The 243793-nt window shown below is 36.9% G+C and overlaps 10 protein-coding genes and 1 long non-coding RNA gene across 15 annotated transcripts in view; 5 read left to right on the top strand and 6 right to left on the bottom strand.

Annotated features, from left to right (window-relative positions):
* Window positions 1-1049: 1049 nt before the first annotated feature.
* On the bottom strand, window positions 1050-8349 carry wdr20b (WD repeat domain 20b). The gene is made up of 4 exons (XM_055186271.2): window positions 8029-8349; window positions 5388-5570; window positions 3910-5232; window positions 1050-1933 (listed from the first exon to the last, which is right to left on the bottom strand). Exons 1-4 carry the CDS (start codon window positions 8284-8286, stop codon window positions 1880-1882), a joined length of 1818 nt encoding a protein of 605 aa, XP_055042246.1. The 5' UTR covers window positions 8287-8349; the 3' UTR covers window positions 1050-1879.
* A 2547-nt stretch (window positions 8350-10896) lies between these two features.
* On the top strand, window positions 10897-16837 carry hsp90aa1.1 (heat shock protein 90, alpha (cytosolic), class A member 1, tandem duplicate 1). Its single transcript, XM_055186132.2, has 11 exons — window positions 10897-11136; window positions 12231-12383; window positions 12469-12835; window positions 12925-13058; window positions 13153-13452; window positions 13535-13700; window positions 13810-14000; window positions 14088-14235; window positions 14323-14591; window positions 14691-15024; window positions 16480-16837. Exons 2-11 carry the CDS (start codon window positions 12231-12233, stop codon window positions 16587-16589), a joined length of 2172 nt encoding a protein of 723 aa, XP_055042107.1. The 5' UTR covers window positions 10897-11136; the 3' UTR covers window positions 16590-16837.
* A 176-nt stretch (window positions 16838-17013) lies between these two features.
* hsp90aa1.2 (heat shock protein 90, alpha (cytosolic), class A member 1, tandem duplicate 2) lies at window positions 17014-24502 on the top strand. Its single transcript, XM_073856475.1, has 11 exons — window positions 17014-17195; window positions 18224-18374; window positions 20042-20407; window positions 20517-20650; window positions 20907-21227; window positions 21446-21611; window positions 22770-22960; window positions 23081-23228; window positions 23311-23579; window positions 23669-24002; window positions 24097-24502. Exons 2-11 carry the CDS (start codon window positions 18224-18226, stop codon window positions 24204-24206), a joined length of 2190 nt encoding a protein of 729 aa, XP_073712576.1. The 5' UTR covers window positions 17014-17195; the 3' UTR covers window positions 24207-24502.
* A 2490-nt stretch (window positions 24503-26992) lies between these two features.
* ppp2r5cb (protein phosphatase 2, regulatory subunit B', gamma b) lies at window positions 26993-61321 on the top strand. Its single transcript, XM_073856474.1, has 16 exons — window positions 26993-27295; window positions 27889-27948; window positions 31722-31887; window positions 43502-43698; window positions 47925-48035; window positions 48292-48384; window positions 48533-48663; window positions 51177-51236; window positions 51990-52098; window positions 54572-54625; window positions 55054-55224; window positions 55308-55435; window positions 56275-56376; window positions 57242-57314; window positions 59082-59198; window positions 59459-61321. Exons 1-16 carry the CDS (start codon window positions 27260-27262, stop codon window positions 59588-59590), a joined length of 1740 nt encoding a protein of 579 aa, XP_073712575.1. The 5' UTR covers window positions 26993-27259; the 3' UTR covers window positions 59591-61321.
* Window positions 61322-62875: 1554 nt separating this feature from the next.
* Window positions 62876-169194, top strand: LOC129428921 (uncharacterized). Of its 3 annotated transcripts, none has more exons than XR_008639067.2 (5): window positions 62876-63156; window positions 98816-98883; window positions 112382-112441; window positions 130641-130861; window positions 168728-169194. It is a non-coding gene; the product is annotated as an uncharacterized lncRNA (long non-coding RNA). The 3 variants fall into 3 exon arrangements; XR_008639068.2 differs by lacking the exon at window positions 168728-169194 and having other exon boundaries at window positions 62884-63018; window positions 63091-63156; window positions 130641-131112; XR_008639066.2 differs by lacking the exon at window positions 168728-169194 and having other exon boundaries at window positions 130641-131112.
* dio3b (iodothyronine deiodinase 3b) lies at window positions 102808-105368 on the bottom strand. Its single transcript, XM_055185291.2, has one exon. It carries the CDS (start codon window positions 105282-105284, stop codon window positions 104472-104474), a length of 813 nt encoding a protein of 270 aa, XP_055041266.1. The 5' UTR covers window positions 105285-105368; the 3' UTR covers window positions 102808-104471.
* A 5021-nt stretch (window positions 169195-174215) lies between the features above and the next one.
* slc25a47a (solute carrier family 25 member 47a) lies at window positions 174216-181844 on the bottom strand. Its single transcript, XM_055185290.2, has 6 exons — window positions 181388-181844; window positions 180618-180661; window positions 179877-179948; window positions 178421-178597; window positions 175184-175448; window positions 174216-174928 (listed from the first exon to the last, which is right to left on the bottom strand). Exons 1-6 carry the CDS (start codon window positions 181422-181424, stop codon window positions 174633-174635), a joined length of 891 nt encoding a protein of 296 aa, XP_055041265.2. The 5' UTR covers window positions 181425-181844; the 3' UTR covers window positions 174216-174632.
* A 449-nt stretch (window positions 181845-182293) lies between these two features.
* slc25a29 (solute carrier family 25 member 29) lies at window positions 182294-194361 on the top strand. The gene is made up of 4 exons (XM_055185289.2): window positions 182294-182842; window positions 184911-184954; window positions 191599-191682; window positions 192039-194361. Exons 1-4 carry the CDS (start codon window positions 182815-182817, stop codon window positions 192804-192806), a joined length of 924 nt encoding a protein of 307 aa, XP_055041264.1. The 5' UTR covers window positions 182294-182814; the 3' UTR covers window positions 192807-194361.
* Window positions 194362-194679: 318 nt separating this feature from the next.
* Window positions 194680-201112, bottom strand: myh6 (myosin, heavy chain 6, cardiac muscle, alpha). The gene has a single exon (XM_055187119.2). It carries the CDS (start codon window positions 200678-200680, stop codon window positions 194876-194878), a length of 5805 nt encoding a protein of 1934 aa, XP_055043094.2. The 5' UTR covers window positions 200681-201112; the 3' UTR covers window positions 194680-194875.
* Window positions 201113-203712: 2600 nt separating this feature from the next.
* pak6b (p21 protein (Cdc42/Rac)-activated kinase 6b) lies at window positions 203713-223176 on the bottom strand. The gene is made up of 8 exons (XM_055186570.2): window positions 222649-223176; window positions 217694-218266; window positions 217084-217569; window positions 213696-213829; window positions 208752-208878; window positions 206557-206682; window positions 205903-206037; window positions 203713-204775 (listed from the first exon to the last, which is right to left on the bottom strand). The coding sequence occupies exons 1-8, from the start codon at window positions 222925-222927 to the stop codon at window positions 204608-204610; spliced, it is 2028 nt and encodes a 675-aa protein (XP_055042545.1). The 5' UTR covers window positions 222928-223176; the 3' UTR covers window positions 203713-204607.
* A 14544-nt stretch (window positions 223177-237720) lies between these two features.
* Window positions 237721-243793, bottom strand: part of bub1ba (BUB1 mitotic checkpoint serine/threonine kinase Ba) — a 13437-nt gene continuing 7364 nt past the window's right edge. For 2 of the 3 annotated variants that reach the window (XM_073856471.1, XM_073856472.1), the window contains exons 11-17: window positions 243259-243396; window positions 243088-243176; window positions 242833-242991; window positions 242615-242751; window positions 238457-238592; window positions 238118-238233; window positions 237721-237997 (exon numbers count right to left, since the gene is read on the bottom strand). In XM_073856471.1, the coding sequence (XP_073712572.1) occupies window positions 237883-237997; window positions 238118-238233; window positions 238457-238592; window positions 242615-242751; window positions 242833-242991; window positions 243088-243176; window positions 243259-243396 (890 nt within the window). In that variant the 3' untranslated portion in view covers window positions 237721-237882. The remainder of the gene's footprint in view (window positions 237998-238117; window positions 238234-238456; window positions 238593-242614; window positions 242752-242832; window positions 242992-243087; window positions 243177-243258; window positions 243397-243793) is intronic. The other variant, XM_073856473.1, reaches the window with a different exon arrangement.

Here is a 243793-nt window from a genome sequence, read left to right as displayed (position 1 = left end):
CTCTTGAAATGCATGATTATTTCAGGAGCCTTGTGTGTGCTGTAATGCCTTGCCATTTTTACTACTTCTGCTATACTGTTCATACTTATAGCAGTGTATTTGCATAAACAACATGAGCGAGAAACAAAATGAACATTGATTTTGTTTCGGTTCTGGCCTCTCATCGTTTTTATTACTGAATTAGTTTATAACGCAGAATGTGCCCTTCAAAGAGAGAAGAATTTGGATATGTTGAATATGCCCCCCTGCCCCACTCATCATCACCGACCCCACCCCGACATCACCCCACCCTCTTACCACTCAGACACACTTTTTTTACACACACACCAATTTTCAACATTAAAGGTTTATCTTTTCAGCAGCTATGCGGTCCGCAGAAAACAGCAAAAATTGTGACATTTTGATGAATGCATGAAATGGTAAAAAGTAGCGCCACCTGGTGGACAAGTATAAGAATTAAAACTTCAAGGCCAGTAGTTCAAAATGATATATTGACATAAAGGTATGTATTAGTTTATGTTAAGATAAATGGGGGGGGGGGGTCAAAAATGGTAGTTATAATGGTTTTCAATGGGGCATTTTTGTCCTTAGGAACACATCAGTCGGTTTTTGCGTAGCTTAGCCATTTTAAGCTAATTTAAAAAACTGAAACCAATATTCTAAAATGTATCAAAAATGATTAACCTTTGGCAAGTTTGGGCAATATTCAATCATCACAGTCAAGATGGTATAAAAATCAAAATGGCACAAAATGTCCCTAGGAACTCTTAAGGGTTAAGTGCACACATTGAATAAAGATAGGGATGTACTAATTCATCTAAGTTGAGGTAAGAACATAGTAAAATATTTAAAAAACTGTTTTTTTCCTCTTCATGATGCATTTTTTGACTAATGCGTCTTATACTCCAGAGCGACTTATAGTCCGAAAAATACGGTAGTTACTTTTTTGGGGAGTAACTTAATATTGTAATGCATTACTTTTAAGTAACTTTCCCCAACACTGCTGATATATATATATATATTTAAAATTGAATGAAGAGACAAATCTGCATATTTAAGATCGTTTTAATTTTTTATATACATACATATATATATATAAATTCCTCTGTATTAGAAATACAAGTGTGTCTATCTTGTATAATCATTATTTCAACCATCATAAATCCTTAATTTACATTATTTACACATTATACAATAACCCGTTTCTTCGGAAACAATATTAAAATAAATGTTCAGAAAGATATTTAGTTCTTACACTTTTATAGCATTTCCAGGAAGTCTTTTAAAACTCAAACGATAAAGCCATTTTCTTCTAATTATTTAGTGCAAACAATATTCTCCTTTTCACTCTTTAACAAAAGCACAATTGCAACATCCACGGCTGATGGAGGAGGCGAAACACATCAGTATCTTACAATGTGTTTTTGTTGCAATGATGAGAGAGAAAGACGGACGCAACATAATCAGTGCAAAACCAGAGCCGTGACACATCATCTGTTCTGAGATCAGTCATCAAATGAAAAAACATGGAGGTTGTGTGTAATAATCATAAGGTGGGGCAATGAACCAAACAACAGCAGTAAAACACAGCAAGGGAAGAATCATTGAAAAAACTGAATATCGGTTCAAGTCGACAATCATTATGGGCAAAACCGGTCAGGAAATCAAAAATCATTTTTTAAGCAAACTATAATTTCTTCAGTCTTCGGACTTTGTGGTTGACAGGTTTCCTGATGTCACCTTTGACCCCCGATGAGTCCTTCTAAGCATACATGACAACATTCACGTGCCACAGCCGTTGTGATGCGTCTAGATCTGCGTTAGGTCCTGCTCGGCTCACGTCCGCCTCGGAGTCCAGTTAGCAGCCCGATCACAGTAACTACACCACCGTCCCGCTGGGAGAGTTTGTTGGGTTTTGAGACGTCAAAAGGCCCTGAAATGAGATTAAAATGAGAGGTTGATTAAAAATAAAGTGACTATTGAATGACACCATATGTAGTTTTCACCGCTATATGGCTCTAAACAAAGACAACAGCCACAGCTGTTGTAGTCATCACCTTCAATATCGATAGGAATTGATCTGACAGGACTTACAAATCACATATATGTATGATGTAATGAAATAAGTTTTAAAAAAATTTGGTATCGGCAAATTTGCCTGTTAAAAATTAGTTGTAAAAAATCAAATCGTGCACAAATGTAAATGTAAGTAATTAGGGCTGCAACAGCTAATCGAAAATTTTATTCTAAAAATATATAACCATACAAATATATCAAATGAAAGAACAGACCCTCTGCTTTCAAACAAACAATAGACAAAATGGGAAATATGGTATTTTTCTTTCATAATTGCATTTTTGTGAACGTATTTAGTTAGAGATCAGATTCAGAACGATTATCAAAACATACATGGAGTGTAAAATAAATAAAAAAATTGGCTTCAGTTTTTTTTTATAAATCGGGTAAGTGCACCATCTATTGGATAATCGCGGTATTACACATAACCATAAAAACTTATCAGGAACTTTTTTTAATGCAAATGTTTTCTCTTAATTGACGAGTTAACTCAAATCAATGGCGGAGAGAGAGTTAATTTCATCATCGATTAGTTGGTCTGTGATGTCACATGCTCCCGCACCACTGTCTAACAGCGTGGACACGTGTCCACTTCACACAGTGCAAGCTGTTCACTTATAATTAAAGTCAGACGCTGTTTCTTTATTTCGATTAGTTGATTAATCGTTAAAATAATCGCCTGAGTAACCGATTATAAAAAACAATTGTAATGCAGGGTTTACACCAGACACCGTAGAGGCGGCAAGCGCAAGTGATTTACATGTTAAGTCAATGCAAAGACGCGATTAGGCATAAGGGCTGTAACGATTAATCGTGTGTCCCATTAAAAATACCTGTCTGAAATCGATTCTGAATCGCAAGGCTGCAATTCTGTGTTTCATTCACAGCCTGTGCGTATACTACGGCATTTGGTCAGTAGGAACTCCTTATCAATGTAAAATCATTATGAGTCGGATTCGTTTATAACGTGAATTTAAAAAAGCAACATTCGTTAAAAAAATCATTCAAAATATTCTTTATTATCATGAAAATACCTGAAACAATTTGAAGAACAGCGATATAAATATGCAGACATTTCCTGGTATAGCATTTGTAATGCTGCTACTTCTGTGGCACAAAGGGAGTTTCTGCAGGAGAGCGCCCCCTGGCTTTGGGAAGTGCCGGGATTTCACCATAATTCATTCAAATTCATTGATTGAGAAAACGCGCATTTGCACGATTAATTGTTAGAGCCTTATCAGGCATCCTGTGGCGCGTTCCGTGCAAATTGAGCGTTGCCGCGGGAAACGCGCGAGTTGAAAAATCTTCAGCGGATTTCTGCGCTGCGTTAACCAATCAGGACCTTGCTGTAGTAGTAACGTGATTAAAGGAAGCAAGCAAAGTCTCAGCGGACTCGCAGAAGCCTCTCCCATGATGTTTCATGCGCGAATGAAGCGAGTAAACTCAAATGTTCAAATGTCTCTCGCGCGGCTGGTGTGAATGCACCATTAGTTGAAGGCCTACAAATAATATTGAGATATATACTGTGTATTAGTGTTGGGCGATATGCCGCATTGTGAGATCACAGATACACAATAGTATCGAGGGGCGGGGCAATAATTTACTCATTTATTTACTGGTTTTAAACCCCTGTGCAACCTCTAGTGCAAGGAAATGACAGAACGCGTGCATTACAAGTCCAGGTGTATGAGGAAAAGCACGCAATGTACATGTTAATATGAAACTATGATGATAATAAAAGCTATCGCAACTATCCTCATATGTCTGACGATCGTCGATACACAATACTATCGTCTATCGGCACAACCCTACTGTGTATAAAAAATTACTCACCACTTTGCCAGGCCGTGCCCAAGTGCAGATAAAACCCTCTTGGCAGGCTGTGACCAGACAGTCATCCAAGAAGATCAACACAGTAAGACGCTCGTGAGCAATTTTCTTACACACCAGTGGTTCCAGTAAAGGTATCTCCTCTATGCGCGGACACAGCACCGTGCCCAGCGTTCTGGCGGCGTCGGCTTTGGCTGCGCGCGTGCCGATCAGCTGGCTGAGCTTGTCGGTGCTCTTGTTGCTGATGTAGCTCATGCTGTGATTGCGCTTATGGTCTTTGTCGGCATTACGTTCCTTGCGCACTTCGTGGAGTGCCAATGTTGCGAATTTGCTGACACCAGTGGCTATCAAAGCGCTGTCCATGATGCTGGTGGGCTTGTGGCTATTGGGACTACTGCCTCCTGTTGGCGAGGAATGGGGCAAACTGTTCGAACGGGGCAAAGGGGGCGATAAGGAGTTTGAGGGGGCACTGCTGCCGCTACTGCTTACGCTGTTGTTACCGTTAGTACCGAGAGTCACCGTATCTGCGCCGGGGCCCGACGCGTTCATGGCGTTTGTGAGAGTTCTCGTTCTAGATAAAGGAAACAGAATATCTTCGGTGAGGTCCCATAAGCACAGCTGGGTGTCCTGACCCACCGAGCCGAACCGATACGTGACGTTGACCGGTCGTCCCTCCGTCGAGTTTCTCTTGGACAGCCTGGACAGGGAGCTGTTCGTCCGCTCTCGACTTCCGTTGGACTGAACTTGCTCTTGGAAGTCTTCGTCGCTCCCGCTGAATTCGGTGGGCGCTTCGCAATCCTGCACGCTGGTAATGCAGTGATCGAACGCAACGACGCTCACCCACGATTTGTGCCCGCGGCCACGGGCGATGACCCTGCAGTCTGAAAATGACCACACCGTCACCAGGTCATCTTCTCCGCCGGTCACGATATAACGCCCGTCTGGACTCCAGCACACGCAAAGCAGTCCACCGAAGTAGCTCTTCATGGTGCCGTGGAGCTCTGCCGTATCGAAACAAAACACCCGCAGGAAACCGTCCTGGCAGGCGCAGGCCAGAAACTTCCCGTCGGGGGAAAAGGCGAACTCGTTGACCGCACCCTCGCCAACCGTCCAGCGGAGAAGAGGATTGCGAGCCGTTTTGCTCTTGCCAGTGTGCACGGCGTAGTTTTCTCCTTGCTTCAGGAGCTGGTAATGAGGTGGAGTTGTGCCGCACGTGTGCTCCACGTTGTACAGATACATCGATCCGCTACTGTGTGACACCAAAAACAGATTCTCTGAACCAGGAACCCACTTCAAACACGTCACTGGCGATTTGTCGACGAGTCTCTGTTGGAACAAACAAAAAATAAGACATTAATACATGAAAGGTCCATGTCACATTTCACCCTAAAATTTAATAATACAAGAAATGATATATATACACTAGAGAAAAATGTGATTGTTGTGTAATTGCCAGTTATGCAGAACTTATAAAGACTCACGTCTTCATTGAAAAGTTTGCTTGTTTCCTTTTTGATGGGGTCAATGAGCTGAACCTGTCCTGCAGAGAAGCCCACTAACAGAGAGACGCTGTCAGCCGTGGCCGTGAGAGGGTTCGAATCGTGACATGTGGGAAGTGTTCCCTTATAAATCCTCTTGTCTATGGGTTTGCTCAAGTCAGCAGCCTGTTCAAATCAGAGAATAGCCATCAATTAAACATTAAACTAAGGGTTCGTATGAATCTATAAGAACAGGTGACATAACTGCTTAACATTTTAACTTGAGTCATTTATTTTATTAGTCCTGCAAAATGAGAAATTTTAAAATGTCTTGTAGTATCTCCCCAATAGACGGTTTCAGCAGTAACAACATAAACAAGCGGCTTTCGTGGTCAACACATAACTTCCGATAAACTCCGCTAAGAATAAATAACAACAAAGTACTTTAAATGTAGTTTATTTATATAACAAGCAAAATAAACAATGCATAGATTACCTAGGAAACCAAAACATTTGTTATTTTCGATGAGGTATTTGTTCAAGAGTTCAGTTTAGCAACTAGTCAGACCATTAAACAAACAGAAACCGGAAATAAATTTCGGACCAGACGCGTATTGCGTCACCGCACATGCGTCCGAAGAAACGGTCTTTAATTGGTATCTGCAAATAAAAGCAACGGTGTCTGTGTGCGCACGCGTCTGCGAGTAAAATGAAAGTTTAAACTGTCAAAACTTTAAAACGCATGCAAATAATAAACTTTCGGCTTGAAGGTGCAATGTCCGTGATTGATTTGTGTCGTATTGACGGTTATAGCAGCAACAACATAAACAAACGGCTTTTGTGGACTAAACGCAACTTCTGGTAGACTTTAAAGGTACACTCCACTTTTTTGAAAATATACTCATTTTCCAGCTTCCCTAGAGTTAAACACTTGATTTTTACAGTTTTGGAATCCATTCAGCTGATCTCCGGGTATGGTGGTACCACTGTTAGCATAATCCATTGAATCTGATTAGACCATTAGCATCGCACTCAAAAGTAACCAAAGAGTTTTGATATTTTTCCTGTTTAAAACTTGACTCTTCTGTAGTTACATTGTGTACTAAGACCGACAGAAAATTAAAAGTTGAGATTTTCTAGACAGGTATGGCTATTAACTATACTCTCAAACTGGCGTAATAATCAAGGACTTTGATGCCTTAACGTGGCTGCAGGAGGCACAATGACATTATTACGCACTGCCCGAAAATAGTCCCCTTAGTAACTTTCAATAGCTGGGGACTATTTTCGGGCCCTGCGCAATATAATTGCGCCCCCTGCAGCCATGTTACAAAAAAATGCGCATGCATCAGATGATACCGTCTATATGCTGTTTGATGGGGTTGTGATGCATGGCGCTTTTAGGACTGAGCGCTTCCTCATAAAAAAATACACATATCTCTGTAAAGGCAGAAAATGAAATTAAAATTTGCAGGTCACACAGGAGCACAGGTTGTAAAAATGGTCTCAAATTGCGTCTGCATTCAGGAGCCCTATGATGAAAAAAATAAACAAATTTAGCGAGTACCTATCAAGTAATTTAATGTGATGTTTGACCGATACCGATCTGCGGCCGATCAATCGGAGCATCCCTACCTATCAGACACATTGACAAATTGTTTAAAAACAAACGATGATCAGGGCAATCTTAGCAATAAAAGTGCGGGAATAAAAACAAAACCATCTGTATCTATCGATAAATGCCATTATAAATAATCGAATATGGGTATCGGCACAGAAATTTTGTATCGGTGGATCCCCACTTGTAGTCTGTAAATTAATATATAGAGCTCATAACATCTGCATGCACATAGTTGTGCCGAAACTTTTGATACAGAATTGCATTTTTATGTCAGCTGTATTATAAACACAAAATTGACCAAACAACATAACACAAGTAAGCTACATGCGTAACCTAAGATAAAGCCAACAGCATCATAAAACATACACAGTATTACCTGCCTAAAACATGTCAAAAATCTGGCACTAATATATATAATAAAATGAACACTGCGTTTTTCTATAAAGTTATGCACATATTTTCAGAAAGTTACAACAACACAATGAAACACTTAAACCACCCCAAATCTCATGCATTAGCCAAGATCCGCCCCAAATCACTGAATGCTTATTAAATTGTTGATAGCATTTGCATGCATTAGTGCTGTAAATATTATTTACACAACATTAAACCAAAAAACAACAAGTAAACCCCTTATGAGTAAGCCAGGATTCGGCCAAAACCACTGAACAGCCATTACATTGTTGGCAACATTTGCATGCATTAGTGTTGTAAACATTACACAAAGTTACATCACAACGCAACAGGTAAACCTCCCTAAACCACATACATAAACCAAAATCCCCTAAATGTATTGAATACTCTTTATAACGTGCGTAGCATTTGCATGCATCAGTGTTGTAAACAATATTTACACAAAGTACACAAAGTGCACAGTTACCCCCCCTCCCTTAAAGGTGACTGGCGGAATCCAATGGCTTTCCTGGCAATTTACATGGATTACTACACATGCACGCGTCAGACGCATTCATATATAATCATGTAAAACTGATGATGTGTTTCCAGCAGCTGTCATGTCGTTACCTTTCGGACGCCTTTATAAATGTAAAAGTAAAGCTCACGGCCCACATTGAAGCAGATTCGCTCGCCGTTACCGGACTGGTCGTTCACGTTCACGAAAGAGACTTTCACAGGGTTCGAGCCTTGCGAATTGAACGGCACGCGGTTGGGCCGGCTGTACTCGGAGTTCGGCAAGAGTTTATAGACGCCCTCCCGTGTGGTGAATTGAGTTTTAATTTCGTTCGTCTCCTTCCCACCTCCCTCCGCCGCCATCTTTGACATTAGTATTCATTCCGCTTCGTGCACGAGCAGGCGCGTCCGCCTCCTTCTCCTTCCGCGCGGGACAGTCAACGACGCGCGCGCCAGCTGCTTCAGCTGTGGTAATCGAAGGGTTGGTGTAAAAAAATACTTGAACAAATTATTTCTCACAGAGAAAATACACACTTGATTTTTTTGTGGTTCAAGTTGTTAAACTGAACTAGGTTTTGAAGTAATTAAAAATAAATAACATAGGGGCATCCGCGTTGGAATCGCTCTCGCGATACTTTGATGTCATCAGTCTGCGCAGCGCCGCTTGAACGGCTTTTTTCTATGCGTAGTACAATGTGACGTTGTAATATTTTATTAGGTTGTCAAAATTTTGACAATCGTTTAAATAAGTATTTTTTTAAAATAAATTAATTTATCCTATTTAACACCACACATGTAAATTTCAAGGTGCTAAGCCATATTTTTCTGCTTTTTTAAGGATCCAAGTCCTAACTTGGACACTCTCACTGATTCCAGCAACTTTAAAGCCCTTAAAATTGTACAATTGTGTCATTTGTATGACATTTCTCAAATGCTTTAATTTTTAACTGTTTACTACTGGCATTGTGTTTGTATGTTGACAGAGTTACAATAAAAATATCGTGTTTAATAAACGCGAAAAAGACGATTATCAAAACATCCCTGCAAATTTCTAAATATTTTTAAGATAAAGTATTGCATTTCATTGTTCAACTTCCAAACATGCACTTCTTGAGACTGCTTAAATGCTTTTCAAAGTTACAGTGATTTTCCATCGGTGAGTTTATTAGCTCGTTTAATAGGATAATAGTGGGATAACATGCGCGTGAACCTCATATAAATGTCCATAGATAGAAAGTGCGTTTTGTGAATTGTCCATATCATGTACAAAGTCTAGCTCTCTCTTTCTGAGTCTCTCTCCACAAGCTGATCTTATGTAAGGGAATCTACTGGAAAACTGCAGTGCCATCCTCCGGTCGCCAAACAACTTCCATCTAGAAAATCTCGATTGTTCCGCGCGTGCTTGATCAGCAGTTCCCTATTTTATGTTGATTTAACATGACACAAAGTAAATAAATAATGTTTAATTTACAGAACACCATTTAAACCGGTATTTTGTGTTTTATACATGTGAGATACAGACAGGAAAATACATATTTTAGTATTTACTATAGTAAATTGTAGATTGTAGTAGATTTCCTATATAATATACTATAGTAATTATTAAGTTAAACTAGTATTTTCTATCGTTTATCATTTCCCTATCGTTATAAAATACTGAAGTGTAGTATTTACTGTAATATTACAGTTAACTATAATTTTTTAAATAAAGGTTTATTCTTATTAAAAAAATCATACTTGATTTGATATTTAATTATCTAAAGCAGGGTTTCACAAACTTTTTATTTCCAGAACCCACTACTGTAAAAAATTTGCTGTAGTTATGCAGCTGTTTGCCAGTAACTCACTGTAGATTTAAATGTATGTTATTTACTGGCAACAGTTTGTTCAAAGTTAAATGAACATTAAACATTAACAAGTCGTTGTCTTTACAGAATAAAACTATAAAATAAAAGCCCATGCAAAGCATTCTGGGAACCAGAAATCCTCATCAACACTTTCGTTTTTTTCCTTCAGATTTTGGTTCCCAGAATTCTTTGCATGAGGCTATTATTTTAGTTTTATTCTGTAAAGATATAGACTTGTTAATGTTTAATGTTCATTTAACTTAGAACAAACTGTTGCCAGTAAATAACATAAATGTAAATCTACAATAAGTTACTGGCAAATAGCTGCCAGTGATAATGTAATATCTATAATTTTAACGGTGAGGTATAATCTTTTTTAAGACTTTATATGGCGGGAAATATTTAATTATTAAATGAATAATTTGAATTGCAATTCCAAAAAACCTTTAGATGTCAAAACCATTGTCATTGCTTGCCAGTATTTGGACTAAAGCGGCTGCAAAACCCACAATTTGAAAGCCCCTGATAATGACATTGTAGATTGAAAGCATTGTATAAGTGTTGAGGTACATCTTGAGGTCTGTTAATGAATTCACTACTACAATTTTTCATGTGCACATATGCATTAATTAGGTTTGCATGTTGGTACATTGTATGAATAATTGAGTTTTGTGTTACTGTAGTGGGCATAGCAGGTGGTCAGAGGTTTGGGATCACACATACCGATAAAAATATGTGTACATTGCAATGCACTGTAAGTCGCTTTAGATAAAAGCATCTGGTACGTGTAAATGTATATTGAAGGTCACGCGCCGGTCTCTCCTGCAACACGTTTGAGAGACTTTGTTGAAACAGCAAGAGGAAATGAACTTTATTGTCAATTCTGGCACCTTGAATCAAAGGCCCTGTTGGATTTGCCTGACGGTGTCACTGCTGTGGCCAATGAACTGCTGAGATTTAGCTATCAGGAAGTCACAGCACCTCACTGACAGGCCCATGTGCCATGCGGAAAGTTCTAGACTTGATTGACAGACACCTCTTGTGACTCGCTGCCCCTAAAAGGACAAATGGGGTATATGGCCGTTGGTGACCTCCCCCCAACCCAGACACAAACTACACTGCCTAGTGGTCTTACTTTAGCCCAATCTCTGTAGTGGGCATTCCTTCTGGAACTTTCTCAAAGGGGTTTCGAGAAACTTTGCTCGCAAGTATATAAAGGTTAAAGAAGGCCCATAGCTCGGCAGATAAAGCAAAAGCAGCAGCGAGAAGCGAGCGAGAGCACAGCTCAACAAACTTCTACATTTCGATTGGAGGAGATCTCCATACAGCAGAATACTTTTTGTACGGACGTTTATTACAGAAGATTATAATCAAGGTAAGAAGAATGCCATAATATAATATTAGATATGCATTTGTGATGGACTTTTACAATTACAACTCTTTTTATGTGAAATGTGCTCTGTCAGAACATGAGGAGAGGTATTTCCAAATCTTTAGGTTAATAGTTATTAAGTTAATAGTCATGACGTTTTCCACATTACTTTAACTTTTATAAAATACTATTTAATATCTTGTATGCTCATGGGTTTTTAAAAATAAATAAGTCAATTAAATAGTTGGAGCTGTGAACACGTGTCTGCAGATATGCTTTTCATGACCGGAGGAGTCTGGCAGCAGCAGTCCAAACTTTGAAATTCAATCATCCCACAGCAACTTTATCCTCAAAATAAGGACTAGATCACATTACATTTGTAAAACCACAAAATCGACAAAATCCCTTAGATCATATGATTGTACCATTTGCCATCTGTATTTGAGAGGGGACATTTAACACTCCTCCCCCATTTGACATGTCCAGTGACAGGTGCTGAACATGTGCTTGTAATTTTACAATTGAAGGGTTAAATCAGCTGTTGCCTTCATTATCAGTAGTGTCAGAAATCTAGAATTGGAAATAAGTGGAGGTAAATGTTTTTTTTTTATATAATATCTATATATTTAAAAAGTGATATATTTTTTCATAAATGAAATCTTAAATAATACAAATTTAAAAGACCATTAAAGTAATAAAACATTAATAGAGTATTTCACTGTAGATCAGTTCATAATATATATGCGGATGTTCTCCTTTATAGCTCATTGTATTAGCAGCGCAAAAGATCATGGGTTCGAACCCAAGAAACACACATATTAACAATGCACTGTAAGTCGCTTTGGATAAAAGCAACTTCCAAATGCATTAATGTATTATAATTATTTAATATTTAATTTATATTATTTGTTTACTCTTAAAAAAATATTTCAGCTGGAATAAGAGCAGTTATTAACAAACTTAAAAAAAATAAAAAGGACTTTTATTTTGAAAAAGAATGTGTACACAATTCTAAAAACTGACTATAATCTATTCCACTACATTTTTTAAAGAATATAATATTTCTGAATAACTCTTTATTTCTTCGCTTTATGTAGATGCCTGAGAATGCCACGCAGCCCATGGTGGAGGAGGAGGTTGAGACCTTTGCCTTTCAGGCAGAGATCGCTCAGTTGATGTCTCTCATCATCAACACTTTCTACTCAAACAAAGAGATCTTCCTCAGGGAGCTCATCTCCAACTCATCAGACGTACGTTTTGAATCATCATTTCATTTGCATACACAATCACCAGAATCTAAGAACGATTACTTCAAGTTTCTTATTTTTTAAACAGGCTTTGGACAAGATCAGATATGAGAGCCTGACAGACCCAAGCAAACTCGATTCATGCAAAGACCTGAAGATTGAAGTGATCCCAGATCAGAAACTACGTACGCTCACGATCATCGATACCGGCATCGGTATGACCAAGGCTGACCTCATCAATAACCTGGGCACCATTGCCAAATCTGGCACAAAGGCGTTCATGGAGGCCCTGCAGGCTGGGGCTGACATCTCTATGATCGGTCAGTTTGGCGTGGGTTTCTATTCTGCTTACCTGGTGGCCGAGAAAGTCACAGTTATCACCAAACACAATGATGATGAGCAGTATCTCTGGGAGTCTGCAGCCGGCGGTTCCTTCACCGTGAGACCAGACCCCGGTAAGAGCTCCAGGAAGTTTCACATTCAGATCAAACAGTTCTTTGTAAACCTTAAATAATCACACTTGTACTTTTCTTTGGAAAAACAGGTGAATCCATTGGACGTGGTACAAAAGTCATTCTCCACCTTAAAGAGGACCAATCTGAATATATTGAGGAGAAACGCATCAAGGAAGTTGTTAAGAAGCACTCTCAGTTCATCGGTTACCCCATCACTCTCTTTGTAAGTGCCTCATACTTGAACAACCATTGGTTCGTCCAAACCCTAAATGCTTGCCACATCTCCACATTATTTAATTGGCTATAAAATATTGCAGATTGAGAAACAGAGAGAGAAGGAGGTTGACCTTGAAGAAGGAGAAAAGGAAGAGGAGGAGGCAGCTGGAGATGACAAAGACAAACCCAAGATTGAGGACTTGGGGGCTGATGAAGACGAAGACTCCAAAGACGAAAAGAACAAGAGGAAGAAAAAGGTGAAGGAAAAATACATTGATGCTCAGGAGCTGAACAAGACCAAACCCCTCTGGACCCGTAACCCCGATGACATAACCAACGAGGAGTACGGCGAGTTCTACAAGAGTTTAAGCAATGACTGGGAAGATCACCTGGCTGTCAAGGTGAGCAGTAGTAGAGTGAAATATTGTATTTACTTGTAGTGGACATTTGGGCAAGATGATAAAAATATTGTTTTCATGACAGCACTTCTCAGTTGAGGGCCAGCTTGAGTTCCGCGCACTACTGTTTGTACCGAGAAGAGCCTCCTTTGACCTTTTTGAGAACAAGAAGAAGAGGAACAATATTAAGCTGTATGTGCGCAGAGTCTTCATCATGGACAATTGTGATGAGCTCATTCCAGAATATCTCAGTAAGTGTCTCTGGAGTTCAATTATGTTGTACAGCTAATATGGAGTTCAAGGATCTTGCAAGAATTGAAAAATAAAATGAGATAACAAGAGTTTAATCTTTCTCTCCAGACTTCATTAAGGGTGTGGTGGACTCTGAAGATCTTCCTCTGAACATCTCCAGAGAGATGCTTCAGCAGAGCAAGATCCTGAAAGTGATCCGCAAGAACCTGGTCAAGAAGTGCCTTGAGCTCTTCACCGAACTCTCGGAGGACAAAGACAACTACAAGAAGTTTTATGAGCAGTTCTCCAAGAACATCAAAGTAAGTTTTCTTTGTACTTAAGAAGATCATAGACATGATGACTTTTTAAACTAAACTAAACTAAACTAAAATGTTTTTTTGTTCTAGCTTGGTATCCATGAGGACTCTCAGAACCGCAAAAAGCTCTCCGACATGCTTCGCTACTACACATCTGCTTCTGGAGATGAGATGGTGTCCCTCAAAGATTACGTGTCCCGCATGAAGGAAAATCAGAAGCACATCTACTACATCACTGGTGAGTTGCTTGGTTTAAGGAGCAAAACATTCTTTAGTTCTACGAAAAGCAAGCTGGTTAAACACGCAATTATCTTTCTCTCTTAAGGTGAGACCAAAGATCAAGTGGCCAACTCTGCATTTGTTGAGCGTCTGCGCAAAGCCGGTCTGGAGGTGATCTACATGATCGAGCCCATTGATGAGTACTGTGTGCAGCAGCTGAAAGAGTACGATGGCAAAAATCTGGTATCGGTGACCAAGGAGGGTCTGGAGCTGCCTGAGGACGAGGATGAGAAGAAGAAGCAGGAAGAATTGAAGACCAAATATGAGAACTTGTGCAAGATCATGAAAGACATTCTCGACAAAAAGATTGAAAAGGTCACAAGCTCTTAGGGTGCTGGGCTATTACTTCAAAGTGAATATTTAGTCTCCTCAAAACTATTAGCTAAACGATGGTGTTAACATGTATCCAAACAGGTCACAGTCTCGAACCGCCTGGTGTCCTCACCCTGCTGTATCGTCACAAGCACATACGGCTGGACGGCCAACATGGAGAGGATCATGAAGTCTCAGGCCCTGAGGGACAACTCCACCATGGGCTACATGACTGCAAAGAAACACTTAGAGATCAACCCCGTCCATCCCATCGTTGAGACCCTCAGAGACAAGGCAGAGGCAGACAAGAACGACAAGGCTGTTAAAGACCTGGTCATCCTGCTTTTCGAAACCGCCCTGCTTTCCTCTGGCTTCACCTTGGAAGACCCACAGACACATGCTAACCGCATCTACAGGATGATCAAACTTGGTCTTGGTAAGTCGGAAGAGTGAAATTACAAGTGTGTTTCAAACATTTTAACAGGGTACGTCACAATTAAAGTCACCATGAAATTGAAATTTGTAACCTTAATGTAAAGCTGCTTTGAAACAAATAAAACAAATCGCTATATAAAAGAAAATTTTATTATTTGGCCTAACATCCAACCATCCAATCAGTTCTCGATAAATGATGTCAAGTCCCGCCCTACATTTTTAACATTTCATAAGATGTTTCACTCAGATATACGTCACAATATGTAAATAAAGTCGCTATTTCCGCTTCAAAGTACTTTGAGAGCAACATTATGCAAATCTACAATTATCTTGTTGGACTATAAATGATAGACCTATAGACGGGTTGCACGGTGACGTCACTAACTGGTTGCGCGCGCAACCGAGAGGCAGAAAGAAGAGAAGTGCATTGTGTTGTATGCTAGTAGCGGTGTCTGTAAGTCAAAATGGCAAGGAGTTGTTGCGTTGAAAATAGTACCAACAGAGTCAGTGCTAGGTGCCTGATGTTAACATACCAGTAGATGCGACTAATACGTTACTAGCATTATAATTATAACATTATAATTCATACATGTATCACAGTAACACTGCAAAAATAAAGACAGAAAAACAGATACAACTAAAATCAAGTCTTATTTATATACAAACAATAAAGAACGCTTCAATAATTAAGGTTGTTGCAGTAGCAGATCAGCTCACCAATCGGGCTTTCTGCCTCTTGGTTGCGCGCGCACCCTGCAATGTTTGTAAACTTGCAACCCCTCTATATATACACTCATAGTTGATATTTGACCAATCTGAAAGGGTTTGCATTTAAAGGCGAGGTGCATGATCTCTGAAAGCCAATGCTAATATTTGAAATCACCTAAACAAACACGCCCTACCCCAATAGAATCTGGACCTTCTTTTGACAGACCCGCCCCACACATACGCAATCCAAGAGTGTCTTGGTAGTCGGCACGCCTTTCATTTTCCAGAGTGTTTTTCAAAAATCATTCACCCCGCCTTTAAAGTCACATTGAAATTGAAAACAAAAATGCACGGTTTCTCTTTACTTCCAGTCACGGTATGGCAGGTGGGTGGGATCCGGGAAAAGATTGCAGTAATTAGCAAATAGCAAAATGACCCATCATCAAACGAACCAATCAGGGGCCGTTTCAAACCGGTGTGCAACGTTTTTTTGCTATATTTTCCGGTTGAACATGTTTTCTGGAAACGGTGTGCACCGAGTAAATAAGACAATCGCTAGATTTGCTACTTCTGTTTTATGGCGACTTTAATGATTTTTCAGTAACCACAGCCATGGTAAACTTGTTTAATGTATCTAAATTGCTGTCATTAAACTGTGTTAGCATACATCACATGATATAGTTATATCAGTCAACCATTAGTCATAAATTAAAAAGGACTTAAATATACTTTATGTGATCTTTTACAGGTATCGATGATGATGACTCTACTGTAGAAGACATTACTCAACCTGCTGAAGAAGATATGCCGGTTTTGGAGGGCGATGACGACACTTCTAGAATGGAGGAAGTTGACTAATAAGTTTTAGTGTAAATATCACTAAATTGTTAATGTATTGATTATAATTTATTGTTTTTTTTTGTAAACACATTTTTGCAGTTAGACCAGAATTGTACCATAGTATAGCATTGTACTGTAGCAAAACCCCAACTTCTCTGTATTTCGTTTGTGTTTAAATGCAGAATTTTTTTCTTAGATTTTATAATGATTGTTTTTGTAAACTTAAATAAAAAGTTTTTAATAAATGAACATTGAGCAAATATCAACTCGAGTCGAGTTTTTCCTATGTTGTACCTCAAGCAGTCTAGAAATTTCATCTTCTTCAGGCTTAGCCCCGCCCTCCACAACGGGCGATTGGAGATCGATAAATGATTGACAGGAACGTCCCTCCTTATGGGGGCGATTGCGCTCAAAGTCCCGCCCTTTGCGCCGCTGAAAAGCATTGAGAAGATTCGAGGGGTTTCTGGAATGCGCGTTCTCGAACCCTCTGCGCATGAACGTATATAAACCGCCACCGGCGCAACGAAACCTCAGTGACAGACAGCGAAGTGACTGAGGAAAATCTCGCAGCTTACCGGGACGAGCGATTATTCGCATTCACTAACTTTAACAAAAGCATTCAAGGTAAGAGGATATCATTACACAAGCGTCCTTATTTATTTATTTTTAAACACATGTCATGTTTTTTTTAAGCATTTTATCGACGTTTCATCGTGTTTCGTTAATTAAATAAGATCTTGGAAAACAGTTATCGCAACAAATGACATGTCGTTCATTCGGACGTATGGATGCCATTTAAAGTTTAAAGTTTCAATTTATAATAGAGTTTTTGTTTCTATAAGAAAACTATAATGATAATCAAATAAGTACATGAGGTGAAAGTAACTAAATAACTTACATGTGATCAGTTTTCTTGCAAATAAGACTTTAGATCTGAACTGATCAGTTTGACCTCAGAGGATTTTCTTAAGATTATATGATGCTGTTATAGGGTTCCTCCTCAGTAAAGGTTATGAATGCGTTATGAATGGCTGACTATGATATAAGACGATTCATTTCAAACATTAAAGTAAATAAAAAACTTGCATGTATTGAGAATATTTATATTGATTTATCAAACATATGTTACTAATGAATTACCTTGTATTAGTTTTGCTGCATGCATATATAAGTATACTGCAATACTTATCGCAATATAGTGTTATATATATACACATTTAACGTTTATATATTGAGAAATTAAATGATGTAATCCATGTTATTGTGCATGGAGAGTTTGGTAAATTCTAGAAGCTCGTAATGTCCGCCTCAGACCAACAGATGGCGCACGCTAAAAGATGCGGGCGGAATAACTAAGATTGTATAATCTGTGTTCCCAAATCACAAACATAATTCAGTTTCATGTGTGATTGATGGTAATGTTTATCTAGAATACGTTTTACATACAAAACTATTTTGCTGTCGAGTTATGAGACATTGCCACGTGATTGATTCAGTTTGAACTGTGTTGTAAAAGCAAAGATGTTGCCAAGGATCAGAGCCAAAAATGAAAACAACTTCATGAGCACGTGATCTGTTAACACAGAGTTGTTATAGACCAAGTATTGCTGAGAGGTACCGTGCTCTCATTTTAAGCATATTTTGTTTCTCAGATGCCTGAAGCGCACGACCAACCAATGGAGGAGGAAGCTGAGACCTTTGCTTTCCAGGCAGAGATCGCCCAGCTGATGTCTCTCATCATCAACACTTTTTACTCAAACAAAGAAATCTTCCTCAGAGAGCTCATCTCCAACTCATCAGATGTACGTAACTGTGTAATAACAGGTTGAATAATAGGACAATCTGATTTTATATGACTTCTTTACCCTTACGAAAATTAACCATGGTTTTACTACAGTTAAAAAAACATGGTTACTGTAGTTAAACCATGGTTTTGACAACTATGGTTTTCAAAACCCATAGTTAAACCATGGTTAGTGTAGTAAAACCATAGTTTTGCTGATACTAATCAATACAACAAAAAAACAAACTTACTACACTATTAACACAATAAAACCAGGCATAATTTTTCTAAGGGAAATAATGGCAGATACAAGAAGAAATTGTTTATGTGCTTTGAATGATAGCTGTAATAATAATGTTTTTTGCATAAATATACAATGTACTGAAATTTGTTGTTTTCTTACAAATGAATTTTGACATCACAACTATTAGATGCATGTAAAAAAATGCCTCCAGTATTTTGCGATTTTATTTTTGTTAATTTTGCGATCGATATTGATTTTGCATCTTCAATTTCAAGAAATTTCTGCAGTAATTTGAGATTTTAGGATACTAATTCGCATACCAATGCTTGTCTAATATTAAATTAAGTTATTAAAATTAAATAATTAAGTAAACAGTCAGTGATATAATAAAAACAGCGAAACAAAATGAAAATATGACAAATAAATACAACTTCAAGATACAGATACACTGTTTGTTTTTTGATTAACATAGACAGCTGTCACACAGTGTTTTAAAAACTGAGTCGCCAGGATGATTTAAGGAAATTGTTATTAAAAAAATGGCTTTTTTGTTATTAGCTGCTTCAGCCGCATAAATGTTCTAAAAATGTTTAATATTAATAAGAACATATTAATTAATCCTTTGCAAACACAGAGAGAGGTGCGTCGCGTTTTTAATTGTTTTAATTTTTTTTGTAGTCTCTCTTTAAAAAGTTTGAAAATTATGCAGTAATGCACAATAGCCACAAGTCTAAAAACGATCGTTTCCCTAAACTTTGTGTTTACTTGCGTGTTGTTATTATTATGCATGTATTTGACCGTTCAAGTGCAAATTCTGAAAGGAGAACAGTTCGGTCCTTACGCGCTTGACAGGTGGCATGCGCACATGTTTGCTAACGCTGAAATGAAATGAAATGATAGTGGACAGATGTCATTCTTTTGTGTCCCAAGTTCCTAAAAATTTAAAATAAAGACTACAAAACAGTAAATTGTAATGCATTATGACATTGCACACGGTTATTGGCATTTATTTGAAACAGCAGGTTCGCCACACAGGTCCCACACAGACCTTTCATGTATGTATCCTCATGAAAATAAAACATTATAATAACTTACAATTTAAAAACTCTAGTAAGAGATAATGTAGTGATATGTGCTCAGGAGATTGTGATTGACTTAATTGATGGAAGCAGGGTTGCTGGTGGTGGGGTGCAGTGATTGTTCATGTGCATTAGTAAAATAAAGTCAGAAGTGTTCACCAAATCTACTCTGTATCATGACAAAATATTATATAATTTTAACTTTTTTTTACATTTTTGCAATTATTTTGCGATGAAATGACAAACTAATGCAACATTTTGTTAATTTTGCGCTGTGTTCACTGAATCGTGAAAAACTGGAGGGACTGATAAATTGTATTAAACGCTGACGCAAAAGTAAAATGCTTTTCTGTTTCTTCAGATGCTTTGGACAAAATCCGCTATGAAAGTCTTACAGACCCAAGCAAGCTCGACTCAGGAAAAGACCTCAAAATTGAAATCATTCCCAACAAACAAGACCGCACACTTACCATTATCGATACCGGCATCGGTATGACCAAAGCTGACCTCATCAATAACCTGGGCACCATTGCCAAATCTGGCACAAAGGCGTTCATGGAGGCCCTGCAGGCTGGGGCTGACATCTCTATGATCGGTCAGTTTGGCGTGGGTTTCTATTCTGCTTACCTGGTGGCCGAAAAAGTCACAGTTATCACCAAACACAATGATGATGAGCAGTACGCTTGGGAGTCATCTGCAGGCGGTTCCTTCACAGTTAAAGTAGACACCTGTAAGTGGCGAGCAAACTCATTTTTCTTTGGTTATTGGATCTGTGATGCACAAGGACTGTTGTCCTTGAAGTGTTATGTGGAAAGTTAAATAGTTTATTCTTCCTTTAGCTGAGCCAATTGGCCGTGGGACAAGAGTGATTCTTCATTTGAAAGAGGATCAGACAGAATACATTGAAGAGAGGCGAATCAAGGAGATTGTAAAGAAGCACTCACAATTCATTGGTTATCCCATCACACTCTTTGTAAGTAGTGTTTGGGTCATTCATTTTATTGTCTGCAATATCTGACACCAACTTGTGTTTCCATTAGTATTTAAACTATGAATAATCAATACATTAATTAATACAGGTTAGACTCGTCATGTTAACTTTCTGAAATCTGAGTTATATGTATTAACATGTATTAATACAGCTTGGGAACACAGTGCAGTTTATTGTTTAACACAAAAACATTTCTTCTCTTGGGGTTTCAATGCTGATCGGTTCATCTTTCTTTCAGGTGGAGAAGGAGCGTGACAAGGAAATAAGTGATGATGAGGCTGAAGAGGAGAAAGAAAAGGAAAAAGAGGGAGAGGAGGGAGAGAAAGACGAAGACAAGCCCGAAATCGAGGATGTGGGCTCGGACGACGAGGACCACGATGACAAGAGCTCTGACAAGAAGAAGAAAAAGAAGAAGATCAAGGAGAAGTACATCGACCAGGAAGAGCTCAACAAGACCAAACCTCTGTGGACCCGCAACCCCGATGACATCACCAACGAGGAGTACGGCGAGTTCTACAAGAGCCTGACCAATGACTGGGAAGATCACCTGGCTGTCAAGGTAAGCGTCTAATTGAACTTTAGAGATATGCGTGCTGAATAATTTACTTTTTCGTGTGCATGCAAATCTAGAAGATGATTTATAGGAAGTAGTGAAATGCGTACTGTAAATAGGAAGCAGTACGGTATTATTCTGTTCAGAAATGATCATGTACTGTTGCTGATGCTGCCCCTTTGTTTTTACATCCAACTGACTGCTTTGTTTTAATTTCCTCACAGCACTTTTCTGTAGAAGGTCAGCTGGAGTTTCGCGCTTTGCTCTTCGTTCCTCGCAGAGCTCCTTTCGATCTCTTTGAGAACAAGAAGAAGAAGAATAACATCAAGCTGTATGTTCGCAGAGTCTTTATCATGGACAACTGTGATGAGCTGATCCCAGAGTACCTTAGTAAGTAAAACCGTTAGTATAGTATAGTATATTAAAGTATATTTATATATATTTAGTATGAGAGTAAGGCTGTCAAAAGATAAATTACGATTAATCGGGTATTGTGTGTTGTGTGTATGTATGTATATATATATCAAAATTAGAGCTAAGCATAGATTAATCGAGATTAAAGGCGGGGTGCACAATGTTTGAAAAATGCTTTGGAAAAGGAGACGGGCCAACTACCGAAACACACTTATAGCCAATCAGCAGTAAGGAGCGTGTCTACTAACCGACATCCTTGCCGGGTTGCGTATGTGTGGGGCGGGTCTTTTAAAAGAAGGTCCAGATTCTATTGGGGTAGGGGCGTGTTTGTTTAGGTGATTTCAAATATCAACATTGGCTTTCAAACATTGTGCACTCCGCCTCTAATCACATACAAGTGCATTTTTGGAGAATATATGTGTGTGTGTAATTATTATGTATATTTAAACACACACGTGTGTTTCTAAACATTTTTATTTATATATACATTTTTGTTTTGTTTATATTGAATATAGAATAAACAAAAACATAAATAAATGTAAATAAATACTTATTTATTTATTTATGTTTTTGTGTATTCTATATAAACAAAAAAAAATTATATATAAATGTAAATGTTTCTTAATTGCATACATAAATGTATGTGTATTTATATACATCATATCTACACACAGCACACAGTCATATATTATGCAAAAAATCTGTTATATTTTGTATGCGATTAATCTATGCCTAGCGCTGATATACGTTAAATACACACATACATGTATACATTAAAGAACATTTTTATTTATTTATATATTTTGTATTTATATATGATATAAAATATATCAAAATCTAAATACATATGTTAATGTTTCTTAAATGCATATGTGTGTATTTATATATTACACACAGTGCACACACATATATTATGCAAAAACAAACTTTTATTTTGTATGCGATTAATCTTTTAACAGTCCTATATAAGAGGTCAATATTTATGTCAAATGTGGAATGAAAGTCAGCTGTAGCCATATTACTCCAAAATTTGGTGCTAGATGCATGAATAGCAGAGACGAGTGTTGTTTTGTAACGTCTAAAGTGGCCATCTAAAAATTTTTAATACGCTGTGATTTTACTCTTTCTCTCCAGACTTCATTAAGGGTGTGGTGGACTCTGAAGATCTTCCTCTGAACATCTCCAGAGAGATGCTTCAGCAGAGCAAGATCCTGAAAGTGATCCGCAAGAACCTGGTCAAGAAGTGCCTTGAGCTCTTCACCGAACTCGCTGAGGACAAAGACAACTACAAGAAATACTACGAACAGTTCTCCAAGAACATCAAGGTGGGTTATGAACTCTATTTCTTTGTACGAGTTGAGTTGTAATGTGGGCAGACGCGTAAATGATATAATTCTGTATATGAATATTTGGTCTGAATTTGACATTTTATTCTCTTTATGTAGCTTGGGATCCATGAAGACTCTCAGAACAGGAAGAAATTGTCAGAATTGCTACGTTATTACACATCTGCTTCTGGAGACGAGATGGTGTCCCTCAAGGATTACTTAACCCGCATGAAGGACACACAGAAGCACATCTACTATATAACAGGTGATGACCGCATGCTCCTAAAAAAACACTATTCACAATGTTCCCACGCCACAAAATAATTTCTTACTAACATCTAATATAGGTGAGACCAAAGATCAAGTGGCCAACTCTGCATTTGTGGAGCGTCTGCGCAAAGCCGGTCTAGAGGTGATCTACATGATCGAGCCCATTGATGAGTACTGTGTGCAGCAGCTGAAAGAGTTCGAAGGCAAGAATCTGGTGTCGGTGACCAAAGAGGGTCTGGAGCTGCCTGAGGATGAGGAGGAAAAGAAGAAGCAAGAAGAGAAGAAAGCCACGTTTGAAAACCTGTGCAAGATCATGAAGGACATCTTGGAGAAGAAAGTTGAGAAGGTAAAGAGCAGTTTAGGTAAAATCTGCAACAGCGTAGCAAGTACTCTAGCGGTTCTGACTGCTAACTGAGGTGTTCGCCCTTGACACAGGTCACCGTTTCAAACCGTCTGGTGTCTTCACCCTGTTGCATCGTCACGAGCACATACGGCTGGACGGCCAACATGGAGAGGATCATGAAGGCTCAAGCCCTGAGGGACAACTCCACCATGGGCTACATGGCTGCCAAGAAGCACCTTGAGATTAATCCAGATCACCCCATCATCGAGACACTAAGACAGAAAGCCGAGGCAGACAAGAATGACAAGTCTGTCAAAGATCTAGTGATCCTGCTGTTTGAGACTGCACTGCTTTCTTCTGGCTTCACGCTAGACGACCCACAGACGCACTCCAACCGAATCTACAGGATGATCAAACTTGGTTTAGGTAGGTGTATGTGAATTTTTAGATTTTCAGATTAGATACAAATATAATAAGTGTACGAATGTGTTTTAAACATTTTTTTTTTTTACTATTCTAGGCATCGATGAAGATGACGTGACCACAGAAGAGCCCAGTTCAGCCCCCATTGAAGACATGCCACCATTAGAAGGAGACGACGACACATCTCGAATGGAGGAGGTCGACTGAGATGGCAACATTAATGCTTGCTAGTTCATGTTTGTAGTTATGTACAAAGTATATGTTTAAATTACGGATTATTCCTGAATGTTCCTTATGTTCTGATTTTCAAATGCATTCCTTTTGTTGGTAAAGCTTTGAAGAGTACTACGCACCTCTGTTTTTGTATTCATTTTGAGTCGTTTTTGTATTTATAAACATTCCAATGTTTAGTGTTAAGGACTTGGTTTGTAAAGCATGACACTGATACTGTATTGTTGACATGGTGGGATTCTGATATAAATAAAAGTCAGCATATCATTTAATATCTGTGTCCGTTGACTCTCTAAACACTATTTCAGCAGTTAATAAATCTGATTCTCATTCTAAAGAAGAATGCATTATTCAGACATTTTTACATTTATTTACAAAAAATACATTTAGTAAAACTAATGTGAATTACAGTAGTTCATCCAGGTTTGAGGTGGGAAATCCTCAAATGCATTTATGCATCATTTTGCATGCATAAATGCATTGGTGAATATGCATTATTCTTTGTAGTTGCTTGGTTTATGATAATACTATCATGGAGTCTATTAAAACCTTTCATTTTAAAATATTATTGGGGAACAAACTTACGCGGGGCTAATTGTAACACAGCTACTTTACATTTCATTATATAATTGTCATACAAAAGGTTAAAATTTTTTAATGGTCTAAAGATTTCTATGCATTCATTTATGAATGATCATCAATTTCCTTAAACCTGGAAATAAACATTTGCAAATGCACTTTAAGTCGGATATATGACGATTTTGGGGCAGCTATTTTGTGTTATTTTTAATGCTTTATTAATAACAAATGCGAAAGACCAACAAAAATAAATAAATATAACAACAAGAATAAATCCAGAGAAAACGTAAACCAACACAAAAAATTGAAATATGCAAAATTTGGTACGTCTTTGACCATCAACATTTGTAAATATGAAATTTAACCAAAATAATAAATAGATTTAGCACAAAATAAACTATTTTATCTTAAGGTTTGTCGTATAAAAAAAAATTAGCATCCAAAATATAGAGATTGGGGCCTTTTATTATATCGCTTGAACAAGTTAACATTACTAGTATTGGTAATTTTTATTTTTTATACTATTTATTATTGTGTGTGGTGAGCTTGCTGTGGAATGGGAATTTTCCTTCGGGGATTAATAAAGTTAATCAAAATTAAATCATACAAACAATTACAAAAATTACATATAAACTATACAAGAATAGATAGAACCAACAATTAAAATAAATAAAACAATACATAATAGGGGCAAATCTTTTTATTAATTTATTGTAACTGTGAGATCTGGCCAAATATTTTTTGGGGGCAAATCTTTTTTTTATTGAATCAAACATATTCAACACTGTTTTTACATTAGCCAGGGGATGAAAGTGAAAAAAAAAGAATTAAATAAAAACATGGAAATGCTGACATACATTAATACAATTAGCAGCTTTCTTGTTTATCAGATTATAAATAGAATTTAGGTATTGCTTAAAGGTGCAGTGTGTAATTTTTAGAAGGATCTCTTGAAAGAAATGCAAAATAATATACAAAACTATATTATCAGTGATGTATAAAGACCTTTTATAATGAACCGTTATGTTTTTATAACCTTAGAATGAGACGTTTTTATCTACATACACCGAGGGTGCCCTTACACAGAGGTCGCCATTTTGTGCAGCCATGTTTCTACAGAAGCCCTTAACGGACAACCTTTTTTACTAAGTTGTCTCCGACGATGAAATGTTTGTTCGGTGGTGGCTATCGTAGCTTCTTTATGCGTTTTAAAAGCGAGGGTTGGGCAGTGGGCTGAGCCGTTGGTTGCAATTTGCAACTTCACCACTTGATGCCGCTAAAATTTACACACTGCACCTTTAACTTCTAATAGAAAAATAGGGAATAATGGTTTATAATCACCATATTTACATGTATGTATACTAAACTTTGCCAACAAAAGTAACATATTAATCAAATAATATTCCGTAAGGAGATATCATAAGAGAAAAAAATATATATTTTCAAAACAAAGTTTAAAGCTGGGCAAAATATGAAGTCTAACAAAAGAGCACAAATCTAACAAAAAATTATTTGAATAAGGACAACTCCAAAACAAATGAAAAAATGTTTCTGTATGTTGATTTAAATTTGTTGAAATATTTACTGGGGTAATATTTATAAATGAGTTTATAAGAGATTTCTTTTACTGTATTTGTTAATAAATATTTATGAGGCAATTTCCAAATTTTATGCCAGGAGGTTTTCGCGGCAAATCGATCTAATCCGACCTCAGGGAGACGCGTCATTTGACGTCACGTTCAAGATGCTTGCAGTGAGATTAGCGCCAAGCTAATTTATGTGAAAACATAAAAACAAATATCAAAGTTTTTTTACAGCACAAATATGATATAAAACGAAGTCTCTTTTGTGGGTTTTATTAATACATTACGTTTTTTGCGCTCTTGTCGTGACGCTTGATTAATAGGAACGACTTGAGATCGGAGGTAGGACATTTAAACTCGATATCCCACCTCTGGCTTCGTCTGGAACGCGGAATTAAAAATACCAAACCGAACCTAACCACTAACTAAACTGTATCATACAATAAGTGAACAGCAGATGGCAGCAAAATAATTAAAATAAATTTTAAACACTGGAAGGTAACACATTTCGGTTCATAAAACAGTACACACATTAGTCCATGCCAACAGTGAACAGCAAATATTTAATACCAGTTAAATACCCGTAATAATTTATTACATTGCATGAAAAGCAAAAGGCTCTATATTATTGTAACTTTAAAAATGAAACCGAAATTGACGTGGATACATAAACTTAGATCAATGCAATCTGAACTTTAAGCACAGCATCATCTCTTTATATTTAACACATTTGATAATGACGATATAAGCTTTAATGATAATGTTATGTTAGTTAATCCGATGATGATGATGAGAGGATTCACGCAGACTCTCGTACACTGACAGGAGCGGGTTTATCCGGGCGTGTGGAGGCTCAAGCTCACACATATGAATGCCATGCCGAATAAAACCAAAAAGGACAAGGTACGAAACTATTATTAATGTTTTCACGTGAAAGAATGGTATGGAAAGTGAACAGCACGTGCATTTATATTCGTATTAAAGCGAAACGAGTGTAGTCTCGAGACATTAGCACGCACGCTAACTCCAGCTTTACACATCATTCATTGTATTTTTAGCTGTTTATTACACTATCAGTTCATAAAGTGTAAAAATGTACACCTTTCGACGCAAACCTGAGCTCTTAAAATTATTTTAAAACACACACAGTTCACTTGTAAAGCACTTTAAAAGAACCGCGTGTGTGTTTCTGAGGAGTTTATGTTTGTAGCTGCAGTTTCAGTAGCGAAGCTAACTTTAGCCCGCTAGCATGATGCTTTATTGTTTTTGTATATGCACAGCATTTTAAAATACGTAGTTTGATGTCTCAGACACTTAAGTACATGGGTATTTATATCCATGTCATTTAAAAAATATGTCCAGGTTTGATGTTGTAGTCGTTTAGCCGCATTGCTAACGTTAGCTGTCTAGCGAGGTGCTGCATTAATATGATTAAAATGCTTTGAAAGGAAAAAAACAACATTTAAGTTGTTTCAAAATCTTTATTGTTTTTATAGGAGTCACCAAAGTCCGCAAAAGTGGGCAAAACAGGAGGACAGGAGAACTCAGATCATGAGGTGATTCAAACTGTTTACATCACATCTGTTTTTTTTGTGTTGTGTTGACTGTCAAATGTGTTTTTACAACACTGTTGTGTGCTTATCGTTGGCCATAATGTAGTTTTTACATGCAAGTGCACACAATAAAAATAAGACAATTTTTGCAAAGGGGATTCAGCATCTTAAGTCTTTAAACACATTAACACTTTTTTATTTTAAAAATGTTTTTAAATGTATTTTGTAATTTAACGAATTGTGTTAAAGGGGCCGTGGCACAATACTTTTTTTAATATGTCAAATAAATCCAGAGCACATATGTGAAGTTTTAGCTTAAAATACCATATAGATAATTTATTATAGCATGTTAAAATTGCAGGTGTGAGCAAAAATGTGCCGTTTTGGGTGTGTCCTTTATAATGCAAGTAAGCGGATGAAGTGCAAACACTGATCACAATAATGGTGTTTTTTGCAATTAAAATGTAATTATTTTCTCTCTCTTTTTCTCTGCACTAAATGGCAGTGCTGTGATTGGATACTGCAGATTAAGGGGTGGTATTATTCTAATAAGAGCTCCTTATGAGATCACAAGGAGAGACAAATTTCAACGACCTATTTTTTCATGTGCTTGTAGAGAATGGTTTACCAAAACTAAGTTATTGGGTTGATCTTTTTCACATTTTCTAGGTTAATAGAAGCACTGGGGACCCAATCATAGCACTAAAACATGGAAAAAGTTAGATTTTCATGCCATGGCACCTTTAAGATAGTTAAGTGTTTTTCATCATTGGGTTTAAGTGTTCACAGTGGTGTGTTGATGTATTTAAATTGAACTGGGATGTTTTATTTGAAGTCAGGGTTCTGTTTTTGAATACACTTTCAGTTTGGCCACAGATTAAATGTTATGGAGAGTAATGCATCATTTTGCATGCATAAATGCATTGGTGAATATGCATTATTCTTTGTAGTTGGTTGGTTTATGATAATACTAACATGGAGTCTATTGAAACCTTTCATTTTGAAGTATTTTTGGGGCACAAACTAACGCGGGGCTAATTGTAACACGGCTACTTTACATATTTACACAGGGCAGAGAGTAATCTGTGCTTTTGGTCTTTTTCTCTTACTGTCAAAAGATGATTTTCTGTAAATTTTTGACGTGTTTTGGTTAAGATATTGAACAAAGAAGTACATTTCTTCATCTTATGTTTTTTTTTGTTTTCAATTTCTGAGTTGGGTAAGTCACCAAATCCAACCTTAAATTACTTTAATCAGTGTCACGCTTCAAAATGGTGTTATATTTTAGGTAACATGTCAGCAACTCCTAGTAACTGATAGCTGGGATTGAAAACATTTTTTATACAGCGGGTTTGTTGTCACACAGTGTTACAATTAAGCCTCAGGTATACAATGATAATGAAAACAATGTAAATATTATTATTCAAAAATGTTATCTGTTAATACAATATTAGGGGAAATAACTCACTATTATGATTTTTTTGTCTTAATTGTGAAGCCCTTTACAAAAAATCTATTTATATGCATTAATGCATAATACAAGGATGGTTAGATGAAGGATCATGGATGGATGAATGTGTTGATATCTATCTATTATAGGCATATACACTCACCTAAAGGATTATTAGGAACACCATACTAATACTGTGTTTGACCCCCTTTCGCCTTTAGAACTGCCTAAATTCTACATGGCATTGATTCAACAAGGTGCTGAAAGCATTCTTTAGAAATGTTGGCCCATATTGATAGGATAGCATCTTGCAGTTGATGGAGATTTGTGGGATGCACATCCAGGCCACGAAGCTCTTGTTCCACCACATCCCAAAGATGCTCTATTGGGTTGAGATCTGGTGACTGTGGGGGCCATTTTAGTACAGTGAACTCATTGTCATGTTCAAGAAACCACTTTGAAATGATTTGAGTTTTGTGACATGGTGCATTATCCTGCTGGAAGTAGCCATCAGAGGATGAGTACATGGTGGTCATAAAGGGATGGACATGGTCAGAAACAATGCTCAGGTAGGCAGTGGCATTTATACGATGCCCAATTGGCACTAAGGGGCCTAAAGTGTGCCAAGAAAACATCCCCCACATCATTACACCACCACCACAAGCCTGCACAGTGATAACAAGGCATGATGGATCCATGTTCTCATTCTGTTTACGACAAATTCTGAATGTCTCAACAGAAATCGAGACTCATCAGACCAGGCAACATTTTTCCAGTCTTCAACTGTCCAATTTTCGTGAGCTCGGAGATGAGTGGTACCCGGTGGGGTCTTCTGCTGTTGTAGGCCATCCGCCTCAAGGTTGTGCGTGTTGTGGCTTCACAAATGCTTTGCTGCATACCTCGGTTGTAACGAGTGGTTATTTCAGTCAAAGTTGCTCTTCTGTCAGCTTGAATCAGTCGGTCCATTCTCCTCTGACCTCTACCATCAACAAGGCATTTTCGCCCACAGGACTGCCGCATACTGGATGTTTTTCCCTTTTCACACCATTCTTCGTAAACCCTAGAAATGGTTGTGCGTGAAAATCCCAGTAACTGAGCAGATTGTGAAATACTCAGACCGGCCGTCTGGCACCAACAACCATACCACGCTCAAAATTGCTTAAGTGACCTTTCTTTTTCATTCTGACATTCAGTTTGGAGTTCAGGAGAGTGTCTTGACCAGGACCACATCCATAAAGGCATTGAAGCAATTGCCATGTGATTGGTTGATTAGATAATTGCATTAATGAGAAATTGAACAGGAGTTCCTAATAATCCTTTAGGTGACTGTATATAAACAATATCCCCCTTTAGTATATAAACAGAATTTGATTGAGTTATTTGTGTAAACAAAATTTTCTAGCAGGTGTTACAACAAACCCTTAGTTTGTTACAATGAACCCCACCTATGGTATAAGACAAGTTGTATTGTTTGCACTTTTGTCACTTTTGGTGTAATTGTACGATAACAGTATGTCCCACAAACAAACTTTAAGTGTTCATTTGTTGCAGAGATGTGTGTGTTGATTGTGTAAAAAAATAATTAATCTAATGTAAATATTTTTTAAATAATAGAGCCAAAGCCGCTCTCCCCGCTGCTTGTTTTGATCTCTTAATACAGAAAATGATGCTGTTTACGCAGAACTGTGGGAAAGCACAACTCTACATTTTTGAAAACACTATAATAATACAAATAATAATAGTTAAAAAATAATAATTGCTCATGTGACTCTGTCTGTAAAATCTAAACTAAAGTTTTATAATTTAATGATAAGATTTACAGCATCTAAGTTTGATTTCAATCTTTGACATGACCATACTCAGTCAATATTAATGATATCAAGGTTGTATTTTTATGTGGGATGATTTTATGGAGAAAACATTAAATAACAAAAACATGACACTATAGCTGGGTTTTCACCGACTGGATCACATATGCTTGTCCACGAAGTCTTTTAAGGTCACGATAGCTTTGTGTCAGACTGTAACGTATTTGTTTTTTTGTATTCATTATCTCAAAATCAGTGTTGTGTTGGCTACTTTTGTTGCATGTTGTTTATTTTGTTTTGGTCCAGTTGATGTGTTTACTATGAGCTGTTGTTGTGAGGAACACAGATGTGGGATGTTCCTAAAATTATCACTTTCTGTTTCACAGAAAAAAGTAACCATGTGCACTTTTAAAACGGTGTTCAGTAAATGACAAAAAGAAGAGTCCTGTTTAAAAGCAGTATTTAATTATATAGCAGCAAACAAAATCACTCGCATGATAATTTTGTTTTCCCATTAGGGTTCAAATAAGAAGGGCAGTAACAGCGTCCCACCCACCACACAACTGTTGAAGGGCAAACAGTCTGGATCTCAAGCCATGGTTAAAAAAGACAAGAGACAAAGCTCGTCCAGATTCAGCCTGAGCAACAATCGAGAACTTCAGAAACTGCCTGCGTTCAAAGATGAGATTTAGCTGTTAAAAGACACTAAACACATTCCCAACACATTTAGGCATGGTTTCTTTGGCAAGGCTTTGCTAAAGCCAGGACTAGGCCTTAGATAAATTAACATGCCTTCGAAAAAGACATTACTGGTGCGTTTCTTGAGAAAAATCAATGGCACTGGCATATTTTAAGATCTGTACATGCAAGTTATTTTCAGTTGAGACAGCTCAAACATGTTTTAGTCTAGGACTAACCTTAAACCTCGTCTATGAAACCAGGGGTTCGTTTCTGTAATATAACGTAAAAAAATACAGGTAATTTATTAAAGCGTAACTAAACCCCTGTTCAGAGCCTGACTCCACCCACTGGCAATATTTGAAAAATGCGAGAAAAGTGGGCAGATCCCAACGGAGATAGAGGGGACGAACTAAGCTCGTACCAAGTGTGTGGTGAGGTGAGATCGTAACAAGGGCGTGGTGAGCTTGAACCTGCTTACGTCACGAGTTAATTTTTGGACCCAACATCCAATAAGAAAATTAAACTGCAGTAGCCACCGTTCACCCTGAAGAGGGCAGCACTGAGACGTTTTACACCATATATTGTAGTATGTGAAACGGTTTATATCCAAATGTCAAAAAACTAACTAAAATCAATGAACAGCACTAAAAAAGTTGGTTTAGGGTTTAGTTACTCTTTAATAAGGATTCGATTGAATAGTGTATTGTTTTATCTTTGGCTCATTACAGTTTTAATTGTGATTTCTTTTATGTTTGGCGCTGACAGACCTACAAGTTGAATCTAACATATCAAAGTGTTTCATCACTGCTTGATCTAATCTCAAAAAAAAAAAAGATTAGACTTTATTATAGAGATGTAGATTGTGAATAATATTAAAACTATATAATTATTTTAATCACACATTTTTATCTGTTCTATATTTACCTTAGTTTAACAATTCAAGTTTTTAATACTCTAATCAACATGGGTGTAGACAAATATAGATGCTTTTTTGCGAATGTATGTTTATTATTTGTGAAAAAGTAAAAAAATAATTTCAAAAAATCCAGTTACAGATTTTTTAAAGGTTCAAAAACAAAGTCACCGCATCTATACCTTGAACTCACTGGTAAAACTAATAGATTTGGCAAACACAAAGTCAAAAACAATATCAATATATATTTACAGTTTTTTCTTTCTTTAATAGTTGACAATAGCCTCTTTCACACAGTAATTCTGGTAAATTACCATGAATTTACCAGAATGAATTTACCAGTAAATACAAAAATGTGCTGTTCACACACGCAGTGGCGTTCCGTTATTTTACCAGTAAGACATCATTCACACATCAGTATCAAAATACCAGTAAATTCGTTGAGAAAGCGGAAGTACCTGTAGCACGCGGCGAGCTCAGTGTTGTATTTGTAAACAATCCACGTCGTTCATAACCACGGTCCGTATTTTGTTGTTTTCACGTCTGTGGTAAACAGTCGCGAAGTTGCTCATGACCAAACAATATTGAATGAGACGACGTCAAACCGAAAATGCGTTTTTAACAACACTACTGTTTGCACGTTAGGCTTCACAGAGGGCGTGCTAAGGACGTCGGCAATTCGGCGGTAAGCTGTTTTAAACAACTTTGGTGAAGAAATGTGGACATAAACTTCAGGTGTGCTCAACTTTCAAGCAGCATGTGTGTGGAAACGTCCGTAAACAGTCGGGGGTAAACGCGTCATCTGTATTAAAACACTATGATTGGCCCGAAGCTGTCAGCACGGTCTGACGTCGTCCGTTCTAAATGCCGGTAATCCTATAATTTTCGTTCACACATAGCGCTTACCGGTAAATTACTGGTAATCTTACAACCTGTCTTACTGGTAAATTGGGAGCACTGATTTACCGGAAAGGTTCTGTTCACACATGATCTGTTAACTGCAATTTACCAGTAAATTACCAGTAAAGACTGTATGTGTGAAAGGGACTATTGAGACACAGACAGTTTAAAGATCTACTGCAATGCAAGGATCTAATATAATGTTACACATCAGATTTTTTTCCCCAATCAAACATTCAGATTATATCTGCATGAATTCTTGCCAAAAATATATTTTTAAACTGTAATTTGGTCTTTGTAATATGCATATATCAGTGTCGCGTGTGGGCCTGTGTGCATGCTTCAGATGTGTCAGTCAGCGAGAAGAAGATCGTTTTCGAGTCTTGTCGCTCTTAATAACTTTTTAAACATCAATCAGGTCCCGAAATCTGTCTCTTTTAATAACCATTTTAACATCAAGAAAGTCCTGCACTGTTTTTTCTAATTCCTGTATGTTTTAAACCAAAATCTCAGATGTGCAAGTTGATGTGCATGCATCATTTGTATTAGTTAAGCATTTAGACGGCACACCTTAAAGAAGTACAAATAAAGATCATTTTAGATGCTCGATAACTATTTACTCTCTAACGCTGCGTCTCAATTTATCCAACAACGTGCTAAGCCAAGGGTCAAACAGAAATTCTGCATTGTGTAAATTGCACGTTAATAAAATTATTGTCGTTAAAATTAATTTACTTTAATGCGTTATTTACGCATCAATTTTGGCAGGATTGTGAATGCTCTCTCATGATGACTTAAGGACCTTTCTCTATTTCTTACTATATTTTACCTTTCAAACATATGTGATCCAGCTTTACTACATTTCCAAACTAGTAGAAAAGTGACAAAGTTTAGCCACTCTAGGTCAAATGGACACTTTTTACTACAAATATTCTTTGCTGTTTCTGCCGTGTGTAGGCTGTGTATTGCAGTTGTCGGCCGCATATGTCATTGAGGTTGTCTCAATAAAAAAAAAAAAACATACTGGGAATAATAAATGTATATTTTTAAGGCATTATCATTGTAGTTTCGGTTTTTACTTTGAAATAAACTCCTGCTTTTCTGAAATAAAACGTTTGGATACATTTGCAAGATTTATAGTGTGTGGGATCTTTTTGTTGTTTTGAATTTTGACCACGTTTGGTCTTACTTCCTACGCACCTATTGCTTACAGGTGTGCGAGGGTGATTGCTGACTAAAATGAAACTTAAATAACAAATCTTGATGACGTATGTGACCTCCAGAGGAGCCACAAGGGTATTAAATGGAATCGTTGCATAATGCAAAAATGGAAAATGTTTTACAGACACGCGCTTGATATTATATTTTTTTCAGTGCATCTTTATCATCTGAGACATGTAAATGGTTATGTGCATATCTTGTTTAAAAATGTTCTAATAAGGTAACGTTTTTTTTTTATCAAGTTTATTTGTCACTGAAATAATAATAAGGTCAAGGTGTGTGGTTTATTGCATGTGACACACTTTGGCAAATATCTTGGTTTTACACACGTACAGAATTGTCACACCAGAAGAATCCTTACAAGAATCAGTTTAAATGATTCAACTGAATCGTTGTGATTTGTAGCAGAATATAATACTGATAATAATTTCGTCTTCCTTTCCGTGAACATATTGTGAATATAAAGGGCATCGGATGGAGGTGTGTCGTTTCCTCTGCGCTCAGCTGCAGATCTGCTGTTAAATGTGCGGTTTCCTGTCAGCGTTTCACTGTGGTCTGTTCCTTATGCATTGAAGAAGATATTATGAAGTACTGTTGTGTCAAACTGTTATGTCATCATTTTTTCCCCTTATTTACCATCAGCCCTACATTTGATTTTAGTTTCAGCTGAGAACCACCACAGGTAAAAGCTAAGATGTGGTGTCGCATGTTTTTCACTAAGGATGTCTTTGATAAACCCTATATAGTTGCTAAACCGATCTAACTTTTGGACGTTTGAAAAATTACCCAGATAACTAGATCTTTACAGCTTCTGAAAAATAGTTCGGTAGTGCTCGCCTGTGCAGGCCTCATCATTGTAACTGTGCGTTTACGCCAAACGTGAATAAGGAAAATAAATCCTTGGACGCTTAAACATTTTGAAATTTTGACGCAAATATGCTCAATTTGCCGGCTTTACCTACCTTGTGTTGTAGTGACAATATGTATGGATATAGCTCAAATTAAGTAAAGAGCGTTTTTACAACTTACCAGATTATTCTTCCAAGCAAAATCATTTTTATTCCTGTTTCTATAAAACTAAGAAGATGTGTCATAGAGCTCCGGGTGTCCACGTACAGCGACAATGATTTTGTCCTTCATTGTTGTTTCCTATTTATGCCTCCGCTCGCTACGTTGTAATCACGTCACTATTAGGGCAAGTGAATTTTTGAATTTTTTAAAAAGTTTTTAAATTTGCCCGAATCATACGTTACGCACTTCAAAACGCTGGAAACGCTCAGTTAGCGCGAAACAATGTCGATCGTGTCTTTGCATTGACTTAACATGTAAATTATTCGCGTCTGGTGTGAACGCATCATTATAGCGTGAGATTTGTGTACAGGGATTTACTAGGATTCAGACAACCCAATGATTTTAACATTTACTGTTTCTTACTATTTTATATTCTTAAGAATATTCAAATATTCGTTTATTTGATGCCTGGTTGATTCATTGTCAATTGATTGATTCAATTCGTATTTCATAAATGTTTTGAGCATCAAATAATTCAGTGTTTCTACGTAGGGCTGTATGATGTTGAAGAAGAAGCGGTATGCGATAACTTGCTAAATAATACGAGAAACAGTGCAAAATACAATTATGCTTTATGTTTGTAAATCGATTTGAACCCAGTGTTGGGTAGGTTAAAAAAAAGTAATTAATTAGTTACTAATACAACTTTAATCATGTAATTAGATTACTGTACAATTTTCTCTCTACAAAAAGTATTTAATTACTTACCGTATTTTTCGGACAATAAGCCGCACTGGGAGTATAAGCCGCATCATTCAAAAATGCGTAATTAAGACGAAATAAAATCTATAAGTCACAGTGGACCATACGTCGCGTTTATTTAGAAAATTATTTCACAAAATCCAAGCCGAAGAACAGATATTTAATCTGGAAAGGCGAGTTATTCAACTAAACAATAGCACACAGAACAGCAGGCTGAATAACGTCTATACATTAAAGTAATATTATCAGTTATTTAAACGATAAACCATAGCATACAGAACTTACCTGGAAGGTTGAATAGTCTAAATTAACGAACAAGCCAACAAGCATGAAGTTCGCATCGTCATTCCACATCACTGAATCCATTGAATTACATAAATACAGAAGCAGCATATAGCGGACTCTTGCGACTGTAGACGGTAATGATGTCTCTTGCCTCATAAATGTCAAAATTAATTCGTAATGACTTATAAGGCGCACCTGACTGTAAGACATAAAGTGAAAAACGCGGCTTATAGTCAGAATACGATATTACTAATTACTTTCTAAATCCTTTTTAGTAAATTAATCATAAACAGCTCGAATAAATCATAAATTATTCTGCTCACAATTTTTAAGGTCAAATTTTCACTCTTAACTATCTATTACCTACTTTTGCCTCAAAATAGTACTAATTACTGCTAATTAATACTTAGTAAAGTAGTTTAAGTATTGCTAGGAATTGGGTAGGATAAGAGTTAATATGTGCTAATTAAGTTTTAATAAACAGCCAATATTTCAGTAATATTAAGGCTAATAACCAACCAGTTAATAGTGGGAATTGTAAACTACACCAGCGTGTTACCATTATTCTTATTAACTCACCAAGTATTTAAAGCATTTATAAAAAAACTTTCATTTTAACTTTAGACTTTAAATTTTGATGTTAATCCCTTAATTTACTTTCTTAAAGAAAAAGTAATTATATTACAGTAAATAATTACTAGTTACACTTGAACCTAAAAAATGTTTAAAGACAAAAAAATTAATATCAAACATAAATGTTTTACATTCTTTCTGATAAAACGTTGTCAAAAGTAATTTAGTTATTGCAAATTATTGTGCTATGCGCATATGCGCTTTTGATATATTGTGTGGCCTTATTTCTAAGTACTCCTTTTGTTTATGTTTAACATTGCATTTAAAAAACTATTAACTTCTCATTTCTCCTACAAAAGTAATTTACAATTGTGCACAAGTCATAACATTGTTGTTTAACTCCGTGTCAATCTATTATGCTTTATCGAATCTTCAGAGGACTTGCACTGTGACATGCATTCTGTTATCTGCTTGTGGTCTGAACTGCAACCCGAGCACCATTCAGGTCCCGCCCTCCTTCACCCCACCCCCCCAATCGAGGGCCTCCTCGGGCAGCCCCCTTCATTCAGCCAATGGCTAGTCCCCTTGGAGGGTGACATCACTAACTAGCTGGTTCCCTCCAGCAGTGAAGCTTCATTTTCTGCTGGTAGTGTTTGTGCTAAAATGGAGGCTAACAGCTCAACTTAGCCGGCAGCCGCCTCGCACCCGTTTGGACTGATAGATGTTGACATGCTCTAAAGAGGAGGCCGAGATGGTTATGGATGCTCCGGGCTCGAACGGGCCCTTTCAACCAGTGGCCCTAATGCACTTTAGAGATGAGATGTTTGTCTTATATTCGTGGAGGGAAAGAACGGTGCGCAAGGTTGCTATGCGATGATTTGTGTCTGCTGTTGCGTAGAGAGAAGAATGTTGGGGTTTATTGCTTTTAAGACCCTAAAAGCGTTTTATGTTTGCTTTTATATATTATGTTTCGATCTGCATTTGATTTTAGATTTGTGTTATTTGCTCCAACTCTTAAAACATTATCAGTCTACCTTTTAGATTTTTAGACATCAAAGACTTTTTTGCATTGATAAATAAGAACATAAGAGCAGGATTTAGTTTGAACGGGAAAGGGTGTCTTGACATGCTGTTTGGAAACTCAGCCTGTACGTTGCTCGGGGTAAATATGGAAAGCTGTGTTTACATTGCCCCGGTGCCGGTGGGGTGGAGGGGTTTCTGTTTAACTGCCTCCCATCCCCCTACACCAAAACCATTGATGTCAGGGAAGTGAGGTCACAGTTTCAGGAAGAGCACATGCATGCATGTGTTGCAGAGCTGGCTGAATATTGCATCCTGAGTCTGCTGTTGTGTTACGGTAGACGTGCAGGCTAGTTTCTGTTTATTACATCGTGTAATCTGGACTGTGCAAAACACACAAGTGATACTTACTTTTGCAGGCATTGTTATATTTAGGGATGTGGTGCATGCATGTTTTAGATTTACAGTTATGCATTTTGCAGGTTCTTATCCAAAGCATTGAAGTTTTAATCAGTTGTCTCTGGAAATCGAACCCATAACCGTTTGCACAGCTAAAATGGTCCACCAGTTGAGCTACAGGAACACTGTGTTCTTATTGTGCCGTGTTTAAATGATAAAATGAAAGTTGCATGTAGAAACTGTTAGGGTTGGGCGGGTTTATCAAGTTTTGGTAATCTTTCACTATTTTCGTCTATATCGGTATGGGCTAATATGACCCTCGCTTTTGCAACTGAAGTTTTGCCAGAAATCTACACGGAGGTCAGACGTAAGCTTTTTAACATGTTGTGCAGCTGATTATTTTCAAACAGAAATGAAGACCCATCTTTAAATTGTATTACCATCATTTTGGTAATTTTTGGTTTTAATTAAGGTGATTGTGACTTCTTACATGAGGCTTTGACCTGCATGTATCAGGGTTCCCACGGGTCCTTGAAATCCTTGAAAGTTTGTGAATCTGGGGAAAAAATTCAAGGGAAGTTTTTGAAAATATACATACATAGATACAGGTCATTGAAAGTGCTTGAATCTATTTTATGCAAGAAGTTTTCGAAAAAAAAAAAATCCATCTTATTCTGTGTGTAGTGTAGAATAATATCATAAAAATTCCAGACTTTTTAAGCACACGTGCTAAACTGTTTGCTTTAAATGCTTATATCTTCTGTATGTGAATGTTGATTCATACCAAAATGCTTTTTGCATAGTTGTGTTTGACACATGAAAATGTCTCTGGTTACGTATGAAACTGTTGTTCCCTGAGAAGGGAACGAGACGCTGCGTTTCGCATGCCATACTTCCTGCGTCCCTGTAACGTCGTCTTTGGCAATATTTCAGATAGTGATATACTTCCTGGCTCATCACCCTGTCTTTGTCGTTAAGCCTCACCATTGGTTGAATTTGATATACACATTCAGACACACTTACCCCTGGAGGCATCCCCAAAGTGTCACCGTAGTGACGCAGCGCGAGTTCCCTCGAAAGGGAACTGTAACAATGTACTTTAAAAGGTAACACGATGTAACCTTGCTCTCACTTGAAATGTGTCCCCACATTTAGTCCTTGAATTTGAGGGTATTGGACCTGGAAAGTCTTTGAAAGGCTTGATTTTGAAGTTAACTAAGGTGTGGGAACCCTGATGTAAACATTTATTCCACTTTGTAGAAAACGCAGAGATGTTTATGGTATATTGCTATTCATCCCAAAAATACTGAGAAATGAATTTTGGTCAGTATCACCCAGCCCTGTGCACAGTAAAGATCTTAATTAAAGCAGATGTTGAGGTTGGTTGTTGGTTGTTGACCTTCATTGAATGCAAACATGTGCGTTAGTCCCTTGTTGCTGAGGTTTCTAAAGCACGGTCACATGTCAGTGCCATCGCATTGGCGTTTTCACATATAAACCACAACGCCCCCACCCCTTTTCATAAAGGGAACTACATTTATTTTCTCACACTAAAGATGAAGTAACACAACTGAATTGCTAAATAAAAACAAACTTGTGTGCGATGAATAATAACGTCATTTTCTTTGAATAAAAATGACATAATGTACTTCAGTTAATACAGATTTAAAATATTTGATATTATATATTTGATGCCCTGTTTACACTTGGTATTATGATGTGTTTTGGTCGAACAGATCACAAGTAAATGAGAGAGACACAGTCACGTCTCTTTTGTCCACTTTCGAACGCTCTCGTCATTATTATTTTGAGGGGATTATTTATGACCGAGTTGTTAAAACACGAAATGACGTCTTTAAATTGGCATGCACTAATATTACGTCAGAGTCCGCTGCTTGTGTTGTAAGTAAACATGCTGCAGTGTTTTGTACATGTATATGTAAGTGCATTCTCTGATATTTCAGCGCAATTGTTGAAATAAGCTTGCGCAACTTTAACACACTCACACAACAAAATAAAAATGAAAGAGGTGGAGAGCAGCTGCTTTGTGTTCGTCCTAGAAGTCATGTCTGATGTAAAAACATTGTGCTTGGTACATCACACATTAGTTCAATAGGTGGAGAATAGGTGCTCCACATGCACGTCTAAACCACAAACGGCGCTTTTCTATTGCATAGTACCGCACGGGTCAGCTCCCTTTTGGCGGCTTTTCCACTGAGTCCAGTACGTAGTACCCAATACTTTTTTTAGTACCACCTCGATTTGAGGTTCCAAGCGAACTGAGCTGATACTAAAATGTGACGTGACAACACTGTAGATCACTATCAGCGTCAAGGCTAAATCCAACATTAGCTTTACCTTTGTGCGTGCGCTGTCAAACCTGTTGTCATCTGTGCATTGTTGTAAGTTCCCAAACTCCCTTTAGCGGTGAAAAACATGCACAGCCTAAAGTCCAGTTTATAGTTGTGCGTAAGGTCTACGGCATAGGTTATCCGTAGCTTAACCCTTTCGTGCACCTCGCCAAATTTTTAACAGCGCGTCAGTTCTAAGCGCTGTGATTGGTCCACAAGAACCCCTCCCATCAGGTAAAAAAACTGCGTTATTGAGAACACAGAGGCCCAAGTTGAGGAGTGATTTAGCTGAAACTGCAACAAAAGTCGCTGTTTATTTACTTCCATCACTGCTGGGTCTTCTTCAAACATACACAACAAGCTGCTGTTTCTACTTTATTTGTGGGTTAAACTTGCCAAGCTGCTTCTTCATTGACGGTCGCGCTGCTACTGTGGTTACACGCGTAGATACTTCCTACCAGAGGTATGCATGTGTGTTTGCATGTCGACGCGGAAGACAACACAGAAGTATATATGAAAATCGACGCGTATCCTCTGCCATCGCGGCTCTGCTGTAGGACGTACGCAAACTATAATGAGCCCTTAAGAATCGGGTACATCATATTGGTGTTTTCCAAATCTTGCCGTTTATGACGGGACGTGAACGTCCGCATGTATGCATGCATGGCATTTTTGCAAATTAAATGAGGCTCATCTGAACGCATCGACTGATGCCAAAAATGTTTGTACAGAAACTGTCATGTGAGACAGAGGCAGTGATACTGTAAACGCGATGTGCAAACATTTATTTGTGGTGAATGTATGTATAGGGCTGTCACAATGATTAAATAATCGTCTCATCGTGATTGTTTGTCCTCATCACAATGATTTTAGATCACCGCAATGATTTCACATCTCTTTAAAAAACACAAGGGGGAGCTGCAGCGCCTGTATAAATGAGACCGTATCAGATGGCGCTCCTTAACTGACAGTGTAACGCGATACATTGCAAAGCCATCCAAGACAGTGGAAAAAACTGCATTTAAAGAAATACTGCACAACTTTGACAAGCACTATGAACGGCCAGGTAAAACATACATTTCCAAAACAGCAATTCTAAATTTAGGGAAGTGAAGGTTTTTTGCTTTGACATTTATTTCTCATACATTTTTTTGTTTGTTTATGGAATATTTTAACACAAATGTATCTTTCAAAACTTAAAATTCTTCATAAGAAATAAACACAATAAAATGTCCTAAAACAGGCAATTAATCGTCATAATCGTCACAATTTATTAGGCAATTAAGCGTCAGACAAATTTCATAATCGTGACAGCCCTATTTATGTATGGGAAACACTGCATTCCAACGATGCTCCCTGTTGCCCGCTCCCACTTTTTGTATGATGTCACATAGGGATGTAACGATTCAACCGTGTGTCCCATTAAAAATGCCTGTCTGAAATCGATTCTGAATCGCAAGGCTGCGATTCTTTGTTTAATGCACAGCTTGTGCGTACACTACGGCATTTGGTCAGTAGGAAGTCCTTATCAATCTAAAATCATAACGAGTTGGAGTCGTTTATAACGTGCATTTAAAAAAGCAACACTCGTTAAACCAATTCATTTAAAATATTCTTTATTATCATGAAAATACCTGAAACAATTTGAAGAAGAGTGATATAAATATTCCTGTAGACATTTCCTGGAATAGCATTCGTAATGCTGCTTCTTCTGTGGCACAAAGGGAGTTCCTGCACGGGAGCGCCCCCTGGCGTTCGGATGTGCCTGGATTCATTAAGAAAACGCGCATTTGCACGGTTAATAGTTACACCTCTAATGTCACAGCAGACACGCCTATAATCCCTCCCACTCTGAAGCGTTACTAAACTCAATGGAAAGCTCACAGAGCCAAAGTAAAGTGCGCTTTCGACTACCTCTGTATGTTGGGTTGAAAGTGAACAAGCTCAAAATGTTTTAACCCTGTTTACACCTATATTTAGCATTGTTTTCGTGTGATCTGATCGACCAAAATGTTTTTTAGAATGTAAAAAGGTAAGAAATGGTTCTTCTTTGAGGAACTTTTTTAAGAGTGTAAGATTGCTGTTTTTTCTCTTTTTTTTACTCAGATATTGAAGATATTGATCTATCAGTCGTACTATACATTAGGATATTAACCCATAACACATTGTCTGGTTGTAGATGTTCCTCCCGCCGAGCAGGAGAAGTTATTCGTGCAGAAACTACGTCAGTGTTGCGTACTTTTTGACTTCGTGTCCGACCCCCTGAGCGACCTAAAATGGAAGGAGGTGAAGCGGGCGGCTCTCAGCGAGATGGTGGAGTACATCACTCATAACAGGAATGTCATCACAGAGCCCATCTATCCTGAGGTGGTTCACATGGTGAGTACCTAAATCTGTTTCTTTCTGACATTCGTTGTGATTTGAGTGCTGACCGGCCAATCAGAATTTAGTATCGGTATGACAACATCCGTCAAAAGCTGAATGCACAGATGCATAATAAGCGAGAATGAGGAAGTTGTGTTTTTATGTCTAGTTGCGTGGGAAAACATGGTGTAATCATACTATCTAAACTAATTTAATGCTAGGTGAACCCATGTGCCCAATATTCAGTGTTTGTTTTTTTTTAAATGCATATTTGGATTTGTACATACATTTTGTTTTAATGCCTAACCTAGTCGAGTACTGTTGACAGGAAAAACACGTCACGTCATGGTGCAGAGAATTGACCTGTTTGTTTACTTTTTACCTCAAAGACGGACAGAAGTTTTTTAAGGTCGCTCCTAAAGGCTTCCAGTAAGATGTGAGGTTTCGTCGTGTTCATCCCGTGAGCTGTCAGCTGTGGTTATTCCACACGCTGAATCACGTCTCTTTGATATTTATAAGTGTCCGTGCCTCATGTTAAGCAGAAAACCGCAGCCTATCGAAGTGCAAATGGACCCATTCTCCTGTTTGAAGTCCCTGCGAAATAAGCATGATAATATATTCTCCGTCGCATTTCCTGCGTCGCATCCCCTTAAGAACATACACGCACACACTTTCATGATCAAAACCAAGAACTTCAAAGTCCACCAATCTGGAGGTTTAGACGCTTTACTGATGATTCATTTGTTCAGTTAGCAGACAACTCGCCATTGTTGAGTACAGACAATTGCTTGATAAAAAACTTGCTCTTCATTTCTTGCTCGGATCTGTTGCTCAGAATAGATGGCAGTCGCATATTAAATGTATTTAAAAAAATAACCTAATGTCTTTTTTATTATTTGTCTGCATATATTGGCTATACTTTATAAAATAAGGGTCCATGAGTCATAATGAACGAAGACAAATGTATTTTAACTTCAGCATAAACTAATGCTAATGAGTTAAGGGATAAGGGCTAATCATGAAGTAATGAAGAGTCATCATTAAGTACAACATGACATTTATTTTAGTTGTTAGTTAATTTATTAATTAACATTGAATTCATGTGTTGAGTCATGTTGTAGTTAATGATGAATCTTCATTAGTTTATGATTAGTACATGCCTTTAAACTCAGCATTACTTCATATTTAAGTAAGAATTCATTTAGCTATTAGTAGCTATTTTTGCTAAATTAATTTAGCTATTTTTGCAGCCGATACCCATTACCGATTTGTTATCTTCGTGATCAGCCGATACCTATTCCGATTTTTTTTTTAAAGCTGATATGCAAGCTCTTTGATGACTATTACCAGTAACATTTTTTTCTAGATAAAGTAATACCACAGTTTCATAATGATTCATGGACCCTTATAAGAAAGTGTTACCCAAATATTGATATTGTTACTGTGTGGTAGTTTTTTTCCATAATTAAGCTGTATGATATGAGGGATTGTGCTGTGGGCTTGTAAGAAAATATTGCTATGCGCAAGAACTGTGATAGTTTATTTGACAATACGGTATTGACAACAACAAAACTATATATGAAGAGTTTCGTTGCAAAACGAGATAACCACCTTTTTTTAATTCTTCAGAAATCTCGTTTTTTTGGTTGTGCATTCCATTTAATTTCAATGCAACTGCAGTTAGTTTGTTTTGATTTAAACCTTCATAACTTAAAAAATACAGCTAAGTAGCACCATAAAACAAAATAATAACATGATAACATAATAATAAACATGTTTTGACAAAAATGTTAAAAAATGGATTTATCTCGTTTTGCAACGAAACTCTTCATATTTTAAAGGTCAAGTTTTTCCTGTGTTTTTGAAGCTATGATTGAGTTCTGATTGTGTAGTTTGTTTAGTGTGTTGCGATTCGACAGCAGATTAGCTTAGCAGAGCCGTTTGAGCCAAAGCTGGCGACTGACGTATTCCTGTGGGTCATTCAACCGGGAAGTAGAGGGCTGTAGTCCAAACCGGCCATTCGCTGTAGGCCTTGAAAGGGGAATTCTGTTAAAGGGGTCATATTATGATTTTTTTAAAGATGTAAAATAAGTCTTTGGTGTTCCCAGAGTCTGTATGTGAAGTTTTATCTCAAAATACCCCACAGATAATTTATTATAGCATGTTAAAATTGTCACTTTGTAGGCCTGGCATTTTTGGGTGTGTCCTTTAAAATGCAAATGAGCTGATTAAATGCAAACACTGATCACAATGATGGTGGTTTGTTGAAATTGAAACTCAATTGTGCTGTCAATTATTATTTTTCTCTCTCCTTTTCTCTGCACTGAACAGCAGTGTCGTGGTTGGATAGTGCAGCTTAAGGGGGGCGGTATTGTTGTAATCCTGACCACTAGATAGCACTCTTCATACCTCTGAACTTAAACAATGACAGGAAGTACTAGCATAGGGGTGCGCCACAATTTTTTTGCTACGGTTTGCACTTGGTGATGGGTTCTCAATGACAGCTTTCCTAAAATTATATCCTCTTATATTTCCAAAATGGGAATATCCCAATGTATCGCACCACATCTACCAAGATTCCTGCTGATACACAGCCCTATTGTGTGTAGGGGTGCACAGAAAAATGCCGATATACACTAATAATACATGGCCAATAACTATTCTGAAACGCACAGCCAATATTATTCACAGCTATTTCATGTACTATGGCTTTTTATCAGTAAGTGAAGAGTTTCGTTGCAAAACGAGATAAACACCGTTTTTTTTTAATTGTTCAGAAATCTGGTTTTTTGGTTGTGCATTCCAATTAATTTCAGTGCAACTGCAGTTGATTTGTTTTGATTTAAACCTTCATAACTTAAAAAATACAGCTTAGTAGCAACATAAAACAAAATAATAACATGATAACATAATAATAAACACGTTTGACAAAAATGTTAAAAATGGATTTATCTCGTTTTGCAACGAAACTCTTCAAGTCCTTATTGATCTGAAATCACTGTTAGTTTGACTCGTTTATAGCATGCATTTGAAAAAGCAACACTCGTAAAACATAATCAATATACATATTCTTTATTATCATGAAAATACCTGAACAGGTTTGAAGAACAGCTATATATATATATATATATTGGATGTAGCTGCATTTCACCGTAATTCATTGAGAAGCATAGCAAGCATCATCGGCCAATATATCGGTGCACCCCTAATTGTGTGTCATTGTCGTGTGATGTATGATGGAGGGACTATATTCACAAAATTGCACAGCCTTAAATGCCTCTATCTTTTTTTAAATATATACGGATATACTTTATAACAGTGGTCTCCAACATGGTGCCCACTGGCACCAGGTTGCCTGCACAGAGTCTGTGATTTGCCCGCCAAAGCATATTCTATAAATGTCCTCTATTTTAAAATGTATTTATTACATATTTTTATATTAGCTTGGCTTCTTTTATGTATGCAAAATAAAAGTTTTTAGTAGACTATATCAAAAAGTAGCCCTCCAGCCCTGTTTCATCCATTGTGGTAGCCCTTGCTCACAAAAAAGTTGGAGACCCCTGCTTCATAATATTTTTGCTTGATATTTTTACTAACCAAATTCATGAATTGGTATCTTTCCTCTAGAAGACATGTTAACTAAAGTTATTGTTGGTCTCAATGTGAGATGTGAGGTGTGGTTTCTGTATTACACAGACAGTGTGTGTTGTATAATACTGGGCGGTATGGCAGTATATACGTTACCGTAAAATACAAATTTCATTATCCCTATAAATAGATTATAATCCAATAAAATGGTATAAACTTTATCAAACGTGTAGTCTATTAAAATGATAAATAATAGCGAAAACGTCATATTAGACTAAACGTGCCTCTCCATTTTGGAAGACGACCTTAAACAAATAAAAAATTATATAAGCGCAATACTTTGACATTACATGAAGTATTTGCAATAATACCATCAACAGTAGTGTTAAATGCATAGAAAATTGATATCGGCATCATTAAGTGCACCAAACACCTACAAAATTTTAACCATGACTTACCGTATTAAAAATTGTAGCAGGTCCATCACAACAAAAACTTTTAACATAATTTACAAATGCTAATCTAAGCTAATGTTTGCATTCTTCCAGTAAGCAATGGAGTCTTTTAGTAGATTCATGTTAAAGAGCCGGTCAGTTGTTTGTGATTCAGACCACACTACTTTTCTCTATTGTTAAAGTTTTGATTTGTTTCAGTTTGCAGTGAACATGTTTAGGACGTTACCACCGTCATCTAATCCGACCGGAGCGGAGTTTGACCCAGAGGAGGATGAACCCACGTTAGAAGCGGCCTGGCCACACCTGCAGGTAAAACATTCTTTTACAAAACTCACACGCAGGCCCACAGTGTTTAGATACAGTGCAGTAATGCTTAATTGTCACAAGAACATCTTTCGGCTCCTAAAATATGACGTAGTTTTTATGACTTTGTTTTGGAGTTAATCGTGATGTTGCTGTTCTTTTGACGTCCATCCAGGTGGATTCATCTTGTGATCATTGAACGGCAGGATGAAAATGACCGCATACATACCTGAGTAATAAATGTTTGTTTTTCTTTCCACAGCTTGTTTATGAATTTTTCCTGCGGTTTTTAGAGTCGCTAGACTTTCAGCCAAACATAGCCAAGAAATACATTGACCAGAAGTTTGTGTTGCAGGTATGTTCCAATTTCTTCATTTGTTTAGTTTATCATTGATACTGGTTGGTAATGGTAATCTACATTATTTATTTATTTATTTGAATGAATAAATTGGTCCTTTTACTAACCACTAATTTGTCTATATTATTTGTGATTTTCATTTCAGCTCCTGGAGCTTTTCGACAGTGAAGACCCCAGAGAACGAGATTTTTTAAAGACCACTCTGCACCGCATTTATGGAAAGTTTCTGGGACTTCGAGCCTACATCAGGAAACAGATTAATAACATTTTCTATGGGTAAGACTCCACATAAACACAGCACAGCTCATGCAACACATGTTCACAAATATATTCATCAGGAAATAATGTAAGGCAGGGCTATGGTACATCATCTTATTGCTAAATGTTATTCTGCTCTCCACGTGGCCTTGATGACATTGAAAGAAAAGAGAAGTGGTTTCAAAAGTACACACTCTTAAAACGAATGTGTTAAAATAACACATCTTGTGTCTAGTTAAGGATAACACATCTAGTGTGTTGTCCTTAACTTAACACATCTCTGTGTTATTTTTGGGACAACAGACTTTGTGCTGTTTTAACACATCTTGTGTTCTCCCTTTTATTTATATGAACACGAAATGACACATAATGTGTTAAATAGTTTAACACAAAACAATGTGTTAAAATTAATACCCTTTTATTATATAACTGTGAGACCAATAGTTATAGTTGAACACTGTCATTAGAACTCTATGACCGCCAAAACCGTGTTATTAAAATATTTAAAAAAAATGTTATCCTAGAGAATGTTTAAATACTGATTAAAAACCATTGTTAACAGTCTGTGTTATTAACATCTATGTCGTTTCCAACTGTATTTGGTACTTTTCGTAAAACAGTATAAGTGAGATGTGCAGATGACTCATGAACATGGTGAATATATTAGGCAGGGTTTCCCGCAGCACTTTGCAGTTCGGGTGGCCCGCCTAAGCTGGGAAACCCTACCGCCTTAACTAGGTGGTCAAAAAATAAATAAATTCGCTGCACAAAAGGCCGTCAAGTAGGGCTGGGCAAAAAAAATTGATTTTTCGATTAATCGGTTTTTTTTTGTGATTGATACAAAATCGATTCTCACAGCAACGAATCGATTTTTTTCCCATTTTTTCCCCCGCAAACATTGAACGTAAGATTAACGTTAATCTAATTACTAGTCTTCTCCACTAGATGTCACCCTTTTTTTGCCTTGCACGATGTTACCAAGAAGCGAGAGGTGAGCCTGTCATTCATTCATTCAGACTATAATCTAATAAATTATAATATAATATTTTATATATTCTATATTCATTGAGTTGAATTGATAATCGGTTATAAAAATCTAGTCGAAAATCTGGAACATCTGAATCAATACCCAGCCATACCGTCAAGTGCATCTCGCACTATTTTTGTTAAAGGTAAAAACATTTAATTCATTAATAATCTAGTATGTGTTCATTTTCTGTAGTTTCTTCAAAATTTTTATTTGATTATAGGAAAGTGTTGGGTGGAGATAGGGAAGCAGGATCCACAAATGGCAGCAGAGAACGGAACCAAACTTGGGTCATTGTGACGCTTTATGTCGTGCACCCTAAACACAGGGCTATCGACACTGAAGTTTTCTATTTTAGATAAGGAAATATCTATGCATTGGGTGTGACAAAAAAGACAAGATTTTGGGAGACAAAATACTTTGTATGAATGTTGTGAATTAAAAGACACAAACCAGATGAAGTAATACCCAACAAAGGGATATGGGACTCTTCAGATTTTTTTGTATGTGCATTTATGAGGAAAAAACTGCGTAATGTGTCTGACATTATGGATGTGACAATTCTGAAATCTGCACTTATTTAACTATGGAAAAATATTTAAAAAATGCTTTAAATATTGTCGTGTAAGATATCAGTATGGGTAAAAACTTTACTTTTCATGTTATGGTTGACATTTGCATGGAATTGCCCATATCATTTAATATTTAAAGCTCCCATAACACAAGCCGTTTCTGCTCATATCATGTTAATCTTGAGTACTAATAGAGTAGCATTACATCCTTCATATCTCCGAAGAGTCTTTAGTTTTATTACAACTTTATAAAAGACAGATCAGCTCTAGCGATCGTTTCCGGAGGAGGGAATCACAAGCAAGCAACACACAAAACATTATCCCACTATCTCTGGATAACTTATGATTCACTACATGTTCATTTCATTTACATTATATGCACTTACGTGCTGATTGCCAACTAAACACAGACATTTGATGCAGTTTTACTTACCGCCTGCGACTCATGACCCGGTTGGGACCGCCCCATTTCAATGAAATACAGCATTAAACAAAACATCCTCATTCGCTTTCACTTTGATCGACATGTGGGCGTGCTTTTCAAGGGGAAGTGCCCATAAAAGGAATATGGGGTCACTGATATGTAACAGGTACCCATGTTTGAAAAAAAACTTTATGAAACTTATAGGAATGGGGAGGTGTGAGTTTGGCCCAGAAATACTCTGTCACACGCTTAACAGATTTTTTGACACTTTGGATTTTTTTAGAATAAGGATTACAACGCATGAAATAGCGTTAACCCCCCCCCCCCCCTCTTAATAAATAATTTTCCTTGTTTTTTATATTTCTTTCTCATGTAATGCTTCTTTGAAACAATGTAAGATTGTAAAAAGCTCTATATAAATACATTTTGATTGATTAATTGATTGATCAGGGATGTGAAGTAAGTAAATATGTTGTGGATTATAATCTGTGTTGTTTTCTTCATTTAGATTCATCTATGAAACCGAGCATCATAATGGAATAGCTGAGCTACTGGAAATATTAGGAAGGTATTGTCTCCATGATTTTTTTTACACTATCTAGTTCTCAAACCTGATCGGAAAATCCCTTGTAAAACGAATGCCTGTCCACTTCATAAGTCGTGATGTAAAGGAATACCATTTCCCGGTCCAAGTCTTTACTAGCTTCATATGAGACTATAATCTCTTACAGGCGATAGCAAAATTTTTATAAACTTACAGTGTCCCGGACATGATTATGTTAGGATTCATCAAAGATGAATTACTTTCTGGCCATCTGTGATTTCGGTATAGAGATAAAGGTTAGGATTGTGATGTTTGGGTAGTCTTAAAGCACTGTGAGTATAAATTTAGCCTAGTTTGTTTTTTTGCTTAAGGCATCTGATGATATTTTGAAACGGGAACTTGTGGCGTCTGACGTCAGACTTAACAAGTGGATGTGAACATCTGTGACCCAAAAATTAACTTTCATTTGAATTCTTTGATGTATAATTGATATGATGTATTTGGTTAATTTGATCATATTGCTGTTGTAAAATTGCAACAACTGCAATAAGTTTGAGGTCATGTTGTTTTTTTAAGCAACAATTCAGTTTACTGAGCTTTACAACTTCCCACTATATATAAATCACAGTAATGCATGTCCTCTCATGGCTTACTGTTAAACTAATAAAACATGTGGAGATATCTGACGGCTCTTGCAGCATGAAGCTTAGTTTTTGTTGAGTCTGTGTGAATATGATTTGCTTTTTAATTGAATACCGTCTCTTTCTTTCCCACCAGCATCATTAATGGCTTCGCTTTACCTCTGAAAGAGGAGCACAAAATCTTCCTGTTAAAGGTTCTGTTGCCTTTGCATAAAGTGAAGTCCCTCAGTGTGTATCACCCGCAGGTATGACCACAGTTTCTGTCTAAATATGAGGGATTATATCTAGGGCTGGGCCGATCCAATACTTGGTATAAAGCAGGGCTATTCAATTAGTTTGTCATGGGGGCCAGTTCATGAAAAGCATCTCAAATGAGGGGCCGGATATATATCAGTGATGATGACTACATTTTCCTACATTTAAACATACTCATGTTGTATTTTGAAACTGCATAACAACATAAGTGCACTGTAAGATGCCAGAGTAAGCTTTATTCTACATTTAAAGGGGTAAATAAGCTGGAAATTGAACAAATAAAGTTAAACAGTCATATAGTCCGTGGTCTCTTAACTCACCACTGTCATTGCGTACCAAAGCATGAATATAAACACGTGACACAGCCGCTCGCGCCAGTCACGTACGCTCTGCATCTCATGCTGTATGAAACCGATGCATCAACTCGTAACTGTAGGGCCCGTTGTCCAACTACATTTATTCTAGAGATGTCTTTTTCACACACTACATAAAGGGCCTGATCAAATTACCTCGGGGGCCGGATTTGGCCCGCGGGCCGCCAATTGAATAGCTCTGGTATAAAGTATTGGGCCGATCCGGACCTTTTTTTGCTGGATCAGGTATCCGGGCCGATCCAAATCCCATACTGTGCGTTACTCGTGGTTGTTGTTACTGTCATGCTATAGAAAAGTCAGACTTTTATAAAAGTACCATAAGCGTTTTTATACACTATATTCAAAGCCTTCCTAATATGTTCGACAGCTTTATGTGGAAAAAAAACAAATTCATATATGAAGATATTTAAGTTTACAAAAACTGAATGATGTGGTGCTTGTGAAGTTAATGCACTGGAGCGGTGAATTAAACATGTCATACATAAACAATAACCGTATTTTAAACATCTGATTAATTCTAAATGGATCAAGAAAAATACTAGGATCGGATCGTATCGGCCGATATTCAAAATTTAGGAATCGAAATCTGATTCATTATTAACTATATCATTGGGGGAACATTTCAGATTTTTTCAAATGGTTATATTTTTTATTATTTTAATTATTTGGTACTCATTGTCATGTATCACAAGATGTTATAGACCGTTTCAGCAGTAACAACATAAACAAGCGGTTGTCACGGTCGACACGTAAATTCCGGTAAACGCCGCTAAGAATAAATAACAACAAAGTTCTTTAAACATAGTTTATTTATATAACAAGCAAAACAACAACACATAGATTACCTAGGAAACCAAAACATTTGTTATTTTCGAAGAGGCATTTGTTCAAGAGATCAGTTTAGCAACTAGTCAGACCATTAAAAAATTGAAACTGGAAGTAAAGTTCGGATCCAGACGTGCGTCCGATGAAACCGTCTACCACAACAATATAATATTTTCTGTAAAAGTGTCTTGTCATAGTTTCATGTTAGTCAGTGTCCTTTCTCCGCTTAATCTCCTTATCCGTTTATATGTGTGTATATACATATATCTCCCAAGGGTTTTTCCCTCCTAGGACTTTTTTTATTTCCTCGGCTAAACAGCCCGGGTTTTTTTTTCTCCTAGGGGTTTTTTTACCCCGGGGAGGCAGCCTTCTTGGGCTTAACTTAGCTTCCGCTTCTAGACGTTACATTAGTAATACGCTCGCTTATAATGTCGAGTCATAGCCGCAGCAAATTTAACTGCTTATGCTATCGTGTATTATATTATGCTATCTGTCGTTTTTCTGTGCTTTTACTGCTTCTATTAATGTAAAGCTGCTTTGAAACAATTAACTATTGTGAAAAGCGCTATATAAATAAAATTGAATTGAATTGAATTGAATTGTTAATATCAAACGCAGTCAAAAACACTTTTTACATAAAATATTTTATTGTTACTTTTTAAACGTTAGTTAGAATGCTCGTTTCTGATTGGCCAGTCGCGACATTGGCAGGTTTGTTATTCCCAGATAACAACTACTTAAAACTAATAACACATGAGAACCCAGATGCTGCAAATATTTTTGACTGGTACAGTTTAATATTACAAAAAATGTCTTTTAATAACATATATGATATTATATTTACAAATGATTAAACCAAATAATGTATTTGTGACATTTGATTGGTTTTATCTTAAAATTGAAAGTAAACGGATTTTCCTCATGCAAGATCTGCATTCGTTAAAAATGATCAAATAAAGCATTTCAAATAAATATTTAATGTTCCTTACCTTACTTTTGATGTAAATAGCTGTGTAATAATCAGGATCATTTTGAGGCACTGTCGGGGCTTATTTCTGTGATAACAGCCGGCTGCCTCAGTATGTCAATGCATAATTTTTTATATGCATTTAGAGAACCATATTTAGTTGTAAAAAATATCCCCAGTTTGTTTTTTTATTTGGCCAAAGAAATCTTTGGAACATTGCAGTCAATAGAGTTACTGTCTATAATTTGGAGTAATCAGTATAACTGTATTGATAATGTGACTGTGTTTCTTTTGCAGCTGGCATACTGTGTGGTCCAGTTTCTAGAAAAAGACAGCACACTAACCGAGCCTGTGAGTCCAGCGCCATCTTCTGTTTATCTTATGCATTCTGTTTCTTTCACAACTGTTTGACTGACAATTGCTTTGTAATGCAAATATGTTTGGTTATTAATAGTGTTTGCTTAAATGTAGACTTTTTAAACTGTATGCATATCAGATCTCATGGCATTTCGCCCACAATACCCTAGCAACCACTCTTCCTCATTTTTAACTCGCTGTGGTTAAAAGCAAAAGGGCTCATTGTGCAAAAAATGTGGTAGAAGCCAATCACGACTGCTTAGAAACATGCTAAAATCATACTGCTAAACTCCTTACTGTAAGTGCATACTGTAGCAATGTCCTAATAATCTCACACCACATGCTAGCTGTAAAGGTCTGTCAATTATAAAGATACTTTTTGGTAGTCATGCTTTAACAGAAGATGTTTGCTGGTTCCTCAGGTGGTCATGGCTCTTCTGAAGTACTGGCCAAAGACTCACAGTCCAAAGGAAGTGATGTTTCTCAACGAGCTGGAGGAGATCCTGGACGTCATCGAGCCCTCAGAGTTTGTCAAAGTGATGGAGCCGCTCTTCAGACAGCTGGCCAAATGCGTCTCCAGTCCTCATTTTCAGGTCTGCGGTGTCTGTAGAAATCTGTGATGTCATTAATCGCAGGTATTTATGCACGTGATGATCCATAAATCTGCTGTGTTTAGGTGGCAGAGCGAGCGCTGTACTACTGGAATAATGAATACATCATGAGTTTAATCAGCGACAACGCTGCCAGAATCCTGCCCATCATGTTCCCTTCGCTGTACCGAAACTCTAAAACCCACTGGAACAAGTGAGTCATGCTGTTTACAAAGTTATTTTAGTATTGCTTAAGTTATTCAGATTAGTGTAAGTGGTGAAAATGCTTGAATTAATTTGCATAAACAAAATTATTATGAAAATATGCTTTTAATATTAATTTGGCTCTTATGACTCAATGACAGTATGACAATGTCCGAAATAGCCCCCTCTACCCTCATATACTATTTCCTACATTAGTTCACACTTTTTAATTTAGACACACAGTGCAGGAAGCTTGCATGCGTCATGTTGTGTCAAGACGCTCTTCACAGTGAAGAGGAAGCGGCTAGACCAGTGGTTCCCAAACGTTTTCAGCGTGTGGCCCCCCTTGTGTATGGTGCATTCCTTCGCGGCCCCCCAAAGAAAATTTGTTTTTTAAACATTTAAAGATTTATTTTTAAAACATTTTAATAAAAAACACCATTAAATTATACAAAAAAGTAGTGCTTTTGGTTAGTAGCCTTATTTTTTTAGGTTTCATTACACAGAATTCATGATAAATTAATGTATTTCATAAAATGTCATAAAACTGGGCCCCCCCTGGCACCATCTCGCGGCCCCCAGTTTGAAAACCACTGGGCTAGCCGATGAGTATACATTGGTTGTACACTCATTATTACAGTGCATTATAGGATTAAAAAAGGGCACTCGATAATACTACAATTTTGGAAACCACTACAAAATGGTTGTCCCCTCAAATGGTGCACTATTTTGGATTATGTGTATTACTTCTTTTGTTTAAATACAATTTTACTTCATATAATATTTGCATGATTTATATGCTAGATTCTGGTAAAGCATCTCACCGAAATTATCAATCACTGTTTTCAGGACGATTCACGGTCTGATCTATAACGCGCTGAAGCTGTTTATGGAGATGAATCAGAAGTTGTTTGATGATTGCACTCAGCAGTTCAGAGCGGAGAAAAACAAGTAAGAAACCTTTCCTAGACTTTCATCATGTTGTGCATCAGTTACTACCTTTACGTGCAACCTCATACTGCGATTATAATGAGAGAATATTGCGGTTATATCTCCTGTAAACGCAATACTTTGATCAAAATAACGTGATTAAGCACAATCGTATTAAAATATGTGGAGTATGCCTATTTTAATCAAAATAAACAGTAGGGGTATGACGAGACACTAAAATTCACGAGACGAGACACGAGGTGGGGGGAACGAGAAAGCGACAAGACTTTAACATTTTTTTTTTTAAGAAATCCTCAATGTTAAAATAAATGAATGGGAAATTGAAATCATATTATTTTGAAATGTTTTAACTAATCTAGGACTGTCCCTAACAATTATTTTGCTAATTGATAATGAAGTTATTTGATTTTTTGGTAATAAAAATACAACCAAGTGAGCAATAACCTTTAAAATTACATAATAGTGATGATGCAATAATAATTAGTTCAAATAAAGTATCAAAACAAGTAAACACATTACAGTAATATTTAGCCTTTGTAATAAAAACCAACATTAGGTATTATAACAAATAATATGTTACTTTCACTTTAAATGCTTACTTTTTATCAATTTAAATCTTTGTCCAATTCTTTATAATAGAAATGATACAGACACTGTTATTCTTTATCAAGAAAATGCAGATATAAAAAGTTTGTGTCTTGACAGTGTTGCCCTTGATTCTTTTTTGCATGTACACAAGAGTTGCTGAAGTCATGTAAACATCTCTCTTACTCTTATGGAAAAACATTATTAATGTACATGTAAGCATAGTTGATGGTACGGTCTGGTGTTTAACTGAAACTTTCTCTGTTTGCATGACAACTAGAGAGAAGGCAAAGTGGAAGGAGCGTGAAGAGGCGTGGATAAAGATCGAGAATCTCGCCAAATCAAACCCACAGGTCAGGACAATATAACATCTTGAATCTATCTTGAGACTCTTTAACCACAAACAGCTATTATCATTTAAAGGTGCATTGTATAACTTTTAGGAGGATCTCTTGACATAAATACAATATAATACAAAGTGGTTTATAAAAACCTTACCTATTGAGCCAGTATGTTTTTATTACCTTAGAATGAGTCGTTTTATCTACATGCAAGTCATGCAAATACCGCAAGTCATGTTTCTACAGTAGGCGTAAATGGACAAACTGCTCTACAAAGTGCGTTTTGTCACTGCGTTGTCTCAGACGATAACGTGTTTGTCCTGTGGCAGCTACTGTAGCTTCTCTATGCATTTCGAAAGGGAGGGGTGAGCTGTGGACTGAGCCGTTGGTTGCAATTCGCAATCTAACCACTAGATGCTGCTAAAATCTACACAGCACCTTTAAATATAATTGGCAGTGGTTTGATTTCGTATCTTTTTTATAAAATATCTGTCTTAAGCACTATTCGGACGGGATTAGTTTTCTAAACAACGTTTGAGTTTCAACGTGTCCCCCAGGACGTCTGTGATATTATGTACCGATTTGGACGGGATTAAAATGATGCAGGCTATTCCAGAGATGGGAGTGTCTGTTTCATGCATTTGGGTGTTGCAGAAGAGCACGTGCTCTGTAATGTTTAATATTTTGCTTTAAATGTAAAATTATGACAGAACATGTAATTTATTAATTTAAACAAATCAAAATAAAACATACAAATCCTACTAAAGTAACGTTATCCTACGTGTTTTATATAACTGTCTGCTTATAATAAACGGAAAGAAATGAAGAAATAATGATTAATAACAATTTATTGTAGGGATGCACCGATATGGAAATTTTGGCCGATAACCGATAACTCTTTATATTTTGGGGCCGATAACCGATCTATATAGGCCGATTAATATTCATATTATTTTCACAATGAAAAACTCCCAGACCGCGGACATTTTGTCTTTGTGCTAGACTAGCATACTCTTTTTGAGCCCGCAACACGTGTCATCTTCGTGCTATGTCACCAATCAAAACTCCACATGGCCAGCAATGAGCAAGTGAAGTGGTTCAACAAACCAAAATAATCCATCATTTATCGGCTTTCATTTATCTGCTTAATTTTGGTATCAGACCGATAACCAATAATATTAAAAATAAGCAGTTATCGTCCGATAACGATATGTTGGCCGATATATCGTGCATCCCTAATTTATTGTCTTTATTAATTAACATTACCATTCCGGAGTTGAAGAACTTTGAATAGAGTTTCTTATAACGTTAATGATATTACAGTGGCCAGTCTTAAAAGTGTTTGAAATTCAGCTCGTCTTGACTTAATTATTTTATTTTGCCGAATGCGTTAAAACATTCATATCTGAATGAGTGGGACTCAGGAAATACAATATACGCGCATTAGTAAGACCTTACGGCAGATCACGTTGGCCAAAACACGAAATGAAACGCATTTTCAAAAGATATTTCGGGCAAACACCAGATATGTGCATCCGGACAGGATTAAATTTCTCAGAGGACCTCTGAGTTTGGCAAAAAACAGTATTGCTCTGGAATTCTTACAGAGGTCGTCAGAGAAAAACACAGACATGGCAGATTCGGACGGGATAAAAAACACAGAGGACCTCTGGGAAGCACGATTTTTTCAGGGGTCCCCCTGTAAAACTTATCCCGTCCGAATAGGGCTTTAGTCTTTATTATTTAAGGAGTGATTTAAGGGAAGGTTTTCTGCTTTAGTTCCTCAGGTACATCGACTCCACCAGCTTCAGCTGTCCTATGGATATGGAGACAGACGGACCGATGCTTGACGATGTCATGATGTTGAAAAAGACCGTGGAGGAAGAGGCCACTCAGGTAAAATTGGATCTTTATCTCAACTTAAACTGCATGTAATGTCTTTAAGTTTTCCATCATCTACAAAATAGCAGCAAAATTATTTGACAACGCTCGATGCCAAAAAACGAAGGATGATGTAGTAATTTCTTAATCGTTTCTTATAGCTAAATTCTTAATCGTGGTTTCAGTATCAAAGATGATAATAGTGCATCCCAGAAAAACTTGCTTCAGTTCATAATGTTTTCCTACAAAGCATTTCATTAAAATTGTATGTTTAGATCCACAGAGACCAGCGTAGGGAACGTCCCCTGATGCGACGTAAATCAGAGCTGCCTCAGGACACGTCGACGGTGAAGGCCCTTGAGACGCATCGGCGCGCAGAAGACATGATCGCCCAGGAAGGCCACTAAAGCACCACAGACTCCCAAAACCAGCCCAGTCTCACCCCGCCACACACAGGCCGGTCCAGTACAGCACAGATGGCAGAGGCACATGGCAGCGCTGGTGTGATTCACAGACATACCCAGTTCTGTCCTCCAGAAGCAACCGCGCCAGTGCCCGTCCTATAAGCAGGCCCTCTCAAGTCATCTCTCGTTCTGGCTTTATTCTCCTTTTGTTTGTTTATCATGCCTGTAGCAATTCTCCTCATACTGTTGTGCTGACAAACGCTGTAGGACCGGTCAGTTTTGACACAAGAGCACTTGAAGCCTGGCTGGAGCGAGTGAATGAATGATTCTCAGGTTGTTCGGAGGCAGAGAACGCAGCGTTTCGAACCGCCCATCTTTTGGCCTCGGTTTTAGCTGGTCCATGTGTTTGGCTGTGGGAACTTTCATTCTAGTCTTACTGTTCGACAAAGCCGACTGTGTTTTAGCATTTGACACGTGCTGGTTTGCCTTTTGAATTGTCAAAAGAGAACTCGCCAGTGCAAATACCTTCCATTTTTCCCGAAAATAGTTTTCGAGTTGGCAATAAGTCCGTCCGGGGAGATTTTGGTTGTTCAAACAATGGTGAATTGCCTTACGGCTTGTTTTTTTCCCCTGACTCATTGCAAATAATCGCTTTTAGAAATACATGCATTCAAGCTTTAAACAGGCAATATTTAATAACGTTTTTTTTTGTTAAGCTACTTGTGCGTTTTTTAACCAAGCCTTTATTTGCAGAGTGCCTTTTCAGACCTTATCTTTACGACAAACATTTGTTCAATGCGTAACTTGCATTTTTAAGATCACACGCGTTTTCATTTCACTTGAAAATGACGTCAGAATTAACAATATTTTTTATTGTGGGACCTGAACAAGCCCAACGAAGGACAAAGAAACTTTCCTGACAAACTTGAACGCCTTTCGTTGTCTTTCGTAGTTTAAAAAAATGATATTTTTGAACCATTGTTTGAACTTCCAGTAAATTTCACCTGATTTAAGCTACACCGCAAGTCTTTCAATGTTTCCCGTATGTCTGTGACCTAATTTAAAGATGCCTGCAGGATTGTTTATTATCGGCTCACAGAAACTTGTTGATGTTCGATTCGAATGTGCAAATTTAAATAGATGATGAATTATTTTTCCTCTATCCCAACCTGTCTTGCTTTTTGTTAATAATTAAAATTTCCCCCTCTGTAGAGCTAAAACGTTATTTTTTCTTCCGGAGTACGCCGGTGTCAATAACATCATTTAAAAAGTCTCATTACTTTGAGCTGGAAGCTTTTATTGTGGTGATTTTCAGTTTCTGTTTTTAGTTCATGGCAGAAATTAAACGCAAAGTGTCTTAGTATGACTCTTCCCTCGACTCAATGGCTTCATCTGATATTGTACATATGATGTACTGTAATGATCCATCTGTTATTGAATAGTAGATCTCTTTATTTTGTACAAATGTTTTTGTGTACAGATGAAAACCGTTTATTAGCCACTTGCAGACAGTTGGTATTTGACAGACTTCTGTAACTGCGTTAGAAACGTTTAGAATTTAATTTCTAAAGTGTTTTTTTATCTTTGTAATTCTGAACTTTTTCTGTCTCTGCATTCAGCTGTCTGAAGAGATTGTCATGAATTAGCCTTTATGTGCTTTACTCAGTCTCAAGTGGTATATGTCTATATACAGGAAATAAAGAAAACATGTTTTATATTTTCATCTTAACAGAATGTCTGCCTTGTATTCTGTGTTGTGTGTGAGTTTGTGTGTGACAAAGCATTTTTGTGTTACCTTGTGCAACGTATACAATACAGTTTAGTTTGTATTTTAGTTTAAACAGATGCTTGTCAATTAAGCCTGCGAGGACTAGGTTTTAAAGGCTTATGACTATAAAATAAATCAAATTAAAATAATGGCCAGGTTTCGCAGGCTTAAGTCTGAGACTTACTTTAAAAAAATATTAGTGCCATTGTTTTGTTTCACGATGCATACCAGTAATATTTTTTTCTAAGGCAGATTTATAAAAGCTACTTGAATGTCTTAATTGATTTGAGGCTTAATAATCTAAGCCCTGTCTGTAAACCAGACTAATGTATTTAAATAGGCTTTTTTAATTTAAATGATATTAAGGAAAGTGCATGGTGAAATTTTATTATTGGCCGCGTCCGAAAGCTTTGCTGACTGATTGCCTCGCTGCCTCATGAGGCAATGACTTCAGCGGCATGAAGGCAGCTCTTTCGGATAGCCTTCATAGGCAGCGTAATGGAAGTATGTTTAAAATATAAACGTCTTTATGTTAACTAATCCCCTGTTTGAAAACTACAATAATTTCTTGCTAGAAATGCAATCAAAAGGTGTAACAAGTGAAAATATAACCTTATTTACACTAAATTTGTGATCTAGCTGCTTTCTTTGTTGCCATGTTCTTTTTTTCGAACTCCACCAGGCTCGACCAATAACAGAATTGTGGGACAAGACGATGAAGGTATCTCAGGAGACACTGGATTCGAACGTGCCTTCAAAGGCAGCGTTTTGGAGATTTGGGACGCTTTTGATTTGTATTGACCTTTTTCGACAAGTCTTTTGGACCAATCTCTAAAAACACTGCCCTTCAATGCAATTTCCCTGTCAATAACTGTAGTGTATACCAGAATTTTAATCTATTAGTAAATCTATAACCTCCGCAAAATGTTTAGCCAACCTTTACATGTTTCTAACTATAAAAGTTACTCTAAAATATTTAATTAAGGCTGTTTTTGCTGTGCTATTTATTCAGGTTCTCGATTAATCGCACTTCAGTGACCCAAACCACACTGTAAGAAATTGCAGCATTTTTGTCAAATCAACATATATTTTTGTGTTAATTAAATTTTAAACAATTTCACCTTGTTTCACCTCATAAGTTACATCCACTATTCATAGGTCAAAATAGGTGAGAATATTTCATAGGTGAAAATATTAGGGTGAATTGACTTAAACCCAGTTTTTTTAATTCCATGCTGCATTTTTTACAGTGTACTCGAATTTGTTATTCTGAATAGAAAATAATTGTTATACATACGTGACTATTTTTGTTTTTATGTTGGTGTCTGGTCTGTCCATTTTAAAAATAAGGTAATATCAACACAAGAGCTCTGACATAAGTACAAAATAATACGAAAACGAACATCGATGCGTTTATGATCACGTCACAGGACATTGGGCGGGAAATTTACCCAGCCTTCCTGCACGTGCCTCTTCCGTTTAATTAAACTCAAGTGTTGTTTGACAAGTTGTTGAAGAGGTACTTCCATACACAAGTGTGATTGATTAACTCGTAATTTAGCAAAAAGTGCGTTCTCTTAATTATTTTAGTATTGTAGAAATTAAAATAATTACGTTCTGGGAACCAAACATGGCAGGCTACGAATCTGCTCGTGTTGTCAAGGTAGGATGACTTTCACATGAACCCGACGTTATGAATTAAACACCCGTCTATGAACATCCCCTGACTATGTAGGGAGCAGTGGACACGATGGGAGTCGACTGATTGACACAGACTGACAGGAATGGCGCGCTTTTTAAGGTAAAACTCCATTGATCAGGGCATCTAAAGGTTATTAAATTATTAGACTAATATCGTAACACTGTGGTATGAAGGCTCTCTGAAGTCCATAAAAGAGTGAAGAAACAGGTTTTCAGATCCTTGCGTCATTTATTGATTATCATAGTTGTGATGGCTTATCTTCAAAGAAGTTCAGTGTTCAGAAGATGATTTCATCCAGTGAGCAGTGGTTCACCCTTTGAAGACATGATTTTAATTATTTGTTTAGTTTAGAGTCGCATCTGCAGATGATCTGCTTTGCATAGACAACATGAAGTTGTTTCAGTCACAAAAACTAAGCAGTTTAAGACTACTATTAAAATGTTGTTTAAATGATTAAAAATTAAAAGTAAGATACTTTGGCATTATTTATGTTTGAAACCTTTCCTATAAACACATTTCATATATATCAGTAGCTGTTGGGATGTTAAGATAATTAAAAATAGTACAACTGCAATCATGGGCCTTTTATTAAAAAGTTACCGAATATAAATGGTAAACATGATATCACATCATGCAGTGAGCAGTTGGTCGTGACTGAATGAAAAGTTTGTAGATTTCTTTTAAATACTAAAAAATAGCTACTGTAATGTAATGGGTAGGCTGGTACGCTTTCTGTGTCAGGTTTTCCAACCAATGTAAAACTAGATTTTTTTAAATTGTGTTTAAAAAGTATATTTATTTATTTATTACAGGTCTGGTGGTGCAACCAAAGGCTGCAACTGCTATGACTCCTCTTATGAAAAACAAAACATTAAGCTTAATAATAATAATAATAATAATAATAAGGTAATAATTAAGCTAATAACTTCAGTTTTAACAAATTCAAACTAACATTGTCTGTAATTGTTTTTATACTTTAAGTACGCTTTCTGTGTCAGGTGGTACAACCAATGTAAAACTACAATTTTATTTTTATTGTATTTATAAGGTATATTTATGAATTTCATATCGCAGGCAAAAGCTTATCAGCATCCAAATAGAAGTCTGTTCTGTACTGTATGTAGATTTATTACAGGTCAGGTGGTGCAACCACAAAGTCGAAGGGTGCAACTGCTATAACTTCCCTTAAAAAAAGAACATTAAGCTTAATAATTTTTAATAAGATAATAATTAAGCTAATAACTTTAGTTTTAAAGCAACACCAAAAAGTTTTTTTTACCTTAAAATAATGTTTCCAAAAAATTTTAAGTCGTTCATCCACTCGAAACAGGGTGAACAGCACTTTCATATTCGCTTTGCAGCCCTCCATTGGCCAAAACACAACGCACTAAAGAAGTTTCTAACCGTCGGGTCGCGGTCCTGTAGTTCGAGTGAAAACTACAAAAACTTGCTTTACGGCAGACCTACAATCCAATCAGAGCCAGCTATGCTGCAGTATTTACGACAGTGGTAATGAACAATTATGCTTCTAACCTGTAGGGGGAGCAAAGAGCAAAAACTCTTTAGTGTTGCTTTAATAAATTCAAGCTAACATTGTCTGTAATTGTTTTAATACTTTACGCTAGTACGCTTTCTGTGTCAGGTGGTACAACCAATGTAAAACTAAAATGTTATTTTTTATTGTATTTATAAAGTATATTTATGAATTTCATATCACAGGCAAAGCTTATCAGCATCCAAATAAAAGTCTGTTTAGTAGATTTATTACAGGTCAGGTGGTGCAACCACAAAGTCAAAGTGTGCAACTGCTATAACTCCCATTAAGAAAAAAACAAAACATTAAGCTTAATCATTCTAATAAGGTAGTAATTTAGATAATAATTTTAGTTTTAATAAATGCAAGCTAAGGTTGTCTGTAATTGTTTTTATACTTTTTAAATAATTTTTTAAAGTTCTCAAATGTTAGTTTCATGGAAAAGTTGTTTTACACTTTCAAACTATTTTCAGGATTATAATTTTTAAATGCTACTATCAAATAAACAAATAATCAGCATGACACAGGTATTGCCTTAAATCTTGTCGGGCAAATAGACAATGATTGGTTGTACCACCTGACATTTTTTTGAAAGGGGATATCAGAAATATTATAAAAAATTACTGAAATGGTCTTTCATAAACAAAAACTTTTTAACGTGGTTTTCACTAAATATCAACCTTCTTCATTTTCTAATAATATTTTAGATTTTGTTTTTAAACGTGCTCTGCGCTGTAAAAATGTTCAGTGACATTTTCTTCAAAAACAAAGAAAACTGAAAGGAGTACTCTACTCATAAAAGATACATAACATCAGACCGAATGAGGATAAAAGGTTTCTGTTGTGTTCCACTGGGATGTAAACAATCACAAGAAGCTCTAAAGAAACACAAGAGACACAACAAAAGTCTCAGAGCGGAAGAAAACCAAATCCTCTCATCCCAGTGCAGATCCCCAAAGGAAGAACATGTGTCCAAGATGGAGACATCAATCTTCAATGAAATGTGTAATGTATCCCCTCATACACTTACTAATCTTGGTTCAGTGTAGATGTATAGTAATGACTTCGCTAAACTAGGGGTTTTCAAATTGTGGTTTTTGCAAATTCACTTGGCTATTGCAATAAAAAACGGTTTAGATTTATTAATGGCAAGCAATGATAATGATCTTGCAATTGATCTTGCAATTAAACATATATTTCATTTATACAATGACATGAAAAATATAAACTCCTCATTGATAAACTTGTCTGTGAAATCCACACTAAAGTCTCTAACAATTGAACAGAAACTGTTGGTGATTATTAGAGCAAAAGTTACCACCACAATTATTTGTTTGCTACGATGTGTTTTTTTAATGAATTGTTATAACGTTGCAATGTAGTGGCGTTTTGAAATGTTTTAAGTGCTTTGTGACATGGTTGCTAGGGTGTTCTAATGGTTGCTATGGTGTTGCTTTGGTGTTCTAAGTGGTTTTAAAGTTCAATTCACAGAGCAACCCAACAATTCTCTTATTTTACCACAAGATGGAGCCAAAACCTTCAAGAAAACACACACGTTGTCTCTCGGTTTAAACTTGCACAAAGGGACCAAAAGATTTTGTTTTTGTAAAAAATTATTAAATCATAGAAATTATATTTTTTTTTTATGTGGCTTAATGAAAAAATAGCCATGTAAATGCATTTGAATAACCCTGCTAAAAACTATAAACTGGTTGGCTGGTTTTAGCTGGTCTCCCAGTCCAACTGGTTTAGCTGGTGTAGCAGGCTGGTTTTAGCTACTTTTTTTAGCCGATTAGACTGGAAGAACAACTGACCCACCAGTTTGAAGACCAGTATGCAGTTGCATAAACTACTAAGACTAGTCTTAAAAGTTAGTGATGTATTTTTTTCTTCAAGACTTCTTCATTACTGTTTCAAGTAAGTTGCATAAAAAGGTACCATAGATTGGTATAATTTAAATCCATATAGTAAAACTGATTAGCTCTAACTAATTGTTAGTTGATTAGACTAGTTCTTAAAGCAACACTATGTAGTTTTTTTACCTTTAAATAATGTCTCTAAAATGATTTCAGTGATAGAACAACTTTTAACTGGACAAATTGTACTGTTGCTGCAACCCGAGCAGCCTCCTAGCTGCTACAAGCACACTCTGAAAGTGGCGGTGGAGGGTAGAGCACACAGCCCCGCCCCTCCCCCTGCCTGCAGAAGAGTGTCTGATACCAGGCACTGTTGCGCTTTTCAACCACAAGGGGGAGCTGTAAGTCATTTTTACATGGAAACTACATAGTGTTGCTTTAAGACAGTCTTAACTTCACAGCTATGTTTATGCAACCGGCCACAGTCTGACTAGCATTGCCAGGGTGGGAGGACCATCTTAAACCTACTAAGGCTATGTTTACACGGAAACGATCTGAAAAGAAAACGCAAAAGTGGTGTTGCGTTATCACTTTTTATTCTGCGTTTATATGAGCGTTTTGAGGTGGAAATCTTCTCGCATATGGTGACGCAAAAGTGTGTGATATTCGATGTAGTATACACACCAGGCGGCTAGGTGGCTATGTGAAGCACTGACACACAACAACATCAGGTCCGCGCTCCTGCGTACAACCACCTTCCTGGTTGTCCCAGGTCACGTTCAAAGCTGTCTGGTTTGCCTCCGACGATTTGGCGCATCAACAATTTGATGGAGGGAATTAATGCAACTTCTCTGATCATAAATACTAGCTGTGAATATTTCGTACAACTGCTGGAAAGACTCTTGTATATTTATCAGCAGTGTTGGGGGTAACGCTTTACAAGTAACTTGAGTTACGTAATAATATTACTTTTCTGAAGTAACGAGTAAAGTAACGCATTACTTTTTAAAAGTACACATTATTATTTGAGTTACTTTTTCAAAAAAGTAACTCAAGTTACTTTTTTAGTTTAATTAATTTGATTAAAAAATATGTACTGAATTAAACTAAACGTATGCCCTCTCTGCGCCTGTGTGGAAACATTTTGAGTCAGAAACTGAGATGGCAGGCCAGAGCTAAACATTTTTGTGATGAAATATGCAATTTCTGAATGCAGAACTTTTCAGTCATAAAAACACCTGCAAGGCCTGAAAGAGATCAAGCTTTAGCCAAGAAAAAGTAACGCAAGAGTAACTAAAAGTAACGTAAGCATTACTTTCCATGAAAAGTAACTAAGTAATGCAATTAGTTACTTTTTTTGGGAGTAACTTAATATTGTAACGCATTACTTTTAAAAGTAACTTTCCCCAACACTGTTTATCAGTGCTGCTATGTAGGGCTGGGGAAAAAACGATTTTTCGCTTAATCGTTTTTTAACCGTGGTCAATTCAAAATCGATTCTCAAGGAGCAGAATCGATTTTTTCTTTCATATTTATTTCCGCAAACATTGAACGTAAGGTTAACGTTAATCTAATTACTAGTCTTCTTCACTATAGATGTCACCCACTTTTTTGCCTTGCGCGATGTTACCAAGGAGCGAGATTTGAGCCTTTTAATTTCTTTTTATTAATTACCACTTGTAAACTGCTGTTCAATGTTCTTTTTTATTAATATAGTATTTGTATTTAATCAATAATCGAGTATAAAAACCGACCCGATAACTGGAATCGAAAATTGAAATCGAATCGATTTGATAGCTTGTGAATCAAAATTGAATCGATCTGGAACATCTGAATCGATACCCAGTCCTACTGCTATGGCAACTTGAAGGTCCGACGTATGAAAATAATCCAACATGTTTGTTGTTATTTTCCTGAACTGGCGTATGCCTGTGACGTAAACGCGTCTTGGACGAGAGCCTACGTGAGCAGATTTTGGCGTTTTTACCCTTTAGACGGGAACGCGAGGGTAGATCGTTTTTAAGATTTCCACTCTGGAGGGTGGTTACAGTTTTTTGCGTTTTTAAGACCCAAAAACGCCTTCACCGTGTAAACGAAAGGCACATCCGATAAAATATTTTTAAGTTTTAACCCTCGAGCGTTCTTGTGTAAACAGGCCCTTAGACTGGAGGGTCAAATTGACTAGCTAATAGGGTAGCCAAATCCCCTCTAAAACCATCCTGCTACACCTGCTAAAACCAGGCTGGGAGACCTAAAACCATCCAACCAGTTTAGGCTGGTTTTAGATGTTTTTATTTTTGAGAGGGGTAAGAAAAAGTACATTTTATTTGTATCCTCTTAGATAAGTTGACATTTAAAGGGAATGTGAATAGTCCCCATCGAGCAGTTTTGTTTCTGTGCGTCTTAAACGCACAGATAAGTACTTTATGTCTTAACTGAACAAGTGTTTATCTGAAGAGCTTTCTGTTGGCCTCTGGCCTCTTTTTACATCTGCTTACCACATTGCCACCTGCGTTAACAACACTTAAAGACCGCTGAAAGTCTCTCGCTCTGAACATGTAAATGCATTCAGTTCAGATATAAAGCACTTATTTATGTTAAAGCAGCGCTTCAGACTGAAACAATACAGGAGACGTTCACATAGCAACTTATCTGAGAGGATATGAACGAAAAGCTAATGATGTGGTTTAGGGTTTAAGAAATCTGCTAAATGACCAGTAACAACATCATTTGCATAAACTAAAATGTTCAAGTAATACATAAATTGCTTTTGGATCATCTTTTTTTTTTAAAGAATTCATTTTTGTAAGTTCACTTATTTTGATACCCATCCTTTACCTGAATCGAGTTTATCATGACCATTTCCCCATTTGTATCTGACTCATCGAGTGTTTATTCAATTTCAGCAATTTTCTCCTTTGCTGTCATTAAATTTGATAAAATATATCGGTCATCAGCCAGCCAGCTCTCCGGTTGACCTCTTGTCAAAAACAGATGGCAACATGCATCAGACTTGCGTTTAACCAATCAGATTCACGCAGCATCTACCAATACGTTTCCGGCGTCGACTCGCTGCAAAACGACTTCAAGTAAATGCTAAGATTGGGTCTCTATTTCTCAGTTTTTCCTCTCTCGCTCTTTTTCTCACATCTGAGAGCTCCTGTCTCTCCGTGACTCAGCGTGACACACTCACATCCGGATGAAAGCGAGGCGAGAGGGACAATATCTCACGGGCAGACAAAGCCGTGGAGTCTCTGTATCGCTCTGGCGTTTGGGGAGCCGAAGGTTCAGTTTAGGTTACACAAAACGTGACTCGGCCTCGGGTCTCTATGACCCAGACCTGCGCAATCACCAGCCGGCAGCCCAGCAGTAAGCCCCGTATCTCAGTCAGATGAGGTTGTCTTGACCTACTTTCCGCTTGTTGCTTATGTGACGGCTTTTAGATGTGCTTATTTGGACCTTGACACTAACTCTGGTTCCTTTGAGGTGAATTCAGACTTTCAGAGCTGTGACGGGGAGAGGAAAAATATGGCACGTGAGAAAGAGAGAAAGAGGGAGGGAGAGAGAGAGGCAAACCTGCACATTGTCGTTGCGGTTTTCTCGTGGTGACTCATGCAGAAATAAAGACATGCGAAATTAATCGCTTCACACATAGCAGGCTTCATGCAGTTTTTGTGCATTGACAGTATGTTAGTACTAGCATACTAAATCATTTATGCTTGTAACGTAAAAATGCATGATTGTTTTGACTAGATCAGTGAGATGAAATGGGGAGCAGGTTTTTTTTTGGAGATAAACTTAAAAGCCATACAAGCATTATGGATGTGACATTTGCAAACAAAACTGATAAAATACAAATTCTCAGAGGATGCATTTATTACCCATATATTGAACCATCTGTTTATAATTTTCTAATGTTTTGTATTTTAGATGAGGGACATATGCATGCTTTATGGATGCGACAAAAAAGGAGTTTTTCTCACACGTTTTTGGCAGACAAGATAGTTTGTAATACTTAAAATGCACAAACCAGAAGCAATAATACTTAACAAATGTAAATAATACTTAACAATTTCCCCGCCATTGACGAGTTATCTTGTCAATTAAAGGTATTGCGGAAGATTTTCTTTTTCCGGGTGGACCATCAAGACTATTGGTCCTCCTAGTTGTCAATCATTCTGGTAATATGTTTACTTAGGCCATCGTACATGCTCGTCCCTTTCTGCGCATGCGCACTTTCAGGTGTATATGTGTGGTTATCGACCATGTTTTTTCAAAATGTCTGAGGGTCGCAAGAGAAAAAGTGTATACAAATTGCAAAAAGAGAAAGGCCTCTGAAGAAAGAAACAAGACCAGAGACCAGTTTTTGGGAGAATATTTCACACGCTGGCGTTCGTTAAAAGCTGATGCCTCAGTCTCAAAGTTTCTACTTGACAGTTAAGTTTGGCATGCTATTTGAAGAAATCCATTTAAAATCACTGCTAGTAAAAGTTGATGTAAGCTATTATTAGCGATGCTAGCCCTGGCAAAAGTCACGCACAGCACAGACACGGTAAACATCTCAATTTGTCTAAATTAGCCTTATGACCAAATAGTAAAAGAGATCACGCTGAAATGTTCTAAAACCATGTGTGTTTATTTTTTAAAATTTCATTGTGTTCACCATAATATTTATTACAAATGCAATGGAATGGAATTTCACTTTATTTATTATGACTCAACTTGTATACTTAAATGTTCTGATTTCTTTGTATGAATTCAATATTTGGCTACATCTGGTGGAAATTTTGTGTCAATAGCTCACTTAGAAATCCCCTTACTGATAAAAATGCTGATGTGTCAAATACTTATTTTCTCCACTGTATTTCACAATATGGCAACTTTGACCGGAAGTAGGGAATACTTACTTCCTGTTGCACCACTACGATTGCCACTCAATATAATAATGGACTGACAGCTGCTTGTTTTCTCCCAAACATAAAATTACTTGTCAAAAATAACAATAGCAGATATTGTCCAGTTAGGTGTTAGTTGAAAAGGATGGAATAATGATACAAATTCTTTTTTAAGCATTTCTTATGATAAAGACAGCTGGACATTTCAAATGAAATAACGAGACATACCTATTCATTCGCATCTGGGCCCGTTTATTGTACTGACAGGGGTCTTAGCCCAAAGTGTGCACATTTGGAGAAATATTTACACATTTTACTTCTTAATTCTTTAGACTGAATAACTATTTCTTTTCCAATTCCAAAGTATGCAATCTGATGATATTAACGCTGTGTGTGGCTTTGTTTATTCCTCGATTGCTTGCATGCATTGCTTTGCTTGCTTGTTGCACATTTCATTTTTTGTTTACCAGCATTGGATTTAGCCCATTCAAAGAGAAGAGTGAACAGCATTTATTATGATTGCTAAGCACTTAATGGCGAATGAAGTCTGCATACATCCCCTGATGTCTTACTGTGCTTTCACACCACCACCGGGGAAAGCGTCAATAAAAGCTCTGGCTGCTCTACTAACGCGCTATAGAAAAGGTGTAGTGGACGCTCTGACGCTTGAATGCATTCTCAAAACTCCTCTCAAGTGGAGGTTTCCGCCTTCTGATTGGTCAACGTGATCACAAAGTTCCGTGGAATAATCAATTTTTTGCTAATTTTTCCATAGCATTCTCACGGATCTCCGCATTTTTTCGTGGCCCTGCTGTGGACTGTCTTTTTCCGTGGCATTCTCATGGATTGGTTACTCAACTGCTTTTTCCTATTTTCAACCCATTTTCACTTCGTAATTAATTAGCTATATTATTAATTATAATGACCAAAACAAGCAGCTGTCAGGCAATTATTTTATTGAGTGCCGATCATAGTGGTGCAACAAGAAGTCAGTATTCCCTACTTCTGGTCAAAGAAAGAGTTCCCACCAGACGCAAGAGTTCAACGAGTTGCGCGAGTAGATTACATACAATGTATATGCAAAGAAGCGATCGGATGCGTCCTCGTGGGCTGATGCGATTGACGCGTTATGGGCGGCGCGTTTGCCGCGAAAACACGCGCTATTCGCCTTAAACGCGTCTTTGCCAAAGTTGAAAATATTCAACTCCAGCAAAAAATTTGCATAACACGAACTTAAATCCCGCGATTAATCTAGAACGAGTAACGCGATGCCCCGCGTTTGGTGTGTATGTAGCATTAAGGTTTACCATTTTACTGTTATACATGCGTTTTATTTCTGAACTGTTAACATTTAGGTTACGTAAAACATAATTGACTTTGTTTACGAGAATAATCGCGGCACTTAGAGATCATTTTGTGTTTATGTCCGCTCATGAAACATGAACTCCGTATTTGCATGCAAATGCGTGAACGCTCCCATTTGTGCGTATACGCATGCTTTCTTTAAATGCAGCTTTTCAAAATTTTGTGACGGTGGCTGCGTTTTCATTAAAGATTTGCGCAAAACATTAGCGTTGCTTTCTAAAAGTCGACAAAAAGCTATTGCGTAATGATGGTGCTACCATTAACCGATGTCATGTGAATAAAACGTAACACACCAACCAAACATACAGCAACTTGTTTAAAGAATGATGATGTGACTTTAACGCACGTCAGGTGATCTGTAAATGCCAAGAAATTATTTCTATTGCAGTTTTGCGATGTATTAAGTTTTTTAATTGCCTGAAAAATCACCTTACCTGAGCATTAAAACGTTTAACTTTATTTTTTATATTTTTTTAATTGGGATATTCCATAAGGCACATTTTAATTGGCCATTTTAATTCACACATTTTGAAGGGTAATAGAAACACAGCTATAGTGACAGTTCTGTTAACTGACCCGAGCATCGTTGACGCCGGGCCATCGGGATATCCTTATTGTCGAGCCCTGGGGCCTATACCATGAAGGTAGCTGAACAAACTCGGAGTTACAGGATTGGTTTTGACTTGACAAAACCAAACCTATGCAATCAGGCTTTATTGGTCCCATGAAGCGGCTTATCAACTTTCTCTGTCAACTCAGGCTTTGATCTTTAGGCTATGATTACTCCACCCGCGCGTGCACATAAAAGAGTGACGTCGGCACCGAACAACCAATTGGAATAGAAAATAGAGAGAGCACGTACGAGCAGTGTATTTTTTAGCGGAGGTGCATGAGCTAATTATACAAAATTATGAAGATTATAAAAATGTATTTCAAGAGTGAAATAATACTGCCTCTGCTCTTTTTAATGTAACATGTACATTAACATGTACTTCATTGTATAATTTATTTAGGTACCCAAAGTGAAACATGCTTTTTTAAGTTAATTTACATTGTTAAATTTGTTAATAATCTTACAGGGAATTTTATAAAAGCCCTCTTTTAAAGACATGGTCAGGAAATGTCCGGGGAACACTATGAAGCTGTTAATGTAGGCTTTCTTACAGTGCGAGGACCACCTTGCGCATGGCTCGACAAACCGTGTTTTCCCCACCGACCGCACACAAGTATGTACCACTTGCAAAAAAGCGCAACGCAATACACATCATTTACGGTACAGTCAGTGCACGAATTTAACGTGATACATTTCTTATGTAAGGCAAGAAGTTTGCAAAGATAAGAGATTCCTTCCGTGGAAAATCTAGATATTTCATACAAATAACTGGGCAAGGGAAAACTAAAAACTCTCTCTATGAAGTGCTCTTCTAACAATTTGCGCGGAGACCCCTGAGACTTGTTTCTGCTTTGGATGTTTAAGATTAAGACCCTCACCCTCCTTTTCTTTTTTTTCTTCTTTTTTTTAAATGTGGTATCAACACGGAATAGTGATTGTTGAATATGCCTTAATGTTTGTATTTTAATATGTTCAATTAAAAAAATACAAAGAAATAAAATTTGCGTGGAGACGCTAGTAGTTACGTCACCTATATATTTCTTTGCTTGCAGCTGATTAGTCAAACTGCAGTCTCAGATCTCGAATCCAGAACATAACCTGCCCCGGGGCAGGTTAGCCGTGCAGCGTAAGATACCATGGTGACGAACACGGATTAAAGCCGCGCTACTTTCATGGTACCTAAAACCCAGGGTTGGCGCAAACTAATCTTAAACTTACCTGGCTATCCACTTAAACCGGCTTCATGGTATAGGCCCCTGCTCTGTACTCTGTACTGTTTGTCAACAACTAACTCAACAACTTTTATTTTACCCTTTAAAGTTGATACTTAAATGAAATATCACTATGATGATCATCTCCAGAGTTATTTTCCTCTTTCCTTTGGCTGTCCTTGCTTCCTGTACTGTTACAGTTGTGTAAAATATGATTTCACAGAAGCAATAGACTTTACATAATCTCAGATTAGGCTTTGCTCTATAAATATACAAGTTTCACATCATCTTGCAGCCTTGCCTAATTTGCTTGCCTGTTGCCATTTTTTTTCATTCATTTTAGATTTTATATGTCATGTGAAAAATGTGTTTTAATTTTTAGGAAACCCTAGTTCAAGAAAGCAACTATCTTATTTGAAACAATATTTCTTATGATGAAGGTCTTAGACATCTTATTATCCTCAATAAGAAGGAATTGTGTGGTTGCTATAAAGATGACAGGCTTTGAAAAGACTTTGAAAACAATTGAAAATGATCAAGGGGAGATGAGAAAGATTAATATTATATGAACCGCATAAATTCTGCGCTGTGCACTAGGAGGCGCTCTGTTTGTGCCCCTTCATGTAAGGCTTTTTATTTGGTGACCTGCTGTTCAAGAGTGCCGTTTCATTTTAGTTTTCCTGTAAAGTCTCCTGCAGTTTTTAGGAAAGGGAATTGGGGTAACACTATTTCACAAATCTGTCTATTGCATTAGCCCTCCTGGATTGTCAGGCACAATAAAGGCAGTGGAAAACTCAGAAGACCTTGGAAATGTAATGTGCATTCCCAGAATTTTGCAGCCTTCCATTTGCAATGAGCTTATGATGTGCATTCCCAGAATGAGCAACTTCCCAGAAGATATGCTGAGGGATCATAGGAGGTAAGTGACACAATCAGTCAGGAAATGTGGCACAAGGGAACCGGCTGTAAATTGGTTTATTTGTGTTTTTATAGCTGATCGCTGTACTGGTGCCCCGATGGCGGAGGTCATTGAGATGTTGTGTCCCAAATTAGCCTCATATGTATGACTGAAGAAATGATTATTAGCCAGTGGTCCAGTGTGGTTTTATGTGGTGTTGTGGGTATGCAGTGAAAGTACAGACTTGGAAATAAAAATAAAGATCCTGGCCTCTACAGCCTGATACCAGAGAAGACTTTTATAAGGTCTAGTTATTTAATGCAACACCAAAACATTTTTCAAGGCTAGTTAACACTTCGAAAACTACAAAATGTTTAAATTGGAGTATAAATTATGGTTCATTTTCTGCCAAGAGGAGCCCACTGATTTGGAAAGCGTATTAAAGGAATAGTCTACTCATTTTCAATATAAAAATATGTTATTACCTTAACTAAGAATTGTTGATACATCCCTCTATCATCTGTGTGCGTGCATGTAAGCGCTGGAGCGCGCAGCGACGCTTCGATAGCATTTAGCTTAGCTCCATTCATTCAATTGTACCATTTAGAGATAAAGTAAGAAGTGACCAAACACATCAACGTTTTTCCTATTTAAGACGAGTAGTTATACGAGCAAGTTTGGTGGTACAAAATAAAACGTAGCGCTTTTCTAAACGGATTTAAAAGAGGAACTATATTTTATGGCGTAATAGCACTTTTGGGAGTACTTTGACTCTGCGCAGTAACACCCTCCCTCTCCCATTATGAGAGTGAGAAGGGGAGCGGACTTTTCAGGCGAGTCCAAGTACTCCCAAAAGTGCTATTACGCCATAAAATATAGTTCCTCTTTTATATCCGCTTAGAAAAGCGCTACGTTTTATTTTGTACCACCAAACTTGCTCGTATAACTACTCGTCTTAAATAGGAAAAACGTTGATGTGTTTGGTCACTTCTAACTTTATCTCTAAATGGTACCATTGAATGAATGGGGCTAAGCTAAATGCTATCGAAGCGTCGCAGCGCGCTCCAGCGCTTACATGCACGCACACAGATGATCCGTACGGTGGGCGGAGCTAAAGAGTTACAAGTGCACGCATCCTTTGAATACTAATCTAACAGCTCTTGATGTGTTTTTTCTGCATTTGCCCTTTTAAAAGCTGTAAATGTTGTAAGTGCAGTACAATACCAACTGATGCAGAAAATGCTTGCTGTTGTTGGTGTTGTTTACGTTACATGCACGTATGTGCCAATTGCAAACAAAACACGTGAGATTTTGATTTACTTACGCCTGTGGTTGCGACTCCTGAACAGGGTATTTTGTTGGGACCGCTCCATCAGTTGTAAACAAGTGGCAAATCCGGCATCAAACTGAACCTTGTTTGTTAAGCAATCACTCCGAAGTGCACAACATAAACCAATTCGCAATTACGTTGCTGTCTGGGAAAAACAGCATCCACTGTTGTCTTGAGACAGGGAAAGCTAAATAAGGTTTTCTTCTCCGTACATCCAAAAACACATTTCTTTTGTCAAACCATCTTGATAAAACAAAGTTGTCGCGTGCTGTGATATCGGTGACTTCTACTCAACGGAGCATTGCTAATGCGCATTCTCGCTCTCACTTGACGTCCAGGGCAAGCATGCTTTTCTGGGGGTAAAAGCCCATAAAAGAAATATGGGGTCAATCAGTCGTAACGGATACCCTTGTTTGAATTTTTTTACGAAACTTGTAGGAAAAAGGAGGCGTGAGTTTGCCTCAGAAATACTTACAAGCTGAACTGCTTTTTTGACTCTTTGCTTATGTTTAGCATGAAGGTTACAACTCTTAAACTGTGTTAATAAGTCAGAATGCATAAAATAGCATTAACCCCCCCCCATAACTTTGGGTTTGATGCTGACTGTATGGTGGCAGTGTTATTATACACATCTGATAGGTGCTTATGGTTTTGTGTGTCATATAGCGTACATCAGATGGTCGGTCAGCTGACAAACACCGTCCCGACAGACACCAACTGCTAATGGTTGCTGGATTTCGTTTAAGTGGGTGTGTTAAGCCTGTTGGCATTTGTTTGACAGTGTGAACAAGCCTTAAGTCCCCAAAGATATAGCTGACTCAAGAACCCTGCAAGAGAATGAACCTTAGGTGTCTGAAATTTAAGCACGCAAATATTGGGGAATCTGTGGAGGAACATGTGATGAAGTTGGGGGAATGGTGGACATGTGACTTGGTCAGATGCAGGTGAGGTCAGGTTAGTAATAGGTCAGATACAGGTGAAGTCAGGTTAGGAACAGGTCAGGTCAGGTTAGGTTAGAAACAGGTCAGGTATAGGTGAGGTCAGATTAGAAACAGGTCAGGTATAGGTGAGGTCAGATTAGAAACAGGTTAGGTATAGGTGGGGTCAGAACAGGTGAGGAAAAAGAAAAGCACTAAAGCTGCGGTCAACTCTTAAAGTAATCCAGTCATCAGAGGACAGAGCACCTGTCTTAAAGCAACAGCCAATACTGAGAACACATTCATGATAACAAGAAATTAACTCATTCCTCGCCGCCATTTTTTGAAAAGTTGCCCGCCAGCATTTTTTGTGATTTTTTTTTTACAAAAGTTTCACAAATATCTTCCAGTAAAGTTTTCTTCTAAAAATATATAAACATTCACATATATCAAATGAAAGAACAGACTCTGCTTTCAAACAAACAAACAAAACGGAAAAAAGTTTCATCCTATACATTTTTTTTCTCTGCCCATAGACTCTTAAAGGTGCTCTAAGCGAATTCACGCGTATTAGACCTTAAAACATTTTTTGTTACATGAAGCTAACATCTCCTCACTATCTGCTTGCTACCTGACCGCTGAACAAACTGTAAAAAACGCAATCTCTGTAGACAGCCCAGGCTTCACAAACGGCAATAACAACACAGTGGCCAAACCTAGCACCACGAAAACATAACAAAGTGTTCCAGCCAATAAACGACAAGAAGGATTTGGGGGTGGGGGTTGGGCACGTTCATGAAAGCACGGAAGGGAGAGGGAGGGGGAGGAGTTAGCTATGCTACGTTTGTTTGAAAACAGTTCAAACATCAACAAAAAGTGACGTCGCACAGATTCGCTTAGAGCGCCTTTAAATATGGGTATTTTTCTTTAAAAATATTTTTTAGCAAAAAGCTGAAATAATTGCATTTTTGGGAAGGAATTTTTTTAGAGATCAGATTCAGAAAGATTATCAAAACATACACAGAGTTTAAAATTTGTAAATAAGTTTTGGCTTCAGTTTTTTCATAAAATGGGTAAGTCTGCAATGCCGCAAACTAGTCGATAATCGAAGTATTGCAGATTAAAATAAAAATTAATCAGGAACAGGATTTTCTCTTAATTAACAAGATAACCTGTCAATGGCGAGGAAAGATGTTTGATAAAGCTGCAATCTGTAATGGTGAAAAAATAAACAAAAATCAGCTATTGGTCCATAAAAACAATGTTCAAAGCTGTATCCATAGTGTACCATGATTTACAACAGTATCCTTATAATAATTAATAATTGAAGATTTTGGGTCAGATTTTGCTAAAGTAGCTTTTTACAGGATTTTGTGAAAGCCAAGACTTGCTTGTAAACAAAGCTGATGTTTTATTGTCCATTCATCTGTCCACTCTCCGAACCCTCGATCGTTTCCTCTGCAGGGTCATGGGGACTGAAGCTTATCCCATCTCAGCATTTTGAGCTATTTACAGGGTACTATATTGGATAGATGACCTGTAAATGCATTATGACATAAATATATATAGTGTTTTGTTAATATACTGTGCGATTGATCTGTGTTGTTATGAATAACCCGTCTCAAACAGCTGTGACTTCTATTCATGCTTTAAAATGTTAACGTTATAATTTACAGCTCTTTACTGTAAATGAAATATTTACTGTGATGTCACTCTAATCACCTGTGTTCTTATTTTAGTGAAATTTTAAGGCTGTTGTTAACTAATGCATTTACTACAACCTTATTGTAAAGTATTACTGATTTTATATGAATTAAACTCTTGGTGTGATTGTGTTGCTCTCACAAATGCTCCAGACTGGCTGCATTAAGCGTCAGCGAGGCTGTTAGGAACCTTTCACTCTCGTTTGTGTTTGTGAGTCATCACAGCCGAGCTGGAGTCATGTCAGGACACAGGATTTTATCAGCCACGCAGAGTAAAAGCCCTGGGTGTGCTTAGCGTGCAGCCGTGCAACCTTGACGCGCATATCACCGGGTCAGGTTGCCCACGGCTTCATTCCGGCTGACCGTATGGCGGAAGTTTGACGTTTGCTCTGACGGGCAGGATGGTCGTAATCCGCACGACCGGCCTAGATGAGAAAAGCCCTACAGCTGGATAAAAATAAAACGCAAAGGGTCACGTCCGGGATTGACGGGGAAATAAGCAGATTTTCTTAGAAATCTGAGCATGCTCAACGGCAACATGTTGCAGCATACTGTCTCCCGGGATTCTCCACCTCCACAGGATTCCCGGCCGGCTGCCACAGGAAATGCGTCATAGTTATGCAAAGTAACCTCTGGCCATGTGGGAGGAGGGCAAGATACAGATTTGGCAAAGCTGCCAGCTTTGAGTCTTGATTATGGCCATCAAGCTGTTTCCATTAGAAGCACTTCCGTATTCCTTACGGAACAGATGAATGCTGTGAATAGATGCTAAAGAGCTCCCGCAGGAACGCCAGTAACATCAGACAATGCAAATGTAGGACTTTACATAACCCAGAATATCTCATCTAAGAGCTCTCTTGGTTTGCTGAAACTAGACGCTGAACTAGAAACTGATGAATATCTGTGGGTTACTGCAGCAGAAAAGCAAAATGGAAACGAAAGATTGAATTCTTGAGGAGAAATCTTCTCTAGCGTGTTGTGACTGCAAAAGGGAGTGTAGGTTATGTTTATCGAGTTAAGAAGGATGCATTTCAACTTGCACTGTTAAGTGGACTTCAAAGGCTATTCGGCCGTTTTAAGTGAGAATTCACAAATGTTGTGGATGCTACTCTGGTTAGTACACTGAAAAATAAAGGCTGGATTTACTTAAAAATATAGTGCATCATTTTTGCATCCATTTTTTTAAAAGTAAGTTTTACATGGAATTTTAAGCAACTTATGCAATTCCTAAATTTTTTAAGTTAAACTTACTTAAAAAAGTGGATGCAAAAATGATGCACTATATTTCTAAGTAAATCCAGCGTATTATTTTTCACAATGTAATAAATACAGTAAAAAATACATTGACTGAACATTTTTATTGTTTGTAACTTAAGATACCATGGCGGCCGGTGACTTCTTTTTTCGAAGGCGCTCGATGCGAAGTTCGTCACAACATGTAGCCTGTCATGTGTGTGGTTCTTTCAAAATATGTGTTCTGCGCATCAAGTGCATGTATGTGCATCACTTGTCTTGTCAAAATAAGGGCCTGCTGCAGACGCGTCTAAAGGGTTTATGATAAAAGAGATGCTTGTGTTTGCCAGATACTCGCATAACCTCATGCGTAATCAGAGTTTACTGTTAAGGGAGTGTCTTGCGTGTATTTTGTGAACGTGAACGTCTCTTTTATCATAAACGGTTTTGATGCGTGTGCAGCAGGCACTTATTTTGACAAAACACGTGATGCACACAAGATCTGTCGACACGCAAAACACATATTTTGAAAAAAGGAACCACACACCACACTCCTAACACTTATTTTCATTTAGCGCCCCTCAGATAAGCAGTCACGAGCCGCCACCGTAAGATACAAAATTTCTTTGCACTGTAAAATACAGTGGCAAGAAAAAGTATGTGAACCACTAGGAATAAACTAGTTTTCTACTGTGATTTGCCATAAAATGGGATCTGATCCTCATCTAGGTCACAACAATAGACAAACACAATACGCATAAGGTGACAACACACAAATAATTCTAGTTTCTTGTGTCTTTTTTGAGAACCCCCATTAAACATTCATAGTGCTGGAGGAAAATGTAAGTGAACTCTTGGATTTAACAGCTTGTTGAGCCTCATTTGGCAATAAATACTTCAAGCAAGCGCTTTCAGTAGTTCTGAATCAGACCTGCACATCGTTCAGAAGCAATTTTTGCTCATTCCCCTTTACAAAACCGCTTTAACTCAGACACATTTGTAGGATGTCTGGTGTGAACCGCTCTCTTGAGGTCATTCCACAGGTTAAGGTCTGGGCTTTGACTAGGCCAATCCAAATGGCGCATTTTGTTTTTCTTAAGCCAGTCTGTAGTGGATTTACTTCAATGCTTAAGGTCATTGTCCTGTTGCATCAACCAACTTCTACTGAACTTCAACTGGTGGACAGCCACCCTGACATTATCCTGTAGGATTATTCATTATACCCTCGATGATGTAGTCCAGGCCATGAGGCAGCAAAGCAAGCCCAAATCATGATGTTCCCTCCAACATACTTCACTGTTGGGGTGATGTTTTGATGTTGGTAAGCTGTGCCCATTTTGCGCCATAACATTTTCCCCAAAAAATTCAACTTTTGTTTCATCAAACCATAAAATATTTTCCCAGTAGAACTGGGGTTTGCCAAGGTGCTCTTTCAGGCTCACAGCAATGTTTTTCGGGAGAGCAGCGGCCTCTTCCGTGGTGTACTGTCATAGACACCGTGCCTGTCCAAAGACTTGCGTATGGTAGACTCAGGAACAGAGCTGTGTGCCCATTCCAATGATGTCTTCAAGCCTTTAGCTGTTACTCGTGGGTTCTTCTTTACTTCATTGAGTATTCTGCATGGTGTCTTAGGAGTCATCTTGACTGTGCGCCCACTTCTAGGAAGGGTAGCTACAGTATTTAACTGTCTCCATTTATAGACAATTTGTCTAAGTGTAGACTGATGGATGTTTAAATATTTTGAGATTGTTTTGTATCCCTTTTCAGCCTTATGGAGTGCAACATCTCTTGATCAGATATCTTTATAAGAGCATGGTTCAGAAGAGCTGACAGCAATCTTAAAATGTGTGAGTGTCTTAATATCAATCAAAGTTGCACTAAACCACACATTTAAACTCATTTTATTAATTGGACTCCAGTTTGCCAGCTTCTGACAAAAAAGCTTTCAATAAAATAATTAGTCCATGGGCTCACTTATATTTTCCTCCAGCACTGTGAATGTTTAATGGGTGTTTCCAAAAAAGACACAAGAAACTGGAATTATTTATGTCTTGTGAGCTTATACACATCGTGTTTGTTTATTGTTGTGACCCAGATGAGGATCAGATCACATTTTATGGCAAATCACTGTAGAAAACCAGTTCATTCCTAGGTGTTCACATACTTTTTCTTGCCACTGTATATCATAATATGTCATAAGTATGTAATATATTTTTATGTTACTTTAACTTAACTTCTTAAGTTAAGTTGTTTGTCAACTTATCACAGGTCAAAACTTAAAATAGTAGGTTGAAATGACTTGCAAAACCGACTTCATGCTGCATTTTTTTTACAGTGTGCCGATACCAATAACTGATTATTAGGAGTGATGTCTGCCGATACCGATTACCAATAGTTTGATGGTTTACACAATTTTGTACGAATTTTTCACTTATTCTCTTTATTTCAACAACTTAGCTGGTCTTGGTTATAAACAAACCTGTTACTCAAACTAACATTGACTGTGTCTCAATCTGCTCCCTAGCTCCTGAGGTCGTAAATCAGTATATGAAGAGTTTATTCCGAAATGAGTTAACTCAAAACATGTTTATTATTATGTTATGTTTTTATTGTGTTGTATTGTGCTTAGTTTTATTTTTTGTTATAAAGGCTTAAATCAAACAAACCAACTGCAGTTTGATTGATTTTAATTGGAATGCACAATCAAAAAAGCGAGATAAAAAAAATAAATAAAAAAATAACAAATAGAGTTATCACTTTTTGGAACCAAACTCTTTATATTGTGTATACAGTTTGGGGCACTGGTAACTCACTTGACACAACTGTGGGTGTGTCTTCCCGATGTCATATTTGTCGACCACATACGTCATTGAGGTTTATTATGTCAGCTTCTATTTCAGAAAAGCAACCGTTACATTTTAAGGTAAAGGGGGTCGCACACAGGACGCGCAGCTCAGCGCCGCACAGTGGCGCGCCGTTCTAAAAAACGGTGCCGACAGGTGGCGCCTGTCCGTGCCGCCCAGCTACGACTCAGGAAGTTGCTTAAATCCCTGTCGCGCCACTTACATAGTTTAACATTAAATAACATCATATTTGTCCCAAATCATTAACGATTAACATTGGCTGCTAACATATATTTTGCATTTTGAAGTAGACGCTATCTGACAAAGCTCGCGCTATTTAATGCGCACTTCGGTTTACGATGACTCAGAGTTTTCCTAGACGTGACGCGGCGCGACGGTGAGCTGCACGGCCGGTGTGTGAACATCTTAAGAATGAAACTACTTTTTTATGTCTTATGTTTTTAACTGAAATGTGAGGATCTTGATTGACGTGTGCGGTCAACAAATACAACTTCCGGAAGACGCCCCCGAAATCCTGGCCAGGACGCGTCCGGGAAGAATGGCACGTATGGTCACCCTAGGTAAGGCAACATAGGGACCATTGATGCTCACTGGTTTTTGCGTTGCATTGTGAGAATTTTTAGGGAACGAATGTTCCAGTGCACTAGAAGGATTTTGCAATTGAGACAGCTCTTAAAATTGCCGACTCCCTGATCAATGCCCGACTCCCTGATCAATGCCCTGACTACTGAACAAGGGAGTTGATTGAGACACAGCCATTCTTAACCCACATTAACTAATTCTGAATATTAGAATAGTATGAAGTATTTCTTTTATGAATTAATAACATTCAGTTAATTACTATCAACACTTCGTTTATACACAGCTAGTGGGTGATAGTCCGAAACCAATTATTGGCCGATATATCTCTATTCGTAAAAAAATTTTCTGCTTGCAGCATTCCCGTTCTTGTATGTAGCACCATTCAGTCGGCAGCAGGAAGTTTTCTCGCTTGGAGCTAATAGTAGAAACTGTCATGCTGATAGTCAGTACTTTGTACAATCAGTATTATGAATATGAAAATCTGGCCATCATACTCAAAACTGCTAATCTGAGTTGCTCAGATACCTACAAGTAAAGTGACAAAACAACATCCACTGTTCAGTAAATGCAGAAGAGATTTGATGGCACTAAATTCACCAAACCTACCCAATAACCATGTTTTCAAAGAAGTGCACACAGTTCTGTACGGTAATGCAAATGCAAAAACCGAATAACAGCCTTGATAAGCATGTCCCACATAGTTGTATTGTATTGTTTCGGCCTTCGTAACAGCCTTGTACTCTGGACGAGTGCGAGGTGTGTCGCTGTATCTGTACCCAATGCTTTTTAACAAAGATGCTCGGTGCCTTCTATGGTGGCACAAATAGATTGATCTCATAGCAACATGGTTCCCATGGCAACGCGGGATGCAGATGTCAGACTGGAGTGGTGTGAGTAGGATTACATGTCCGTCGGGCAGACGAGAAGCTCATTTCAATCCCATTCCTTTGGCTCTCAGGACAGCAGCTGCACGTCAGAGAGATGTTTTAGTTTAAGACAGGGATCGGTGGGGGAAGGATGTTGTTCACTAATCAAAAGCATGATTTTAGCAGCCTTCTTAAACTGTTATCTGTTCATTTTCTTCATAAAAAATCTTAAGATGTTTACAATTGACGATGCTCTGATAACAGCAACAAATCAAACTTAGTAACTTATTTATCGAAGAGACCATAGAGGGGTTGTAGAGGTTTGCTTCATATGTGTGTGCATTTAGATCTCAAAACGTATACACCAAGATTATTTATCTGTTTTATTGTTCTGCATAATGAAATTGTCTTGTTTGAATTCCTGAACTCACAACATTAGCTGTATTGTTTTCTCATTAACGTCTATCAGATATGAAGAGATGATACAGTTGCATCTGAATACTTATAGAGCATAAGAGGAGGTAAATATATATAAAATACTTTTGGCTGAAGGTCAATGTTATATATCATTAACATCACTTTATTGGCTGATGACTATGATCTTAGTTTTCTTACGTCTAGACTCTGTCTCGTTTTAAGTCTGTGAATGATACGTGCACTACAAAGAGAAATAAAAAAACCTTGGAATTGAAGCTACACAGAGAAAATGACTTAAAGCGATACTCGTCTCCAGCCAAATATCAAAATTACCCCATGATTACTCACCCTCATGCAATCCGACATACACACGTCCATCATCTTTCAGACGAGCACAATTGGAGTTATTTTAGTAAATGTCCTTGCTCTTTCAAGCTTTATAATAAAAAAACTTTCTTACTTGGTATTTTTGTCTTGTTTTCAGTAGAAATATCTATAAATTCTTAAATTAAGATGCATTAGAGAACCTTAGAGAAAATAAGTCTAGTTTTTATACCAAAAAATTGAAGTGAATTTGTGCTTAAAATAAGCAAAAAAATCTGCCAATGCTATAAGAAACATTTTCTGAAGAAAAAAATATTAAATTTTTATTGAATAAAGTGTTTAGGAAAAAAGTTAAAGAGCACCAATTATTCGATTCATGCTCTAACATTACCTTTGGTGTGTAAGTGTGTGTTAGTACATGTTAATGATATGCAAAAGGTACAAATCCCAATGTAAATGATGACGTGAGTTATCGTCTCCAACGTAAATCTCTTTTCTTGGACTACAACAAACACATGAATTTCTCTGCAAAAAAATATTTTCAAGAAAAAAAATCTTAGTATTTTTGTCTTGTATTCAGTAAAAATATCTAAAAAAATTTAAATTAAGATGCTTTTTCTTGATGAACAAAACGACCCAAGAAAATAAGTCTAGGTTGTAGACAAAAAATATCAAATTTAAGTAATTTTGTGCATAAAACAAGCAAAAAAAAATCTGCCAATGAGGTAAGCAAAAAAATCCTGAACATTTTCCTTAAACACTAAATTCAAGAATTTTTTTGCTTGTTTTATGCACAAAATCACTTAAATTTGATATTTTTGGTCTAAAAACTTATTAGGTCATTTTGCCCCTTTAAAATATATATATTTTTTTTTGGTATTTGTATAACAAGACAAAATACTAAAAGTATTTTTTTGCAGTGCATGTAACAACTTCGTATTTTAAACCATAGATATACATAATAAAGGCTCGGCGGAGTCTCTAACGTCATCAGCGGTGGCCATCTTGTCACAGGCAAGCTTTCCGGTGTGCTCTGGGCTACCTGATGTAATGTGAGTAATCTTGCACGAACACAAATACTTATCTCGCTGAAATCTTGACAGATTTACAAATGGTTTGGTTTCAAACGTATGCTTCAACATATTTCATGAACATTATTCATAAGTATGCAGTGTCATAAGTAAAATCAGTAGAAAATGGAGCACATTATAGTTACTTAAAAAGTGCATGCCATTAAAACAATGTTACGAGTGAGCGAGCTGCCTGTGACAAGATGGCCGCCAGGTGCAGACGTCGACCTCCAATCGCCAGCAGCGTGGACACGACAAGACATCTAGCCTTTATTATGTATATCTATGCTTTAAACCCCAAAAAAGTGCATCCTTCACAGAGGTAATCCACACGGCTCCAGTGGGTTAATAAAGGACTTCTATGGGTAATCGTTGTGATATTGTTAGAAAAATATTTATATATCAAACTTTATCAACTATAACAACTAGCTTTCGGTAACGGTGTCATCTTGGACGCGAGTTCATAAAGTTTAAAATATGTATATTTTTCTTGCAATATCACATTGATTAACCCCTTGCAGCTGTGTGGATTAACTCTGTGAAGGATGGATGCACTTTTTTGTTCCCTGAAGTTTTCTCCCATTATAAGCATGCAAGGGCATTTACTAAAACATCTCCAAATGTGTTGGTCTGAAAGATGATGGATGTATCCCGGATTGCTTGAGGGTGAGTAAATATGATAATTTTGATATTTGGTTGGAGTATTGCTTTAAAGTCACATTCATACAAGAGTGACAAATTTTGTTATCATTTACTCTTCCCATTTTGTCTTATTTTTGTGGATTATAAAATATGTTTGATAAATATATTTAAATCCATGTGCTTCTTGGCGTCTAAAGTCATAATCATTCATATCATAACTTGTATTAAGAATTTTAATAATTAATTATTTTTTTGTGACATCATCACGTCTTGATATCTTCATCTTAATGTTGTAGACTGTCATGAAGGTAAATATATGTTGAATATTCATTTTCGGTGAACTGTCCCTTTAAATAGTTTTATCAACCTTTTGTGTGTGTGTGTGTGTGTGTGTGTGTGTTACACAGTAGAAAGAGAAAAGAGATGATATGAATGATTATGATAAAAGGTTAACAGATTCAACCAAAATGTCAACGCTCAAGAATCTGGAACACAAGGCTAGTTTGATGTTTGATGCTACGCAGGTTTTATCATGTGACTGACTGTGTGTTTGTGTATTTGCGCGTGCAGAATGCAATTTAATGACATATGAACATATCAGGGCCATTTTTGACCGCAACAAGAAGTCTACATAGAAAATCAAGGCAAAATAATAACATTTTGGCTCAATCCCATTTCTAGTTTTGCATGTTCACATGAGAGTAAGGCCCAATTGGGATACCCCTTTCTCTCAGGTGAATGTGCAAAACTAAGAGGTAGGGGTAAGGGAAAGGGGTAAGACGCATTTTGACGTTTTCATCACAGTACATTTTTATTAAATTATCATTACTGTAATGCAATAAAAATGATTTGTTAAAGGTCACATAACACACAAGTTTCTGCTCATCTCATGTTAATCTTGAGTAGCTATAGAGTAGTATCACATTCTTCATATCTGCTAAGAGTGTTTAGTTTGATCAGATTTATAAAAGACCGATCAAGCTGTACATCTACTTTACGAAAAAAAAAACGGAGCTCCTGAAGGCGTATTACGGGCGAGCAACACTGTAAAAAATACTTTGCTGCCTTAACATTTTTTTGTTGAATCAACTCGGATTTATAAGTTATTTCAACTTACTATTATTTATCTTGACTAGAGATGAGCTGTTATAACTACAGTTGAGTTATTATAACTTATAAAATTAAGTTGACTTTTCTTAATAAGTTGTGACAACTCATCTCTGTTGACATGACTTGTAAATCTGAGTTGATTTAACAAAAATTTTTAAGGCAGCAAAGTACTTTTTACAGTGCACGAACATGCAACACACAAAACACATGATCCCACACTGCAAAAAATGATTTTCAAGAAAAAAATTCTTAATATTTTTGTCTTGTTTTCAGTAAAAATATCTAAAAATTCTTAAATTAAGATATATTTTTTTGATGAGCAAAACGACCCAAGAAAAAGTCTAGTTTTTACACCAAAAATATCAAATGTAAGTGATTTTGTGCATAAAACAAGCCAAAAAATCTGCCATCATTTTCTCTGAATAACTTATAATTCACTACGTTCATGTCGTTTACATTATATGCACTTACGCAATGACTGCCAACAAAACACAGACGTCTGATGCAGTTTTACTTAACGCCTGCGACTCATGACCCTGCCCATTTCAACAAAATCCAGCTTTCTTTAAACAAACACCTGGATAAACAAACACCCAGATAAACAAACTACATCCATTGTTTCCATAATGCTGGGTTCATTGAGAAGGTGAACAAGCTTAAATTTCCCTCGCAAACCACAACACACTTCTTTGGTGACGCTGATGATGTGCCAATCCTTGTGGAAGGGCTTCCACTGTACTTCCAAAATCAGTAGTCGAAAAAAAACTTTCTGAAACTTGTACGAACCCCAACGAAGTGTATTTGGCACAGAAATACTCCATTAAACATCCAAATGGTCCTTTAAAACAAAAAAAAAATATTTAACATAAGAATCCAACTCTTTAAATGTGCTAAGAAGTCAGAATGCATAAAATAACATTAACACCCCCTTTAAGTTTTAAAATTATTTGTCATGTGTACAGATGTCAGTGACAATTTGTACATTAAAGTGCTTGTTTGTAGGCGTGTGTACAATATGATACAATATAAAATCTAAGTTAAACAGAATTAAGATGGGAATACAGTGATTTATGTCTTTAAAGTGCAGATACTCGGTAGAAATTCTGCATGAAGTATACGTATTGGTAGGGTACGTGTGCAAAGTATACAAATGCAAATCTTATGGAAAAAAGCAATCAGAACAAACATCAACAATGTATAATGAATAAAGTCGAGGTGCAGCTTAAGATTCAATATAAATGCTTAATATATTTTTCTGGAGGAGTCATAATGAGATGATTTTGCAAGTCTTCCTCAGACAGTGCATGTATAGGAGATGTCCTGTAAGGGCGTTTGGAGTTTGTTGCGGATGATGAGTTCAGCTGCTCTCACGACTCTCCGGAGATCTTTGCGGTGGAGAAGAGAGCAGCTGACATACTAAGCAGTCTAGCACGCGGTCAGGATGCTCTTAATGATGCATCTGTACAAGCTGTTATTTAAATATTCACGTATTTATACATCAGATCTATCTCTTTCATTTATTATTCAATTAAATTGACATTATATAAAAATGTATTTAAAAAATCATGGTATTACAGTAATGAGGAGTAACACTCTAATAAATGCTGGGTCCTTTTCAATCCAGCATTAGGTGAAAAAGAGACGAACCCAACCCATTAAGTTGTAATTTATCTTATACGCTGGGTTGTTTTAACAAATTCACTGTAAGCCCAGATGAGTCGATTCAACTTAAAAAGCATAAGGTAATCATCTCTACGATTTACCTTTTTTGTTCATTGAACGTAAAGCGTCTCGTTCCAGCAATATATTCCCTGTTCTAAAAATGGTCAGTTAACAATATGATAAACTTTATTTCACACATCTTATTTTAACATAGTTTTAAAAAAACGTGTAATATTAGCAGTCTTTGCATCTCCCAAAAAGAGGCCACCTTCCAAAGCAAAGGTAACATCAAGTAAAGCTTTCAACTTAACACAGAAACCTCAACACACAAATCTCAATAATGATGACAGTAATCAAATCTCATGAAGTGAAAACATTTGCTCTTAACTTTACCACAAAAATAATAAGCAACAATGATAACAAAAACAACTGCAGTAGAAATGAAGACAACAAACAACACTCATATACAGTAGCAGTTCATTTATGCATGCTGCAATGCATGATGGGTAAAATTTTCAAATCCAGAGATTTAAATAACATAAAATAAATTGATTCAGCTCAAAATGTCTTGTTGAATGAGAGAAATCATGCAATTCGTTCATTAAACTAAGACACTTGCGTAATGGAGGAACATTTTCTGGGTTTAGGTTAAGTTTACTTATTTATTTGGGTTAAAACAAAATGGGGGTTAACAGTGTTGTTGGGCAAATATAAACATTTAATCCAGAATTTTTTTTTATATAAATAGCTGGGACGATTACAGTCACTGTAAAAAAAATGCAGCCCAAAGTTAAAACAACTTGGTTTTGCAAGTCAATTCAACCTACTATTTTAAGTTTTGGCTTAAAAAGTTGACATAACTTAAATTCAAGTTGAAATTGTATAACTTATTTTTTAAGTTAAAGTAACATAAAAATATGTGTTGATTTAACAAAAATGCTTAATTTTTTTACAGTGAGGATAAATAATTTGATAATTGATTATTTTCAATCCACATTGAAAGCATTGGGTCAAAAAGGGATGAACCCAACGTGCTGGATTGTAATTTACCTATCCTGGGTTGTTTCAACCCAAAATGCTAGGTTGTTTAACTCATTCACTGCAAAAAATGATTATCAAGACAAATAATTCTTAGTATTTTTGTCTTGTTTTAAAAATATCTATAAATTCTTAAATTAAGATGTTTTTTCTTGATGAGCAAAATGACCCAAAAATATCAAATTTAAGTGATTTTGTGCATAAAACAAGCAAAACAATCTGCCAATGGGGTAAGCAAAAAAGCTTGAACATTTTTCTTAAACACTAAATTCAAGAAAAATTTGCCCACCCCATTGGCAGATTTTTTTGCTTGTTTATGCACAAAATCACTTAAATTTGATATTTTTTTGTCTAAAAACTAGACTTATTTTCTTGGGTTGTTTTGCTCATCAAGAAAAAGCATCTTAATTTAAGAATGTTTAGATATTTTTACTGAAAACAAGACAAAAATACTAAGAATTTTTTTCTTGAAAATCATTTTTTGCAGTGTTGTTGGGTCAAATATAAACATTTTTCTGGGTTAATTTAACCCAACAGCTGGGTTTGTCCCTTTTTGACCCAATGCTAGTGTATATTCCTTACAACCTTGAACACTGCAAAAAATTAATGTCTTACTTAACATTTTTTGGTAAGCAAAGTGGCGTAAGATTCTTGTTTATTAAAATATATGATGAAATTTAAGAGGTAAAGTCTTAAAACAAGTCAAAATATCTGCCAGTGCGGTAAGAAAAATAAACTTAAATTGAGTTTATTGAATTAAGTTAAAACTGAAATTAAGTTTATTTTTCTTACTGCACTGGCAGATATTTTGACTTGTTTTAAGTAAAAAACCTCTCGATTTTCGTAATTTAGTTAAAAAAAACACGACTTTCTTATCTTAAGCCACTTGCCTACCAAGTAAATGTATCTAAATTTAAGAATTTGTAGATATTTATATTAGAAAACAAGACAAGAATACTAAGTAAGACATTTATTTTTTGCAGTGCACATTCAGGTTTGGTATGATTCACCCGTATTTTATTCCCTGTAATATAGTTTGTTTTAGATTATAGACGGCCGCTCATCTCCAGACAGGCCTTTTCCCGCGAGTGCCATTAGACGCAATCTGTTTCGCACTCTTGATGCATTAGAGCAATAGATTTCTCAAATAACCAGCCTGTCTAACCCCTGCTTCAGGTCAGCTCCAGCAACAAAACATTTGAGACTTGAGTCTAAAGCAGGATTAAAATCCGGATCTCTACCGGTTTGACCCGTTCATTTGTGGAACACATGTTAAGATGCAAAAACTAGAACAAATCCACCACAAACACCAGCTCTAAATAACTACAGACCCACTGAAACGAGCTGAACAAATTAGGGGCCAAATGAGGGCAGATGAACGGGATTTCGAGCTGGAATACTTCAGCGTGCAGGAATGGCCTACATTTACTGAAAGGTTTATGCCCTGCCTGATCTGCAGGAGTCATATGATAACCAGGAGTCTTCACCCAAGTCTTCGTGTTTTCCCATAATGAAGCGTTTAATTGGGTAATGCTTGAATGATATCAGACGTAAGAGGCTCTAACAAACTCAGTGTGTTTTTGTCTGTTTTTGCTGTACTGACTTTTAGACACATTACTAGATTAAAATGAAGAATGCTTTTGAAGCAAACAACCTACTAAATGTACAAACATGTTGCTTTTTACTCCCTAATGTTAGGAATGAGCTGCAAACAGAACATTGTTTTATCAGCGTTGCCATTTTTTAAGTTTACATCTATAAAACTTAAATTTAGCATGAGTGCATAAGATCAAATTACACTAGGCGGCCATATTTGCAATGCCTCTGGGCAGTTTATGCAAGACTTAAGTCCTATCTACTTGAACGGGGAAAGACGGATATCTCTAAGATCATGTGCTAAAATAAAGCAATAAGCCCCAAGAAGCAGTGGGTTACCAATGCATTTTATAACAGCTAAGGGACGTTGTTAGGCACGACGCGACGCGAAGCGGAGTGCCTAAAACCCCCTTAGCTGTTATAAAATGCACTGTAACCCCACTGCTTTGCGGGGTTTATTGCGTTTATAAAACGGTTACATCATATGCATAGCAGGGTTTCACAAAATGAAACACAAATAAGTTGTAATTATATTAGTACAAATATTACTCCTCCGCCAAACAAAGTAGTTCCTCAGAATCAAGTGTGACTGAAACAGAGCGTAGTTCCCAACCAACACAGACGCAGCAAAGACACAATGAAAATATGATTAAAGACTGAGGTGTTTATTTTTATAAATCAGCATTCATCTAAAATATACATTAACATTTATATCATGCAACTATTGAAGTGATGATCAAATATGATTGTAAGCATGCTTATCTTTAACTCTTTTCCCGTCAGTGTTTTTTTTTTCTAAGTTGCCACCCAGTTTTAGTTTAATGCCTTACAGAAAAATTTTCTTCTTTAAATAAACATAAAATATCAAATGAAAGAACAGTCCATTCGCTTTCCAACAACAATAACAAAAAAAGTTTTATCCTACCTTCATTTGTTCTCTTATCAGTTATCACCTCTCAAATTTTCAGCTAAAAGTGGAGATAATTCCATTTTTGTGAAGAACTTTTAAAAGAGATCAGATTCAGAGCCATCAAAACTTTCATGTCACGCTAAATCCACCACAACGCTGTTGTGTCGAGTGAATGCCTCAGTGTTTAAGTTGTGTAAGATCGCCATCTAGTGGATAATAGCGGAAATATCAATTTAAGACAAAAACAACTCAGAGAACGTTTTCTCTTTATTGACGAAATGTTTTATTTATTGACATTTATCTGGGTATCGCCATAATTGTGCAAAGGTAGAAAAATAAAAAATGATTAAAGACTGTGGTGTTTATTTTCATAAACCAGAACGCAGCAACAGTGGCGCAGTGATACTTGTGATGCGGTCTGAACCGTGGGTTTACCGGGGTATTTTATCACGGCTCAGAACGCGTTTCAACCAATCCGAATGAAGAACCAGAACGAGCCGTTTTATAATCACAACTTTTGTTTTTTTAAACTCAAATTGCGTTAAAACACTTTTATTTGTGGTCTTTTTAGCTACTGGAAATGCGCACAGGTTGGCAAGCGCCTCACGTGACTCTTTATAGAGCTCCACCCCCAGAGCATCATCAGTCTTTATCCATTGATGATTGGTTCTTTAAAACGAAGAGGCGGGACTTTTGTCACAGAAATGGCCACATTGTGCTCTTATTCATAGGCCCTGTCCCAAATAGCGCACTACATGTGGACTTAAATTGCACATGCTCACTTAGTCTACGAGTTCGTAGGGTGTCCCATCTGTCATTTTTATGCTTCGAAGTGTGCTCATCAGCGCCCCCTTTGCAGCCTTGATGCAGGCTACACGCACTTTACCAACCCAGAAGTCCTTGCGAAAGAGCAATCAGACGACGGATGAAAGGAGTTCACACTGATGGGCAACTTATCTTCCTATTTCCAGTGTGACGCTCGAGTCTGTCCCAAAATACGACTCCGGTGCCAAAATACGACTTTGCGTCAAGGGTCCCTAAGGTCTGCACTATATGATGTACTCTGAGGAAGTCCACAAGTCCGGAGTGTGCCATTTGGGACAGGGAATAGTAATAGGAGTGCTCAATCTTGTTATATCCAATATCTTTGATAAGATTAAAGCATGTTTTCAGAGACTATATCTTAAATTAAGTAATTAAACGTAGTCTGTTTGCATTTTTATAGTTGGAATTTAATTGGGAATTTTTGCAATGTGTGGCCATATTTTTAAAGGAATAGTCTACCCCTTTGCCATATTAAACTGTGCTATTACCTCAACCTAGACGAATTAATACATATCTATCTTTTTTCAGTGCGTGCACTGCACAGCGCGTTGTGAATGTGTTAGCATTTAGCCTAGACCCATTCATTCCTATGTTTCCAAAAAAAAGTTTTATTTTGTGGCACCATACTTACTGGTATAACTCCTCATGTAACATTCTTTAAAATGTTTGGTGGCTTCCCTGTTTGGTACCATAAGAATGAATGGGTCTAGGCTAAATGCTAACACATTCACGACGCGCTGTACAGTGCACGCATTGAAAAAAGATAAATATGTATTAATTCGTCTAAGTTGAGGTAATAACATAGTTTAATATGGCAAAATGGTAGACTATTCCTTTAAGAACTACGCTGTGTCCGAAACGTCTACTACCACCTAGCCAAAAAGCACTCGGCGAGGTGAATAGTATGTACGAATTCATAGTATTCGAAAAACAATAGGCAAAAAGTACCTGAATGAACTTCTACTTCCGGCAAGATCACAATGGACAATTTAATATCTTATGAGAGGCATTGTTTTATTAAAAAATATCAGAATGCGGTACTGCAGTTTTATTAAAATGCAAATACATATATTAAACAACTCTCCTTTGTGGTCAAATTGCGCTTGTTTAACGTATTTCCAGTTAACAACTAATTTCTTCTTATCATCTCACGAGAATTCATACATATTTTACAAGTTGGCTAATTCGTATAAAGTTAATCGTGCAAAAACAAACGATTATTATAAAAAACAAAAATGAAACCCAACCCCTAACACCAACGTCACAGAGGTCAAGGCAAATCATACAAAAATGTACAAATGTGGTCGTACGAATTAATACGAATTAGCCACCTCGTAAAATACGTATGCCATGAGATAGTTTTAACGGTTGGTAATTAAGTACCTACTGCGATACTGTAAGATTACAGCCCAGTCTCACCAATTTACATACCTATATCATGTACATTTTTTAAATTCTTTTTCGTGATAGTGTCACGAATTTCCGCATTTTTTTGTGATCGTATCACGAATTTCTGTTGACGTGTCATTGTCACGTATTTGTTACTCAACTGTTTTGTCCTATTTTCTTACCATTGTTGCTTCTGTTTAAAGTTAGATTTACATAAAATGACATCCTTACCCAAACCCAATTCTAACCCTAATGACAGGCGACAATGGTTTAAAAATCAGAAAATATTACAAAAATCAGAAAAAAATTGTATAAATCAATACTTAAAGTGACATCCTAACGCAAACACCAAATCTAACCCTAAACCGAAGCGACAATGATTAAAAGCATATAGGAAAAAGCAGTTGAGGAACCAATAAAACGTAAACAGAAATTGGCAATACAATCATGAATAAACACGGAAATTCGTGACACTATCACAAAAAAGAATAAAAAATGTACGTAATATATGTACGTAATTTCGTGAGACTGGGTAGGAGATTACGGACGCAGGGATAATAATAATAATTTTAGGTATTAACTTACTATTTAAAAATAACAAAGAAACTCTGTAGAGCTTATATTATGCGCAACATTAAAGAAATGTGAGGAAAACTATGCAAGTACACAAAGAGATTTGTTTCTTTGAGAGCTACTGTGAGTACCGCAGATTTACAACAAATTCACCACAGTATCGGGTGACAAGCTTCCAGCCATGAACTTTCTGGAACTGTTTTCTGTCTCAAAATAGCGCTGTTGAACGAGAAGCTTAAAGGGAAAAAGTAACCAGAAATGCTCAAATTTTGCCCTGATTTAATGACTTGATAGCATTCTAGAAAATGTCACTTTCTTCACGTCCAATCCAACATGACTAAACTCATAAAAAGGAAGTCATGAGGAGATAAACCCAAAGGTCACTTTTAAGAAGGCTACAGATATTATAAACTAGTGCTTTTTAACGTACTGTTTAATTTCTGTCAGATTAAAGTTAATCTAACATCTGGTTTCCTGCCGCTCAGTTGGTAGGTCATTGGTTTAATTCCCATAGTAAAGCCTTTGGATAAAAGCGTTAGTGTTTGGTCAACACAGATGTAATATTTTGCCATACAGTGATTGGCTAATCTATTACGAATGATTTGTGTTTTAGTTTTGTACGACACCTCTGTTAACACGTTTAATGTGTGTTTATGAGATTCTCCAGCCAGTTCCTTGTCAGAACGGTTTTGCCACCAGATGGGATTGCGTAATGCATCCAGTGTTTCTGGTCATTGTGAGGCCAAATAACCAACAGGAGGAATCTTGAATTTCAATCGGTCTAAAAGCATTGAAAATCTTTATCTTTGCACGGAGTCAAAGGTGAAATAGCTCATTTAGTCAGTAATCAGCCGCAGTACAGAAGTCATTAGACCCCAGAGAAAATAATGGATGGTTTCTGATAGCGTGAGAGATTATTTTGGATGGATGATAATAACCGAGTGCAACTTTGATCGTTGTTCATTCGCCTTCAATTTCAGCGGCGCGAGTGCTCAGGCACAAACAATCTGCTATCAAAACTCCAGTTAAACTGGTTTTGGGTGAAACTTTTTTAGAATTTGTTTGTCATGTTTCGCCCCCACCCCCCAAAAATCTTCTTTTTAGTAAAACCATTGACTTTTGGGAACATAATTACTTTTTTTATCTATCTATCTATTTGTTTGTTTTTTTATTTATTTGCCATGCCATTCCAGCATATATGGCTAAAAAAATTTCGAAACCTGTTTCCACACAGTTACATTGATTTATCTGAACATAAGCTGTGGGAATTGTACTTACAAGTAAAATTAAATCTTTATTTGTGTTGAGCCAACAACTTTACTTGCTTTTGTTGGGCAATTTTTAATTTTTTTTTACCATGATGAATGGTGCTGACAGGAAGTGCCAGTGAGTTTAATGCACGAGTAATTGCACATAATTTACTCATTGAGTTTTAAGCTTACAGAATATCAAACAATAACATGTCCCCATAACTTTCATCTTGCTTAAAAACACACTGTTTAGTACCTAAAGGTCCCATATTTCAAAACTTTCTAGAGTTTTATTTTAGGTTGTGATCATGGCCGTAGCCAGCGTTTGAAAATTAATTAGGTCCAGGGGTTTTAAGAGTTAACACATGCTTTCCAAGTAGAAAAAAAGTGCACTTAAATACACTTTAAGTACACTTAGTGAATGAACTTTTTTGTTGACTATTTTTTGTAGTTAATATATAAAAAATTTGTTTTTACCTTTCTGTTTAAACCTTTTTGTCATTTTACACTTTGGATACACATCTGTTTATTTGTTTTGTGAGGTGAGCATTGTTATATTACCCCTATTTATTAGATCACAATTTGTTACTGTACTGCTAGGGTGGATAATTGATTTGTTTTCATGCAACAATGCTTATTGTAGCATTATATTTATCATTTTAATGAGCAATATTAGGCTAAATAAACAAGAACTTTGTTTAGTGCTCTCACGAATGTTTTCGACATGACACTGTTAACTGTTAGTTTGACAAATTCAAGTTTATTTTGTCTAGAAGTGGGTTACACATAGCTGGACTATATCGGGTCTGAAGTTAACCTAGACGATGAAATGGGGGCTATTGCTTGCTCGGTTCATGCTGTGTACAACTGTGCATTTATCTATTTGTTCCATTGTAACAAAGCGCAGGCCTTTAAAAGCATCATTTATGCTTAGAAATGACGAGTATAATCAGCACAATATAAATAAGATGTTAATAAGAAGCTTAATCTTTCGTATACTATAGATAATTTATTTTAATTATGAGGTGAAATGTGACCTACAGTTGTAGATTGTTGACTAATAATCTCCATGCTTTGTGTTTTAGGATCAAAGCTAAAGCAACCACAAAGGGTTAAAGTTCAGTGGAAGAAGAGAAATCACATCATGATAGAGGTGAGTAAACACATGACAGAGCCACCAAACATCTTCAAAGTCCTCCTGATATCATGAGACATCAAACTAACAAACAATAATGAAGATAAAGCTGACAAAGGGTTAAACAACTCAAGCAAAAGTTGCATTTAAATTTCAAATGATTGATTTGCAGTGTCAATAATCAACAAACACAATGATAAATCCTAAAGTAAAAAAAAAAACAGGATTTTAATCCAAATATAATTGAGTTAAATATATTTTTTGAGTGTTGGTTATATGTATAAGTAAATGCACGTTTGTTGTTATTATTTTTTAAGCATTTAAGCAATACGCATATTTTCTTTTTGTTTTTTCCCCCATTTTTATCTACTGGGATTTATGCTTAAACAAGATATCGAGAAAAGATTAGTGAGAATTAGTTTAATTCAGATCTAAAAACAAGTCTTATTATTTAACACAAATTTTTGGTAACACTTCACAATAAGCTGACATAAACTAATAATGTTATTATAAAGTTTTTCAGCATTTCTTAATCTTTGTTAATGTTAGTTAATGCCAATGCAATTGTTTATGTTAGTTCATTGTGCATTAACTAATGTTACAACTTTTGATTTTAGTAAATGCTAAAATTAACATGAACTAAGATTAATAAAAGCTAATGCATTTACTAATGTAAACAAATACAACCTTAATGTAAAGTGTTCTCAAATTTCTCTTCTTTTTCAATAAAAATCCCTAAACCATATCCAAATGATCTTCTCTTGCTATTTCATATTTAATGTTATGCCACTAAATAACAGAGATACATTTATTTTTGAAAATGAAAGAGTTTGCTTGTGTTTTGAGAGCTCATCTTGAGTAACAGGCCGTGTATCTTCCTCTGAGCAGCATGCAGGTGGGGAATAAAATGCATCGCTGACACACAGCCCAGATTAAAGGGCTACTCGGCCAGCTGATAAAGAGAGCTGAATACATTAAATCAAGCAGGCAGGACAGACGCCACGTGTGCTGTAATCACATTGCCTGCTGTCCGCCGCTCGCCTCCTTCAAAAGCCATCGTGAAGTACTGAAGCTGCTTCATGTGTCTCCATCCATCCCTCTCTCAACCTTACACTGAACATTGAATAGAAAAGGATGAGATCCAAAAATGGTCCTCTGTTATTCACACAAATAACAGATATGAGAGTTGTCTTGTTTGATAAGACAAACGTTATAATAAAAAAAGCGTTAAACGTGATACACTGCAAAAATTGCGTGTTGCACTTACATTTTTAAGTTTAATGAACTTGAATTTACATTTAATTTCAATTTTCTTGACTAGTGAGGTTGCTATAAATTATAAAAATAAAGTAGCAATAACTTAAGCTAATTCAACTGTATTTTTAAAATTTTTAGCAACTCCTACAAGGTGAAATGAATAGTAAATTTAAGTTTATAAAACTTATGCAGTACACCTTATTTAACATACACTGTAAAAACAGAAAAGTTTGATCGAGTTAAAACTTATATTTTAAAGTGAAAAATATACGTTGAAAAAACTTACGGTTTACTAATTTAGGTGTTAACAATTGAAGTATTTTTTTAAGTTGATCCAACTTTTCACTTTTTTCGTAACACCTTGCAATAAGGTTGCATTATCAGTTGTGACACATATAAAATTGCAAAAGCCAATCTTTATATTTTAACCCATTATCACGAAATTACGTAACTATAGTCACGCAACTTTGTGAGTGTTTTCTGTGACATTGACGTTTTTCCGCCTTTTTGCGTGAACATGTCCATATTTGTTACTCAACTGTTTTGTCCTATTTTTTTTTTATCATTGTCGCTTTGGTTTAGGGTTAGATTTACATAAAATGAAATACTTCCCCAAACCCCACTCTAAACCAAATGCCAGGCGACAATGTTTTAAAAATTATAAAAAATAAATCATGAAAAAAGGTATAAACCAATACTTAAAGTGGTATCCTAACGCAAACACCAAATCTAACCCTAAACCGAAGCGTCAATGGTTTGAAAATAGGACAAAACAAGTTGAGTAACAAATATGTGACAGTGACACGTTCACAGAAATATGTGACCTGTTCACGCAAAAAGGCGGGAAAACGTGTCAGTGTCACGAAAAACACTCACAAAATTACTGTATAGGTACATAATTTCTTGATACAGGGTTGTTATATTTAGGCACCAAAGATCTGTTTTATAAAGTTATCAAAAATATAATTTTTATTTGTTGCAAAAATTGCAGATTCGTTCATGATGGTGATGATTTTTTTTAATTTTACACAAAAAAGATAATTGTTTATCCTACTGTAAATATGTTAATTGTAATAAGAGTCTTATTAGGTTTCTTTTTAATTAGCATATACTGCTTTAAAGGGAGCCGCCTATGTAGACAACAAAAGAGTTCATCTGATTTTGAATAAAGCTACTGAGGGATGAGAGATGTGTTTTAGATCAAAGTGACCTCGAATTTAATTACAAATTAATATTGGCCAGAAACTTTTAACAAATGTACAGTTTAAGAAAATCACAATGATCTCTTTAAGCTGGCAAAGCCATTTTTGTAAAAGAATCAAAATGTGACCATTAATATGACTTCAATCCTCCGTCAATATTTAAGATATCAAGGTTATATTTTTCTTCTTTACATTTTAGTAAATCACAAAATAAATGACTTCAGCTCGGTGTTCACAGGCAGGGTCACATATTTGAGCATATCATTATTTTGTCATAATATTTCCTTACTCGGGATCGCATCAACCCTTAGAGATACATCAATATGTTTTGCCCTTCGGAGATACAAAGACGTCTTTATATCGCATCGCTGTTGCCACCGTTTTATCAAACCAATAAAGCATCAATGCCTCATAGCTGTTTTTACCATAACTAAAGAGCTTATTGTTTAGATGTTTGTGTGCTGCGTTCCTGTCGGTGCAATGAGACATTATTACTGTAGCAGCTTACAGTTTTCATAGCTGTCTGTCTCTCTCTCTCACGGCAGGCGACAAGCGGCAAGACCTCTTAGCTTTTCTCAAAGTAAAGCTCCAAAAAACAATTTACCCCACCAGACGTTTCTCAAGAGCTGAACGTTAGGTATCAGTAACTGGACAGGTGTGACAAGGGTTAGGACGAGGAGATTTAAACATGATGGATGCTGGGACGTTGCTTCTACTTAAGGATTTTTTGAAAATCATAAACTAAAAACACTAAAAGTTCATTCATGTTTATTGCAAAAACAAATAACACATTATAAAGTTTAATATTTGTAGTTGATGTAGTCCTTAGTATAAACAATATTGACACCATAAAATCTGTTTGATTCAGTATTGGTTTGGAAATATTCAGGGTTCTTTTTCTTTAATATTGAAAATACTTTTATTCATTTTTATAATCTAAAAAAGTTATTTTTTGACTTTTATTTAGACAGGAAAGCATTGGGTGGAGATAGGGGAGCTGGATTGGGACCTCAGAGATGGGAATCGAACTCGGGTCACCGTGAGCACATTGGTGCTATATGTCACCGCACTAACCAATGGTGCCAACCTTATTTTACATTTATACATTTGGCAGACACTTTGCATTACAAGGTATACATTTCTTAGGTATACATATGTGTGTGTTTGCTTGGTTTGAACCCATGAGCTTTATGCAATGCTCCCCCGAAAAGCTACAGTATGCAGGAACCACATAATAATGTTTTGCATGTAAATGGCTTCGATAAAGAGCAAAATAAATTTTTTGACAACACAATGACTAAATAGCGATACCCTCAAATGGCACTAAATATAAATACAGATATAAGTGTCATTGCCTGTCTGCTTAGATGCATTTAACCTGCATTACTTAAAACGCAGCAAACATATCACCTCCTAACACACACCAAAAATATCACCATCTCCAGAACACCGACCGAGGCTTCAAAAATACAGATAAAACCAATTAAGAGGGATCTCTACCGTTTATTTAAAAAACTGTTTAATAAAATATACACCATTTACAAAACAACATTTGGCAACACGTCTAGAGGCCATTTATCTGTCCTGTACTCTAGTGTCAAAATACATCAGTATCGGTTTTCTGGTTAAAATCCTTTTAAAAACCGATCTTCACAATAACTCCAGAGTACAATGAAACAGCCTCCTGGCCACACACACATACACGCGCGCGCACAATCATACATACATACAGGGTAAAGATACCATACAAAAATAAAATAGTCAATCAAATAGGATATGTTTCAGATAGATGTAAGATTTTGCAATAATCCAAATAAAATGCCATAAAATGTTGGATTGACACAACAAAAGCACAACAGCTATCATGCGGTCGCATGGCCACTGACAACATAAACATCTGTATATGCGTGAAACTAAAGCCCAACATGTGCAGTATTGCAATTGACAGTCTATAGCAGCAGATGAAGACATTGATTTGATGGCTGTGTTTCCAAACCTAGTGAACATATTGGCCTAAAAATGTTGTCTGCACTCTTATGTTTCCAGATACCAAAATGATAAATATATATATACTTGTGCAAATAAATGTTGGAAAAGCTCAGATTCAAAATGCCACCTCTGTCTAAATGAGATGTTTATCAAATACTTTCACTTCAAATCTGCTTAATCCCGGCCTCAGGCCATACAGAAATATCGCTTTGTTGGCAAAATCCATTAAGAGTCTGCTAAAAAAATGCTCAACATGTCAGATGCACTTAAGAGGGTTTTGCATCTGAGCTCTTTATATAAAACATATATTTTGGTTACTAGACTTTAAAAGGTTTTTCTTTAAGAGCATTAGTTAATAGTCATTCAAATAGTTAGAAATGTCATTAAAATGTAAATCAATTCAGTTTGATCTTTCCCACTGAAACTTCTCCCGGTTGAAATCCATTAGAAGAATATAATCTGAAGAACCTGTACCAAAACATCAACATCATTTTGATCTCCAAAGCAGTTTGTAGCAATTTAGCGCAGATTAACATCGCACAATGGGTAAGAGTCAACATGAGCAGCTGTTTTTAACTCATCTGGCCCTTGAATGTTTACTTTTACCGATGCACCCTAATGCAGTCGCTTGAAGTACATTGTTGGTTTTATGAGTAAACATTAAAGCCAGCTGAAGAGTGCAGAGATTTACTAGCAAATGAATTGATTATAAAAACACATTTTAAAAGTGGAGATGCAAAAAACATCTTAATGTAGAACAATGAGACCATGTATCTCCCCCAAAGAAGTCCTGTGTCCTATTCTTTAAAAAACTGGTGATGGTGAATTGATTGAAAGCTGTATTCATCTGTATTAAACCGTATGCTGTGAGCTCCAAAAGTCTGGAATCACATTTACATTTATTTACATTTATGTAGTGTAGACAGCCGGTTTGAAAGCAGCCAGTGACTTTGTTATAAGGTTAAAAAAACCCAAAGAGTAAAACACTGATCTGAACAACTTAACATCAAGAACTTTCTGAGATCTCTCAAGAACCAGAGAGAGAGAGAGAGAGAGAAAGAGAAAGAGAGAGCAGACTTTCACTATGATTTGAAACACAGCCATAGACTTCATTATAAGGACACAAGTGTGGGTTGGATAAAGAAACATCCAAGCATCTTAAACGTGAACCACGACCGCTCTAGAACCTTCAATGTCGCGCCGGTATCGTTCCAGCCAGTCTTTGAGCTCCGATATTCGGTAGCCCTCCGGACCCCTGCCGCCCTGATACACGACCTTCTGGTCCTTCAGTATGTAAAGGCGCTCAAAGTACGCGCCGTACGCCGAGTTGGACGAGTTGTCCATAGTGTCCACAACCACGGCGCTCCCCGGCACCTCCAGAAGCTGCGCGGCGCGAAGTCTGTCCTCCAGGCAGCGGTGCCGGGGAATCTGGTAGGGCGCGTCGGAGCTCACCCAACCGTCTGACGGATGCGCTTCCTCGATGTACACCAGCAGCGAGTCCGCGATGTCCGCGTACTGGCGGACGACGCGCTGGTACGCCGACAGGCGCGTCATGAACGGCGGTCAGGAGCAGCTCCCGAAGTTGAGGATGAGCGGTCTCCGGCCGCGGGCGTAGTCCAGAATGCGTTGCGCCCGCTCGGTGTCACCCAGCGAGACCACTTCGGTGTTGGGCGCTGCGCCCCCGACGTGCGCCGTCTTGAAAAAGTCCAGTTTTTGCCCGTACCACACGGCGCGCAACGACTCGAGCGTGAACATCTTGTTGGAGTCGGACACGCAGAGCGGCGGGTCGTCGGGACTCGCCTCGCGCATCTTCACAAGGACCTTCCTCCGGATGCACAGGAAATCCAGGAACCACAGCATCACGGCGGCCACCAGGAAGCGCGGCAGCAGCATCAAGCACGCGGCGGCGTTTTTCAGCGTCCTCGCCGCGTGGACACCTGCGGAGCCGTGCAGCATCTCCACCCCCCCCATATGGAGTCCTATGGATGTGTGGACGCGTGTGCGCGGTCACGTATGTGCGGTCTGTTGCTTTCCAGCTCCGACTCCCGCTTTTTATAGGACTAGTAAGGATTTGAATGGAAAACAACACGCCTCCGCACCCGTGCCGCCTCCTCACATGGAGGGGATTACCTCCCGTCAACTCTCGCGTCTGGAGGAGCGCGCGCGCGAGCCATAGAGCGAGCGAGCGAGCAAGCGAAAGAGAGAGAGAGAGATATGCAAGCTGATTGCTTGATTATTTGACAGTTCCGCTTTTTAATGCATTTGTGAATAGTGATATACTAAAATAAAAATGGAAAAGTGGTGAAGGTGCGATGTAATCCAAAGCACAAATCTTTCTAATATTGTTTGTCAGGCGAGAATTTAGCTTTTTACGCATTGGTGGCTTTAATTCACGCAATAGCCTAAGTGATGCTGAAGTTGAGAAAACAAAATATTATTAATAAAATCTTATAAAAATGCAATACGAATAAAGTAAAGAAATCAAAAGCAATCTATAATGCAATGTGCTGCTCGTCATTTTATCTGACAAATGGCAGATGCAATGTTTAATGCATTGGTGATATAAATGCGTCGTGTCAGATTCTTCAAATCTCATTAAAGTACAAAGCGATGGAGTTACATGCAATGCAATTCAACGCGCTGTTGATTACGCGACATTTCCCTTTTTTTCATGCATTTGTGGCTTTAATGTATGCCATAGGTGATGCTAAAGTAGATAAAAAAGATTACATATGAAATTTCATGAAAATGCAATAAGAAGCAATAATGCAAAATACTGCTCGTGTTATAATTTTGCGTTTGACATTGGCGGATTAAGCGCGGCATGGCATAAAATAAAATAAAATAAAAATACAAAAGTGTTTATGTAAAGATGCAATATGGTGCATTATGCTATTTAAATTATGGTCAAGCGACGGTTGAACTTTTTATTGCATTAGTAATAGTGGTTTAGATAGTTCGTGTCTTGTCAAGAAATCTCACCAAAATGCGAAAGTGGTGAGGACGAAGATGCAATGTGATGCAAGATAGATTGTTTGACAAATGACAACTAAATGCAATTGTGGCTTTAATGCACGCAATATTAAGTGATGCTGAAATGGATGATTATTGATGAAATCTCCTGAAAATGCAATAATGGATGAATTAAAAGATGAAAAGATGCCGTATAGTGTTATCATGCTGCTCGTGAGATTATTTGACAGACGACTGATGCACTTAAACGCATCGTGACAGGAAGAAATAATCGCTGAAATCTCATTGGTAGTAGTGAAGAAAGAGAAATTGCAGTATAATTTTAGATTATTTGATAACTGATAGTTGCACTTTTGTAATGCATTAGTGACTTAAATGCATGCGGTTTTTAGTGATGCTTAAGTTTGGAGAAAAGATTAATGCTATGACGCAATTGCTGCTTGTTAGATTAGGTGCCAATGTTTAATGCATCAGTGGTTTAATGCATCTTGTCAAAGAGTAATTGATCTCCTAAAAATGCAATAATTTAAATATATGATGCTACATGACACTTGTGAGATTATTTGACAAGTTGCATTTTGTAAATGGTTTTAATGCATCTTTACCAGAAATCATTGAGTCATGCAGTAATCAGGAGAAAGATGAAATTTAATGCAACATTACGAGATTATTTGGTTGATTAGTTTAATGCATTAGTGCAATTCAATCTTAAGTGCAACCTTCACAACATACAGGACATGTAAACTCCAAATTTAAATCCAAATAAATAAATAAATATTCCTATTGTTCCTTAATTTTATTTTCAATGTGCTGTAACAGACGGATTTGTTTAATGTTAATGACTTCTTCCAAAGCTGTTTGTTATGTGGTATACTTCCATCATTATTTAGTGTTTCACAGCATCTGAAAAACTCTGTCTGTCTAGTAGTGTATTCATGTCTATCCCAACTTTCTCTTTTTGACTTCAGCAAGGTGTTTCTAAGCATGCATGACTTTGTTTTGTTGCTTTAATATTACATACAGTACAGGTTAATACATTTAAATCTCAGTCTTACCTAAATTCCACAGAAACCTATTTACAGGGCAAAGAAATATTACATACATCACAATCTGTTGCCTTTGTGCCTGCAGTAATCCTTGTAATACAATCCTTGACACAGTTTTTCAGATAAATTGTTTTTAATCAGGTAAAGCCGGTAAGTTACACGACACAGGCATTTATCTGCTGGAGCATTCGGCCACTAAAAGTCTCAGAATTAAACAAAAAAGTCCAGCCCAAGGCAATTTGTCTACTGAAGCAATGAAACGCTGTACAAAAGTGGACGTTTCCCATTAATGTCACAATAACACAATGAATGAAAATGATTCAGACTCATTACAGGTGTAATTGGCTGAGCTCTGTTTTGGTATTGAAAAAGGAATTACATCATTCATTTATCAAATCATATTTATATTTCAGTTCAGTGTACAGTTCAGATTCATATTGTTCAAATATGTGTTGTAAAACTATTGTTGATTAATTCATTACTAAAGGTTAGATCAATTACAAAAATATCATTGTAACTACTCATCTCTTTAGACTTCAGAAGATAACAGATACACTACAGCGCCCCTTGTGGCAATATTGAAAATTCAACTTAACACAGAATTTCTATAGACATCAAGTCGACACAAAACCAAGTTTTCATACTGAAATATTATATTTTTACATTGAATGTATGAGGCACACTGTAACAATGATTTATTTTGACAAGAAAACAGCTATATTTTATAAGTATATATAGAAGTATATATATTTTATAAGTTATAACAACTCATTTCTAGTCAAGATAAATAATAGTAAATTAAAATGAATTGTAAATCAGTTGATTGAACACATTTTTTTACAGTGCAGGAGTTGGATTTGGTCTGTAAATCAATTTGGGAAGAAGGTACTTACACACTTTTTTACACCCGAGAAGCACTTCCAGCATTTTTCTGCTTTTTGTATCAAGAAGGTGGTTGATTTTAAATTATGTGCTTAAGTGAATCACGTTCAATAAGAGAGTAAATAAAAGAAATAGGATACATTTTTATTTAATGTAGACTTTAAGTTTTCAGTGGACAGATCAGAGGTGTTATGACAACAGTCAGGCTTTAATAAAAGATGAAGTATAAAAGTAGACCGAAGACTTTTTTATCCTTGTGAATTCTGTCTAGAGTTTTAGTTCATTTTGAATTATTATTGTGTCTCTTTTTTATCAGGTTTGTTTGTACATCCAAAAAAATGATCTAATTGTTCGCCATCAAGCCAAAATAGGACCCATCTCTTAAAATGGAAAACAAACCCAAGTATGCTGTTAAAATTTTTGTAGAAATGACAGTATACTGGCAGCAACCTGTAGATTAAAATGTAAGCTATTTGCTGGCAACAATTTGTTTAAATTTAAATGAAAATTAAAAGCACCTATTTAATTGTATATTTGTTATAATTCAATGTGTTTTTGTGGTTTATGGTTAAAAAAAAACACTTTATTTTCCAAATACCGTACATTTTTGTTGCTCCATAAATCCCCGTCTTCTTCAAATGCTTTGATTTTGTACAAAACTGAATGATTTGAAAAGCACTGTGTCCCTGAATGGTCAGATAATCTGTACATTGTGATTGGCTTGAATACCTCTGACGTCAGCCGGAAATGTGACGCTCTTTACCACGTTTTGAACATTCACAATGCAATACTGACCCTGACCAATATAGTCATACCGTATCAATACGAGTCAAATCTGATCCAGAAAATGCAGATGACCAAGCTGATCGATCAATCATGGTTTAGTTAGTAAAAAATTCTTTAAATGTGAAAACATAGACTACTTACAGGCCGTGAGTCAGAAGCGGGCCGAGTTATGATAATGAACGTCGTGTCAACATCAAAAGGTCCAGGAAGTAAAGTGTTGCTTACAATCTGTGTGTTTGTTAGTCCAAGAAAAGAGATTTACATTGGAGAAGATAACTTTGGGGTTTGTACCTTTTGCATATAGTTAACATGTACTAATATACACTTACACACCAAAGGAAATGTAAAAACGTGAATTGGATAATAGTTGCTCTTTAAACATTAACAAGTCTTTATCTTTTCAGAATAAAACTAAAATAACAGCCTCATGTAAAGCATTCTGGAAACCAAAATCAGAAGAAAAAAAATGAAAAAGGTTAATGAGGATTTCTATAATTTTATTCTGTAAATACAAAGACTTGTTAATGTTTAATGTTCATAACAAACTATTGCCAGTAAATGACATGAATTAAAAATTTACAGTAAGTTACTGGCAACCAGCTGCAAAACTACAGCAAATTTTTTACAGTGTACCCTAATACATTAAAGCAACACCAAATAGTTTTTGCTCTTTGCTCCCCCTACAGGTTAGAAGCGTAATTGTCCATTACCACTGTCATAAATACTGAGGCATAGCTGGCTCTGATTGGATTGTAGGTCTGCCGTTAAGCAAGTTTTTGTTGTTTTCACTCGGACTACAGTACAGCTACCCGACGGTTGGAAACTTCTTTATTGCGGTTTTGGCCGATAGAGGGCTGCTAAGCGAATGTGAAAGTGCTGTTCACCCTGTTTTGAGTGGATGAACGACTGAAACTGTTTTGGAAACGTTATTTTAAGGTAAAAAAAACTCTTTGGTGTTTCTTTAAGTTTCACCTGCTGCCGGTAGAGGCGGTAATTTACTAAATGCATCTATTGGACCAAAATCAATCGTATGGGTAGTAGGATATGTTGGTAAAAAATGTGAATAATGGCAAAATGCATTTGCCAAATAAATTCATAAGGGTCAGTGACAAAAATGGTTTGGCAAGATAAAAAATTCAAAAATCTTAAAAATAATATTTTTTTAAAGCATGCATCAGGTTTATTTCAATGCACATATTGTATTGTGTTAATTTTATGCAATAAAAAATGACATTTGCACCATTTTTATGAAAGTTAAGATTGAATGGACCTGAAAATGTCAAATGGTGTAACTGTCAATTGCGCCAAGAATGAGAAATATTAAATATTTTATCCCCCTTCATGGCGTAATCATCATCAAAAAAACATTTTAAAATATAATTTTATTAGTTATTTCTAAATGTAAATTTTAATGTGTTTTTGTAATGTTTGTCCTGACAGCTCTGTTTTTGTCGGGATCCACTCTAAAAAATATTGGGTCATTTTAACCCAGAACTGTGTTCTGTCCTATAGTTACCCAGCCCTGGGTTAAAAACAACCTAATATTGTTTAGAGTATTGTTTTATTCTTTGTTAGTCTAGTATGTTAGGGATCTGACAGTACAATGTTTGTGCGGGGAACGTGTGGTCTGTATTGTTTAGGTTTACCACGTATTTCCCGTGTCTCGTCACTTTTTATCCGATCCCTTACTTGTTATGATTTTTACCAGTTCCCCTCATTAGTTCTCCTATTTAAAGTCTTTTTGTTTGTTGTTCCTTACTGGTTCATTTTGTTCTGTCACTGTGAGTACCTTGATCAAATGTTTAGTAAGTCATAGTCTAGTCCTTGTTGTTAGTCATTGTAGTTTAGTGGTTTTGCCCCATTGTGGGTTTTGTTTTTCTCTGTTTGTATTATAATAAAAGTGTTTTTGTTACGTCAAACGTCTGTGCTTGGGTTCGCTTCTTGCACCAATTCCTAACAGTTTTCTAAATAATCTTTGACAAATTATGTAAAAATGTATGTAAAAAATCATATTACACTAAACTAGATATATATTTTATTCCACATTTTTTAATGAATATATTTATATTTTCATTTAAAAAAATACGAGTTACACCAATTGACACAGACTGTTACACCACATTGACATTTTTGCAATTATCCCCCAAATATTCTTTCAAAATGAAATAAAACCAGAAATTTTAGACTTGGTCCTCTAGAAAGAGAATGTATGCAAGTAATCTGAAAATGTATTTAAAAATTTTAAACTTTTTACATTTAATTGAACCATACGGACACAAAATAACTAACATCACGTCATTGACCCAGCAATTTTTTTTTACTAATAATCATAAGTTTGTGTATGATTTACTTTATACGAATTAGTACGAATTTCTGTGAGATCACGCTTATAGCAAGTGAATTAAGGGATTTTAATTCAAACCGTTTTTGTCACTGGCGCTGCTACGTCAGAATTTATTTGGCAAATGCATTTTGCCATTATTCAGAATTTTACCAACATATCCTCTCCAACCCCTACGATTGCTTTGGTTGTTTGTCCATTTCACCAAATATGACCAGTAGATGCATTTAGTAAATTAGCGCCTCTACCGGCAGCAGGTGAAACTTAATATATTAGGATATAAAATGATATTTTGGGGTATCATTTTGCTATGATTACATGTACTGGGATAACATTTTTAATTTTAACCACCAGGATTAATTGTATTTTATTTCACACACTATATATAAGTCAAAAACCACCTTACGCAAGCGTAAAATCCACTGTAAAAATGTCTATAGAAATTACAGTATTACTGGGTATTACTGCCAACTAGCTGCCAGTAACTTACTGTAGATTTTACATTTATGTAATTTACTGGCAACAATTAAATGAACATGAAACATTTTCAGTCTTTATCTTCTACAGTAAGTTACTGCCAACCAGCTGCATAATTACAGCAATTTTTTACAGTGTCTTTTTAGTGAATTAAAGGATTTTTATTAAAAATTTGGCTTTTTCATCACTCGTTTCTGATGCGATGCATAATATCAGTGTGATGGGAACCCAGGTAAAGCTACATGTAAAAGTATGTATATGTAGATTGTAAACAAACATTTCCAAGAAACAAGGTCACGTGGAATAATTTGCAATCCATTTGGGTAAGACTGAATTGTTAGAGACGACTGCTATCTTACTTCTAATAATAGCACAAAACGTTCAATTCACAATGCTAGTCAATTAAGAGATACACAAGAGAGGCAATTTAACTTTTGCTGAATGTGAACTATTTGGAAGATGTCCACTAATAAACACAACAGGGACACTTAAACGCTCGTCAGTCGATGAACTTCTGAACTCATGCTTTTAAACCTGTTCCTAATTTTACCTCTCGTTTCTAGTGAGTCCTGCGGAAAGCGAGGTTAGGAGAAGGACAAGCACAAAGTAAAAAAAAAGACGAGGTGAGTAATGATCAAGTTATTCCTCAAAGCAGACCAATGAATAGGAAACGTTCAGTTCGAGTGCATGTTAATTGGTATCTGGTGTTTTTTAGACATCCATCCATGCATGTGACTTTTTTCTCGCCTTTGTATTCCGAGGCTCCGTCTAGACGTCTATTTTCTTGTGTATCGTGACGTTTCTACTAATCGCATTTTTGTACTTTGACCTCATACGGCAACCTAGTGGTTGTTAGCGCTCTACATCTTTAATAAACCGTCAGACGCAAGGAAAGTCATTGATTTTTTTTTGCTAGCTGAAATATGCCGTTGGCTCCTAACCCTGTTACCTCCAGTAAACTCTGCTAAGAACTTGGCACAGATTCTCGGGTCAAACGAGGACAGCCGAGAATAGCAAAAACAGCCAGTGCCTGCAGCAAACTTAAAAGACGGACGGAAATCCTAAGCCACAACTATGGTTTCGACTAGCGGTGCGGCCAGAAACGCAGTCTAGGGTTATTTCATGAGACTAAAACAAAACACTGGAGTTTATAGACTCTTTAATTTCTCACTGTGTCACTTTTACAATTTTTGTCAGTCCAGTCTCCTATTCTTGGTCCTTAGCATTAAAAAACGGCCGTTCCGCTCTTAGCCGGAGGAGCCGAGAAGGATAGCGGTAGCATAGCAACCGTCATCAAGGTCCGGTCAGGATTATCCCGCTCAAAAGACAGCAGTATACTCGTCAGTTAGCAGACGCCTTTTCTTTATCCAGAGAGCGTCGCATTGACTAGCGTCCAGAAAAGGATTTTACCTCTTTGGAATTGGAATAGAGCGAGAGTTTGTCATTTGGCAGCGTTATCTGTGTTAACAGTGCTGTTTCTGTGCAATCTTATATAATAACAAACGATGACAGAAGCCTTATTGCTCGATCCTTGTATTTTGCATCAACATTACGTTATTTTTATACGTCTTTAAACAATACAGGGTGTCAGTTCGATGAGTGTCGTACTTCAGGCCCGAGTGTGTTATCGCTGTGGTACAGGGCAGAAGGGCCCGGCATTAATTATGCATTGCATTTACATAATCTCTTTTGATCCAAGAATCCCAAAGCAGATCTCAGTGTGCAGCCCGTACGGCTCACCTCAGCGGACGAACGCGTCGTATCCGCTGCAGACTGACAAAAGTCAAAACATGTTAAAAGTCAAGTCATGGCAGAGTTAAAGAGTCGTAGATTCATCACCGATGTGCTTTAAAAGTGGAGAGGTCTGTTGAGCTATACGAGCTTTGCAGTGAAGCATCACAAAACTTAAATACATACAAAATGGCAGATGAGATGCGAGAAATACAGAAACATTTGATAATAATTGTTTCGTCTTATTACAGATGGGATATTTTCCTTTTTTTGAAAAATGGATATTTCGTATCAGAGTGTTGTGCAAGAAAATATATATGAACATGATAGTTTCACGTGAGAACCCGAAACTAAACTTAAAAACAAAATTCTGCACATGAAGGTTTCACGTGAGCACATGAATCGAAACTTTTTTTACTCCAATGTCACCTTTGGGGCTCCGTAGATAGTTAACACAAAAATTTAAATTTTGTCATTATTAAAAGGGATAGTTCACACAAAAATTTAAATTTTGTCAATAAAAAGGATAGGTCAAACAAAAATTTAAATTTTGTCATTATTTAAAGGCATAGTTCACACAAAAAATAAAATTTTGTCAATAAAAAGGACAGTTCACACAAAAAATTAAATTTTGTTATTATTTAAAGGGATAGTTCACACAAAAATAAAAATTTTGTTATTATTTAAAGGGATAGTTCACACAAAAATTTTAATTTTGTCATTAATAAAAGGGATAGTTCACACAAAAAAAATAATTTTGTCATTTTTAAAAGGGAGAGTTCACACAAATTTTTTTATTTTTTAATTTTTAAAAGGATAGTTCACACAAAAATGTAAATTTTGTCAATATTAAAAGGGATAGTTCAGACAAAAATGTAAATTTTGTCATTATTAAAAGGGTTAGTTCACACAAAAAAAATTATTTTGTCAATATTAAAAGGGATAGTTCACATAAAAAAATAATTTTGTCATTTTTAAAAGGGAGAGTTCACACAAAAAAAATTATTTTTTCATTTTTAAAAGGCTAGTTCACACAAAAATTTTAATTTTGTCATTATTAAAAGGGATAGTCAACACAAAAATTTAATTTTTTGTCAATATTAAAAGGGAGAGTTCACACAAAAAAATTATTTTTTCATTTTTAAAAGGCTAGTTCACACAAAAATGTAAATTTTGTCAATATTAAAAGGGATAGTCAACACAAAAATTTAATTTTTTGTCAATATTAAAAGGGATGGTTCACCCAAAAATTAAATTTTGTCATTTTTAAAAGGGATAGTTCACACAAAAAATTTAATTTTGTCATTTTTAAAAGGGATAGTACACACAAAAATGTAATTTTTTTCATTTTTAAAAAGGGATAGTTCACACAAAAATTAAAATTTTGTCAATATTAAAAGGGATAGTTCAAACAACATTAAAATTTTGTCATTATTAAAAGGGATAGTTCACACAAAAATTTAAATTTTGTCAATATTAAAAGGGATAGTTCACCCAAACATTTTAATTTGGTCATTATTAAAAGGGATAGTTCACACAAAAATTTAAATTTTGTCAATATTAAAAGGGATAGTTCACCCCAAAATTTAAATTTTGTCATTAAGGGATAGTTACTGGGCCCCTAAGTGGACATGGAGCAAAAATTAAACAAAGTTTAGTTTCGCGTGCGCACACGATAGTTTCACATGCAATAGTTTCACATGCAATAGTTTCACATGTGCACGGGATAGTTTCACGTGCGCATGCAAAACTAAACTAAATGTCACCTTAGGGCCTCGGTAGATAGTTCACACAAAATGTAAAATTTTGTTATTATTAAAAGGGATAGTTCACACATAAATAAAAATTTTGTCATTACTCACCCTCAAGTTGTTAAAAACCTGTATACATTTCTTTGTTCTGCTCAACACAAATTAAGATGAAACAAGATCTCTCCGGTCCTCAAACCAGAGACTATTGTTTACACCAAAGACGAGGCTGAAGTCCAGGGGCGATCGTGCGTTTTCATCTATCGCCCCAAGACTTTGGAATGAGTTGCCCTCTTCTATTCGATTAGCTCCCTCTCTGTTCATTTTTAAGTCAAGATGTGTTTTACCATGATTTAATTTATAGTTTTTATTTCTTTTAAATTATTTCAAATGGTTGTGGTACTTTTTAATTTTTAAATTTAATTTTTAACTTTTACTTTTATCTTTTACTGTGCAAATGTGGTGTGTGTTTTATGTAAAGCACATTGGTCAACCATGTGTTGTGGAAATGGTGCTATATAAATAAAATTGACATTGACAAGATATTTTGATCAATGTCTGTAACCAAACAGATGTGGGGCACCATTGACTTTCATAGTATTGCAGAAGTCAATGGTGCCCCAGTTCTCTTTCTTTATTATCATTCTTCAAATGATCTTCATTTGTGTACAGGTTTGGACAACTTTAAGGTGAGTAAATGATAACAAAAGTTTAATTTCGGGCAAACTATCCCTTTAAATGTATATCTAAGTGACTCAATGGATGTCACTTCATGAGCTCTAAAAGTTGTATCTGGTACAATGTAAGCAGATGTTTATGTTGGCTGATAACGTGGAAAAACAACAAGGTGATAAAAAGAAATCTTGGCGTTATGTCACATTTAAATCATGTGTCAGGAAATGTCAGGAATTATTTCAGTTCAGGGATCATTTACTGTTTTATCAGCTCAGGGTAACGCAAAAGCACTTGTACACTGATTGTAGTTAGTTGTGTGTGAATGGTTTAGTGATTTAGTGTCTAAACTCCATAGGCTTTTTGTATCCTATGTGTGTGTGTGTGTATTTAAGAAACTGTCTAGACTTATGCCATCATGAAAATTAAGCATCTCGCCACCCCTAATTCATTTTACTATAATGCAAAAAAGAAAGCCATTTAAATTGCAAAACACATTTTGCATTTATTTGTTGTTTTGCCTTTAAAATGCATAATATTACATTCTGTTACATTAAAAAACTCAAATGGTAAAATAAAGAAAACTTTCCAGTGATGAGAATGTGTTTTTTAAATACAGAATTGTTTTAATTGTCCTGAATTGGCTTTATTTACTTCTGACCTAATCTGGCCTAGTTATGTTATTTGTTTACCCATAAACATGAAGGTTTTCAAAGAGTTTGATCTGTTAACATAAAGCCACAGATAATATATTTACATGTTTTATAGATGCACATACACCTCATTCATCTTTACAGAATTATGTGCACCGATATCTGAAACAGCTGAACAAGAGGGGCCCTAGTTTAACCCCAACTTTTAAAAACATCCAGAATGAGTCCAAAAACCAAATGTTAATGTTTCTTTCATGTCTTGCATTTTGTTTTAAAGCCTTGGGTTATGAGAGAAACAAATGCTTGATATACTGATATGTTAATGAGCTGCTTATAAATGTATTATTTAAGCAAGTTTGGCTCCAGGGATGTGATTAGTTTATTGTGGCATAAATGTTTTCCTCCGGATCGCATATTGATTGTTCGTGATAGAGCAGCCGGCTTGTTTGCCAAAGAACAGTTGAGATTACGGACTGATAAAGTGTTATTTTACCAAAGTGGAAAACCTAGTTTGTCTTTTGTTTTGTTTGGTCTGTACGTGTGTTTCGTGCTCTATGAGAGACAGCTACATTTGATGCATTTCATCCCATTCTAGATAAAAGTCCTTATTTTTGGAAAGTAATCGCTGTGTGTAAACATTGACTATGTCCTTAAAATAATATGTTTCTAATGCACCATAGGCTTCCTATAGGATGAAAGGTGCCATAGAATGTAAAACTGTATGATGCACCGAATATTTGGCCACCGACTTTTATCACCAAAACAATACGGCCAAAATGTTGTGATGACGCAAACAGAAACCACGACCTGCACGTGCTTGTCTGAAGCAACATGTCTGTGGTGTGGATGTATTTCAAGTATCCCTGTGTCTCAATTCGTTCCCTAGCTCCCGAGGAAGTGAATCAGTACGGATCACGTATTGGCTCGCGTGCGATTCGTAGATAAAATGCGCAAATTTAAGTAGGGAAAGTTTATCATTTGCATGTGTTTCAAAGGCTTGCAAATGTTAACATTCAAGTGATTTTAAACAATTTACCGCAAAAAGGCGCTAAAGTTTAAGTGAGCAGCTTTCTCGACGGACAGACCTATAGCACAGACACACATGCGGTTGAATGTGTCCGGTCCAGCTCCAGTCAGACGTGATGATCCCTATGCCCTTCAAAGATCAGAACTCTTGATGTGTAAACTTTAGAGAGAGTTGGGTCTCAAAATGAATCCATAAAAATACATTTGGTGAATCAAGCAATGAAAAACAATGTAATGTTTTTATGTGGAGCGACTGTCTGTGTGTGCGCGTGCGTTTAAGTGCACTCAGTAGTGCATACACGGAGAGACTCGTTTTAAAAAGCAAGCAAAAATAAAAACAGGGCACAACTTTCTTCTTTTTTTTTATAAATGTTTGTAATTTTTCCCAATCCTTTTTTGCTGATCCGAAAAATAATCCGATCCATGCCTCCAAAAATATAATGTGATCCGAACCGTGAGTTTTGTGATCCGTCACACCCCTAGTAAAGTTAGTACACAGTCATAGCCATAAATGCAATGGTACTAATAATTAGCATAATTTATTTCGGTGTTTCGGTTTTCGGCCTTGGTTTCCTCTTTTTCGGTTTTCGGTTTCGGCCAAGAATTTTCATTTCAGTGCATCCCTAGTATTTACCTAGGCATAGATGAAATGGTAACCTTGTACATGCAAAAGACTGCTGGAAACAAACCAATCTCAACAAAAAACAGACTGTGACATTACAGTCATGATGTACTCTCGCAACATTAAATGACACATTAAAGGGGACATATAATGAAAATCAAACGTTTTCCATGTGAAAGTGCCATAAATGTTCCCCAGTGCTTCTATCAACCTAGAAAATGCGTAAAAGATCAACCCGGTATCTTAGTTTTGAAAAGCCATTCTCTGCAAGCATGTGAAAAATAGCTCATTGAAATTTGGCTCCCCTTGTGATGTCATAAGGGGATAATTCCACCCCTTTATCTGCATTATACAATCACAGCACTGCCATTTAGCCATTTAATTGATTATTCCTCAAAATCTGTCTCTTTATCTGATACAGACTCAAACATAAGATCTGTTTACACACACACACACAGAGCTACTGAACTTCTCTGAGAAACAGCCAATCAGAGCAGAGCTGAACATTATTATTATACATGACCCTTTAAACAAGGTAATAATAAACCATTTAATTCTAATGGCAAATCCTTTGGTTGTAAATGGACATGTAAAACTGACTCTGGATCATTTTTGCACTTAATAAAGCCACAAACCATCTATGTAGATATCAAAAATCATTTTAACAGATTATTACAATGCATTCTTTGGCACCTTTAAATGATGTTATCAGCCTTTCTCTGTTATGACATCATTCCTACCTATGATCCCAAATATATGCTTTGGTTTAGTTCTATTTGATTTCTAAGAAGAAGAAGATCGCAATGAATGTGAGTGTTGCCAAGCCAACTATGAGCCCTGAATTTCAAATGACTGCACTGTCGAATGTGATATCAGAAATCCTCATGCTCTCCTGCGACTACATGGGCCATTTAAGGTCACACAGTGGTGTTGACTGAACAGAAACCACAAAATCACACACACACATACACATAGTCGTTGTGTTGAATCCGAGCAGGAACGTGCAGGCAAACAGTAGGGTTAGTGTGACTCGAGGCAAACAGAGCCTGGATACTTCACATCTTCACAGAAATTCATGCCGCCGTTTGCCGTGTTTGTTGCTTAAACAGATTTTCCATAAATGATGCTACAAATAAAACTGATTTTGTTATACAATTTTCCGACTGAGGCCCTGAAGCAGAGACATCAATTATCAACCGCTGGCCCGAGAAACCGCGAACGTATTTGTCAGTAATAAAATTAATCAGATTGTTATTTTTCACCTAATTGCGCTGTTGTGACAAGAACTCTGTTGTATAAGCAGCGTAAATGCGTGCGGTGTTTTTGCATAAATTATTCTGCCAATAATCACACAGCTCTTGATTAGCGGTTTTGTAAGAAGAGATGATTTGAAATGATAGATGGTGTATCTTGACCCGAAGGTTAGGTTAGATTTGGTTAGAAGGGGTTAGATTGAGATTAGTGATGAGCATCGCTCGAATGTTTTGGTTGCGTAAGAGATGAATGAGCCGCTCGTTACGCGGGCAAGAAATTGCTTTCCAGATAATGATGTGAACCAAAATGACGCTTTGGAAAAGACACTGGTTCACAATGTTACCATAGTGATGTGCCGCATGCTTGTCTACGTTTGACACAGACATCTGTCACCCTGTTCTTTCATCATTTTTTGGTTATGGTTTGCTAAGACGAGTATACACACATTTTTACATTCAGTGAAGTGAACAGTAAAGTGGCTTTCTAATTATTGTGGAGTGTGTCTGAAAGAGTACCCTCACTCCCTACATTAGTTTGCTAATATCAAGTGGACGATAATGAGTGAGTGGAGTCGAACATTCACGGTACGTTCACACGGAGCGTAAGCGTTAAGGCCTCCCATTCACTTTTAATGCGTGACGTCATGCGTTGCCGAACTCGATTGTGGATCCATCGGCACTGCGTCAGTGCCGTTGCTCGTGGCAGAAGTTGAACATTTCTTAACTTTTCAAGCGGCAACGCATGCGTCAGCCAATCAGATCGCCTTATGCAAATAACCTAGGCAGAGTCAGCCAATTACGTTTATGGATGACCGGAGCATGTGTTGCGACCACTGTGATTGGCTGTTGGTGTAAGTGTAAGCGCTTGTGGCGCCATCTTGACCCTGGAGTTCATTTGGCACGCACCTCAAGGGTAGTGGCTTGCCGTTAAGTTGTCCACTCATTATTGTGGTGCATTGTGGGATTGAATAAGTTGCACTCGATCATGCACTATTTAAATATATAGAGAGCTTTTTCGGACCGCCTAGAACTCCATAGCAACTCCATAGCAACGTGCTAAACCAAATAGTAATGCTCTAGCAACGCCGCAGATCTATAGCGAGGCTATGACCTAATAGCGTAGACATTTTTAAATTGTAGTGTGTTAAATACATTAACTGTTCCAACAATTTTACGGTAAGGTTAATTTAAATAAATGTGTACAATATAATTCGTACAAAAACGTAAAATTATTACAAAAAAGCAATAAGGAGACCACACCGAATTGGCGGCAGATGACTTCTTTTTTGAGGGCGCACGATGCGAAGCTTGTCAAAACACAGTGTTAGGGAAAGTTACTTTTAAAAGTAATGCATTACAATATTAAATTACCCAAAAAAGTAACTAATTGTGTTACTTAGTTACTTTTCATGGAAAGTAATACTTACGTTACTTTTAAGTTACTTTTTCTTACTTGGCTGAGGCTTGATCTCTTTCAGGTCTTGCAGGTGTTTTTTAAGACTGAGAAGTTCTGTATATAAAATTGCATATTTCTATTGCAAAAATGTCAAGTTCTGGCCTGCCATCTCCGTTTCTGACTCAAACTGAGTTCAGTTCATATGTTCAGTTTAATTCAGTACATAATTTTTTTTACATAAAATTAATTAAACGGAAAAGTAACTCGCATTACTTTTTTAAAAAAGTAACTCAAATATTAATGTGTACATTTATAAAGTAATGCGTTACTTTACTCGTTACTTCAGAAAAGTAATATTATTACTTAATGCGCGTTACCCCCAACACTGTCAAAACATGTATGTAACCTGTCATGTGTGTGGCTCATCATGTCAAAATATGTTAACTTATGTGCATCACGCGTCATGTCAAAATACGGCCTGCTGCAGACGCTTCGAAGGAGTTTACGATAAAAGAGACGCTCATGTTTCCAGTTACTCGCTTAAGGGGGTGTGCACACCAAAGCTTTTAAACGCGTCTGAAAATGCCTGGAGGACGCTGACTGCCAGCTTTTTTTCAGCTGAGTGCTTTGGTTGCTATGATACTTCTGCTTTGTTTATCAGTCGTTGTACGATGCGCCGGTTGGTTGTTGTGATATTTGTCCTGCCGCTCCTCCACTGTGATTGGACGGCCGTGTGAGAACTGACATTGACGAGCTGACCCTTCACCCAAAGTTGAATATTTTTCAACTTTCGGCACTCAGCTTTTTTGAAAAACCCACCCTTACATTGGAAACAATTGAAAACATATGCCGGCTGCGGGCGTTAAAGCTTTGGTGTGAAAGCCCCCTAATGCTGCGTTCACAACAGCCACAGTAGAGCGCAAGTGATTTCAATGTTAAGTCAATGTTAAGACGTGTTGTTGCGCATCTCTGTAGGTCTTGCAACGCGAATGAGGTGTTTAGCGCAGTAGATGCTAATTGAGCGTTGCTGTGGGAAACCGCGAAAGTTGAAAAATCTGAACTTTGGTGGAAAAACATTCTGCGTAAACCAATCAGGAGCTTGCTCTAATAGTGAGGCCATTACAGGAAGCGAGCGGAGTCGCAGAAGCCCCTCCCATGATGCAAATTTCCGTGTGAATGTTTCGATGACTAGAATTTCACGCGCGGCTCTTACGTGCGAATGAAACGAGTACGCTTAAAATGTTCAAGCGGCCAAGTACTCGTGGTAGATGCGAATTTGATGCCTCTGGTGTGAGCTCACAGTAAGAGTTTAGTGTTAAGTGAGTGTCTTGAAGGTATTTTATAGGCATCTCTTTTATCTTAATCCTTTTTGATGCGTGTGCAGCAGGCACGTATTTTGACATGACACACGATGCACATAGGTTCACATGATGCACCGAAAACATATTTTGACATGACGAGCAACACACATGACACTCCAAACACATATTTTGAATTCGCTCCCCTCGAAAAGAGAAGTCACCGGCCACCACTGCTCCACCGCTAAACTTAACCGTCACAGCACGAAAGTACTAAAACGTAACAAAAAAATCGTACAAATTCATACCTCTAGAGATTTTGCCATGCGATTGCGTTGACTGTTCTTAGTCTCAGTGGAGTAAAAATAGCAAAGATCTCTGTCAATTCACGCGTGCTGTTAAATACGCTGTAATGGAAATTTCGGCCTCTCAGGGGCTTAAGAAACTGTCCGATCACATCTGCTGTTTGACACTCGTGTGCTCTCTCTAACAAACAGTGTGCGTAGCGATTCCAGCTGCTTAATACGAGAAGCGTTCATTAAACCTAAAACCCCACACCTGCCCGTCCACCCCACCGATTCCCGCTCGAAATTACTCGCCCCGGTCGTGACCTCGTCTGACCCCCCCTCCGTCAGGTCTGCTCTGGAGTCGCTACTCCACTGGGCTCCAGCCAAAGTGCTGCTTTCAGATTGAAAGGCTGTTTCCCATCACCCCACCCCTGGTGTTCCCGACAGAGGGCCCACCACGGTGAGCTGAAACGCCTCGAGTGTATGCGCCATCCTATCCTCATTTTCCCTCTCCGTGCACGCAGCCATGAATCAAGCGCTGATTCATCAAAAAAACTTTGATGAGTGATTCCTGTTTTCTCAAGAATCAACTAATCCTGCGGCGAAGAGCTATCTTGCCGTTCGCCTGCGAAACCGAATCTCCGTATTGAAATATTTAAGAGCGCCGATCACTCCTGATAATAATTATACGGTCGGTCAGTGCTGCTCCGGTAAAAAGAAAAATGTTGTTTTACTCTGGATAAGCAAAACAAATGAATTAATAAAATAAAGTCCACTTGTCCTTAACAGACCTCAGAATCATTCTAACAATTTTACATTTCATTGAGAGTATTTGAGTAATCACTGTAACAATTCCTTTACTCTTAACCCGAATTAGTTGACTTTACTAGAAAATTGCGTGGAAACCATTTGCACGAAATCATTAATTTTTTTATATTAAAGTGCACCTACAGTATTTCATTGCTAAAAAACTTTATTTACATTATTTTCCACATATCGTACATTTTTGTAGCTCCAGATATACTGTTTTCCTCAAACGATCTGATTTTGTACAAAACTCATTGATCTGAAAAGCTCTGTGTCTCTGATTGGTCAGCTAATCTGTACGTTGTGATTGGCCTGAATACATCTGATGTCAGCTGAAAATGTGGTGCTCCTTACCATGTTTGAAAGATTCACTCACAATGCAAACTCAATGCAGGAGTCCGAAGCGGGAGGAATTATGATAATGTCGGTCGCGTCAACCGGCCCAGAAAGTAAACTGTTGCCTACAATCTGTGTGTTTGTTGTAGTCCAAAAAAAAACAGATTTACGTTGGAGATGATAACTCGCATCATCGTTTACTTTGGGGTTTGTAACTTTTGCATAACGTACTAAAACACACTTACACACCAAAGTGTGTAGTCTTATGTGAATGTTGTCTATGGGGCTTTAGCTAACTTATTGCTAAACAATGTACTAACTGTAGATGTAAATTTTATTATGTGATGTTTTGTGATCAATGTGATTTTAGCCCATGGGACTACGAATGGAAATAAGCCTTTGGCTAGAATCCGGAATGTTTATATGCATGTATTCCATGTTTTTTCATTAACATGCACTGTCCCGACCAAATAAATAAATGTCAAAGGAAATGTAAAATCGTAAATTGGACAATAGGTGCTCTTTAACTTATAACCTTTAGTGGGTGTAGCAGACAAATCAAGTTGGCATTAGTAATCTTTACTAACAAGCATTAGTTCACATTATGGTTTTTTAAGGATATGTTTTATAAAATAACTATTAGGTTGAACAAAAATAGTACATTTAACTTAATTTCTAGTTCAGTAAACTTAATTTCGAATTTATTTAATTTGTTATATCAATTGGTCTGTCCAACACCTCCACTTAGTTAATTGAGTTCAAAGATTTTCTATTTATAATTTCATTATATTACTTTTAGTGTTATAAATGGTATTATAACACAATTTATGATCAATTATTGAATAAACTTGTTTCTCCACATAAACACATCCTAAAACTGTGTTTTTGACATGAATTGTCAGTACTGTGAAGAGAAACACAATAAAATGTGCTGAACAGGGTTCATGTAAACACTGATCACCTGAACGGTGACTTCACAATCTTATAATTTACAACAAAACAACATCAATAAAATAAGAGATTTAACCTCTATGACATTTTATGAAAAAAGTTAAAGTAATCGTTCTTATTCTGTGGAAGAGCTTAAATAATCAAAATATTCAGACGCAAAGGATTATGGGTATTCCTCACAACATTTACTGATAATTTCAAGTTCAATTTACTTCAATGTTTTAGTTTAATGAATTCTACATTTAAAAGTTTAATGAACTAATTATTTTAAGCATAGGTCGCAAACACAAAATATTAAGTGATGTTTACTTCATTGATTAAGTAAAGATAAATATTTAGGTTTTTAAGTTTAATCAATTTGAAATTAAAATTAATTTGAACTCTTTTGACTTGTAAAGTTGAAATAACCTAACTTAACCTTATTTTTATCATTTAAACTGAAGCAACTACTCATTAGTCAAGAAAGTTGCAAATTCAAGTTAATTAAACTTAAAAATTTAAGTGCAACAAGGCTTTTTTACAGTGTCAGAATGCTGTGTGTGGTTGCCGTGGCAACTCTGAATGGTCGCTAAGACGTTCTTAAGATGTTCTTAAGTGGTTTTGGCATATTGCTAGGGTGATTCTGTGCAGATGTTAATAACATTATTATTACATTATACATTACATTATTACATATTATTAAGACAATATTGGACTTTTCTGTTTTTTTTGTGGTGGGAAATGTTCTAAAATTTATTTAAAGAAATAGTACACCGAAAATTAATATTCTGTTATAATTTACTTACCCTGAAGTTGTTGCAAACCTGTATAAATGTGTTTGGTCTGCTGAACGCAAAGATATTTTGCAAACTGTTAATAACAGATCTGGGGCACCATTCACTTCCATAATATTATTTTCTCCTACGATAAAAGTAAATTGTGCCCCAGATCTGCTTTGTTACAAACATTTTTCAAAATAGCTTCCTAAAAAATAATTTTTTACAAGTTGAGGGTGAGTAAATGATGACAGATTGTTAATTTTTTGAGGAACTATCCCTTTAATAAATCAAAAGAAATAACCACTGACCAAAAGGTTCTTTGAGGAACCAAAAATGGTTCTTCTATGGCACCGTTTCTAGCATTTTTATTTGTAATGATTTGTTGCTATGTGTTTGCTTAGATTGCGTAAAAAACATCACACCTCCTCTCAGGCCAGTTTCCTCCAGTTTGACATCTGTGTGCAGCGTAGACCAGTCTTTAGCAAATTTTATTGGCCAGGCTCGATCCCCCTGGAACCGTTCCTGGTTCTTGTCATTGTAAAGCACCTTTAATAAAGTTGTATAGTGCTGACTGTAAGCGCACAGCCAGTAGGAGCCCTCCTATCAGATCCCTTTTCCTGGAAAGCACATTTTTAGTGCGGCCTAAACCGGAATACGCGGTATTGTGGAGTATAATTAACAGTAGAGTACAGTAACTGTTTCAGTGGGTTACACGACAGCCTTTCATTATGTAATCAATGGTGGTGTGGTGGAGGATATCTCAGGGTTTCAGAAGCCTCCAGTCCTCACAACACATTGCACTTAATGAGATTGTGAAACATACTGTACTGAAGACAATCCTTTAACCCTCTGAAAATCCTTTAACAATCCTTTAACTTCCATGTAAAGAGGTCTAGTTCTCTAGTAAAGAGATCTGGGCAGATGACTTTGTTACGTGCTGCTTTGGCGAGATAAACTATAAAGTCTGTGGCCTGGGCGGTCTGTGTTAAATCTGTTGTACATGTGCAGGGTGCCGTTTTAGGGAATCACTACAAATGGTTAGGACAGAAAGTACACTTCAACAATTGACTGCCAGGAAGATGTGTAGAGTTCATTTTAACAGCAATGCTTTGCTAGAGGGATTTCTGGGAAAGATAAAAGGCAAGTTTCCTAGTTGTTAACTTAGGTACACTCTTAAAGTCAATTCAGAGAAACACATTATGCATGTATTGCTGAAACACATTACAAAGACTGTGAAGTACTGAATTGTGGAGTTACACCGTTAAAAAGTTTATCCACATTTCCGTGTTCAGGATTATTTGGGCGGGGCTAAACGGTGGCTCGATGATGCAGCAGAGCCACGAGCATGGCCCCGCCCAAAACACAATCGCAACTATGCATTTAGCTCCTAGTGGTATTTGAAAGATGAGAGAGACGCCTTGAAAAAGAAGTCACTGGCCGCCACTGCTCCTTTAATAGAAATAGACTATGAATATTGCAGAATTACAGACATTTGGATTTTGGCCAAATTGAGCAATTTTTGAGACATTTGAATTTTTTTTCTGAAACTTTAATGGAGACTGCTTATGAGCAATTAGATGTGACAGTCAAGACTTGAAATAATTTCTCAGAGAATACAATTTTACCTACAGTATATGTTGAAACATCTGTTTATATTTTCCTTAACCCCTGATGACAGAGTCCAGAAATCAGAAATATAGCAGTCATGCTTTCTGTTTTAAATGAAGGAAACATGAATGAGGTCTGGATACTTGGGAGACAACCAGAAGCAATAATACCCAATAAATGAAGAAAGGACAGCTCTTTAAAAGAACATTTAATATTTATTATCATAAAATGTTTGTATGTGCATTTATGAGGAACACTGTAAGAAATTTGCTGTACAGTTATACAGCTGTTTGCCAGTAACTTACTGTAGATTTAAATTGATGTTATTTACTGGCAACAGTTTGTTTTCAAAGAAAAATGAACAATAAACATTAACAAGTCTTTGTCTTTACAGAATAAAACTAAAATAACAGCCTCATGCAAAGCATTTTGAGAAATCCTCACCATCCTTTTTTCAGTTTTTTCTTTCAGATTTTGGTTTCAAGAATGCTTTGCATGAGGCTGTTATTTTAGTTTTATTCTGTAAAGACAAAGACTTGTTAATGTTTATTGTTCATTTTTCTTTGAGCAAAGTGTTGCCAGTAAATAACATCAATTTAAATTTTATTACTGGCAAACAGTAATACTGTCATTTCTACAGATTTTTTACAGTAAAAAACAACATTATGGACATTGGTCGCAAGTAGATTTTTATTTTATCAGGGTTCCCACGGGTCCTTAAAATCCTTGAAAGTTTGTGAATCTAGGGGGAAAGAATTCAAGGCCCTGGGAAGTTTTTGAAAATATACATACATAGATACAGGTCATTGAAAGTGCTTGAGTCTATTTTATGCAAAAAGTTTTCTGAAAAAATAAGAAATCATAAAAATTCTAAACTGTGCTAAACGGTTCGCTTTAAATGCTTATATCTTCTGTATGTGAATGTTGATTCATACCAAAATGCTTTTTTGCATAGTTTTTTGCAAATGAAACGTCTCAGGTTACATATGTAACTGTTGTTCCCTAAGAAGGGAACGAGACGCTGCGTCTCCCTTGCCATACTCCCTGGCCCTGTAATGCCGTCCTTGTCAATATTTCAGATAGCGATATACTTCCTGACTCCCGTGTCATCCTGTCTTTGTCGTTAAGCTTCACCATTGGTTGAATTTGATATACATTCAGACGCACTTACCCCTGGAGGCGTCCCCAAAGTGTCACCGCAGTGACGCAGCGCGAGTTCCCTCAAAAGTGAACTGTAACAGTATATCTTTAAAGGTAACACGATGTAACCTTGCTCTCACTTGAAATGTGTCCCCACATTTAGTCCTTGAATTTGAGGGTATTGCACCTGGAAAGTCCTTGAAAGATCCTTGAATTTGAAGTTAACTATGGGAACCCTGTTTAATGCCAAAAATCATTATGATATAAGGCAAAGATCCATGAAGATATTTTGTAAATTTCCTATTGAAAATGTATCATTACATACGAAAATGTATAGTTAACTTTTTTAACTATAAAAAAATAATAAAAAACTGCTTAAAAACGTTTATCGCGACTTTACATGGGTATTTTTAAACTGAAATATTGACATCTAAGATATCACAGTCCCTCTAGAAAAAAAAGATTATGCGATCGCATGATTCAATGCATAATCAGCCAAAGTCTGCATATTTATGCAGGGGCTGCTTTTTTTTCAAATACGCCGCACTTTCGCCGCATAAATTGCAGGTTTCTGCACGCAAAATATGCAGGGCTTGCATGATTTCATAATCCCCGTATTTTCGTAACAAAAAGTCACACATATTTTAGCAGAAAGTTGAAATATTTTGCATTTAATTCACACAAGCGCAGCCATGTCCCCTGTTGCTATGGGAACATTATGAAGAGACGTAACTACGCAACGTCATTGAAAAGCTGCAAACCCCAACCGCGGTTTTGCAAGTAACTGCAGTTTTTGGAAGTTCCCGCAATTCCATGGCATTTTTTTAAAGGACAAGTTCACTTAAAGCCCTGTTTTCAGATTGTTTATGATGAAATAGAATGGTTTTGACTGAAATTTGGACATATGATTCTGGCCCGAGAATTTTCGGGTGTTTGTTGTTTCACCTTCCACCTCTATAATGGCAGCATAGGTGTACATGAACAATCCTCCCTAAAATGCATTAAACTTTCGTTTACAAAGATGTGAAACTCACCGAGTGGTCAGGGGTGTTCACTGATATGCTCACATAAAAATCACTGCAAACGATGCTTTCAAACAGGTTTTATAGTACTTTTTATCCAACTCCATTGACTTGTATTAGATGTGCTGTAAGGGTACGGTATTACTTCGCCGCCGGGAACGGAAATGGAGTTGTTTGTATTCTTGCAATTGTCAAAGGTGGATTATCGCCACCATCTGGGCTGGAGTGTCTATTATTCAAGCTCTCAGCGGAAGAATATACGGGTGTGAGGCGTTTGGGAAAATAGGTCCACAAGTTAACAACGAATGCTAAAACATCTGTTGGAAAGCATCTTTTGCAGCAGGGCTTTAAAGGTGCAGTGTGTAATTTTTAGAAGGATCTCTTGACAGAAATGCAAAATAATACACAAAACTATGTTATCAGTGGTGTATAAAGACCTTTCATAATAAACTGTTATGTGTTTATTGCCTTAGAACGAGACCTTTTTTATCTACATACACTGGGGTCCCCTTACATGGAAGTCGCCATTTTGTTCCACAATATTTCTACAGAAGCCCTTAACGGACACATTTTTTTACTAAGTTGTCTTCGACGATAATATGTTTGTCTGGTGGCGGCTACCGTAGCTTCTCTATGTCTTTCAAAAGCGAGGGGTGAGCAGTGGACTAAGCCATTGGTTGCAATTCGCAACCTCACCACTAGATGCCGCTAAAATTTACACACTACACCTTTAAGTGTAAAATACCGAACTTGTCCTTTAATAAAACGTGCCACAATAAGGATTTTTGCCCACAACAATCACAAAAAACTCGAAGGACTGATATCAACATGGTTAAAAATTTTGGGTAAAAACTTTACTTTCATGATAAGGTTGACATTTGCATGGAATTGACCTTACATTTAATTTTGCACAATGGAGAGCTGCTTCGCGAATGAATCGGTGAATCAGTGGATATAGAATCGGAAGCACAATTTACATTATTGCAAGAGTCATAGTCAATGCATGTTGCATTATTTAGTTAATATTTTTTTTCTACATCTTTGTACAAGTGCTGTTTTGGTACTCGGCCCGACTCCCTTTTCCAAAGTGTTTTTCAAAAACCGTGCACCCTGCCTTTAATTAAAGATCATGTTCCATGAAGATATTTTGTACATTTTCTACTGTAAATATATAAAAAATTTATTTATCATTAGTAATACGTGAGGGACTTCATTTGGACAACTTTAAAAGCGATTTTCTTAATTTTTTTTTGCACAATTTTCAAATAGTTGTATCTCATCCAAATATTGTCCTATCCTAACAAACCATACATCAATTGAAAGCGTATTTGATTTTTAAAAAAATGAAATTTTTTTGTGGTCCAGCGTTACATATTTCTTCATATTTTAGTGAACTACCCTTCAAGGTATTATGCAATACCTTTATTTGTAGGTAGATTTTCACAACATTGTGCCATCCATCTGTTTAAAAATGCTGTGTGAATGTTAATAAATTTGTTTGTGTTCTCCTTCAGGTACATTAGAGATGTGTTTGATGTCCGTCTGCTCCTGTCAGATGAGTTTCCCCTGTGGGCACCGAGCCCAAACCACTGGAGTTCCCTCTTGAAATGGCGCCAGACGGGCAGCGTTAATGGAGCGTCGTGGACGTGACGCCGCGTGTACTCACGTAAAGCAAACTCAAGAGCGTGCGTCATGTGACTTGGAGGGACATGCTGTTTTTCAAGCTATTTTTAAGGTAGTTACGATAAACTGTATCTGTTTGCTTGTGTGTTTCTATCTCTCTGATAACACATCACTAGATATCAGCAAGCAAGATGTTGTTGTTGTTTAGTTCATTTAAACGTGTGTCGACACACTTTTGCACATGCATTTCGAAATGCATTGACTCGTGACAACACTTTAAACGCATTGAAGCCACACAAACACTCTTAAAGGTACACGGTATGATTTACAGTAAGATACCGTGAGAAAGCAGTCGCAGAATGTATGACATTTTTAATCATTTAAATGATCAAAAATAATAAAATATATAATCTAAATAGACTGACCCAGTTTTATATGTGTATGCTACTAAGGTTTGAATAGTGTCACATTACTGGTTTTACTAAAGTCAGACTCTGCTAAAATCGAATGTAAATTCGGCCTTGTCCGTCACGTCTGCAGTCTCAGTCTCGTAGGGGCCGTGTGAATTTGAATGGCGCTTTAGGGATCATTAACACGAGACAAATGTTTGCGTCTGTCTGTCAAGTATCTGACAAATGTCTTTGGCTGTTGCACCTGTGCGTCGTGCTGTTTTCTCAGCATCTCACGGCATAAACATTAACAAACTTGTCCTGAGATCCCCTTTGTCCTGAGCCAGCGGCCCCCGTAACAAACTTTGATAATTCTGCAATAAGACCGAGATGATTGTTATTGTTATCGTTGAGTAATTTGGCTCGTTCTCCGGTTAGTTTCATGGTATTTGTTGACACAGTCTGATAACACATGCTTTGTTGTCGGATACGTGTAATAGTAAATGAGCGTACGCACGTATTTCGCAATGTTTTGATGACATTGAGAGTTAATTGTTTTTTCCCCCGAGCGAGCACACAACGGCTTGCGTCACATCACATGAGTTACATCAGGTTTGTCTTTAAAGCAAGGGTTGTGAAGTCATTACGATAACTGTTCGTGTTGCCCATCAGGTGACTTACTTGGCTTGTGTTACTCAGAAGGGAAATGAGTTTGTTTGTCTGTTGAAAGCAAAGTCCACATTTCTTTGAGCGTTTTCAAAGGGGCGATTGAGGACAGCGCTTCAGTTCATCTTCAGCTTGCACATACTCCACAATTCATTCAAACAGAAGCAGATACAATCTTATCTTCACTTTAAATCACTACATTTTTGATTTTAAGGAATGTGTGTAATATGATCCAGCTGTACATCTTTAAGCAAAGACATGACCGCTGTCGGACGGCCACCCTATGGGAGCTGTCGTACGTGATTCTGGTGAAGATCTTTTATTAAAGTTTGTTATCTTGTAACAGTGAGGTAAAACTCCTGGGGTTACTGCAGACGTATGTTTAACTTTTAAAACTTTTCCGCCACATAAATAAACATTTCGGACACTCCTCCGACAAACCTGAGGTTCGTCTTAACCAACAAGCTATTTCCCAGAAGAAAATCATATTGCTTAGAAGTGTGTATCATAGTTCAGATGATTTGGAGATGTATTATTGTAATTGCAGATATTGAGACACTGCTGAGATTTCTTCTACAACTCTGAGGTTCAGACGTGAATATTGTTACGATGAGACACATTTACAAGTTAGTACGTTTGTAACTTGGGTATATTATTGAGAAGAGTCCGCTAATATCACTCAATGTTGATGTGCCTTGCGATAACTCCCATCTTAGATTGTTTAGGTTGTATGTTTATTCCCCCAAATACGACCAACAGATGCGTTAACTAAATTAGCGCCTCTACTGGGTGAACTTAAAGGTGCAGTGTGTAAATTTTAGCGGCATCTAGTGGTGAGGTTGCGAATTGGAACCAACAACTTTGTCCACTGCTCATCCCTTGCTTTAGAGAAGCTATGGTAGCTGCCACCAGACAAACACGTCATCGTCGGAGACAACTTACTAAAAATATTGTCTGTTAAGGGCTTCTGGCGGCACAAAATGGCGACTTCCATGTAAGGGGACCCCCGGTGTATGTAGATAAATGCGTAGATAAAAACGTCTCATTTTAAGGTAATAAACATATAACAGTTTATTATGAAAGGTCTTTATACACCACTGATATCATAGTTTTGTGTATTATTTTGCATTTCTGTCAAGAGATCCTTCTAAAAATTACACACTGCACCTTTAATATATTGGGGTATAATTTTGCGCTGATGACATATACAGCCATGGAAAAAAATGAAGAGACCACTACAATTTCGACTTTTATCATAATTTCTAGATATGTTGCAGTGATGCGCGGTTCGATCCAAAATGAGCGGGTGCCTGCGGCCCCGGAGTCATCCAAAAATATTTTAAATGATATTCGAGTCGCGGTCGGTCGGGACGTTTGAAATAAAGATGCCAATTAACTATTTTAAACAATTACTCCTTTAAAAATGCGGGCCAGGAAGTGGGACTCGGGTACAATATTTATTTTTGTTGTCCGAGTTGCGGGCGGGTTAGTTGAAAACTTCGGTCACGTGCGGGTTGTTTATGCAGTGCCCAGCACATTACATATACATGTACCTAAAGGATTATTAGGAACACCTGTTCAATTTCTCATTAATGCAATGCTGTAATGGTGTGGGGGATGTTTTCTTGGCACACTTTCGGCCCCTTAGTGCCAATTGGGCATTGTTTAAATGCCACGGCCTACCTGAGCATTGTTTCTGTACATGTTCATCCCTTTATGACCACCATGTACTCATCCTCTGATGACTACTTCCAGCAGGATAATGCAACATGTCACAAAGCTGGAATCATTTCAAATTGGTTTCTTGAACATGACAATGAGTTCACTGTACTAAAATGGCCCCCACAGTCACCAGATCTCAACCCAATAGAGCATCTTTGGGATGTGGTTTGACGGGAACTTCATGCCCTGGATGTGCATCCCACAAATCTCCATCAACTGCAAGATGCTATCCTATCAATATGGGCCAACATTCTAAAGAATGCTTTCAGCACCTTGTTGAATCAATGCCATGTAGAATTAAGGCAGTTCTGAAGGCGAAACGGGGTAATACACAGTATTAGTATGGTGTTCCTAATAATCCTTTAGGTGAGTGTATATTGGGACTATTTCATTCTAGTATCTGTTGAATTTCAACAAAAGCAAACCTTGGGAGTGACATAAAGTCACCCAATAGCAAATGTAAAAGACTGAGAGCATGACAAGACTCTTAAAAAACTGGGATTTCCAAAATGTGTAATTTGTAAGAGTATTCTGTTATTGAGGAATGAATTTGAACTTCTTTTTCTACAGTATTGAAGATCAGAAAACACTGCATCTTTTGTGTTATTTTGACCATGTTTTCCCCATTTCAATTTTTAGTAAATAAATGCAAATAACACATGATTTTTATTAAGAATATGGCAGAAATGTTGTTGGTAGTTGACAGAATAAAACAAAAATTATCATTTTATTTAAACACATACCTATAAATAGTAAATCTAAAAAAACTGAAAGGGACCATTAAAATTATCTCTTAATTTTATAGCGACTGTATTGTGATATGATTTTATTTAAACCAGCGAGGACTAATTGTATTTATATTAGGCAAGAGCAAGGGCGAAAGTACAATTTTTCAGGAAAACATAATTTTAAAAGATAATGTTTTAGACAGATATATATTTTGTGCTGTGGTCAGTAACTCACAAGTGTGCTCTATCAATGCCAGGTGAAATTTTCATCATATATAAAACGCTCTCAGGATAATTTCACTTTGAACATAAGTAGCGAATTGTTCGATTTTTGTGTAACATTTGTTTTTAGTAAATCTACATGACTACGACCTTGTTAATATGTAACTGCAAATATATTTTGTTGTTTATCTTTGCAAAAAAAATAATAAAATTACATTTTCATTTTAAATTTCAATTTCATCAAATGTTTCAAAAGCAACCCGACAGTAAAAACTCGGGTAATGCTTTAGATTACAGCCTGGAAAGTACTGTGTAAGTACAGAAAATTTACAGCGTATGTTTCTGTAATTATAGTTTACTTATGAAGTATGTACCTATAATTATAAGGGAACAATTTATAATATTTGGGGAATAAAGGGGTAACAACCAGGAAAAATACAGGGTCCACAGAGTCAAGTTAATCATTTAGCAGACGCTTTTATCCAAAGCGATTTAAATAAAAGCATCTGCTAAATGACTAAATGTACATTTAAATGAAACAATCTTAACCCTCAATCGGTCCTTGGGGTCAATATGACCCCAAACGACATTTCATTGGTTAACAAAAAAGGTTCCCTTCATCTCAGAGATCTAAAACTTTGTGACTTTTCCTAAATAATCCATCTTTACATGCACGAAAAAACTGGGCTTGATTCGGTTGTTCTAAAGGTATGTAAAAACATTTTTTATCAATCTGTCCCTTGGGGTCAATATGACCCCAATTGAAAGTGAATGGGAAATGCAAAAAATGTTACTTTTTTCCATTTGTCAAAAAATAAATATCAATAAATCCAACATAAATCTGAAAATGTTGAGACAGAAATGAAGGCCTGGTACTTGTGCACAAATGCAATGCAAAAAACACATGCTCACACAAACACACACAAATACACACACACACAAACACACAGAGGTATGACTGCCACAGAGAGCATTTTTATAAAATTTAGCAAATAAAATCAGTCACAAATGTAGAAAAAAGATACAAAGGGGTGTAATCTAATGCACGCACATGTACACTCTCTCTCACACACACACAAACACACACACACACACACACACACACACACACACACACACACACACAGACACACTCACATGCTCTCTCCCTCTGCCTCTCACACACATTCTCTCAAGCACACATGCTGGCTCTCTCTCTCTCTCTCTCTCTCTCTCTCTCTCTTACACACACACACACACACACACACACACACACACACACACACACACACACACACACACAGTCAAATTTATATGGCATTTTGTAAAAACAGACATTTCAAAATGCATCAAAAGCTATAAAAATTACTGTTTGACATAATATTTATTTTTAATATCCTTTCTAATGTTTATATAAACATAAATTAACAAAATGTATCTCAAAAGTAATGATTTGAGCAGTTGTCCATATCCAGGAAAATGAATGGGTCTTTATGGGAATCTGCCGGTCTAAATGATTTAATTCCTACACTGTAATTCTCTTATGTTTTTTTCTAAAAACCGATGCCTGAATTCAACACCTCACACCTATATTAATATCTAAAAACAATTTAAATCAAATTTAGATAATAATTTTTGTGAATTTTCGTAAAAATTTGATATTTTTCAGGAAAGCCAATTGTGTAGTTGAGGATTTTAGTGGTAAACAGGCACAAAACTACTTCAAATCTCTCAAAACAGAGCTTTATTGTATAGATGAGAAGTAAACAAAAAAAAAAGATATATTATTTGTATTATTGAAAATGTATATTTTTCTTAAAACTACGCTTTCAATTTTGGGGTCATATAGACCCCAAGGGCCAGAAGTGTAAACAGAAAACGAGGAGCGTTTGAGGGTTAAATAAAGCCGTGTTATATGTGTTGCATTAAAAATTTGTTTAGAGTTTATAAAAAAAATGAAATTCCTTTAGTTTAAAATCTGCTTTGCATCAGACCGTAAAATTGTCACGTTCTCTACTACTACTAATACTAAAATACAACGATGACGACAAGGAGATCAAGTTCTTGCTATATACACTGGAATTTTATTCAAACATACAACGACGACAAGGAACAGCTTCACATAACATGCACATTCAACGACTGACAAGGGAAAGACACATGAGGGCAGAATATAAAGGGTGAGCAAACTAATTAAACACAGGTGTAAGAACTGAACTAATAATCAAACAGGTGAAACTAATAATGATGAAATGAGATAACAAATTAACTAAACAAGATGATTAACAATGAACAGAACTAAATGCAACACAAAAACCTGACAAAAATGTGATTAAGTTCAGTATCTTGTTAATTATAATGATATAAATAATCAGTTTAAATCATTGGTATACCTGACACGGGAATGACCTTTCAATTCACTCTAATCTTATGTAGATAATCCAGTAATCACGTATATTCACGTGAATGATAAACAAAGAGTTGACACAGTTGAACCAAAACCAAAAAAGATTATGGTCTTTATCAAGCTGAATGGATCCATAAAGTTGGAAACAAATGATGATTTATAGGTTGTAAAGACCATTAAAAGATAAGACATTTATATTTCAACAACCTTTGACTTCTATGGAGCCTCTAAGGGGACATGGAGCAAAAATTAAATAAAGTTTAGTTTCGCGTGCGCGCATGAAACTTTTGCGTGCTCACGTGAAACTATCACGTTTTTCTGCACATGAAGGTTTCGCGTGAGCACATGAAACTAAACTTTTGATTTTTTTACTCCAGTGTTACCTTAGGGGCTCGGTAGACTTCAAAGGTTCTTTCTAGAACCAAAAATCCTTCTATGCATTGTTACAAATAACCTTAATTTAAAAAATGTACAATTATTTACAATTTGTACTGTGATATTGAGGAATCAAAACGGTTCTTCTATGGCATCTTTCTGAAGAACACTTAAGCACCTTTATTTATTAAAGTGTATATAAAGTTTGAAAGTATTCTGAATGAGTAACAGTGACTTTGCTCAATGTGGGCGTGTCTTCCTGCGTCTTCCACCAATCTGATTGCTCCTCACTGAGATCTCCTGCAGTGAGTAAAGGATCAATCCAGGACAGAGCACCGCCGACATTTCACACTCATCTGTGATTTTTCTCTGTTGTCCTGTTGCTTTTTTCTCATTATGTTGTTTACACAGAGCATTCACAACAGGGTTTCTCTTCGAGCGTGGCTGTGAAGCTCCGTCCTCCGTCAAGGGTGATTACATAATATCAAAGCATCGACGGTAGGAACCGAGCAGCGCTTTTATTTCAGCACAGGACGACCTTAATTCACCCCGCGCTGCAGGAGGAAGCGGCTTTGTCAACCTCTCACGGTTCACGTTGGGTCACACAATCATCTGTTAAGAGGTTTGAGGGGTGTAACTGTTTCAAAAAACAGATCTGGGGCCAGAGTCTGCACAACAATTTATAGCTGGCTTCAGGGCCGACGTTTGCCCGAGCTGCAGAAAGCTGCGATGTTCTGTCAGAGTCGAAGGGCTTGTGTGGGCTCTGTCGAAGAGAGAAAATGTGGTTATAATCTGTCATCAAAGAGGTTGGCGAAGGCTTTTCAGCAGCTGAATCTTGTGAATTGCTGAAGTGGAGAAATCATAGAAGCACAGATCCAAGATGAATGATGGCTAAGAGTCAGTATTTACATTTAGATTATAAACGGATAAAATCATTTGCCACTGAAGTGTTTTATTGTAGACACGATGACTTAGTGATGTTTGCCAAGACAAACATTACTATTGGCATTGCTCAAACATTGTAAATATTAATATGCACCCTAGATATTGAATTTTGTCTGTAGAATCCATAGACTGTAAAAAAATATGGACGACGCGTGTCCATAGACTTCCATTATAAAAACACGAAGCCAAAATATTTCGAAAAAAGCCGATGATGTCATTTGGAGCCAGAGTATGCGCAGTAGTGATCGTGAGGTGGAGCCACTGTATCAAGGCCCCGCCTACTTACCTGTCTGACACCGGGTGTGCCTTATATCTGCTAAAAAATTAAAGCTGCTGGCTCTTTGATCGCCCCCTGGTGCCTGGATACAGTACAAAAGTCATAAACCCTGCCCCTCCATTTCAACAAACGGGACTCGGGTCAAAATTAAAAAAATAAATTACACTTCCAATAAAATTTTCTGAAAGATGGTTTTGGTCCTTTAAGGTAGTTGTTCATTTTTGTGATAAGTTTTAGCTAGTAATTTGATGCTATAGAAATGGGGCGTGTCGTTATGATTGACATTTGTGATTGACAGCTTCTCTGAGCGGAGGTGGGGTAGCACACCGGACGCACAGCTCAGCACCGCACCGCGCAGAGTCACGTCTAGGACAACTCGGAGGTATCTTAAACCGGAAGTGCACAATAAATAGCGCGAGCTTCGTCATATAGCGTCTACTTCAAAAAAGCAAAATATACTTTAGCAGCCAATGTTAATCGTTAATGATTTGGGACAAATATGATGTTATTTACTGTTAAACTATGTGAGTGGTGCTCTGTGGCGCGACAGGGATTTGTGCAACTTCCTGAGTCGTAGCTGGGCGGCACGGACAAGGCGCCACCTGTCGGCTCCGGTGTGCGTATATATACTCCTAGAGAGCAATGTGTTAGATTTGTTTAGAACGGCGCGGCCCTGTTGAAGAGCTTTGAGGGAAGATTGCAGATATAATGAACTATTAATTTTCGATTCTGTGTTATTTCACACTGACAAAATGAGTTGTATTTAACTTACCTTAGTTTAGCAAGCCAGTTAAATGAGACGTTCAAGGGGTGTGGTTGAATTGGGGCGTGCAAGCATTTTGGTGGAAGTTTGATACCTTGGCTCCGCCTCCAGGTTCCACGTACGATTCCGTCTACGCATGCCCTGGCTCCAAACTGACGTTTTTGCATAACATGTCAGCAGTGTTGGGGAAAGTTACTTTTAAAAGTAATGCATTACGAAATTAAGTTACTCCCAAAAAAAGTAACTAATTAGGTTACTTAGTTACTTTTTATGGAAAGTTATGCTTACGTTACTTTTTAGTTACTTTTGCAATACGTTTTCTTGGCTGAGGCTTGATCTCTTTCAGGTGTTTTTATGTCTGAGAAGTTTTGCATTCAGAAATTGCATATTTCATCACAAAAATGTCGAGCTCTTGCCTGCCATCTCATTTTCTGACTCAAACTGTTCCCACACAGGCGTGTACGTATAGAGTGCATAATGTGATTACGTTAATTCAGTACATACATTTTTTAAATAAATTAATTAAACTTAAAAAGTTACTTGCATTACTTTTTTGAAAACTAACTCAAATATTAAGGTGCACATTTAAAAAGTAATGCGTTACTTTGCAACGAGTCCTGCACTCAAAACCAAAATGTCAGACACGCAAGTGGATGGACGCACATCCTATGTGTGTTAGTTAAGCATTTAGGACGGTACACCTCTCAGAAAACAGATCATTTTAGATGTTCAATGATCATTTAGAGCATTGGATTTGCTAGACGAGGACTTAATGCACTTATTTTTATGAAAAAACTTTGACTTATTTCGACAGCACATGTCACATTTACTGTTTAATGCTGTGTTGACACCAGCCGCAGTAGAGGCATCAAGCGCGAGGTATTTCAATGTTAAGTCAATGTGAAGATGCGTTGATACGCTTCTGGAGGGTCTCGCGGCACGAATGAGGCGTTTAGTGTGCCGCGGTAGACACGATTCCCCATTATTCACGTGTCTGGTTTGCGTAAATGCAGCTAATTGAGCGTTGCCGCGGCAAACGTGCTAGTTAAAAAATGTGACCTTTGGCGAACAAAACGTGCTGCGTTAACCAATCAGGACCTTGCTCTAGTAGTGACGGGATTACAGAAACCAAGCAGAGTCGCAGAAGCCCTATACCATGACGTGAATTTCCGCATGAATGTCTCGATGACTAGAATTTCATGCGCGGCTTTCACACGCGAATGAAGCGACTAAACTCAAACTGTTCAAGCAGCAAACTAGGCGCGGTAGACACGATTTTGATGTCTCAAACGCGGCTAGTGTGAACCCACCATAAGGCTGCTTCTCAGTTTATCTAGATGATGGGTCAAAAAGAAATTGCACATTGCGTTAATCGCACATTAATAAAACTATTGGTGTTAAAATGAATTTGCGTTAACACATTATTAACACGTTAATTTTGACAGCCCTTATTTTTTTTAAATAATGAAGCACACAGATAAGTAATTCATACATAAAATATTTCATTTAAAAAGTAAGTTTTTAATTTTATGGCGATTTTAAAAGTACATTGACATGACAAGAAAAATATTGCTTTTTATTTATTTTTAAGTTTATGACCTATGCTGCAGCCAGCCACCAAGGGGGATTTAAATATTTTGGCTCCGCTTTTTAGGACATGTGTGGCAGGTTGAATCACGTGACATGTTAGGCCTACCCAGTCTCACGGGGTTTCGTGGTATAGTCACGTAATTTTTTTATTCTTATCACAAGTTTCTGCGTTTTTTCGTGATCGTAGGGCGAATTCCTGGTTTCGTGTGATTGTCACGTATTGGTTACTCCTATTTTTAAACCATTGTCGCTTTGTTTTAGGGTTAGATTTGGTGCTTGCATTAGAATGTCACTTTATATATTGGTGTATACTATTTTTTCTAATTTTTTTATATGTCGTCTGGCGTTAGGGTTAGAGTTGGGTTTGGGTAGGGATGTTATTTTATGTCAATCTAAACCGAAGCGACAATGGTAAGAAAATGGGACAAAACAGTTGAGTAACCAATTCGTGATAATCACAAGAAAACAGGAATTCGTTATGCGATCACAAAAAAGTGGAAATTCGTGTTAATATCACGAAAAAAGAATAAAAAAATTACGTGACTATACAACGAAAGTTTGTGAGGCTGGGCTGGTTAGGCGGAGGTGTGTTGTAATAAAACCTTATTAACAATTTTTTATTTTGGCTAATATGCAACTGCATGCCCAAAATCACAGCAGAAAGCTTTGAAGCACTGCATTTACTTCCGAAAATGTCCAAATAATTTAGTACTGAATTGTATTAGATAGTTTTATGTAGTCTAGTTGTCTTATTAAGTCATGTTGAAAACATATGTTCAACTAAACCGACACTATGGATATCTCCCAGCATGTGTTTAATACAGAAGAAAAACTAGCCTCAAAGTGAACCTTCATCTTAGTAATAACAGTGTAGGGTTTTATGTAGTGCTTAAGTAGGTCAAAGGTAAATCTTGACTGGAAACCTGCAGGAAATACAGCGCAGTAAACTTTAGTTGTGAAAAAACTTTTGGACTGAATGTTTGCAAACAGCAATGCTCTCTTGTGTTGTGGCTTAGACAAACATGTGACATTTATGCCCTCGCAGTTGTGAGAAATATTTATTATTTTGTTCTCGGTGTCATTCATAGAGATTTATGGTGCGCTGGTTTTTCGAATGCTTTCATAAGAGCAAGGCCCACCTCGGCTGGAGTCCAACAACACAGCGAGACCCTTAATCGCATTTCTTGACTGTTTTCCCAGAGCTTCTCAACATTTTACGACTTTGCTCTAGGAATATTCCTTTCTAGGAATAGATGGCATGTTTGGCCAGCGCTGCATGTGAGTTTCTGCGAAGGGCTGCGAACGTGCATTAAAATGCAAACCTTTGCATGGAGTTTTAGTTTTCATTTAGGCTTTGATTTGCTCTGTGAAGCACATTGCAATATTCAGTAGAGTTTGTTTGGAGTTCAATGTTCGCGCGCTAAGCGTTCATTCGTTATGACATCATCATCTGTTGAGACAAAGCCATCTCAACACGTTACAATTAATATCTACACTGACATGCGCCTGTGCTTTTAAACACAACCATGTGTTCGGTCCAGCTGCGCTGTTTGTGTTGCCCTACAAACAATTGTTCTCAAAATCTGCTGGTTTGCATTCTTGATTTATTGAGCTGATGTCATTCATTTGTGGTAAGGAAATCCAGGACCTCACCAGATGCTACAGCTGAAATCTTGTTAAAAGTCCAATCAACGTTTCTTTTTTGAAAACACGTTTGCAGAGACACAACTCGATGAATCGTGCTCTGGGTGGTATGTGAAAGCATCACAGACGTTTTTATAGCGTTCCTCCTGCGTTCTGAGGACTGGTTTACGATTGCCGCGGGAATCCAAACGTTTCTTGGGGTTCGAGCTCGATGGCGTAGAATTAGGGGGCTCGACGTTTGTGTTAGACATTTAGGCCTCTTAAATTTCCATCCTTTTTTTCAGCGTGCGGCTTAGATTCTGTAGATGTTGGAAGTGAAACTTATAAGCACAAGACCCCGTCCGCATTTTGAATTTACCACCGCTGTGAAACCATAGACAGTCCCGCGCCGAGAATGAAAGGCTTGAAACTAAAAATGTCAGCGTAGAGCGATACCGGTTGGTTTTTGTTCCGGCAGTAAATATGAGCTGAAATAATTATAGCAATAAATAACGCAGACCCATAATTACTCTGTTCAGTGTAAAATAATAGCCATTGCATTCTTGCACCCCCTTACAGAGTGGGAGGTAAGACAGGGAAAGCGTTTATCATAAAAAACACTTTCAAAAAGCATTAGTTCTTCATCCATATTTTTTATCCAACACCTTCATTTATCATAATACACGACAAAATATGAGCAATTCCATGCAAATGTTAACATTCTCATAAAATATATATTTGTAAATGTTTTTAACCATACTGATATATCAGATGTTATTATTTAGTGGCTTAAATACCAGTCCAGGGTTTAAGTGTTAATGCATTTTCATGCATAGTTTTCAGGGCTGTCAAAAGATTAATCATGATTAATCGCATACAAAATAAAAGTTTGTTTTGCATAATATATGAGTGTGTGCGCTGTGTGTAATTATTTTATATATTTACACACACACACACACACACACACACACACACACACACACACACACACACACACACACACACATTCATGTATGTATTTAAGAAACATTTACATGTGTATATACATATATTTAGATTTTTTATATATATATATATATTTAGATTTTTTATATATATATATATATATATATATATATATATATATGTGCATGTGTGTGTGTGTGTGTTTAAATATAAATAATAATTACACACAGTACAGACACACATATTAGGCAAAAATGCACTTTTATTTTGTATGCGATTAATCACGATTAATCTTTTATATAATATAAAATATATTTAAATCTAAAAAAATATAAATATATACATGTACATTTTCTTACATACATGCATGTTTGTATTGATATATACAAAATAATTACACACAGTGCACAGTTGCATATTATGCAGAAACAAATTTTATTTTGTGTGTGATTAATTGCGATTAATCTTTTGACAGCCATAATAGTTTTATTTTTTTATTGTTATGCAAAAACAATTTTTTTTCTTGCGATTAATTGCGATTAATCTTCAGACAGCCGTAATAGTTTTATTATTTTATTATTATGTAAAAACAAACTTTTATTTTGTGTGCGATTCATTGCGATTAATCTTTTGACAGCCCTAATAGTTTTATCATTTTATTGTTATGCACAAACAATTTTTTTGCGTGTGATTCATTATTGCGATTAATCTTTTGACAGCCCTAATAGTTTTATCATTTTATTATTATGCAAAAACGAACTTTTATTTTGTGTGTGATTCATTGCGCTTAATCTTTTGACAGCCCTAATAGTTTTATTATTATGCAAAAACAAATTTTTATTTTGTGTGCGATTCATTGCGATTAATCTTTTGACAGCCCTAATAGTTTTATTATTATGCAAAAACTAATTTTTATTTTGTGTGCGATTCATTGCGCTTAATCTTTTGACAGCCCTAATAGTTTTATCATTTTATTGTTATGCAAAAACAAATTTTTATTTTGTGTGCGATTCATTGCGATTAATCTTTTGACAGCCCTAATAGTTTTATCATTTTATTGTTATGCAAAAACACATTTTTATTTTTTGTGCGATTAATTGCGATTAATCTTTTGACAGCCCTAATAGTTTTATTATTTTTTCACGTTTCTTTCTCATAAATGCACACACAAAGTTAAAATAAATGCTTTTTATAAATGGCATTTATTTCATAATGTAATTTCCCCCTCATTGTCAATTGTTTAACTTCAATGAAACATCATATTTTTATGATTTTTTTATTTATTTAAGCTTTGAAGAAGAACATTGTAGATTTATTTTCACTGATATTTACCAAGGGTGCCAATATTTTTTATGTTTTAATTTTTGACACAAAATGTCACATCCATAATGCTGGCATTGCTCATATATGGCATTAAAGTTGGCCGTGTGACTTCATTCAAACTCTTTCTGTATGCGAGAAGCAAAACCAAACACAAGTTGTAATTGCTTGCACTTTGTCCCATTGCTGTATCAAAAAACGAAAGCATCACGTCCACGCCAGTGATGCATGAGACTCGAGGTTTGTTTTCATTGACATCTAACCTGCATCTTCGAATCTGAGTAGTATTTGAACACTAAGCTACACGGCGTACTAGTCACATAAACTAATTTAATGGTGTAGTCGTTATTCCTTTGAAGCTCGACAGCTTGATAGCTCACTATTTGTTATCATTAAACAGAACGGAGGAGATCAGACATTCTCTAAACAATCCCGCTGTGATCTTCAGAAGAAACCCTTAAGGGACAACACGAGTTTGATTGGATAATGACAGAATTTTGATGGTCGTTGCCGGATTTTCTTTTTAGGAATTGCGTGTACCGCTCTCCATCACTTTGGGAATATTTAGCTCTTAAATTCTCTGGAGTATAATAAGACTGAAGTCCATTACGGGAGATCATTGGCCGACTTTGTTATCAACACCATCAAGTGGATGTAATTAGGGTTGTAAAAGCCTCCAGGTCTCAGGCAGAGGTATGAGATGTGGAAACACACATGGTTTTATGATGAGGGCATCTGGATCTCATCCAGCACAGTAATATTAAAGCTCCAGCCGAGATGTTTGTACTTGTACACGTATATCAGCTTACGCGTTACGTAAACTGTGCGGCTGCTAACGTATATGACTGGATGAAGCCTCATGCGGCGTGAACTTTGCCCGGAGACTTGATTGTTTCCATGTGTTTGTATAGAGGACAGGATTGTGGAAAGTGACGATATACTTCACGCGGCGCGGGAGTCCTTTCCGGTCTTGTTTAGTTTTAAACGCTTATGTCTTGTTTTTATGGATGTCTCCTAATTTCAGTATATTTTATGAGATTCTGTATCCGACGGGGTCATTGAAGTTTTCGATTCATATCCCTCTGAGGGCCAAATAACACAGTGCACAGTAAAAAATTTATTTATCATTGGTAAAAGGTGTAGCAACGGACTTCATTTGAAGTCGATTTTTTATATTTCGATATTTTGCAACCCCAGATTTTCAAATAGTATTTCTGCCAAATATTGTCCTAGCCTAACAAATACATAAATGGAAAGCTTATTTATTCATATTGATGGCAATCTTACTTTCAAGAAATTCACTGACTGTCACTTTATGACTGTGGTTCAGGGCCACAAATGCTTCTTTAATGGCATCTCTTAGTCCATTTTCTTAAAAAATAAAATCCTGATAATTTACTCACCACCATGTCATCCAAAATGTTGATGTCTTTCTTTGTTCAGTTAAGATGAAATTATGTTTTCTGGGGAAAACATTCCAGGATTTTTCTCATTTTAATGGACTTTAATGGACCCCAACACGTAACAGTTTTAATGCAGTTCAAAATTGCAGTTTCAAAGGACTCTAAATGATATCAAATGAGGCATAAGGGTCTTATCTAGCGAAACGATTGCCATTTTTGGCAATAAAAATAAAAATATGCACTTTTAAACCACAACTTCTCGTCTTCCTCCATCTGTGTGATGAGCCAGCGTGACCTCACGTAATTGCGTAATGACGTGGAAAGGTCACGTGTTACATATATGAAACGCACATTTGTGGACCATTTTAAACAATAAACTGACAAAAAGACATTAATTAGTATCATTCAACATACAACAACGTCGGAAAGCTTCTCTTTCTCCACACAGGGGGGCACTCGGCTTCCAACGGGGGGCATGCAATAGCAACAATAACTTGCAAAAACAAGACATTAAAACAACAAATACAGCAAGCACACACTCATACAACTAGTACAGACTGTCAGCTCATTTCCCGTATAAAGTGCAAAAGACCACAAACTATGCGCAAAACTATTGAACTTCGACCGTGGTGTGAGCGCAAGCTGAGCTCCGCTGCGCTCGCGCTTGGCTCGACGCATCAACAAATCGCCCTCGCGCGGCGCAAGCCATTGAAATGAATGGGTTTCATAGCGCAGCGCACACCGCGTCCTAGCTTTAAAAAAGCCGCTTTACCATAATCATGTCGTAATGCTGTTAACGGTCTATAGCCACACTTCACATTTAAGCTTACGTAATTTAAAACAACGCTAACTTACCTTTAAAATAGCTGAAGACGGCGTGTAAGAACATTAAACTTCCTTAAAACAGTGTCCTGTAGATCTAATCTCTGAGTTTGAGCCAGTCTATGTTTGCATGAAGATGAAGCAGGTGGTGCTGGTTCGTTCTAAATGTTCTAATATCCATATTTTACACGATCCATAAAATACCGCGAAAAAACACGTTGCTAGTATCAAGTCACAAATATGCTAAAGACGTAAGACGGGTGATACGCAGCACTTCCAATCAGAGAAACTGGTCTATTTTAATTAAAGAAAACATATATCAACTATATTTTCCTCATTTGATTACATTACAAGTCATGAAACATTCAATGTTTAATTTATTTTAATTATTCTTGATATATATTAAAGTAATAAAAAACTTTGTCGGGGGGGCACAACAACCTGTTCGGGGGGGCACTGCCACGTGATGATGTATTACGTGAGGTCGCGCTGGCCCGTCACAGGACCGGAGATAGACGAGAAGTTGTGGTTTAAAAGTGCATTTTTTTCTTGCCAAAAATGACAATCGTTTCACTAAGTAAGACCCTTATGCCTCGTTTGAGATCGTTTAGAGCAGTGGTTTTCAAACTGGGGTCGCGAGATGGTGCCAGGGGGGCCCCACTTTAATGACATTTTATGAAATACATTAATTTATCATGAATTCTGTGTAATTAAACCTAAAAAAATAAGGCTACTAACCAAAAGCACTACTTTTTTGTATAATTTAAGGTTTGTTTGTTTTTTTTTTTTGTTAAAATGTTGAGTTTTAGAACAGTTTTTTGTCACAAATTTTCTTCGGGGGGCCGCAAAGGAATGCACTGTACACGAGGGGGCCCGCACGCTGAAAAAGTTTGGGAACCACTGGTTTAGAGTCCTTTGAAACTGCAATTTTAAACTGCATTAAAACTGTGAAGTGTTGGGGTCCATTAAAGTCCATTAAAATGAGAAAAATCCTGGAATGTTTTCCTCAAAAAACATAATATCTTCTCGACTGAACAAAGAAAGACATCAACATTTTGGATGACATGGTGGTCGAATTCTTTAAGCACCTTTATCTAATCAGCCATAACATCATGACCACCTGCCTAATATTGTGTAGGTCCCAGTGGCGGTTCGTGACCGCTTATCCGAGGGGTGCTAATTCAAAATAAGTGTCATGTGTGTTGCTTGCGTTTTCAAAATATGCGTTTGTTGCGTCATGTAAACCATTAGCATCACATGTTTTGTCTAGATGGGTGCCTGCTGCATACTCGTCAAAACTGTTTATGATGAAAGAGACGCTCACGTTCACAAAATACACGCAAGACACTCACTTAATAGCAAACTGTGACTAGGCATGACATTATCTTTTGTCATGGACCCTTTGGATGCATCTGCAGCAGGCACTTATTTTGAAAAGACATGTGATGCACACAGGATCACTTGACGTGCAGAACACATATTTTGAAAAAAAAGGAACCACACACATGACGCGCTACATACACGTTGTGTAAAGCATGCCCAATTTGCTTTAACACATCAAGTTTGAGGCAGAAAAAATGAGCAAGCGTAAGGATTATGCATACGTTCAGGTGCACTTAAAAACAGACTATAAAACGTCCTTGCAAGTTTTTTCAGGCAAAGTAATGAATAGTGTAATTGCATTTTGTGCAGGAATAAAAGATCGGATTAATCAGTTTAGCCGAGACTGGTTTGTGTGGTTAAATGTAAATTGAACAATTTGAACAAATCAGATAGCTTGGTGTAAAAGGCCCTATTATGTGTGCTGGAATGTAAAAAAAAGTTCATTGTTAAATAAAATGTGAAAGTAAAAATGACATTATAAAAATGTTTCTGTACTTATGCAGTGGCAAGAAAATTGGCAAAAAAAAACATGTTCTGTATTCTGCCTTTGGCTGAGTGTTTCATTTTATTCGGCTTCGGCCAAGAATTTTCCTTTCGGTGAATTCCTAATAAAAATCATGTTCCATGAAGTTACTTAGTAAATTTCCTACTGTAATATATATAAAAAATATTTATTATTAGTAATATGTGTTGCTAAAGACTTCATTTAAAAAACTTTAAATGCGATTTTCTCAGTATTTAGATTTTTTTGCACCCTCAGATTACAGATTTTTAAATAGTTGTATCTTGACCAAACATTGTCCTATTCTAACAAACCAAACATCAGTGAAAGCTTATTTATTCAAGGTGGTTTTGTGTTCCAGGGTCAAAAATGCTTCTCAAATGGCATCTTTGTGAAAAAACTTTTAAGCACCTTTATTTCTAAGAGTCATACAACTCATAAAATGTAAATATAAGTACAGTCTTTTTCTTTATTTCCTGGCATTTTAGTAATATAACAAAAAGCTCTTGTGTTATTTTTCTTCTTTCGGCTTGGGGAAAGAAAAGATTTCGTTGTGGTCCAAAGCAGACACATCAGACATCTTATTTCAAGTAAAAACAACACTACAATGTTAATAGTTGTAAATGTAGTCACTTTGGATAAAAAAAGTGTCTGTCAAATGCATAAATGAAAATGATTTGCTGTATGATTTCTCAGAACATAAAGCAAGATAAACTGTAAGATCTGGACAGTAAGGTCTCGTATGGCCGAGGCAGTTCTGGATTAATATATCCCATCCAATCATTTTTTTATTGGGATGATATAAAACAACAGGGAGGCATCTGAGGAACTTAACAGCCGTGCTATGCTGAACATCATTTTGTTATTTAATGAGTTGAAATGGTTGCGCTCACTATGAAAACTCTTACATTTTAATTACTGGCAAAACTTTCTGTTGACAAAACAGAAGAAACTTGGCTCTGAATCCAATTGGAAACTGGGTCTCCTCAGGTCAGGGTTTAAACCCACCGTCACCCTTCATTTGGCATTGATCCTGAAAACTGTAAAGTACAAACACTCGGTCAGTCAGTGCTGGCGTTTCACCATCATCTCTCTCTAGAATGAGAAACCGTCGGATGAAACCCAATAATAATTCATCAGAACAGAAGAAAGGATTGAAGAAGTTTTCTTGAGTCCACTATATTGGCAGATACTATATGCACCTCAATAATTTTGTACATTAACTTAGTGCAATAATAATAATGTAAATTATATATATATCTTCAGCACTTACTGATACATTTATAAAATGAAAAGTTGTAACTTTTACCACTAGTTAATGCACCATGAACTGACATGCACTTAAAAAAATTAAATGTTGTATTTACTTAAAAAAAATTGTGTCAACTGGTTCCACGACTTTCGTTTAAGTAATCTAACAAACAATAATTTTGTTTGTTTTACAAAAGATGTTCAAGTAAACTTAACAAACCTTAGTGGTGTCAATTGAGTTAAAGGGGAAATTTCACAAGACTTTTTAAGATGTAAAATCTTTGGTGTCCTCAGTGTACTTATTTGAAGTTTTAGCTCAAAATATCCCACAGATAATTTATTATAACAAGTTAATTGTCACTTTGTACAGTAGGTGTGAGCAAAAATGTGCCGTTTTTGGGTCCTTTAAATGCAAATGAGTTGATCTCTGCACTAAATGACAGTGCCGTGGTTGGATAGTGCAGATTAAGGGGCGGTATTATCCCCTTCTGACATCACAAGGGGAGTCAAATTTTAATGAGCTATTTTTCACATGCTTGCAGAGAATGGTTTACCAAAACTAAGTTACTGGGTTGATCTTTATCACATTTTCTAGGTTGATAGAAGCACTGGGTACCCAATTATAGCACTTAAACATGGAAAAAGTCCCCTTTAATAGTACATGAACATTTTAATTAATTTAATTAGGATCACCTATTTAATAACTCCATAACATTCAATCAATCATAGTGCAGCTGCTTAATAAAACAAATCATATAAACCTTATAATAACAGCTTATTAAATACATCACAAACATATTTGAAATTAAATGTACAAACAATTAATGTGTTTATTTTTGTTCTAAAAATATATCAGAACGTAGCTATTTAATGGTGCTACACTACAACAATTACCCATAATACACTGCAACATCATCAGCCAATAAGATGCATGTCTGTATTGGTTTTAATTCATCTGTTAAGTTTACCAAACAATGTTATGTTGGCTGAACAAAAATGTTTTAAGTAAAGCTGAGAGGACACACTTTTTTGTTAAATTAACTTAATGGAATTAAGTCCACAATGGGTTTTTTTTCAACAATTTTAATATAAAGAGTAAAATTTTTAATTATAACCGAAATAAACAAAAAATCAATAGAAAATAATAATAAATAAATAAGTATCTAACAAAGTTAAACACAAGGAAAGCACCTTATCAGGGAAAGAACAAGCATACAGCGATAACATACTTGTCTATCAGTTCCACAAAAGCATTGACCAAAATACATTTTATTTTTTTTTAAAGTAATCTTTTCTAAAGCAAAACATGAGGTCATCCCGTTTATCCAATGGGACAAAGTAGGACTTTCTTCTTTTTCACAATAAAATGTAATTACACGTTTAGGTTTCCAGCAAACAAGAAATGAACAACAAACTTTCATGTTTAGTAATTTTAGGATTCTGAGGGCAGGACATTGTTTAATAGATTTTTAAAAATAATCTCAACATGTAAGGATTAAGTAAAATTGGCAAAAGTTAATGTTAATTTTTTTAAGTGTGAATAACTGTATTGAAATGAACTAACATTAACAAGAATAAATACATGCTAAAAACACTATTTTTCATTGTTTGTTCATGTTAGTTAATGCATTTACTAATGTTAACAAATTCAGCTTTATTTTAATGACTATAATGAATGCTGCATTATTAGGAGAATAAAACTCTCCCTACCCAATAAATACTTTTATTCTTAATAAACACTCGTAAGGCACTTTATTTCCACTTTTCGAACATTTTCTTCCATTTTAAATGCCTTTTTGATGTGATATGTTATAGGAAACAGGAAAAGAGCGAGATCGGCAAAAAGCAGATTTGAACCAGTGACGTCGCGCTAAAATCCAGTCCACGAGCCATATACATCGCCTGCGCCACTGAAGCCATCGATATCAACACAGTTTTGTTTTTATTAACTTTAGTGCTCCAACCAGACATCGGCGGATAAAAACGAATGTAAATAGACACTTTGTTTGAAAATACCCAAAATCGTGTGGACAGGGCCTGAGATTCTGCGAACGTCAAAGCCAAAAACACTTCTTCTATGGCATCTTTCAGCACTTTTCTTTTTTTAAAGTGTTGAATCTCTCACAGGGATTTCGACCACTCTTCCGATGAAATATACAAACGTTGGACATCAAATCTGGCTATCATTCCTGTGATCGGTGAAAGAATCAATCCTTCTGTTGAAATGGTGTCTTGAAAACAGGAAGCTCAATTTTAAAACAGAACATTGAAGCAGATTATGACCAGATGAGGGTCAGCACAACGTCGCCCCTGAACAAATAACATCACCTCTTTTGAGAAATGAGAAATGACATTTTTATAGAAGTGTCTTAGGTCAGATACTTCATGCTAACTTTATGCCTACTTAAATATATAAATCTGATATGAATCTATTCTTAAACTAATTGATGATGGTATTGAACTGAATGCAGTCTTAGAAACGATCTCAAGATTCCCTCACGAGTTTAATGTGTGCCATGCAGCGCATGTGAGGGCGATCATCCATGAAAAATGACAGGACTCATCTGGGACATCGTTTCAACTTTCGAAACATCAAAGATGTCCTTGTTTATCGGCTCAGACTCCAGTGTGTCATATTTACACTTAAGAGAGTATAAATGGATTTGGCATTATTAGATAGAGATCAGATGGTGATTGGTTTATTTATCTTGGAAGTACAGAACATCTGTCCTACATTATTCCCACTTATACAAAAATAATTTTGAAATAATTTATGCCTTTTGCATTTAAAAAAGATGTAATGTTAAGTATTATCTGACATTAAAGCAAGTAAATCCACATGGCAATGAAATCTAGATCGGTGTCTCTCAAGAGATTTTCAAGTTCACACAATGTTAACAACCGAGCGTCAGTGTTAAAACTCATCTGTGAACACTTTCTGTCTTTAGTTTGGAGTGTCTGAGATTGAATTCAGATGTTGTACCATCATCCATGTGATGCAAAAAGGTTCTTCAGATGGTAGGCAAAAATGTTTCTTCTTATATTATCGTTTAGCACCTGTAATGTGTTATTTTAGCGATGTAAAAATCTAGATTTTTATGAAACCTTTGTTACTTTAAAAGCCTTTCTTATCGCATGCCTGTAAGTGAAACACAAGCTATCATACAGGTTTGGGCTTGAACTGCTCACATTTTTACACAAATTACATTCATTTCAGGATTGGTGTCCATGCAGCAGTCAGTTTTAACATTTTATTTTAAGTTAACGTACAACTTATTACATGTATTATATCAGTGTATTGTGTTCCTTATCAAAGATGACATCATCCTTTGGGAAGTGACATCATTTTGGAAAAATAAGAGCCTGAACACCACTAAGTATTCGATCATTTCCAGTATGTTTTGTGGTATTAGTTGGTTCTTCTCATTTCACACGATTACAGAATCAGTATGTTAATATATGATAATTATCAAAAAGCCAGAGCTCTGTGTTTAAATCCTTTGATCTTTAAAACTGTTGGGTTGTTTTAACCCAAAATTTGGACAAACCTAACCGTGTAACAGTGCTGGCTTGTTTTAACCCATGTTTGGGTCAAATATGAACATTCCTAGCAAGCAACGACCATCTAAACTCAGCCCAGATGTTAAGGCTTAAACAAAGGCAAAATTTGACGTCTAATCGTGGACATAAAAATCTTCAAATAAATCAATAATAAATGAAACCAAACAGCTTGTAATCATTGTTGACTTTGCTTACATGGTGGTATATCAGACATATTTAGGCAAAAATGAAATGAAATCCAATTTCAAAGTTCATTTTGGTCAGAAGTGTGTTACTTAGCTGGACTATATCGGGTTTAAAGTTAACCAAGACCAGGGGTGTCATACATAATGATTGTCCCGCATGATGTTTTATATATTTTATTTAAATACATTCATATTTTAAAATCTCTTTCAGGTGGGACGCAGCAGTCGCAAGTGTCTAGTTCATTTTCAATAGGAGAGCGGCAAAACACTGACACTTCTGACCTAGACGATGAAATGACGGTGATAGCTTGCTGTGTTTTCTATTAAATTAAACCCAGTTAGGTTTGTCCATATTTTACCCGGGCATAAGTTGAAACTAACCAGCAATTTGTGAGTGCATGCTAATTTTAATGCCCCTTTAAAGGGATAGTTCACCCAAAAATTAAAATAATGTTATTAATTACTCACTCTCATGTCGTTCCAAACTCGTAAGACCTCAGTTCATCTTCTGAACACAGTTTAAGGTTTTTTTATATTAAGTCAGAGAGCTTGTTGACCCTTCATTGAAAATCCACGGTATACCGTCCATGTCCAGAAAGGTAACAAAAACGTCATCAAAGCAGTCCATGTGACATCAGTGGGTCAGTTAGAATGTGTTGAAGCATCGGAAATACATTTTGATCCAATATTAACAAAAATTACAACTTTATTCAGACTTTATTTGCTTCATCTGTTGTGAAGCGTATGTGTGAGACTAAAGTCACGTGACTGCAGTGACACGTACGACGCGACTGGCGTGTTATTTGATGTGCCCCAGCTGTTTTTTTGTGCGCCCAGGCTTCGTTTACAGTCTAACTGTGGGTTCACACCAGCCGCGTTTGAGGCGTCTAGTTTGCCGCATGAACATTTTGAGTTTACTCGCTTCATTCTCGCGTGAAAGCTGTGCGTGAAATTCTAGTCATCGAGACATTTACGCAGAAATTTGCGTCATGGGAGGGGCTTCTGCGACTCCGCTCGCTTCCTGTAATCATGTCACCACTAGAGCAAGCTCCTGATTGGTTAAAGCGGCATGTTTTTCCGCCAAAGTTAAAATTTCCTGAGGCAACGCACTAGATGCGCGAATGAGGCGGAATTGCGTCTACCGCTCCGCGCTAAACCCCTCATTCGTGCCGCGAGACCCCCAGACACACGTAAACGCGTCTTCACATTGACTTAACATTGAAATCACTCGCGCTTGACGCCTCAAACGTGGCTGGTGTGAACGCAGCATAATGCTACGTACACACCATACAAGGGAGCACCGCATTACTCGCTCTAGATCACTCGCGGGATTTAACTTCGTGTCATGCGAATTTTGTGCATGAGTTGAATATTTTCAACTTGGAAGAAGACATGTTTGAGGCGAATTGCGTTAGTTTTCGCTGCAAACGCCTCGCCCATATCGCGTCATTCGCATCGCCCCACGCGAGAACGCTTCTGATCGTGTCTTTGCATTGACTTTATATGTAATCTACAAGCGCAAATTGTTGAACTCGCTTCTGATGTGAACCCAAAGTAATGCTAATTACACACCAAACTCGGGTCATTGCATTATTCGCTCTAGATTACTCGTGGGATTTAACTTCATGCCATGCGAATTTTGTGCACGAGTCGAATATTTTCAACTTGGGCGAAGACGTGTTTGAGGTGAATAACGCGTGTTTTCGCTGCAAAAGCCCCGCCCATATCGCATCATTTGCATCGCCCCACTCTAGGACGCGTCTGATCGCATCTTAGCATGGACTTTGTACGTAATATACTCGCGCAAATCGTTGAAATCGCTTCTGATGTGAACCCAAAGTAATGCTGCGTACACACCAAATGCGGGTCATCGCATTACTTGCTCTAGATTACTCGCGGGATTTAACTTCATGTCATGCGAATTTTGTGCCTGAGTTGAATATTGTCAACTTGAGCGAAGACGTGTTTTCACGGCAAACGCGTCGCCCCTATCGCGTCATTCGCATCGTCCCACACAAGGACGCGTCTGATCGCGTCTTTGCATTGACTTTATATGTAATCTACTCGCGCAAATTGTTGAACTCGCGTCTGATGTGAACCCAAAGTAATGCTGCGTACACACCAAACAAGGGGGCATCGCATTACTTGCTCTAGATTACTCGCGGGATTTAACTTCATGACGTGCGATTTTTGTGCACGAGTTGAATATTTTCAACTTGGGCGAAGATGTGTTTGAGGAGAATTTTGCGTGTTTTCTCACCCATATTGCGTCATTCGCATCGCCCCACGCGAGGACGCATCTGATCGCGTCTTTTCATTGACTTTGTATGTAACTTGTTAAACCTGCGTATGGTGTAAACCCACAATTAGGGAAACGCATGCTGTAAGTTTATAAAAAAAACGTCGCAGTCATGTTACTTTAGTCTTGCGCATGCGCATCACAACAGACGCGGAAGAGAAGACAATGCTGAACCAAAGTCGTAATTTTTGTTATTTTTGGACTAAAATGTATTTTCAATGCTTCAACACATTCTAACTGACCCACTGATGTCACATGGACTACTTCGATGATGTTTTTATTACCTTTCTGGATATGGACAGAATATCGTACATATTTGGAACGACATGAGGGTGAGTCAATAATGACATTATTTTCATTTTGGGTGAACTATTTCTTTAATGTTAATAATCAATGAGTTTTGACCAAGGTGAACTGTATAAATGTACAATTATCATAAAAAACGAATGAAACCCACCCCTAACCTAAACGTCACAGGGCGAAAGCAAGTTGCACAAAAGCATATGAATGTGGTTGTACAATTAATACAAATTAGCCGCCTCGTAAACTACGAAACATTGTGCGATAGCAGCTTTGACTGTGTTTGGTTTCTAATGAAAATCTCTTTACATTCAGTCTTCACACAAGAGAGTTGCTGTGAGTTTTGGCTGTTAACTTTGAAGCGAAGCGCTATTATTAGCCCGGGAAGGCAAATGAGGACAAGCAGCGAGTCCATGTTTCAGCTCACATGATGAAACGAGAGAGTTTCTCCTCACATTCATGATTGGAGTCACGACTCGTGTGTTTGTAAGGAGGTCAAACCCAAAAACTAGTTTGTAAAATTTACTCTCAATGATAAATGTGTCACAAGCAAAAGTTATGTAGGAGTGTTGTTTGTTTTTTAGGATCTGAAAAAGACACATTTAGAAATGTGGCAGATTCACGTTTATGAATCTCTATGACAATCAGCCTTTATTTCCTTTTCTTCCGATGTGCCATAAGTTACCTGTGCAAACAATCTTACCATAAAATAATGGCAGACGTATGATTTTTGTAATTGCATTTCTGATGGTATAAATGATCTTTATCCAATGAAAAATTCAAATGCTGTAAAATGTATTTTAAGAGTTGGATAATTCAGATTATACAATACTACAAATTAGCCACCTTGTAAAATATGTACAAATTGCCATGATGGTAATGTACATAAACCCAAGGTTTATAATTTTTATATAATATAACATAATTTTATTTATGTCATTCAAAATATTTGTTACAGTACAGCAACTCATCAATATTCAAGATCAAAGTAGATTATACTTAAATTGTATATTCACATTTTTTTTACGGTGTATAACACGTGCGAGTTACTACAGGATATCCAAAGTTTTCCGACATACAGTAAATATTTGTATTTGTTGAAGTGAGAGGAATTTTATCTGTACAATCCAATCTGTTATTGTGATGAAAGACGTATGTACGATCAAGCGATTGAGGACAGTTCACTCTTTTAAATGTGTAACATTGACTTTATCTGCTGTTCCTAGAATCCCAGTATCCTATCTGAGCATTCATCCCTGGAGTCGCGCTTTGATCGGATGTTCCAACAGGACACAAATGGGTCTTTGTAAACAGGAGCACAAGCTTCGTGAGTCACATCTAAAAGCCAAGAGAATCATGTCACAACATATGACACAAACAACCACTGCAGAGATCACACAAACCCACCCAGAGACCCTCAGGACATTTGACTAACACATGTCGAAACATTGAGCAACAGTGACCTTGTAAACCCTTTGCATTTATATACCTGGAATCTCTATGTGTATGTGTAAGTGCGCACATTATAATCCTGACAACTTTCTTTGTATGATGATGACACATTTGTTAAGACCACACAATCATTGTCATCATTTATTCACCCTCATGTCCTGTATGAGTTTCTTTATACAGTTGAACACAACACAAGATTTTTGATAAATGATTGAACAATGTCAACCTGGACAAGTTTTTTTGTTGTCCTAAAAAAATGAGTAATTTGAACTAAAACAAGAGTGCATTTAATAACTTACAATTTCATGTCATTCCAACCTAATTCAGTAAACTCCATTTAGTTACTTTTAGTTTTATAAATGGTACAATAACACAAAATGTATGACTGACTATAAGTCAGTCATTGTATAAAGTTGATTCTCCACATAAACACACAACTGGATCAGTGGAGAGAAATACAATAAAATGTGCTGAACAGGGTTCATAAGTAAACACTGATTAAATGGTGACTATACAAAATGATAATTTACAACAAAACAGAATCAATAATATAATGGATTTAACCTCTATGACATTTTATTAACAAATGAAGAGTTTGTTTCCAAAACGCAATAAATCCATTTTGACAAATTTCGGTAAAAACGTGTTTTCTATACCAAGAAAGTGACGAGATGAAAACCACTATTTTCTGTTACAAACTTTCACATAGCATCTTTAGGTTATAAAAACATAAAAAATTCAAATCCATAACTTGATTTTCAAAGATTTATTATAAAAACTAATTATTTTTTCCACAAAATGCAATAAATCCATGACAGTTTTTTATTTCAAAATGCTATAAATCTATTAAATCAATGTATAAATGTGCATTCATCTTTACCATTTTATATTTATTTAGTTGACTAGTGGTATACAATAATTAAAAAATAAACATTAATGGCATTAACCAGAACACTTACTTTGTTATATTAAGAACACAATGTTTTAGCATGAGAAGCTTGATGCTGTCTGGAGAACAAGCAACCGAGTGCCTCTCGCGGAAATTATTAGCTGTTGATGGCTTACGTTTCTTTCCCATCACAGAAAACCATCACAGGTTTGGCAATGCTATTAAAGTATTATTTTGTTTTGTTTGTTGATCACGAAGTACAAAGTAGATGAGGAAAATTAGGACTCCGTGTACTCAGCGCGCCGCCATGTTTGTTTACATTGCGTGACTGGTGGGCTGTAATATCAGAAATGGATTTATTGCGTTCTGTAAAAAAGGAGGAGTGGCGTTTGTCGCATTTTGGTAAAAAAGGGAGAAAAGATGACAGAATATCACGGCGGGTATTGGATTTTGCGTAAAATTAATTATTTACTTTTAACTACTTACCTGATATAATACTGATTTTGGCAGTAACTCATTTTTTTCAAAAATGGCGTTTATCGCGTTTTGGAACCAAACTCTTCAAATATTTAAAGGTTACATAGAATGATTGAACAGAGTATTTATCCTTGTTCTGTGATGTGACATGTAGACAAAAATTGTTTAGTTTGGGTCTGTAATGCCTTAGAAGCTTCCTAAAAACCTCTCTCAGATAGCTCTATTAGGGTGGGTGATTTTAAACAAGTGGTTTTGCTCCTATTTGGCTACCCCTACTGGCTTAACTTGCAATCTCATTACTGATTGGCTGACTTTGCTGCCACTCAAAAAATGTAGCCAATTATTTTAAAGTGGAAGGGCAGTTAGATGCCTGTGATGTCATAAGCATCAGTTTTTCAGATTGGGCTGTTTTCTGGCTGACATTTCTAAATGAGGAATTTCTATGAGACTGAGATGTTTAGCATGTTTAGCACTTTTTGTATGTTTGTGAATGTGGGTAGACTACCATTATTCAACAAAGACAAGGTAAAAATGGTTTTTCATTCTCTGCCCCCTTTAAGTAGTAAAAGTTTAATCAGTTCTTATTCTATGAAAAACTTTAAATAATCAAAATATTGAGGCACAATGGATTATGGGTATCCCTTACAACAGGTACTGATCAGTTTAAATTTATTTCACTTGAATGTTTTATTTGAATTGAATTGCCTAACACAAAATATTAAGTGATATTGCGGGGTTAGTTGTAACATGGACCGTTTACAGGTTGAGTGATTTGTTTTTTCCGTATTGTTTTCATGCTGCCAGAAGACGGTCTCCCGCAAATTTATGAAAAGGTATCATGTTTTTTCCAACCTGATCTCACAAATTTCTGTTTTATAGTTACGGAATATTTTGCTCATTTATCTGTGTCACTGTCACGGATCTCTGCATTTTCCATGTCCGTTCCACAGACTTTCTTTTCCGTGTCAGTTTAACCAAACCTCGAATCTAACCCCAAACCCACGCGACAATGGTTTAAAAATAGGAAAAACAACACTCTAAAAAAATAATCCGTAAAAAACGGATAATGTCCTGGCAGAAAATTACCGGCACCTTTTCCGTTATGTTTACAGAATTTCTGTTTATTCAAAAACTGAACATTCTGTAGATTTATAGAACACTGTCCGTAGATTTACAGAACATTTTCCGTAACCTTTAGGGACACTTCAATCTGCCTATGAAACGCAACAATGGTGACAACCAACAACAAAGCTTCATGCCGCAATGCATGCTATGCTGGGTACCAGGATTGCAGAAAACTCTTTCTTAACATTTACTATCACCATTGTTGAGATTTGTATCCAAAGTGTTGATGTCTCTGAAGAAAAAAACACAGCTGACACATTTTCAGCCATCTTATTCAATACAATGTGTTTTAAGATCAGCATAGAGTGTCACTCTTATACATTTCAGTTCATTATTCTTATTTTATCATTTCATATTTAAATGTTAGACAGCAAACATAAAAACAACCAAGCTTATATGACATCATAGAAAATTCTCCTTTCTCAAGCAACAGACAAGTGTTAATTGCTACAAGCAAAAACACTGTTGCAATGCTAAAAGAGCAGAGTCAGTTCTGTGAAGGTCAAGGGACAAAAGCCTAACTAAAGGAAACACTAATCACCATAGTGGTGACTTCAAATGAATCTAAAACAAACACAAACTGGAGATTTAATGTGATAAATGTTGTGGTAAAAATCCATTTGACTTACACGTCACGTCTCGTCAGAAAGAAGATTTGTGTACTAAATCACATGTGTCGATGCTGGAATAGTTTAACACTTGTATCTTGTTCTGACAGCATTTGTTTAGAAGTTAAACATCATCCATATTAGAAAATAACTCTGTTGTAATTTTAGGTTTCAAACAGAGATGGTGATAGAGAGGCAAAAGTGAAAGATTGCAGCAGGGGTTATTGCACCCATAATGCAACATGTTATTAAAAAAAACAGATAAATGCCTGTAAAATATAAATACGGAAAATTCCTTCATATTTACACAGTACTTTGTCCGTTTTTTTATGGATTTTTTTTAGAGTGAATTAAGTAATCAATACGTGAAACTGACACAGTCAGTGGTACGGACACGGAAAAACGCGGAGATCCGTGACAATGACACGGACGAATAAGCAGAACACTCCGCGACTGATGAATGAGTGTTTTGGTGGCAAGTAAGTAAATTTTTCGGTTTCTAAGTTGGTGTGACCAAATCCAATGCCATGTCATATTAATCAGTGTCTTGTTGACTAAAACATAGCATTGTTTTGAAATATGTCTGCCGCTCTTAGCATCTTTTTTGGTAGGTTTGAAAATATTTTGACCCAGCAGGGTTAATTGTAACGCTGTGTTACAACGAACCCCTCAACACTTACCATATGAAAACCGCTAACGGTAGCATAATTCTTGCCGTTGTTTTGAATAGGCTACGCACGAATGATTGCTGGCTGCCAACAAAAAAAATGTGCCTGACTTATCAAAAATTGTGTGTTAAATTTTATGTTTGTTCATATCTTTAATAATGATTGAATAAGATTACGTCAAAGATTAAAATCAGACTTTAATTTTCATTATCTTAGAATTTGATTTTGAGACTTTAGTTTGGTTATTACAGACTGGGGCTGCTACCAGTCTCACAAGGTTTTGTGATATAGTCTAGTAATTTTTTTCATGAATTTCCGAATTTTTTCGTGATCGTATAAAGAATTCCTGTTTTCATGTGATTAGCTTTTTCCTATTTTTTAACCATTGTCGCTTCGGTTTTGGGTTAGATTTAGTGCTTGTATTAGAATGTCACTATGTATTGGTTTATACTATATTTTCTGTTTCATTTTTTTATGTTGCCTGGCATTAGGGTTAGAGTTTGGGTAAGTATCTCATTTTATGTAAATCTAACCCTAAACCGAAGCGACAATGGTTTAAAAATAGGACAAAACAGTTGAGTAACCAATACGTGATAATCACACGAAAACAAGAATTCATTATACGATTACGAAAAAACGCACAGATTTGTGATATCACAAAAAAAGAATTAAAAAACTATGTGACTATATAAGGAAATTTCGGGTTTTTTTTGTCATAGTTGTACTGCTTTTTTCAAATATTTAGACATGTGAATTAATTTATAATTGAACTATGGTTAGATGAGGGATGAATAGTGTAGATAACTGTCTATTATAGACAGATATATAAACAATATCCACTACAGTATATAGACAAAATAGTATTGAAATATTTGCATGCAAACTTATTTTTTAGCAAGTGTTACAACTAACACCCTGTCTGTTACAATTAAGTTGTAACGTTTGCACTCATGTCACGTTTAGGGTAATTGTCCAAGAATGGTAAGTACTAGAAACAAACTTCAAATGTTCATTTGTAGCAGAGATGTGTGCTTGTGTAAAAATATAACTAATCAAACTCAAATATTTTTTGAATGATTGAGCCAAAACCAAAAAGTTGTGCCCCGCTCTCCCCTACATTTTTTAGTGCACTTTTCTCACCATGAGATAGTATGTGTTAACTCTTAACACCCCACTCGGGACATCACTAATTTTCAAACCCTGGTTACGGCCATATACTGTATAAGTAAGCACACCGCTAATGGCACCCAAACACTTTCATAGTAGGAAAAACAAATACTGTGAAATTCATTGGGTATCGTCAACCATGTGCTTACCATCGCATATTAAAATGTCTTCTTTTGTATTTAATAGAATAAAGATACACTGACAGCATTTTCATTTTTAGGTGGACTATCCCTTTAATGACAAAGTATATTAATTGTTCATGTTAGTTCATTGATGTTAACAAGATAACTTTTTGTAAAAGATATTTCTTTTTTCAGGTAAAGTCTCTGAGAGTTACACAATATTTTTAAATGCTTTAACCAGAGTCACATTGCTAACCCTTAATCTGTCAATAACAAAGAAAATCTAATTTTGAATTCAGACAATGTTTTGGAACAAAATAGACACCAAAATCTAAAAAATGTGACTGTAAAATCCAGACTAAAGTCTCATAATCTCATCATAAGATTTGGAGCATCAAAGTTAGATTTTTCTCATTGAAATGAGCTGGGTTTTCACAAGCAGGGTCACACATCTGTAATTGAAATGTTGTCATTTTTTTGCAAAACAGTTTATACAAAAAAAAAAACATGTTTTAACTCTTGGTTGGCAGATCATCAGTCATAAATACTGAACATTTTTGGTGCAATGTCTTTTGAGGTCAAGAAGAACAAGAATAAGCAGTTTTGACAGCATGCAAGCTTTGCGTCTTATATATTCCCCTATAGAGAAGCTCTTGTTTTGTTCAGGCTCATATAGAGGAACCACTTAATGTTTTCCTCCTCTCTTCACGTGAAGAACACAGAGTCCCATAGATCGCTCATCTCACTACGTCAATAAACCGTTTAACCTTTACTTAAGGTGCAGTGCTGTTTTCTTAAGCAGGCAGATGTCAAATTATTACCCTGACCCTGTCGAATGTTTTCTCTAGGGGGTCAACCCAGGTCAACATTTTGACAAACTGCAAATCTGTTGTTGGCTTGAAGCTTTTCTGTTGAAGGAATTTGCATGCCTTATCCATACGTGTATGTGTTAAACCTGTTATTTGTTTATTGATATACAGTATCAACATTTGAATCATAAATAACGTGCGAAGAAAGAAAAACTACTGTGATGTATACTTACAATTTTACTTTAGTTTCTTCTTTTGTCTTAAAATGTAATTTTATTATTATTTATTATTATTTTTTTCTTTTGATTTTGGGGAGAAATGTGACCTGTAAACACAGAGTGGTGATTCATACTTTACAGTGCACAAACATAACAGAAAAATAAAAAAGAGAAAAACATGTTTTCTTGAAAGTATATACTGTATTATTTGTAACCATTCCAGTCAATGACACCAGCAAATATTTACAGATGGCCTTTATCCCAGTATGCAGTTTTCATGTACCCGGTTACAGAAGTATTTCATGATAAAAAATATTGAAGACAAGAAAAAAGTATACAAATATTCCAGTTTCATTAAAGACTAACTATGACTAAGTTCACAACCTCACTCCTCAGTCACATATTATGTTCAGGTTAATATTTCTGAGCGTTCCGTGTGGTTGTCCTTACGTGTCCCCTATAGTAGAGCTGAGTTAACAAAGCTTAACTATTCAAATGAATATGCAAACGTAACCTTGACCTTAGGTTAGTGACTGTTTTCTTCTCTATTAATCTTCAGGGTCCGGTGTGAATGACCAGCAGCACAAACCTTTTCGTTTGTCATTTATTACTGACACATATTTCCACGTACATGACACAACTGAAAGTTTTAACAGGAAATGTAAGTTTGCTAAATCACTATGAGATCTCTGACCCTCACTATTCAACACAGTATCACGAGATAACATACCTATAGTCACGTAAATTTGTGAGTTTTTTCCTTGACACTGACACGTTTACATGAACATATCACACATTTCTGTTTACGTGTCATTGTCACATATTTGTTACTCAACTGTCCTATTTTCTTACCATTGTCACTTTGGTTTAGGGTTCGATTTGGTGTTTGCGTTACGATGTAACTTTAAAGCAACACTAACGAGTTTTTGCTCTTTTTACTCTGATTTAAGGAATTTTGAGGGTGACATGGTTGTTGGTGCCAGACGGGCCGGTCTGAGTATTTCACAATCTGCTCAGTTACTGGGATTTTCATGCACAACCATTTCTAGGGTTTACAAAGAATGGTGTGAAAAGGGAAAAACATTTAGTATGTGGCAGTCCTGTGAGCGAAAATGCCTTGTTGATGCTAGAGGTCAGAGGAGAATGAGCCGACTGATTCAAGCTGATAGAAGAGCAACTTTGACTGAAATAACCACTTGTTATAACCGAGGTATGCAGCAAAGCATTTGTGAAGCCACAACACGCACAACAGCAGAAGACCCCACCGGGTACCACTCATCTCCACTACGAATAGGAAAATGAGGCTACAATTTGCACAAGCTTACCAAAATTGGACAGTTACAGACTGGAAAAATGTTGCCTGGTCTGATGAGTCTCAATTTCTGTTGAGACATTCAGATGGTAGAGTCAGAATTTGGCATAAACAGAATGAAAACATGGATCCATCATGCTTTGTTACCACTGTGCAGGCTGGTGGTGGTGGTATAATGGTGTGGGGATGTTTCTTGGCACACTTTAGGCCCCTTAGTGCCAATTGGGCATCATTTAAATGCCACGGCCTACCTGAGCATTGTTTCTGACCATGTCCATCTCTTTATGACCACCATGTACCCATCCTCTGATGGCTACTTCCAGCAGGATAATGCACCATGTCACAAAGCTCGAATCATTTCAAATTAGTTTCTTGAACATGACAATGAGTTCACTGTACTAAAATGGCCCCCACAGTCACCAGATCTCAACCCAATAGAACATCTTTGGGATGTGGTGGAACGGGAGCTTCATGCCCTGGATGTGCATCCCACAAATCTCCATCAACTGCAAGATGCCATCCTATCAATGTGGGCCAACATTTCTAAAGAATGCTTTCAGCACCTTGTTGAATCAATGCCACGTAGAATTAAGCCAGTTCTGAAGGCGAAAGGGGGTCAAACACAGTATTAGTATGGTGTTCCTAATAACCATGGTTATTAATTGATGGTTGTGGGCGGGGCCTACGCAAAGTGACATCAGAAAACACCAACAGATTGTCTCACTGGTGAGGTTTACAGGAATAAAAAAAAGGAGTGGGCAAATTTTTAGGGTGGTTGTGTACACACATCAGTGACACACAATTATGCATTTAAAAAAGTGAATTCCTCATATTAGATGACCTTTAAACATAACAAATGTTATCCATTGAGTAGAGATGTGCTTGTTCTTCCGATCAGCGATATATCTTTTACACCATTTAAATGATTGAATATTGAAACAGAAGATTGATGTATTCACAAAACACAGCACATATCCCGATGGTTTAAGCATTACTTGTTTCTTGAAGTTTTTATAATGTGAGAAATCTCTGAGTAATGCTGAGATAAAGTGCGGATGCTTCATCACCATGGAAACAACAGAAATGATTACACACACGAGCTTCGCTTCACATACTGAAAGCCATCAGCATCAGATAAATATTTGAGTTTTACAAAGAGAAGAGACATCCAGCAACAACAAAGATGGTCCATCTTACAGGACGTTAAAAGCAGAAACATACAGACATGTTGATACTGAGTGTGATGGTTTATCGTCCGTAGAAGACCTTAATGAATCCTGTGGCAAGGTTTGCATGAAAATAAATCATGTGATGACTTAGTATTTGGCCAAACAAATCTACTCTGACTTCAGAAGACATATGGATGACTTGTATAATGCTTTAATGGCGAATGCCACCAGACTTAAAAGAGCTACGGTACGTGAAAGATCTTTTAAAATCCTCATTTTGGAAAACATAACATGATGAGGATGGGTAAATATGGACAGAATTTTTATTTTGGGTTGAAGTGCTTTTTAAAAAAAGTTAAAAGGCACCCATTATGGCTTTTTTACAAGATGTAATATAAGTCTCATGTGTGCCCAGAATGTGTCTGTGAAGTTTAAGCTCAAAATACCCCACAGATAATTTATTATAGAATGTCCAAAATGACCATATTTGGGTGTGAGCAAAAACGCGCTGTTTTAATGTCTTTACCTTTAAATGCAAATGAGCTTCAGCTCTTCACTACCTTACAAACAGATAGTACGCGCTTTTAGTTAAAATAGTTCTGATTAATACAGTCTGAGACAATAGTATCTAGTGGATAGAGTACGACTCGCTGAGGGTGGAAACTATGGTAATGCGGACTGTAACCCAAGATCGTTGCCCTGTTCAAGCTGCTTTATAACAATGCCCAGAGCTGTGTCCGCATCAACGGCAGAGACTCAGACTGGTTTCCTATCTCCAGTGGCGTTCGCAAGGGCTGCGTGGCCGCACCTGACCTCTTCAACTGCGTCATGACCATCTGATGTCCAGGGTCTGTGAGAGGGTTCCTGGAGTACGCTGACGACACCATCCTGCTCAGCGCGTCCTACAGCCAGCTGAGAGACGCTCTGGGCATATACAGAGAAGAGGCGGAGAATCTCGGCCTCCAGGAGAGCTGGACAAAAACCAAGTTCATGCATGTCGGTGACAGACTACATCCACCTTCCCTGCAGCTTGGCAATGACATCGCGGAGCCTGTAAAGAACTTTGCATATCTGGGATCCATAGTGACAGACAAGGGGGACCTAAAACCAGAGATAACCCGTAGAAGAGCCCTAGCTGCGTCAGCCCTGCAGTCTCTCTGGAAACCACTCTGGCGGCACCAGACTATCTCATGCAAGACGAAGCTTCGAATTTACAACTCAGCAGTACTCTCCATCCTGCTTTATGGCTCTGAGACTTGGCCCTTACACAAGACACTAGCTGCCAGATTAGATGGCTTTGATAGCAGGGCTCTCAGAACCATCGAGAACATCAGGTGGCCGCAGCGGGTTTCCAATCAAATTCTTAGAGCCCGCACGTGCCAGCCCAGAGCATCTTCCCTGGCGGCACAACGTCGTACCCGCTGGCTCGGCCATGTCCTCCGCCTCCCTTCTGACCATCCTACGATAGCTATTCTCCAGTTTGATCCAAGGGCCGCAGGCTGGAGACGTCCACGAGGTAAACCTCGCACCCGATGGCTTGACGTCCTTGCAGGCGATCTATAGAGTTGCTATAGAGGATGCAGAGCAGCTGGCACAAGATCGTCAGCACTGGCAACAACTGGTCCATCTGGTCGGCTCAACGCACAGGGATGGGACACCCCCCTACCCATCGCAGGAGCCAAATTGATTGATTGAAATTGAAACCTGTTGCAAACTTTTGTAAAGGTCTTTGTTCTGCTGAACACAAAGGAACATACAGTATTTTGAAGAACATTTGCAACAAAGCAAATTTGGGGCACTATTGACTTCAATAGTATTTTTTCTAATATGAAAGTCAGTAGTACCCCAAATCTGCTTTGTTACATTCTTTAAATTATCTTTATTTGTGTTCAGCAGAACAGAGAAACTTATATAGGTTTGAAACAACATCAGGGGTAATTAAATGATGGCAACATTTTCATTTTTGAGTGTAGGTTTTTATTTCATCTTGACTTTAGAGTTAAAAGCTTTATTCACGGCACAGCATTACAACATTTTACAGCTGTCATACAGAAAACTTCGATTTACCTCAAACTAGGGTCGAGGATTTTTTTTGAAAGGAAACAGAATATTTTAGGTGAAAAGCCCAAAGCTCTCTGTGTGAAGACAAAAGTCATTCTGGTTCAAATAAAAGCATCCATAATAAAGCACATGGTAAGGGAGGCAACTTTGAAAATATGGTATTGATTGCTGTTGTGCATTTGAACATTTCACCTGAGATATAGATGATATATGTTAGATCTGTTTCTCTGGGTTTGTGTTCTAGGTCTCGTCTGATCTCTGTGTCTTCGGCTTCGTCCTCAGCTGAACTCAGTGCAGCGGTATACGCCTGTCAGACAAAGGAGCTGCTCAGGAACAGAACAGAAAACCGCAGGGTACGCAAGGATGGCCAAACTACGGTGATGTTGCTTATCTGTGGCCAACCGAGCGTTAGCGCCTCCCCGCTGAGCGACCCTCGGGCGAGAGAACAGACGCACAACATGGGCATGAAGACGCTTTCATGTCCTGCAACAGTTTAAAGCTAAGCAGGTAAACAAGGGTGTTTTACAAAGAAAACACAGCTTGGTGATAGGCTAAATGAGATCAACAAAAGTATCTTCTAAGTTATTTACTTAAAACATAACCAGAAAAATCTATATAACTTATGCACTATGTTGCAAGTCTTATGAAGACTCCACAGTGTAAAGATCAGACTTCTCGTTAGCTGAGAGCATGGATCTGACTATTTGTAAGTCCAGGGTGTATATTGGACTGCTTGTCAGTCCAGAGCGTAGATAGGAGTATTCGTGAATCCAGAGCATAGACCGGAGTATTTGTGAGTTCAGAGCGTAGATGGGAGTATTCATGAGTCCAGAGCATAAATCTGAGTATTCGTGAGTTCAGAGCGTAGATTGCAGTATTCGCGAGTCCAGAGTGTAAATAGGAGTATTTGTGAGTCCAGGGCGTAGATCGGAGTATTAATAAGTCCAGAGCATTGATCAGAGTATTAATGAGTCCAGAGCATTGATCAGAGTATTCGTGAGTCCAAACAGTAGATCAGAGTATTTGTGAGTCCAACGCGTAGATTTGAGTATTTGTGAGTCCAGAGTGTAGATCAGAGTATTTGTGAGTCCAGAGCATAGACTGGAGTATTAATGAGTCCAGAGCATAGATCGGAGTATTCGTGAGTCCAGAGCGTAGATTGGAGTATTCGTGAATCCAGAGCATAGACCAGAGTATTTGTGAGTCCAGAGCGTAGACCAGAGTATTATTGAGTCCAGAGCATAGATCGGAGTATTTGTGAGTCCAGAGCGTAGACCAGAGTATTATTGAGTCCAGAGCAAAGATCGGAGTATTAATGAGTCCTGAGAGTAGATTGGAGTATTCGTGAATCCAGAGCATAGACCAGAGTATTCGTAAGTTCAGAGCATAGACTGGAGTATTAATGAGTCCAGAGACTCGACTGGAGTATTAATGAGTCCAGAGCATAGATCAGATTATTCATGAGTCCAGAGCATAGACTGGAGTATTAATGAGGCCAGAGCATTGATCGGAGTATTTGTGAGTCCAGAGAGTAGATCAGACTATTCATGAGTCGAGAGCATAGACCGGAGTATTCATGAGTCCAGAGCATAGACCAGATTGTTAATGAGTTCAGAGCATAGATCGCAGTATTCGTGAGACCAGAGAGTAGATTGGAGTATTCATGAGTCCGGAGAAGCGATTGGATTATTTGTGAGTTCAAAGAGTACATTGGAGTATTTGTGAGTCCAGAGCATAGATTGGAGTAGTTGTGAGTCCAAACCGTAGATCAGACTATTCGTGAGTCCAGAGCGTAGATCAGACTATTCATGAGTCCAGAGCATAGATTGGAGTATTCGTGAGTTCAAAGTGTAGATCAGACTATTCATGAGTCCAGAGCATAAATTGGAGTATTCGTGAGTTCAAAGCGTAGATCAGACTTTTCATGAGTCCAGAGCATAGACCAGAGTATTCATGACTCCAGAGCGAATAGATTGAAGTATTCATGAGTCCAAAACGTAGATCAGACTACTTGTGAGAGTATTCATGAGTCCAATGTGTAGATCGGAGTGTCCGTGAGTCCAATGGGTAGATCGGAGTATTCGTGAGTACAGAGCATAGATCTGAGTATTCGTAAGTCCAAACACAGATCAGAGTATTCATGAGTACAAAATGTAGATCAGACTATTCGTGAGTCCAGAAAATAGATGAGTATGCGTGAGTCCAGAAAATAGATCAGAGTATTCGTGAGTCCAAAGCATAGATAGCAGTATTCGTGAGTCCAGAGCGTAGACCAGAGTATTAATGAGTCCAGAGCAAAGATCAGAGTATTAATGAGTCCTAAGAGTAGATTGGAGTATTTGTGAATCCAGAACATAGACCAGAGTATTCGTAAGTCCAGAGTGTATACCGGAGTATTAATGAGTCCAGAGCATAGAACGGAGTATTCGTGAGTACTGTAATATTAATGAGTCCAGTGCATAGATCAGATTATTCATGAGTCCAGAGCATAGACCAGAGTATTCGTGAGTCCAGAGCATAGATCAAAGTATTCGTAAGTCCAGAGAGTGGATCGGCGTATTTGTGAGTCCAAAGCGTAAATCGGAGTATTCGTGAGTCCAGAGCGTAGACCGGAGTATTAATGAGTCCAGAGCATAGATCACAGTATTCATGAGTCCAGAGAGTAGATTGGAGTATTCATAAGTCAAGATAAGAGATTGGATTATTTGAAAGTTAAGAGAGTACATCGGAGTATTCGTGAGTCCAGAGCATAGATTGGAGTATTCGTGAGTTCAAAGCGTAGATCAGACTTTTCATGAGTCCAGAGCATAGACCGGGGTATTCATGACTCCAGAGCGTAGATCAGAGTATTCATGAGTCCAAAACGTAGATCAGACTATTCATGAGTCCAGAGAATAGATCAGAGTATTCATGAGTCCAAAGTGTAGATCGGGGTATCCGTGAGTCCAGAGCATAGATCTGAGTATTCGTAAGTCCAAACACAGATCAGAGTATTCATGAGTACAAAATGTAGATCAGACTATTCGTGAGATGAGTATGCGTGAGTCCAAAGCGTAGATAGGAGTATTCATGAGTACAAAACATAGATCGGACTATTCGTGAGTCCAGAAAATAGATCGGACTATTCGTGAGTCCAGAAAATAGATCAGAGTATTCGTGAGTCCAGTGCATAGATTGGACTATACCGGAAACCAGAACAAAGATCAAACTATAAAAGAGTCCAGGTCATAGATCAAACTATATGGGAGACCAGAGCATTGATCAGACTCCTCTTCAGTTGAGAGTGTGGATCTGACTCCTTGTGAATCCATAGAGTGGATCAGACTCCTCATAAATGGAGAACGAGTCCAAAGCATGGATCAGACTCCTCATATTCCAGTTGTTTGGTAAAGTATTTCTCATCTCCAGCAGGGAGTTTTGTGAGTGTGTCAGGAATACACACAGGCCACACAAGCATCAACTAAATTAGTTTTAGCTGGGCCTCACATTTACCTTGTTGATGCTGTTATGTATCTTCCGTGCACAATAGAGTTCATTCTGCAGAATAATGAGATTTGATGAAAGCCCTGGCCTTTGCCTTTTATAACACACTGTGATTATGTCGAACCAGAGTAACATTATTACTGCGTTTCCTTTGCCCCATTTTTAATTGTAATGTAGGACAAAAAAATGGAAAAGTGCTTTTTGCTGAGCAATAATTTTGTGGGGTAGAGGGCTGTACATTGCAGCAGAACATTTTAATGGATTGATAAGCTCATGAAGAAACACTGTCAGAAGTAAATTAGGCTTTTTTGTTTCCAGACTGTAAGCTACCCAGGTTCTTTAGACGCTTGTATAATTGGCCAGTGTTCTTGTTGCATAAGGAGGCGGGGGTGCATGCCGGGTTTAATTATAAAGAAAAGAACAAAAGAAACATTGAGGTGTTATTGTCGAGTCTCAGAGCAAGTTAATTCCTAGAATGAATTTTTCCCCTCCATATGCCGAACCGACCCTGGCAAAGCTAAACACACATGCATTTTCAATTTTATGACTATTTGTGCAAAAAAGTCCTGCAAAAGCAAAAGTGAAAGTAATGTTATGCATGAGGGAATGTAATGATTTAGCTCTGAAAGCATATGAAACGGATACATCAACAAAAAAACAATGATTATAGATCAATGCAGATATACAAATTATACAGCAGACAGTATGCTCCACACAGAGATCTGATATCTTTAGATGTATACAGCTGTTGTCTTTGGTACACATGCACACAGTTTCCGTGGGAGCTTTGCAGCGATGTTGCCAACGTTCTTATAGATTTATGTTATGTCTGTTATATGCATCAACAGGCCAAAAGAGAAAGTCATACAAACTTTAGAAAAACATGCATGTTTTAAAGACAAGTAATATATTTAAAAACGTAATGCAAAGTGAATGTCATTTTTGGTTGCATATTGAAGTGGCATGACTGTTTCTGAAGAGTGCTCACAATTAAATTAAATCTACTTTTACAAACCGTTATTAATGCTGGATGTGGACAAAAGATGACACAAACACTAATGAAGTACCTCAAAACTTCAAGTTGCGTTACCTGCAGCTGCCGCTAGATGACGCCATTAATCAGCAGATGAGCAAACTCCAAATAAAGTTACTATAGATTAAATATTGCACATATAGGCCTACTACATGCATTATTTTACTTAAGTGATACTGCTACTTCCCTTTGTTTATTTTCATATGGCAAAGTTAATAGGACTTTTAAATACAAGGACAACAAAAATGACTCTGTGAATTAAAATTAACTATAAATATAAATTATATGGCCGATTAGCCAACCACCATTTAAGTCTAAAACTGCCTTATTTTACCTGAATTTGTCCTAAAATCATTAGTCTGAATTAAATTTTATATATATATATATAAAATTTATTATTTTACTATTTATTAAAGTGTTTTACAGTTCACCTAAGTCTACTGTATACCAGTGGTCTCCAACATAGTGCCCGTTGGCACCGGGTTGCCCGCACGGAGTTTGTGAGGTGCCCGCCAAAGCACATTCAATAGCCCCAATTTTAATATTTATTTATTACATTTTTTTATATCTGTTTGGCTTCTTTTATGTATGCTAACATTTTAAAGAATGATAAACCATATCAACAATTAAAAACAAAAACGTTTTAAGTAGACTATATATAAAAAATGAAGACCACCAGATTCAGGGTTCCCACACCTTAGTTAACTTCAAATCCACGGACGTTTCAAGGACTTTCCAGGTCCAATATCCTCAAATTCAAGGACTAAATGTGGGGACACATTTCAAGTAAGAGCAAGGTTACATTGTGTTACCTTTTAAGATACATTGTTTCAATTTCCTTTTGAGGGAACTCCCGCTGCGTCACTGCGGTGACAGTTTGGGGACGCCTCCAGGGGTAAGTGCATCTGAATGTGTATATCAAATTCAACCAATGGTAAGGCTTAACTACAAAGACAGGGTGACACGGGATTAAGGAAGTATGTCACTATCTGAAATATTGCTAAAGACGGCGTTACAGGGACGCAGGAAGTATGGCAAGAGAGACGCAGCGTCTCGTTCCCTTCTCAGGGAACAAGAGTTACATACGTAACCCGAGACGTTTTCATGTGTCAAACACAACTATGCAAAAAAGCCTTTTGGTATGAATCAACATTCACATACAGAAGATATAAACATTTAAAGTGAATAGTTTAGCACGTGTGCTTAAAAAGTCTAGAATTTTTATGATATTATTCTACACTACACAGGGAATAATATGGATTTTTTTCCCAGAAAACTTCTTGCATAAAATAGATTCAAGCACTTTCAATGACCTGTATCTATGTATGTATATTTTCAAAAACTTCCCAGGGCCTTGAATTTTTTCCTCCAGATTCACAAACTATCAAGGATTTCAAGGACCCGTGGGAACCCTGCAGATTGTTTTAGCCCTCGCTCACAAAAAGGTTGGAGACTCCTGCTGTAAATGCTGTGTACAATAACTGAGTACTCACCTTTATTTTAAGTAAAATTCAATATAATTTACAATGGCTTTTGTATGATGTTGGCATGAATTGTCCCCCGAATGAGATCTTTATAAATAGATACAATAAAATACCATAATAAATCCCATCAAATACATTTATGACATCTGTCATGAGAGCGTCCCGACAGGCGCTGACCTCAGAATCCCAACTGTGACCTCATACACGGCAAAAACCACCATGTTCACGGGAAACGCTCGCAAGCAGTTTATCCCGAGACTTTTGAAGAAGATTGTCGGCCCTTCGGTACGTACAGTCTCAGTAACACAGTGAACGAATCCTCTGTATCTTTTCTGCTCACGGACTCCATCCATCTGCAAACGGGCTTTGATCACATCCATAGGCGTCCCGACAGACCAGCCGGCCATTCCCGCAACACCGCCAGCAAACAACACCGCGCTCCAATCTGTCAATATGACCACACAAATAATGGGTCAGGTCAGTATGTCACGGTAAAATCATCACATATGACATTTCATTATACCTTTAATTAAAAAAGATTGATCACACTGGAGTTTACTGACTAAAGTCTGTCATCACAACACAAGATTGTGCACTTTATTAGTAAGTCATATGAGTCATGTGACTTTAAAAGCTTCAAAACATAATGCAGAAGTCACATTTTTCATCCGAATTTTATTCTGCGGTTGGTTTGACTCACCCGGCTGCTTCTGTCCTGGTTTGGTAAGTTTTGAACATAATGTGTCGTATGTCAGGAAGTATGTGGCGTAGGACGGTCCGTCCCTGCAGGCCAGAGGAAGTGCCCCTTTGTAAAGTCCTAAAATTCCCTCCTCTCTAACAACAGTCAGCAGACAGTGGATCGGTCCACGATATTTGGGTTTCGGACAGTTAAATCCACATCCCTGGCCCTCGGTTTGACACTGAAGTCGAACTTTTACGATGTCACCGGGTGACATCACAGAAATCTGTGTATGAACATCGATACATGACACTGACTGATCATAATGTCATTCTCCACCTGAATGCTACATTGTTTCTATCATGCTAAACAAGTTACTGTTAAGCCATAACATCATCAATCTTAAATGTGACCCTGTCTGTGAAAAAACTTTTTTTGTGATTTACTAAGATCATCCTAAAAACATTGTGTGAAAATATAACCTTGATATCCTTAATATAAATTTAGTGGATCTCAACAGTCCACAGTTTCAATGCAGCCCCAAAAGGCTCTAAACGATCCCAACTGAGGCACAAGAGTCTTAACTAGTAAAACGATTATCATTTTCACCAAAAGCTTTAGATTAAGAACTTTAATGCTGCGTTTATGCTGCGTTCACACCAACCGCTGTAGAGGCGTCAAGCGCGAGTGATTTAAATGTTAATTTAATGTAAAGACGCGTTGATGCGCGTCTGGAGGTCTCGCGGCGTGAATGAGGCATTTAGCACTTCACGGTATACATGATTCTGCCTCATTCGCTCGTCTAGTTCGCGTGAATTGAGAGTTGCCACGGCAAACGCGCGAGTTGAACATTTTTAACTTTGCCAGAAAAACGTGCCGCGTTATCCAATCAGGAGCTTGCTCTAGTTGTGACGTGATTACAGGAAGCGAGCAGATCGCAGAAGCCTCTTCCATGACACGAATTTCCGCGTGAATGTCTCTGACTAGAATTTCACACGCAGCTTTCAGCCAAACTGTTCAAGCGGCAAACTAGGCGCGGTTGACGCGATTTTGACCCTCATACGCGACTGGTGTGAACCCACGTTCACACCAGCCACGTTAGAGGCGTCAAGCGTGAGTGATTTCAATGTTAAGTTAATGGGAAGATGCGTTGACGTGCGTCTGGAGGTCTTGCGGCGCGAATCGAGCATCTGGTGCGGACCACGTGAATGGTGCTTTTTGTGCATTTTGACGCGAATTTGTGGCTGACGCCCGAGTTGAAAAATTTGAACTTTGGCAGATTTTCACGCCGCGTTAACCAATCAGAAGCCTGCTTGCTGCTGTGCCGGCAGCGCCACCTGGAGTCACTCATTCAACATGGAGGAACACTTGATATTGTCAGTGAGCAGTCACCCGGCCGGAGCTATATGACACAAGTTCTTATTTCTATAGAGACAGGAATAAAAAGGACCTCGCTTGGAAGAGTGTCAGTGAGGACATTGGGCAACCTGGTAAGTTGTAATACACATTTCACTTTTGAGTCACGTGATGTTCGACCCACGGCATTCCCACCGTTTTTAAACTATTTTCCCTCAATAGTAAGGTTACCAAATACAAACCGGTAACTCTCTCAATTAATGCACGATCAACATCAGCCATCTTGCAAACAGACAACCGCATAGAGACAGAGCGCAGTTATGCAAATTTGAAAACCACGCCCACCGGGGGGGAAAGCGATCCAACCGTCTCCATTGACTTTGTCTTGCGAGAAGCCGCCTCCTTGTCATTTCTGGCTTATAACAAAAAACTGAATAATGCCTAAAAGCTGCTGTGTGACAACATGCACAGCCAACAAGCCAAAGAACCCAGAAATAAGTCTCTACAGGCCGTCGAGCCGTAAAACCCAGTCTTCAAGGAGAACAAAGTGGATCGCCGACCACGCCTCCCCACAGTGGACGCAGTTCTATTAATAGAAGTACTATGAAAAGTTGCCTGTATCCATTTCTGTGTCTTTAAACGCTCGTCTCTTGGGGTCGACAGCTTATAAAAACTTATTTACAGATTAAACTTAAAAACAGAATAATACCTAAAAGCTGCTGTGTGACAAGGTGTACATCTAACAACCCAAAAAAAACCAAATACGTTTTTATAAGCTTTCAACTTCAAAAAAACGAGCGTTTAAAGACACAGAAATGGAAACAGGCAACTTTTCATAGTACTCCTATTAGTAAAACTGCGTCCAATAGGGGGAAACGTAGTCGGCGATCCACTTTATTCTCCTTAAAGACTGGGTTTTACGGCTCGACAGCTTATAAAAACTTATTTCTGTGTTCTTTGGCTTGTTAGCTGTACATATTGTCACACAGCAGCTTTTAGGCATTATTCAGTTTTTTGTTATAAGCCAGAAATGACAAGGAGGCGGCTTCTCGCAATACAAAGTCAATGGAGACTGTTGGATTGCTTTCCCACCCGGTGGGCGTGGTTTTCAGGTTATGACGCGCTGCGCTCTGTCTCTATAGCACTTGCCCCTCCCACAAGAAGCGGATTTTGCCTCTGACGCGCATCAAATGCTTGCTTTTTCCGCGCGTCTACTTCTTTCTAGACACGCGAATGCATTCAAAATGTTCAAGCAGCAAACTAGCTGTGGTAGACGCAATTTTGACGCCTTAAATGCGGCTGGTGTGAACCCACGGTTAAACCACAACTTCTCATATTGAACTAGCCGTTTGCTGCCCCAGCACGACCCCACATACTACACAATCACGTGGAAAGGGCGTTACATATGTGAATCGCACACTTGTGGATTAATTAGACATTAACTAGTATCACACATACAACAACGTCAGAACGGTCCTCTTTTGCACACTTGTAAACACTGGAGCGGTAGTTTCACATACGTCATGCGTGACCTTTCGACGGGATTACGTAATATGCAAGGTCGCGCTGGCGCATCACACGGCCAGTGCAAGACAAGAACTTGTGGTTTAAAAGTTTTTTGTTTTTGGCAAAAACTATGATTGTTTTGCTAGTTAAGACTGGGATCGGCCTTTGAAGCTGCATTGAAACTGCAAACTGCCGAGGTTCACCAAAGTCCACTATATGGAGAAAAATCCTGGAATGTTTTACTCAAAAAAAAAAAAAACTACAATTTTTCTCGACTGAACAAAAAAAGACATATACATCTTGGATGACATGGGGGTGAGTAAATTATAATTTTTTTATTAAAGTGAAATATATTCCTTTAAGTGTGTCAGTAAGTGTGTCAAAAAATCCTCTGACCTGCGTCACACCACCTGCCAAACCTGCCAGGAAAATATCCAACTTGGTGTTGGGAGCACCAGGCCCATGGATCTGACTGAAACACTGCAGGCAGTTTCGATAGGTGCCGAACACCAGAGACGAGGTCATGGATATAGTGGTGACAGGCAAAACCATTCCTTTAAAAAACCCATGAAGCTGGAGAATGGCAACAGAGGAAGAGAAATGAATGAAACGGGTGTGCCAAAACTACATGTTTACATTTGATAAAGAACTGAACTTTAAAGTGGGGGTCTAAAGCTGTGTCATGCATTCTGACTTATTAACTCATTCTTATTTTTTAAAATTGGCCGCCAGCATTTTTGTGATTTTCACAAAATGCCTTCCAGGAAAATGTTCTTCTATAAATATATAAACATACAATATAATTAAAATAAAAGAACAGATCCTTTTCTTTAAACAAATGGGAAAAAAGTTTCATCCTATCTTCATTTGTTCTATTTTTATCACCTCTTAAATTATTTTTTTCGAGGGTTTCTTCGAAAATACCAAATTCTAAGCAAAATACTAAAATAATTGTATTTTTGTAAAGGACTTTTGTTAAAGATCAGTTTTTAGAAGGATGATCAAAACATACATGGAGTTTAAAATGTAGAATTAGTTGTTGCTTCAGTTTTTTATAAATTGGGTAAGAGCCCCATCTAGTGGATACTATCAGAATTATAGATTACCAAAGGCAAAGTGTCAAAAAAGCAGTTGGATGTGTGATGGAGTATTTCTGTGCCGAATGCACGTCACCAGGGTTTGTAGAGGTTTCTAAAAGTTTTTTCGAACATGCAAGATTCATACGTAACAATCTTGCTTTATTTCTTTTATCTGCAATTTCAGTGCAGGAAGTACAGTGAAAGTCCTTATATGGGCATTTCACCCGGAATAGCGCAAGCACGCACCAACCCAGAGCTGGCACGAAACAATGGATATAGTTTGTTTATCGAGGGTAGAAGTGCATATAATGTAAACAACACAAACATGTCGTAAATCATGAGTTATCCAGAGATAGTGGAATAATGTTTTGCGTGTGTTGCTTGCTCATGACTCACTCCACCCACGGTACACACGGTACTAGTAGTAGTACTATTTAAATAAAAGTCTTATAAATCTGATAAAACTAAAGACTCTTCGCAGATATAAAGGATGTTATACTACACTATAGGTACTCTGCATATCTATATATAGAAAAAAATACCTGCAATACGCAAATTCGCCTGAAAAAGAAGTGCTTATACGCTGTATACCTGCGTATACCCTAGACTACAGCACTGGGTACTCAAGTTTATTATTAGATGTGCAGAAATGCTGTGTGTTATTTGACATTCAATACTAAAGGTTTGGTTTGTTCAAATTACTAACCATATGAATGAACAAAAGTAATAATGACACAACTAACATAGCATTTAAACAAATGTAAAGTTCTTACCCCTTCATTTCTTATCGTTGTTTTGATACACTGCCAGATTCCAGTGAACTGTTTTTGAGTTTGGATTCGGACCTGAACAGGTGTCACATAACCACACACATTATATTATCTTTTATATTTAGCTTCAATAATGACACTTTCAAATGAAGATATTTAATGCAATATAAGTATTAAAGAGATGAGAGTATACTGTATAAACAGTGTTCAAATTATGTCAAAGATTATGAGGGGTCCCCTAGCTAAGCCCCACCCCCCGACCAAGCCCCTCGTGTCATTATAGGGTTGCCATGATTTCACAAAGACGTGATCTTGGATTAACGTTTTAATTAAAAAAACTCAAATTACCCCTAACTTAAACTAAGCATTTTACCCCTCAAATAGTATGAAATAATAGTTTGATACGATTTTTTTAAAGCCCCTAACTCAATCCTAGATCTAACAAACTGTCAATTCCTCCAGAAAACCGCGTGAGGCGCACTTGAGAGTTTACATTTATACAGAAAACGTTTGGATTAGTTTATTGCAAAATTGGGACAAATAATGGACAGTATCGCTTTGCGGCATCAAAGCACAAGAATTTTAAATTCATGTAGTATTTTAATTGTAATCAGGGGACCCCCCCAATTTATATTTTTGTGCTTTATTCCTCAATGCTTTTACGGGGTCTGGGACCCACCAGCCCCCCCTCATTTCGAACACTGCATATATTTAATATAGTATGTAAGTGTTGCGATAGATTACTTTTACAGTATCCAGTGGATAGCCAACAGCCACTCCGCAAGCACCTGTAAGACAATAACAGTAAATTAGTCTCCTGCTCATGTATGATACATGGATTAAACACAATAAACTGAATAAGTGTACAAATGCTGTCACTGGGACATTACCCCTTAAAAATGTCCTATTATGTAGCATTTACGTACCAATACGTACCTCTGAGGTACCAATAGGTGTACTTTTTATTTCTGACAGTGCAGCAGAATAACATTGCAGTAAGTCTCAGTCATAGCTCAATTCATTGTATTGCTTAATAATAAAAATTAATTGATATTTTTACTTTGCTGCTATCTCTGCTTTTGACATAATAATAATAATGTAAACAAACAACAAAAAATATATTTTATTACTATTTTCATTGTGATAAATTATTACTTTTATTAAACAATTATTATTACTATTAAATAAATAGTTATATTATTACTAATAAATTATCTAATGCATCATAACAGATTATATAAGGTATTAAAATGTCATTATTTTGAGCTAACACGAGGTCATGTAGTTCAGTGCTTACGTCATACTTTACCTTGACTTTGAATAAACACTGTATTCTGCCAAATGCATACATGTAAAATTAGCTTTTTAAAATATTGTATAAACTATACGTATTGTGCCTACATACAGACTGTACTTTACACAAATACTTTTTTTCTGTCAAATAAACGGACCCCAATGAATGTAGCAAAAGCTATAGCATATCATATCATTACCATACAAGAATATATAACTACCTCCAACTGATCCAGCAAGAAAGTCGGCCAAATGCATTCTCGTTCCTGTTAGTTAATGTCATTGTTGTTCTTGTTATGTATAACTAGAGTTGCAGTACATAGCTGAAACATTACTTGCTGAAGGTTCAACGCAGACTGGCACGTGTTTGTTGTTTTGTAACTCGTCCCTCAGCCTCACGTGGTTCCGTTGAGAGCTGCTGTAGTTTGATCATACATAAGCTATTCATATTTAAAGTAACAACAAACGAAAGTGTACAGTAGGACACAATGTGCATCTTGTCAACCAAATGCAAGCTCTTTATCACTTCTTTTCTGTGAGCTCATTTTAATATTTAGCTGTACGTAACATTTTACTTTAGGTACTTAATTTGAAAAGATGACAAATGCATTACAGAGTGAATACTTAAAAATGATGATGCAATACTGCAGAGAAATTACGGCTTCGGTGCGCACTTTTGATTCGTCAACGAAGCATTCATTTGAGCCGATTCTCATGTGCAATGATTCAGTTGAACTCATTCAAAAAGCGTTGACTATGGTGTACTTTCGAGATCTAAACTGTAAATTATTTGGAAAAAAAACGACAACATTTTTGGTAGGAATAGCAATACAAACTAACTAACTAACTAACTAACTAACTAACACAAATCCAACCAATATGATTAAATACTAGCAGTTCATAACTATCTAAATAAAAATCGTATCTAAATCGTCTTAAATTACTATATTGAGGAATCTTTTAATTTTTTGCCTTACTCTTGAAAACTGTTTTTTAAACGAATCGGTTAGTTCGGACGGTTAGTTTGGATAAAATGACTCTCCTGAACACCAGTCCTACTACGGCAAAGGCGTGTCTCATGAATATTAATCATTCAGTTTGCCGCTTTCCCGTGACGTACAATAATGAAAGGCTTAAATACTGAATATTAATTAGATGTGAAAACGTGCGACGATAACCATCCAATAGAATAAAAGCATCTCTGATGAATATTAATAACACTCCTTCGCCATAGTAAGACCCGGAAGCGCGAGTGACGCCAGCACCAGGACCAGAAATCCTCTTAAAATCCGTGAGTCGCGATTGGGCGCACGCACACACACCTCCTACCGATACCAGTCCTTCCAGGGCCCGGTACACAAATAGACAGTGAGCCGAGCAGGTGCTAGTTAATGTAGTAGGTGAAAATTTACACTAGAGTCTGGTTTAATATACAGTTGGCGCAGACTTCACCCTGACAAGTCGCTCGGTGCTTCTACGTCATCGCGTGCTTGAATGAATTACATTACGTGGAAGACCGCTGAAATTTAACGCCAGTTCATCACAGGACGGGCCCGAGAAACTAACCGATCTTATAAATCGATTAAAACCGAGTTATCTGTGCTATAAATCGGAAGTGTAGGTGCTCTGGACTCAGTTTAAATCAGTGATGGACTTCCTCGCTGGCTGCATGGGAGGTGAGTGAAAGACCTCGTACAGTATATGCGAGTTTCATATCTGATAAGTGAATGAGTAGATTAGGACTAAGTTAAGCTGGTTAAGGTGCTAACCCACGTCTAATGTGACAGGAAGACTGCATTTGATTCTGTAGTATGTTTGATTGTATTTTTTATGTGCACGTGCATTGAAGTACACAGTTTGCATCCTACTGTATGCATGTGTGTAAATTATTTATCGATTATGTATTGAATTTGAGCATTTTGTCACATAATTACACAGTTAGAATCAATTGTCAAATTATTTATAGTGTAACAGGAAGCCACGTCATTAGGTGACAGTGAGACACGTGACAACACATTGTGTTTATTCTGTTTATTAATGAAGTACAAAAAGTCTAATAAATCTGCACATGATAAGAAACAAAAATCTTCTATTTTATGTTGCAACAATTTAATAATATTATTATTTTATTTTTATATAATTTCTTTAAAATCATTTTAAAAAATAACATTGGAAATTATGTTATTTATTTAATTTTAAGTTTTGTTTACTTTATTGTTGGTTAAGTTAAAACAACAACTGTATCTTTTCTTTATTGTTAAACATAATCACTGTTGAGTAGGGCTGTGCATTTAATCGTTTTTTTTCCTTCAATTTTAAACAACTACAAAAGCAAGATAATCGAGTTAAAACAATTATTGTGCAATTAAAATGATGACTGTTAAAAGATTAATCGCATACAAAATTTGTGTTTGCATAATATATTTGTGTATTTGTATATATTTGTTAATGTGTACACTGCACACAGATATATTATGAAAAAAACCCTGTTTATTTTGTATGTGATTAATCGTGATTAATCTTTTGACAGCTAAATTAAAATTTAAATCGCATGCCACTGGACCGATGTGTTTGTAAGGCACTTCTGAAGGCACCACTGCTTTCTATTGCAACACTTGTTTTATAAAAAGATTAAATGAATTCTTGTTTTCAAAGTCATTGAGTAATGATTATGAGTAGTGTTAAATAATCGCGATTATGAATAAATAAATAAATAACCGTGATTAGTATTTTGCCCATATTAGAGCAGCCCTAGATCAGAGTTGTGACACAACACACAACACAGGATGTTACATTGTAACTGATTGATTTGGTCATAGTACACTTTAAAGAAGTTACAATTAGTAACACATTCATCTGTGTGTTTACATTATCCAGTTTTCTGCTTTCTAAAGGCAACATTTGTATTTAATTTTGTTCAGTTCTGAGCGTGTCGGCACATGTACGGCTATAAATGTTATGAGTCTTATGTAATAAGTCTTTATTTCATTTTCATCAACAAACTGAATAACACACATGCACAGAAATAAACATCACACTTCACATTTAATTTTCAAACCATCAGTAGACATCTTTGTAGGATCAATCTATTCTCTTGCGTAAAACATGCTTAAGCTACTGTGAAGTGCAGTTCCTGGAAGGGCCCAGAATAGCCCCCTCCCAACAATCTGCACATGTCCTGTGAAACGTAAAGGAATCCACACACCCCTGTGTTGGCCAATCCCATTCAGCGGTGCTGGCAATGCGTCTGTCTAAGCCGGTTGTGTTTCATTTTAGTAACATGAAGACACGGTCTTTCATAAATGTTGTTGTTCTCGCAGGTGTCATTATGAGATGAATGCGTCATGGCTGAGCTTTAGTCTGGCTAGGCTAAGCTGCCCTTAAGTGCTAGTCTTATTGGTCCTGCCATGCCAACGCCTTCATCTTGACAGCCCACCCATCAGAATGCATGTAAAGTCCAGTGAACTGAGTTCAACTGTGTGCATGGTCATTGGTGTCCTTGGAATTGTGTGCAGTGTAAACCCCATGACATGAAATATCCTGTGACGCACTGAAAAACTTTGGCCAATACCTGTAGGAATTTCTAGTCCTATATGGGCAAAAGATTGTAATGCAAAAAAAAAAAAAAAAATTAACCCATATTTCCAATCTGCCTGATTTTTTTAAAGATTTATTACACAAAATTGGATTCAAAATGCAATTGCATTGTATTTCTAATAAATCAGATTTTCTTTATTTTTTTAGGTGCCGCCGGTGTCCTCGTTGGACATCCGTTTGATACGGTTAAGGTGAGTAAACGCCAAGAGATGCTGTCATCTAACCTGATGTTGTCTATGCACATTACTCGAAACAGCGAGCCAGTAAACAGTTTTGACTGCTATTTTGGGTTGATGTTTAATGAAGGATGTTGCTACATATCTATTTCATTTTGAACCCTGTTACTTGAGATCTGCTTCAGTTGCTAAGTTTGTTGAAGCCGGTGTAATGCATGTTCACTGGAAAGCATACAGTATCTTATATATCTGTATTAAAACTAAAATGAGTTACACTAAACTTTTCTATATATCAGTGCTTTTAAAACAGTCCAACAGTGTTTCCCAACCTCCCCCCCAATATATATTTGACAATCTGAGCCCCCTCATCCATCTTTCAGTTTGATTTTGCTGTTATGATGACAAGCACGTGAGATGGTGTAAGGAAAATTAAAATAATTATTTTACACAAGAAAATATTTTAACTATCTTATCTTGGCATTGTAGGCCAATTTTAAACAATGTGACTTTTGAAAGGTGGCACGAAACCCAACAAATCAAGCTGATTATTTTCATGACGGATCTGCCACTCTTTTGAACTCAGCATCGGACAAAAGTTACTTTTCTACAGAAAGTAGAAGTTTAGTCATTATTTCAAAACCAGCTTGACTTTTGTGTTTAGTAGATGAATGACAAAAAGTCATGCGGGTGGGGAAGTGAACTATTTTACATAATCCCATCGTATTATTTCTTATAAATTCATGCAAAACTTATTCAAGCTGATAAGTTTTATATGTCGACTTCCCAGTGTAGTACAACAGAAACCACTTAAAACAAAAGCTTTTAATATGATATTTATACACCAAGATATGAAATAAATACAAAACTTCTCTCTGAATTTTTGGATGAAATATGACCCCGCCTGTGAAAACCCGGTTTTAACATAAAATAAAGTAGAGAACATTAGAAAATATGATCTTGATATCTTTAATACTGGCTAAATAAATGCATGCCAAAGATTTGATGAATTTCATTCAAGCTGAGATTCTCCTGTTTCAGTTATATTTGACATACATGTATAGGAAAATTGTAGAAATCTTGTAAAACAGGTTTATTTATATAATGTGCATGTCCAAAAAGCAGAAAAACATGGAAATTGCGATTTTTTTTTCGATTAATCATACTTTGTTTACGTGGTTGATTCAATATCGATTCTCAAAGGCCACGAATCGGTTTTATTTTCATATTTATTACCGCAAACATTGAACGTAAGTTTAACGTTAATCTAAATACTAGTCTTCTCCACTCGACTGTTCTGACTTTTTCAGCATACATTTTTCATCTTGCATCATAATTGTATTGTATTTAACATAATTTTAAGCATTTGAAAATTAGAGATGAGTTCTGTTTTTACTTACCCAAGTGTACATAAAAAAAAGAGTTTAATATTATTTAATTCTTTTTATTAATTACCCTTGTAAACTTATGTTCACTGTTCTTTTTTTATAAACTATATTCGTTGATTGAATCGAGAATAGAGTATAAAAATCAAACCGAGAACTGTAATTAAAAATTGAATCGGGAATCGAAATCGAATCGATTTGAAAGCTTGTGAATCGAAATTAAATAGATCTGAAACATCTGAATCGGTATCCAGCCCTACTTTTCACAATTGTTTAATTGTTCTAAAGCAGCTTTACATTAATAAAAACGAGAGAAACCACAGAAAGATCAGGGGACAACAAAAGTCTCTGGCCTCGTACACACTGCAAATTTTCGGGAGTGACAACCTAATTTAAATGCGGGAGTGAATCCACCAAAATGTTTGTTTCATGTCTGTACGGAATAAGACTCACTCCCGAAAATGTGATGTTTGATCTCGCGTGCTTACTATTCACAGTTGAAAGTGGTATGTTTTGCAATAAACCTCCGTCTTGGCGTTGTGTATTCTACGCATTGGTAAGGCTCCTCCACAGTGCGCTGTCTTGCAGTGTTGCCAGGTCCTCATCTTTTTTTGTACTGTTTTGGCGCTATGTTATTAAAGTGTATTTTGATCTTTGAGGTAAATAATTTGGATTTATTTTGGTTTATTATTGGCTTTTTCTTGTTTGCTGTTTTTTTCATGCAAGATCTGGCAACCCTAGTCAGCAAACACTTGTGCCTCTGTCATTTTCTGCACCGCGCATACATAAGACTTTTTAGGCATTCATTTTTTTTCAGAAGAGAGACCTGTCATGTCCATGATGCACGTTTAAACACTTTATTAACACTAGTTGTTCGGTTCGGTTATGTAAACACTGTGCAGAGTTTCTGTAAATGCGGTTGTCACTACCTGCATTTTGCGGGAGTTAAATCGGTTGTAGAATGCAGTTATCAGTTCCGTAAATTATTAAATTGTGTGTGTACAGAACAGAATTAAGCATTAAAAGGTGACAACTAAATTAATATGCAGTGTCTTTGGGTTTGAGGACGAGACGGGAAAGTGAAACAAAATCTTATAAGCATAGGGGCCGCTCGCATGTAATGCAGGTGTCATACAGTATAATGGAAGAATGTGTGCCCAGTTCTGGACAAACAAACTATTGTGGGACAAGTATATTTACTAGATGAGTTATGTGAATGCTTTGTTAAAGAGATATGTCATTGGTTTAGACTTAAATTGGTTGACTGTGTCTAATTCTCAAACATTGTTTGATAAATCATTCCAGAGCTTAGGGGTGATTTTCTCTGAGCCCTGACTACATTTGCATTTCAAACTATGACTGCATCTTTAGCACGCAACTTTTGACAGAGCTGACAGATATTATTATACATTTTTATTTCATCATCGTTTTGCGTGTGTAGATCCAGAAAGCTGTTTTAAGTAAATTCCTCATAACGCAGTGTGTTTTCTGGTTTCATGTGTTACGATACTGATCAATCGACAGGTTATTTAGTGCTCTAACAGATCCTGAAGTTTGACTGCTGGGACGAAAGTAACATGTGTTCGTTTTGTCCCGCTTCTAACACTGTTGCATTATTTTGGGAATTTATATTATTCTAATTTAATTTTCATAGTGTTTTATTCTCAGCAATTCAAGTGTATATTGTCGTGTTTTTTTGGAAATTAATATTTAAAAATAAAAATGTAATTGAATTATTTTTTTGCAAAGATAATTGACGAAATATGTTTGCAGTTACATATTAACAAGGTCATAGTCATGTATATTTACTAAAAACAAGTGTAACACAAAAAATATCTTGTTCTGTTGTGTTACTTTTGATCCACCTGTGTGTTACCTTCGTCCCAGCTGACAGGGTCAAAAGTAAAAATGCGCTACTTATGTTCAAAGTAAAATTCGTAAAGGTTTTACATTTGTTCAAAATTTCACCTGGTATTTATAGACAACACTTGTGAGTTATTGATGACAACAAAAATATATCTCTGTCTAAAACATTAGCTTTTAAAATTATTTTTTCTGAAAAATTGTACTTTCTCCCCTAGTAAAAGGATCGACCATCTTTAGACACTTTTGATTCTTTTAAATGCATGCTTCAGGCTCTGAAGTCCTCAAGCACCAGAATCCAAAAACAGAGTTTTTTCGACACAAAGCAACTTGAAAATATATTTAAAATAGGGTAATTATCTTGTCAGAAGTTGAGCTGCAAAACAGATAAGCTGTTCCTGGAATTTTGGAGATGACAAAACGATTTTTCACGGAACTGGGCTAAAGTCACAATATTTACGCCTTGACCTGCACTGACCTGATTTAATATTATGGCCTGTTTTCACTTTCTCTCTCTAATGATAGAAAAGAGGTTCCTGAAACAAGTAAGAATCATCATGTGTTTCTGTGCCTAAAGTGAACATGGAGACAATCAAAGTCAATGTCGAAGTAGTTTTGCTCAGAATAATGAAGTGTAGTGTCAATAAAATCATTCGTTATAAATAAAAGTTTGAGTATAGTATATTGAAGGTAAAGTAGGGATGGACAATACCAGTTATTTTCTTGTCGATCCGATACAAAGTACTTTTAAGACAAGTATCGTCAATACCGATTCTGGTACTTTTATGAAATATTTTTATGTATGTATTAAAGTGATTTTATGGGGTATTTTGAAAGCATCATTATATCAAATAAACAGGGGCGTCAGACTGGGGGTAAAACCAGTACTGATTACCAGGACCCCAAAGGAAGAGAGGGCCCTTAAAAAGTCTGGAATATATTATGGGGGTGGGGGCCCATCAGGACTGCCTATGCATAGGGCCCGACAACATGTGCAACGCCCCTGCAAATAAAATAGACGTGACAACTGAACACTATTACCACATTTCTTTTCTTTATACGTTTTTAAGATAAAACAAGTAAATGTTGACATTAACTTGAGCCTGTTTTTTCTTTGACTGCTTTTGAAAATAAAATAAAACCCTGATAAAAGTCAGTAGACTGGAATGCAAAAAAAAAAAAAAATCAAAGCAGGGATGACTGTGAAACTGCACTTCTTTGTGCTCTGTAACGGGTATTTTGCTTTTAGATGCTTTGTCAAATTTGTGGTGTTACAACGGTGGCGTATTTTTTTTGTTGAGAAATGTCACACGAGGCTTCATTATTATTAACTGACCGCAACAATGCACTTTAACCCCTTTTTAAAACCTGCCTGCGCTAGTACTTAAGGATCGATCCGCCCATCCCTAAGGTGTAGCAATAATCACATGGGTTTATCATTTTTATTGTTATGACTACTTTGACGCTCTTAATCTCAAAATTAGATTGTGCGACTTTAGCCGAGACTTCACAGACAAGGTCACAAATGTTTTCAACATATCCAAATATGAGACCATGACATGGAAAAGAAACATTAAAGTAATGCACCACTTGGCTGTTTTAAAGAAAAATCACAGTTTGTGAAAACAAACAATGTTTTCATATGATGGGGAGCTTGATCAATAAAAAAGTCGCATCAAGAGAAGGTTTATTGTTATTTTAACCATGTATAGTAATGCAGTACACAGTAAAATAAGTCAATGTTTCTTCAGGACCATGGTGCAATATACAGACAATGAATTACATGTTCAATGTTCAATTTATTTATAAAGCACATATCAATACAACAAAAGTTGACCACAGTGTTATACATAGAAAAAGGCAAAACAAACATGCCTTCACATTAAAATCCTATAGTAATAAAACAAACAATCACACAAATCCTTATAGGAGCAGTAATACAAACGCATTTCACTACTAATGAAACTACAAATTGCATAAAAACTAACAGCTAAAAAAGCACTAAAAAGTAAGCTTTGGCCTTGCCACATAAATTGCATGTGTGCAATCTAGTGCAAACAATGCCAAACAAAAGACAGAAGCAATACAATATACTGCATAAAATAAAAATAAATAAAAATACTGCCAACCAGTACAGGATTTGTGTGATTGCCTTGCGCCTTCTTAAAGCATAGCGTCAAAATCTGTGTTTTTCCATGTTTAAGTGCTATAATTATAAATTATCTGTGGAGTATTTTAAGCTAAAACTTCACATACGCACTCTGGGGACACCAAATATTTATTTTACATCTTTAAAAAAATCTCATAATATGACCTCTTTAAAGTGATTGTACATCCAAAAATGAAACTTTTGTGTTCATTTAAATGTCTTTGTTCTTCTGAACACAAAGGTATTTGTAATGAAGCAGGAAACAAAAGTACCATTGACTTCTATAGTAAGAAAGATATTACAAAGTTACAAACATTGCTCAAAATATCTTCCTTTGTGTTCAGAACAAAGAAATGAATACAGGTTTGTAACAACGCACTTTTAACAACACATTTTTCCAAGATTTAAAGGAGCACACCACTGTTTTTCAATATTTTACTATGTTCTTACCTCAACTTAGACACATTAATACATACCTTTCTTTTTCAATGCGTGCACTTAATCTTTGTACAGCATGTCGTGAATGTGTTAGCATTTAGCCTAGCCCCATTCGTTCCTTAGGATCCAAACAGGGATGAATTTAGAAGCCACCAAACACTTCCATGTTTTCCCTATTAAAAGACTGTTACATGAGTAGTTGCACGAGTAAGTATGGTGGCACATAATAAAACGTGACGATTTTTTGAGCGGATAAAAAAATGAGAACTATATTGAATGGCGGAAGAGCACTTAGGTTGCAGCACTTTGACCTCAGGCGCAGTAATATTGACGGAAGTTTGAGCGAGAGGGGGAGGAGTCAGGAGTGATGATGTTACTGCGGGCCGAGGTTAAAGTGCTGCAAACTAAGTGCTCTTCCGGCATACAATATAGTTCTCATTTTTATTAGCCTAAAAAATCGCCACGTTTTGTGCCACCATACTTACCCGTGTAATTACTCACGTATCTTCATCCCTGTCTGTAGCCATAGGAATGAATGGGGCTAGGCTAAATGCTAACACATTCATGACGCGGTGTACAAAGATTAAGTGCACGCTTTGAAAAAAGACAGGGATGTATTATTTCGTTGGTAAGAGTTGAGGTAAGAACATAGTCAAATATTGAAAAACTTTTCCTTTAAGAGTTAATTTTTTATTTGTGTACTTTAACAACTGTTGGGCTTACTTCATTTGCATCTTTGTTGCTTGTAAATTTGATTCTTTTTTATAACTGTTTGTCTTGAATAATTGCTCTCTAGAAATTAAATAATCTGCCTGTATCTCTTTCAGGTTCGTCTTCAGGTCCAGAGTATAGATAAACCTCTTTACAGAGGCACCATTCATTGTTTCCAGTCAATCATACGTCAGGAGTCTGTGAGTAGTGACTTCTCATTGGCCTTTTTGTCACATTCTGAATTTCTCAAATCGAAACAAGACATTTTTACTTCCCAACACATTTTTTAGTAATTTATGTTTGTAATCACGGCAAGCAGTGTCAGGTCGGCATGAAGTAGCCGAAATTCTGAACTGTTTACATTTGAAATCCGACTGATCTTAAAATCAAGTGCATTATTATAATCAGTTTGTTTATTTTTGCTTTTCACGTTGTGATCCATTAAATAGATCCGTGTCAAATGTAAATGAATTTGGGCGTCATTGAGCTTGATTATAAATGTACTCTTAAATATTTACTTTCTTCCAGTTGTGAAACTCTGTCATCTACTCAACAGGTGCTTGGTCTTTATAAAGGCATTGGATCTCCCATGATGGGCTTAACGTTTATCAACGCCATCGTCTTCGGTGTGCAGGGTAACACCATGCGCTGGTTGGCCGAGGACACTCCCATGCATCAGTTTCTAGCGGGGGCGGCGGCCGGCGCCATACAATGCGTGATTTGCTGCCCCATGGAACTGGCCAAGACCCGTATGCAGATGCAGGGCACTGGCGAGAAGAAGTCGTCCACGAGGAAGCTGTACAAAAACTCACTGGACTGCCTGGCTCGCATCTACCAACGCGAGGGTCTGCGAGGAGTCAACCGCGGTATGGTTACCACTCTGATCCGAGAGACCCCGGGCTTCGGCGTCTACTTCCTGGCGTACGATCTGCTGACGCGCTCGCTGGGATGCGAGCCGGAGGACCCGTACATGATTCCAAAACTACTGTTTGCCGGCGGCATGTCGGGAATCGCGTCGTGGCTCTCTACGTACCCTGTAGATGTGATAAAGTCTCGCCTCCAGGCCGACGGGGTGGGCGGGAAGTACCAGTACAGCGGCATCATGGACTGCACGCGGAAGAGCATCGAGCGCGAAGGCTTGCGAGTTTTCACGCGCGGACTGACTTCCACCCTCCTCCGGGCTTTTCCGGTCAACGCCGCCACGTTTGCCACCGTCACCCTTTTCCTCATGTATATGCGACCCGACGAGGGCCCTAAAGACTGCGAAACGGCTCCTGCGCATCACGCGGCACTGCAGCAGCAAACGCAGCCATCCAGTCTGTGAGTAACTTTTTCTGAAAAGAACTAGTTTGTCGGTTTCCAACCCGTGGCCGACCTGTTACTGAAACGTTGTTATGCAATGTGCATATCTACCCACTGCAAACAGAATTGCACAACCTTCTGTAAACATGTACAATAATTTGATCTCTATAAACTGTAAATATATTTTTTATATTCCATAATATTTAACAAATCCGCATTCTCTTTTCTGCCTTACAAGAACAGAGAGAAAAGTACGAATCCGACCTTTGAAAGTTTTACGATTTACCTTTTGTTTTAACATGGCAGAACTAGATAAACTAGTCTCTTGGCTTTGCAGATACCTGCTATGCTGAAAAGATGCAAAGTGATCTCTAAACAAAGCTTAGCAAACTCTCATTCATTTATTCATACAGCACCAGGTGGGGTTTAAATTGACGCCAAAGAAAAGACTAGAAAGTAAAGACCATCTTAAGGGCTTTACTCTTTTTTTTTTCTCTTTTTTATACAATCAAGCACAGTACTCAAACAGTACTAGTTTTAATCATGGCGTCTACTCTTGGGCCAAACCACAAGGCCTAATCCTGCCAACCTAACCAATATATAAAAATCGAGTATTCGGCACTAAGAAAGTGTTGCATTTGTTATTGCAATATTTTTTTTATAATATTCTGAGATGTAAATCTCATTAGAGCTGCTTTCCAAACCTTATTTATGAAAATGTTAATGAAAGTTCGTCCCACATTACATTTTTTTTTACTTAGTTTTCTCGCATTATCAGTCTTCCAAAAAAATCAGAACCTCAGTTGGTTATGTTCTTATACTTGAGTCCATGTAGCTTAACTTTATACGGTTTCTGTTGTTCATAACCAAAGGTTTTTGTCCTACACCCATATGTTACATAAAGGAGGTGTGGAAGCGGAGTGCTGAAAATTATTGCAATATTTGCATGTTTTTTGTAGGTTACAACTGTATCAGTACTGCTATTATAATATTCAAAAAGCCTGCTGTATTTGAGTCACATCTTTAAATTAACTACTGCATGTGGGTTGTTACTGTAAGATCAGTATATATTTTATGTTTGTATATATCTAGGCTTTATATTTTTTTCCGCGTGTAAATAGGTGTGTTGCATATATTTGTCGTCAGAAGTCCTGACGTTGAAATGCACCTTGAGAAAGAACTGAATGAGGGCATTTTAAAGAAATGTGCTGCTGTTTTTGTAAATGTTACATGGTTGTATGTTGTAATGTAAATATTTAGTATTCGATTGTGAACGGTTACAACTAAATACCTAAATGTCCGTGAGAAATGTAAATAAACTGTATTTTATGGAGTTAAATCGGTTGCAATAGTACTAAAGTGAGTTTTAATTGTTATAGATTCTTATTTTCCTGTCTGTTATTACTGCTGTTGCTGAAGAGACAGAACAATATTGAGTTTGAGAAACTGCTGTCTTATTTTTGTAAGAAAAGCTCAGTTCAGCATTGCTCCCATTTGAAATGTAGTTGTCCTCAACCAGTTTACAAATTGCTTTTGGTCGACTTAAATGAAATGTGAAAATAAATGGGATAAAACAACCTTGTTTCCTGTTGGAGTTTTTTTGTCTTAACATATAACTTTATTATCATACAACATAATGTAAAATTCTGTTTAAATTGAGCGTTATGTTCTTACATTTATATGGAGTTGACGTGAAACAAAATCTTATAAAAGTCATTTTTGTTAACAGTAAAGGTTTCGTTTTGCACAGTTTATTGTTTTGCAAAGATGTGTAACTTATTTTAGTTAAATCTTAGCAAACACTAACCAAGCTGTGGTAGATCAGTTTTGTGCGACATTGCAAAAAGCATTCAAGAATAACACTTCAGTTTGAAAGTAGATTTAATATTTTCTTTCTATTACAAATTAAAAGCATATGTCAAACTCTAAGCAAAACCGTGTAATTTTTCATTTAACATTATCGCTGATAGTATTGCATGAATTATTTGTCTACAATTTGTCTACAAAGAAATTTCCTGGTATAATGTGTTAGGTTAATCTTCAAATGAGTGAACAAACAAATCTAGGTCTGCAGGCTGAACTGCTGAGTCATTACTCATCTTGAGATTTCTTTCCAGGCACACCATCTCTAGTTTTAGCACGCAGTTTGTTGACTTGAGATTCTGCGATGTCCGCCCGCTCTTCCGCCTCCTCCAGCTCATGCTGCAATTTACGTAATTTAGCCAAGCTGACATTTGCCTGCTCCTCAGCCTCTTCAGCAGAACGTTTGTAGGACTTTACTTTCAACTGCAGCTTGTCCACTAAGTCCTGAAGTCTTGCCAGGTTCTTGCGATCCTCCTCGGTCTGATAAGTAAGCTCTTTTATGCGACGCTCATATTTGCGCACACCTTTAATGGACTCTGAACCTCGCTTTTGCTCGGCTTCTAACTCATTCTCAAGTTCACGGATGCGGCCCTCCATCTTCTGAAGCTGTTTTTTCCCACCCTTCATTGCCAGTTGCTCTGCCTCATCCAGACGGTGCTGTAGGTCCTTGATTGTTTGCTCCATGTTCTTTTTCATCCTTTCTAGGTGTGCGCTTGTGTCCTGTTCCTTCTTTAGCTCCTCGGCCATCATGGCTGCATCTGTGATGGCTTTCTTTGCCTTCTCCTCGGCATTGCGGTTCTCCTGCACCAGCTCCTCCATCTCATTCTGAAGCTGAAGCAGGTCAGATTCTTGTTTCTTTTTTTGGTTGATGAGGCAAGTGTTTTGGGAGTGCAGGAGTTGCACCCTTTCTGTTGCTTCAGTAAGTTCCTGCTCAGCTAGTTTGCGGCCCCTCTCGGTTTGTTCCACCACAGCCCTCAGTTCCTCTAGTTCTGCTTGTAGGAGGTTGTTTCTGCGCTCCAACAGGGCACCGTTTTCCTTAAGATCATCATTACTGTGAAGTGTGTCATCCATTTGGAGTTGAGTATCTTTTAAACAAGACTGTACTATCTTCAACTGTTTTTGAGCATCTGCTGCCTGTCTGTTGGCCTGGCTTAGCTGAATTTCCATTTCATTAAGGTCTCCTTCCATCTTCTTTTTCACTCTCAGTGCCTCGTTACGGCTTCTTGTCTCTGCCTCAAGAGAGGCCTGCAAGGTTTCAATCATACGTTGATAGTTTCTCTTAGCTTGTTCCATTTCCTCATCTTTTTCAGCCATCTTGCGTTCAATGTCTGCCTTTACCTGGTTGAACTCTAACTGAGCTCGTAGAATTTTGCCCTCTTCGTGTTCAACGGAAGCATCAGCTTCTTCCAGTGCAGACTGTAACTCTGCTTTCTCCTGTTCCAACTGTTTCCTTAGTTTTTCCAACTCATGAACAGTCTTTCGTCCTTCACCTACTTGATCTGTTAGGTCTGAGATTTCCTCCTGTAGGTTCTTGTTTTCTCTCTTAATGGTTTCAAGGTGATCTAGAGTTTCTTCATAGAAATTTTTTAGTTTAAAGAGCTCAGTACTCAAGCTGCGAGCTTCCTTTTGAGTTCCCTCAAGCTCACATTGTGACTCTTCATACTTTTGTTTCCACTCTGCAATAATTTTGTCAAAGGATCTTTGTTTTTTGTCCAGGGCAGCTGACGCAGCATTAGAGCGTTCGAGGTCTAGCATCAGATCTTCAATCTCATTTTGTAGGCGATGTTTAGTTTTTTCAAGAGAAGAACACTTTGCATTTACTGCTTCCACTGCCTCTTCCGCTTCTTGCAGTTTTTGAACAAGTTTCTTCTTTGCCTCTTCCAGTTCCTCCGTTCGCTGAATTCCATCAGTTTCATATCTTGCCCTCCATGTTGCTACCTCTGTATTGGCCTTAGACAATGCTCTTTGGAGCTCAGCTTTTGCTTCTTGTTCCTCCTCGAATTGTTCTCTCAGCAAGTCGCAATCATGCCGCGCTGACTGTACGGCATGAGCAAGAGCATTCTTTGCTTTAACCTCTTCCTCGAGTTGCCTTTTTAGGTCCTCGAGTTGCTGGGTGTACGAGTTTTTTCCTCGGGTGAGCTGAGAGATCAGACATTCCTTCTCCTCCATTTGTCGTCCAAGTTCTCCATTTTCAGTCAGCAGCTTGGCTTTTTGGGTAGACAGATCGTGTAGAACTTTCTGGGCTTCTTCAGCTTTTGACCGATGCTCATTCATCTGGTCTTCCAGTGTGCGGCACATTTTTTCAAGATTGACTTTTGCCTTCACGACACTCTCCATGTTTGAGGAAAAGTCATCCAGTTCCAACTTTAATTCAGCTTTTTCCTTCTCTAACTTTTGTTTGACCCTTTGCAAATTGTCAATCTGTTCTCCTAGTTCAGCCACACTGTCGGCATGCTTCTTCCGAAGAGTGGCAGTTGTGGTCTCGTGCTGACGGGTCGATTCCTCAAGGTCCCTACGTAACTTCTGAAACTCGGACTCCCTTTTTTTATTGAGCTCCACTTGAGTAGATGTGGCTCCACCTGCCTCCTCCAGTCGCTCACTGATGTCTTCCAGTTCCCGAGAAAGATCAGATCGCTGTTTCTCAACTTTTGCACGGGCTGCACGCTCAGCTTCCAGTTCTTCCTCCAGTTCCTCAATTCTAGCTTGATTTTCCTTGAACTTTTTCTGAAGCTGCACAGAGGAGCTTTGCTCATCTTCAATTTTTACATTGAGCTGATTTATTTCAAAGTCTTTCTTTTTGAGTTTTTCTTCTAGTTGCTGTTTGTCATTTTCTAAATCCATTACATTTTCCTGAGTCAGTTTTAGATCTCCTTCCAGTTTTCTCTTGCTACGTTCTTGGTCCATCCTAATTTTTTTCTCTTGTTCCAGTGAGCCCTCAAGATCATCCACCTGTTGCTCAAGTTTAACTTTAGCCTTTGTCAGTGTATTAACTTTGTCCTCCTCACACTGCAGGTCATCCAGTGTCTGCTGGTGAGCCTCTTGAAGAGCTTTTTTTTCCTTGTTTAGTTTCATTATGTTTTCATCGAGAGATGCCATTTCCTCAGTGAGATTTTTCACTTTGTTCTCCGTAGCATGCTTTTCCTTTTCAACCTTGGCCAGTGTCAGCTCAAGATCATCTATATCTTTTTTGAGTTCAGAACATTCATCTTCTAACTTACGTTTTTTGGCTGTGAGATCTGCATTGATCTCTTCCTCATCCTCTATGCGTTCTGAAAGCTCTTTGACTTTAGCTTCCAGCTGGATCTTGCTTTTTATGAGTTGTTCACATCTCTCCTCAGCATCAGTTAAAGTGTCTTGCTCTGATTGCACCTGAAGTACCAAATCATTCTTCTCTTGGAGAAGAGTGACCATCTTCTCTTCTAACTCTTTTCGTCTGGCCTCAGATTTTTCCAAAGCATCTTTTAGTTTATTGAATTCATCCTTCATGTTTGCCATCTCTTTTTCAGACTCGGCACTCCTTAACAGAGGTTTTATCTTAAAGAACAGTTTCATCCATGGCCAATTTTTCACCCCAAGGAAAGAACGAAGGTTCCACTGGATGACCATGAGGGCATCTCTGCGTTCTACCAGTTTCTGAAACTCCACTCTCATAAGCAAGCCACGAGCATAAGCTTGGATCCTAGTGAGGATGCGAGCAAGTTGGTCATCACGCATCTCCTCCAGTGTGCCCAGCAGGCCATCTTTAAAAAAGACTTTAGTGTGTCCAAATTTGTATTGGGTGTGGTCAATGTCCAGTGACCCTAACAGCTTCTCAGCACTCTTCTTGTTCTCAATGAACTGTCCTTCCGGGATGGCAGATGCATTTAAGATCCTGTATCTCTGTTTGAAATCACCATAGAGTATCCTGTTTGGAAAACCTTTCCTGCAAATCCTGATACCCTCTAGTACACCATTGCAGCGAAGCTGGTGCATAACAAGGCAGTTGTCCATGATTCCAGGAGTCTTGATCTCGTTCGGAATCAAACAGCGGACAAAGTGTGGGTGTGTGGTTTTCAGATTGGTCATTAATTTGTTAAGATTTTCTCTGTGCAGTGCAGACACCGTTTGAAAAGATGACCCCTTTTTCTTGGCTCCTTTCCCACCTGACTTTTCAGCCCCATCTGCTGCTGCATACTGTGAAAAGAGATTGCTTAACAGCTTCAAAGAGGATTTTTGATAGAGCCCAACAACTGTTTCATTCAGTGGGTCTTTGTTTTTCACAAGCCAGCCGGTAATGTTATAATCAACAATTCCTGCATAGTGGCATAAAGCAAAGTGTGCCTCTGCCTTCCCTTTCACCACACGTGGCTTCTGGAAGATGTTGGTCTTGCCCAGGTGGTTGTCATATAGCTTTGATTTGAAAGTCTGATCACTGGCCTTTGGAAACATGCACTCTTCCTCCAAAATGGACATGATACCCAGAGGTTTCTCAATCAAATCAATGCAAGATTGCAGGTCCATCCCAAAGTCAATAAACTCCCAGTGAATGCCTTCCTTCTTGTATTCCTCTTGCTCCAGCACGAACATGTGGTGGTTGAAAAACTGTTGCAGCTTTTCATTGGTAAAATTGATGCACAGCTGCTCGAATGTGTTGAACTCGAAGATCTCGAAGCCGGCAATATCTAGCACACCGATGAAATGTTGCCGATGTTGCTTGGTGTCAAGGGACTGGTTGATTCTCACCACCATCCAGTTGAACATTTTCTCATACACTGACTTTGCCAGCGCACCGATTGAGTAATACACTTGGTCCACACTCTGTCCTTTGGTGACATACTCATTGCCCACTTTGACTCTTGGATGGCAGAGTCCTTTCAGCAGATCAGCTGAGTTCAGCCCCATTAGATAAGCTGCCTTATCTGCAGATTCTGAACCATCAGCCTCGGCCTGCTCCTCACGCTGTTTCTGTTTAAATTTCATGTTGCCATAGTGCATGATAGCACCTGTCAGTTTGTAGACTCCCATCTTTTCTTCTGATGTAAAGCCAAGAACATCAAAGGCCTGGTCAGTTGCGATCAGCTCCTCGCTATCATTGATAGACTGAACAGTTACTTCTCCTTGGGAGATGTAAGAATAGTCATATGGGTTGTTGGTTATCAGCAGCATGTCCAGTAGTTCAGGCTTTTCATTGGACAATATCTGGTAAAAGATATGGTAATTCCTCTCAGCTTTTAGCTGGAAGGTCACACGAGACTTCTCCAGCAAGTACGTCTCGATATCAGCGGAAGAGAGTTTACCACTTGTTCCAAAATGAATGCGGATGAATTTTCCAAAACGAGACGAGTTGTCGTTTCTCACAGTTTTGGCATTTCCGAAAGCTTCAAGTGCAGGGTTAGCCTGAATAATTTGATCCTCCAGGGTTCCCTTGCTAGGGTCTCTCTTTCCAGTACCCCCAGCAGAAATGCTTGCGAAATATTGGATGACTCTCTTGGTGTTAACCGTCTTTCCAGCACCGGATTCTCCAGTGATAAGGACAGACTGGTTCTCCCGATCAGTTAGCATGTACTGATAAGCATTGTCTGAGATTGAGAAGATATGAGGAGGAGCCTCAGTCCTCTTCTTACCTCTGTAGGCAGAGACCACCTCTGAATCGTACACCGGTAACCACTTGTACGGGTTGACGGTTACACAAAACAGCCCTGAGTAGGTGTAGATCATCCAGGCTGCGTAACGCTCTTTGAGGTTGAACAGCACTGCAGGCTCGTGAAGAAAAGTGAGCATGGCCATGTCTTCGATTTTATCGAATTTAGGTGGGTTCTGGGGATGAACATCTGAATCCTTGACGGTCACCGTTCTCCCATCCTCGGTTTTCACAGTGACCTTTCCATTGTCCTTGCTAACGATCAGCCCCTTCACAAATTCCACTTTTTCATCCACAACAAAGCATTCGGTTTTGATGTCAAAGGCTCTTGTTTGAGCTTCGAGACGCTCTTTATCAGACTTTCTCAGGAAGGGAGCGGCCTTACCGAACTCTGCCATCATAGCATCGCCCATAGTGACTGCTTGAGTTTTCCAGGCACAGTAAGAATTGATGAACGGGTTGTGACGGAGGAAGTTTAGAGAACACAAACCACTAGTGCTTGGCTTTTATAGAGGGTTACAAAACCCAAATAAGGATGCAAGGGAAAGAATACAGGACATGCAAAAAAAGAACATGGGTTGTTATCAAGAGTTTAAAGTGGTGTGAGGTTAGCAATGAGACCTTTAGGTGTTGGTATCCTTATATAGACAAGTGACACCTTCCAGATTGCTTCCATGTACTGCCCATCCTTTCGAAATATTAGATAAGCCAACCTGAGCTACAATATGGTACATTAGTTTAACAAATGATTGTATTTTGTATGAATGATTTAAAACCCATTTAAAGCCTGCAATGGTGCATCATTTCTTTGTTTAAACATAAGTTTAACTGCATACACTCTCAGAAATAAAGGTAAAAACGTTGTCACTGGGACGGTACCCTTTCAAAAAGGTACATTTTTGTACCCAAAGAGTGCGTATTAGTACTTGAAAGGTACATATTAGCAGTTCAAAGATACATATTTGTACCTAAATGGTACATATTAGGACCTTTTTTAAAGGGTACTGCCCCAGTGACAGCTTTGTACCTTTATTTTTGTTAGTGTATAATAAAATCTAATTCTTATTTCCTTTCAACACACTAAATTATTCGAAATTTTGTTCACTGATTTACCATAGCACTCATGTAGCAACAGTACTTTCTTAAATTTACAGATACTGTACACATACCTAGTAAAAGTCACCTTTTACTATGTGATACAAATTTTTGTCCAGTCATGCTAACTCAAGTATAATTTATAGCATGTCATTAAATGTAAGTCCATATATTTATGTAAATCTTATGTGTAATGCTAAACAAATCACTACTGAGACGCAGTCAAATATTTCTTTAATCTTCCTCTGTCTGCATAGCAATGACTTTATCAAGGTCTTCTGATAGACACAGCAGACGCCTCTCTGAAGGACGTTTCAAAGCAAAGCATCTCCACTCAACAACATGCATAGCTCTTGAAATAGCACAAGTATGAAGATAAATCTGTTCTGTTATCTGACTCTGTATATTTACTCGAGCTCAGCTCGTTCATTAAAAACTATTCTTTTGTAAAGTGCTGCATTGCAGTGTTCCTAACAAGTGATGTAAGCAAAGCTATTTTATATTTAAGAAACTACTTGTTTCCAGTTTCTAATGTTTAAATGTTTAGTGTCAGCTCGATAGTAAAGTTTTCAATTCAGAGAATTCAATTAGCAGTGCTAAGGTTGTGGGATTAGTTCTCAGAGAATACCTTAAATACATCAGAGAAAGCTGTCTGCCAAATGCATAAATGTGACCCTGTATCACAAAACCAATACCACGAGTATTTTTCAACAGCCAAATCATACATTGTATAGTAAAAAAATATTAGTAATATGTGTTGCTATGGACTTCTTTTGGACAACCTTAAAGGCGGTTTTCCTCAATATTTAGATTTTTTTGCACCTTCAGATTCCAGATTTGCCAAATGTTGACCTACCCTAACAAACCATACATCAAATGAAAGCTTATTTATTCAATATTACCTCTTACAGATTATGTATAAATGTCAATTAAAAAATTACCCTTATCACCCCATACAAAAATATATTTTCATATAGAATTTCAAAATATACAAAAGAAATTGCCAAACGATATATTTGCTGAAATATATTTTGAAATATGTTGATTTTATATTTATTCAATATTATTATATAAATCTTACAGATTATGTATAAATGTCAATAAAAAATTACCCTTATGACCCCATACAAAAATATATTTTCATATAGAATTTCAAAATATACAAAAAAAATGGCCAAACGATATATTTGCTGAAATATTTTTTTAAATATATTGATTTTATATTTATTCAATATTATTATATAAATCTTACAGGTTATGTATAAATGTCAATTAAAAAATTACCCTTATGACCCCATACAAAAATATATTTTCATATAGAATTTCAAAATATAAAAAAAAATGGCCAAACAATATATTTGCTGAAATATATTTTGATATATTGTTACAAGCCTGTTAAAATTAAAAATATTTTCAACTGCAAAAATATACTTATAACTTTAAATTGTTAACATACTTATACTTTTTTTACTTGTACTTTATACATTTTATACAAACTTATATATTTTGGCCAGGAAAATTAGAAATGTATTTGTTGCCCCAAAATACATTTTGAAATATATAATATTAATATATAAAATCTAAATATATTTTCAAATAAAAAATGTTTAATGAAGCTTTACTTTTTTACAAAATGTATTGAGCTTATATGTAAAATATATTTTTGACCAGAGAAATGTATTTTTTTGCCATATGGGCCTGGTTTTCACAAATGTAAAAAGCACTAAAACACTTTTTTACACTTAATGTACTATTTTCATGCACAATGTTTGTACTTAATATTACAACAATTGGCTCCAAAACGTTTTAAGGATAAACTTATTTACACTAATACACTAAAAATAATTTCAAGTATTACTGATATTTAGTATACCTTTTCAAGTGCACTAATGCACTACTGAAGTAGAACTAGTTTTAATGATTACATTTGTAGTGTATAATGTTTATATAATTATAGCAGTGCACTAAAAATGTATTTGTTTAAGTATGTCAAGTATATTTAAGTATATTTTTAGGACATTCAAGTATACTTTACCTGGGATGCAAAAATGTTTCTGAGAAACTCAAAATGTTTATTTTCTAGTACAAAAATATTAGCTGTAATTATGCAACTGGTTGCCAGTAACTTATTGTAGAAGATAAAGATTAAAAAGGTTGCCAGTAAATAACATAAATGTAAAATCTACAGTTACTGGCAGCTAGTTGCAAGTAATACCCAGTAATACTGTAATTTCTACAGAATTTTTTTTTACAGTGATATAAACTACCTTTGATTTGCACTTAATATTAATATTGATGTGTTTCACACAAACGTTGCCTTTAAATTGGGCAACCCAATCTTCTACGTTCATATATTTGAAGATATCTTTTAATGTCGGTCCATGCAGAGCATTAAGTGTTACATGAGTTCACACCAAACCTTATCAGGTAATAGATTAGCTGACATACTGACACCTGCTGTATATTTTAAGAGTGTTGTACACTTCACATACAACATCAAGTCATCTGGTGAACTTTGTGTGGATCTAAAGAAGGAAAGTGACAACATTTGTAAAGGTTTGCGAGCACCTGTGTAATGTTATCACTTTTATAGAGTGCTATCTAATAATGTCTATTTCGAGAATAACAGATATGCTTTAATGGTTTCGTGTAGGTACTTTAGATCTGTGAAGTCATTGTTTGTTGAATAACACACAGTCGTAATGGTTGACAGTACAGTAGGTGCAATATAGCAGAGCTCAGAACATTTTATGGGTCAACTTAAAAAAAAACAAAAAAACATTTGCAATTTTACTTACAATATTAGTAAAACTATTTTTATTTACTATCTTTATACACATTATGAATTTAAAAAGAAAGGACATTTTGCTTGACATATATACATTTATCACCAAAGGTAATGTACAACAATAACAATATTTTTTTCTAGGTCAACATGAAATTAAACCTAACAAGTTGTACAGACTACGGTTTCGAGCAGAAGTATAAATCACATTTTATTGTATGGAATCTTTGCATGGAAATGATTGAATGTCTGGGGTGATGAAAGTTCTGGTTAAAGTGTTCCTCCAGTCATCCATTATAATATAAACCGATCATTGTTTCGGTTAAACTCCAGTGGTATCACTCGTAATACCACAATTGTATTTCTGAAAGGTTTTTTTAAGTTCAAAAGATCTTCGGCAGTCTCAAAAGTGCTTATGGAAAACTCTGGCACATCATGTTGGGAACTTTCGAGGTTCTTCTCAGCAGCGAGACATGCGTTTACGGTACTGTTCTACCAGAGGAACCAGACAGCGAGGAGAACCACACTGGAGCAGGAAGGGATGCTGGAGGAGATCACAAGCGCTCGATCTCTTCAGTGGATCACGAGTCAACATCGAGTCCAGAAAGTCTCTCAGAACAGGCGAGATCTGCAGGGAAGAGAAGATTTTGGACTCAGACTACTGAACATATACGGTAAACAAATGACACATCCTTAATTCAGCTATGTATAATGTACACAATGTGGCACTTAAATGAAATGTTTTTTTTTGGTACTACTGTATGTTAACATTTCTGCTCACTTGGGTCACATTTTCCGTGTCAGTTTCACGTTTTGTTTACTCAATTGTTTTTCCTATTTTCTTACCATTCTCGCTTGGGTTTGGGGTTAGAACAACTTTCTGTTACATAAAATGACATCCTAACCCAATCCCAACTCTAACCCTAACGTCACGCGACAATTGTTTAAAAATCTGGATTTTTTTTTATAAACCAATAGTTAAAGTAACATCCTAACCCAAACCCCAAATCTAACCCCAAACTCAAGCGAAAACGATTTAAAAATAGGAAAAACCATTGAGCAACCAATACGCGAACTGACACAGAAAAGAAAGTCCGTGGTACGGACACGGAAAAATGCAGGGATCCGTGACAATGACACAGATAAATTAGAAAAATCTTCTGTGACTATACCACAGAAATTTGTGAGATCAGGGGCCTCATTTATAAAATGCTGCGTAAAAACCATCCTACATTTGATCTTACGATCATTTAACAAAAATGCGTACGTGTGATTCATAAACCGAACGTACGTGCAGAAAACGCGCGTACCCCTTTCAAATCTATAAATTGCAAATGAACTTGAACTTGTGTGCGCAGCCGAGCAGTTTCAGATCTCCGCCTTTAAACGATGCGTAATTAATGTCAAACATATAAAAAAGCGCTTGTCAAGGTTTAAACCCAATTTCAAACAGCAAGAATGGCTTATATTTCCAAAAACCCGCAGCAATCAAACAAGCAAAAGTGCGTACGTCTGCTCAGACCCTGACGCGGCGCCAAGCACCCCTCCACGTCAAAGACGGCTTTTATAAATATGGACTTTGCCGTGGATTTTTGCCTACGCACACTTTATGATCAAATCTGTGCGTACGCACGCTTTATAAATGAGGCCCCTGGTTTCAAAAAAAGGAGATTTTGCAAAATATATATTATTTTCAAGGATCATTAAGCTGAAGCTATAATATTAAGTAATTGATTCATGTTTTTCTAGTTTTACCTTATTTATATTTCTTGCAGTAGGTGCCGGTTCATCTCTCAGTCTCTTCATAGCTGCTATTGGCGTCTCATTGAAGTATGGAGGTTCTCCATCCACCATCTCCACCACCATGATGCCCAGAGACCAAATATCCACCTAAAAAACATACATATTGATGTTTACTGATATAAAACATCTTTCTCCGTATATCTCAATATTACAGTGAGAACTTTAAAAAGTTACTACTAAACAGATTTTTTTGTGTTATAATTAAAATGCTTAGAAATTAAATTAGCCATGTGGTGATACATTAGAGAATTAGAGATACATAATTTATGCACAAATTTAAAAACATTCATGTTTTCTGTTGATTTTACAACCCACCTGTTGTCATTTCTTTTAAGAAGTTTAGGAATAAGTAGATTTTTAAAGTACTTTTATTTGTAGCTGATAAATGTGGGAAAATTATATTAAAATGTGAAATCAGTCATTAACAGGAACATGAAGACTTGTGGGGAAATTCTGACCAGCTGGTTCTTTTTTCAGAAATATTTTTATTATAAACCTTTGCAATGACTTGCAACTGGTGTATCATAGTACATCTGCTGGATATTACAAACCTCAGTTTATCTCCATTAAATCAACATTTCAATTGTTTTTTTTGTGATTTTTCACCTCAGTGCCATACGGTGTCTTTAAGACAACTTCAGGTGCCATCCAGTATGGAGTTCCGACTAATGACTTCCTCTTGGGAATGTCTTTGCTGATCTGAGCACAAAATCCAAAGTCTGACAGCTTTACCTGTATGACGGATGATATGAGAACAAACATCAATGTTCATCAAATTTCCTTAAATCTGTAGCTGCATTATAATTCACATATGTAAAACACACACTAAATGCAAATTGTAGTCGTAATGAGAAAGTGTACAGTATGCTATATATCAATCTCTTGTTAATACTGTTTGACTTTTGAACTGATTATCTCTTAAATACTGTCATAACCATGAGATGTGAGACCGGGAAAGATTGTGAAAGTAGGGGTGAGCGGGGCACAAACTAACGTGGGGTGCTTTTGGTCTTTTTCTCTTACTGTCAGAAGATCTCCTGTGAATTTGTGAAAAGTTTTGGTTAAGATATTGAACAAAGATAGTTTTGGAGGCATGGAAGTAAATTTTATCATTGTATGTTTTTTCGATTTCTGAGTTGGGTGTGTAAGTCACCAAATCCAACCTTATATTATTTTAATCTCTGTTTAAAATCAAATGAGTTATACAATGATAACGAAATGAAAACAATTTAAATACTATTCATCAAATGGATTTTTTTATTATTTAATTGTGCAGCCCTTTCTATTTAAATGCATTGATGCATAATACAAGGATAGTTAGATGAAGGATCATGGATGGATAAATGTGTGGATATCTATCTATTAAAGGCAGATATATGGGTCAGTGACAAAAACAGTTTAGCAAGATGAGAAATTCAAAAATCTTTTTCAAAACTTGTTTCAAAAGCATGTATCAGGTTTATTTCAATGCAGTGGTGTATTTATGTTAATTTTATGCAATAAAATTTTTTACATTTGCACCATTATGAAAGTTAAGACTGAATGGACCTGAAAATGTCAAATGGTGTAACCGGCAATTGCGCCAAAGAATGAGAAATATAAAAAAAAGTATCCACCTTGATGACATGTAATCGTAATCATCATTAAAAAAAAATTAAAATATAATTTTTTCTAAATGTACATTTTAATGCGTTTTTGTAATATTTATTTGTAATATATATCATAGTCTTGACATATGCTGAAAACAGCTCTGTTTTCTAAATAATCTATGACAAATAATGTAAAAAATGTATGTAAAAATATCATATTACATTAAACTAGACGATTATATTTTATTCCACATTTTTTATAAATATATTTTCATTAAAAAAAAATACTAGTTACACCAATTAACAAAGACCAGTTACACCACAATGACATTTTTGCAATTATCCCCCAAATATTCTTTCAAAATGAAATAAAAACATACATTTTAGACTTTGTTCTCAAAAAAGAAAATGTATGCAAGTAATCTGCAAATTTATTTGGAAATTTTGACCCTTTAAAATTTAATTAAACCATACGAACACAAAATAATTAATGTCACATCATTGACCCATATAAACAATATGCACCTTTAGTATATAGACAGAATTTGCTTGAATTATTTGTGTTTAAACTAAATTTTCGTTTGCACTCCTGTCACTTTCGGTGTAATTGTAAGATAATGATAGACCCCACAAACAAACTTTAAGCATTCATTTGTAGCAGAGAGTGTGTGTTGATTGTGTAAAAAAAGATTCATCTAACTTAAATATTTTTGGAATGATGAAGCCAAAGCCAAAAAGCATTAGGTTGTGCCCCGCTCTCCCTTACTCTGATAATTCACTTCCCTCCTCAGTCTCTAAATTGTTCAAATAATTTTATATTGGCACAATGAGACATCTGATACTGCACATAACTCTGTGTGTCAGCACTGATCATTACTTTAATAATATTGTCTAGTAAATATACCATGAATTGTTTTTTGACAATGAACAATATTACTACTTTTAGATTAACATTTATGCATGTGATAGACACTTTTATCCAAAGCGACATACTGTAGAGAGCATTAAAAGGTATACATTTTTATCAATACGTGTGTTTCCTGGGTTTGAACCCATGACCTTTATGCGCTGCTAATGCATTGCTCTACCACTGAGCTATACAGGAGCATGATGATATAAATAGTACTTGACCCCAAGTGGTAAATCTTCACATTAAAACAATACAGTAGCAGTTGCTGCTATATGTAAGATGTGGTTTGAGTTCTTTCTTACCTTTCCATCGAGTGTCAGTAGTATAGAGTCACTCTTGATGTCTCTGTGAATGACACCTTGAGCGTGAAGATAACAGAGAGCCTGAAGTACAGCTTCACACACTGTAGCTATCTGCTCCTCCGTCAGTCTAAACACACAGAAAACACAAATGCAACATACTTTATTCTGGAGGCAAACCTGAGCTAAAAAAAAACATTCAGTGTGTAACAGACAAACTTTAGCCAGTAATAAAAAACATTATATAAATACATAACAACATAAGAGTGAATGAATAATGTCAATATTATCTGTTCATGAACTATTGCTTTCAGAGCTTAATTGCAGGAGTTAAAGGTTCAGAACAAAGTGACATTCTGTCCTATATGGCTCAGATCCCTACATCAGTGTATGTCGACACCAGAGGTTGCGTTAACTAATCATTTTACATTTTTAATGGATTATTTTTAGCAGTGTCAAAAAGTCTGTAGTGCAGCCTCACGGTTAGTCGCGACTTATTATACACAATACACCCACATATATTATGTAAACATAAACTTTTATTCTGCAAACGATTAGTCACGACTAATCGTGAGGCAGCACTAAAAGTCTGTAAGCCATTTGACAGATTACACTTACTGTACAACTTTGTTCACGAGTTCGCATTAATGTGTAATCAATATGGTTGCCGTGCTGCCAGAGTAGAGGGCTAGCTTGAAATATTAGTCTGAGCAGAGTATTAGAGTATAGAGTATACTCATATAGAGTATACTATATGAGTATACAGTAGATATAGAGTGGGATATAGAGTATTCCCACTTCTTTAACTGGTATAGATGTACAAGCAGAGAGTGAGGTGATGGGGTGGAGGAGGGATGCTGCAAAAAACTGTAACGGGACGGATGTGAGGAATGACTATATGGGCCATTCCACCGAATCAATGCCATTTCTGTTTCCAGGACATTATGGGGTGGTTTCCCTGACAGGGATTAGACTAGTCCTAGACTAAAATAAATGTAAGAGCTGTCCAAACTGAAAACAACTTGCATTGACATATCTTAAAATACATCAGTGCACTTTGTTTTGCCTCAAAATGCACACCAGTAATGTTTGTAGTAAGGCATGTTTGTTAAAACTAGTTGTATTTCCTAATTAAACTAAGGCCTAGTACTGGTTTAATCTAATCCCTGTCCAGGAAAACACCCATATATATAAATTGAAGAAAAATAACTATACATTAAAAATACATTTTATTATTAAGAAACATGTCCTGCACTTCTATACTTTACCTTTAAATATAAAGCATAGAATTCTTCAGATATCCTATTTTGTATTTATTTTTTTTTTTTTGCATTTTTGTGTGGGTCCATATCCCATCTTTGCTTTAAATATTTTTTTAACCATTTAAAAAATCATAATATTTTAGATAAAATGTCAAAAAAATTTGTCAAATCACATTTCACGTCATCATTTCTCGTTTTCTTTTCTGTAATATTGTATGATATTGATGCTGTGTGAATGTCAACCTTAATGTTCAGTTCTGTTACCTGTATTATTTCTTTGATGTTATTGGTTAATTTTAAAATAAAACATTTTGGTAAATCGCTAGAATTTGCTGAGTACTTTCATGCTATTAGCACATATTTAATGCAGCTATATTTCATGTATTTGCTAAATCTATGCTAAAAGCCCTGTTACTTTCAGTCCTGTTACCAAAATGCCTCCATCCTCCATTAAGAAACCATGTAAAAAAATAAACTTGTTTCCTGAGATCGACCAATGCTTATTTTGAAAAGTAAAATATGTGTGTTATTAGATTTAGTTTTAAAAATAATTTTAAAATGAACTTCAATTTTGAAGAGTGGCACCGATTCAGCGCTGCGTGGTTGGATTACGTGACAATGCCTCTCCCGAACTGGCAAACTTAGGTAAATAAACGTTATTAAATGTGGCAAGAATGTATCTGACCCAAAGCCGTATAATTATACTGACCTATTGCGTCGCTGTGCAGACAGATCTATGTGAAGTTCTGCGAGAAAGCGTTTAGTAAGCACTCTCGAAACACTCTCGCGATACTTTGCTGTCATAGGCTGATAGATCTGCGCAGCGCTGCTGAAGTTGAACACGCTTCAATTTCCAGGACAAAATTAAAACTGCAAAGAGAATTCGTCTTTCCGAGGTAAAGACATGAAATCTATAGATTCTGCATTTATTTGTCTCGATGGTTTTTAGAGACAGAGTGTCATAAAGAAAGTCATTCAGATTGTTAACATTTTAATCGCAATAGTGTTTTGTAATTTGATTTGTTTATTTGCTTATTCAGGCACAAAGGTCGTGTGTTTTATCGCCTTCACTGTCACTGCGGAAAAAACAAACATTTATTCATCTGCTTCATGATGTTGAACAGGTAAATAGACGCACTTTCTCTGTTTATCCAGCCTGATCTCATGAGAATACGTGTGTGTTTTACGTAAAGTGTGGTTGTACCACACGTACATTTACTTACGTTTTCATACACACTGAAACGTATAATATCGACGTATTGACAGGACTAATACGTTAATTATTTACATATTAACAGCTTTACAGACGTACTTGTATATATTCCTTTTCATAAATACAACCCCAAAACAGAAAAAGTTGGGACACAGTAGAAATTGTGAGTAAAAAAGGAATGGAATAATTTACAAATCTCATAAACTTATATTTTATTCACAGTAGAATATAGATAACATATCAAATGTTGAAAGTGAGATATTTTGAAATGTCATGCCAAATATTGGCTCATTTTGGATTTCATGAGAGCTACACATTCCAAAAAAAGTTGGCACAGGTAGCAATAAGAAGCCATAAAAGTTAAATGTACATATAAGGAACAGCTGGAGGAGGACCAATGTTTAGGAATAGGAATGTTGTCCTATTCTTGTCTAATACAGACTTCTAGTTGCTCAACTGTCTTAGGTCTTCTTTGTCGCATCTTCCTCTTTATCATGCACCAAATGTTTTCTATGGGTGAAAGATCTGGACTGCAGGCTGGCCATTTCAGTACTCAGATCCTTCTTCTACACAGCCATGATGTTGTAATTGATGCAGTATGTGGTCTGGCATTGTCATGTTGGAAAATGCAAGGTCTTCCCTGAAAGAGACGAAGTCTGAATGGGATCATATGTATCTAGAACTTGGATAAACCTTTCAGCATTGATGGTGCCTTTCCAGATGTGTAAGCTGCCCATGCCACACGCACTCATACAGCCCCAAACCATCAAAGATGCAGGCTTCTGAACTGAGCGCTAATAACAACTTGGGTTGTCATTGTCCTCTTTAGTCCGGATGAAATGGCATACCAGTTTACCAAAAGGAACTTCAAATTTTAATTCGTTGGACCACAGAACAGTTTTCCACTTTGCCACAGTCCATTTTAAATGATCCTTGCCCAGAGAAAACGCCTGTGCTTCTGGATCATGTTTAGATGTGGCTTCTTTTTTGACCTACAGGGTTTTAGCTGGCAACAGCGAATGACACGGTGGATTGTGTTCACTCACAATGTTTTCTGGAAGTATTCCTGAGTCCATGTTGTGATTTCCATTACAGTAGCATTCTTGTATGTGATGCAGTGCCGTCTAAGAGCCCGAAGATCACGGGCATCCAGTATGGTTTTCCAGCCTTGACCCTTACACACAGAGATTGTTCCAGATTCTCTGAATCTTTGAATGGTATTATGCACTGTAGAGGATGATAACTTCAATCTCTTTGCAATTTTTCTCGGAGAAACTCAGAAAACTATTTTTCGCCGCAGCATTGGTGGAATTGGTGATTCTCTGCCCATCTTGACCTCTGAGAGACACTGCCACTCAGAGAGGCTTTTTTTATATCCAATAATGTTGCCAATTGACCTAATAAGTTGCAAATTGGTCTTTCAACTGTTCCCTATATGTACATTCAAATCTCCTGGCCTCTTATTGCTACCTGTCCCAACTTTTTTTGGAATGTGTAGCTCTCATGAAATCCAAAATGGGCCAATATTTGGCATGACATTTCAAAATATCTTACTTTCAACATTTGATATGTTATCTATATTCTACTGTGAATAAAATATAAGTTTATGAGATTTGTAAATTATTCCATTCCTTTTTTACTCACAATTTCTACAGTGTCCCAACTTTTTCTGTTTTGGGGTTGTATTAAAATAGCGGGCATTGGCGTTTCTTACTCATATTAATGAGATGTTTTCAGTCACATTTTTACTCGTTTACCTAATGAAATATGACTTTTGGAGGATTACATAATATTAAACAAAACTACACTTTAAAATCTTAAAATGAATAACATTTCTGTAATCATTTAACAATTTTGCAATATTTAGTTTGTTTGACACACCTAAGGCGTTTTTCAGGCTATGCAGTCTTCCCTATGCAACAATTACACCAAAACACAACATAAATTCACAAAAGATGTTAATTTTATTCATTCGCTGTAATCCACATTTTAAAAATGTAAAAATATGTGTTCTGCTCGTGGTGGAGTGATCCTATGTGCATCATGTGTCTTGTCAAAATAAGTGTCTGCTGCATGTGATGCACATGGTTCACATAACACAACGAACACATATTTTAAAAACACTAGCAACACACATGACACTTCGAACACACGTTTTGAATTTGCCCCCCTCGGATGAGCAGTCACAAGTCGCCACTGGTTCTGTGCATTAATGCCCTAGGCCTAGAGGAACCACCATTTTTAGTTTGCCCAAAGTACCTTTCTTAAAAGAACCATTTCTTTTTACCTTTTAATAGTCTGAACCTTTTCCCACTATAAATGGCCTTTTACATTACAGTAAAGGTTTTTTTATGGAGCCATGCAGCCCAAAATAACATTTTAGGAACATTTGTATAGAATTTTTGGCCCATTAGATAAAAAGTTGTAAGTCACTGCGTCTTAATATATGATATATTAAAGGGTTTGTATTACCTGGTTTCGGAAACGATGTTGGTTAAAGCGCCACCCTGCAGGTACTCCATGATTACCCAAAGCTCCTCACCCACCAGCGCGCTCTTGTACATCTCCACTACATTCTTATGTCTGTAGTCTCTCATGATGACAACCTGTGAGACATTCAGAAGATTATCATCATGGTTTTTTACTCTTTGCCGTACACTTACATTAACATAAACAGTGCTAATCTTGTGTCTTTATCTCTGCAAACAAAATTTTTTACATCTTGGGGGGGTTAATGATATTTCATGCCTTCAGACTTATTTACACATCCTCATGCTAAACAAATGCAAAGTTCTGGGCCAAACTCACGCCTTCTTTTTCCTACACGTTTCGGAAAGTTTATTTCGAAAATGGTTACCAATTACGTAACAGTGACCCCATATTCCTTTTATGGGCACTTCCCCCAGAAAAGCACACCCACATGTCGTTCAAAGTCAGATCAAGGACACTCATTAGCATTGTACCTTCGAGTAGTAGTCACAGGCATCACTGCATGTGACAGCTTTGTTTTATATAAAGACTTAACAATTGCACGAAACAAGAAGTTTGTTTTTGGACGTAAGAAGAAAGTCTTGTTCAGCTTTACAAGCCAGCCTTATGGAAACAATGGATATAGTTTGTTTGCGTGAGTTTTATTTAATGCTGGATCTCGTTGAAATGGGACTGTCCCATCCGGGTCATGAGTCACAGGCGGTAAGTAAAACTGCTTCAAATGTGTTTTGTTGGCAATCGGCACGTAAGTGCATATAATGTAAACGACACGAACATGTAGTGAATCATAAATTATCCAGAGATAGTAGGATAATGTTTTGTGTGCGTAACTTGCTCGTGACTCGCTCCTATCGCTGGAAGCCTCCGGGATCTTGTGCTGTTCTGAAAACAATCCCTAGAGCTGATCTGTCTTCAGGGTTCCCACACCTTAGTTAACTTCTAATTTAAGGACCTTTCAAGATTTGATCACACTGCACCCATATACAGTCTTGTTCAAAATAATAGCAGTACAATGTGACTAACCAGAATAATCAAGGTTTTTAGTATATTTTTTATTGCTACGTGGCAAACAAGTTACCAGTAGGTTCAGTAGATTCTCAGAAAACAAACAAGACCCAGCATTCATGATATGCACACTCTTAAGGCTGTGCAATTGGGCAATTAGTTGAAAGGGGTGTGTTCAAAAAAATAGCAGTGTCTACCTTTGACTGTACAAACTCAAAACTATTTTGAACAAACATTTTTTGGGGGGGGATTTAGCAATCCTGTGAATCACTAAACTAATATTTAGTTGTATGACCACAGTTTTTTGAAAACTGCTTGACATCTGTGTGGCATGGAGTCAACCAACTTGTGGCACCTCTCAGCTGTTATTCCACTCCATGATTCTTTAACAACATTCCACAATTCATTCACATTTCTTGGTTTTGCTTCAGAAACAGCATTTTTGATATCACCCCACAAGTTCTCAATTGGATTAAGGTCTGGAGATTGGGCTGGCCACTCCATAACATTAATTTTGTTGGTTTGGAACCAAGACTTTGCCCGTTTACTAGTGTGTTTTGGGTCATTGTCTTGTTGAAACAACCATTTCAAGGGCATGTCCTCTTCAGCATAGGGCAACATGCCCTCTTCAAGTATTTTAACATATGCAAACTGATCCATGATCCCTGGTATGCGATAAATAGGCCCAACACCATAGTAGGAGAAACATGCCCATATCATGATGCTTGCACCTCCATGCTTCACTGTCTTCACTGTGTACTGTGGCTTGAATTCAGAGTTTGGGGGTTGTCTCACAAACTGCCTGTGGCCCTTGGACCCAAAAAAAACAATTTTACTCTCATTAGTCCACAAAATGTTCCTCCATTTCTCTTTAGGCCAGTTGATGTGTTCTTTGGCAAATTGTAACCTCTTCTGCACATGCCTTTTTTTTAACAGAGGAACTTTGCGGGGGATTCTTGAAAATAGATTAGCTTCACACAGACGTCTTCTAACTGTCTTACAGGTAACTCCAGACTGTCTTTGATCATCCTGGAGGTGATCATTGGCTGAGCCTTTGCCATTCTGGTTATTCTTCTATCCATTTTGATGGTTGTCTTCCGTTTTCTTCCACGTCTCTCTGGTTTTGCTCTCCATTTTAAGGTATTGGAGATCATTTTAGCTGAACAGCCTATCATTTTTTGCACCTCTTTATAGGTTTTCCCCTCTCCAATCAACTTTTTAATCAAAGTACGCTGTTCTTCTGAACAATGTCTTGAACGACCCATTTTCCTCAGCTTTCAAATGCATGTTCAACAAGTGTTGGCTTCATCCTTAAATAGGGGCCACCTGATTCACACCTGTTTCTTCACAAAATTGATAACCTCAGTGATTGAATGCCACACTGCTGTTTTTTTGAACACACCCCTTTCGACTAATTCAACTAATTGCCCAATTGCACAGCCTTAAGAGCGTGCATATCATGAATGCTGGGTCTCATTTGTTTTCTGAGAATCTACTGAACCTACTGGTAACTTGTTTGCCACGTAGCAATAAAAAAATATACTAAAAACCTTGATTATTCTGGTTAGTCACATTGTACTGCTATTATTTTGAACAAGACTGTATAATACATCTACATCAATTCCTCTAACAATGACTTCAGCAATGAGCGTCAATACAACAAGCGTCTTATTGTTGAAAGATATTGGGTAACTGTGTGAAGAGGACAAACTTTGCCTTGGGTCATGTTCATATATTCATGACTGAATTGCTGTATAATGCACATCACACATGTATTGTAAGCAACAGAGACACACTGTACTTTCTACACATAATTAATCTATGTCCTGTGTATTAGATTACACGTGGACAGACACAGACCCTAAAATGACATTAAAGGTGACATAGAACGATTGAACTGAGTATTTATCCTTGTTCTGTGATGTGACATGTAGACAAAATTTTTTTGTTTGGGTCTGTAATGCCTTAGAAGCTTCCTAAAAACCTCTCTCAGATAGCTCTATTAGGGTGGGGGATTTTAAACAAGTGGTTTTGCACCTATTTGGCTCCCCCTACTGGCTTAACTTGCAATCTCATTACTGATTGGCTGACTTTGCTGCCACTCAAAAAATGTAGCCAATTATTTTAAAGTGGAAGGGCAGTTAGATGCCTGTGATGTCATAAGCATCCGTTTTTCAGATTGGGCTGTTTTCTGGCTGACATTTCTAAAAGAGGACTTTCTATGAGACTGAGATGTTTAGCACTTTTTGTATGTTTGTGAATGTGGGTAGACTACCATTATTCAACAAAGACGAGGTAAAAATGGTTTTTCATTCTCTGTCCCCTTTAAAGCACTTGAGTCGCGGTAAAACTAGACTTTACTCACTTCATTAAAGAGCAGCTCTCTTCTTTGCTGCTTCCTCAGATCCATCATTTTTACCGCCACCTGTCTTCCGCTGTGCTTTTCCCGTGCGATGCAGACCACACCCGTGGATCCCTCTCCGATCTTCACAAAGTTCTCCAAAAACATTCGAGGGTCTCCTTTGTCCACGACCATCTGAAGGGCGGCTTTGAACTGATCGTGGGTGACTTTGGGCTCCTCCATGATGGAGGTGGGTGTTTGGGGTGGCCTGAAACAGGGCGATGAGGTTCCCGTCGGACTTGCAGACGAGCCTGTCGGTGAGGGTCTGGGTTGGGTCGGGCTGTCCTGTGTTGGTGGGACAGAAGCTGGAATTCCAGTGGCTTTGATGGGAGAAAATATCAAGTCATTAGGGAAATGACGTGGGGTTTGGGGGGTGACCGGTCCGTGTCCTGGTTTTGGACTGCTAGTGCCATTGGGTTTGGAAATGGGTGAATAGCCGACTGAACTTATCTGTATGGTAACAAAGATCAAAACAACACCTGGTTAGTTCTTCAAACAATGAAATTGTGACTTTTTACCATATCTAAATGTATATTATGTTATGGGCACACGCCATCGAGTCATGAAAATTCACCTTGACATTGTAGGCGGATTGTGGCCTTGGTTGTTGTACCTGTGGTGGACCCGTGGTCACCCTCGACCTCATGTTTGGCCCATCATCCACATTGTATGTGTTGTAGAGACAGGACACGGGCCTTTGATTGTTCATACCGTCTGTTTTAGGAAAAGCAGGCCTTTCCTGGGCAACTCTGGGCAGGAATAATATATCCCGGGGCATGAGCGGTGCTTCCTCCATGAACATGGACGCTTCATGGATGGACTTGGCTCTCGGCCTGTCATTTGCAGGATCGTAGTTGTACCTTTTTTCCAAACCGGGCCGTGGACTTCCACTCTCTCTGTGGACTGGGTCGATCCTCGCGCTCCAGTCTGTGAACGGCTGCCCGTTTCTCTGATTGGCTTTGATCAGTCCCTGATATTCGTAAATATCTCCTTCTTCTGCCAGCAGCCCGAGCGACTGTGCCCGTTTGCGCACAGATGGGCTGCTTCTACGTAATGAGTTCGAGCTGGTGACGGACAGACTGCTCAGCTGTGCAATCGCAGCAGAAATATAGTCCTCGTGCCCGATGAAGCTGCCCCGCACGATGCTCTGTGAGAGAAAATTGTTAGATCAGTTTTGTGATTATTCAAGTAAACTATCATGAAATGACAAAAGAAGTTAAAATATGGATGTTCAAAACTATGATAGTCATTATGGGGCAGTTTCCTGGACCGGGTTTAGGCCTCAGTTATGTTAGGATGTTTAAGTAGTTTTTACAAACATACCTAACCAAAAACATTACTGATGTGCATTTTGAGACCAAACATTGGTACTGATATATGTTAAGATATGTTAGTGCAAGATGTTTTTAAATTAAGCCAGCTCAAACATGCATTTTAGTCTGGGACTAGGATAAGAACTGTACGGGAAACTACTACTGTAAGTTTATTTAGGGGGAGAATGGGTGTAAATTTTTTTGACAATTCTTTTAAGTCTGTGCATTCAAAATGTGTTTCAAACCAGTTACTAGAATGTATGCTATTAAATGACATAGCTGTTATCTTTGCAAAACAGACAGAAAATGCATGGTTTAGTTTCAAACAATAGGACTGAAATAAGGATTATGACAAAAATGGATTTTGAAAGCATTTAATTTAACATCGACTTTAATAATCATGAACACTGTAGTCTGGTTTCACAGACAAGGCTTAGCTAAAGCCAGGATTAGGCCTTACTTTTATTAAGACGTTTAAGCATCATTTATTAACATGCCTGTGTTGAGACAAATCAATGACATTGGCTTATTTTAAGATCTGTCAGTGCAGTTTCAGTTGAGATGGCTCAAACATGTGTCTTAGTCTAGGACTAGCCCTTACACTGTAAAAAAAATTTTGTGGCTTATTTTATTTAGTTAAATTTACTGAGTAAATTTTATTTAAAAAATGTAATTCTTGTTTTTTAACCAAATTTTAGTAAAAATAACACAAAAAGGTAATTCTAAATGAATGCATTATTTAGTAAATTCAACTAAATCATCATGTAAAATTTGTAAGAAGGAAATTAAATAATAATAATTTTGGGTTGAAACTACTTGAATTATTTTAGTAAGTATAACTAGGCAGTGGACTAAAAATAATATGCTGGATTTACCAAAAATTATTAAAATATAGTGCATCTTTTCTGCATCCACTCCCCTGAGTAAATTTTACATGGACATTTAAGCAAATGCTTAAATTGCTAAAAAAAATCATGTAAAACCCACTTAAAAAATTGGACGCAAAAAAGATGCACATAGGGGCGGTTTCCCGGACAGGGCATATCCTAGTCCTAAACTAAAATGCATGTTGCAGCTTCTTTAATTTCAAAGCACCTTGAACTGACATATTTGAACATATATCAGTGACGTTGTTTTGTCTCAAGATGCACACCAGTATAGTTTTTTTTTTTGTAAAAACTTCTTAAATGTCCTAAATTAACTTAGGCCTAGTCTGGATTAATCTAAACCCTGTCGGGAAACTGCCCCTATGTGTTTACTAGGGCTGTCAATAGATTAAAAAAATTAATCTAGATTAATCGCATGATTTCATGAGTTAACTGCGATTAATCGCAAATTAATCGCACATTTTTATCCATTCTAAATTTACCCTAATTTAACACTTTTCAGGTTTTTAATATTCTAATCATATAAACCATATATAGATGCTTTATGCAAATGTATGTTAACAACAGCCTGTTTACATTTTAACAGAATCACCAGCCATTGTTTTGTATATGAATTTTCCTTTCAGAAGATTTTTCTTTCTCCATTTTTGTTTGCTGTTGCATCATTTGTGACCTGTGCTGGCAAGTTGAGTCGGAATTAGCTAATTTAAAAAAAATAGTTGTTCAAATTTTGACATTCTCTATTAAAACATAGAACAATGCATGATTTGTTGAAATATAACAAAATATGACAGAACTACACGTGTTTGAAGTTGAAAGAGTCAAATTACCACAAAAATGTCCACATCCATACATTAAATTACAACATCAATACCTTAAAATCACTGGTAAAACTAATAGATTTAGCACACACAAAGCAAAAACATCATCAATGTATGTTCAACTTTTTTTCCTTTTGTTTGATTGACATTGAGACAGACTGCTTAAAATCTAAGTGATCTAATATAATGTTACACATCAGATATTTTTAACCAACAGTTAACCAAACATTTACTTAAGACATAACAGATTATAGAACCTACCTGCGTGAATTCTTATCAAAGCAGATATTTGTAAAACTGTAATTTTGTGTAGATGTCTATATATCCGGGTCGCGCACTCGCGCGTCTGTGTTCACGCGCTTCAGATATCAGTCAGTCAGCGTGAGGGGATCGCTTTTGAGTCTTGTCGCTCTTAATAACTCTTTAACATTAATCAGGTACCGAACTTTATCTCTCTTAATGACTATTTTAACATCAAGCAAGTCCTGCAGTCTATTTTATAAGTCATGCATAAAAGCGAAACCAAAATGAATTGAGACGCATTTTTGTATTAGATTAAGCATTAGGAGGACGGTAACGTTACACCTCTCAGACGTATAAATAAAGATCATATCAGATGTCCAACGAGCATTTAGAGCATTGGATTTGGTAGACGATTTGCTTAATGTTCTTATAAAAACCTTTTACTCATTAAGAGAGAGTCACATTTGTCTGCGTCTCTGTTCATTCAACTATGGGCTGGACCAAGGGTCAAACAGAAATTGCGCGTTGCGTTAATCTCCGTTAATAAAATTAGTGGCGTTAAAATGAATTTGCGTTAACGCGTAATTAACGCGTTAATTTTGACAGCCCTAGTGTTTACATTTTTTTTTATTAAATCCAGCATATTATTTTTTCAGTGTAGCCTTGGCTGTGAAACTGGGGGTTCGTGTGTAGTAACACATGTTTCATTGATGTAACTTACCTGGAGTCCAGCCATAAACTAGCTCATTTTACAGCTAACAGACTAAACATTAACACTAACAACTTGCATGAACAATATCCACACAATAAAAATTATTTAGCTTTAATGAGTTTAACCACAAAAAATGCATTGCCATCATAAAATAAGTGAAGGAATAAAGTTACTTTCCTACCTTAAAATTAGTTCTTCCCCTTTAAAATCTGCAATGCCTGCCACATGACTATACGTAATTTCTCATGTGTCGAGGACTAAACTGAAGATAATGTTACCTTGGACCACAAAACCAGTTTTTAGTCGCACCGCACGGGTGTATTTGTAGCAAAAGCTAAAAATGTATTGGGTCAAAATTATAAATTTTTCTTTTATGCCCCAAATCATGATATTAAAGGTGCAGTGTGTAAATTTTAGCAGCATCCAGTGGTGAGGTTACGAATTGCAACCAACTGCTTAGTCAACTGCTCACCCCTCGCTTTTGAAATGCATAGAGAAGCTATGGTAGCCATCACCCAAAAAACATGACAACTTACTAAAACAACTTAGTAAAAAAGTTTGTCCGTTAAGAGCTTCTGTAGAAACATGGCGGCACAACATGGCGACTTCCACGTAAAGGAACCCTCTCTGTGTATGTACATAAAAACTTCTCATTCTAAGGTAATAAAAACACAACAGTTCATTATAAAAAGGTCTTTAAAGAACCCTGATAATAAAGTTTTGTATATTATTTAGCATTTCTGTCAAGAGATCCTTCTAAAAATTACACACTGCACCTTTAAGTAAAAATTATAATCCATAAAGATATTTTGCATATTTACTGTAAATATATCAAAACTTTAGATTACTTCCAGATTTTCAAATAGTTGTATCTCGGCCAAATATTGTCCTATCATAACATTTATCCTTTTGACTGGTTTTGTGGTACATGAGTTGATTTGTAAATAGTGAGAGATTGGAAGTGTTACAATTGACCCGTGTTACAACCATCCCGTGTTTTTTCAAGCATTTAGAAATCAAAAGTGAAAAATTATCCATGTGACATTCAGCTGTCTGTTAACCCAATAATAAACATAGTTGTGATATAAAAGTGAACATGGAGCTGGGGCTGAGAGATATTGACCGAAATTCATATCTTGGTATAATGGCGATATTTTGAGTATTGATCTATTATGTACTGTACTATACTAGTTAGTTAAATTTTGAAGTGGATCTAAACCTTTATAAATGTTGTCTTGTAACCAATACCTGTTCTTGTCTGAGGATGAATTTTTTTTGATCCACTTCAAATGTTGACTAGTATAGTTTGAAGATTGAGTTTATATGATCGTTGAGCAGGTTTATCTAGTCATAATTAGTATGCAGAACATTCTTAAAACAGCTTATAGATGAGAACAATGAGGAAAAACATTTTTTGAGTTACAGTAACAAACCCTACATAAGACTTCATACCAAACATCAGTCAAATGTATACAACAGATTACAATATGTTAGGGTTAGTTGCGTTAATACTGTGTTGAGGACTATGTTATGAATGCACACATGTTCTTTACCTTCTTTGGTTTGGGTTGCACACGTGTGATGTTGGATGGATCCACCACAGGTTTGGGTCTCTTTAGGGTTTCTATAAGGCTTTGCCATTGGGGCGGCAGTCCAACGAAACAGCCCTGAACCGGGTCGAACGACGTGTGCACTCTGTGCTCAAAGTTCTTGGGTGCGGATATCTCCAGCCTTTTCTTCTTCTTTTTCCTTTGAAACATTCCGACAACCTGTGGGAAACAAAATTCAGTCCCATCATGGCACGACACGCTCAGTTTGTCCAGCAACGCCATTGGGGTTACAACACTGCATTCAAAACACGCACTCCACACCTCTCGGAGGAAAACCCGACCACATCCGTCAATTAAAACAAACAAGACTGAGGACGAATGTTGTTTCAGAGGTGACAGGTGAGATTAAATGGGGTGGAGACGGACGTGTCAGGTGTGAAACTGAAACCTGAAGACACGCCCCTTTTCTAAAGCAGGTCAACCTCTTCTGTTGTATCTCTCTCTCTAACAACACAAGATAGAAGAAATGTGTCATGTGTTTGGCACAGATTATTTTCAACCTGACACTGTGTTCTTCGTGTTTCACAGTAAAATGAGATAGTTGTGGATCAAGTTAAAATCTGGATTGGTGACATTATTAATGCACACAGAATGCAATAAACTAGAAGAACAGAGGATACAGACCAACTCAATATTGCCGTGGGTTTACTGAGGACACAAACAAAAATATTGTCCACATTTTAAGTGCTTTGAATTTTGCAAGCAAGAGATCTGTTTATGTTTTAAAAGCTAAAGAAGAGACAATTATGTGGTTGCATTTAAAGGTGCCAAAGAATGCATTGATGTTAAATAGTTCTCTGATATTTACATACAAGGTTTGTGGCTTTATTAAGTGCAAAAATGATCCAGAGACAGTTTAACATGTCCATTTATAACCTTAGGATCTGCCTTTAGAATGAAATGGTTTATTATAACCTTATATGAAAGGGTCATGAATAATAATGTTGAGCTCTGCTCTGATTGGCTGTTTCTCAGAGCAGCTCCATCAGTAGCTCTGTGTGTGTGTGTAAACAGATCTTATGCTTGAGTCTGTATCAGATGAAGATACAGATTTTGATGAATAATCAATTGTTTTGAGATTGTTAATAGACGTTTCTGAGTACGTTTGTTTTTTCAGTGTGGACCTGCAAAACGTAACTGTAACGTCAATAGTAGAATTTCAGCCTAAATGCTAGCATATAGCATCAATTAGCATACACCATTAACTAGCATATAGCATTAAAGCAACACTAAAGAGTTTTTTTACCTTAAAATAACGTTTCCAAAAAAGTTTCAGTCGTTTATCCACTTGAAACAGGGTGAACGGCACTTTCACATTCGCTTTGCAGCCGTCTATCGGCCAAAACCGCACTAAAGAAGTTTCTAACCGTCGGGTCGCGGTCCTGTAGTTCGAGTGAAAACTACAAAAACTTGCTTTATGGCAGACCTACAATCCAATCAGAGCCAGCTTTGCTGCAGTAGGCTAAATTATTTATGACAACTGTAATGGACAATTCCGCTTCCAACCTGTAGGGGGAGCAAAGAGCAAAAACTCTTTAGTGTTGCTTTAACTCGCATATAGTGCTGCTAATTCAGCAGGCACAACTTTATTTTTAGCATTGTAACAACATTGTAATTAATTTAATGTGTATTTTAATGTTAGAGGCGTACATCTCGACTGTAACATCACAGTTTATGAAGGAGGAGACAATCGTGTTTGAGGCTCATGATATGTCATTAGCACGTACACAACTCGTATTATTAATCTATGCCTTTAAAATGCTACTTCTGAGAAAAAGACCCACTTTTATCTCCTTCAAAGATTGAGAGATCTCAAATATCTCTCAAGCTGTGCTTAGATTTGCCAACATATATGACAGTCATCCATTTGACGAAAATTCAAATTTCAATGTAAAGGCAAACATTTCTCGTCAATAACATTGTTATCTAACAATAATCCACTGATCTGTACAAAACAGTTTAACAAATCCATCAGTAACAGATAAAAACGCTAAAGTCCTTTGGTGATATTGCTTGATATTCATCTAGATACACGTAAACGAAATGTGTTTCATTTGGACAATCGTGATTTTGTAATAAAACATTATTGAATAAATCCAATTCATAAACGTTCCTGAAATGTGAACTGTTGACGCAGTGATGTGCACAGAAGATGTTGAAGATGTTACACATCATGTTGCTATAAAACAGTCACATGATGTGTGACATTAAAGATCTATACAGTAAACATTATGTAGGCCTTCAGCTTCTCTGTGGTGATAATGCTACACAAACACATGTGATGTTGTTGACACAGAGTCTAAAAACTCTGAATTCATCCTCTCCTTGTGTAAACTGTCAATTGACATTTGTCATCTAGAGGATATTGAACAATAAGTATACAAAAATAAAATAGCACATCATCAAAGCTTGACAATCGATGCAATTTTACAAAGGCTCATGCTTGTCCTTTCCTAACATTGCATCTTGCGTCTTTTGCGGCTATGCAATTGTTTTGCATATTTTTTAGTAAATTCAGTTTTCAAAGTGAAAAAAAAATTAAAAACTTAAAAATATTTGTAGCTCTTCAAACAAGATCAGCAGTTCAGCAACCCTTAAAGCAAAAAATAAATATAACAAATACATAAATAAATAAATAAAATATATTTTATATATATATATATATATATATATATATATATAAATATATGCTAAATACATTTTGTAGAAAGTAAAGCTTAATGAATTGAATTTGAAAAGAAATTATTTTTAACCTTCATTTATGGACATATATTTCAAAATTTACTTCAGGGGCAACACATACATTTCTAATTTTTCATCCCATATGGCTAAAAATATATTTAATATAAAAAGTTTGAAAGTATAAGTAAAACATGTATAAGTATGTATAAAAAATAGTGCTGGGCAAAGATTAATCCAGATGAATCGCATACAAAATAAAAATGAGTTTTTGCATAAAATATGTTTGTTTTCTGTGTGTAATTATTATGAATATTTTAACACACACACAGACACATACATGTATACATTTCAGAATTTTTTCTTTATATATCTATTTTTTTATTTATATATTATATAGAATTATATTTAGAAACTTCCAAATAAATAAATATACACATGTAAATGTTTCTTAAATACATACTTGAATATGGGTGTATTTATATACACACAATAATAACACACAACACACACTTATATATTATGCAAAAACTCCCTTTTATTTTGTATGCAATTAATCTAGATTAATCTTTGCCCAGCACTAATAAAAAAGTATATATTTGCAGGTTTTTTTTTGCAACTTTTTTAAACCTGTTGTTAAAGATTCTTCCAATGCAGTGTGAATATCAATGCTTCAAAATATATTTCCTATAAAAATATATTTAAAAATAAACTAAAATATATATATGTATACAAAAATAATTTAAAAATATATTTTTTAAACATTTATTTTTTTATATATTAATTTTTTATATTTATTTTGTATATATTTAAATTATTTTTTATTTTAAAAATCCATATGGGAAATGACTTACTAAGATAAAGAAATTATTTTAGATTTCAAAACAAATCCAGAAATAAAAAACAGCAATATCTAGAACTGCAGTACTGCTGTATGCAAACGTAACAACATCCAATGCATTTTAATGTATGATATAAAACAATCTTACTTGTCGAGTTGCCTTTGATCTCCTGTAGTTATATGATGGATCTGCCCGGGATCTGTTCAAGTCATTAAGTTTCCTCTTTTACTGAACCCTGATTAGAACAGAAGACCAATAGATTGATGAGAATGACATTTCTAACCTCTTTCTTACGTGTCTTCAGTCTCTCTGTCTTGTTTGATCATCGGGTGTGGAGATGAACCCATGTCAAATGAGATTATGTACACATGCTGATGTATTCTAGCTAAGCATGATAAAAAGTTTCTACACCAACAATCTTCTGCGGTTTCACAGACCTGCAACGCGTCACAACTTGATCATTTGTTGTTTAAAGAATGTTACTGACCTATCTAAACCCCGACACGTAATGGATCATATCACAGATATGCATATGCTTTAAAGACAAAGTGAAATTTGGATATTTAATACCAGAATTGAGATACAGTATGCAAAGTTTTTCTGAGTCTGAGGATATTGTAAAGCTCACAGTACAGTGAACACAATGAGATGAAATGGTTCTGAAATAAATGATCCGGTAATTCTAGACAGTTCTGGGATTACTCCGAGAAACGCCCTGCTTTTTTAGTTAATCTGTAGCATACACCGCTTCAGTGACCAAACTGATTTTATTACCACAGTTTTTACTTCAACACGCTTTAGCCTTTTGTAACAGCAGTCCCTTCAAATCCCACCTCAACAACCAAGTTTGCATTTCAAAGACGTCTAATAGATGTCCAAACACTGCAGCCCAGATGTATAGGCTAAAACAAAGCTTGTAATAAATAGCTGCGTTCCATTGCAGATTGGCGCAAAACTTTAGCATTATTTTTTAAATGTTGACAAAAGACTAATTGCGAAATGATGGCGTTTCCGTTCATCTATGATATGTGACTGAAACATCGTTTTTTTTTCTTGCGATAAGTTATTCCAAACATCACGTCAACTGTTGTTGGTAGGTTAACTAATATCACATTCACCGCACTAGGCATTATTTTTAACCTGATGAGACGTAAGAGGTTTATCCAAACATTAATGCCAAGGAAAGCCCCTTAGGAATGGTAACATATATGGTGTTTCTTGGAGGTAATAGTACATTATTTTAAATCAAAAGAGATGTAGGAGTGATATCCAGACATTATTGGCAAGGAAAGCGTCTTATACTTGGGAGCAGACACGTATTGAAATGTTTTTAGGTGGTTTTATCACATACCACGTCATTTTTAAATAACAATTATGTGAATTACTCCTATCAGGTTTTCATTGCAGATTCGCGAAATACACCTTTTCCGAATTGCCTGAAAAACTACATCATGTCAGCATAAATTATTTTTTTTGCGAAATTTATTTTCAATTCACAATGTCAATTTGCACAATTTAATGGGTAATGGGAACACAGCTTCTGTTGGCTTTGCTTACAGTTATTTTGGCAAAAGCACATGAACCAAATTCAAGCTTATTTTGACTTTAAGTGGGTTACTCATAGCCGGACTATATCGGGTCTATAGTTAACCTAGACAGTGAAACGATGGCGATCGCTTGCTAGGAATGAGGACAATTCTTTTGGAATAATATAATATAGTCGTTTTATGTTTTGGCTTTTCAATTTTTTCAGTCCATTGTCGCTTGGGTTTGGGGTTTGAACAACTTTTTGTTACGTAGTGACATTTTAACCCAAACGCAATTCTAACTCCAACTCCGAGCAACCATGGTTTAAAAATAGACAAAAACATGAAGAAACCTATAGATCGTTTCAGCAGTAACAACATAAACAAACGGCTTTTGTGGAACACACGTAACTTCCGGTAAACTCCACTAAAAATCAATAACAATAACAGAGTCCTTTAGAGTAGTTCATTTCTGATTACAATCAAAACACAAACTGGCTGCCAAACCTCCCTTCAAATGTGATGCATGATCGCCGTCTCCCCTCGTTTTAAACAAGGTATTTGTTCCAGAGTTTCTTTTAGCCACTAGTCAGACCATTAAACAAACAGAAACCGGAAGTAAAGTTCTTACCAGACGCGTAACCGCATGTGGGTCTGATAAAACCATCTATATACTGTATATTAAATGACATCCTAAAGCAAATCCCAAATCTAACCCCAAACCCAAGCGACAATAGTTAAAATGAAGTTTATTTAACTAAGTTCAGAAGGGACATGGTCATGTGATCCAACCAATCAGTGCGAAAAGGTGCCTATGAATAGCTGTCCCTCACCTCTGTCCCATGACAGTTTTTTGCAGCATCCCTCCTTCACCCCACCACCTCACTCTCAGCTAATTTCATCTATCCCAGTTAAAGACGTGGTGGGAATACTCTGATTCGGGTTAAAATCGAAGCTCAGACCCTCCAATCGGACAGAACACCAAATATGCTTTATCTCATTCCCTATCGATTACGAAACGACACTAAAGATTACGTATTACATGAACGGAATGAAGTATCATATGCATGCAAAATTGAAATTTGGCGTATATATAGATCACGACTTTTCACATTGCGTGCTATTTATACGCACTTCATGAGAATGGGTTGCTTTTAACAGGCAAACACAGGTTACGTTTATATTAGGAAACGCATAACTGACACTGTACTGTTGGTCAGGTTTCTCACAAAATACCCTAATTTAAAGTAAAAAAAGAAGCCACAGTGGAAAGTCTTTGAAAAACACAAAAGCTTAAAGGATTAGTCCATTTTCTTAAAAGAAAAATCCAGATAATTTACTCACCACCATGTCATCCAAAATGTTGATGTCTTTCTTTGTTCAGTCGAGAAGAAATTATGTTTTTTGAGGAAAACATTGCAGGATTTTTCTAATTTTAATGGACTTAAATAGAGCCCAACATTTAATACTTGACACTTAACAGTTTTTTTCAACGGAGTTTCAAAGGACTATAAACAATTACAAACGAGGCATAAGGGTCTTATCTAGCAAAACGATTGTCATTTTTGACAAGAAATATAAAAAAGATGTAAATTTGGACCACAACTTTTCGTCTAGGTCCGGTCCAGCGTGACCTAACGTAAATGCGTAGTGACGTAGTGAGGTCACGTGTTACATATATAAAACGCACATTTGCGGACCATTTTAAACAATAAACTGACACAAAGACATTAATTAGTATCAGTTGACATACAACAACGTCGGAACGGTCCTCTTTCAACCACTTGTAAACACTGGGGCGGAGTTTCGCGTTCGTCCTCTGTGACCTCTTAACGTCATGACGTATTGTGTGGGGTCAGCTGGCACATCACGACCGGATCTACATGACGAGAAGTTGTGCTCTAAAAGTGCATATCTGTTATCTTTCCTGTCAAAAATGACAATCGTTTCGCTAGATAAGACCCTTAATGCCTCGTTTGGGATTGTTTATAGTCCTTTGAAACTCCGTTGAAAAAAACTGCCAAGTGTTGAGTTAAGCATTAAATGTTGGGCTATATTAAAGTCCATTAAAACTAGAAAAATCCTGCAATGTTTTCCCCCAAAAACACAATTTCTTCTCGACTGAACAAAGAAAGACATCAACATTTTGGATGACATGGTGGTGAGTAAATTATCTGGATTTTTCTTTTAAGAAAATGGACTAATCCTTTAACCCCTTCAGACCCTGCGTCCACTGGAATGGACGTCACATGTTTTGTGCTTCAAACAAAGAAATGCTGATTAACCAATCAAAATAAGGCACACAGATTAAACACCTAAAACATCAGGTCTGAAGGGGTTAAATTACACTGTTAGAGAAACTGGTCCATAGTTGTGGTCCACTTTAAAAAGGTGAAGTATTGACAGTGCAGGTATTATTGAATGCTCTCTCTATGCCGGTGTAGGTTTGCTCCATGTGCTCCACTTTCTCCTCACAGTCCAAAGATAAAATGAATTGAGATACTAAATTGGCCTTACTAAATACTAAGGACTTTATAAAATACCAAGCAACAGTAAAATAACTAGAATTGGGTTAAAAAAGTGAATGTTATTAATAAACCGAACAGCTATAGATGTACAGAGATTTAAAAAACTGAGTTAGTGGGCATGAAGGTGAAAGAGACCGGAGGACAAGCTTCAGAGATTTGACAAACTCTGGAAACAACATCAGCTTTTCAGACGCTTTAGTCAGATTTTATGAAAGTGTCATCCACTATAAGAACTTTATGAAAATTAACCATGGTTTTACTACAGTTAAAAGCCAAAAACTATGGTATAGTTAAATCATGCTTACCACCAAATAACCAAGGTTGTGATGCAAACACCATTGTTAAACCATGGTGACTGTAGTAAAATCCTGGTTTGGCCAATGGTAATCAATACGCCAAAACTACATGTTTAAGTTTTTTAAGGTTTGATGTTAACATCTAATGGTAGACACATTGTGTTATGGAGATGCTCCTCTGCATCAGGACCTGAAGGCTGTCGCAAAATACAACATCATCCATTAGAGAAACCTGATGGACTCTGAAAGACATCAAGATCATTTTTGTAAACTCAAGATTTAAGAATGAAAAGATTTTAAAATGTCTAATAGCGATGTATCAAACCCAAACTCATGATGTCACATTATGTTAACAGGCATATAGTCTAAAGGTTTGAAACTAGAAGGAAATAAAACGATTGTGTTTAAGAACGTTAAACCACATCTGCCTTTGTTTTGATATTGGCATGAAATGTGACCTGCGATATGATTTTAATTTGACCCAACAGGTAACAAAAACTCACAATCTCATGTCTGTTGATCCTCTGTATGAAGTGCCTGCTTAAACCATATCAAAAATAAAAGGTTTGGGTCAAAGGAACCAGAAAGTCAAGAACAAATCCGGATCGCTCATGCTGACTTATTAAGGCACACGTTCATCAAGAGTCTGTCTCCCGTACTGCTTCACCTCTCCCAACCTTCCCTCTTTCTTTGTCACTCCAACAAAGACTTTCAACACCATCCCTCCCCCTACGGAGACGGATGCCTTTTTTAGTTCAGGAAAGTGTAAGAAAGAAAGAAAGAGATAAAGAGGAGAAAACACTTCATGTGTCCTACCTGAGGATCGGATAACACCGGAGTCTGGTTAAGTAAACGGCGCGTCGCTGTGATTTTCACTTAACCTCGTGGACGTCTCCTACATACTTCCACACACGGGAAGTTTCTCCTGTCAACATGCAGACTTTCATGCCGCTGCATGTTCTTGGGATTTGGGAGCGTCTTTACTAGAACTGAATCACAACGTAACAGACTTGTAGTGTGCTCGAGGGCGTTTACAGGGGATGTAAAGCTCTCCATGTGGGCCATAGCTTTGAGGTACCAATTTGCACCTTTTAGGTACTTTTTGAAAAGGTACCTCCCTTTTGTCTGAGAGTGTGATATCTCTGTCCTAAAAAACGGACTTTAATACTCCTGCGTCTTCAGATGAGATTTGCACAAGTGATTCGAGTCAGAAAATCAAAGATGACATTTTAATCCTAAAAATGTTTCTCATCAAAATACAAAACATCTGAGCATCAAATCAATACTATGCAATTAGTTTTTTACATTTTGATCGAAGCTCAAGTAACAAACCTTTGTGTTGGGCTTATTTAACAGTCACGCATGAATCCCCTCTAAACTATTTGAGATATCTAAGGGAACTTCCAAAGCAATAAACTAACAGCACTGAAGTGAGCTAAAGCAGATCACCCAGTAGTGCAAAACTGACGCCTGAAACATTTCTGCATCCATCGAAGAATTTGTGACACACCCTTTATGTGCAAAGATTTGTACTGACATGCAGGTTAAACAATACAGCCGAGTATATCAAGTCAAGTTTACTTATATAGCGCTTTACTACGATGTTGCATTGCTTCAAAGCGGCTTTACGTGAAAAAAGAAAATAAAATTGGAAAATTATTAAATATACAGATATCGAGGGCTGAGAACCAGAAGGGCGTATGTGAGATTTTGTTTGAAATGAATATATGTATGCCTATGTATATATAAATAAAATGATGAGCTTTTCTGCTGCAAAAAGGACACAAGTGAATTCTTAATTTATAAAAAAAATTATAAAAGATTGTGATCAAATGATCAAAAAAGTTAGATCAAACCCGTGGTATTTTTTGTTTGTTAAAGTTAGTGAAATGTCACTTACACATTTCTGGTTTGCACCCCTCAATATGGTATTATTAAAAATGTTATTTTATTTTTATATGTGCATGACCTATTACAGTTTTATTAATTAGTCAATGTAACTAGTCCACTGGACTATTAAAATACATGGGTAGCACTTTATTTTACAATACGTGTACTTACAAAGTACATACCATGTATGGTAAATATGTTGTACTTACAGACACACGTGTGGTACTTCCTTTTGAGTATCTACATGGTAATTAATTGGTATCATTACTGTACTTACCAGTGGTACATACTTGGTAGTTATTATATAACTCTAGATAAGTACTGGGTAATACCAGCTACATACTTAGAGAGTGTAGGTATACAGTAACTAACAAGAAACATTACTGTACTTACAAATGAATGTGCAATATAAGAAGTTAGTACTTACAGGCAAGTGTGTGTTAATGACAGGTACTTACAGTGTATGCATACTGTAACTAACAAGAAACACTATTGTACTTACAAATTAATGTACAATATAAGAAGTTAGTACTTACAGGCAAGTGTGGTGTTAATGACATGTACATATAGTGTACATAATATGATAACTCATAACAAACACTACTGTGCATACAAAAAGTATGTACATGGTAAGGGTGTACTACATACAGGCCAGTGTTAATAAGCAGCACATATAGTGTATGTATATGATAACTAATACCAAACATTACTAATATGCATTTTTGTACTTAATATATTTTTCCTTTATTGTACTTTTTAAACCCAAGCATTGAATATCATACGCATTAACTACTGGGTACATTCACGTAGTAGGTCCATAGTAACTGCATGAAAATGGGACTGTAAAACAAAGTGCTGCATTTTACACAGTTATTACATAGTTGTTACCACCAAAGATATAACATAGTATACATATGCCACTATGAGTTATATTATCTAGTAAGACCATAAAATAAGATGCATTGTTGTGGAGAACTTATATTGCACATTCATTTGTAAGTACAGAAGTGTTTCTTGTTAGTTACTGTATACATAAGTATGTATCTGGTATTACCCAGTACTTATCTAGAGTCATTAGTTACTAGTGTTTGTTATTAGTTATCATATTATGTACACTATAAGCAACCTGTCATTAACCGACACTTGCCTGTAAGTACTAACTTCTTACATTGCACATTCATTTGTAAGTCCAGTGTTTCTCGTTAGTTAAAGTATAGATACACTATAAGTATGTACCCAGTACTTATCTACAGTTACATGATAACTACCAAGTATGTACCACTGGTAAGTACACTAATGATACCATTTAACCACCATGTGGATACTCAAAAGTAAGTACCACACATTTAAGTACAACATATTTCTCACAAGGTAAGTACACATACTGGAAAAAGTGCTACCCATACATGTAAGAATTATAAGACAAAGTTAACAAAATAATTCATTTGTTTTTGCTTTTAAGTGTCCCCTGTGACCAATACAATTTCACAGGAATTTGTATGCATTTTACGAGGTGGCTAATGTATGAGCATATTGATAAGTTTTTGTACGATTTGATTTCGCCCCTGTGATGTTGAGGTTAGGGGTGGAGTTTCAAATTATACGAACTGAACCAACTGGTAAAATACGTATAAGTATAAAAACGCTTGTTTTTGCCAAATACTCATATACTGTAATTTCATGTGTAATCAGAGTTTACTGTTAAGTTAGTGTCTTGCATAACGAGAAACACACATACAAACACATATTTTGAATTCGAGCCCCTCTGAAGTCACCGGCCGCCACTGGTTAGGAAGAAAATGAAAGAAAATTGCATACTGTACACAAGACTGGTGGATAAGTGATATGAAATTTTAAAGTACACTGTCAATAAAAAAAATTGCCAACAAAAAATGATTCCACTGGGGCAGTACCCTTTATAAAGGTCTAGTCAGATACACATATAGAGTATGGTACCAATGTGTATCTCTGAGGTACTAATATGAACTCTTTTGGTACCACCCCAGTGACAGGTAGGGGCCATTTCTTTACCTTTCTTGTCTGACAGTGCAGCTGATATTATATTGTATAATAGATATTTAGTAATGCAAAGATTGCTTCATATAGTATTTACAAAATCAGTATACATCAGAAAACATTCAGTAAGCAGTATTTAATTCCGAACAGAGCCAGGATAAGTCATCCAGATATTTCACGCAAACAGACCATAATATACACTATACAGCACCCATACTGCAGAAATAATATGATATATTCTAGTGTAAACATGGCTGCTGACTTAACTAGCATTAGACAAACACACAAGTAACTCACCTATAACAGGAGGTTGATCAGGTGATCTTGCCCTCTACAACATTCAGCGAGTTGTGCTACAGAACACAAGTGTATAAACCTGGTTAAACATAAACACATTATGAGAGTAACTCCTGACTCAATCTTCCAGTGTGATTCTGACAGAAGTTATTTAACTTGCAAAAGAGCTCAGGACTCCTCCCCATGAGACATCAAACATTAACATACTGTATGTACAGTGTGAGAAACATGTGGGCCGAATCATCTGTACTCCTTAACACAGCTGCTCGTTCTTCTGTCTGCGTGTCTGTCTTTGTTTATTTCTGTATGTGACATTGTGTTAAAATATACACACACATATGAAGGTTAAGACAGTTTACAGTATAAACATTGGACAAACAAACAGGCTACTTACCTATACATACAGTACTGTCTTAGGCCACCATTAGATTAGTTGTTGTCTCTTAAATGAAATGAAATTCTTATTTCTAATTCTCATCTAATGACTGCTTCAGTCTCCTCAAAAGAGTTCAAGATGTGTTTAGAGTTTACAATAAATACTGACTTTTGTCAGAAGTCGTCATTTTGTTCTAAAAATTGTTACCATTTTGTGCACGTTTCCTGAATTTCTGTTTGTATCTTAAAGGTGTTCTTGTAGTTGATTCTGATTTAACTTTTCTTAACTACAGTTAGTGTGTAATGTTGCTGTTTGTCCATTTGCAAAGTTACAACGCTCAAAGTTCAATGCATGGGAGATATTTACTTAACAGAAATTGCTCCTAAAAACTACAGCAAATGACTGGATTGCCTACAACCGAGAATTAACGTAAGCCCTGCCCCCAGGAACACACAGCAAAGGGGGCTTTTTTCAAAACAGCCAATCACAAGACACTAGGGGTGTGACGAGATCTCGTGACGAGATCTCGAGATTAAATATGTATCGCGAAATTAATTATGTCACGAGATTTCTCGGGGATTTGAAATGCTGGCCGTTTCTCAAACAAAAGGCTGCATCCTTTGGAGGTCGCATTTGTAGACTGTCTTATTACAGAATATTAACAATTATAAAGTTTACTATTATATTAAGTTAATCGTAAATTGTTGTAATAAGCTTATGACTTAAGAATGTAATGCTCAGTTAACTGAAATAAACCAGGCTTGATGACGTATACAGCCTGCATATGCAACCTCCGGAGGATGCAGCTTTCTGTTTGAGAAACGGTCACTATCAGCATAAAGTTCAGTTTCTGGCTAAATCTTTTCCAGCGCAGTGTGCATGCATTATATTCAGTCTTTTACTGCATGTGCTTTTTGTTTGGGCTTCCAATAATGTTTGTCTACGTTGCGATTGTCTGTTGATCAGTGTCAGAAGTGTCAGAAGTGTCTTAGCAGATTAAAACCTCACTCAGAGTTTACATGCTTTTATCTTTGCATGTTCTTGATCAAGAATAAAAGTGGCTATATTATTTCTGTTGTAACGAATTGGACAAATATTAAAGATTTAAATGGATTTAAACGTTGTTTGGTTAAAAGTAAGCGGCTAAAGTTTAGATTCTAAAGTGAAAGTAACAAAAGCGGATCCGTTAGCGCCCCCTACAGGCATTTGTTATAATACATAATGCTGTTTTTATTACAAAGGCCACTTACTACTGTCAATATATAAGAAATCTCCAAGGCACTCGAATAATGTAGAAATAGTTAAAAAGCCTTTATTTCACATGGCTTAATCTTTAAAAACAGGTGACAAATACACCTACGCGTTGCGGCTAACAAGCCTTCGTCACAGTGTTTTTACTTGTTTTGATACTTTATTTGAACAAATTATTATTGCATCATTATTATATAATTTTAAAGGTTATTGCTAAATTGGGTCTATTTTTATTACCAAAAATATCAAAATACTTCATTATCAATTGGCAAAATAATTGTTAGGGAAAGTCCTTGATTAGTTTAAACATTTAAAAAGAATGTGATTTCAGTTTCCCATTCATTTATTTTATCATTGAAGATTTCTTAAAAAATGTAAAAATCTTGTCTCGTCTCGTAGATTAAGTGTCTCGTCACACCCCTACAAGACACTATCCATTTTCACACAGAAAATACACGGAAAATGTTTGGTTAATTTACATTGCCTATGATTTTTTAATCTGTGCGTGGGTTCATACACATACCGTAAACATACGTGATGTATTTAAAGTCCTGCACTTGGTAGGTTTTTTCACAGCGTCTCATGTTTGCTAATTATCCATGATTTCTCTCTGGAGATACCACGTGCTTGCATTTTAGTTTATAATAAGATCATAAGGAGCGTGAGATGCGCTGTTCTGTCTTGTTGGTGAATGATCTCAGCTTCAGCACTGATAGTGACGAGCTCCCTGATCTCTGGAACTATATTCTCAGAAGGCGAAGCACTGCTACATGGGCGGAGTGATTTGCTCGCAGCACCCGAGAAGCCCCTGGTGAGGAGCAGAGAGTTCAGTCAGAGTTGTGCAAATCACTCCGCCCATGTAGCAGTGCTTCGCCTTCTGAGAATATAGTTCCCAGTATGTATATGGTTAAAAGATAGCTGTGTCTCATATCACCTTGTTATTTGTACACGGTATTACTACACAAATCACAACACATAAATAGGAAAATGTTTGCATTATTTTGTCACTTATTGGGAGCAGTTTGCTAGCTGAAGCCATTCACTTCCAGTCTTTGTGCTAAGCTAAGCTAGCGGGGGCTGCGTCAGACAGAGTTACAGCACGCACGGAGATGAGAAAGGTATGTATGGACTTATCTAACTGTGGAGGATACGTTGAATAAGCTAAATTCCCAAAATCTGGGCGTGTTCCCTTAAAACTTCACATTCATACACTGGGGACACCAAAGATTTATTTGACATTGTTAAAAAGTCTTATGAAATGTCCCCTTTAAAATCATGCCTAATGTAGGTTTAATAAAACAACAATTGAGCATATGCTGTCAAAATAGTTTATTAATGAATACAAAGAATATACAAATGTAAATAGTTAACAACATTTTCATTGAACTAGATAACGAGACACACAGTTTTGAAAATTTATATTTTAGGGCCGTTGGTCTAAAAGAGCCAATGAGTGAGAGAATAAATACATGTCATTTAATAGCTGTTCTTCAGGTCACTAATCAACCTGGATAAGATGACTTCTGTTGACTGCTCCTCTGGATTCAGAACGATGTGGAAAAAGTTTTTCCATATGGCATCTACAGGACTGCTGAAGAAAACAAACACGGGGGTTCAACAAGAAACCACTTCAATCCAGCGCAACAAAATAATCTTTACCCCTGTAGACATCACATGTGTGTGCATTGATAACACTTGATGATGATGGTACCTGTGATGAGAATCAGAATCTTCATCTAAACTCCATCCCGAGTCTCCATGCACCACTTTAAGTGGCCGATTCAATACTAACATGTGCACGACTTCTGCCACACCAATCAGATCCACCTGTGGAAGAGAAGAAGTGAAATACTGGATCACAAGTCAGTTTTGGGGATAAAACAAAACAATGAATGTTTGTTATTGATCAATGCAAGACTTGTGATACAACATGCAACAAAATATGTGAGCCTGGTAACTTGAAACTGGAATAAGATGTATTGTGTATTAGTTAGCACATCCTCTAGGTTTCAGTTTCTCCGTCTGAACATCACTAGAGACGTGAATGTACCTGATAAGGTGATGCAGACTTCATCAGGAGACCCTGTTTAATATAATCCTGCGCAGAAGACAAAACCTCTGCTGTTTTCACATCAGTCTGCAGCTGCAGGTCCACAGATGATGAGAAATCCAGAGCCATGATGTCACTGTTATCAGGTAAAAAAAACTATTTAATTTAACATCAACACTACACTACTTGGCATGTTTGTACTAAACAATATGGAAAATAGGGGTGGGTGATAAACTGGTAGGTAGATTAAACCGGTACAGATTTTGGACTATTGTCTCTTTCGAGGTTATGCACTCCCATCACGCTGCTGTGCGTGTGGTCATGAAAACAATACGTTTGGCATGTTTTTAAGCACCGCAGTTTAAAGCTTCAGCTGTTGAAACACAAACAACAGATATATGCGCACACTTGTTTTTATGTGAGAGGAGCGTGCAAACCCTGTATCATTGAGCATTTTTGACGCTTTATTGGCCTTAAATACATATATGTTAGAGATGCGCGGTTGGCGGTCACAGCCGCGGACTTCGCGGATCGGGCGGATGACGTGACGAAAAATAATATTTTAATTAAATTCAGGCGGGTGGCGGATCGACTGCTTGTTATTAGCTGTGTCCTTCTAAGCATGCGACCTTAAAAGGTGAGCACTCTGTCTTTCAAGGTGGCAGGCTCAGAAGTTCGCGAATCGAACTGAAATGAGACGGTCTAGCCTTCTGAGGACCCATAATTTGCGTCACCTGTTGCACGCGCCCCCAGTAGCACCCACCGCGCCTGTCAGCAATAAACAGCAGAGACATTTCTGACTTATTAAAATAAATATGTAATCAGAAAAATATTAATTTATTTTAGAAAATATGACACATTGATGTAGATTAAACCATTCAACAGTATATCAAATAATCAACCTTAGAAATATACGCAACATAAACCGAATAATATTAACACAAAACATAACTTATAATACTAAAACAGTGACAATAAAAAGTTTTCTAATACACTTTTATTTAATAAAGGTTTTAATTGTTTGGGATAGCCTCAGCTGTTAAGGATCCATTCGTTCTATCATTAACAGCGCGGAGAAATGAGGACGCATTTTGACACAGCTCTTATCAACGCCGGCGAACTAGGAGGTACGTGGCAAACTCAAAAAATGAGAATTAAAAACAAAGGAAATAGAAGGTCAAAAAAGAATGCCTGAAATAAGTTTTACAAAGTGATAAATCAGGATGACACCAGTGCAGGCTATATTTGTGCGTTTAATTTAGGCTATTTATTTATTTATTTTTGTCCCATGTGTGCCGATCGGGTTCATTGCTGATATTCTAGAGCTCTAGTCTCGCGGCTGTCATCAGCAGCGCCTTGCATCGCCCAGTCAGCGGATGGCGGGCGGGTGCGGTTTTGAAAACTGGTCAGAAACGTTGGTGCGGATGAATGGCGGACGGATGATGAGCTTTGTGGTGCGGTTGCGGATAAAATAATAGCCCATCCGCGCATCTCTAATATATGTGTCAAATTGCCCCTCTTTGCAAGTATCCTCATAAACACGGCCATTTAGGTCTTAAAGGAAAACACCACCGTTTTTCAATGTTTTACTATGTTCTTACCTGAACTTAGATGAATTAATACTTACCCGTCCCTTTTCAATGCGTGCACTTAATCTTTGTACAGCGCGTCGTGAATGTGTTAGCATTTAGCCTAGCACCATTCTTTCCTTCACACCAGCTGCGTTTGAGGCGTCAAAAACGCGTTTGCCGCTTGAACAGTTTGAGTTTACTCGCTTCATTTGCACATGAAATTCTAGTCATCGAGACATTCATGTGGAAATTCGCATCATGGGAGGGGCTTCTGCGACTCCGCTCGCTTTCTGTAATCACGTCACTACTAAAGCAAGCTCCTGATTGGTTAACGCGGCGCGTTTTTCCGCCAAAGTTAAAATTTTTCAACTTGCGCGTTTGCCGCGGCAATGCTCAATTCACGCCACCCAAGAAGCCTCCAAACACTTCCATGTTTTCCCTATTTAAAGACGTTACATGAGTAGTTACACGAGTAAGTATGGTGGCACAAAATAAAATGTGGTGATTTTTTTGCGCAGATAAAAGAGAACTATATTGTATGGCGGAATAGCACTTAGTTTGCAGAACCTCCAACTCTTCCACTTAAAAAAATCGTCACGTTTTATTTTGTGCCACCATACTTACTTGTGTAACTATTCATGTAAGAGTCTTTAAATAGGGAAAACATGGAAGTGTTTGGTTGCTTCTAAACTCATCCCTGTTTGGATCCTAAGGAATAAATGGGGCTAGGCTAAATGCTAACACATTCACGACGCGCTGTACAAATTGAATTGAAAAAAGATAGGCATGTATTAATTTATGTAAGTTGAGGTAAGAACATAGTAAAATATTGAAAAAGGGTGGTGTTTTCCTTTAAGAGAAAGTTAACAACTGAAAAAGTAAACAGCTGAAAAGGCAAACGCATGTGTAACAGCATGTTGAATCGGACTTTGGTCGTAAAGGGAACTTTGCCTAATTTTACTGTCTGTCATTCATGTTATTTAAACAGCAGTAAGAGAAAATCGCTTACTGCTCTTGACTAAATCACTTTTGTACCTTTAAAAAGATATTTTACAATATAATACATTTACACATTGTATGTTACGTTTCTCATTAGTAGTTATTTGTCCTGTTATTTGTAATTCATTTCTTATCCTTATTTCATTGCCATTTATCTTCAGTGAGCTTGAGTTTTGTTTTTTATTTGTTTGTTTTTTTCTTCTATTTTTTAGGCTTGCATAAGTTTTTTTGTGATATTGACATTGGTGACAAAAATTATGAATGGTATTAAAGATTGTAATGGCATAAAACATTGTGATATATATCGCTATAATGATAAAAGATTTTGTCATATCCATGTTAAAGTGCACCTATTTCATTGCTAAAAAACAATGTTATTGTGTATTTGGTATAATACAATGTATTCGCTTGGTTTACAGTTCAAAAAACACATTATTTTCCACATACCGGTACCTACATTTCTGTAGACCCAGATATCCCTGTCTTCCTGAAACACACGGATTAGAAAAGTTCTGTGTGCCTGATTGGCCAGCTAATCTGTATGTTGTGATTGGCCTGAATACCTGACGTCAGCAGGAAATGTGACGCTCCTTACCATGTTTGAAAGATTCGCTCACAATGCAATGCTAACAGGAGTTAACTTACAGGCTGTGCGTCTGAAGCGGGAGGAATTATGATAATGTCGATCTTGTCTACATCACCAAACCCAGGAAGTAAACTGTTGCCTCAATCCGTGTGTTTGTTGTAGTCCAAAAAAGAGATTTACGTTGGAGACAATAACTTGTGTCATCGTTTACTTTAGGGTTTGTATCTTTTGCATATCATTAACATGTACTAATACAGTGGTTCCCAAACTTTTTCAGTGTGCGGCCCCCCTTGTGTACGGTGCATTCCTTCGCGGCCCCCCAAAGAAAATTTGTGACAAAAAAAAAAAGGTTCTAAAACTCAACATTTTAATTAAAAAAAATCATTAAATTATACAAAAAAGTAGTGCTTTTGGTTAGTAGCCTTATTTTTTTAGGTTTAATTACACAAACTTCATGATAAATTAATGTATTTCATAAAATGTCATAAAACTGGGGGCCCCCAGTTTGAAAACCACTGTACTACACACTTACACAGTAAAGGAAATGTAAAATCGTCAATCGGACAATAGGTACTCTTTAAAATGCCCAATTTAACAGCAGAAAATACTGTTTACAGCCTGGTGTTTTTTGGTCTATATAGCTAATTTTGCCCTTCATGACAACTGTGAGGGGGGTGATTTTTTTGTAACTCATCCATTTAAATTATATTAAGCCTTAAACTTCTGCATAATTGAGGGTGTGGCCACTTGAGTGATGGGTAAACTGAGACTGCTGTCACTACAGTCGAGCTTGGTGGGCGAGGTTTCAACAACCAGGCACCTCATCTCCACCCACGTCCCACCCCTTTGGCCATTTTCGGTTATCTGTAGTGACATTGCGATGATGGTGATGGCAGGCTCTGCCAACTATTGAAACATGCTCTTCACAAACATACAGGTGACATCAAGGACACTACGTCCATATTTTTTACAGTCTATGGGTAAAACCCAGTATTACTGTACCTGTGGTAAAAGTACAGCGTTTCTGTCTTCAGACCTGCATGAACTATGTGACAGCTATGAATCCGCTTCACCATCTCCAGTAATCGAATGACCCAATGAGGAAGATTCTTCTTCGCAAGAAACTCATCTTCAAGATCCTACATATGGAGCAAATAATGAAAAACAATAAGAGCTTTGAAAAACAAAAAGTTTGTTAGAAGACAGTGAGAAAGCAGAACCTCTATGGTGTATTCATGAGGAATCCTCCAGAGAGTCACGCATCCATTGTCATAAACATAACAGGAGATCTGCACATCAGCGTCCTGTTCATCGCTCGACAATGAAGCTCTGATCTTTGAGCTGATGAAAAAATCCCAGGGCACTGAAGAGGAGTCCACCTGTACAAAACAGTACATATCATCTTGCATATCTTTACAAAGACTACTGATGACTGCATATGTGTTTTATACGTGTTGATGGACCGCAAATCTCACCTTTAAAACTACAGTGCCAGTGATAGATGAATACAGCGTGTAGTCCTCCCGTCTCCCCATCTCACTGCGGTAATACAGCATTTCCCCATCTGAAAGTGTACAAAAACTCCATTAAACCCTCAACGCTATAGGGAAAACATTATTGTGAGAGTAGATAAGATTTCAAGATACCGAGAAGCAGGTCATCATTGCCGCTGGCTGGAGGCAAAAGTCCAGTTTTACGATGAAAATTAGTAAAAGACCCCAAGTCCACTTGGTCAAGCAACCTCGCTCTCACATCCCAACTGCAGATATCTTCTGTTTTAACTTCTGAAATGGGCATAAACACATGGGTGATTATATAATTCAAGGTACATCTGGTGTCAAATCATTGGTCAAATTCTTTAATTAGTTTAATAATTTGGCATTGTCATGGATCACAAGATGTTACAGACCATGGGGGCAACGGGGGACAGGTGCTTTGCTCAAGGGCACTTCAGACGCAACCTGCCAGCCTTGATACTCTAACCACAATACAAGCCCGACTCTCTAACCAGTAGACTTACTGATGGACAGTCTAGGCTATTTGTTTTAAAATCCAAAAAATGACTTCAGTTTATATATGATATGTCATATGAATAGTATTGAACCAAACTGGTTAACTCGTTCTCTGCTATTATCTTGTCAATTAAGAGAAAACACTTTCCTCCAAAGTTTTTATGGCAAT

This window comes from Misgurnus anguillicaudatus, chromosome 18 (genome assembly GCF_027580225.2).
Source record: "Misgurnus anguillicaudatus chromosome 18, ASM2758022v2, whole genome shotgun sequence".
In the NCBI taxonomy this organism is placed as follows: Eukaryota; Metazoa; Chordata; class Actinopteri; order Cypriniformes; family Cobitidae; genus Misgurnus; species Misgurnus anguillicaudatus.
This window is presented reverse-complemented; position numbering and strand designations above follow the sequence as displayed.

Bases quoted from the DNA above. Each gene is read 5' to 3' on its own strand.
- myh6 (XM_055187119.2), bottom strand. From the start codon at position 200,680: ATGGGCGATGCTATGATGGCAGAGTTCGGTAAGGCCGCTCCCTTCCTG.
- ppp2r5cb (XM_073856474.1), top strand. From the start codon at position 27,260: ATGAATGCCATGCCGAATAAAACCAAAAAGGACAAG. The intron at 27,296-27,888 runs GTACGAAACTAT...TTGTTTTTATAG, and splicing joins ATAAAACCAAAAAGGACAAG to GAGTCACCAAAGTCCGCAAA. The intron at 59,199-59,458 runs GTAAAATTGGAT...TTGTATGTTTAG, and splicing joins TGGAGGAAGAGGCCACTCAG to ATCCACAGAGACCAGCGTAG.
- hsp90aa1.2 (XM_073856475.1), top strand. From the start codon at position 18,224: ATGCCTGAAGCGCACGACCAACCAATGGAGGAGGAAGCTGAGACCTTT. The intron at 18,375-20,041 runs TACGTAACTGTG...TTTCTTCAGATG, and splicing joins CATCTCCAACTCATCAGATG to CTTTGGACAAAATCCGCTAT. The intron at 23,580-23,668 runs GTAAAGAGCAGT...CCCTTGACACAG, and splicing joins TGGAGAAGAAAGTTGAGAAG to GTCACCGTTTCAAACCGTCT.
- slc25a47a (XM_055185290.2), bottom strand. From the start codon at position 181,424: ATGCATTTGGCCGACTTTCTTGCTGGATCAGTTGGAG. The intron at 178,598-179,876 runs GTAAGAACTTTA...GCCATTCTCCAG, and splicing joins CAACGATAAGAAATGAAGGG to CTTCATGGGTTTTTTAAAGG. The intron at 174,929-175,183 runs GTGAGTCAAACC...TCATATTGACAG, and splicing joins ACCAGGACAGAAGCAGCCGG to ATTGGAGCGCGGTGTTGTTT.
- pak6b (XM_055186570.2), bottom strand. From the start codon at position 222,927: ATGGCGTTGCTGGACAAACTGAGCGTGTCGTGCCATGATGGGACTGAA. The intron at 213,830-217,083 runs GTGAGTAAAGTC...AATGTCTCACAG, and splicing joins GAGAGCTGCTCTTTAATGAA to GTTGTCATCATGAGAGACTA. The intron at 206,038-206,556 runs GTGAAAAATCAC...TATGTTTTTTAG, and splicing joins AGACACCGTATGGCACTGAG to GTGGATATTTGGTCTCTGGG.
- hsp90aa1.1 (XM_055186132.2), top strand. From the start codon at position 12,231: ATGCCTGAGAATGCCACGCAGCCCATGGTGGAGGAGGAGGTTGAGACC. The intron at 12,836-12,924 runs GTAAGAGCTCCA...TTGGAAAAACAG, and splicing joins CACCGTGAGACCAGACCCCG to GTGAATCCATTGGACGTGGT. The intron at 14,592-14,690 runs GTCACAAGCTCT...GTATCCAAACAG, and splicing joins TCGACAAAAAGATTGAAAAG to GTCACAGTCTCGAACCGCCT.
- slc25a29 (XM_055185289.2), top strand. From the start codon at position 182,815: ATGGACTTCCTCGCTGGCTGCATGGGAG. The intron at 182,843-184,910 runs GTGAGTGAAAGA...TTATTTTTTTAG, and splicing joins CCTCGCTGGCTGCATGGGAG to GTGCCGCCGGTGTCCTCGTT. The intron at 184,955-191,598 runs GTGAGTAAACGC...TATCTCTTTCAG, and splicing joins ATCCGTTTGATACGGTTAAG to GTTCGTCTTCAGGTCCAGAG.
- wdr20b (XM_055186271.2), bottom strand. From the start codon at position 8,286: ATGTCAAAGATGGCGGCGGAGGGAGGTGGGAAGGAGACGAACGAAATT. The intron at 5,571-8,028 runs GTAACGACATGA...TGATTTGAACAG, and splicing joins TTTATAAAGGCGTCCGAAAG to GCTGCTGACTTGAGCAAACC. The intron at 5,233-5,387 runs GTGAGTCTTTAT...TTGTTCCAACAG, and splicing joins GCAAACTTTTCAATGAAGAC to AGACTCGTCGACAAATCGCC.